The sequence below is a fragment of the Dreissena polymorpha genome, chromosome 1 (genome assembly GCF_020536995.1).
Source record: "Dreissena polymorpha isolate Duluth1 chromosome 1, UMN_Dpol_1.0, whole genome shotgun sequence".
In the NCBI taxonomy this organism is placed as follows: domain Eukaryota; kingdom Metazoa; phylum Mollusca; class Bivalvia; order Myida; family Dreissenidae; genus Dreissena; species Dreissena polymorpha.
In genome coordinates, this window is record NC_068355.1 from 90,396,278 (window position 1) to 90,684,635 (window position 288,358).

Below are 288,358 nucleotides of genomic sequence, written 5' to 3' on the forward strand. Positions count from 1 at the left end.
TCAATTCATTTCCAAAATTAGGGATGTCTAGTATAATTATTTCTATATTTAGAATATTTCTCACAGAAATTCCTTTAAGCAAACAGCACAGACCCTGATGAGACGCCGCATCATGCGGCGTCTCATCTGGGTCTACGCTGTTTGCCAAGGCCATTTTTTATACGTTAGGCATAAATGGGTTAAACAACCCAGCTTAGACTATGACTAACTTGTACTATGTCAAACGGACTGAGCGGACTAGTCCTGTACTATGTCAAACGGACTGAGCGGACTAGTCCTGTACTATGTCAAACGGACTGAGCGGACTAGTCCTGTACTATGTCAAACGGACTGAGCGGACTAACTTGTACTATGTCAAACGGACTGAGCGGACTAACTTGTACTATGTCAAACGGACTAGTCCTGTACTATGTCAAACGGACTGAGCGGACTAACTTGTACTATGTCAAACGGACTGAGCGGACTAGTCCTGTACTATGTCAAACGGACTGAGCGGACTAACTTGTATTATGTCAAACGGACTGAACGGACTAGTCCTGTACTATGTCAAACGGACTGAGCGGACTAACTTGTACTATGTCATACGGACTGAGCGGACTAGTCCTGTACTATGTCAAACGGACTGAGCGGACTAACTTGTACTATGTCATACGGACTGAGCGGACTAGTCCTGTACTATGTTAAACGGACTGAGCGGACTAGTCCTGTACTATGTCAAACGGACTGAGCGGACTAGTCCTGTACTATGTCAAACGGACTGAGCGGACTAGTCCTGTACTATGTCAAACGGACTTAGCGGACTAGTCCTGTACTATGTCAAACGGACTGAGCGGACTAGTCCTGATAAAATGTTTACATGGACCGGTCTAATTGTATTTTATATTTAAGTAGGTATTTTATGGATACATTCTGGATAAAATTAATTTAATAATTGTTCAATGGTATAATTCGTTACAATGTACTCTCTCCACTTTAAGGCTCTAAATTACATATGGTTAAATCCCCACTCGGTTAAGATAGAAACATTCATCCCAAAGGAAAGAAATCGACATCTCGGCATCTCTATTAGAACTTGACTCAACGTGTCTTGATTTTAATATAGAAATACAACTTATTTCTTAAAAATCTGCATATATAGGCCAGTTGGATACTCCAACATACCTTTAGGATCTGGCATGAGTTGTCATATCATACCATATTTTATTAAACGAGTTCAGGAATTTTGTTAGTTTGCGAGCCTTTGGCGACAACGAGTGTCAGATCTTTTTTATCACATGCTTTTAAATGAGCAAATTAAATAAATATTTACGTAAACATAATGATTAATCCCGAATGTTGTTTACATTTCGTGACGTCATTTTACGTTACAACGTCATTTCAGCAAAATAACAAAATGCGATTGGTCAATAAACGTAAACTAAGCCAATGAAAACGCTTAAAAATGTTGTATTACACATGTGTAATATTTATAGGTTATTTAAGAAATTATCGACGGGTAACCGTTGGTTATTGCGGTAATAACCAACGGTATGGAGTTCCTATGCGTAGGAATTAAACCACGAGGGCGTAGCCCGAGTGGTTTGATAACAAGCATCGGAACGACATACCGTTGGTTATTATCGCAATAACCAACGGTTACCCGTCGATTATTTCGATTCTAACACGATTTCATTAATATGTTATCCGCGATTTAAATGTTATAAATGAGAATTATATTAACCGAACGTCCTCCACTCTCCGCGAAAACGTGACGTCGTCACAACAATTAAAATCAAATGACGTCGTCTTCATTCATAAACAGTGCGCGGACTATCAAAGTGACGTCACTTTAAACAACCGTTGGTATATCGGGGTAATAACCGACAGTAGTTTTCCTTCTTTGTATATAGAAAACAAGTCACGTGCCGTGGTAGAATAGACGTTTCACTGTACAATACGGAGATATATTTGGACGAGCACACAGTTTGACGTAGGCGAGTCAAAAATTACTTCAAACTGTGTGCGACTCCAAATATATCACGTATTGCACAGTTTAAACGTCTAATAAGCTTTTTATTCTATATCCTTTTCTTCAGCTCTTTGTTTCATTAAAATTTTGATTTTAAAATGCTTTAATTGCATCTAGGTTACAGTACACTAAATGATCGCTTCATGTAGGGCTGTACTCTCTAAAAAAATATCATAGTTGACAGGAAGGCATGTTTTACACTTTTTACCATTATTCGGGTGTTATCTTGCGGAGATAATGGTAGGGCATGAATAGGTGTTCACAACTGAATCCCTGAAATATGATACACTTGAAGACTAAAGTAAACCATTGCAGTAGAAAAGGTTACATTTCACTAAGAAACGGCCGAAAAAAAAAGCTGCAAAAACAGTCGATTTTGATTTGTGTCAAGTTCTTTCTTGCTTTGTACATGACATATCTTTTTTATTGCATAAATCGATTCCGCTTAGAATGGCCTTTAAGAAAAGGTATGGTTATGGGGGTCTCTATGTGCAAAATGTTGCATTTATTTTCGCTCAAAGTTGTCGCTTTTACATTGAATTATATAGGGAAACTATTTGGTGTATTATGACCTAAACGCAAAACCAGGCCTAGTCACAAAGGAGCTGTATTTACAGAAAATCATCATTTTTTTAGTGGGATATGACGCGTTTTGGCAAATTTCACGGAATAAATGCGTTTGTTTCGCGAATTTAAGGAGCATCGTGAGTTTTTAAGAAAAAAATACGTTTTCAGAGGAAAATAAGAAAAAAACGTACAAAAACTCGTCTTGAGCATCTCAAATCGCAACAATTTGTGCTGAAAGAGCTCATGAACACGTTTTAATAGTTGTTTACTTCTTTTTCTACATAGCTTGTAACAATATTCCAGTATTTTGACCGATTGTAATTATTTAGGGTAATCGTTTTGCGCCTGAACGCCCGTTATAAATCAAAGCTCCGAACGCGAAAGCCACATGGCTTATCAGGCGTTATAATAAAATGCATTTTCAAGCATTTCTACGTGAAAGATCGGTCTGAAAATTGGCATGCACATTGAAAATAGGTTTATAAGTATCGAGAAGTGCTTATTTTTCGCGATGTTAACAGTAAACGTTGTCTTATAGGTTACAGTACACTAATTGATCGCTTCGCTTCATGTAGGGCTGTACTCTCTAAAAAAATATCATAGTTGACAGGAAGGCATGTTTTACACTTTTTACCATTATTCGGGTGTTATCTTGCGGAGATAATGGTAGGGCATGAATAGGTGTTCACAACTGAATCCCTGAAATATGATACACTTGAAGACTAAAGTAAACCATTGCAGTAGAAAAGGTTACATTTCACTAAGAAACGGCCGAAAAAAAAAGCTGCAAAAACAGTCGATTTTGATTTGTGTCAAGTTCTTTCTTGCTTTGTACATGACATATCTTTTTTATTGCATAAATCGATTCCGCTTAGAATGGCCTTTAAGCAAAGGTATGGTTATGGGGGTCTCTATGTGCAAAATGTTGCATTTATTTTCGCTCAAAGTTGTCGCTTTTACATTGAATCATATAGGGAAACTATTTGGTGTATTATGACCTTAACGCAAAACCAGGCCTAGTCACAAAGGAGCTGTATTTACAGAAAATCATCATTTTTTTAGTGGGATATGACGCGTTTTGGCAAATTTCACGGAATAAATGCGTTTGTTTCGCGAATTTAAGGAGCATCGTGAGTTTTTAAGAAAAAAATACGTTTTCAGAGGAAAATGAGAAAAAAACGTACAAAAACTCGTCTTGAGCATCTCAAATCGCAACAATTTGTGCTGAAAGAGCTCATGAACACGTTTTAATAGTTGTTTACTTCTTTTTCTACATAGCTTGTAACAATATTCCAGTATTTTGACCGATTGTAATTATTTAGGGTAATCGTTTTGCGCCTGAACGCCCGTTATAAATCAAAGCTCCGAACGCGAAAGCCACATGGCTTATCAGGCGTTATAATAAAATGCATTTTCAAGCATTTCTACGTGAAAGATCGGTCTGAAAATTGGCATGCACATTGAAAATAGGTTTATAAGTATCGAGAAGTGCTTATTTTTCGCGATGTTAACAGTAAACGTTGTCTTATAGGTTACAGTACACTAATTGATCGCTTCGCTTCATGTAGGGCTGTACTCTCTAAAAAAATATCATAGTTGACAGGAAGGCATGTTTTACACTTTTTACCATTATTCGGGTGTTATCTTGCGGAGATAATGGTAGGGCATGAATAGGTGTTCACAACTGAATCCCTGAAATATGATACACTTGAAGACTAAAGTAAACCATTGCAGTAGAAAAGGTTACATTTCACTAAGAAACGGCCGAAAAAAAAAGCTGCAAAAACAGTCGATTTTGATTTGTGTCAAGTTCTTTCTTGCTTTGTACATGACATATCTTTTTTATTGCATAAATCGATTCCGCTTAGAATGGCCTTTAAGAAAAGGTATGGTTATGGGGGTCTCTATGTGCAAAATGTTGCATTTATTTTCGCTCAAAGTTGTCGCTTTTACATTGAATTATATAGGGAAACTATTTGGTGTATTATGACCTAAACGCAAAACCAGGCCTAGTCACAAAGGAGCTGTATTTACAGAAAATCATCATTTTTTTAGTGGGATATGACGCGTTTTGGCAAATTTCACGGAATAAATGCGTTTGTTTCGCGAATTTAAGGAGCATCGTGAGTTTTTAAGAAAAAAATACGTTTTCAGAGGAAAATAAGAAAAAAACGTACAAAAACTCGTCTTGAGCATCTCAAATCGCAACAATTTGTGCTGAAAGAGCTCATGAACACGTTTTAATAGTTGTTTACTTCTTTTTCTACATAGCTTGTAACAATATTCCAGTATTTTGACCGATTGTAATTATTTAGGGTAATCGTTTTGCGCCTGAACGCCCGTTATAAATCAAAGCTCCGAACGCGAAAGCCACATGGCTTATCAGGCGTTATAATAAAATGCATTTTCAAGCATTTCTACGTGAAAGATCGGTCTGAAAATTGGCATGCACATTGAAAATAGGTTTATAAGTATCGAGAAGTGCTTATTTTTCGCGATGTTAACAGTAAACGTTGTCTTATAGGTTACAGTACACTAATTGATCGCTTCGCTTCATGTAGGGCTGTACTCTCTAAAAAAATATCATAGTTGACAGGAAGGCATGTTTTACACTTTTTACCATTATTCGGGTGTTATCTTGCGGAGATAATGGTAGGGCATGAATAGGTGTTCACAACTGAATCCCTGAAATATGATACACTTGAAGACTAAAGTAAACCATTGCAGTAGAAAAGGTTACATTTCACTAAGAAACGGCCGAAAAAAAAAGCTGCAAAAACAGTCGATTTTGATTTGTGTCAAGTTCTTTCTTGCTTTGTACATGACATATCTTTTTTATTGCATAAATCGATTCCGCTTAGAATGGCCTTTAAGCAAAGGTATGGTTATGGGGGTCTCTATGTGCAAAATGTTGCATTTATTTTCGCTCAAAGTTGTCGCTTTTACATTGAATCATATAGGGAAACTATTTGGTGTATTATGACCTTAACGCAAAACCAGGCCTAGTCACAAAGGAGCTGTATTTACAGAAAATCATCATTTTTTTAGTGGGATATGACGCGTTTTGGCAAATTTCACGGAATAAATGCGTTTGTTTCGCGAATTTAAGGAGCATCGTGAGTTTTTAAGAAAAAAATACGTTTTCAGAGGAAAATGAGAAAAAAACGTACAAAAACTCGTCTTGAGCATCTCAAATCGCAACAATTTGTGCTGAAAGAGCTCATGAACACGTTTTAATAGTTGTTTACTTCTTTTTCTACATAGCTTGTAACAATATTCCAGTATTTTGACCGATTGTAATTATTTAGGGTAATCGTTTTGCGCCTGAACGCCCGTTATAAATCAAAGCTCCGAACGCGAAAGCCACATGGCTTATCAGGCGTTATAATAAAATGCATTTTCAAGCATTTCTACGTGAAAGATCGGTCTGAAAATTGGCATGCACATTGAAAATAGGTTTATAAGTATCGAGAAGTGCTTATTTTTCGCGATGTTAACAGTAAACGTTGTCTTATAGGTTACAGTACACTAATTGATCGCTTCGCTTCATGTAGGGCTGTACTCTCTAAAAAAATATCATAGTTGACAGGAAGGCATGTTTTACACTTTTTACCATTATTCGGGTGTTATCTTGCGGAGATAATGGTAGGGCATGAATAGGTGTTCACAACTGAATCCCTGAAATATGATACACTTGAAGACTAAAGTAAACCATTGCAGTAGAAAAGGTTACATTTCACTAAGAAACGGCCGAAAAAAAAAGCTGCAAAAACAGTCGATTTTGATTTGTGTCAAGTTCTTTCTTGCTTTGTACATGACATATCTTTTTTATTGCATAAATCGATTCCGCTTAGAATGGCCTTTAAGAAAAGGTATGGTTATGGGGGTCTCTATGTGCAAAATGTTGCATTTATTTTCGCTCAAAGTTGTCGCTTTTACATTGAATTATATAGGGAAACTATTTGGTGTATTATGACCTAAACGCAAAACCAGGCCTAGTCACAAAGGAGCTGTATTTACAGAAAATCATCATTTTTTTAGTGGGATATGACGCGTTTTGGCAAATTTCACGGAATAAATGCGTTTGTTTCGCGAATTTAAGGAGCATCGTGAGTTTTTAAGAAAAAAAATACGTTTTCAGAGGAAAATAAGAAAAAAACGTACAAAAACTCGTCTTGAGCATCTCAAATCGCAACAATTTGTGCTGAAAGAGCTCATGAACACGTTTTAATAGTTGTTTACTTCTTTTTCTACATAGCTTGTAACAATATTCCAGTATTTTGACTGATTGTAATTATTTAGGGTAATCGTTTTGCGCCTGAACGCCCGTTATAAATCAAAGCTCCGAACGCGAAAGCCACATGGCTTATCAGGCGTTATAATAAAATGCATTTTCAAGCATTTCTACGTGAAAGATCGGTCTGAAAATTGGCATGCACATTGAAAATAGGTTTATAAGTATCGAGAAGTGCTTATTTTTCGCGATGTTAACAGTAAACGTTGTCTTATAGGTTACAGTACACTAATTGATCGCTTCGCTTCATGTAGGGCTGTACTCTCTAAAAAATATCATAGTTGACAGGAAGGCATGTTTTACACTTTTTACCATTATTCGGGTGTTATCTTGCGGAGATAATGGTAGGGCATGAATAGGTGTTCACAACTGAATCCCTGAAATATGATACACTTGAAGACTAAAGTAAACCATTGCAGTAGAAAAGGTTACATTTCACTAAGAAACGGCCGAAAAAAAAAGCTGCAAAAACAGTCGATTTTGATTTGTGTCAAGTTCTTTCTTGCTTTGTACATGACATATCTTTTTTATTGCATAAATCGATTCCGCTTAGAATGGCCTTTAAGCAAAGGTATGGTTATGGGGGTCTCTATGTGCAAAATGTTGCATTTATTTTCGCTCAAAGTTGTCGCTTTTACATTGAATCATATAGGGAAACTATTTGGTGTATTATGACCTTAACGCAAAACCAGGCCTAGTCACAAAGGAGCTGTATTTACAGAAAATCATCATTTTTTTAGTGGGATATGACGCGTTTTGGCAAATTTCACGGAATAAATGCGTTTGTTTCGCGAATTTAAGGAGCATCGTGAGTTTTTAAGAAAAAAATACGTTTTCAGAGGAAAATGAGAAAAAAACGTACAAAAACTCGTCTTGAGCATCTCAAATCGCAACAATTTGTGCTGAAAGAGCTCATGAACACGTTTTAATAGTTGTTTACTTCTTTTTCTACATAGCTTGTAACAATATTCCAGTATTTTGACCGATTGTAATTATTTAGGGTAATCGTTTTGCGCCTGAACGCCCGTTATAAATCAAAGCTCCGAACGCGAAAGCCACATGGCTTATCAGGCGTTATAATAAAATGCATTTTCAAGCATTTCTACGTGAAAGATCGGTCTGAAAATTGGCATGCACATTGAAAATAGGTTTATAAGTATCGAGAAGTGCTTATTTTTCGCGATGTTAACAGTAAACGTTGTCTTATAGGTTACAGTACACTAATTGATCGCTTCGCTTCATGTAGGGCTGTACTCTCTAAAAAAATATCATAGTTGACAGGAAGGCATGTTTTACACTTTTTACCATTATTCGGGTGTTATCTTGCGGAGATAATGGTAGGGCATGAATAGGTGTTCACAACTGAATCCCTGAAATATGATACACTTGAAGACTAAAGTAAACCATTGCAGTAGAAAAGGTTACATTTCACTAAGAAACGGCCGAAAAAAAAAGCTGCAAAAACAGTCGATTTTGATTTGTGTCAAGTTCTTTCTTGCTTTGTACATGACATATCTTTTTTATTGCATAAATCGATTCCGCTTAGAATGGCCTTTAAGCAAAGGTATGGTTATGGGGGTCTCTATGTGCAAAATGTTGCATTTATTTTCGCTCAAAGTTGTCGCTTTTACATTGAATCATATAGGGAAACTATTTGGTGTATTATGACCTTAACGCAAAACCAGGCCTAGTCACAAAGGAGCTGTATTTACAGAAAATCATCATTTTTTTAGTGGGATATGACGCGTTTTGGCAAATTTCACGGAATAAATGCGTTTGTTTCGCGAATTTAAGGAGCATCGTGAGTTTTTAAGAAAAAAAGTAAACGTTGTCTTATAGGTTACAGTACACTAATTGATCGCTTCGCTTCATGTAGGGCTGTACTCTCTAAAAAAATATCATAGTTGACAGGAAGGCATGTTTTACACTTTTTACCATTATTCGGGTGTTATCTTGCGGAGATAATGGTAGGGCATGAATAGGTGTTCACAACTGAATCCCTGAAATATGATACACTTGAAGACTAAAGTAAACCATTGCAGTAGAAAAGGTTACATTTCACTAAGAAACGGCCGAAAAAAAAAGCTGCAAAAACAGTCGATTTTGATTTGTGTCAAGTTCTTTCTTGCTTTGTACATGACATATCTTTTTTATTGCATAAATCGATTCCGCTTAGAATGGCCTTTAAGCAAAGGTATGGTTATGGGGGTCTCTATGTGCAAAATGTTGCATTTATTTTCGCTCAAAGTTGTCGCTTTTACATTGAATCATATAGGGAAACTATTTGGTGTATTATGACCTTAACGCAAAACCAGGCCTAGTCACAAAGGAGCTGTATTTACAGAAAATCATCATTTTTTTAGTGGGATATGACGCGTTTTGGCAAATTTCACGGAATAAATGCGTTTGTTTCGCGAATTTAAGGAGCATCGTGAGTTTTTAAGAAAAAAATACGTTTTCAGAGGAAAATGAGAAAAAAACGTACAAAAACTCGTCTTGAGCATCTCAAATCGCAACAATTTGTGCTGAAAGAGCTCATGAACACGTTTTAATAGTTGTTTACTTCTTTTTCTACATAGCTTGTAACAATATTCCAGTATTTTGACCGATTGTAATTATTTAGGGTAATCGTTTTGCGCCTGAACGCCCGTTATAAATCAAAGCTCCGAACGCGAAAGCCACATGGCTTATCAGGCGTTATAATAAAATGCATTTTCAAGCATTTCTACGTGAAAGATCGGTCTGAAAATTGGCATGCACATTGAAAATAGGTTTATAAGTATCGAGAAGTGCTTATTTTTCGCGATGTTAACAGTAAACGTTGTCTTATAGGTTACAGTACACTAATTGATCGCTTCGCTTCATGTAGGGCTGTACTCTCTAAAAAAATATCATAGTTGACAGGAAGGCATGTTTTACACTTTTTACCATTATTCGGGTGTTATCTTGCGGAGATAATGGTAGGGCATGAATAGGTGTTCACAACTGAATCCCTGAAATATGATACACTTGAAGACTAAAGTAAACCATTGCAGTAGAAAAGGTTACATTTCACTAAGAAACGGCCGAAAAAAAAAGCTGCAAAAACAGTCGATTTTGATTTGTGTCAAGTTCTTTCTTGCTTTGTACATGACATATCTTTTTTATTGCATAAATCGATTCCGCTTAGAATGGCCTTTAAGCAAAGGTATGGTTATGGGGGTCTCTATGTGCAAAATGTTGCATTTATTTTCGCTCAAAGTTGTCGCTTTTACATTGAATCATATAGGGAAACTATTTGGTGTATTATGACCTTAACGCAAAACCAGGCCTAGTCACAAAGGAGCTGTATTTACAGAAAATCATCATTTTTTTAGTGGGATATGACGCGTTTTGGCAAATTTCACGGAATAAATGCGTTTGTTTCGCGAATTTAAGGAGCATCGTGAGTTTTTAAGAAAAAAATACGTTTTCAGAGGAAAATGAGAAAAAAACGTACAAAAACTCGTCTTGAGCATCTCAAATCGCAACAATTTGTGCTGAAAGAGCTCATGAACACGTTTTAATAGTTGTTTACTTCTTTTTCTACATAGCTTGTAACAATATTCCAGTATTTTGACCGATTGTAATTATTTAGGGTAATCGTTTTGCGCCTGAACGCCCGTTATAAATCAAAGCTCCGAACGCGAAAGCCACATGGCTTATCAGGCGTTATAATAAAATGCATTTTCAAGCATTTCTACGTGAAAGATCGGTCTGAAAATTGGCATGCACATAGAAAATAGGTTTATAAGTATCGAGAAGTGCTTATTTTTCGCGATGTTAACAGTAAACGTTGTCTTATAGGTTACAGTACACTAATTGATCGCTTCGCTTCATGTAGGGCTGTACTCTCTAAAAAAATATCATAGTTGACAGGAAGGCATGTTTTACACTTTTTACCATTATTCGGGTGTTATCTTGCGGAGATAATGGTAGGGCATGAATAGGTGTTCACAACTGAATCCCTGAAATATGATACACTTGAAGACTAAAGTAAACCATTGCAGTAGAAAAGGTTACATTTCACTAAGAAACGGCCGAAAAAAAAAGCTGCAAAAACAGTCAATTTTGATTTGTGTCAAGTTCTTTCTTGCTTTGTACATGACATATCTTTTTTATTGCATAAATCGATTCCGCTTAGAATGGCCTTTAAGAAAAGGTATGGTTATGGGGGTCTCTATGTGCAAAATGTTGCATTTATTTTCGCTCAAAGTTGTCGCTTTTACATTGAATTATTTAGGGAAACTATTTGGTGTATTATGACCTCTATGCTATTTTCGAGACAAGCGCCCGTGTGAGTCGATTAAAGTACATTCGGATACTTTTTCGCGGTCACGGCTTTTATCGTTATAAAACAATTGCTTAGTGCACTTGTACTCAACTGTCCAATATGAAAAAATACAGACTTTTTGGATCCAATACCGGTATCAATCTCTTGCACGACGGTTACATTACATTCACCTCTGTGTTGGGCTCAGAACGGACTATTGTTATGAAAGCGTCTCATTTATGTCATGATCATTCCAAGCGTTCATCATTGAGGTTACAGAATACTAAACAATCAAACGACGGTTACATTGCATTCAATGCATTAAAGAAAACCATCTCATACCATGATATCTTATATCAGTCTTAATTCATTATTATAAAATTGATATGTTTGTTTTATGTTAAGAAACCAACATACATACACACGTCGAAGCAATTCCTAACGTCACTCAAAAAATATGTTCAATTGTTTACATTTGTGAAGTGCGTGGAATGATTCCATCTGCGTAAATGGGCAATAAATTAGTTCCAAAGAGTTGCATTAAAACTCGCAAGTTTTTGCACTATTTATCGTACATTTAAAAGTCATATTTCTTAATTTAATGCATGCGATCTTAAATATCCAATCAAATATACATTGAATGCGTTTGTTCGGTTTTACCTATTTTATAGACAAAATGGCAAGCTGAGCATTTCGCAGAGTTGTATGTGAGAGCAAGGAACGACAACTCTGCGTGGAGATTTTATCAGAATATATTGGACGGTCACGTGGTTCATATGAAGAATGTCGATTGGATGAATTTATTGGGTATAGAATTTAAAAAATGTAATGGTTGTATTACATGGGAAACAGGGTATAGCATGTGATAAATAAATATATTTGCAAAATTACACGTATCGCCCCACAAATTTAAGATTGAATTCAGTCGCCAATACAATGTTCCCAGCAAGGATTGGAAATGTACCCTCTGTGATATAAATGAGAGCGAATACGCATTCCATTTTGTTCTCATGGGTCTCAAATATATCCATATTCGAAAACAATATATTCAAAAATATTGATATTCGTTTATTGCAAATAACTACAAAGCTGGAAACATACTTTCATAAGACCTTCAAATTGATATATATTTACAAATTTATGGACACAGCTTACAAATTATACACTCGGTAGTTAATATAGTAGCCCCATTGTTAACATATCGCAGTCTTCTTGTTCTGCCCCTATGTATGTGAATGTTTTTTGCAAAATATTGAATAAATTGTTAAATTGTTGCTTTAGTAGTAATTATGAAACTTACAGGTAAAAATGATCATGTACCTTTATAAACAGTAGAAATGTATAATTGTTAAAATCTACCATTCCTCATGCAATGTTTATGTGTATATTATACGTGTTTAACGATAAGCGTGTAATGTATAAGTCGAAAAATTATAACGTTATGTTATCAGGACTGCAAAAAATGTTGAGCGTTTGAAAGGATAAACACAGTCAACCTTTGAAAGAAATCTGTTATGAATTGATAACTAACCCATATATATATTTATATATATGTAATAATTATAGTATATATGAAAAACATACTTTATTTCTAAAATCTCTTATGTGAAACGTTGCAGTTTTATCATCATATTAAGGTTAGAGTGTGGAAAGAGTCATGAGATTTCATAAAGTTACATAGACTTCTGTCCATTTACTTATTGCATTTGTTTCCTCCCGGCTACATATGTGAATTCTGTTCACTCTGAAATGGAGTGATTGTTTTCAGATTAATGTTTTAAATTAACATAAATTAATTAGCAGAGCACACTGGGTAATAACGTAAATTCTATGCCAAAATTAAATGCACAGTGCGCATCCTTACATACTTTGTATTAGATAAATATAACGAAGTAGGAAGACATGTCAAAGAAATTTAAGATGAGAATATAACCAATTGAAAGGGAGATTGTGTCGAGGTACTTGTTGACCGCAACTCGGATGATATCGTCTTCGTCTTGACTGTCACCAAGCATCCTCAACGGAAGTGTTCAAAACTTGTCGCCTGCGCCGTCAGCGCACCTGCGATGGTTGTATAATTCTGTGTTCCGAATACATCGCTTCATGGCGGATAATTTTCCATGAAGCCCGTTCACAATTGCTTCCGGTTCAAATCGTTCACGTTCATTGCACGAGGCTTAATAAATTAATGCAACGTTTGACGTTCAATTTGTCACAAAGTATCGTCTGTCGGGAGCGTCAATCGGCCAACACGTGACTCTTTATCAGTGACGTCATACCCTGGAATGCTCTCTTGACACGTGAAATGACGGCCATTTTGCACGTGGAGTTATCCAGGCGTTTTACTACGAGGGAGTGCTTGTTTTCGTCGCCCGTCCAGGATTGAACTCGTTTAAAGATCGACGACATTGCCTAAATCATTCTCTCGACGCCTTTGAAATACTCGAATATGTTGTAACTCCAGTAATCATCTGATTAAGTCAACGTCTTGATGACGTTACGGATTGTGGTTTTCTTGTCGAACAAACATGCATTACTTCGTATCAAAGCTAAAGCCGACGGCACATGTCCCTGTTATAAGCTTATTTACTTTATAATAAGGTTATAGACTTATTTCCACATTGGTTATGGCGAAACTTCGAGAGCAGATGTCACTTCGATAACAGAGAAAAACAAAAGCCACGTGCGAAAGTTTTTTTACACGTATTTCTTAAGATATTTGCCATAAAAGATATCCGAGTGTTGTCTCCTTCTTGAAACACAATTATTAATATTGTTACTATTCTTGCACAAGTGTTTGATATTCCAGCATTAACACGCTGGGTATGCGGATACTTTGATAACAGATGGCACTTCGATACCAGATAAAAACAAAAGCCACGCGCGAGAGGTAAGTTCATCAGTGTTTTTTTTAAAGTTATATCATAAAGATAAGTTTTTTAGACAAGGCGCATGGTCGAGTTTATAAATGGTGTATCCTTTTCTATTGCAAAGAAAAACAACACGGAAGAATGGTAGATTTTTCCCCCAAAAATTGAAAATTCGGTCGGAAAACAGCATAAACTGGATGAACAGTAAACATTTCAACAAAATAAAACTACTTAGAAATATTGCAAGAAATGTTCGATATTCCAGCATGTAGAGTTATCACTGTGCTTCAAAAACTGAACTTTTGATAGTATTCAATGAAATATAAACGAAGATAGAGCATGTTTTAATAGGTGGTATTCATGAAGTTGCGGATACTTTGATTTCCGATATAGGGCACTTCGGATAACAGAGACTTTCAACAAATTGGGCACTCTGATAACCGAGTTTTATCTTCTACCTGAAATATTATGGCTATTCTTACCAAACATTTTGAAGTACGAATCAATTTGCATTGTCAAGCCCGACACATTGGGAATCTATGCATAACGTAATTACATACACATGTAAAATATAACCAATGGCGGTGTTCGTTTTGAAAAATCTTATTACTATTAATTTATATAATTAATATTATAAGTGCAATTTTTTTTATAAGATTCAAATGCTTTTAAGTGGTAAATTGAGGTTAAGAGAATTGAAAATACAACGGATCATGTGGATCAACACGACTGTGTTTAATTGAACTTATAGCAGGACTATAGATAAGGGGAGCAAGGGGTCTTAAAGCGGCCAATACACCTCATAAAATCCTTTGTTATTGGTGCTCATTAGAATCGCATTATGAAGACGATACTAATGCTTAGCCACCAAATTTAAAAGAGATTGGAAAACTCCCTTTATATTGAGCTCTACTTATAGGAAGCACTTCCCTTTACACTTCCCTTTCCCTTTTATTATCATATTGCAAAGGGATAAGAACATGTTTCGGTAATTCGTTTTTAATTTAAGTAAGTACATACATTTTTATTTATTGCCTGCTTACTATAGCAGTATTCCACAGCGAATTCTGCATTTCTGATTCACTAAATAGAGTGTGTTTCATCTGGTAAAGTGTCGAGTTATCTGGAATCGAAGTGCCATTTTCTTTGAGATGGTCGGTAAAAGTAGTGTCCATGAAAATTTGGCATCCGACTCTTAAACCATTCGAATTTCCTTTAATACCTTATTCAACTAAAATTTAACATGTTTAACATTAATGGACATATTGATCTTTTATTTCGATTAGTTGGCACGTTCTTGATTTATTTCTAAGTATTTTTATTTTGTTGAAATACGTACTGATCATCGAATTCATGACGATTATCGATGAAATTTTATCTATTTTTTTTATAATCCACTTTTTGTCTTCACGACTTGCTTGCTCCGCCATACGAAGTACTATACCATTAATCGACCAAAGAATGTTACGTTTCTGAAAACCAAATGAACAGAACATAATTGCAAAAAAGCTGAAGAAATCAACTCTCGCGCGTGGCTCTTGTTGTTATCTGGTATCGAAGTGCCATCTGTTATCCAAGTATCCGCATACCCGGCGTGATTAAGAGTAATTACGGTGCTTACAATCCTGAAATTTTCATAGTATTCAATGGCGTATGAACGAAGATGCATGTTTTAATATGTGGTATGCTTAATGTTATAGACACTTTGATTCCGATCACGGACACGTCGGATGACGAAGACCTAAAACCAAAAACAAATGGCACTCCGATATGTTGTAGACCGGTGAGTATTGGTGTGGTACCAATATAGCAGATATCGAGAGGGAAGCTTTTTCGTTACAATAGGTGTAAGAAAATATATTTGAGTTTCACGCTAAAATGGTCAGATTTTAAAAGAATATCCCATGAAAAACAAAATTATTATATTAATTACGAAGCGATAAGAAAAATGAAGCAAAATTGTAATTAACGTAAGTAAAGAAATTGTTAATTATTGTCCCCCTATTATAACAGTATTCAACAGCAAATTATGCATGTCTGGTTCACTAACAAAATAAGTTATAACTGTCAAAAGGTGTTGGTAAGTCGTGAACAAGTGCCATTGTCATTGAGATGATCGGCTGATAAAGTGTCCATAAAAATGTGGCATTCGACTCTTTAAACATTTGCATTTTTCTATATACGTCAATAAACTACAATTTCGACATGTTATAACATTAAAAGACATATTGATCTTTAAATTCGAATAGTAAGCACGTTCTTGATTTATTTATAAGTATTTTTATTTTGTTGAAATATGTACTGATCATCCAGTGTTGTTTTCATATAATCCACCGTTTTTCCGCGAAGTGCTTTCTTCGCAATACTAAGTGCTATATCATTCATCGGCAAGCCAATGTTCCGTGTCTGAAACCCCAATTTACAAAACATAAATACAAAATGCAAGATGTCAAAATGGCGACCGTTATCAAAGTATCCGCATGACCGGCGTGATTTCTTATACACAGGTTGGTCTGACTGACGCAAGTTCAAACTGATTTTCAATTAACTATTTATATGCCACGCTACTTCATATGTTTAGTCTATTTGCAACGCAAACAGGCTTTTGTAATACCGCATTTCAAAATCACAGGGGAAATGATTGTCTTTTCCAAGCCTTCACTGATTTTGGGCAGACAAAATAGATTTTTAATATAGTATTTCGTAATTCTTACAATTTTTAATTTAGAAACTTTTTTCTAACATTTTCTTCCAAGAATTTTGCTTACGCCATTTTAACTTTATTTTTCTTAGACCGTTTTACGTGAAAAAACGTTCTTAGAAACTAAAACAAATTTCGTTCGTAAAACAATTTTGTTATTGGCAAAAGCGAGATATTTTTAGAAAGTTACCATCTACAACGCAAATTTAAAAGAATTACGTCCCTTGGAAACAAAGGGAGACAACTATATGACTGCTTCGTGCGAGGTAGGGGACTTTTATTGCTTGGCAATAGTCTTGTTCTTCATAAAAAAAATCTTTTTATAGCCTTTTACATTTTCAGTCAGTCAACTAATCCTTAAACATTTACTTCAGCAGAAAATTCCCTGTATCTTGCAAAAAGACTTTCAACGCCATCGGCGCTCTCGTTATTTACATGTCCAACGGAGATAATTGACACGTGCCGCCCATGTCTTCCCCGGAAATCATTTAAACACGTGTCAATTGTTTCATAATTGCGCTGTTGGGTAAGCGGGCTAATAGAGTCTTAATATAGAGAAACAATCACGCGATTAATCAATAAGTTATCAATGAAATACTCGGAAATATTGCTTATTGTCGTTTAATTAAAACGCTTTGTATATAGATGCAATATGATGAAAGGTCACTAAATGATATGACGAGTGTCGTTTGATTAACATCAATAATAACTAGGCGTTATAGATAAGACATTGGTATTTATTAGAGACAAAGTCCATCTATTCCATATGTTATTTGCGAAGTTAAAAAAAATAATCTAACTGTCGCCGATTTTACGTGTTAATGTTGTACATAAAAACCTTAAGTCGAAAAGTATCATAACATGAACACATTATTTTGAGAAATTCTAAAAAACTTCTTATGCTGTATTTGAAGTTTTAAATATTTGATACACTTACAACTTTATTGTATTTAAAAATCACAAACAAAGTTTGTCCATAAAAATGTTAATACATGTACGCATTGAAATATGAAAACACAGGTTGTTTTGCTTAATCCATTTATGCCTAGTGGGCTCTCCCATCCTTCTAAATTGGATCAATTTATTTCCAAAATTAGGGATTTCGAGTATATTTATTTATATATTTAGAATATTTCTTACAGAAATACCTTTAAGCAAACAGCGCAGATCCTGATGAGACGCCGCATCATGCGTCTTTTCTGCGTCTACGCTGTTTGCCAAGGCCTTTTTTCTGGACGCTAGGCGTAGATAGGTTAAAATTGCCTACGGTGTCACGTTATGTTGTTTTTATAATACTTCAAATTTTTTAGTATCGATTTCTCGGATAATATATACCCGATAATTGTATAAATGTGGAAATTCTTTTAATAAACCTGGTAGAGCGCTGAAGTAAACATCCGAGCCCGCACACATGAACTAAGTGAGGATTGGTCATGAATTTGCATAAACGTCCCCCCTCCACCCCCCCCCCCCCCCCCTCCATGTAACTCAAGTGGGTCCGGGAAATAAATGTCCAGAGCTAAAGATATTTATTCGGCCAAAGTGTATTTCACTCATGAAAACTTGACTCTATGCGAAAAATACATAAACCAAGCTGCCTGTTCTAAAGTATAGCAGTCTTCTCTATTTTATTGGTCACTTCTCGCGCATATTTGTATAGGCACAGAACGATTCCATACCTGAAAATAGAATAGTTTCAATGCTTCAGTAATCTATGTTACTTAAAATCTCGAATCCGATATAACAAAAACACGTCGAAATAAGCATTAAAAAAGTATTAAAATGTTGACCCCGTCTTTATGTAACTGGCCTTCAATTGAAACAACTCTTTGTTGAAACTAACATAATGTATATTTTAAAGTATAATTCCGTTATTGTACATCAACATCGGATGGATGGTGGAGGTGGTGCTAGCTGTTGATGCTGTTATAATAATAGTAAGAGCTACAGTTGCAGCAATAGCAGCAGTAGCAGTGGAGTTATCTGCAAAATTAAGGGTGTCGATATCGAAATTTCATATGAATTTTTAAAACAACAACAAACTTTTAAGAATTCGTCATTTATTTATGCACAAAAAAGTATTGAGTAGATCAATATATATATAACAACAAAATAACAAAACAATAACAGTTGATTCAGCATTGTTTACAATAAATTATTTGTCATCACTTCCCGTCGAGCTGAACCCTTCGTCACTCTGTACACCAGCTTCTACAATGGTAACCATGTAACTTTCCATGACATCATCAACTTCGCTGAAGTAAGACACATTCTTTTCAAGGTCACAAACACTGCTGCAGTCGCTGTCGTCGCCGAAAGCGCTCTCTGAATCCGACATCATGGCGGCATAAATTTCATCCTGATTCAATTCACTTACGTCACGCTCTGCACACGTTTCGTCCAAAAACGCAATGTCCATGTTGCAGTATTTGAAGAACGTCCTGTTGAGCGGAACAACTCTGTCATCTTCGTCCTGACCGTCACCACGCGTCCTCGCCGGAAGTGTTAAAAACGTGTCGTCTGCGCCGTCAGCCCGCTTGCGATGATTGTAGAATTCTGAGTCTCGAATAAATCGCTTCATGACGGACAACTTTCCATGAAGCTCGTCCGGCACGAAGCTTTGTAAGTCCTTTGCAAAATGCTTAGTGACGTCACTGTTGGCGTTCAAGTTCTTACAAAGTGTCGTCTGCATGGAGAGTTTATCGGTCACCACATGACTCTTTATCAGTGCCGCCAAACGCTTAACCTTCCTTTTGACACACGAAATGGTCGCCATTTCGCAAGTAGACTTATCAACGCGTCTGACCACGAGGGAGTGCTTGTTTCGGTCGGCACCCCAGGATCGCACTCGTTTCAAGACCGATGAGTTTGCCGGCAACATTCTCCCGACGCCTTCGCAGCATTCGAAGACAATGTAACTCAAGTAATCGTCTGATGACGTTACCGTCTTTATGACATCACAAATTGTGGTTGTCTTGTCGACCGAACACGTGACTATCTTCCTATCATAGCTAACGCTTACTGCTGATTTCCCTGTTAAAAGCATGGTAAATTTATAATAATGTTTTATTCTTTTGTTGCGTGTACACCCTGTTCTGAATGTCTCAAGTTCGAACTGAGTTTAAAGGATTGAGTATGTTATCAATATATACCACGCTTCTTCCTTACTTTAATTACGCTCAAATGTGATAATTGACACGTGCCGCCACTGTCTACACAGACTTCATTGTCACGTGTCCATTGTTTCATAATTTTGCTGTAAGGGAAGCAGGCTAATAATGTTTTAATTAGAGGAACACTCACTTTAATCGATTCATTAACAATTAAATACTCGGTAATATCGCTAATAGACGTTTCAATTAAGACGCTTTGTATATAGATGAAATGTGATGAAAGGTTACTAAGTGATATGATGGCATTGATTTAGAACGTCGATTTTTAATATCAATAACGAATACAGATCAGAAATATTGATATAATTCGATACAAATGTCCATCTATTTCAGATTTATCTTGACTACTTGAAAAACTGCCCATATTTGACACGCGCCATGTTTTTCATGAAATCCTGAACGTCGAAAAGTTTCATGAATAAACATAATATTATTGTTAGAAATTCCACAGAACGACTTGTACTGTACTTACAAATATTAAATATCTGATACACTAATAACTTATGTATTTGCAATACTCACGGAGTATTGACCAATAACAAGTAAATATGCAGTGAATTATCAACAAGAAATATCTTTAAAAAAGATATACGGCGTTGATTGTGGTTGAAGTTTATGGAAGGTAAAGATTTAAATAAATGAGATCAAGTTTAGCTAATATCTTTTTCTGTGCAGTTTTTAGCTGCATCAAACGCAGTACGGGATGTTACGCGGAGTTTTCGCGGCTTATTTTACATTATTACATATTGCTGGTCATAAACCTATAGATACAAAAAAGAAAACCAAAGTCAACCGGCCACACGCGAAGTCTCCGTACATATTTTAAATATGTATACGCGCGTTCTTCGAACAAACCTGTTTGAGTGGTTTATCGGGAATTGCTACGTGTATTTGATTCGATTATTAACAGTATCGAGAATCATCGCGCTCATACTTAATACATTAGTCAATATGCTGCAATAATACATTAGTAAATATGATGGAATAATTCTTGTTAATTAATTAAAAATAATATTTATCATGGTATTGTTGAAAACACATTAAGAATCTATTATTGACATGCCATAAAATAATATCGCTGGATATCTTCATTTCACATCTTTCTGGTGGTAAAGAAAATTCCGGTTTACCTAGTTCACGCTATAGCGTCTTTATTATATAACTATTATATAACTGACCGCGAACTCCGAACAGCACAGAAGGTCTGACCTGTATATAAACTCTGACATTCAAACACACTAACCGCGAACTGACCCCTTATACCTCGCGGGTTGAAATGCAACACATTAAAGTGAGGCATCGCTTCCACTGCTCTTTATACTTTTACATATAACATGTTGACAGGAATATGGAAGTCAGTACTAAATATGAGAACATGGCCTTTAAGTACACAACGTTCTCGCGCTGAAAATCCTCTGAAAATAAAAGATGTACGCACAAACTGTATTGATGTCGAGATTGAGTGTAAAACTGTTCTATCTATAAAGCCTTTCTATTAGAGATAAAACTGTTTCATGCTGAACACGCAGTAAAACAGTGTTACAAAGACGCGGACATGTTTCCAATGTTCTAGTGGTATTATCAAATCAGCCAATGCAGTCAATGAAGTGTATTCATCTGTACTTGGCCGCGGGAAGTTTTATTTGAATTCTATTGGACGCTAACAAAGGTCAGGCTAAGGTGAAAAGCTGGCGTATACAGCTGACGCCGAAAAACACGTGTTCTTCTGCTTAAAAATGCCGACGCGACACAAATCTCCGACATATGAAAACAAGGACAGTAGGTCAGGTGAAAAAATATGTGTCCCCCAACCTCGCTCTGAAAGTGGGGCATAAAATGCCAAAAATATTACATAGCAAAATATGTATCAATTGAAATCTTATGAACAGCCCCATGCATTAAGCACGTGATATATTTTGTACTCTCTAAATAGAAACAAATAATGCAACTAATTAAAAAAATCCACGTTAATATACATAGAACATTTTACTTGAATATTAAACTAAATTATGATATGTGTTTTAATTGCCGTAATATGCAATTAAATTACCATTCATTTTCCGGGTACTTCCGCTCATGCAGACGCCGTCGTGTGTTGTGTTGAAATGTCATGCGTCGCCTTACGTTGATTTACATTGTCGAGCGTCATGTTCAGAGTGCAGAATCAGAATTCAGGGGTTTACACACGGGCTGGAAAGAATGTAAACTTACTGTTAAGAACTTTATTTTTGCTTTTTTAAGCAAGAACACATGCTTATTAGATACAGTAATTCTGTTGCATTTCACACTGCCACAAGCAGCATACAAATCTGTCTTTTATGCACTACCGGTCTAAAACCCATTCATGCCTAGCGGACTCTCCCATTCTTCTAAGTTGGATCCATTTATTTACAAAATTAGGGATGTCTAGTATATGGATTTCTATATTTAGAATATTTCTTACAGCAATCCATTTAAGCAAACAGCGCAGATCCTGATGAGACGCCGCATCATGCGGCGTCTCATCTGGGTCTACGCTGTTTGCCAAGGCCTTTTTTCTAGACGCTAGGCATAATACCTTTAAGCAAACATCGCAGATCCTGATGAGACGTCGCATCATGCGACGTCTTTTCTGGGTCTACGCTGTTTGCCAAGGCCTTTTTTTCTGGACGCTAGGCATAGATGGGTTAAAATTGCCTACGGTGTCACGTTATGTTTTTTTATAATACTTCAAAATTTTTAATTTCGATTTCTCTGATAATATATACCCGATAATTGTATTAATGTGGAAATTCTTTTAATTAACCTGGTAGAGCGCTGAAGTAAACATCCGAGCCCGCACACATGAACTAAGTGAGGATTGGTCATGAATTTGCATAAACGTCCCCCCTCCACCCTCCACCTCCCCCCTCCATTTAACTCAAAGTGGGGCGGGGAAATAAGTGTCCAGAGCTAGAGCTAAAGATATTTATTAGGCCAAAGTGTATTTCACTCATGACAACTTGACTCTATGCGAAAAATACATAAACCAAGCTGCCTGTTCTAAAGTATAGCAGTCTTCTCTATTTTATTGGTCACTTCTAGCGCATATTTGTATAGGAACAGAACGATCCCATACCTGAAAATAGAATAGTTTCAATGCTTCAGTAATCTATGTTACTAAAATCTCGAATCCGATATAACAAAAACACGTCGAAATAAGCATTAAAAAAGTATTAAAATGTTGACCCCGTCTTTATGTAGCTGGCCTTCAATTGAAACCACTCTTTGTTGAAACTAACATAATGTATATTTTAAAGTATAATTCCGTTAGTGTACATCAACATCGGATGGATGGTGGAGGTGGTGCTAGCTGTTGATGCTGTTATAATAATAGTAAGAGCTACAGTTGCAGCAATAGCAGCAGTAGCAGTGGAGTTATCTGCAAAATTAAGGGTGTCGATATTGAAATTTCATATGAATTTTTAAAACAACAACACACTTTTAAGAATTCGTCATTTATTTATGCACAAAAAAGTATTGAGTAGATCAATATATGTAAAACAACAAAATAACAAAACAATAACAGTTGATTCAGCATTGTTTACAATAAATTATTTGTCATCACTTCCCGTCGAGCTGAACCCTTCGTCACTCTGTACACCAGCTTCTACAATGGTAACCATGTAACTTTCCATGACATCATCAACTTCGCTGAAGTCAGACACATTCTTTTCAAGGTCACAAACACTGCTGCAGTCGCTGTCGTCGCCGAAAGCGCTCTCTGAATCCGACATCATGGCGTCATAAAATATATACTGATTCAATTCACTTACGTCACGTTCTGCACACGTTTCGTCCAAAAACGCAATGTCCATGTTGCAGTATTTGACGAACGTCCTGTTGAGAGGAACAACTCTGTCATCTTCGTCCTGACCGTCACCACGCGTCCTCGCCGGAAGTGTTAAAAACGTGTCGTCTGCGCCGTCAGCCCGCTTGCGATGATTGTAGAATTCTGAGTCTCGAATAAATCGCTTCATGATGGACAACTTTCCATGAAGCTCGTCCGGCACGAAGCTTTGTATGTCCTTTGCAAAATGCTTTGTGACGTCACTGTTGGCGTTCAAGTTCTTACAAAGTGTCGTCTGCATGGAGAGTTTATCGGTCACCACATGACTCTTTATCAGTGCCGCCAAACGCTTAACCTTCCTTTTGACACACGAAATGGTCGCCATTTTGCAAGTAGACTTATCAACGCGTCTGACCACGAGGGAGTGCTTGTTGCGGTCGGCACCCCAGGATCGCACTCGTTTCAAGACCGATGAGTTTGCCGGCACCATTCTCTCGACGCCTTCGCAGCATTCGAAGACAATGTAACTCCAGTAATCGTCTGATGACGTTACCGTCTTGATGACATCACAAATTTTGGTTGTCTTGTCGACCGAACACGTGACTAACTTCCTATCATAGCTAACGCTTACTGCTGATTTCCCTGTTAAAAGCATGGTTAATTTATAATAATGTTTTATTCTTTTGTTGCGTGTACACCCTATGTTCTGAATGTCTCGAGTTCGAACTGAGTTTAAAGGATTGAGTATGTAATCAATATATACCACGCTTCTTCCTTGCTTTAATTACGCGCTCAAATGTGATAATTGACACGTGTCGCCACTGTCTACACAGACTTCATTGTCACGTGTCCATTGTTTCATAATTTTGCTGTAAGGGAAGCGGGCTATTAATGTTTTAATTAGAGGAACACTCACTTTTATCGATTCATTAACAATTAAATACTCGGTAATATCGCTAAAAGACGTTTCAATTAAGACGCTTTGTATATAGATGAAATGTGATGAAAGGTTACTAAGTGATATGATGGCATTGATTTAGAACGTCGATTTTTAATATCAATAACGAATACAGACCGGGGATATTGATATAATTCGATACAACTATCCATCTATTTCAGATTTATCTTGACTACTTGAAAAACTGCCCATATTTGACACGCGCCATGTTTTTCATGAAAACCTGAACGTCGAAAAGTCTCATGAATTAACATAATATTATTGTTAGAAATTCCACAGAACGACTTACAAATATTAAATATCTGATACACTAATAACTTATGTTTTCGCAATACTCACTGAGGGCTTTTGACCAATAACAAGTAAATACGCAGTGAATTATCAAAACACGTGTTCTTCTGCTTAAAATTGCCGACGCGACACAAATCTTCGACATATGAAAACAAGAACAGTAGGTCAGGTGCAAAAATCTATGTGTCCCCGTACCTCGCTCTGAAAGGGGGACATAAAATGCCAAAAATATTACATAGCAAAATATGTATCAAATGAAATCTTATGAACAGCCCCATGCATTAAGCGCGTGATATATTTTGTACTCTCTAAATAGACACAAATAATGCAACTAATTAAAAAAATCCACATCAACATACATAGAACATTTTACTTGAATATTAAACTAAATTATGATATGCGTTTTAATTGCCGTAATATGCAATTCAATTACCATTAATTTTCCGGGTACTTCCGCTCATGCAGACGCCGTCGTGTGTTGTGTTGAAATGTCATGCGTCGCCTTACGTTGATTTACATTGTCGAGCGTCGTGTTCAGAGTGCAGAATCAGCGGGATTTTCAGGGGTTTACACACGGGCTGGAAAGAATGTAAACTTACTGTTAAGAACTTTATTTTTGCTTTTTTAAACAAGAACACATGCTTATTAGATAAAGTAATTCTGATGTATTCCACACTGCCATAAGCAGCATACAACTCTGTCTTATATGCACTACCGGTAGTTGGAATTCTTAAGAAACATTGTTTCCACAAAGTCACGTGATCCTGCTGCCTGATGTTGCATTGTAATGTCAATTTTCGATAGTCAGACTCGAAGAGAGACAGGCGACATTTCACGTGACGGTAAAAAGTTTTTTTCTCAATTCCTTCAGGACAAGTATGATCGGTAGATAGCTAGTGTTTAGGATTCACAGCGAAGAATACAACACCAACCAAAAATAACATGTTTTAAAAATATTTAATTCGTCCAAAACTGTCCATGTTGCTTAACCAGGGTGAAGGATCACGTGACTTTGTGGGTACCGGTAAGTGGTGCTTTTTTCGAATAACTTTGTAAAACTTTTTTTCTTTAGAATTTCAGCTAGTGCATAAAAGACAGATTTTTATACTGCCTATGTCAATGTGAAATATATCAGAATTACTTCATTTAATATGCATGTGTTCTTGTTTTAACAAATGTATGTGCACTGCATTCATTTATACAATCAAATACCTAGAATTCTAGGTCTTTGATACTATTATGCTTCACGCAACGTGAATGATCTTTTTTCGATCTCAACGCGAAACCTTTCTGGGCCGAGGTCGGGTAAAATTTTATGTGAGACTAAACATTAATCCGGACGCCGCCCTAAGCTACAAAATGACCCGGTGACCGTGAGATCATCGGCCGGGCGCTAGCCCAATGATCGGAAAAATACGTCGTCCACAGATCGGACGGTGATCGGTATGTATTTGTGACTGACGTCAACTGTGTCACTCATCGGACGGCGGACGACTCCGACGTGCCCAGTCGTCCCGATGCATTGAGATCGGACACATCACCCGGCGATTGGATTATTTCTGACCGAGGCATAAACCAACTTTTAGTGAACTGTACTAAAGTCCAACTTGTTGACGCTCTCCAATATTAAGATACTTTTTATATTGGGAATATTTGGAGCAAAGAATGTAGCCCATTTAAAAAGTATTTCTTAATTCTTTGCGCGTCTTATAAATAAGACTAACTGTACAAATGAACTCGTGCAACGGTACAAGAAATCTTACTTATATATCTCATTTTTCATTCTTTCTTGACAATTATTATGAACTATTTGATACTTATTATGTTTAACAACAATTGTTATGTTTGATTATTCAACATGCATATCTTCAAATAAATACAATATTGAACAAAGTTCTTTCTTACACAATGGGGCCGTTTTGACCAACTTTAAAACTTCTTTGGGGCCGTTTTGACCAAAGTGGGGCCGTTTTGACTATTTTTACGGGGGCTCGTTTTGACTGGGGCCGTTTTGGCTAGCTCCCAAGAAAGACAACTTTTGTTAACCCGTTCGTGGATTTTCGATTTTGATACGGACGAAAGCGGAAATTAGTAAACAAAAATGGCGCTAACATCAAACTAAGGTCCTAGGCATTTTTAAGTTTCCTTTTTCATCGTGTACCTTTTTACGCTTAAAATTACATGTAAGATTGATTTAAAAGAAGTTTAATTTATTATTATTCTTTGTATCCTTCATAATTAAATATATTTATATATAATTATAGCGTGCAGTTCATTTCAAGCAACATAATTTCGCGACGTATTCTACATTTTTTTATGTGATCACTTTAGGATAGGTCGTAGACCACAGTAGACACACACTCTCTCGGAACCGCGGACGCCTTCTTGATCTCCACCACGCTAAATTCAGAAAACAACGAACCTGCAATCATAAAAACACATTCACTGCACACGAGTAGTCTGAAACTTACATTTAAGATAAAAAAAGAGCATATGGAACCTGTACAGGTGATACTAATGACAAAAATGAAAGAATGACAAGGCCCCAAAAAAGGGGCTTCAAAATCAACTTTTTACCATGTACAAAAGTGGCTGGGGACGAATGAAACGTAATGATAGCCTGCTTTTTGAATGATATTTTTACACGCAAAACATAGCACAACCCATCAAACCATGAATAAATACCAGGTATCCAGGTGGTTTTCGCGCAATAATTCATAGCGTGACCCTACTAGCAATTCCAGCTTAAAAAGAACCCAAAATACAATATGCCTACCGCAGTTGCCCTTCCTGAGTAACAAAGAACACAACAACAACAAGAGGTCATGACCCCACAGTTTCGCATTTGAAAATGGTCATATTCTTGGGATTTAATGCAATTTGGGGGTACAATAAGACCTATTACCCTCAAATTTGACATTGAAACCAACCCTTTCCCAATATTTCACTTTTTGACTGGGGCCAATTCGCATATTTCTGCTTCCTTCCGTGTACTGCTACCATAAGTCTCTACCGCCACTCCAGTCTCCACTTTTCTAAATTTACTGAAGATAATACATCTTAGATTCTTAAATTGAGAAACGGTTGTTAAAATGTCGTGGATTTTTTAAATGACGCACTGAATGTTCTTGTTATTTTGATAACATTAGTTTGAAATACTTATAGCAAAATATTTTTTTATACAGTCGATTGGTGTATTACTATACTACTATAGCTAAGGACTTCGAGTCTCATTTCAACGTAAACACCATGCATTCAGTAATTAAACCGTTAAACCTAGATAGACACATGTCTTTCCTATTGAAACATGCCAGCGGTTTTAAATTTCCGAAAAATATTATTTGTTTACAGCGCGAATTTCATGTACACTGATTCAGCCATTACCGGATCGCTTAGGTCTTTATCGGATAACATGTGTATCGTGTTATTTATTGAAATTTGACTCAGCATTTGTAAAAAATAATTGCAATATATGTACATTTCCAGAAAGGAAATTCATTTCTTCGTTTAATAAGACCAAATTCATGGAAATCGCTGCAAAATTGATGAATTAATTGCTGTTCAAAGCGATGCACCCTATATTCAGGTCATTTTGAGTTGAATCTATATATAGATTTGATCGCGGAAAATATGTTTTCAGAGAAATCGATTTTTCGTTATAATTTGATTGTTTTTCATTAAAAATGATGTTTTTACTTATTAATTTCATAGCCACACGCTTACCACATGGATAACTTCAATTGAGTTTATATTTATTTTGAGACAATCCCCACATTCCTGAATATGGGTCAACACATGTCCGTAATTCACTAAATCCCGAGTTTCATGCTTATTTTATATGGTACGCATCAATTTGGTTTCTGAGCATTCTTACTTTTGTAAAGGACACATAATACTAAAATATTACATCAATGAACATTATGTTTACCAAACAAAATCTGCAAAATTCAAGAAACCATTTGTCTGCACTTTTCCTGTCGTCACAAAAACGGTGCGTACATAACGTGACCTTGTTTTGCTTTCGAAAAAAGAAACAGTTGTAAACATTGACACACATCAACAAAAACATGAATCGACTTAACAACGATAGGCTTTTTGTATTCAATTAAAAGAAAACTATAAATCTTAACATAAATGAAAGTATTTTGCAAAAAACGTTATAGCTATCCGTTACTCACTAAAATCCGCTATACACCAATCGACTGTATTGAAGTTACAATGTATGTAACTGTGACAATCCTATTGTGTTTTGGCTACATCATAGCACATACCCTTGACCAAACACGTTTGTGTAGCATCCAGTTTGTTTCTTTCTTGCAGCATTCTGTTGAGTGTTGAAATCATTGAGATTGTCCATCTATCTACAACTTCATGATGGCCACTTCATCTCCGGATGAGAGGACTATCTTCATCAGTGGTGTGAAGGTTGTGTTCCCATGCAAGCCTTACCCGTCACAGTTCAGCATGATGGATAAGGTAATGTGTGTTCCAGTGCAAGCCTTACCCGTCACAGTTCAGCATGATGGATAAGGTAATGCAAGTCTCCAGTTGCAATGTCACTGGATTGTAACTTAGCGATTATTTTAACATTATCTATTTAACATTTGAAAAATCATTTATTTACAAAAAGAACATTTTTATGGTGTGGCCTTATGTTAACAAAAGCAACTATTTAATGGTGTGGCCTTATTACCAGTTATTAATTTACCCAGCCAACTTCCCCACGTATTGTCAAGCCGATAGGCCAAAATGTCATTTATTAATTACATTACACCTGCTAAAGTTACGCATCTTACCATGTATTACATTCAACCGTCTAGTGTTATATGGGTATATAAACAGTAACTTTTTGTATTAGACAGGACAGTCCACGATAGACCACTGAACAGAGTGGTTATAATTTCTTGTTGTTGCATCCAGGCCTGCTAGTTTTGCAGATATAATAAAATTGGTGCTTGACATTCAATCAAAATTTAGTGTGTGTCATAAATTAAACCAACATCTACATCACAGAAAATACCTGATTGTAAAAACTAGGCCCCGTGTTCACAAAACAATTTTGCAATCGAAATTCGATTTTAACTGACATCGATTTTCATTTTTGCCTATCAACTACAATGGAAATCCATTTTCAATTACAAGCCAAATCGATTTTCGATTGCAAAAAAATGTTTTGTGAACACGGGTCAGATTTTCGCAAAGAGACTCCCTTTAAACAAAAAATACAATAAAATTGGAAATTGCTTTCCCTGATTAACCTGTTAAAACTGCATAGGCTAATTGGGCATAAAACTGTATACACATACTTATAAGCCCCAGTTTCCTAAAGCAAGTTTCATTTGTTTCAGTTTTGTCTGCATGAAGATCATACCTTGAACGTCTTGTACCAATAAAAAGATAGTATAAAACAGTCAAGTCAGATAGGAGGGTTCAGATGGCAAATTTAATTAAACCCCTACAAACGAAGTTAAGGGGGGTATATAGGAGTGAACTTGTCTGTCGGTCGGTCGGTCTGTCTATCGGTCGGTCGGTCCGTGTCCGCTCTCTAATTCAAGTAGTTTTCATCCAATCTTCACCAAACTTGGTCAGAAGTTGTATAGAGTTGATGTCTAGGCCAAGTTTGAACATGGGCCCTGCCGGGTAAAAAACTAGGTCACGGGGTCACTTAGTGCGTTTTAAACATTCAGCATGTTGTCCGCTCTCTAATTCAAGTAGTTTTTATCCGATCTTCACCAAACTTGGTCAGAAGTTTTATCTAGATAATCTTAAGGCCAAGTTGGAACACATGGGCCATGCCGGGTCAAAAACTAGGTCTCAGGGTCACTTAGTGCATTTTAAACATTGAGCATGGTATCCACTGTTTTTTGTGAAGACAACATGCTAAATATTCTCTGTCAATGTGGCATGTGAGGGTTTTCGTCACGTCTGTGACAAAGCTCTAGTTCATTTTTATTGTATGCAGAAAATCAATTTTTTTGAATCTGCTTTAGTCTTTTAATTTTTTTTACTGACTTCCTTGACTTGTGCAGGTCATCAAGGGTCTTGAGCGGCGGCAGAACAGTTTGCTGGAGTCTCCAACTGGCAGTGGTAAAAGCCTTGCACTGCTTTGCTCTGCCTTGGCCTGGCAGAATGCTCAACATGAGAGGATCACACAGGATGCCATGAGACAGCAGTCAGGTAGGGTGGCTGAGATGCTTATTATCCCCCGTCATAGGCGGAGGGATATTGTTTTGGCGTTGTCCGTCTGTCCTTCCGTCTTTCCGTCCGTCTTTCCGTCCATTCCAGAGCCATACCTTGGAAGTGCTTTGGCGGATTTCATTAAAAATTGGTATCAGTATGCATATGTATAAGAGGATGATGCACGCCAAATGGCATTGTACACCATCAGTTTATAACAGAGTTATGGCCCTTTGTATCTTGAACAAATGTTTTTTGTGTGTGTCCGGAGCCATATCTTAGAAGTGCTTTGGCAGATTTCATTGAAACTTGGCATGAGTATATAAATGGATAAGAGGGTGATGCACGCCAAATGGCATTGTACATCATCCTTTAATAACAGAGTTATGGCCCTTTGTAACTTGAACAAATGCTTTTTTAAGTGTCAAATATAATACTTTTGTGTCCAGAAGCATATTGGAGGGGGATATCAATTTAACGAATTTGCTTGTTGATCCCGGCTTTGAAGCCACTGTAATTAATCTAGCTCGAAAAAACTTGGTCGAATGTTTATCATGACAATTTCTAGGCCATTTTTCGAATCTTGTTCAGGTCAGGTCAAAGGCTTTGTCACCAGGTCAAGTCTTGGACATTTGGCGGACCTTGAACTCAGTTGAGCAATTGAGAGCCTATTGGGCACTTTTTAAATTGATTATGAATTTAATTTCAAAGGAAGACGTTAATTATCTTATTCAATCCTTAATGAATATAAATAAAGCTTTAGCATAGTCACGAATGCATCATACTATTTAATTTTCCGCTGCTTTTATCAAGTATGTTTTAAAAGTGGAATGTGAGGATTTTAGTAGTTTAAATTTTCTCTACATTTGAAGATTGATCCAATTGAAGTTTAGAGCTTTATCTATGGTATTACTTTTGAATACTACTGCAAAATCAGGACATTCCATTGAGTTGACTGGGACATAGGATCTTGTTTCTTTGATGCAGTTCTTGTTGCTTTAATGCTGTAAATTAATTGAAATTTAACCTTTTACTTATCATGTGTTTATTTCTTTATGTTTTACTTGATGTCTTAATGTCAGAAAGACCATTTTTTCTCTCAGAGGGGCCATAAAGTTTCATTATTATGTCTTTCCCGATTGCATGTGTGTTAAGTTAATCAGGGACTCATTTTCTAATCAGGGACGACACTTTCCTCTGTTTTAGGTCTGAAGAGACTTACTTTAAACATACAATTCCATATAAACAGAAAGTGTTGTCCCAGAACAGCTGATGCTTAGTGCACAGACTTATCTGGAATGACATTTCAAGCATGTGTACTAAGCCAAGTTTTTCACACAATAAGTGTCTTACCCTGCAGTACATGTTTGACTGGTTTGCTTTCAGATGCCTGTTACCCTGCAGTACATGTTTGACTGGTTTGCTTTCAGATGCCTGTTACCCTGCAGTACATGTTTGACTGGTTTGCTTTCAGATGCCTGTTACCCTGCAGTACATGTTTTACTGGTTTGCTTTCAGATGCCTGTTGCAAGTCCTGTCAGTGCAAGACCAACAAGTCTGACAGGAAGGTAGATACCACTTTGCAAACAGGCAAGTTTCTTTGTCAGGGTATTCACATTGTGTTATTAAAGAACTTAACCCCAAAATAAGTTTCAAGTGAATAGTATGTTAAGAACAAAAAATATTTTTGGCAAAAATGTTCACGGAAAATAGTATATTAACTTACAAACAAAGGAAATCTTTCAGTTAATATCCAGGTTATATCATTGAATTACTCCAAGCTTTGGTACATCTACATGTTATATGTTAAAGATCCCAAGGAATACTAATCTAAGCTATGCATATGGGCTTGTTTACACTTTTTATTAATTCGTATGATTCTTGTTAGACGGCTTCTAGGATTGACTGAAGACTTTTATGTCAGCACTGTATGCACACCGTAAGGCATACTGACGATGCATTATAATGCACCATCACTTGCTAATGTGAAAGTCACTTTACAAGTTCCTTATACCAGTAATTGCACGGTACATATCATATTGACACAGCTCTGCATGTTTAAGTATTAATTTATAGATTGACAATTTTGTGTGTGCAGGTGAGGGTTAATAATCACCTATTCATAACTGTTTTTACCATGTGACAGAAGCTGCCAATGGTGTGGATAACCCCATAGAACTAAGTGATGAAGAGGATTTCAAACCAGCCAAGAAACCCTCTCCAAAACTGGTAGGCTTATCATGTAGAGGGCTTTATTTCCCTCCATTTTTAGAAAACAGCTATTTGGAAATTTAGTTGGGAATAAATTAATTTGTACTCTCCAGTAATTGATCTTTTCTGCCAAGGGGGGAAGGGATATAATATTGGCGCTGTCCGTCAGTCTGTTGGCCCGTCTGTCTGTCTGTCACAAAACGTTTTAGGGCTATATCTAAGAAACTTTATAAGATATCAACATGAAACTTCATAGGAATTAAAAAGAATTACCCTACACTTAATAATTGTTTATGACTACCATATATCAAGGGATTTGCACCCAACCATAAACAAAATTTATTTGGCAGGAGATATCAATTACAATTTTTTTTTTATTAAATGGTTTAAAGGGAAGAGAATAATATTCTTGTTTTTTTACTGGAGCTTTTTCAATCCAATTTTTACATTTATCAATATAAAGCATTTAATGATAAATCAAAACATGCCAATATCTGTGAAAAGGTTCCTCTAAGAGTCACAATTTATGTGTATGTATCATGTGTAAAGAACTGTAAAAAATAAATAAACGTGAAACACTGTTGGCACTAATTTCTACTTAATTGATATGATTTGAACATTTAGAAATATGCTTCAAGAATCATGCTTTGCATTGAAATGAGAGGACGTAAACTTAACTCTAAATCCATCATCCTTCAATGAAAAATACAGTATTGTTTGTTTATTAAATAAACTTGTTTGTTATACACACTCACTAACTATTAAACTGTTCATTATCCTGTAGCAATTCTGCACAGGCCAATCTTGGAGAATAATTTTGGCCACGACTGGTTTTGTTATTAGAAGATACTTCCTTTTAACAAATTATTCCATACAAGAGGAAAGTGTCTTCCCAGACCGAGGCTGCATTGTATTAATGTACACCATTAAAATATGACTTTATAGTTGTAAGCAGCAGCGTTTGTGGAGTAAATTAATATACCGGTATGTATGGCATGTTCATTTTGCAGCCTGAAGTTAAAAAGCGTGGCTATGTTACTATTGCCTATGAGGAATCTGGTGACTGCACGTGTGGGACTGGGGAGGCTGCCCAGAAACGGAGGGAGAAGTAAGGAACTCAACTTGAGAAATTATATACACCTTTTAAATTCAGTTTCAAACACTTCAAGTAAATTGTGCCACCTTGGAAGTACCGGTATTGTTTTGTTAATATATCTGCATGTCTAAGAAGAATTGATGCCAGAGGTTGCAGACATTAAAGACTGTTTGTGTTTGTTTTGGAAAAGACTGAAGTACACATTTTTTGATTGTTTTCTAATAAAGAAATAATCAACGGGTAACCGTTGGTTATTGCGGTAATAACCAACGGTATAGAGTTCCGATGCGTAGGAATTAAACCACGAGGGCGTAGCCCGAGTGGTTTGATAACAAGCATCGGAACGACATACCATTGGTTATTACCGCAATAACCAACGCTTACACGTAGATTATTTCGATTCTAACACGATTTCATGAATAAGTTATCTGCGATTTAACGGTTATAAATGAGAATTATATTAACTAAATGTCCTCCAATTTTCCGCGAAAACGTGACGTCACCACAACAATCAAAATAAAATGACGTCGTCTTCATTCATAAACAGTGTGCGAACAATCAAAGTGATGTCATACTTATATCTGTTGGTATATCGGGGTAATAACCCACGGTAGTTTTCCTTCTTTGTATATAGAAAACAAGTCACATGCCGTGGTAGAATTGTCTATCATTGCCTGTGGCTATTTACAAATATATATGGGTTTTGCTCTGTGAAAAAGGGGTTAAATGCATAAGTGTTGTCCAAGATAAGCCTGGCTAATCAGAGACGACACTTTCCGCTTTTATGATATTTATTGTTTCTAGAAAGTCTCTTTTTAGCAACAATCAAGTTAAAGCGTAAAGGTTTGTCCCTGATAAGCCTGTGAGGACTGCGCTGGCTAATCTGGGACGACACTGCACGCACATGCATTAAAGCCCATATTTACAGAGGATGGCACATTTGGTATGGTTGACATGGACCAATGGTAATGGACAAACACAAACGGAAAAGAAGAAAAAGATGTAGCACATAAAGTTTACACAACATCAAACATACAATTTTTAACCAGGTTTTCCGAAGGAAAAATCTGGTTATTAGATTGGTGAATGTCGGCGGGCGGGCGTTCTGGTGGGCTGGCGGGCGGGCGGAACAAGCTTGTTCGGGCCATAACTTTGTCATTCATAGTGAGATATTAAAATCATTTGGCACATTTGTTCACCATCATTAGACGGTGTGTCGCGCGAAAGAATTACGTCGATATCTCCAAGGTCAAGGTCTCATTTTGAGTACAAAGGTCAAAAATGGCCTTAAATGAGCTTGTCCAGCCAAAACTATGTGATTCATTGTGAGATTTTAAAATCATTTGGCACATTTGTTCACCATCTTTGGACGGTGTGTCGTGCAAAAGAATTAGGTCAATATCTCCATGGTCAAGGTCACCACGACTAAAACTAGATTGATTTTGAAACAAAGGGGGTAACTTTGATCAGTAACAATGCACATTTTGAGTTGGTCTCCCTTTTTCACACTTTTTTTCCAAATTGAAATCAAGGTCGCCACGAGTAAAAATAGATTGAATCTTATGCAAGGGGGTAACAATGCACATTTTGAATTGTCTCCCTTTATCAGACTTTTTTTTCAAATTGAAAACCTGGTTTTGTGACAACTTTGTCCCTTGTTAATCAGTCACATTGGAAATTTCAATTTCTCAATAATCTCAATCATACATCTTTCCACTTCTATGTCGAGGGTGGTGGTGAATAAAATGTGTTCTTGACAAGAAGCCATCTTATAAGTGTGCATAATATGTGTGATTCCATTGCCAAAACAAAAAAAACGACTTCTCATTCTCAGGTGCTTAGCATGATTTGACAAACGATTCACAGATGTATGCCTTGGGCGGTGCTCTATGAAAACTGTTCCAATATCCAACTGTAATATCCCTTGTGTCAAAACTGCCCCAACTGTGGGGTGTACGAGTTGTAAATAGTCTTTATATAGGGAATACCTCTGAAATCTCTAAAATTAGGGAAAATCTTCGTGTATGAAACCGCAAAGCCCAGGGCTTTCACATCTGTAATGCAGTGTCATTTAGCGCTGCAGTATGTACCTAATTCCAATCATTTTGTCTTAAAATCAAACACGCCCTTGTGGTCGCATTTATTACAAATAAAGATCTTTGAAACAGCAAGGGCTTTGGTGATGCCTCTGGGGTCAAAGATAGCCCGCCCTAGAAGAAAATGATATGTATTATACAGCATAGAATCTAAACCATGAAAGGCATAGAGGTGTAAATATTGGAAGGTAACATTGCATAACTAAAAAAATACCCAAGATTGGTTGACAAAACTTGGTATGTAGATAGTGGGCCATATTGATAAAAATGCATGCTGTTCAAGTTTGTTGTTGTGGTTGCTATGGTTACAGATGCTATGGATACAAGAATAACTGAATACTAAAATCTAGCTGCTGCAACAACTTGAACAGTATGAAAGCTTGGTGCTTGAAACTTGTTATTTACATTGAGGGATATTTAGGAAACCACCACACCTCTATCTCCATTGGTGGAAGACTCATCTTCAACTTGAGATTCGCTGATGATATTCATGGATTGCACCAGCAGTGAACTTCAAGATCTCACTAACAGACTCTATGAAAGAGCAAGAGCATAAAGAATGGAAGTTTAAGTTCATGCAGGGTTCGCACAGACCTTGAAAAGTGCTTGAAAATCAAGGTTTATCTTGAAAAGTGCTTAAAAACGATCTAGAGTGCTTAAAAGTGCTTATTTTCAACCATAGCCTTGAGTAGTGCTTAGAAAGTGCTTGAATTTGGCTGGAAAAGTGCTTGAAACTGAAATAATAACAATTAAAAATGTTAAAAACAGATTCATTATTTCCAAGCTTTTAGATAATTTCACGTCATATTGATCCGATGATATTGATCGCTCCTCCTATCTGACCCACGCCAATTTTCGTGCGCTTTTTATCAGAACAAAGAAATTCATTTATTTCATGTAGAAGTTGTAACCTAAAATAGCTGTACACGATGCTGCAAACCGTGTCAGATGATTTACACATGTTGCAATACAACTGTCCTGATTGGGCCCTTATTTCATCAAATCTTTAAATAGAATCATATGAGGAAATTCATTTGATACTTTTGAAAATTGCAAACGTTTGTGTTTATGACTCTAATCGTCTACCCACCCATAATTTTATTTTAAAAATGGGAATTGGGCATACATGTATACGGTATTATTGAGTAATGGATAAAGATGGGAGAAGTTGCATGTATGCGATTGAGACTGTTGAAACGTATGTATCGGGGAATTTGGAGACTCGGGATAATACGATTACTACAATCAGTTATGAGTTCTCCTTGGCTTCAAACTGTAAATTGAATAATCAAACACTCAATTAAAACTCGTCCAGGTGCGGTATCCTACAGCTAGGTGCGAACACTGTTTTCTTTTATAAGCGACATTTGATCTGAACACTCATCGCGGGGTTCATATTGGTAAGCGAACACAGTGAGATGAACACCGCAGCTAGTGGCGTTTGTTTAAGTACACGGTGCCTGTACTAAGGTTAAAAATACATATTTTCATGTCTTTTCCATGAGTCCGAAGTCGTAGTTTTTTTTCAAGATTTATGACAGTTCCGATCTGTTTATACTAGCAGGTACTGGATCGGTACGGGTTTTATAATGTAAGGGAGGTAACTACTACTCATATGTTGCCAATTTGTCTACTTTTTTTGTATGCATTATGCCATTACGGTGCAGAAATATGCCAGTGAATAAGTGCATTTTTCAGAAAGGGTTGCTTTTGAAGTACCCTTGGGTTATTGACAACGCCAATTCTAAGTATGCAGAACAGATATAGAGATGTCTATTATGGGGTAATCCGCGTTGTAAAGCCACCAGAAGAGTGAACATTTAGAATACATATTCAATACAAATAACGGGTTTTGTTTTAGAATGTGTAATGCCTTTGGTCAATTACGGTACTATATCATAATGAAATATCTTACTTTTGATTAAAACAGTTGTTACGGTATCAGTGTAGTGCAGACTGTTGTAAGTCACAAAGAATGTTAAGCAAGAAGGGACCAATTTAGCGAAAAATGTTGTCAGTATTGGACACAAAAATAATATATGTATACATTTTTCAGTATGTCGGACTGAAAAAGTGCTTGAATTTGGATTTTTTTCCCTTGAAAAGTGCTTAACAAGTGCTTGAATTTCTTTGAATAAAATCTGTATGAACCCTGTCATGGTGAACAGTAGGACCAACACCAGCGCAGACATCACCATGGGAAGCCAGAAGAAGTGACCAGCTTCAAGTTCTTGGGTGCAACCCTGTCAAAGGATGGTACCAGTACCGCTGAGGTCTGAATAAGAATTGCCATGGCGACCACAGCGATGGCCAGACTGAGCAGGATGTGGACAAGCAGTTCCATCAGATTCCCCACCAAATATTGGCGCTATAAGTCCCACGTACCGTAGTCTACATCATACTACTGTGAAATCATTTATTTTTGTCAGCATGAAATTTTGTCATTTAAAAAAGAAGACTATTTCGTCAGCCCTTAAATTCACCAATTTCTGATTTAAAAAAAAAAGCTAAGGTCAATATCCCATTTGTGCTTCATGCCGGCTCATTGCTGGATACAGGTATTTGAACATAAATGTCTCCGAAGACTGCTCGGCATCTCCTACATGGAGCGCAAGACCAAAGAGTACCGGTATGTCTGGAACATGAATACAACACTTATTAATGCACAAGAGCTCTACTGGTGACCCTCAAATGGGAAAGCTGGCTTGGTTTGGACACGTCGCCAGCGTTCCCATGGATGAATTACTCTCAGTAGCACACAACAGATCTTACTTGAGGAGGATTTCTGTACGGTCGTCCCTCATTTCCCCCCAATGGCCATTCTGGTCAAGAGATTGATATTTATGATGATGATTTCAGTTTTGTTGATCTGTTCGCCCATATGTCGTCAACAAAATCTGGAGCCTGCATTAACTCAAGTGCTTAAGCTGGGTTGATTAAACTCAATAGGATTTTATAAGGCCATATGTCGAATTCCCATTAAGTTTCAGATTTTTCTATCAGATTGTGGTTGCTATGGTTACAGAAATTAGTGATATTAAAAAAACTGGATACTACAACGACTCGAAAAGAAATAAAGTTAGTTTGCTATAACTACGTTTACAGATACTATCCATCTTGTGAAAATGCAAGTAAGAAGATAATTATGCATGTTTGTTTCTTCAGACCAAAATGTTTTTTTATCCTATTACTAGATGAAAATCCATAGTATAACAACGATCGTATAAACATGAGCTTTATACTATCGCTATTTTTAGATCAGATTTAGTTTTTTTCCGAAAATTGGAGAATCTGTTTTTGTCAACAACAGAAAAACATAATCATCAAAAAATGCGATATTTGACAATTATTCATTGAAAATAGAGAGGAAATAATCGGATAAATAGAATATTGTGTGAGTTTGGGAAAAAAATCAAGTTTATCATACTCAGCACGAATCATGTTAGCGCTCGGCAAGCCTCGCGCTACATCAATTCTAAGCCTCGCATGATAAACTTGATCTTTATCCCAAACTCATATAATATTCTCTATTTATATGGTAACAGAAATAATTTTGAACTTAAATCTGCATCATGCTCAGTGATTTTTTTACCTGCAATTCCTGCGTCCTTGGCTCACAAAAACCTCTAGGGATGCAAAGTTTCGAATTATTTGAGTCCCAAAAATGCACTGAAATTTCTCAAGAAATAATATTGTTTAATTTTTGGACTCATTCTTTCAATTCGGGGACTCCTAGATTTCCAAGTTATTGAGTCCCAGGACTCGGATGAGAAAATTTGTAAAAATATCACTGATCATGCTATAACTAAAAAGTACTTTCTCTTCTAAACAAGAGTGTTGCCTTCATAAGCCTGTGTGGACTCAAATGCGTTAAGCCCCATTATCGCAGAGCAATACTATTATGCTGACTTGTATACATTTAGTTGGAAAACAAGTGTTCTATGTCACTTTCATGTGATTAATTAGTATTTTTCAATTTTTTAACATGTTCCTTTTATTTTAATACAAAATACTCTTACTTTTTTCACATTTTTACTTTTGAACCATATGGCAAACATTAATTACATCATGGCCTTCTTGTGTTTATTGCTCAAATTCTGGTTAAACCTCTTAAAGTAAGGACATTGCTTGCACTATTGCGCTTTTAACTTCCATTTAATGGAGGTAATACATTTTAGCTGTCTGGTTCATATTCTGAGAAGTATTATGAATTTTAACTCATAAAATGTCTGATTTTTTATTAATTGGAAATTAGTGTAACCTGTCTGTTATTAAATTAATGAGGCGACAAGATGACAGGGGCTTTTGAAGGATAGGACCACACACTAGCGCAGACAGTAGATTGGTCATGAATCTATCTTAATTAATGTGAAGTATTAAGTTAATATGCTTTAATGCGATGACATTGTCACATTAATGGGATAGTTGGAGCTTCACTCAGGGGAAACGGGGTTTAATCCTTGTGCATAAAAATTTAAGCCTAATCAGGGATGACACTTTCCTCTAATATTGCATTTTTATCCCCTGCCATAGGTGGAGGGGATATTGTTTTGGCGTTGTCCATCCATCTTTCCGTCCGTCCGGAGCAATATCTTGGAAGTGCTTTGGCGGATTTCATTGAAACTTGGTATGAGTATATACATGGATAAGAGGATGATGCACGCCAAATGGCATTGTACACCATCTGTTAATCACGGAGTTATGGCCCTTTGTATCTCGAAAAAATGCTTTTTTGAGTGTCAAATATAACACTTTTGTGTCCAGAAGCTTATTGGCGGGGGATATCAATTCAACGAATTTGCTTGTTCATTTCAAGATAGTCTCTTCTTAGCAAAATTCAAGTTTAGGTGAAAATTGTCATCCCTGATAAGCCTGTATGGACTGCGCAGGTTTGCAGCATGCATTAAAGCCTGTTTGTCCAGAGCAATGCTTATTTCTTCTTGTAGCAGGGATGGTTACAATCATAGGAAGTAATTCAGTTAATATCCTCATTGAATTACTCCAAGCTTTGGTACATCTACATGTTATATTACCATAATACATTTACAGTTTTCATTTTCAAGAAATAAGTTTTCATTTCATTATGAAACTATTTCATAAAACAGTGTAAAATATGCTAAGTTGGATATCTGATTTGTGGTGCTTTATTCCCACGTGTGAAAAACCCTTGATGTTAAGAGATTGTAAAGAAGTCTTGTGCAGAACTAAAGTATGGTCAGGATGCTCAGTGAATATTTACCAAAAATGTCTTAAACATTACTTTTGTTTGTTCGAGTTTGGTTTACTTGTTGTGATATGTTGGCTTTCAAAGTTATTTTTTACACTGACAGCTTAAACAATAAATCAAGCTTACAGCTGCTTCTGTTGGGAGTGATCAATCTGAATAGAATTAACATAGGAATTTTCATAGTAAGACAACTTTTAAGCTTTATTAATTTTAATGCTTATATTATATAATTATTTGCTTGAAAAATATTTCTTCTAGTTTTTAATTTATTACAATCTTGAGATAACAGGCTGTGAGTTAAATTGATGATTACATTTTTGAGCCACTTTGTTCCAATTATTAACTGAATCTGTTACTCTCACAGAGCACCGTATGACACTCAGCTTTGTTAGACCTCACAGGATTCAAATAAAGATAGAAATTTCATTAAAAACATTAAAATTGACACTGTCATGTTATAATTAGAAACGTGAGTCCATATGGAGTCCCATTGATGGAAGTGTAGTGCAAAATTGTCTTCATTTACAAGGCCACTGGCTAATCAGTGAGAAATCTAGACCCATAGGTACCAAACAACCTAATTGTGGTGTTTCATTGCAATAAAAGATGTGACAAAAGCATTTAATGTTAATTTTGATTATTTATTTTTTTGCATATTTTCATATTAATAATCTGTCACATGTCAGACAGTCATTTGTAGCTTGGGTGGTAAGGCGTTAAATGGCGTTATTTATTTGCGAGATATGTTTTTGGCGGCTCCAAATTAGCAATATCTGTCATTCAAGTTAGTAAAGCCCTGTCTTGAGCGGCACTAAAATTGAAAATCTTCACACCTATAGAAATAAGTGCAATGAATTTCACAGCCTGACAAAATTGCGTGTCAAACACTTGAAATTTGTCAGCAGTGAAAATTAACGATCATTTTTCATGAGTTTTTGTTAACTTGTCCTTGTCATTTTCCGACTCTCTATTGTAATAATTGTCAAATGATTAAATAAATGAAAACATTTTAAGGGGCGTCAAATTTAACTGCTGATAGTGCACAGAAGTGGGTTCATGTTACGTTAATAGGATAAAAACTTGACTGAACAGTTAATTATGGTGAATACAGTCTGCAGTGGTAGATTGTTATCACTTTGTGCTTTTAATTGAAACCACCATTGCAGGGTCTAATTGATGTGGTCTGATATTAAATGTAATTAAAGGAAGAATACTTTGAAGGACAGTTTGATGATAATTTATTATTCCTGTGGGTTTAAGTGTTATCAAAGTCTGCTAAGTCATGTCTTAAATAATTTGTATTCCTTTACATGTTCTGAATAGACAGTGTTCTAAAGTTGGAAATGACTATTGTGAAATACTTAATTTTTAATAGTGCTTACTATTGAAATATTTTAAGCGTTCTTAATCTCTTAGATTGTTTCTAAAGCAGAACTACATTTGTATGATGGCTGCACTGAGATTTTTTATTTCATTCCTGTGCCATTCTCCATAAAAGTTAGCATTTTAAAAACAATTTTGTGTACAAACTTAGATGTCCCATGGCATTAAGATTTAATAATAGTTTTTCTGTTTATTGCATGTTCATGTGTAAATAAGAATATACAATATCATTTGTCTTGAATTATGGAGTTGAGTCACTCTTTGGGAAAATGGGGCTTAATGAATGTGCATGAAATATTGTCCCAGATAAGCCCATGCAGTCTGTATATTAACTGATTTTAGAGTTCCAAAGATCTATTTTGGCACGCGGACACACAAACAGATTGCCCAGATCACCCGAGAGCTACGGAAGACAGCATACCATGATGCCAGGTGAGTATGTGCTCTGATACAGGGGTGACCACACCAGTTATCTGTACTGTCTATAAGAGATGTGTTCTGGAAAATCAGGGCTTAATGCATGTGGGTTTAGTGTTGTCCAAGATAAGTATGTGCAGTTGGCACAGGCTTATTAGGGATGACACTGACTGCAAGACTAGATTTAAGTTTAGCAGAGACTTTCTTAAAACTAAAAGTTCCAATCAAGGGTCAGAAGACATGTGTTGTTGCTTAAATAATAATTATAATTGCAGGTAAATGCATTATTCTAACATGGCACGCGACTTGTTTTTTATAGACAAAGAAGGACATCAAGTGTGGGTTATTCTGCAATAACTTATGGGCGGAGCTTAATGTTTCGAAAATAGTTCCGAATAATTAAGAAAATATTTCAGTAAAATGCACGTGCTCAACCCCGCTCTAAAAGAAATGTAATAAATGTAGCATGTATATAAATGTAATGAAACAACACATTGTATATTTGGTGATAAGTGGCATTACCACGCCTACAAAGAATGTTATTTGTTAGGAAAAGTAATTCAGAAAACATTTATAGCATGTCAGCTTTTCAGATGCATCAATAAACTTTACGTCATTAAGTACGATTGTTGTTTTCAATGAAAGTGACGTCATTTGCAAAATATTTATGAATGAAAATGACGTCATATGTTTGTTCAATTCAATGACGTCAATAAATAGTGAACTGTGTACTAAGAAGGGCGGAGTATTGGAAAATATAGTTCACGTCCTAAAGCTTGAACTAAATCAATCAGAATCGTGTTAGAATCGAAATAATATTTTTTTATGATGGTTTGTTGTCGAATAACCCACAGTTAGTTGTATAGATGCGTGTTATCAAATCACTCGTGCTTTGCACTCGTGATTTAATTCCTACGCATCTATACTCCTTACTGTGGGTTATTCGACAACAAACCATGATAGAAAAGTATTTTTTCTTAAATAACTGGTTTGGTAAAGTGCCGTGCTTTCTACATTGATGGATTGATAATTTCTTACAATAATTACACTATACAGTAACATGTTGCAAACATTGTACTTTAAAACGCAATACATGTATTGATTTTTCTTTAAAAAAAATCCATTAACTTAAGTGCACTCACAATTATGATTTATGAAAGATAAGCTTGTGCCCACTAATGGTGATGGTTTCAATGTCATTGCTTAGGTACAAGCTCAGATAGGATTTTAAGTAATGGACGTGTATGTCAATAAGAGATAATTCCAGCGGCCCTTAGCTTTGTATCTGCAGTCTGGGAAAACCAGACTTAAAGCATGTGAGTAAAGTGTCGTTCCAGATTAGCCTGTGAGATCTGCTTCCTTTCATTTGTTTGTTTAAGGGAATTCTCTTCTTAAAGAATTCTCATTTTTAATCAAGTTTAGGCAGAAAGTGTCGTCCCTGCGTAGCCTGCGCACTTTGCGCACATGCATTAAGTTTTTCCAGAACAAGGCCCTTTAATATTAGTAATAGAGGTGATGAGAATATTTATGACGAGTTTGTCTCACATTTTATTTTATGTTTAAAGTGTGAGGAAATAATTACCCATTTCTGTTTGTTCCAACATTACCCCTTTTTTCTATAGGATGGTGATACTGGCCAGCAGGGAATACACCTGTATCAACCCAAATGTGACGAAACTAAAAAACAAGAGCGAGGGGTGTAGAGAGAAGCTGGATGTACACATATTTTTACAATTTTGTGCTTTCCTTTATATTCGTGTTAAGGTGTTATCTTTTAGATTGGTCTTTTCATAAGGAATTGTTAATTTGTAGTCAGTTTTTAAATACATCTTTTTAAGTTTCTCTTAAAATAAAATGTAATATATAGCTTATTTAGTTGTACAAAATATATTTTACAACTTTAATTTAAAAGTTCATCGTCTGTGATTAATTAAAACCTCTAATTAGATAACTCTTTGTTTGTACAGAAAATTAAGAAAATTGTAGACTTGAGTTATTGTATTCCTTATGGGTAGATGTAGTAGATACAAACCTTAAATCTCCTCTGTTACTAGATCTTTTAACCTTATATTCCCCATACATTCAGGGTCCTGGTTGCAAGTTTAATGACCGCTCCAAGCGTGTGTTCCTGACCCAGGGTCAACTGCAGAGTGAACTGCCTACTGCCTGGGATCTGGAGGACCTGGTGTCCACCTGTACAGTCAAGAAGGTATGTGTATGACATGGTGTCCACCTGTACAGTCAAGAAGGTATTTGTAGGACCTGGTGTCCACCTGTACAGTCAAGAAGGTATTTGTAGGACCTGGTGTCCACCTGTACAGTCAAGAGGGTATGTGTACGGCCTGGTGTCTACCTGTACAGTCAAGAAGGTATGTGTATGGCCTGGTATCCACCTGTACAGTCAAGAAGGTATGTGTATGACCTGGTGTCCACCTGTACATTCAAGAAGGTATGTGTGGGGCCTGGTGTCCACCTATACAGTCAAGAAGGTATGTGTAGGACCTGGTGTCCACCTGTAAAGTCTAGAAGTTATGTGTAGGACCTGGTTTCCACATGTACAGTCAAGAAGGTTTGTATAGGATCTGGTGTCCACCTATACAATCTATAAGGTATGTGTAGGACCTGGTGTCCACCTGCACAGTCAAGAAGGTTTTTATAGGACCTGGTGTCCACACGTACAGTCAAAAAGGTTTGTATAGGACCTGTTTTTTTTTCCACCTGTAAAGTCAAGAAGGTATGTGTAGGACCTGGTGTCCACATGTACAGTCAAGAATGAATGTATTGGACCTGGTGACCACCTGTTAAGTCAAGAAGGTATGTGTAGGACCTGGTGTCCACATGTACAGTCAAGAAGGTATGTGTAGGGTCTTGTGTCCACCAGAACAGTCAAGAGGGTATGTGTAATACCTGGTGTCCACCTGTACAGTCAAGAAGGTTTGTATAGGACCTGGTGTCCAGCTGTACAGTCAATAAGCCAGTGTAGGACCTGGTGTCCACCTGTACAGTCAAGAAGGTATGTGTAGGACCTGGTGTCCACCTGTACAGTCAAGATGGTATGTGTATTACCTGGTGTCCACCTGTACAGTCAAGAAGGTATGTGTATTACCTGGTGTCCACCTGTACAGTCAATAAGGTATGTGTATGATCTGGTGTCCACCTGTGTAAGACCTGGTGTCTACCTGTACAGTCAAGAAGGTATGTGTAGGACCTGGTGTTCACTTGTACAGTCAAGAAGGTTTGTATAGGACCTGGTGTCCACGTGTACAGTCAAGAAGGTATATGTAGGGCCTGGTGTCAACCTGTTCAGTTAAGAAGGTATGTGTAGGACCTGGTATCCACCTGTACAGTCAAGAAGGTATGTGTATGACCTAGTGTCTACCTGTACAGTCAAGCGGGTATGTGTAGGGCCTGGTTTTCCCTCTGTTAAGCCAAGAAGGTATGTGTGGGACATGGTGTCCACTGTCCACCTGTACAGTCAAGAAGGTATATGTAGGGCCTGGTTTTCCCTCTGTTCAGCCAAGAAGGTATGTGTGGGACATGGTGTCCACCTGTACATTCAAGAAGGTATATGTAGGGCCTGGTGTCCACCTGTACAGTTTACCCTTTACCCCTTAGATACGTATTTTCATGCATTTGTAGTCCTTAAAAAAGTGTTTTTTATTTAGGACCCTTCTTGCTAGATTCAAGTGTTTAGGGCTTCATTTCCAATCCTTAGATACTGCTGAGTAGCAAACAGCATTTAACCTGAACAGACTGCAAGTTACTCGCAGATGGTTATGGTTTTATGCTGTTTGCACATAGCCATTTTCACTTTGCTTCTTAAGGGGGAAAGGGTTAAGAAGATATATGTAGGGCCTGGTGTGCACCTGTACAGTCAAGAAGGTATGTGTAGGGTCTGGTGTCTACCTGTACAGTCAAGAATGTATATGTAAGACCTGTTTTCCACCTGTACAGTCAAGAAGGTATATGTAAGGCCTGGTGTCCACCTGTACAGTCAAGAAGGTATATGTAAGGCCTGGTGTCCACCTGTACAGTCAAGAAGGTATGTGTAGGGTCTGGTGTCCACCTGTACAGTCAAGAAGGTATATGTAAGACCTGTTTTCCACCTGTACAGTCAAGAAGGTATATGTAAGGCCTGGTGTCCACCTGTACAGTCAAGAAGGTATGTGTAGGGTCTGGTGTCCACCTGTACAGTCAAGAAGGTATATGTAAGACCTGTTTTCCACCTGTACAGTCAAGAAGGTATATGTAAGGCCTGGTGTCCACCTGTACAGTCAAGAAGGTATGTGTAGGGTCTGGTGTCCACCTGTACAGTCAAGAAGGTATATGTAAGACCTGTTTTCCACCTGTACAGTCAAGAAGGCCTGGTGTCCACCTGTACAGTCAAGAAGGTATGTGTAGGGTCTGGTGTCCACCTGTACAGTCAAGAAGGTATATGTAAGACCTGTTTTCCACCTGTACAGTCAAGAAGGTATATGTAAGGCCTGGTGTCCACCTGTACAGTCAAGAAGGTATGTGTAGGACCTGGTGTCCACCTGTACAGTCAAAAAGGTATGTGTAGGACCTGTTGTCCACCTGTACAGTCAAGAAGGTATATGTAGGGCCTGGTGTCCACCTGTACAGTTAAGAAGGTATGTACAGGACCATGGTGTCCACCTGTACAGTCAAGAAGGTATATGTAGGGCCTGGTGTCCACCTGTACAGTTAAGAAGGTATGTACAGGACCATGGTGTCCACCTGTACAGTCAAGAAGGTATATGTAGGGCCTGGTGTCCACCTGTACAGTTAAGAAGGTATGTACAGGACCATGGTGTCCACCTGTACAGTCAAGAAGGTATGTGTAGGGTCTGGTGTCCACCTGTACAGTCAAGAAGGTATATGTAAGACCTGTTTTCCACCTGTACAGTCAAGAAGGTATATGTAAGGCCTGGTGTCCACCTGTACAGTCAAGAAGGTATGTGTAGGACCTGGTGTCCACCTGTACAGTCAAAAAGGTATGTGTAGGACCTGTTGTCCACCTGTACAGTCAAGAAGGTATATGTAGGGCCTGGTGTCCACCTGTACAGTTAAGAAGGTATGTACAGGACCATGGTGTCCACCTGTACAGTCAAGAAGGTATATGTAGGGCCTGGTGTCCACCTGTACAGTTAAGAAGGTATGTACAGGACCATGGTGTCCACCTGTACAGTCAAGAAGATCATTATTCATCTCAGATCAGTCATGGCTTACACAGTATTTGATCTTATTTTCCCTATGCATAATTATAGCCGACATCATAAGCCAAACGTGCTATGAATAATTCAAATTCTTACATTTCCATGAATGTGTGTCTAGAGTTCATGTTGCTGTATTTCAATCCATTTCTGTGTTTACCTGCAGGCCTGTCCTTACTTCGTCACCCACAATGTCATAGATCAGGCAGACATTGTCTTCTGTCCATACAACTACCTCATTGATCCACTTGTGCGGAAAAGTGTAAGTGCTAGAGAAAAATTGATACCACACACCATTGTCTCTGTAGTTTTAACCTAACTAAGAGTATTTGTGTCTGATTTAATTCTTAGTCTCAGTTGATCAAGATACACGTTTAAAATGATTACAAAAAACAGGAAACTGCAAAAATGCAAAAAATATTTTTATTATTTCAAATTACATGTAAGGGTTTTTAGGGCAGTTATTAGATTGATAATGTTTCCATCACAGTATTTTGAAGTGTAATAAGTCAAAGGGAGACAACTTCTGTGAAAAGGAAACACATTCTGTTCCAGTAGGCTAGAGCAGTCAGTAATATACAATATTTATTTGTTTTTACAAATTTGTTTTTGTCTACAGATATATTGTATGACTGTTGGCTAGCATTATTGTTTGTAATAATTGTCTAGTTATTTTGATAAATACTCTAACTAGGATGCATTGATGTATAGTGTACCACTTACCATATATTCCCATATAACTCGCCCAGGGGCCTTACATTCTCCATAGTTATCCATAGAGTTTTTAAATATTCTGAGTTTAGGTCCTTCTTAATATCCGTCTTTCCATCTGTCTCTCCGTCTGTCACTCTTTGTTTCTGCAAGATATCTTAGACAGTTATTATCAGAATTTGATCAAATACATGATGTGCAGCACCCCTAGGGTGGACATGTGTATCTTTGTCAGATATTAACGTTGAAGATTTTTTTCGATTATGTATATAGTATGTCAGTCACACTTATGATTCAAATGTATTTGTATTATGTTCACAATTGTAATTATCCAAATTATATACATTTTATATGCAGCAGGGTTGAGGGTCTACTTGTATGTCTAATCTGAATTTTATGAAACTGTATGCATGATCCCTGCAGGTTGGCCATGTGACAAACCATATCATAACAGTTTTAACTGATCTTTTTGTTTAACTTGTGTTGGGCATTTCATACTTTTATATGAAAAAAGTTGATTGTTAATTTATGTTTCATGCAACTAAAAAAGTATTGCTGATAGAGGGCTGAAACAAACATATAAATGAGCATGTAAACTTTCAAACTTGCACAACTCCATAATTAAGTTGGCATGCTATCGATACAAATGGATTTTTTGTTGTGTCTTGCTTAACTCAAAAGTATTGAGGGCTGAAACTTTGCAAACCTAAAAACCAGTGTTTAAACTTCTGCATTTTCATATTTTTGCATTTTTTCCTAACAAGTGGAATTCTTCAGACAAAAGTGGAACAGAAGGCATCTTTGACACAGGAACATGTTTCTAGTTCATTTTGGTTTCATGCAAATAATCTTGCTCAATTTATGCACTTGATTTTCATTAATCATCATCATCAAAAAAACTTGACTTTATAACACTTAAAATGATAAAATTCATTTGAAATTGTTGTCAAAAACAAATAACTTTAAACAAAACAATTATTATTTATTGTCCACTACCGGTTCACCGGAGGGGACTTATGGTTTGCGCACTGTGTGTCCGTCAGTCCCTCAGTCCGTCAGTCTGTGAGTCTGTCGCACTTTTCTGGATCCTGCAAAACTTTAAAAGTTCTTAATAATTTTTCATGAAACTTGAAACATGGATAGATGGCAATAAGGACATTATGCACGTCATTTCATTTTGTTCTTACATTGTACGTAAACAATTCTGGTTGCTATGGTAACACATATAAAAAATAAATTCTTTCTGACAATGGTGGAGCTGGTAGGGGAAATACATTGCTTGGCAATAGTCTTGTTCAGAAATCAAACAACTGTAGCCTCAATATTTTGCCATACAATTGTTCATTCTGACTCTGCATATTTTCCTAATAGCATAGGGATAGTTTTTACACGCTGTTTTCAAAATCAAAGAAACCCCTGATGCCATATTGTTCACCTATTGTTCACAGATGTTAATCAGTGATGCCATATTAATTACATATTGTTCAGAGGTGTAAATCAATGATGCCATATTTATGACATATTGTTCACATATGCTCAGAGATGTAAATCAATGATGCCATATTTATGCCTTATTGTTCATCTAGTGTTTACAGATGTAAATCAGTGATGCAATATTTATGACATATTGTTCATCTATTGTTCACAGATGTAAATCAATGATGCCATATTTATGCCATATTGTTCACATATTGTTCATAGCTGTAGATCAATGAAGCCATATTTAAACATATTGTTCACCTATTGTTCACAGATGTAGATCAATGATGACATATTTATTTCACATTGTTCACCTTTTGTTCCCAGATGGATATCAATTATGACATATTTTCTACATATTGTTCACATATTGGTCCCAGATGTAGATCAATGATGCCATATTTATACCATATTGTTCACCTATTGTTCAGAGATGGAGAACAATGATGCCATATTTTTTAAATATTGTTCAATTATGGTATCAAGATAAAGATCAATGATGCCATAAATATGACATAATGTTCATCTATTGTTCACAGATGTAGATCAATGGTGCCATATTTATGACATATTATTCATCTATTGTTCACAGATGTAGATCAATGGTGCCATATTTATGACATATTGTTCACATATTGTTCACAGATGGAGATCAATGATGCCATATTAATGACATATTGTTCACAGATGTAGATCAATTATGCCATATTATGACATTGTTCACCTATTGTTCACAGATTGAGATCAATGATGCCATATTGTTCACCTAATGTTCACATATGCAGATCAATGATACCATATTATGACATAATGTATACCTATTGTTCACAGATGGAGATCAATAATGCCATATTATGACATTGTTCACATAGTGTTCACAGATGGAGATCAATGATGCCTTTTTGTTTACCTATTGTTCACAGATGTAGATCAATGATGCCATATTGTTCACAGATGTAGATCAATGATGCCATATTATGACATAATGTACACCTATTGTTCACAGATGAAGATCAATGATGCCATGTTATGACATAATGTACACCTATTGTTCACATATGTAGATCAATGATGCCATATTATGACATAATGTACACATATTGTTCACAGATGTAGATCAATGATGCCATATTATGACATTGTTTATCTATTTCTCACTGATGGAGATCAATGATGCCACAGTGTTCACATATTGTTCAGAGATGTAGATCAATGATGCCATATTTATACCATATTGTTCACCTATTGTTCACAGATGTAGATCAAATGTGACATATTTATTACACATTTTTCACCTATTGTTCCCAGATGGATATCAATGAGAACATATGTATGACATATTGTTCACATATTGTTCCCAGATGTAGATCAATGATGCCATATTTATACCATATTGTTCACCAATTGTTCAGAGATGGAGATCAATGATGCCATATTATTTACATATTGTTCACCTATTGTTCCAAGAGGGAGATCAATAATGCCATTTTTTTTACAATTGTTCACATATTGTATCAAGATTAAGATCAATGATGCCATATTTATGATAAATTGTTCATATATTGTTCACAGATGTAGATCAATGATGCCAAATGTTTGACTTATTGTTCACCTATTGTTCACAGATGTAGATCAATGATGCCATATTAATGACATACTGTACACCTATTATTCAAAGATGGAGATCAATGATGCCATATTAATTACATATCGTTCACCTATTGTTCACATATGTAGATCAATGATGTCATATTATGACATTGTTCACCTTTTGTTTACAGATGTAGATCGATGATGCCATATTGTTCACTTATGTAGATCAATGATGCCATATTATGACATATTGTACACTTATTGTTCACAGATGGAGATCAATGATGCCATATTATGACATTGTTTACCTATTGTTCACAGATGTAGAACAATGATGTCATATTTTTCACATATTGTTCACATATGTAGATCAATAATACCATATTATGACATTGTTCACCTATTGTTCACAGATGGCGATCAATGATGCCATATGGTTTACCTTTTGTTCACAGATATAGATCAATGATGCCATATTTATGACATATAGTAAACCTATTGGTCACAGATGCAGATCAGTGATGCCATATTTATGACACATTGTTCAACTTTTGTTCAGAGATGTAGATCAATGATGTCATATTTATGACATTTTGTTCACCTATTGTTCACAGATGGAGATCAATTATGCCATATTATGATATGGTTCACCTATTGTTGACAGATGGAGATCAATGATGCCATACTGTTTACCTATTGTTCACAGATGTAGATAAATGATGCCATATTGTTTACCTATTGTTCACAGATGTAGATAAATGATGACATATTGTTCATATATTGTTCACAAATATAGATAAATGATGCCACATTGTTCACCTATTGTTCACATATATTGATAAATGATGCCATATTGTTCACATATTGTTCACAGATGGAGATAAATGATGCCATATTGTTCACCTATTGTTCACAGGTGTAGATAAATGATGCCATATTGTTCACCCATTGTTCACAGATGGAGATCAATGAATGTCATATTAATGACATATTGTTCACATATTGTTAACAGATGTAGATCAATGATGCCATATTTATGCCAAATTGTTCACCTATTGTTCACAGATGGAGATCAACTTGAAGGATCAGATTGTGATTCTAGATGAGGCTCACAACCTAGAGGACTCGTCCCGTGATGCAGCCAGTGGCAGTATAACCACTGAGCAGATCTCCAGTGCCATACACAACCTGCAGGAACTATGTGAGTCTACTGCCTTCATAAACCATACACATCACAAACAGTAATAGCACAAGGGTGCAAACCATGTGTATTGGTGTTAATTATGTACTTAGTGATAATTTGACTTAATTTATGTGTTTTTCCACCATTAAATACAAGCCACTAGTTAATTCTATATTAAACAGTGTGAAATAAGTTTCTTTATTCTATATCCAATAAATTCATCCAATCGGCATTCTTCATATGTACCACGTGACCGTCCAATATATTCCAGTATTGGATCCAAAAAGTCTGTATTTTTTCCATATTGGACAGTTGAGTACAAGTGCACTAAGCAAATGTTTTATAACGATAAAAGCCGTTATGGAGAAAAAGTATCCAAATGTACTATAACCGACTCACACTGGCGCTTGTCTTGAAATTAGCATAGATGCAATTAAAGCATTTTTAAATCAAAATTAAAATGAAACAGGAGCTGAAGAAAGGGATATAGAATAAAAAGTTTATGAGACGTTTAAACTGTACAATACGTGATATATTTGGACTCGCACACAGTTTGAAGTCATATTGGACTCGCCTAACGGCTCGTCCAATATGACGTCAAACTGTGTGCTCGTCCAAATATATCTCCGTATTGTACAGTGAAACGTCTAATAACCTATAAGTATTCACTATTCAATGTCTATTCAAGTGAACAACCATTATGTGAAATGCATCATCAATATGAGTAACATTCCAAGCAAATTTGGGAACAATCTCTTCAATGTTTAAAGACACTCAATTACGTTGAATTGTGTAAGTATCGATGTGCGTTTTAAAAAAAAAGTATGATTTGTATTTGTTAAAGCGTAAATGTACAGATTTCAAATAACATTTTGTTTTCAATTTTGATTTTATTTGTTTATTGTTAAGCCGTATACATGTATAATCAGTTGAATACTTCATGACTATGTTTTTCCGATGTAAAGTATCTCACTAGATTATGTGACATGCATTTAACTCGCCTTGCGTGCTCATGGAATAAAACATCACACAATCATCTCATGCAATTAACCCACCTGAACATGAGAGTTATGTAATATATCCAACATAGACAAAAAAGTACACATTTGATAATATTTCATTCACTTTTGTATTGATGTATATTGTCATGTAGTAATTGAATGTTAATTGTTTGGATTTCAGTAGAGAACAATGTGAAGTTTCCTGAGCATCTCAAGATAAGGAACATGGTAAAAGAATTTCACAGTTTAACAAAATCATCTGTTTGAGAAATGAATTTTGATGTGTTTCATCAATAAATATACATTACGGCAACAGGATTTGTATGAAATCAAGAAATGATGGATTTCTTACCAAACTGGCAAAACAAATTGTTCACTTAAACAAACATCACGGGGTTTCGCATGAATCACAAACATGCGTAGTCTGGACATATAATATGATGTATTTGAACTACTATTAAGCATGTTTCAATAGAGACTTGTTTTGAGAAAACTGGGCTTAATGAATGTGTATAACATATGTTCCCAGTTTAGCCTGCCCAGGGATTAAACTTTCTACTTTGTTGGTATTTTTCGTTAAAAGGAAGTCTTTTCTGAGCAAATCCAGTTTAGGCAGAAATGTGCATCCCTGATAAGCCTGTTTGTATCGTGCATAGGCTAATCTGGGACTAAATGTCATGCAAATGAGTCACGTTCTGAGAAAACTGGGCATAATGCATGTGCGTAAAGTGTCATCCCAGATTAGCCTGTGCAGTCCGCACAGGCTAATCAGGGACGACACTTTCCGCCTAAACTATATTTTCGGTAAGGAGGGACTTCCTTGAAACTAAAAATACCATAAAAGCAGACTGCACAGGCTAATCTGGGACGACACTTTACGCACATGCATTAAGCCCAATTTTCTCAGAACACGACACAAATGTATAAGCCCAGTTTTCCCAGAACAAGGCTCATTGGAAGTTTGATTTTGTTCATCAGTGAATGTATTAAATAATTACCTTAACAGTCTATAGAATTGAAAAGGACCTACATTGTAAGTTTAAATTCCAGTTGGACTTCTTTGTCTATGAGTCCTCATTTGTTAATGTATTTGGGGCACATCATGTAATAGAAGAACTGTTTCTGCTCAATCACTTTGGATTAGAGATTAATTTTGAGCTGTGCTGCGCTATTCCGCAGGTTTGAAGCACTGAATATCCCTTTTTGAAACCATAAATAGCCACTGGCCCTTATAGATAACAGTATTTATACAATTGTTAGTTTAGATATCTGCAAAGACAGCACTGTTATTTTTTATTACTATGCTTCTGATGTCCCCGACCACTATAGTGGGGGACATATTGTTTTTGTCCTGTCTGTTGGTTTGTTGCTTTGTTTGTTTGTGCGAACTTTAACGTTTAACATAACTTTTGCAATATTGAAGATAGCAACTTGATATTTGGCATGCATGTGTATCTCATGGAGCTGCACATTTTGAGTGTTGAAAGGTCAAGGTCATCCTTCAAGGTCAAAGGTCAAATATATGGGGACATAGTGTTTCACAAACACATTGTTTGTTTTTAATTATTTTGTCCATTATAGTGCTCAATCAACAGTGGGTTTGTTGGTTTTTAACTTTTTTGAAACCTCACCGATATTGGCCCTTTTCCCTGAAGGTTTAACCCTCTCTGTTGTTGATTTTTTTTCAAACTATCCATTTTAAAGCAAAATTGTCTTAATATTGAATAATTAATTACAAATACATTTGTAAATATTTTACTAGTTAAACAACTTTATAAATATATTTACCAGAATAAATAGATTCACATGTTTAAGTGATGCGAATTCCTCACAAGTGATAATAGACCATATCAATTTGTTGCTCAACAACACCAGGCTTCACAACTGGTTTGCGAATGAAGTGAAACATGCGATTTTGAATTGTTATGGTTACATGTTGGCTATGGCATTATTCCAAGAAGGGGCTAAATGGAGAAAAAAACTTTCTAAATGAAAAAAGTAAATAGAGACAGGCATCATATAATTTTTCTTGTAGGAATGAGTGAAATGCGTGTTCCCATCAAGGAAAGAGAAAACAAATTTCGATACAACAGCAAATATTTATCGGAAATGTACACAGTAGATGTATGTCATGTAAAAAAGTCATTGTAACTTGGAGTTAAGTGTACTTGCAAAGAATAAAAAAAGTTAACCATATTATTGTTCAAAGAAAGAAAAAGAGAAACAATGTTTTATTTATATGTAAGCTGATCTGCTTGTAACCCAATGAGTGTGCATATTCTGCTTTATGATGTTTTTATTCCCCCGGATTGAATGATCTGGGGTATATTGTTTTTGGTCTGCCTGCCTGCCTGCCTGCCTGTCTGTCTGTCAGTCTGTGGAAATCTTTAACCTTGGTTAAAGTTTTGCAGTAATTAATAACTTTTGCAATATTGAAGATAGCAACTTGATATTTGGCATGCATATGAATCTCATGGAGCTGCACATTGTGAGTGGTGAAAGGTCAAGGTCAACCTTCAAGGTCAAAGGTCAAATATATGGCTTCAAAGGGGCGTCAAAACTTTAACCTTGGTCATAACTTTTGCAGTATTGAAGATAGCAACTTGATATTTTGCACATTTTGAGTGGTGAAAGGTCAAGATCAAGGTCATCCTTCAAGGTCAAATTTATGGCTTCAAAGCGGCGCAATAGGGGGCATTGTGTTTCTGACAAACACATCTCTTGTTTCAATCTGGACATGTTTATTCATAGCATGTAAGTGCAATGAAACATATTGAAAGGTAAACATACTAAATATATTAATTAAACTCAGTGTAATACATCAATACTACAACAAACTTTAGTGTGCTTGTTAATGGTTTTTCAAAATTTCCCCAAAACTGCCTCTAAGGTGCTTACATTTTGCCCCAAGTTCTGCTTCTTGACACTTGTTTTGCCCTTCTTTAATTAGCAGCACATTAAAATGCCCCTTTAAATGTTCTTGGCTATGCTATGCCATCTAGGATAAAGCAATAGAGACTGCACATGTTAATCTGGGACATATCTTTAGGCACACACATTTGGCCCCATTTTCTTAGAGGGAGACTCTATAAAAAGTGTTTTTATTGTAGCTCGAGAGTTTGCTGGGATTCCTTCAGGAGAGCTCAGAGCATCTCCAGCAGGCTGACTATGACAGTGCATACAAGGTCTGGTCGGGCTTTGATATTGTGGCCCGTCTTAAAAATGTCGGGCTCGGACCTGACAACTACAAGGAAGTAGAGGTAAATATTGGACCTGACATCTACAAGGAAGTAGAGGTAAATATTGGACCTGACACCTATGAGTAAGTAGAGGTAAATATTTGGCCTGACACCTACAAGGTTGTAGAGGTAAATATTGGACCTGACGCCTACAAGGAAGTAGAGGTAAATATTGGACCTGACACCTACAAGGAAGTAGAGATAAATATTTGACCTGACACCTATGAGTAAGTAGAGGTAAATATTTGACCTGACACCTACAAGGTTGTAGAGGTAAATATTGGACTTGACACCTACAAGGAAGTAGAGGTAAATATTGGACATGACGTCTACAAGCAAGGAGAGGTTAATATTGGACCTGATTCATACAAGGAAGTAGAGGTAAATATTGGACCTGACACCTATGAGGAAGTAGAGGTAAATATTGGACATGACGTCTACAAGGAAGTAGAGGTAAATATTGGACCTGACACCTATGAGGATGTAGAGGTAAATATTGGACCTGATTTATACAAGGAAGTTACAGAAAATATTGGACCTGACACCTACAAGGAAGTAGAGGTAAATATTGGACCTGATTTATACAAGGAAGTAGTGGTAAATATTGTACTTGATTCATACAAGGAAGTAGAGTTTAATATTGGACCTGACACCTATAAGGAAGTAGAGGTAAATATTGGACCTGACACCTTCAAGGAAGTTGAGGTAAATATTGTACTTGATGAATACAAGGAAGTAGAGGTAAAAATATGACCTGATTTGTACAAGGAAACAGAGGTTAATATGGGTTTTTGATTGGATTCACTGGGTTCAACAGTAGTTCAGTAATTTGATTTTGGAAACATTCTTAAGAGTCAAATGATGTGACAGAGTTGTGAACTTCTAATCCCACAACCTTTCAGCGTAGTTTCGAGGCTGCCATAAGTTCGGATGAAGATGTTGCAGTTCGTGACCGTCGTAATCAGCTTCTGAGGATGAGCAGTAGCACCGGCAAGCTGTTGGAGCAACTCTTCCAGATCCTGCACTACATGTACAGGGAGGACCTGAAATATGTTGAGGACTACAGGTAGGCATGATACATAGCTTGAGTCATATCAGGGGCGGCATTTTTCCAGCTATCTGAGAATTTCTGCTGATCACTTTTTCTTTTCTTTTTCTTCTAAAAATAGAGTAAATGCATAAAAAAATAAAGGTGAAGGATTCTATGGCAGTATTTCAAAAGCGATCTTAAAATGGGATTTTAAAACCTCTGCATAATATACTGGCAGCTTTATTCCAATATTGCACCAGTACAATTTTTGTAACGAGTGATGCAGTTGGCTGTTGTTTCCCAATTTTCCTATCAAAATTGGTCTTTGAATAATTTGTTGATTATTTGTTTAATGATTTGGTAAGAAAATGGCATCCCATCTTGTGTTATTTTAATAAAAACAGTGCTTCCATTTCTGACAGTTTAACACAATTCAAGTTAATGCACTATAATTAACAAGTAACAGACAGCACATTAATATGTGCTTACATTAAAGCTGTATGCACCTTTTAAATATTAACAAAAGAGCAAAATACTCTTGATATAGGATCCGAGACTCATATTGCATTGTTATAACTTCAGTGATTGTTGTTGTTGTTAAATTACATTTTCCCATTCCTATACCAAGATATATCTCACGCATTTAGCATGGCATCTCTATATGTGGACCTTAAAATATGAACGCAGGTTTTATGAGACGCCGTATTAGCTTCTAGTTAGAAGCTGCTTTTTAAAATGTGTTAAACGTGAATCAAGGGAGGTAACCCTATTCCATAATTATATCACTGGTTATCCCATCCCTCAAAAAAACAATGTTCAATAAAAGAATTGAGAGTTCATTTGCCCACCATCTGTCTGTTTGAAATATTATTTTGATGAAACATGTTTTGCAGAGTGTGAACCACATTTTGTTAGTAAATCAAAACTCTTTGTCAGAAATTGTGTCTCTCCATCCATCCAGAATTTTGTTTCTTTACGAGATCTCGGGAACTAATTAATGATAAGATTTAGATGATCTTTTTATGCAATATCCTTATAGATTTTTTATTTGCATATTATCTTGTCGTTGCACTCAAATGATTTTTTCATGAAGCTATTGCCCTTTGATAACAAGAAGTGCATTTAAGGAATGTTAATTTTCCATCTGAAATCTCAGGAACAAATGATCCACATTTGATGGAACTTTTTATGCAGTCTCCTTATAAAGAAGAAATGCTCCAGTAGACTAGGCATTCTGGGTCTTAGATTTTCTCAGAGTAATTGTCTCATTTTCTTTTTCCTATGCTATCAATTAGCCAATGCATCAACAAAGTGCACTAGTCTTGTGGGGTAGATATTTCAGCTTCACTGATATTCTTGATTTCTATGTGTTATTTGTGGGAAATGCCTCTTTCATGAGGTTGGTTCAAGCTAAGAAAGAATTTGTTACATTGAAATTTGAAACTAGCTTTAGAACACTTGCAAATCTGGGTCTACTCATTCCCTTAAATGGTAGTTTTTGTTTATACCGTAGGTATTCTCTTCTTAGCGAAGAGGCGGTGTCGTCTCTTCATAGCAAAGAGGCCGTGTCGTCTCTTCATAGCAAAGAGGCCGTGTCGTCTCTTCATAGCAAAGAGGCCGTGTCGTCTCTTCATAGCAAAGAGGCCGTGTCGTCTCTTCATAGCAAAGAGGCCGTGTATTCTCTTCATAGCAAAGAGGCCGTGTCGTCTCTGATTAGCAAAGAGGCCGTGTCGTCTCTTCATAGCAAAGAGGCCGTGTCGTCTCTGATTAGCAAAGAGGCCGTGTCGTCTCTTCATAGCAAAGAGGCCGTGTCGTCTCTGATTAGCCTATGTTGGGTGCACAGGCTAATCTGGGCAGACACTTTATGCACATGGCATATGCCCTGTTTACCAGCGTGACTATTTTTCTGTCCACCAATATGTCAGCTATGCCTAGAATGTCCTCTGGGTTTGCCTTTCAGAGTCTGTGTCCTGAAGTCCACACAGTTTGTACCGAATCGAGACACTGTGAGTATTCATTCGAACCTGATTTCTGTCTTGTGCAAGCTTGTAACCAGTGTTGTTGTTTTTGGATAGACTTAGTGCCACAAGCCTGTGAATATTGTAGATGTTTGTTATCCCTTAGCAATGCATGGCGCACCATGGACGAGCATACAGTGTTACCCATGACTGTCTGTTTAAGTGTTTATGTCTGCTTTCTTTCCATCATGTGCGCATGCATGTGTGATATTTTGGGTCATGCTCATCATCATGACTTTGTTACACTGAACACTTGAAGTTTTAGTTTATTCCTTATATGTATATATTGAAAGTACATAAGGCCTATAATTTTATTATTCAAAATGGGATTTTGATATTAACTCTTTCAGTGCTGGAATCAAGTTTTAAAGGCCTTTGCAAACAGTTTGGATCCTGATGAGACGCCACAAAATGTGGCGTCTGATCAGGATCCAAACTATTTGCTATTCTGATAGTATTCTTTGGAAAAAAAAGAAGAAAATGCTAATTTTAGAAATTCAGCAGACGACATTTTAGCAGACAACAAATTTCCCAGCATGCAAAGGGTTTACTTGCATAAATAATCATACTTTCAAGACAATTTGTTGTATGCAAAACAATTTCCCTCACTTCAAGGCAAAGAGTACTGAGTACTCTTGAAGTTTTCACATAATCCTTGTATGGATATAGGGAACTACATGTTTATGTGCAGCCACAATTTTTAAATGTTGTATGTTATTTGGAAATAAATAGGTAGCAATCATCATCAAAGTAAGATGATGTTTTGCGTTGAACAACCATGTTTTAAACAGTAGGATCTTGGACTTTGTGCATTTATTTAAATGGATTATTGGATTTTAAAATGAATAGGGACAATATATGACTTTAGTTTCAATTTGCCAATTGTGAATAAGCTTAATGCGATACAACAGTTACAAAGTTACAAACAATCTCTAGTACTCCCATTATTTCTGCCTCGTAACACTGGTTTCTGTGTTTAATTACATATACTGAGGGATACAGTTTTCTTATAGTCAAATCTTCGTATGTAAAAAAAAGTGTTTATTTACTAGAGCTTTGATAGTGCAAGATCTGATGTGAAATTAGATGTTGGGAAATCTTTACACTGACCACAATAGTTCTCTGAAAATAACGTGCACTTGAATAACAAATTTAAGATACTTTAGACAATAGATTTCCGTGTGTCAAAGGTATGTTTATTGTAGAATAATATGCATACATGTAATCAAGTTGCAAATGTTTTAAATCAAAGCTTTAGTTTCTTTAGTAAATTTTATTCTCATTTTAGGGTGACCGATGGCTGGGCAAGAACAGAAGAGGTAGGAATTGTGTTTGTAATTCACAACTATTATTTATTAATCATTTACAATTAACATGAAACATTTAATTAATGATCTATGCAGCCTTCTTTACCCAAGTCACCCAAGTCACATGCTTTGTCTGCAGTGCTGGGCCTTTATGTGTCATTCTTGAAGCTGAAGTGTGCTCACAAAGCAATACAACATCTAAAATATGCGAGTTTCACTTTCCAAATTGTAGCAATTAACACGACACAATAATGTATTGCTTAATCCAAAATGAGATTAGAGGTTAGCGGTTATTACTTATAACATTGGATATCTAAAAATAATTAACAAAATGACTTATTGATGTACAAAATAACTTTCAGGAATACACTTGAACAGTAAAATACGCAATAACTGATGCAAAGTCCTGGTATTCCATATGTATCACAGATACTATGTGACATGAACTTTAACATGAGATCATTGTCATGTAGCAATTTCAATCTCAGATACAAACACATGTACAATATATTTGTGTACCTCATGCAGTTCTTTATAAATGAAATGCTTATTGCCAAATTCGTTCAAGACCAATGGGTACCTGAGTGCACTTCTAATTGGTAACCTTCAAGAAAATAAGCCAACATCGATTTTTTTGACAATCACACAACAGTGTTATTATTCCCCCGAAGTGTGGCATAAAGTTTTTTAACTGTCCGTCAGTCCGTCCGTCTGTCTGTCTTTCCGTCAGTCAGTCTGTCAGTCCGTCCGAAAACTTTAAAATTGCCCATAACTTTTGTAATATTGTAGATAGCAACTTGATATTTGGCATCCATGTGTATCTCATGTAGCTGCACATTTTGAGTGGTGAAAGGTCAAGGTCAACCTTCAAGGTCAAAGGACAAATATATGGCTTCAAAGTGGCGCAGTAGGGGGTGACAAACACATCTCTTGTTATATGCCTGTTAAAAAAAATCGGGACGTATTATAGTTTCCCCTTGGCGGCGGGCGGGCGGCGTCCACAGCAGTTTCCGCTCTCTAATTCAAATAGTTTTCATCTGATCTTCACCAAACTTGGTCAGAAGTTTTATCTAGACAATATCTAGGTCGAGTTCGAAAATGGGTCATGCCGGGTCAAAAACTAGGTCACAGGGTCACTTAGTGCCTTTCAAGCATTTAGCATGGTGTCCGCTCTCTAATTGAAGTAGTTTTCATCGGATCTTCACCAAACTTGGTCAGAAGTTGTATCTGGGCAATATCTAGGTCAAGTTCGAATACGGGTCATGCCTGGTCAAAAACTAGGTCACTGGGTCACTAAGTGCATTTCAAGCATTTAGCGTGGTGTCATCTCTCTAATAGAAATAGTTTTCATCCGATAATCACCAAACTTGGTGGGTCAAAAAAGTTGATTACAGGAATATTTAGTGCATTACAAGCATTTAGCATGGTGTCCGCTCTCTAATTGAAGTAGTTTTCATCCGATCTTCACCATATCTGGTAGAATTTGTGTCTAGATAATATCTAGGTCAAGCTCAAATATTGGTCATGCCGGGTCAAAAACTAGGTCATGAGGGCACTTTGTGCATTACAAGCATTTATCATGGTGTCCGCTCTCTAATTGAAGTAGTTTTCATCTGATCTTCACCAAATTTGGTCAGAAGTTGTGTGTAGATGATATGTAGGTCAAGTTCAAACATGGGTCATGGTAAAGTTTTCAAGTTGTCCAAAACCTTCAAACGGGCGTATCTTGTGATAGTTTGGCACTATTGCTCTATCTTTAATTTGATAAAGGGAAAAAAATAATTCTGTTTGTTTGCATACCAAGGTACTTTTGTACCCATTTTATGGACATTGTAATTTAAAATAACAACATTCCAAGCAAATTGTATCACAGTACAATATGAGGTATTCTATATTTCATAAGCTTTCCCAGGATAAATGTGAGAAGATTAATTGACTGTCATAATATACTGGTAACTAAAGTACTGCTTAATAGATCTACTGGAAGCACTGCCAAAAAATCACCTCTAGATCATTCTTTCATTGTTTCAAATTAGTTAATTATAATTTGAGTGCTTTAAAGCAGACTATACACAAGCACAAAGTACCAATTTAAGATTTTTTTATTATTCCAGGAATATATGTAGCGAGAAATAATGCGGTTGGACCTGTCAATTAGTGAACACAGGAAATTGACAAAAATCTCCAGTTTTCACTGACTTTTTAAAAAGTTAATTGCACCACAGGGACATTTCAGTGATTAGACATGTTGACAAAGTACATTTTATGAAAATCATTAGAAATGGCTGCCTTTAAATGCGTTCAGGCAGGATGAGAATCAAGACCAGGCCCTGATTTCTCGAAAAGTCTTAAACTGAACAGTTTTAGCTCTGTAACTTGAATTTGGATGAATGTATTGCTATGAAATGTTGTATACGGTTATCTTACATGAATTCCAAAATTAGGATTATATTAGGGGGCTGTTTGGTCATGATCAAAGTCATTGTTTCTAAAAATAGAAAACCAGCAAAAAAACACCAGAAAACTGGTGGTTTTTGGTGGAGTAACATTCTTTTTTACGCCCATTTAAAAAAATGTAAATTAACCTTAAAAATATAAATTAACCTTCAAAAAGTGTGCACAGCATACCATAGGGCCCAAAAACTGTTGAAATCTATTCTGTTATCTTGACTTGTTTAAGACAAATTACTCTCTTAGAATGTGATAAGTTATGGTTTATCAAAGAAATGAACTTCATCTCCCATGCTTATCAGAAGACAAAAAGAACAGTTCAAGCAGCCAGACTGCTCTCTCTCTCTCTCTTAGAGCAAGTCACATTTCTGGCGAGCATTAATATGTGCTAAGGTGTACAGACTGGGTATTCATACAATAAGTCTCATTCTGGGAAACTGGGGCTTAATGCATGGCTTTGGTGTCGTCCCAGATTTGTCTGTGCAATTATTCGTTAAATGGAAGTCTCTTCTTTGTAATAATCCAGTTTGAACACAAGGCGCCCCATTGGTGCAAAAAGGTACCATGTACCATTTAATTTTAATGTCGCATGTTACCTTTTTGCACCAATAGGGCAAAGTGGCGTCCCTGAATAGCTTGTGCTATGTGTGATGACACTTTCAACCTAAAATTGATTTCAGTGCAGACTGTACAAGTTAAATATGTATCTAAGTGGTAAAGGGTTAAATACGTATCTAAGTGGTAAAGGGTTAAATACGTATCTAAGTGTTAAAGGGTTAATCTTGGAGGACACTTTATATATTGACGGGCATGGATTAACCCCAGTTTTCCCAGAATGAGGACTCGGATGAACTTTGGTACAAACTGTCATTAAGTGGAACTACAAATATTTAAATCTTCAGTATAGCTTTGTAAATCATTGCTGTTTTAATAAAAAAAGGTTTTACAAATTATTTCTCCAATACAATGTATATAAATATGGGATAAATTATGGAAGCAATTATGATGTTAACTATTCTAACATGGATTGAAAATGTCTTTTAAGTTTTAATGATCAAGTATTGATTGATTTTGATTGATAAATTTATTCACAGTTAAGTATATACATCCCATCTTATTTTGGATTAGAATTTAGATTATTTTAGATTAAAACTATTTTCATATTGAAAATTATTATCAGGCTTTTGTGATGTGTTTTGACAGCAAGTTGATTAATTTGCCATTAATCAATAATCAAAACAAGATGTTGCTTCGTTGATTCTGATTTTAATTTATAATTTGTCAATGCTATGTTTAATTTAGCCTCGATGCAGAGCCATCTCCCATAAAAAGGTTACCGTATTCAGGAGTGAAATTAAATTACAGATTGTCATTCATTGTTTACGGTTGGAAATGAGTGTGATAACAATCTGAATGACATTGCGCAATATTTTGTTTTGTCATTTTAATATGTAATGATGGAACAGTAATGATGGAACATTGTGAATCTTCAACTGGCCTATTACATAGAGGATATTTGTTGGATCCGGTGGATTATCGATTTTAATTCACGAGTGATCATAGAAAATAATATTTTCACGAGTGGCGCATAATCCACGATAATCCACCGAATCCAACAAATTTTCTTTTTATTTAATGCATTTTTCACAGTTTATATACATTGTTCAAGAGTTTAACTAACGAATTTTGCTGGGATAATGACGTCATTTCGTCAAAAAAATGACGTCATTTCACAGTAAACAATGAAAATTATCGATAATTCTCACTGATAATTTTCACTGTTTGAAACAGTGAAATTATCAGTTTTAATTCACTGATATTTCTCTATAAACCACCGGAAAGCATTAAATAAAACATAATTTTCTACTGACAATGTTCTGATTGTTACAGTTTTGATTAGAAGATGAAAAAGATTGGTTTAATATCCTATAGATGATACATGTATTGTTTCATGAAAAAAAGCAAAATGACAGTATATAATAATCCATGTTTCGTGTTGTGTGTGCAAAGTGGTTTAATTTGATTATGAAAAAGTACCAATTAAATTTATATTATACAGTGTCATAAATGGATACAAATATACAAAATTATTAAAGTTTAGATTCTTCACAAAACTATCAATTTTTGTCGGTGTCATGATCGCTGCAGTTGTTATGATTTTATGGTTGTGTAAAAGCTGATTTTGTTATTTAGCAGAAACACTATATAATTTGCTCAGATTTAATGCCAAACTTACAGATAATTATATAAGAAAACTTACAGAAGCTTTGACATAATTAATCTAAACATATACAGTTTTGTTTGGATCTAAATTATTTTTATTAAAAGCTCATATTAAATGTGTTTTAATGATTTATGTAGGTGTAAGTAACAATCCAAATGTTTTTGCTGAATTTATTCCGTCTTCTCTCTGAATATTGAATGTTTTTCTATGCATCTCTTTTCTTAGAGGTACTATAAAAGCAACAAAAACTAGAAATGGCGCGGCAGAGGCCGACGCGTATCCCCACGCCGCATGTTTGACCCAGGGGCGCCCCATGGTTGATAATGGGTCCATGCATAGTTGAGATTGACCGTATTGTCATAAGAAAAGTTCAGTATCAATTAGAAGTGAATCGGTGTAGAAATGAAGAAATTATAGTAGAAGACAATTTTGGGTGGGTGTGGCCTATTGTGGGCGGGGCGTCCCAGGGTTGGTAAAGGGGCCATACATAGTTGAGATTGACCGCATTGTCTTAAAAGATGTTCATTATCAATTTGAAGTAAATTGGTGTAGAAATGAAGATATTATAGTAAAAGGCAATTTTGGGTGGGCGTGGCCTATGTGGGCGGGGTGCCCCAGGGTTGGTAATGGCGCCATGCATAGTTGAGATTGACTGTTTTGTCATAAAAAAGGTTCAGTATCAATTTGAAGTGAATCGGTGTAGAAATGAAGATATTATAGTAAAAGGCAATTTGGGTGGGCGTGGCCTATGTGGGCGGGGCACCCCAGGGTTGGTTATGGGGCCATGCATATTTGAGATTAATTGTATTGTCACAACAGAAGTTCAGTATCAATTTGAATTGAATCGGTGTACAAATGAAGAAATAATAGTAAAAGACAATTTTGGGTGGGTGTGGCCTATGTGGGTGTGGCCTATTATGGGCGGGTCTCCAGGGTTGGTAATGGGGCCATACATAGTTGAGATTGACCGTATTGTCATAAGAGAAATTCAGTATCAATTAGAAGTGAATCGGTGTAGAAATGAAGAAATTATAGTAAAAGGCAATTTTGGGTGGGTATGGCCTATTATGGGCGGGGCGCCCCAGGGTTGGTAATGGGGCCTTACATAGTTGAGATTGCCCGTTTTGTCATAAGAGATGTTCAGTATCAATTTGAAGTAAATCGGTGTAGAAATGAAGAAATTATAGTAAAAGGCAATTTTGGGTGGGCGTGGCCTATGTGGGCGGGGCGCCCCAGGGTTGGTAATGGCGCCATGCATAGTTGAGATTGACCGTATTGTCATAAAAGAGGTTCAGTATCAATTTGAAGTGAATCGGTGTAGAAATGAAGAAATTATAGTAAAAGGCAATTTTGGGTGGGCGTGGCCTATGTGGGCGGGGCGCCCCAGGGTTGGTAATGGGGCCATGCATAGTTGAGATAAACTGTATTGTCATAAGAGAGATTCAGTATGAATTTGAAGTGAATCCTTGTAGAAATGAAGAAATTATAGTAAAAGGCAATTTTGGGTGGGTGTGGCCTATGTGGGCGTGGCCTATATTGGCGGGGTGCCCCAGGGTTGGTAATGGGGCCATGCATACCTGAGATTGACTGTATTGTCATAAGAGAGGTTCAGTATCAATTTGAAGTGAACCTGTGTAGAAATGAAGAAATTATAGTAAAAGGCAATTTTGGGTGGGCGTGGCCTATGTGGCATGGGCGCCCCAGAGTTGGTAATGGGGCCATGCATAGTTGAGATTGACCTTGTTGTCATAAGAGAGGCTAAGTATAAATTTGAAGTAAATCGGTGCAGAAATGAAGAAGTTTATGTAAAATATCATAAAATGAGTGAAAATCTCTAACCAGGCCCCGCTCCAACCCCCATAACTTTTGACCCAGGGGTCAGATAAAAATTCTGTCACTGTCACCGTCGCACATATGCTCATAGCTACCATGTATGTAAGTTTCAAGGTTCTTGTGCTAATAGTGTAAGAGGAGCAGGTGGCCAGGACAGACGGACAGACAGACGCACATCAATACAATATCCCCACTTTTTCTCTGAAAAATTTGGGGATAAAAATTAGGCATCATTTTAGAAATATGTCAGTGAAAATCAGCATGCTTTCTGTAACAAGACAAAAACGCTCTTCCATAAAGTTTTTTTCTACTAGTAAATGTCTATCACATTGGATTGTCATGAATAATATGGAGATACAAAGTGTAAAAACTGCTGAAGATATCACTCTTTAGCCTGCTTGTTTGTAGACTTTGCGTCTAGTAAGGTGTCAGAAAAGGCGATTTTGACTTTACTCTTGTAATGGTCTGATGGGTGCGTGTGTAAAGTGAAAACAATTTCATGAAGGGTAAAGCTTTTAGGATGAACGCTGGTGTCATGTTTATTGTTATATTTTGTTCATTTTGTTGTTTTCCCCCAACACTTTGCAGGTACATGAATGGAAACTTGGGTATGAGAACAACAGATGGCAACTGTGAATATTTGCAGGGCTTTCATATCATGAATTTGCTTTTCATGGTACAAATACATTTAAAAAAAATAGAAACAAAGCACAATACAATTGTTACAGACTTAGTTTAGCTGGTTTGCATTAAAAGCGTAAAGGTATATTGTTTTTGGCCTGTCTGTCATTGTATGTGTGTGTCTGTCCCAAAACTTTAACCTTGCTCATAAAATGAAAACTCTTGGTCTATGTTCCTCATGTGTGCATGCATCTCATTGAGATCTAAAATCAAACATGGTTTGAGGTCACTAGGTCAAAGGTCATGGTCTATTTGACCTTTATTTGGTGTGAAAATAGTTGTGGGACTTTAAAGCGCAGTAGGGGGCATTGTGTTTCACAAACACAGCTCTTGTTTAATCTAATTTGGGGCAAATTTCAGTCCCTTGTATACAAAGATTAATTTTATCCAAATGACTGCCAAAAGTTCTCAATTGAATTTTTCAAAATCTTTTTTTAAATTGTATCATAACATTGCGTTCATCTTCCTTATCAGATCTGTAAAATGAAATTAGTAACAATGTATTTAAATACCTGTATTTTCAATATTATAGTATGTGGGAGCAAAAAAGAATATTATGTGAAGCAATAGAATTATACAGTTTTGTTTTCTTATATTTCATGTACTAATATAATTTGCATCTAATTAATCAGTTAGTGATAATACAACACTAAGTAATCTTGAATAAACCAAATACTTCCAATAAGAAACACTAATTTTACACGAAAACAAATTAAACTGGACTGTGCAGATACACTCAAGGGTTTTTCTGACTATTTTGGGAAAAGGAGTCTGACCAAATTGGGATTTTTTTATCGACAAAATTGGCCATTTTGGGAATATTTGCTTCAATGAAACGGCTCATTTGGGAAAAAAAATTGTGAATTTATCATGCTTAAATAGTTCAGTGGTTTAACAAATAAATTTGTTTTTATTTGTTATTTTGTCTTCATTTATATAAACAGATGCAATAAAGGGCATGTTCAACGTTTATTCAAGTACTGCAGTTTTGTTTTTCAGTTACAGTTACTCTCTGAGATAAAAACTGTACAGTCAAACCTTATAGCAGATATTTTTTACCAAAACAAACACTTGTTAGTCACACATGTTATAAGACACTTCATTCTTAAAAAAAAATATTTTGAAATTGGGATTTTAAAAAATAATTTCGGTTTGGGATCGGGTTTGTTTGCTTTGAAAGTGCCTCCGTTTTCCGGAGGCGCAGACAGTGCTGAAAAACCCCTGACACTTGAAGACACTCTATGATGAATGCCAACATCAGCAGACATAAACATAATCTGAGAGTTGAACAGAGACACTGCCTTACCCCTTGTCCCATTTATCGTCATTTATTAAGTTAACACAAATTATTTGTTATTATAGTTTTATTTGATACAATGTCTTTGTTTCCAGGGGGGTCAAGAGTGGAAGTGTTGACCCTTAACTTCTGGTGTATGAATCCTGCAGTGGTAAGATTGTCCGCTCTGTCCTTGTCCTGGGAAATATCTTGTGCTTGGTTGTGGCTCTGATTCTATTTATGCCCCCCTTCGAAGATATTGTTTTGCTCGGTCCATCTGTCGGTCCGTCCTTCGGTCCGTCCACCAGATGGTTTCCGGATGATAACTCAAGAATGCTTGCGCCTAGGATCATGAAACTTCATAGGTACATTGATCATGACTCGCAGATGACCCCTATTGATTATCAGGTCACTAGGTTAAGGTCAAGGTCACAGTGACTCGAACCAGTAAAATGGTTTCCTGATGATAACTCAAGAACGCTTACACCTATGATCATGAAAATTCATAGGTTCATTGATCATGACTGGCAGATGACCCCTATTAATTTTCAGGTCACTAGGTCAAAGGTCAAGGTCACAGTGACTCGAAACAGAAAAATGGTTTCTTGATGATAACTCAAGAGTAATTAGGCCTACGATAATGAAACTTCATAGGTTCATTGATCATGACAGGCAGATGACCCCTATTGATTTTCAGGTCACTAAGTCAAAGGTCAAGGTCAAAGTGACAGAAAACAAATTCACACAATGGCTGCCACTACAACTGACAGCCCATATGGAGGGCATGCATGTTTTACAAACAACCCTTGTTTAGTTGAATTTAGTAATTAAGTAATAAAGGTTATGTTAAGTTAAGAACTACTTATTTAACATTTAGAAAATAACATTGCACAGCTGGGCTGGATGCTTATAATCTGTCTGCAACCAGTATGATTTAACATTTGTTTAATAACTCCTTTTAATGCTCAAAACGTGTCATCAATTAAAACTACAGTTTCAGTTGTATTAAGATTTTTATTATTTCAATTGCATGGTATGTTTACAAATAAAAAATTCTTTGATTTATGGAATAATTGTATTTATCGTTGTTGGCTAAGACTGATTGTGATTATATTGGCATAGCAAATACAAATAATGGCCGGCTCATAGTGTCAATAGGCACTTTTTAAAGTAACTATGTTTGTTGTATAATTTTATGCTCTGTTGAGTAAAAAGTTGTAGAAACTTTTACAATATGCCCAATTATTATCCAATTTTCTAGTCTTCATGGGCAATTTTTTTCTCCCCCCCCAGGCTTTCTCAGACTTCAGTGTGTGTCGTAACGTCGTGTTGAGCAGCGGAACTCTCTCCCCTATGTCCACCTTTGCCTCTGAGCTTGGTACAGAGTTCCCTATACAGCTGGAGGCTAACCACATCATAGAGGACAAGCAGGTAACGGCCATCGCAGGACCGCAGAAGGCCATTAACAAGGTCTCAAAGGGTCATGGTTGTATATGCCCCCAGCCTTCGAGTAATATTTAATTGAAAACAAAATATATCATGTTTACTAGGAAAATCTGTATTTGAAATTGATTCTGTATATTTATTTGAAACAAATTATTTTTTTAATGAAACATCCACAAATTAGAAGAATTTTTATATAGGTTGAGAATAGTGTATATTGCAAGGTTGGGATTTCACTCTTGATTTGAGACTTGCTTTGACACGAAAGCAAGTTTTAATGCATGTGCATTAAGTGTTGTTGCAGATTAGCTTGTGCAGTTTGCACATGCTAATCAGGGACAACACTTTCTACCTAAACTGGATTTTTGCAAGTAACAACTTCCTCTAAATGAAAAATATAATAAAAGAGTAAAGTGTTGCCCTGATTAGCCTGTGGTAATCTGCCTATGTAGGTGTCTGTGAACGCTATTGGTGTGGGACCTAGTGGCCATACACAGCTGCAAGCTGTATACAAGAACATGGAGACCCTGGCTTTCCAGGATGAGCTGGGACGTCTCATACACCGTGTCTGTCAGGTCAGTCTGGGAGGATTGGACATCCTTATGTCAATTTATATTTTATTTTGTTCCCCTACCGGTTTCACCGGAGGGGACTTATGGTTTTCGCTCTGTGTGTCAGTCTGTCTGTCGCACTTTTCTGAATCCTTCCATACCTTTAAAAGTTCTTCATATTTTTTCATGAAAATTAAAAACATGGATAGATGGCAATATGCACATTATGCACGTCATTTCATTTTGTTATTACGTCAAAAATTCTGGTTGCTATGGCAACAAATATATATATATATAAAAAATCTGACAATGGCGGCGCTGGTAGGGGACATATATTGCTTAGCAATAGTCTTGTTAGAAATGTCTTTACTGTAAAACCATTATTATTCGTAAGGCATTCATTTTTAGCTTGGCTGTTTTCAGAGAAAACCCAAGGTATTGTCATAGCCAGCTCGTCGTCCGCCGGCGTCGTGCTAAAACCTTGACATTTTGTTAAGGTTTTGAACATTCGCTGTAAAATCAAAGTGCTTCCACCTACAACTTTGAAACTTCATATGTAGATGCACCTTGATAAGTTCTACATGCCACACCTATTTTTGGGTCACTAGGTCAAAGGTCAAGGTCAAGGTCATTGTGACCTCTAAAAAATTCTGACAAGCTTTCATTTATTCAAAACTGCACCCGCAGCCAAGTGTTGGCACCCTTTATGCGGTGCTCTTGTTGTCTATTTCATCAGTGGAATGATATTCAAATTTAAGATCCTTACGAATAATTATGTCCTACGTTAAAACAAAATTAAGACTGGATTACCGTTATAAAATCTAACGTAATCCACGCATACATACTTCGTCTGTTTCGTAGTCAAGATAAATCTGGTTTTGACACAAAGGGGTGTTCATTAAACTGCCTACTTAATTGACCTATGACATTGCAGTAAAATGCGAATGCTGTTAAGCTTTATTGAATGCGTTGACATGGTTGAGGTAGAATAGTAATGATTAGCTCTAATTGTTAACAACTTTATTACCCATTGTGTATTTTGATGGTGTTGCAGATTATGCAGCCATCACACAGTGGATACGAATCAAAGACAATAAACGCAATTAAAAGAACACGATGTGTGAGCAACACCTAACTTAAATTGATTCTGCACATTTATTACAAATTTATAAAGAACATATTGATTTGTGGTTGGTTGTTTTCATTTAACTATGATAGTAATTGAATGAAACTAATTGACAATTGGCTTCATTGTTGCAAACACTTGTTAACAGTTATTCAGTCCCACTAATTTATCATAACAATTAACTTGTCAATTGCATACTATAATAAGGGCCGATTACCATCACCTGATAACAAAAGGCCCCACCTCCTGCAAGGTGACTCCCATGTGTCCTCCCCCCTTTCCGGACCACGATTTGTCGGAAATGTATTACAAAGACATTGAATATTGACTGACACATCTTTTTTAATATATTATTATTCAAAATAAAAAAGTTGGCGAATTTAAATGCTGATGAAATCGTCATTTGAAAAAAAGGACAAACATTTTGTGCCGACGAAAGTAAATTGTTTCACATTATAAAATAAAACTGCATTTATTGTAAAACATTTTGTTTTGTGTTTTGATATTTGTTGTAATAACATAAGTTATAAACTGATGTAGGCTCAACATGACTCATTATAGCCGCTTTGTGATAAGACCATCGACCGCCTCTGGACTATGTTTAAAACTAACCTCCTCAAACTTATGGAAAAACACATTCCCTCTAGACTCCTTAGAGGCAACAAGACCAAGAAGCCTTGGATCAACAAGAAAGTAAGGTCAGTGCTGCGCAGGAAGACGCGTCTATATACAAGAATGAGAAGAACCAAAAGTGAAAGTGACCTAAGAAAGTATAAGGAATCAAAACAACAAGCCCAGAAAGTGGAAAGACAATCATACTGGGAATATATTAATAACATAATAGAAATTGAAGATCCAGATACGAGCCAGCCAAGTAAACAAAAAAGATTCCGGACATATATCAAATCACTTAGAAAAGATAGAACAGGAATAACGCCCCTGAAAGACAATGGTCGGCTCTTCAACGAAGCCAAGGATATAGCCGACATTCTAAACCGCCAATACTCTTCTGTCTTCACTAGAGAAGACCAGACCCATGTACCAGAACCAACAGGACAATCATCTCCATCTATGAGTGACATTGTGGTGACAATAGAAGGAGTTAAGAAACTCCTTGACAAAAGTAACTCTAACAAAGCGACAGGGCCAGACCAGATACCAGCTCGGATACTTAAAGAATGCTCTGCAGAGCTTGCACCTATCCTGACGCTGGTTTTCAACGAGTCACTACAGCAAGGCGAGGTCCCAGAAGATTGGCGCCAAGCCAACGTCACAGCCATCTTCAAGAAGGGTTCAAGATATGAGGCCAGCAACTACCGCCCCGTGTCTCTGACCAGTCTCTGCTGTAAACTCCTGGAACACGTCATTGCCAGCAACACTTTAAAACACCTGGACGAGCTTAACATTCTCTTGAACTGCCAGCATGGCTTCAGAGCACAGCGAAGCTGCGAGACCCAGCTACTTACGCTAAGTCACGAGCTCGCGTGCTCACTTGACAAAGGCACCCAGACCGACATGGTCGTGCTCGACTTCAGCAAGGCATTCGACCGGGTCCCACACCAACGCCTACTCAAAAAATTGGGCCGCTACGGCATCCGAGGAAACACCCACAGATGGATTGCATCATTCCTGTCCAACCGTGCCCAGCAGGTCATTGTGGAAGGCACCACCTCTGATCAGGTTCCGGTAGTCAGCGGCGTGCCCCAGGGTACTGTCCTAGGGCGGCTGCTATTCCTAATATTCATCAACGACCTACCAGACGGACTGAAGTCATCTACAAGGCTGTTCGCTGATGACTGCATTGTCTATCGCCAAATCAGAGCCAAAGAGGACTGTGACATCCTGCAGAGCGACCTTCAAACATTATCTGAATGGGAACAAACATGGGGTATGGAGTTCCACCCACAGAAATGCAGTGTACTTAGAGTCACCCGGAAGCGCCATCCAATAGAGCATCCATACCTATTGAAAGGAACAACCCTTACTGTGGACAAAACAACAAAATACCTTGGTGTGGACATCCACTCTACACTGTCTTGGAACACTTATATCGATCGAACCACCAAAAAAGCAAACAACATGCTGGGCTTCCTACGTAGAAATCTTCGGCACAGTTTTCAAGCCACAAAAGTCAATGCCTATAAGACACTAGTCCTACCCCATTTAGAATATTGCGCATCAATCTGGAACCCTCACACAAAAGAACAAGTAAAGAAAATCGAAATGGTCCAAAGAAGAGCTGCACGTTTTACCACCAACCGTTACCGCAATACCAGCAGCGTTACCGATATGTTGAACCTACTTCAATGGGAGTCTCTTGAGGACAGACGCACAAAACTCCAACTAGTGATTCTGTACAAGATAATACATGACCTGGTTGACATACCAAGTGTTGCCTAACAATCAGAAGCACCAGTGTGAACACGTCGGAATATGCATAATTTGACCTACAACCACTACTCAACATCATCAGATGTCTTTAAGTTCAGCTTCTTCCCCAGAACCATCCCAGTGTGGAACAGACTACCAGCTACAGTAGCTGAGGCCCCCTCTTTGGTATCCTTCAAGAGGGAGCTAGCGACGCTGCACTTATAACAAGGGGTTTCACTCCCAGCTGGCCTTATGACCAGCTGGGATTATCTCTCTTTATCCTTCCTTCTACTATGTATCTATCCTTATTATTCCTAATTTAAATATCATGTGCTTTATCTGTATTATCTCTCCTAACCTTATATCCCCTGTATATTTTCTATTATATTGTACTTAATTAGTATCACATCTTTTATTTTTATATCATCTATCTTTCTATCGATCTCTTTACCCTTGTATTAAGCGCCACTACCCGTTGAGTAATTGTCAAGTTTGACTGGTCAACGTACCAATGTAGATAGATGTAGATGTTAGCACTGTGAGTTCAGTATGTTTGTTAGTTTATGGGTATTACCAATTTAAGCCCCTTTGTAAGTGTGTTTGTCTGTATGATGTATAACGCCTATTGGGACCCCTTTCTTAGCACCATGTGTTAAGTGTGTTGTGTGTAATATGTGTTTTGCCAATTGGAGCCCCTCTCTTAGAGCCATGTGGTCAGTGTGTCTGTTTGTTGCCAGATTGTACCTCATGGCGTGCTGTGTTTTCTGCCATCTTATCGGGCTCTGGAGACATTCTCAAGGCGGTGGAAGGTAAGATATTACCACGGTTCAATATTCTAATGTTTCACTGTCATAATCACAAGGTATGAATGAGTTGTCTGCATAATGTTTCTTATGGTCAATATTAATAGAATTACTTTGATAAAATGTATACATATAAACATGTTTATGTAACATTACCAATCTTCATGAGACTTGGACAGAACATTTGCTCTAAAGATATCTCAGAGTTTGAAAATAAAAATGTGCCTGGAAATCAAATATTTATGTTCATAAAGTACTATGATTATTTAAAACTCTTTCCTGTCAGAATGGTTTAGTTCCTAGGTGAGCCCCTAAGGACTCTGGCCATCTTGTTTAGCGTTGTGATAAATCCACGCAATAACATCGCCCTCTTGATTATCATCAATGATGATTTGACGAATAGGTTTGAGCTGTACTGCATAAATGCAGTGTTCTCTATCAAAATTTTAGTAACCAGTAAGATTGTCAAATTAATAAGCGACTGAACACTCACTAAAATAGGCACTTTTTGCGCTGTTTTGAATAAGTATTTTTTTTTAAAGGGGGCCGGCGCCTCTATTCTTAGTAAGTGGTGAAATTGCCAGCCACCTGTGCTTCCAGAAAACATTGCATTTATGTCACACTGTTGAGGACATTGCAACTTAGCTGAATTGATCACTAGCTGGAAAAATTGGTCTTATATGCATCTGTTATGTTCTCTTTCCTATTCTGTATGTTGGTAGTTGTGAACATTTGATAACGAAGCCTCAGTCAAGGAGAAGTTTGTTACTGTGACTTACTTAACCCTTTCCCACTTATTAGCAAAGTGAAAATGGCTATGTGCAAATAGCATAAAACCAGAACAGCCTGCGATTAACTCACAATCTGTTTAGATTTAATGCTGTTTGCTGCTCATGAGTATCTAAAGGTTGGAAATGAAGCCTTTAAAACTTGAATAAAGTATAAAACGTCTTTAATTAAATTAAAATTTATAATTGACTGCAAATGCGTGAAAATATGTATCTAAGTGGTAAAGGGTCAATAGCTGATATAAAGTGTAGTCAAAGTATTTGAGGCTTTTCTGGGAAAATTTGGCTTCATTTGTGTGTGTTAAGTCTTATGCCAGATTAGCCTGTGCAGTTTAGAAGACATCACCTTTAAGCAAAAAATTTGATAAAAGCAGTGTCATCCCTGATTGACCTACTCGGACTGCACAGGCTGATATGTGATGACACTTTACACACATGCATAAAGCCCATATTTCCCAGAGCAAGTATTGTTGTATATTTCCATGTCAGCTCACGGGTCTGTGGAAGGAGTTGTGTAGTCGCAAGCGAGTGATGATGGAGCCTCGGTCGGCGGACAGGGAGGAGTTTGACGGGATGATGCAGGCATTCTACGACGTGGTTAGTGGTGACACTTCCAGCAGCTACGTAAACGAAGGTATGGAAACCTTGGTAACAGGTACAGGAATATTGGAACGCAACAAACATTTATTATCATGAAAGCAATTCTTGTTACCTTTTTCTACTCTTCTTGTTAAGGTAAGTGAAAAAAAGCCTATTCAATACAGGACAATACATAGGTATGTCAAACAAAGTTATGGACTTAAAACTGATACATATATTTCCCATAAGTCAGAAAGATATTCTATATTTTGCAATGCTACTTTATTTATTCAATTGAAAAGGCCTATTTCCTGTAGGGTTATTGTGATATATACCAGGCAGAAAATTAATATTATGATATTAAACAGACTTCCAAAAAAACTAGTAGTTCTGCCAGACACGATGGACACATTTCAGTTGGTCTAATATTAATTCATTTATGCCTAGTGGTCTCTCCCACCCTTCTAAATTGGATCAATTTATTTCCAAAATTAGGGATGTCTAGTATATTTATTTCTATATTTAGAATATTTTTAACAGAAATTCCTTTAAGCAAACAGCGCAAACCCTTATGAGACGCTGCATCATGAGGCGTCTCATCTGGGTCTACGCTGTTTGCCAAGGCCTTTTTTCTAGACGCAAGGCATAAATGGGTTAATTCACACAGAATAAGGCCATCAAACAACATTTTTCAAATGCTCATTCTTAAAAAAAGATGCTCAGCATAGGAACCCTTGCCACTGGTGGGCATTTTGACAGTGTCCAGAAGAACAATGTTTGCTAAATAACTTAAAAAGTTTAAATTGGATCATTGTTAATTGTGTGGAAAAATGCTAAAAATGTCCTTGTCATCTCTTAAATTCTATTAGTTTTCATCTGAGTATCATAAAACTTTGTGGTAATATTTGTGGGCACATAATCCCCACCAAGTGGGATAGCCAGCCAATTTATATGATAGACTTTATTATTAATTTTGTATGCCATATTATTGTTGTCTGCTATTTCAAATTGGTTTTCTTTCAATAACTTCAGATTGTGTTAACATGTCCTGGTGACACTATGATTGTAGGAAGCTTATATTGAGACTTTTAATGTAAAGTGGTGTCAAGGTCAGCATCAATTTTACTAAAAGTGGAAAACAAAGTTTTGACTGTGTGAAGGTAGCTGACATGTGTAGGTACCTCAGACATGGTGACCCACCTTTTGATTTCATATTGGGCCAGTTTGGTCAAGGTCACTGTTACATAGAAAAATAACGACCATTTCTGCATGATTTTGCATGCTGCTCTGAAGCTATGCTTGGCCCGATGTAATAAAAACCCCTTTTTAAAGTTGACAGCTCATACTTTTTTCTACATTGAAGAAGCTCTTTTTGATCCTGCCTTCAGTTGGTCTAGAGGAGGACACGTCTGGTATTGATGGAGCTCTGTTCTTTGCTGTATGTCGGGGCAAGGTCAGTGAAGGGATGGACTTTGCTGACAACAACGCCAGAGCCGTCATTACGGTATTTTTAATGAGCCACGCCCTAGAAAGTAGGAGCTTTATGCATACTGGTACAGTGTCGCCCCAGATTAATGTGTGCCTTGCTCCCATTCTAATCCATGAGAAACCTTTCTGCCTTAACTGGATTTTTGACAGGCTAATCTGGAATGACACGACAAAGATGCATTACACTATGTTTAGCACGATTTCTGCTTGCCTAACATACATTCCCACTGTTGACAATTTTTTGTCAGCGTAGACAATCATCAGAAGGTGTTATTGGGAAATCTATCTCATTGTTGATAATTGTTATCGCGGGGGACCACCGGGGCCATGGGGGTTCGCTGTGAAATACAGGGAAATGTTTAGTTTCTTCATGAAGTTTTACTTGTTGTTTATTTAAAGAATGTTTTTTGTTAACATTTCAAAAATGCTTTCTTGTTTGTGTATGTATAGCCTGCCAATATTTACATATACACACGTTACATGAACATGTAATTTTATATCAGACCATTTTAGTGATTTCTGTTTTTATTGTTACATGTATCGATGCAATATTACATTCGAGACTTTGGCAGTAGGTATTCAATGCATACTTTAATCTAAAAAGGTCAATTGTTGCAGAGTGACAATGTCTATACCTGTTTTGTTCAGTAACAAGTACATTTCTTCATATATTTTAAACTAAAACGTAATCGAAGGAATATTGTCATAAATATTTGTTCATTCAATATCACAATATAAAGATGACTTCTTTCTAGTTTAAAAAAAATATATCAATATCCGTTTTTATACGGGATATGTACAATAAAAAGATATGCATGTATTGCAATTTCATATTTGTAAAATTATCATGTATTTTAACAAATGTTTATCATATTAATAAAACAAATCTCTTCAGCGTTGTTATTACCTCCGTATTTTCTAAAAAAACATATTCTTGGTCGTACCTGAAATAAAAAGTAAAACAGTTTTTAAAAAGCCCACTGTAATATTTTGACTGGTTCTACTCAAGGCAATTTGGTATCAACATATGGAGTAATATTGTGATAAATACTGTTTTAAATATTATATGTAAATCAATATTAATCATCATGTTAAGATTCCTTCTTATATGTTGTTTACATATGTATTGAAATGAACTTGTTATAAACAAAGCACAGGTATAGTACAAATGAAATACTCGCCAACATGACAAATGAACTTTTAGCATGACTATGATATTAAAAAATCATTGAATTTAATATTTACTGCTGATTTATCGAATTTACGCATGTATGCGAATCAAAACATGTTCTGTTTTTATTAACTTGATAGGGAGCTATATATGTATAGGAATGAGCAAGCATTTTTGAAATGCTAACAAACACAAATCTGTAGTCAAAAAGAGCATGTAAAATTTCATGCAGAATTAATTGAAACAAAACACGAAGCATTAAACATAATCTATACTCAGGCTCGACGTAAGACATGTTAAATGATTCTGTAAAGAGGGTTAATATAATATAAAAGAGTGGAAGAAATGACGATTTAAATAAAAAGTATAACATAGAAATGAAAAAAATATGCACATGTTTATTCACATGTACCTGTGTTTCACCGCAAATTACTGGACCGCAGTGGTCCACCGAGCCCGGGGTGGTCAACTGTGATTGCAGTGGTTCACCATGAGATTTATTGCCCGATAACGCCAGCGCACAAGTTCTTATCAACAAATTTGATCAAGCCCAGTGATTTTTTTTTTGCTAAAAATTACCACAGATTTTTGGCTGCTTCCCAATCGCAAGAAAAACCCATGAACATGCACTTAAAAACAATTTTAATTCTGTTACTTATAATCATATTTATAATGCTTTATTTTTCCCAATTTCATGGTTTATTGCACTATTTTTCCCAATTTCATGGTTTATCGCGCTAATTTTCCCAATTCAAATGGCACAGGCTGTAACAAATAAAAGCAAAAAAATCACTGAAGCCTGTCACCGCGATTCGCCAGTGACATCACTGTGTTCCATGGTGTTCCAGAAAATTTCTGTCATCTGTAAATTCTGTCAACTGTGACTTGTATTGAAATTATTGCAGTATGCTCTAGTGATATGTTAAGATAGTTTGTGAATAGAACAATATTTACACTAAAACATTGTGTATTATATAATTTATGATTTAAATAATAATCTGTATTTGAAGTAATTGTTTGCTTTATTATTTTACATACTACACCAAAGTGATTATCATAAGTGGCACCATATGTGTATACCTTAATTGATACAAAATCATCTACTTGTAATATTGAACACGATTGTCAAGTCAGAAGATTCCGAAGATAGTCAGATAGATGAAGCTATCCGAAGTGCATTCCTCATTGATAATTGCTACAATGCAGTTGTTTATGTTTTATGTTTTAGGTTGGAATCCCCTTCCCAAATTTCAAAGACCTCCAGGTTGGTGAATCTCTTTGTTGTGTTTTTAAGCTAACTAATGCACAAAGTGCTCATGGTGATCTATTGTGATCACCTATGTAAAGTGTAAGTGCGTTGTTTGTCATGTCTCAACTTTTAGCTCATTGTTTGGCTAGAGGCCACATTTTCTTTAACCAATCTCAATAAAATTTGCTCAGAATTTTAATTAAAAAAAATATCTACCAGGTAGGCTCAGTTTTAATCTAGGTCATGTTGGATAAAAACTAGGTCACTGGGTAAAATCTTGGAAATCCTTGTTATCACTCTAGAAGCCACATTTATGAGTCAATCTTGATGAATTTTGGTCAGAATGTTTATCCTGACAAAGTCTACACTAAGTTTGATTATGGGTCACATGTGTCCAAAATCAAATGAAATCAAATGAAACTTTGATACGACGCTAGATGGCACATTCTTCTTGATGAAACTTGGTCATTATTTTTATCTTGATGATATCAAGGCTGAGTTCAAATCTGAGTCACATGGGTCCAAAATATAGGTCTCCAGGTCACATCCTCGAAAATCATGTTTTCCCTGAAGAGCACCGATTTATGACTTGATTTTTAGCTCGGCTGTTTTCGGAGAAAACCCGAGGTATTGTCATAGCCAGCTCATCATGTCCTGTCGTCCGCATCGTGCTAAAACCATAACATTTTGTCAAAGTTTTGAACATTGGCTCTAAAATCAAAGTGCTTCCACCTACAACTTTTTAACTTCAAGCTGCACCTTGACGAGTTCTACACGCCACACCCATATTTGGGTCCCTAGGTCAAAGGTCAAAATCACTGTGACCTCTAAAAAAAATAAAATTCTTACAAGCTTTCATTTATTCAAAACTGCACCCTCAGCCGAGCGTTGGCACCCGTTATGGGGTGCTCTTGTTATCGAACATGATCAGAATCTTTATCAAGAAAATATCTAGATTGAGTTTTAATCTGAGTCATGTGTGTCCTGGCAATCTAATTGAAACTTTGTCAAAATGTTACTCCTTACAAAATATCGGCAGAGTTTGATTATGGGCCACATGCATCTAAAAACTAGATCAACATAGCAAATCTTAGAAAAACCTTCAAACCACACTTGATGGCACATTTATGACTGCATTTTGATGATACTAGATAGGAATGTTTGTCTTTATAATATCAAAGCCAAGTTAGAATTTGGTAATCAAGTCTTTGAAACATATTGTTATCACTATAGATGCCACATTAATGTTTCAATCTTTATAAAACTTGAATAACATGCTTTATCTTGCTAATACCTAAGTGAAGTTTGAATGAGGGTTACATGTGTCCAAAACGTTGTCACCAGCTCAGTTTTTACAATCGGTTAATTCAACCTTAGGTGAGCGTTTCAGGCCTATCATGGCCGGCTTGTTTTAAGTATAATACATGCTGATTTCTACACATTGAACAATTTGGTTGAATATGTTTTGAAAACAACTATGGTTCTCTATCTTATGTGCAGATCATGGCTTCCTTCATTAAAAGCATGATGAAACTGGTTCGGCCAATTGTTATATTTAGTTGCATCATGATGACTAATGTATGCTGTAACTAAAGATTAATTGAACTATTATCTAATCTAACTCATCATGACATCATTCATTGAGATTTCTTTTTTTTTCAAGCTTTCTACCTTAACTTGATTACTGGTTAGACAACCCTTGCTTAAAACAGTCTCATATCGGACAACACTTTATGCACATGTATGAAGTTTTCCCAGAGACTGCCTCATACTGCAACAGTTTACTGTTAAATAGAAGTTCTCATGCTTTCAACTGCTCAGTTTTCATAGACAACTATTCTTGTACTCAAGGTATGATAATGATCTGCCTGCCAGGTGAAGCTGAAGCGGGAGTACAATGACCAGCACCGTGCAGAGCGAGGTCTCCTCAGTGGGGCAGACTGGTACGAGATCCAGGCCTTCAGGGCCCTTAACCAGGCACTGGGACGCTGTATACGACATAGGTATTATCTGTACAATATGGCCTATAGGTGTATTCTTAGTATAATGTGACAAGCTTTAGTTTGAATTGACCGAGTCTTGTTGACACTTAGGATATATCAAGCATGTATATTCACCTGGCTTGGGATTTTAATTAGGAATAGTTTGGTTGTGATATTTATTAGTCCCCTACCGGTGAAACCAGAGGGGACTTATGGTTTGTGTGACTGTGTGTCTGTCAGTCTGTCACACTTTTCTGGATCCTGCGATAATTTTATAAGTTCTTCATATTTTTTAATGAAACTTGAAACATGGACAGATGGCAATATGCAGATTATGCACGGCATTTCATTTTGTTCCTACGTCAAGAATTCTGGTTGCTATGGCAAGAAATAGACTAGAAATATTGTTGAAAATGGTGGAGTTTCACCGGTAGGGGACTTTTATTGCTTGGCAATAGTCTTGTTTTAATACATTATTATTCATTTAGTAGAAAGCACTTTGGTGTGAATATTCCATGATGTTGGTTCCTAAATACAAAAAATATAAGTGTCTCTTAAGCAAACAGTTCATGTTTATAAACACTGAAAAGCATAATAATAATAAAAAGAGATATGTCATATATCAGCTCCAGAAATATGGGATATTAAACACAAGTGCTCAAGAAAGTATTATGTGCATTTCCAGATCTGACAGAAAGAATATTTGCAGTGTAGCTCCTTACCAGACTGCAAATTTGCGCGGTCTGGTCTGAAACTACGCTGGCTGCAAAAGGCATAACAGCGACTTTAACAGTGTTCTGTTGTTGCTTCAGGAAGGACTGGGGAGCCCTGATCATGGTGGACGACAGATTTGTGAAGAACAAAGACAAGTACAGCAGAAGTAAGGGCATTGCTTGCTGTTTGTAATCCTTCCTTTCTATTGTCGGAGTCGGTCAACTTGAGTAAATTTGTTAGCTTACATTTACAAGTTGGAAAAAATTGTTCCTTTGCATTTTATTAATGTATAGTGTGAGACTAAGTTTATTTAGGCATAAAAACATATTGATGGAATGAATTTATGCAATTATGCGCCCATCATTATATTGAAAATCCTTTTTAATATACAATTTCCTTGGTGATAGTGTCCCATTACCAGTTATGTACAGCAGCTTTATCATATGCAAACCATTACTGGCCTAGCCAGTATATGTCTCTGAGGATTGGTCATGAACTAGTTTTCATAGTGAAAACTTGTCCACTGTTTATTCAATTAGGGCAGTTTTCAGTTAACGGGTTAAGGTTGTGCACTCAGTACATGTTGAACTTCTATACTGGTGAACCTTTCCTATGAAAAAGAGGAGTTAACTGATCAATATTTTATGACTGAAATTGTGTTAGAAATATCAATGAAAATATGACAAATTAACAAATTGATAATTAGGTCCTTTTTCACATGTGACTTACTTGACTAAAGTGCATGTAACCACACAGGTCTTTCGCGCTGGGTGAGGTGCAAGGTTCGAGCCCACAACAACTTCAGGGAGTTTGAGGAGGCACTGGTAGATTTCACAGAGCGCATGCAGCGTGAGATGCTGCCAGTCAGGTAGGCAAAAATTGTTTTATATCAACCTCACTCTTGAAATGGGGTTTAATGCTTTTGCTTCAAGTGTCGTCTGCACAGGCTTACCATGGTTGACACTTCCTGGTTTTTTCCTTTGTTTAAAGGATTTCTGTTCTTAGCCGGTTTTGGCAGAAAGTATTGTCCCTGATTAGCTTTGACTGGCCAGGCTAATGTGGGACAATACTTTAGGCACATGCATTAAAGCCTGTTTGTTCCAGACCCGGGCTCATATGGTTATGTATCTGAAAAGTTATTGAAAGTAAAAAAGTGACAATACCCTGAGCAGCTTTGTTTCTAAAATTCAGAATGTTGAGTGACCTTTTATCAACCTGTCATCTAGCTTTAAGAATTGGATTTGAATATTTTGAGTACCATGCATTATTGTATTTGTGTGATCTGTTGGTCTTTGCATTTCAAGATATAATTTTCCTTAAGGGTGACCCATCAGAGCCAGCTTTGAACATAGTTTGTGAAATATAATTGTTTATATTTAGATAGTGGCTTAGAGATTTTTATGCCACTATCAAGGATCATGCAGTTGCACTGTTCTTATATCATTGTTCAGGCTGAAAATTCTTGCCCCAGCCATAATTGTCCCAATATAAATGGTTTTCTAATAATTTTGCACAAATTTAAAAATCACTAAGCCAATGTGTAATTTGTAACAACCGTGTCCTTACTTTATAGGTCAAGGTGACATGTCAAAGGTCATACGTGCCCATACAACAGCTTAACATATAATTTTATGCCCCCGGTAGGTTAGCAGTTGAACTGTCCGTCAGTCCGTCTGTAAGTCTGTCAGTTTGTCAGTCTGTGCGTCCGTCCGAAAACTTAAACATTGGCCATAACTTTTGCAATATTGAAGATAGCAACTTGATATTTGGCATGCATGTGTATCTGATAAAGCTGCACATTTTGAGTGGTGAAAGGTCAAGGTCATCCTTCAAGGTCATAAGTAAAAAAATACAATCCAAGGGAAGTAATAAGCTTTAAAATGGAGATAATTTCTAAACCTGCCAAATGATATATTGAAATTTTATTTCCAAGGGGCGCAATAGGGGGCATTGTGTTTCTGACAAACACATCTCTTGTATTGATATTCATTGGTGGCTGATGTTTAACTGTCAGGGGGGACACATCATTACAAAGTCATGCATACTTGAGGGCAGGGCTTATCTTGAAATCTGCCTGGACAGGATTCCCAACAAACCTGGTTCTTGACAATGAGTGTAAAAAAGGCTACTTATGAACCATTGATCATAAACATCTTATGTAATTAGTATCTATGTAAGATGTAATAGATTCATGTTTTGACAATTGTTGCTAGCAATAAATCTTTGAGTTGACATCCAATTGTTTATTTCAGGGGTAAATTTACCGTTAATAACAGCGCATGGTTGAGTAATTAAATGGACTTACTCACACTCATGAGCAAACATAAAGCAGAGCAATGTATGCTTGTGAACTGCTTCATTATTTTCCTTCTGTTTTTTTATGCTCCCCCGAAATTAATTTGGGGGGAGCATATAGTCGCCACTTCCTCTGTCCGTCCGTGTTTCGGTGTGTCCGTCCGTGCACAATTTTTGTCCGGGCTATTTCTCAGAAATAATGACCGGAATTCAATGAAACTTTATAGGAAGCTTCACTGCCAAGAGGAGATGTGCATGTTATCAGCGGGTTCTGGTCGGATGATTTTTAACAGAGTAATGGCCCTTTGAAATTTTCAATTAACTGTACATATAGTGCAATTCTTGTCCGGGCTATTTCTCAGCAACTAATGACTGGAATTCAATGAAACTTTATGGGAAGCTTCACTACCAAGAGGAGATGTGCATATTATCAGCAGGTTCTGGAGGGATGATTTTTCTTAGAGTTATGGCCCTTTGAAATTTTCCATTAACTGTACATATAGTGCAATTCTTGTCCGGGCTATTTCTTAGCAACTAATGACTGGAATTCAATGAAACTTTATGGGAAGCTTCACTACCAAGAGGAGATGTGCATATTATCAGCCGGTTCTCGTCGGATGATTTTTCACAGAGTTATGGCCCTTTTGAAATTTTCCATTGTTCATATAGTGCAATTCTTGTCCGGGCTATTTTTTAGCATCTAAGGACTGGAATTCAATGAAACTTTATGGGAAGCTTCACTACCAAGAGGAGATGTGCATATTATCAGCCGGTTCTAGTCGGATGATTTTTCACAGAGTTACGGCCCTTTTGAGATTTTCCATTGTACATATAGTGCAATTCTTGTCCGAGCTATTTTTCAGCAACTAATGACTGGAATTCAATGAAACTTTATGGGAAGCTTCACTACCAAGAGGAGATGTGCATATTATCAGCCGGTTCTAGTCTGATGATTTTTCACAGAGTTATGGCCCTTTGAAATTTTCCATTGTACATATAGTGCATTTCTTGTCCGAGCTATTTCTCAGCAACTTATTACGGGAATTCAATAAAACTTTATGGAAAGCTTCACTACCAAGAGAAGATGTGCATATTATCAGCCGGTTATGATCAAATGATTTTTCACAGAATTATGGCCCTTTGAAATTTTCTATAAACTGTACATATAGTGCAATTCTTGTCCCCCCAACTACTTTTCCTTTTATCTGAATATATAGTGCAATATTGTGACAAAAAAAACTTTGGGGAGCATCACCCGTCTCTGACGGATTCTTGTTTGCTCTAGTGCTGACACATCGTTCATCCCCAGTACGCCCATCAGTGGTAGATGTGACTCGGTGTACAAGCGCAAGTCCCTAGATAACACGGTTGGATGTAGCCCCAGTCAGGCATCACCTTACTTCAGGTACATACATGCTTCTATAGTGAAATTTGAAGTCAAATCCTTTTAAAAATATCAAATGTATTATTATGACAGTAGGTAATTTTTGTTTATTTTGACTGGTGTATTTTGTTTACTCTCCCATGGTTCTCACAGTCCCTTGAAAGTCCTTGAATTTGGTGCTTAGTCCTGGAAAAGTCCTTGAATTTTGCTGCCCAGAGTTAACTAATAAAAAGTACTTGAATTCTGTAAAAAAAAGTCCTTGATTTTATAATAAATGGAGGAAATAACTTTTTGGGCATATAATGTAGAATAAAAAAATGAAAATTGCATCAAAAAAGCGAGAAAATGAAATAAAATAAAAATCGCAAAAAAAACCCACCCCAACACCACGAGGAACACGACGATTTACACGGTTGGTACGGGTTTTATCCATTACAGGACAGCGATTGTCACAACCTGTTTTTTTTCCTGCGAAAGGTCGTTCACCTTTTGAGATTAGTAATACAAACAAATGCACGTTTGCCAATAAATGGCTTACAGACGCTTATAATTCATCGTGGTAAAGAACATTTAAAGGAGACAAGCATAAGTGTATTTGCTCCCTGTGTGACAAGATCATCGATGTTGATAATACGGGTGAGAGTGCTCTGAAGTCGCACGCAAAAAGTGAAAAACACAAGAAAAATATATACGTCACCAAGGCAAATGAATCTATATTTTCTTTCTTTAAAGGCATTAGTGCAACGGGTGTAAAATCAAAAACTGAAAATGAATTAATTCATACAGATTTAAATAATAATGGAACCTTTTCAATTCCTTCCCCATCCACTCAACCATACAGTAAACCATGTCAGACTTTAGATAGTTATGTTTTGAAAGATAATTTGTTAAGAGCGGAAATAATGTGGACACATAAACTTGTTACAAGACTCACCAATCATACAAGTCATCAGAAAATTCAGATTAGCTTTTTAAAGTTCACAGTAATATATGGAAACTAGAAAGGAACCTTCTTGTTAAAGGTCAAAAGTATTATGAATGGTTAATATGGCCATTTATTTTGTATTTGAGTGATTTGAAAAAGTCCTTGAAAAAACAAAAAAAGTCCTTGAAAAGTCCTGGAATTTTATTGACCATGACCAGTATGAACCATGTCTCCTGAAAATTGTTGTAGAGCTTGATTTCTACTTGTTCAAGTGCTTCAGTTCTGGAAAAGATTCTCAAAATTGTTCTCTTACTGTTTTCACTGCATTAACATTCCATGATGATACGGAACTGCCTTTGCCAGACTGATGTTCACATGGAATTTCTCTCAATATACCAATTTTGACATGGAATAGCAATATACCAAAACTGCCTTCAACAGACCAATGTTGATATGGCATAGCCTTCAAAAGACCAATATTGATATGGCATAGCCTTCAACAGACCAATGTTGATATGGAATAGCCTTCAACAGACCAATGTTGATATGGAATAGCTTTGAAAAGACTTGTGTTGATATTGCATTGCCTTCAACACGTTTCAGACCAATGTTAATATGGCATAGCCTTCAACAGACCAATGTTGATATGGAATTGCATTCAACAGACCAATTTTGATATGGACTAGCCTTCAAAAGACTAATGTTGATATTGCATTACCTTCAACATGTTTCAGACCAATGTTGATATGGAATAGCCTTCAACAGACCAATATTGATATGGAAAAGCTTTCAAAAGACCAATGTTTATATGGAATTGCATTCAACAGACCAATGTTGGTATGGAATAGCCTTCAAAAGACCAATGTTGATATGGCATAGCCTTCAAAAGACCAATGTTGATATGGCATAGCCTTCAACAGACCAATGTTGATATAAAATAGCCTTCAACAGACCAATGTTGATATGGAATAGCTTTGAAAAGACTTGTGTTGATATTGCATTGCCTTCAACACGTTTCAGACCAATGTTAATATGGCATAGCCTTCAACAGACCAATGTTGATATGGAATTGCATTCAACAGACCAATTTTGATATGGACTAGCCTTCAAAAGACTAATGTCGATATTGCATTACCTTCAACATGTTCCAGACCAATGTTGATATGGAATAGCCTTCAACAGACCAATATTGATATGGAAAAGCTTTCAAAAGACCAATGTTTATATGGAATTGCATTCAACAGACCAATGTTGGTATGGAATAGCCTTCAAAAGACCAATGTTGATATGGCATAGCCTTCAAAAGACCAATGTTGATATGGCATAGCCTTCAACAGACCAATGTTGATATAAAATAGTCTTCAACAGACCAATGTTGATATGGAATAGCTTTGAAAAGACTTGTGTTGATATTGCTTTGCCTTCAACACATTTCAGACCAATGTTAATATGGCATAGCCTTCAACAGACCAATGTTGATATTGAATTGCATTCAACAGACCAATTTTGATATGGAATAGCCTTCAAAAGACTAATGTTGATATTGCATTACCTTCAACACGTTCCAGACCAATGTTGATATGGAATAGCCTTCAACAGACCAATATTGATATGGAAAAGCTTTCAAAAGACCAATGTTGATATGGAATTGCCTTCAACAGACAAACGTTGATGTGGAATAGCTTTCAACAGACCAATGTTGATATGGAATGGCCTTCAACAGACAAACGTTGATGTGGAATAGCTTTCAACAGACCAATGTTGATATGGAATAGCCTTCAAAAGACCAATGTTGATATGGAATAGCTTTCAAAAGACCAATGTTGATATGGAATAGCTGTCAAAAGACCAATGTTGATATGGAATAGCCTTCAACAGACCAATATTGATATGGAAAAGCTTTCAAAAGACCAATGTTTATATGGAATTGCATTCAACAGACCAATGTTGGTATGGAATAGCCTTCAAAAGACCAATGTTGATATGGAATAGCTGTCAAAAGACCAATGTTGATATGGAATTGCCTTCAACAGACAATCGTTGATGTGGAATAGCTTTCAACAGACCAATGTTGATATGGAATAGCCTTCAAAAGACATATTGATATGGAATAGCTTTCAAAAGACCAATGTTGATATGACATTGCCTTCAACAGACCAATGTTGATATGGAATTGCCTTCAACAGACAAATGTTGATGTGGAATAGCTTTCAACAGACCAATGTTGATATGGAATAGCCTTCAAAAGACCAATGTTGATATGGAATAGCTTTCAAAAGACCAATATTGATATGACATTGCCTTCAACGGCCCAATGTTGATATGGCATTGCCTTCAACAAATTGTTGGTGATATGGCATTGCCTTCAATAGATTATTGTTGATGTGGAAATGCCTTCAACGGTCTTTTGTTGATATTGAATTGCCTTCAACAGAATGTTTTGATATGGAATTGCCTTCAATAGATTGTTCTTGATATGGAATTGCTTTCAACAGACTTGTTAGTGTGGAATTTCCATCATCAAACTTGTTGATATGGAATCGCTTTTGTTACACAGGTTCTGGGTGGCTGTTCAAGAGCCCATAAACGTAAATAACAATAGTGTTTAAATGGTGACAAAAAACATAACAAACACAACAAAAATTAATGTTGATGATCATACTTAATTGTTTCTTAAAAATTGAATTAGAAGTGTCTACTGAGAGTTAATGAATTTACACACAAATCTTGGTAATTTCCTTGCATTGAAAGAAGCATGTGAGTCTGATTACATGTATAAAATAATATATAACTAATGTTTTGTATAATCATTTTTTCAGCAGTCCCTCAGCAGTTGAGAATGCAACAGGAAGCAGGCACCAGTCCCCAGCTGCAGCTTCCAGCCTCCAGCTCCAAAGCATTCAACATATTACAGGGAACCAGTTGGCCAAGGAAAGCAACTCTGATGTGGGTTGTCTGCCCACTAAGCAAGGACATCGGGCAAAACAATTGGAAGGTAGTGTTTGTAAATTTCTCTGTGGAGTTTACATTTAGAAGGTTTTTGGTGATAGCAATATTTATACTTACAGGTGGGAAAAGCTTCCAGGGTATGTTTGGTATAGCTTTCATAATGTACTGTGAAGCGAGTATCTGATGCACTGTAGCGTATTCAGGACTTTTTAAAATTTGTGTTTCTAAAAGGCTTATTGTCCCCTACCGGTTTCATTTGAGGGGACTTATGGTTTGCGCTTTGTGCGTCTGTGAGTCTGTCTGTGAGTCTGTCACACTTTTCTGGATCCTGCGATAACTTTAAAAGTTCTTAATATTTTTAGCTCACCTGATTGCTCAGGTGAGCTTTTCTGACCGGTCTTTGTCTGTCGTCCGTCCGTCCGTTAACATTTGCTCGTAAACACTCTAGAGGCCACATTTGTTGTCCCATCTTCATGAAACTTGGTCAGAAGCTTTGCCCCAATAAAATCTCGGCCGAGTTCGAAACTGGATTGTGCCGGTCAAAAACTAGGTCACTAGGTCAAAAAAGAGAAAAACCTTGTAAACACTGTAGAAGTCACATGGTCAAAACATTGGTTTTATTGATATCTCGGACGAGTTCAAAAATGGTCCAGATCGGTGAAAAAACATGGCCGCCAGTGTGCGGGGCATTTTTCTCTATATGTATATAGTGAAAACATGTGAACACTCTAGAAGTCACATTTTTGGCCCAATTTTCATGAAATTTGGTCGGAACATTTGTTTCCTTGATATGAGAGTTGAGTTCGAAAATGGTTCCGATCAGTTCAATAACATGGCTGCCGGGGGGGGGGCAGTTTTCCTTATTTGGCTATAGAGAAACCTTGTAAAAACTCTAGAAGTCACAATTTTTTGCCCAATCATCATGAAAGTTGGTCAAAACATTGGTTTTATTGATATCTCTGCAGGTTCGAAAATGGTCCAGATTGGTGAAAAAACATGGCCGCCAGTGGGTGGGGCATTTTCTCTATATGTATATAGTGAAAACACCTGAACACTAGAAGTCACATTTTTTGCCCAATTTTCATGAAATTTGGTCAGAACATTTGTTTCCTTGATATGAGAGTTGAGTTCGAAAATGGTTCAGTTTAGTTCAATAACATGGCTGCCGGGGGGGGGGGGGCAGGGGGCAGTTTTCCTTATTTGGCTTTAGAGAAACCTTGTAAACACTCTAGAAGTCACAATTTTTGCCCAATCATCATAAAAGTTGGTCAAAACATTGGTTTTATTGATATCTCAGACGAGTTCGAAAATGGTCTAGATCCGTGAAAAAACATGGCTTCCAGTTTCTCAATATGTATATAGTGAAAACATGTGAACACTCTAGAAGTCACAATTTTGGCCCAATTTTCATGAAATTTGGTCAGAACATTAACTTTGTTTCCTTGATATGAGAGTTGAGTTTGAAAATGGTTCCGGTCAGTTGAATAACATGGCTGCCGGAGGGGGGCAGTTTTCCTTATTTGACTATAGAGAAACCTTGTAAACACTCTAGAAGTGACAATTTTTGCCCAATCATCATGAACGTTGGTCAAAACATTGGTTTTATTGATAACTCGGACGAGTTCGAAAATGGTCCAGATCCGTGAAAAAACATGGCTTCCAGTGGGCGGGGCATTTTTCTCAATATGTATATAGTGAAAACACCTGAACACTAGAAGTCACATTTTGGCCAAATTTTCATGAAATTTGGTCAGAAAATTTGTTTCTTTGATATGAGAGTTGAGTTTGAAAATGGTTTCGGTCAGTTGAATAACATGGCTGGCGGGGGGAGGGGGGCAGTTTTCTTATATTTATATAAAAGCTTGTAAACACTCTAGAAGTCACATTTTTTGCCCAATCATCATGAAACTTGGTGAAAAGATTGGGTTTATATATATCACATAATTAATGCCATAATTATTGCCCTTAGATTGTCCACATTTTCATTATATTATACAAAATCCTTGTAAACACTCTAGAGGTCACAATTTTGTTTCAGATTTTATGAATCTTGGTCATAATATTTATTTTTGTAAGCAAAGTTTGATGTTTGGTAAGGGGGGTCAACTCAAAATATAGGCCACCCGGTCAAATCTCACAAAAACAAAATCACTCCATGTGCCAGAGTTTTGTGTTGAAAATAAACTAAGATATAGCGAAATCAATGCTGTACTTATAACAAACTGTATTGTAATGTCCCTGCTTTTCAAGGTATTGTTATGGGGATTAAAGGGACTTTTTCACAGATTGGAGTATTTTAGAAAACTGTCTTACCGATTTTTTGTATTTAATAAATAACAAGAAGTTAATTCAAACCTTGGTCAATTGGTGTCAAAATCTTACATGGTGCCATGGAACCATTTTTCTTTTCACTGTAGTTTAAACACTGTCAGTAATACAATTTTTGCCAAAAGAGGATATTAAATATTGTGTAAAGATCGGTATTTTAAATATTTTTAGTCAAAAATGTAATTTTATTTGCTTGAATAAGCATGTAATATATACTTTTTTCTGGGCCTCACCTTGCACTCGGTGCTCCAAGTAAGCTGATATGACCACCATGTATCCGGCGTCGCGCGGTGTTTAGCTTTTTACCAATGCATAGGCCACAATTTCATCCAATCTTGAAACTGGATCAGAATGTTAATCTTGAAAATAACTGGGCTCAGTTCGCTTCAAGGTCATGTGCATTTAAAAACTTTCACCAGGTCAAATTAAAAAAACACACCTTATATAACTACCCTAGAGGTCATGTCTAAGTTGTTTAGACATTATTTATTTTGATTGTTTCTAGGCTGAGCTTGAATCTGAGTTATGTGTTCTCTGGAGACTCGATTTTGAAGAAACTTGCTCAGAATGTTTATCTTGATAGTACGAAGCCAAGTTTGAAACTTGTTCAGATGCGTCCAAAACTAGGTCACGATGTCAAGTCCTTAAAACAAAAAGTGTTTTCATTTTAGGGGTCACATGTATGAATCAGTCTTGATCAAACTTGGTAAGAAGGTTTATTGGCCAATATGAAGGCAAAGTTTTGTCGAGTTGGGTGAAAAACTAGATCACAAGATCTAGTGATCTGCAACAATTAGTCTTCCTGCACTCAGGTGGGCGCTAAAGGGTCATCATGATCCTCTTGTTTAACCCATTTATGCCTGGCGGACTGTCCCATAATCCTAAATTGGATCAATTTATTTTCAAAATTATGGATGTCTAGTATATTTGTTTCTATATTTAGAATATTTCTTACAGAAATTCCTTTAAGCAAACAACGCAGACCCAGATGAGACACCGCATTATGCGGCGTCTAATCTGGGTCTACTATGTTTGCCAAGGCCTTATTCTAGACGCTAGGCATAAAGGGTTTAATACTGAAAAATATAAAATGGTGAAATTTCTGACAATGGTGGAGCCGGTAGGGGACCATATTGCTTGAGAATAGCCTTGTTGAATTTGATAATCCTGTACAAATAAAGGAACAAATTATTAAGTTTGTATCATTTGTGTTGTTATTTCTGACTTTGATTCAGAACATAACTCAGGAAACCTAATGTTAAGTTTCATTGTGGAGTTTGCATGTTAATGAACTGTATCCCTAAATAAATGCTTACATACACAATATAATGGGTGAAAGTTTCCCGTAATATTACGGATTTCTGTAATATCGATCTTCAGTTAGGTCGTTTTCCTAAATCGTATAAATCCTACGGATACAAACTAAAAGACCCTCCGCGCGTGCAGAAGGCAGCCTAAGGTCACCTCATCAGAAAATTTTGGCGAAATCTGCAGATAATTTACGATTTCTTTGTCTATGAAATGGTTTACCGCAGGGAATAACTCGAAGTAAAGCGGGAATCTGACTAGGTTTCCAAAAAATGCTTTTTGATTGGTTTAGGTAAATCGGTCAACCAATGGAAATCGATGTACGAAACGGTCTTATCTCTCAAAATAACTTTACCTCCGAAATAAAAAAACACATTTCAAATCATGTATTTTCCTCCGGGGTACAAAGAGCTTGAAATAGGTGTGAAAAACAAGTGGCGCTGGGAATGGCGTCATGAAGGAGACTCGTGGAGAGAAATGGGGAGATTGGTTTAAAAAAACACACTCCGGGTTGCGCATATTGTGATATCTAATTCAAAACGATCAAGTACCAATCAAATGGGAAAAAGGCGTTCAAATCTCACGCCAAGGACGTTACTTATGTGAAAAATTACCGGATGTGGAAATCAAATCATTAGAAAATAACAAGATAAGATATACAAACAAATTACTTAAAAATACAAGACAGAAAATGTTTTGCTATAACATGTTCATTGATCTATACATATTATGCTGTAAATATTTGTATTTAGTATAGAAAGTTTAGTGTTATCTTTAAGATTTTGCCTATCACATTTTATCTACATGAAATTTTAAAGAAATAGATTGTGATATTTTCTAGCCAAACTAACTGTTTTTATGCCCCCGGATCGATAGATCGGGGGTATATTGTTTTTGGCCTGTATGTCTGTCATTCTGTCCGAAAACTTTAAGGTTACAGTAAAGTTTTGCAATAACTTTTGAAATATTGAACATATCAACTTGATATTTGGCATGCATGTGTATCTTATGGAGCTGCACATTTTGAGTGGTGAAAGGTCAAGGTCATCCTTCAAGGTCAAAGGTCAAAAATATAAAAATTTAATATAAAGTTTTGCAATAACTTTTGAAATATTGAACATAGCAACTTGATATTTGGCATGTATGTGTATCTCATGGAGCTGCACATTTTGAGTGGTGAAAGGTCAAGGTCATCCTTCAAGGTCAAAGGTCAAAAATGTAAAACTTTAATACTGTAAAATTTTGCAATAACTCTTTAAATATTGAACATAGCAACTTGATATTTGGCATGCATGTGTATCTCATGGAGCTGCACATTTTGAGTGGTGAAAGGTCAAGGTCATCCTTCAAGGTCAAAGGTCAAAAATGTAATACTTTAATACAGTAAAGTTTTGCAATAACTTTTGAAATATTGAACATAGCAACTTGATATTTGGCATGTATGTGTATCTCATGGAGCTGCACATTTTGTCAAGGTCATCCTTCAAGGTCAACGGTCAAAAATTTAAACTTTAATATCATTAAGTTTGCAATAACTTTTGAAATATTGAACATAGCAACTTGATATTTGGCATGTATGTGTTTATTGTGGAGCTGCACATTTTGAGCGGTGAAAGGTCAAGGTCACGGTCATCCTTCAAGTTCAAAGGTCAAAAATTTAAAACTTTAATACGGTAAAGTTTTGCAATAACTTTTGAAATATTGAACATAGCAACTTGATATTTGGCATGCATGTGTATCTCATGGAGCTGCACATTTAGAGTGGTGAAAGGTCAAGGTCATCATTAACGGTCAAAGGTACAAAAAAAAGTGGCGCATTAGGGGGCATTGTGTTTTTGACAAACACATCTCGTGTTCTGTCTTGAATCACTTACAAATACAGGTGTCTTTAAAGCTCAGGAGAAATGATTTCTTTGTTTCAAATAACCTAAAAAGCAGGAGCTTGCGCGGGCCTCTGGCACCCTGGACCCCTGGCCAGGGCACTTGTCCCCAGGCCCACAGATTTTATTTTCAGTATTTTGGGAATTTTCAACTTTCACCCATGAATATACTAAAGCAAAACTGAATCTTATTCATCAGATAAGCTACCATCTGATGTCAAAAAGAAACAAAAAATACATAATAAAGTTTACAGATTAGAAAAAAATAATTATGAACATTTGAATTGATGTAATATTCATTTTGGTTTGTATATTACCTTTACTTGGAAATTAATAAATGAGAGTATGGCTAACTTAATAAAGTTTTTAAAAAGTGTATAACTGTGTTTTTGCATGTGTTTATATATTTAACATAAAGCACTATTAGTTTTATTAATCATGAGCCACAAAACTCTTGCACAGATAAAATCCAAGCAAACCAATGTCCAGGAAAGCTCACTCCAATTGTTCCTGGTCCAACCCTGGTGTACAAGCTCACGCCAAGCACCCTTCCACCTGAGGAGCAGCTCCGTGCATTCCTGAGCTCAAAGGGTGTGCCCAAGGCCCAGTCCTACTATGTTGTGTGTAACGAGGGAAAACCTAATGAGTCAGCATTCTTTATTGAACCCAATATGAAGAACAAAAGTGAACAAGGTAAGTTTGATTCATCTTATGCTTGGGTTCACACCAACTTTAAAAAGTCCTTTAAATATGTAAAGCTTTGAATAATTCCAAAAGATTTTAGGATTTAGCAGGCAAGCTAAAAGTTAAAAAAATCTATTAAATTTCGTCCATTAAGTACTAGCCAGTATGTTTGCTTCTTCCTAGTGGTCCATAAGGACTCCCCAAAGCAGATGGAACCCGACTCATCCACTGTGGATCTCCCATTAACCCCTCAGAGTCCTTTCTCTACTGGCTCCCCGGCTGAAAGATCATCTTTGCTCACTGCTGGAACAGCCTTAACCACTGCTGGAACAGCCTTGCCCACTGCTGGCACAGCCTTGCCCACTTCTGGAACAGCATTTCTCACTGCTGGCACAGCCTTAACCATTGCTGGAATGGCCTTAACTACTGCTAGAGCAGCCTTGCCGACTTCTGGCGCAGTCTTGCCTACTGCTGGAAAAGCCTTGCCCACTGGTGAAACAGCAGTTCTTATTGGTGAAATAAACTTTCCCACTGGTGGAACAGCCTTGTCCATAGCTGGAACAGGCCTAGCACCTAACAGACAAGTTTCTGTCCTTAGTGGACAAGACATGAACACCAATGAAACAGCAGCAACCGATGATGACAATGTTGTGACGTCTAGTAGAACTGTCTTTGACCAGCACAACAATTTCCTTAAGTTCTGTCAACTACCTGTGTCGAGAATAAAAACAGAATTTTCCCCTGCTGCATTAACTCAACTAGATGTGAAACAGGTAGGATCTATGATAAGATGTTAGGCCTTTTTTCAAAGTAGGGGCCATGTAGCAGTCACACTGTCTATCTTTATTCCATCCTGCTGGCCAGATGTCGGTATGAAAATTCCTGTCTCAGTCATAACTTATCCACATATTGCTGGATTGTTAAGTAACTCAACAGAAATGGAAGCAATTCTGATATTACAGTTTTTGTGTAACTCCTGTTCTCCTACCTCAAAGGTCAAGGTTTGCTAAAAGTCAGTTGGCAAAATGGCCATTAAACATCATAAAAATACGGCTCTTGACCATCAACACGTATTAATGGACTTTGAAATGGCAAACATTTAAACCAACGAAAGACAACATGTCACAAGCACCGATCTCCCCTCTTTGAAGGTCAAGATCAAAGTACTAATTTATCCTTAAAATAGCTTGAAAATTCTTATGTCTGTCATTATTTTGCCATAATTATATAAATGGATTTTATAATAATCCGGCAAATTGTTACTCATAAGACAACATGGTTTGTGTAATACCTGCCTTAAGGTCAAGGTCACACTTGATGGTCATTGGTCAAAGTTGGTCTTAAAAGAGCTTGACAATTTCTGTGTCAGCCATAAAAGTTGCCATATATTGAAAACAAACTGTGCACAAATGTTAATCATCATAAAACATGTTACATATGCAACGCCCATCTGCCAACTTCAGTAGTCAATGTTACACTTAGATGTTAAAGGTCAAATTTGAAAACATAATTGGAATGTGGGGGCATATGTGTTCTGTGGACATATATGTCTTGTTTATCTTACATGTCATCAAATTAGCTGTCACATAAAAATAAAATTGAAAGATTGTAATAACATGCTTCACAATTACTCTGTTGAAATAAAATGTCTTCAGCAAATTATTAACTGTATGAAAGACTTTCTAAATAACAGAATTCACATGTGACATTTTGTATTCTGTAAACTTACATTTGATTCAAGTACTGTCATGCCAAAAAATCCAAATGTCAAAACAACAATATTTAACTAATACCATCTTGTAAAAAGTTTCAAAATGGTTCTATGAAATTTAAATTGTGTAGCTGTCAATTATATTTCATAGAGTCTTGGTCCAAGTTTTCCAAAATCAAAAAGCTGCATTGCCTTCAGGGCTTTTAATTTTTTATTAATATCTTCTTCTATAAACTGTTTGATGTTCTAGGAACTTACAGAAGCCAATATTTCAACAGCAGCTATATTAGACACCGTGGTGGACACAAAGCCAGACATTACAAAATTCGGCAGTGTTAAGGACAAGAAACCTATCTTCAAAAAACGACTTTCAGTTGTCAACGACCTTGGCACATCAGGAGATAAACAGTTTATGAGAAAAACAAATGATACTGGAGCAGATATTAAAGACGAGATAGTTGAACCTAATACAGATGGAAATAAAAATGCGACAATAGTTGGTAAAATCAAGGAATCGGAGGAATCAATGGTTAAAGGAAAGAGTGGAGAAAGTTCTGGGATAAGAGGGCACAACAGCAAATCTGTGGTTGAAAAGTTGAGAATGTTACGCAGACAATCCAAAGACAATGCAAACAACACCAATACTTTGTTTAATTGTAATGAAGGAGAAGAAGTTGTTCAAAGTGTCCCACAGGAATTAGCTGTGGTCAACCTAGATGACAGTATTCTAGATGGTGCAGGGTCCAGTGAAAACTCAGATGAAGAGTTCTTGAATACACGTCGGCGAGGTGCGAGGAAACGCAAGTCCACCTCAAAATATGAGGACTGGGCCAAGAGAAGCAAGAAAGGAGTGAAATATAAGGAGGAGGGGGACAGCTTTGAGAAGGAAAACTATGTGAGTTGGCAATAGTTCTAGCCTTTGCTATCAATTGTTTTGTAATAAATTTCGTCGGCGTAATTGAGAATAATTAAATATTTTTTACAACAGTATGCACTGACAAGTCCCAGCAACTGCTGCACTTAAAAGTCCATTTTCCGCACTCAACAACAGTTTCTGTCCCTTTTACAACAGTGTTTACTTAACAGTAGTCTTTTCCATGCTTGGGTGGACATAATTAAAAGGGGTTTGATCACAATATCGCAAAATTACCATTGAAAAACAATTTCAAAGATTAAAAAAGAGTTTAGGTCATATATTTAAACAAGCAAAAAATAACAAATTTTAATATGTGTACGTTTATTGATTTTTATCAATCAAAATAGGAAAAAATGAAAGGGCTTGTAACAATTTTAAAGGATAATAAAGTGTTTTATGAACATAGGGTTGACACTTGTTTAAAGAAAGTCTCTCATCAAAAATCCAGTTTAGGCAGAAAGTGTTATCCCTGATTAGTCTGTGCAGTCCACATGCATTAAGCGCCGTTTTGCCAGAGCAAGGCTTACATAGAAATATTCTGCTGTTTCCTCAGATACCATGCAAGCATTTGATGTGTGCCAGCTGTGGCAAGAAACTGCTCAATTTAACAGGTATGTGTCTCTTTTCGAACTTTGGTTAATGGGGCATGTGCATATTCAGGAAATTTTATTATGTTTTGTAAGTGCTGATTTTGGGAATATTCAATTTATCTTAACTGTAATTATTTTGTTTCTTTGCATTGCATTTTATTATTTTACACAACAAAAATTATTGTTTCTTTCAGACTATGAGAGAAGAAAACGTCACCCTGGGTTTGTTGAAGGTGTGTTCAAGAAGAACACAGAACTGCTATACTTTTGTGATCCAAAACTAGACATGGCCCAGCTTGCCCCAGTCACAGCTCAGTCGCATGTTAAAGGTGAGTAGTGGAGCAAGTATGTTGTTGGTTAGGGAGAATATGGAGCCTGCTTCTGAGTCATATTACAAGACTGTTCAAGGAATGAGGATATATCTGGATGATAACTATGAGTCCCCATTGGGGGATCAAGTCAATAAAACAAAGGCACTATAGGCCATTATATTGTTGTTTCCAACATTATTTCATGCAACTTGCATTATTAATCCTTTTCTTTAATTTTAGAATCAAAGTCTAGAAATGAGTTCATATATATGAGATAAATTCAAATATTGAATAATTGTTAAGTTTATTTGGATGACTATGTCAAATAAGGTTTGTAATAAAGCGTTTCTTACACCAAAATGAACCGATTTTCAGAACGTCACTATTAACCCTAGTTGTTCGTGCGAACAAATAACATGAATTATAGTCAGTTACATAATAATTTCATCGTGGTCTTTGTTTGTCACAGGTGTGAGGTTGAACAGCATGTACGACAGTGTGTCTGGTTGTTGTACAGAGTTCTTGCGCTGTGTTCACTGTGAGGACAATCCGTTACTGGGTGTCAGAGTTCTACTTACAGACTCCAGTTCCACATACAAGACAGGGCAGGTAGGTTGTGGTACAAAGTTCCTGCACTCTGTTCACTGTGAGGGCACTCGGTTACTGGGTGTTAATAGTAATGTTAGCAATCTCCAGTTCCACATACAAACTGGGAAGGTAGGTTGCTGTACAGAGTTCCTGCGCTGTGTTTACTGTGAGCACTATAACATTTTATTACGCCCCCTTCGAAGAAGAGGGGTATATTGTTTTGCACATGTAGGTCGGTCGGTCATTTCATCCATCGGTCCGTCCACCAGATGGTTTCCGGATGATAACTCAAAAACGCTTTGGCCTAAGATCATGAAACTTCATAGGTACATTGATCATGACTGGCAGATGACCCCTATTGATTTTCAGGTCACTAGGCCAGAGGTCAAGGTCACAGTGACTCGAAACAGTAAAATGATTTCCGGATGATAACTCAAGAATGCTTATGCCTAGGATCATAAAACTTCATAGGAACATTGATCATGACTGGCAGATGACCCCTATTGATTTTCAGGTCACTAGGTCAAAGGTCAAGGTCACAGTGACATAAAACGTATTCACACAATGGCTGCCACTACAACTGACAGCCCATATGGGGGGAATGCATGTTTTACAAACAGCCCTTGTTAAGAAACAAATTGAATCCAAATTTACACCATATCTGCTGGCTAAAGCTATAGTTGTATTTACAAAAAATTAAAGCCACATTTACACCTGTTGTTCTCATAAAACTATAGTTTTATTGAGGAACAAATTGAAGCCAAAGTTTCATTCTTTTTTATTGAAAATGTATAGGTAGATGTTTATTTGGTGAATGAGAATGCATGGCTACATTAATTTCATTTTCTGAATTAATTAATACTACAGCATAACTTGTTATTCAATACAAAATAGTTGTTTGTATTGCAGACTTGGCTTGTATCTTCTGCGGTGAAGATGCAGTGAGAGCGAATCCAGTTCAAGGTGGAAAGGAAGTTTCAGAGTCATTGATACACAACTTAACAATGTTCTCTTAATGTTCAGTTTCATAAACAAATATGACTGATTGCTTATCTATAATATTTATATCTATGTATTTATAGCCATGTGGTTTGGCCAATTAAAGTGTTCTTTGAATCTAGAGATCAGTATAAGGGCTCAGCTGTGAAGGAAACAGTGGTGATAAGTTCTCCCTCTAATTACATGAAGAAGTAACTTATAGTCCTTTTGAGATTTACTTTCAGCAAGAAATGGAACTGATAATATTAAATGAACTCTGTTCAATACAGTAATAACACAACAAACACACCTGTGTTTGTTTATAGTTATTAATGTTTTTCCTCAAACTGCCAATTTCGAGTTGTTTCTGATTAATGATGAAGTGTGTGGTGTAATTAGGTATAAAACAAGTGAAGAGTGTATTTAAGGCTGAACAGACACCACTTCTCTTTTTAGTTGCCTCGCTTCTCCCTTATTTCAGCTGAGTGAGAAGTCACTTTTCTCTCAAATTTGAACGTATGCTGAGCCCCGAGTCTGTTCCATGATGTCTTGCAATTTAGATTTACTCTGGATTCCTTGGTGAAGACTTCATACTGAACGTTGATAAATGAATATGCAGTACTGGTGTTATGATCTCGCTTTATTTAATATTAGATAAGGATTTTAAACTTTAAATTTCATTTTAGTTCTTTGGAGATGAATGTAAAATCTTCAGAATAACTCTGTAGAAAAGTGTGATAATGTTTGTTGTTACATTTCGTGTCATACAACTAGTTCCCAGTTATTGTTTAACTGGTCAGATTATAGCATGTATTTAATGTTTAAGCGCGCTTTCATTTTTAATGATTGAAGATTTTTATCAATTCTGTAGAATTTAAAGAACATTGTGTATATATTGATATTGACCCTGATTCACTTTGTCTGATTCCTGTTTTTGCAATACTGCAATTGTTCATACCTTTAATGTATCTTTTATAATTGCCATATAAAATTTGATGGAGAAAAACTAAATTGTTCAAGCAATTGAATTTGAATTGTTAATATGTAATAACTAATGCAGTGTACAAGTGCAAGATACACTTTTCACATCAGTTATACTTATCCTTGAGTTAAGTGCCCCTGAACTACATGTATGCCCTTAGCATGGCTATGACAGCCATGCCTGATGCAAAGTGGTGGTGGAGAAAATTGTTGATAATTCACTGCAAGCAACACAATATATTCAATGCATAATGACAATAATTAAATAATTTTTAATCATATTGTGATAAGTGAATCTTTTCATAGGATTAAAAGAAGTTATGCCTACTTGTTGCCGAATAAGTTTTGTTGATTTGTTCATTATTTGTTTGCAAAATTCATATTTTTGAATATTCTATATTCACTAGCATTTGTCTCTTTATATACATATATTAAATATATAGAACTGCTTTTTGTCAATGTTTTTTTTATTAAAAAATGGGTGGCATAGGCCCACCCTTTGACAAAGGTGGCAGATGAAATGTTAAACTAACTGCACACATGTAAAATAATATCAGATAGATGCAATGGGTGTAATGCTTAGTCTGTCTACCTAAAAAATCAAGGAACACTTCGCAATCAGAGGTCAAATTTGATCATGAAAAAGCTTTAATATTCTTGTCTAATTGCCCCATATCAATGAATTTAAAAACAAGAGATGTGTTTATCAGAAACACAATGCCTCCTATTGTGCTGCTTTGAAATAAAATTTCAATATATCATTTGGCTGGTTTAGAAATTATCTCCCTTTTAAAGCTTAATACTTCCCTTGGATCGTATTTCTTGACTTTTGACCTCGAAGGATGACCTTGACCTTTCACCACTCAAAATGTGCAGCTTCATACACATGCATGTCAAATATCAAGTTTCTATCTTCAATATTGCAAAAGTTATAGCAAAACTTTAACCAAGGTTAAAGTTTTGGGACAGAATGAAAGACAGACAGACAGGCCAAAAACAATATGCCCCTCAGGGGTGGCGAAATCAAATGTCCGAGTTGCCCGAGTCGTACATTTACTTGTCTGGGCAACTGATTTTTTTCAACTAGGTTGTCCGTGGACAACCAGTCGGGTCGAGGAATACAAAATAATACATTACTAGTATATTAAAGCCGTAATTAAGTTTTACAAAACCGGATGTTTATATTACATTGTCTGTTCTATTTGCGTAGCAATCAAGCTAAAATACGGGCACTCTTCTGCGCAGTGATCTCCCTTATTCTAGAAGAAACCAGGGCATGTCGCATTTCCAGCATTCGGCCCGACTGTTAGACAGTGTACAGACTGGTTTCTTTATTTTTACAATCAGACTGAAATAAAAGTATCGAACTAAGATAATCAAAACACGGTCAACCTTGTTATTTCAGACGACTTCAACGGTTAAGATGGAGCGTTTTTAAAAAAAATCTTCAACAACGGAGCAGAAACCCGAAGCTTTGGACTAGTTTAATTTGTTAAGATTACGATGAACTTATGTGTAACACATGTTTTAATAACACTAGCTTTGCAAGATTGAAAGTTTGAGAAAGTCTTTATATTGTTAATAATATAGTGCTATAATGAATGTACCATGGAAATACAACTATAAATAAAACAAGCAAATTATACTAAAATTGATTTATTTCACATTATTTTACATCAATCAATAAATGTGTTTATAATTTATATAAATATTAACGGACAAGAGTAGTTCAGCAACGGACAAGTTAAATTTCCTAAATGGTTGTCCGTCGAGAAGTATAGTTTTTTGAGATTTCGCCACCCCTGCCCCTGATCATTCGATTTGGGGGCATAAAAACTGGGCACATATGCAAACCATAGTACGAATATGTAATGCATGTAACAACTGTTTCCCTACCTTTAACAGACAAGGTCATTTTTAGAGGTCAGATCTCAAATTTGACCCTAAAATCGCTTTAATGTTACTGTATAAACTAAAACTTATATAGATTGATGTATTTTATAATAACATGGCAAAAATGCAAACAATCTTAAGTCAACATGTCTTGTAAAACATCTACCTTTCAAGTAAAGGTAACACCTAGAGTTTCAAGGCTGAATATTGTCATAAACAGCTTGTTTTTATACAACAAAGAAACCAAAAATCCCAAGCCTATAAATGAAACAAATGATTCATGGAAAATAATGTTTAATACATATTTATAAATCAATAACATTGCAGAAAATATTGCACATACTCAGAAAAAGTGACATGTACAAGATATTTTGTGTTCAATAGTCCAGGACAATAGAACAAATTCATGAAATTATACTGAAGCATCCACATTGCATATAGGTACTCATGTGTACGACTAAAGATGTCCCCACAGACTTAAACATTAAAATATGATTAAAACTGGTACGCAAATGCAACAAAAGGGTTTCCAGTGAATATGAACATATAATAGAAATTTGATAGCATAGTTAAGCCGCAATTAAGTGGCACTTTGTTTAAAACTGGATATGTTTGATATTCAAGAGGGTCATGATGGCTCATGATCGCTCAACTGCCTGTGATAACCCACTGTTGAAACGTAACCAGGTGGCTTAGCTTGTGGACACACTGACAAGATTAAAATTTGGCCTAGGTTTTGTGGAAATGATCATTATGACCAAAATAAACATTTAGAAGAAGTTATGCTTGATCTAGACCGGATCATAAAGGTGGCAGTGATTACAAGGTTTTTCTTGACTAAACCTGGTAATCTAGTGTTAGTGCGCACATGGCCCAGATTAGAACATGGCCTAGATATTTTTAAGATTAACAGTAGGAGCAAGTTTCAACAAGTTTGAATTAAAAATGTGGCCCAAAGTAATGAGCTACAAGTTGACCTCACACGAGGCACAAGACAAACAGGAACATAGAATTTAACAATATCTTGCCATGATTACTTTATACTCGTGTAAGCTAAACACTATCAGTGTAAGCTAAACACTATCACATGTAAGAATGCTCATCACTTGACCAGGATTTCAACCGCAGATATTTTACGGTTTGCCTTTGGATTTTAACTTATTCATACATATCACATGTCCAATTAATGTGTCAAAGCTATAGCCACAGCATGAACTCGTGCCTAGAAGGAATGTATTTTAGTTGATCCAGTACTGGCCAGGTTACAAGAATGGGTTGAGTGTGGTTGGCTCCTGTGTGCAGGTGAGTTTGTGGAGCAGGGAGCCGCCATTGATGATCTTTGTGGTGGCAATCACATAGTCTGTACCACCTGGAATAGAGCACAGTAGGGGAAATAAAACAAATTACAGTAAGGTTGATTAATTTAAGTATTTAATCGATATTCTATGGTCACTGTACCACCATATATAACATAGACATGTGAAAGGATGTGTCTATATATTCTTATACGACAATGGCATGATATTTCACTACATTGGTATTCAATCGTGTATTTCTTGTATCTGCATTTTGAACATAGCAAGTGATTTTGTTTATAAGATTATTTTCTGAACTACCTGAAAACAGAATATGAAGAAAAGGGATTGACATTTCTTTGTCTTAAAATGATAGATCAACCTTAAATTGTGTTACAGCTTTGTAAAAATGCACATAACTGTTACACATTATCTTTACAGTGTAAATTATTCAAATAAATGCTGGGATACTGCATACATGTTATTGTCATATTATCCTTTAATAAATAACTTTGCATAGAACACCAGGACAATCATCTTGTTATTATGGAAACCATTCGAGATTTTGAAAAATAGATTAACTGTACTAATGGGAATTCACAAAAGAATCTTGTAATTTTTCACAGATATTATAAAAAGTACATTATTGAAAGTTTATTGTCAAATAAAAGCAGCATCAACCAATCAAATCCTCAACAGATTCTCTTTTTCAAAGCCGATACAGCAATACTGATAAGTGATTCTTTAAATAAAATCAAACACGATAAGTCAGATCTAGTGTAGAATAAGGACTTAAGGGGCCTTTTCACAGATTATGGCATGTTTTAAAGTTTGTCATTAAATTCTTTAAATTGATAAATGTAAATAATGGATATAAAAAGCTCAAGTAAAAAATCAAGAATAAAAAAATAAAAAAAAGTAACCCTCACCAGGACTCGAACCACTGACCCCTGAAGTCCTGGAGTAAAAAGTCTACTACTAAGACCAGTCGACCATCTTTCCGGACACAATCTTACGTTTATTTTATACTTTATATAAGCAATCCTCGTAGTTTCCAAAAATATAACAACAATAACAGAACTCTCCAAATTATTAATTCGTTTTGCGTTGCAACGCTTTATAATTTTCGGGTTTTTAACTCGTCAAAAGATGCATATAATGGCTATTTTAGAGCATGGTAAAATAATGTTCAGTATTACTGTTTCCTCACAAACATCATAACTAAAACGAAAAAGTGCGAATCTGAAACAACTTTTTTCAATTTTGTCAATTTACCAAAGCGTGAAAAGCCCCCTTTAAATCGCAAAAGCACTTACTGAACTAAAAGAAATCTCAGAATTTTGCTACAGACATAAATTCAATAAACAACATAAAAAGGGCAATTACTCTGAACATAGGTGAGACAGAGTATGTTTCTTTTGCACTGTATTTTACATCGTTGAGAGCTATCTACCTATGTCATTTAAAGTGGATGGCTGTCAGTGTTAAAAATAACAAAAATTATGAACAATTTATACAGGGCAGTAAGAATGATAACAGATTTTGTGAGCTGCACATTACCGATATCTACCCACCTATGAACATTTGTGTAGAAAGCTTTAATTGTCTAAGGTTATGCTCCAGAATAGTGAACACATGCGGCCTGTGGCCATCAAAGAACTACCTTTATGTTCTCACTGACTATATTCAGGTGACACAAAAAGTAGATGTCTTTTGAGGTTCTCACAAAACAGATCTATATGAAACTGTGTCATAAAGTATGAATTTTCTAGTATTTTCTTATTATTCTGGAATTTATCATAAATTAAGGTTAAGGAAACGTAAACTTCTGGAGTATATTTGAAACAAAGGAAAAGTATAAAAGACGGGCTATCTAGCTTACTTATTAAAACAAGATGCATTAAATAAATGTATTTGCATCCAGTATAAGCCTTGTCAGAAATATAGTCAGTTTATAGCTGACTAGTTGTTACCCATTCCAGGCAAATAATTTGCATGTACATGGGGTTTGTCTGCATGATGGGGGTCTGAAATGTGCCACATGGGAGATATGTATATGAAAACAGTGATCAGGGGTGAAGATAGTTCTGTAGTCCCTTTGGGGAAATTTAAAAGGAAGGCTTAGCTTTATAGCTTTGTAAACTGGTTTAATTGTAGTCTGTTTCACTTTAAAAACAAATATGAAATGCATTTTGAAAATTCTGGATTGTGCGTTATGTGTTGTCCCAAGTTTACCTATGCAGTCCTTACAAGCTAATCAGAAACAAAATAGGTCCCCTAAACTTAACCCATTTATGCCCAGTGGACTCTTCTCATCCTTCTAAATTGGATCAATTTATTTCCAAAATTAGGGATGTCTGGTATATTTATTTCTATATTTAGAATATTACTTACTGAAATTCCTTTAAGCAAACAGCGCAGACCCAGATGAGACGCCGCATCATGCGGCGTCTCATCTGGGTCTACGCTGTTTGCAATGTCCTTTTTTCAGGACGCTAGGCATGAATGGGGTAATATTTTCTAAAAACAAATTCCTTTAAGCCAAAAATACAATAAAGGCAGCTGTCATCCCAGGTAAGAATGTACAGACAGCACAGGCTTATCTAGGACAACACTATCACAGTGCAGGATCACGTTACTTTATGGGGTTCCCAATTACATATGTAAATGTTAATGGATGTTTCAAATAACTTTTAAAAACATATATTATCAAGACAGATTTTTATGCTGCTTATGGCAATGTGACATACATCAGAATTACTTTAATATGTAATACCCGGTAAGCCTGTGTTCTTGTTATAATTCCTTGATTTTTTTTTTCGTGTGTACTGCATGGTTATGCAGTGAAATTGTGTCACCAATTTCAAACATATTCAAGGATTTATTCTTCTATTATGTCTTTTATGCAATAAAGATTTTTGCAAAAGTATTTCAATAACTTGAGATATTTGAAAAAAAAGAGTTCTTATCAGTGTGTTTACATTATGCCCAGCCCTTGTGTAAACCCCTGAAAACCCTGTTGATTCTGCACCCTGACTATGCACATTCATCAAGCCGGGTTTTCCCAGGGCGGAGGTCATTTACAATGTAGATGCACACATACAAGAGATGAATAGCAAGGATAAGGATGCTGGGAGTTATGAAAGGTCCTCACTGAAGGCTGGTCAACTGAGCAATGACCGGGCCATCGCTTAACTTTCCCGTCTTACAATCAGCAAACAAGTCGTGGATCAGACCACTTCCGGTTATTATCTTCGTGGCCACCACGATATATTCAGTACTCCCTGTAGAGAACACCATGATGTCAATCACTGTTTCATAGCCATATTTAAGGAACTAAGAGCTGCTTGTAAGCCAGTCATGTTCCCCTCTAGGATACAAGCCATATGGATATGTTTGTACACCAATCATTTCCCCCTCAAGAAAACAAGTCATTTTCGACATGTTTATAAACCGGTCATGTCCCCCTCCACTTAAGTGTAAAAGATAAGGTCAACACAAATTATTTAAGCATGAGAAAATCTGACCAATTACAGTGCTTGTCATTGGCCAGATGCCTTTCCTCCAAGAATATTAGGTAATAGTTCCCATACCAATTTGATGCCTCAAGTCAGTGGGTAATTTTGATGCGTCTGTTAATCGCATTGATGTCATTGATGTATGATTGCTTTCCAGAGCAAGTAAATAGTAAGTAATAACAACTTAAAGGGACACTTTGAGAACTTTTCTTTTTTCCTCAATCTGGTTGACTGTCCGTTTAAGTGTTGATGACAATATGTTTTGAAAGATAAACAACTGTTATAAGGAAACTAAATAAAGCTTGCAAATTTTGCACTTCAGCATTCATGCACAGATGAAACGATCATAATCAAATAACTAGGCTTTACAGACAACATGCAATTGATAACACTTTAAAGGAAACAAAGTGCATAACACAAACAATAAAATGAGCTTTGACATGGTAAAACTTTGCTTAATGCATGTGCATAAATTGCTGTCCCAGATGAGCCTGTGCAGTTTGCACAGGCTTATTAGTGATGACACTTTCAGCTTTTATGGAATTTGCATCAACAGAAAGTATTTTCTTAACAAAAATGCAGATTTTGCTGAAAGTGTCATACCTGATTAGCCTGTGCAGACTGCGCATTCTTATCTGTGACATCACTTCACTCGCATGCATTCTGCCCAGTTGTCTAAGAACCATGCTCAAATAATAGTAATGTTTACACCTGAAAGTACTTTTCAAGTGACAAAAAGTATATTATGAGTACACCATGAAATGTGAAAATGTAAAACATATAGAATAAGATCTACAAAGTAAAGAATAACCGAGACAAAACTTAAAAGGTCAAAGAAAAATCAATTGCACACAATATAAATGAAATTGTAGAGACTTTATGCAGAAGTACAGTGGCTATATCTACTCTAACCCATACTATAACCCTGTAATACCTCGGAAAATCTAATACAATTACACATCTTCTTATTAGATTCAATGATTTAAGGCTTCATTTCCAACTGTTAGATGACGAGCAGCAAATAGCATCAAACATGAACATCTTATGTCTGAGACTTTGGACTTCAAATAAAGAATTTTCATGAAGAGTTCTGTTTAAAGAACATTTTGTACTTGAAACTAGCTATGCACCTTTGTTTTCACCCTCTCTCTTAACAGCAATCTTTAATCAGAAAATGTTAAGATACATAACTTACAAAGGCCTAATGTTATCAACATTGATATTATCAATAAAACATAATGTACAGAAATAACTTTCCCGGTTGCTAACTTTGAAATAAATGTTTCCAATTTTTGCAAATGCACAAAACAAATCAATTTATTAACGATGCAGGGCTTGACATTAATGGAGCCGGACTTTCCAGGAAAACCAAAAATTAATCCATAACAAAGAAAAAAGAATCTGCTAGTCAAAAAGGATAAGAGAAAAAGTTAAGGTACATGTATTCTTTTTCTCTATTGTACTAGCAAAAAGTTGGTAAAAAAAAAACAGTAATTTTTCAGGAATTTCCTCCCAAACCTTAATAATGACCATAAAGCCATAAAGTGTGAGGTATTGTGATACCTACTGTGATATTCATAATCGTGAGTTTAATTTAAACATTCATCATTAAAATGATTTTAACAAAGAAGCTAAACTGTCGCCATGCAAAAAAACATAAACCTCGTTCTGGGACAAAGGGTCTTAATGCATGTGTTGAAGTGTCGTTGAAGATGAGCATCTGCAGTCTGCTCAGTCTAATCACGGATGACAATTTATGTACATGCATTAAGCCTGTATTTCCCACAAGATAAAATCATGTTCTGGACTCTTATTCCCAGTCTATTCACAAGTCTTAGAACAGTTTAGTGGGCAGGGCCCGTGTATAATGTGCGTGTACAGACCATCGTCTTGCTGGGCCAGGAATCGAAGTGCAGCAATCTCCGCATATGTGACTCCGCCAAGGAAGAACACTAGCGTCACTTTCTGGTCCGCCATACTTGACTGGGAGGAGGTAATGGAGGTGCCTGTAGTACAGATAACATGGATACTGAGTAACATAGGCTTCCCAACATCGGCATGTGAACTCATATATTATAAATTATGCTGGTCAAGAGTTCCTAATTTGTATTGGGTTTTATTTGCACATATGTACAAAGAGTTTAATGATGCAATAACAGAAGTTTTATTTGACAAGAAGCAACTGGTTTACAGCACTTTGGAAGTAATGAAACTTTATTTCAAAGGTTTTAGGTTTATAGTCAACTCACTTTGCCATCTGATTTGCTATGTAGGATTATTATAACCCAATACAAAAAATATCTGAACAGATTTATTTCAGATTTTAATAAGTAATATTTTATTACTTTTTTTTAAAGATTGAAAAGGTTCAGAAAGGTTAAACTCTAAATACAAAAGCAACCCTTTGAGAAGACTGCACAGGCTTATCTGGGACGACACATTACACACATGTATTAAGACGAGTTTTCCATAAATTAGGCTGATCTGTAACTTACGTCGTTTCCTCAGAGCAACTGGTATCTGCTGCACTTCATCAAAGTTGGGTCCAGGCAGGATGTTGAGGACCTCTGTGATGCTTCGCCAGCCGGGCCGCGCCAGGTACTGGATCAGGCGAACACTTAGTGGTGCGTAGCCGCTGTACACGTATGAAATGTCGTTGGGACTCTACAACAATGAAAACAATCAAAACCAGTTCTTGCGTTATTAAACACATCATGAATTTTTCCGAAAAACATGGTCTTAGGAGAACATACAAAATTGAAAAGAGCGTCTGCTGTCATATTTTTCAAGTTAAAAATTGTGAAACACTTATGGTTACTTATGGCTTACTGAAACTGTACAGAGTTACATAAGCAAAATACACTGCTGCCTCATTTAATTTTCTTATTGTACATAAAATCCTTTTTCAAGTACTGTAATGTTGGTCATTTGTGGTGTATGTGTTAATGAAGATGTTTTTCTCATCTATTTCCCAATTAAAACAAAAAGAGTAAGTTAAAACAAATTATAAATATGACAGGACTTTTTCTAGCAACTGGGCATAAAGTTAGTGCCTTATTCTCACCATTTCATTGACGGTATCTACGGTGAGTTTGAGAGACTTCCTGACCACCTGGTAGTTGCGTGTTGTATGAGCCCTCAACATTCCCACCTTCTCCAGGTTGCCAAGAGTCACCAGGTGCTTGAACCCATACGTCTGAAACATGCCGACCAAGGGTATTACCTAGCATGTTTAATGCACTTCAATAAGCAAATCAGCCAAATAAGCAGCTTGAATACTTGAACTGTGTATTACCATCTATAACCAATGGATGTGTACAAGCTAAAAGCCCAGTTCAATACAAACTCATTTTATTTTTACCAGCATTTTATCATCAAAGCCTGTATAAAAGCACTTACAATTTTAAAACCTATAGCGTCTACCCACATAATCCAGTCATAAACCTATAGAGACTACCCACTTAAACCAGTAACCTATAGAGACTACCCATGTAATCCAGTTATAAACCTTTAGAGACTACCCACTTAAACCAGTCATTAACCTATAGAGACTTCCCATGTAATCCAGTCATAAACCTATAGAGACTACCCACTTAAACCAGTTATTAACCTATAGAGACTTCCCATGTAATCCAGTCATAAACCTATAGAGACTACCCACTTAAACCAGTCATTAACCTATAGAGACTACCCACTTAATCCAGTCATAAACCTATAGAGACTACCCAATTAAACCAGTCATAAACCTATAGAGACTACCCACTTAATCCAGTCATAAACCTATAGAGACTACCCACGTAATCCAGTCATAAACCTATGGCGTCTACCCACGTAATCAAATCATAAACCTATAGAGACTACCCACGTAATCCAGTCATAAACCTATAGCGTCTACCCACGTAATCCAGTCTTAAACCTATAGAGACTGTTGACTCAATCATGCACATTGAACCAGTCAGGTCAGGAGCTACCCTTTATGCTATTAAGTTAAGCAAAATTGTATGGTCTCACCAGCTGACAGGTTAACTCCTGACAATACTGCAAGAATGTGTAGGCTTGTCGGGAGTAATGCTGGCCAATTATGTCATAAAACACATATGTGCACAACAAGGCTCTTTTGTGCACATGTGATCAGATACCTGTACTATCTCCCTCTTGTAGAACTCAAGAACTTTGGGTTTCAGGCCGTTGTTACAGAAAGATTGAATACACAGCAGTCGAAGAATCTGAAACAAGGGACAAAATTGTCACAAATCCAGGTTTTCATTGTGAAAAAAAAATCTGATAAAGGGAGAAAACTCAAACTGAACTTTTGAAATGACCAAAAAAAATTAACCCCCTTTGTAAGTTTTTTTTTTTTTAAATCTATTTTTAGTCGTGGCGACCTTGACATTGGAGATATTGACGTGATTCTTTCGTGGGACCACACCGTCCCATGATGGTGAACAAATGTGCCAAATGATTTTAAAATCTCACAATGAATGACATAGTTATGGCCAGGACAAGCTCATTTATGGCCATTTTTGACCTTTGAACTCAAAGTGTGACCTTGACCTTGGAGATATCGACGTAATTATTTCGCGCGACACACCGTCCAATGATGGTGAACAAATGTGCCAAATGATTTTAAAATCTGACGATGAACGACATAGTTATGGCTCGGACAAGCTCATTTATGGCCATTTTTGACCTTTGAACTCAAAGTGTGACTTTGACCTTGGAGATATCGACGTAATTATTTCGCGCGACACACCGTCCAATGATGGTGAACAAATGTGCCAAATGATTTTAAAATCTGACAATGAACGACATAGTTATGGCCCGGACAAGCTTATTCCGCCAGCCCGCCAGCCAGCCAGCCAGCCCGCCAGCCCGCCCGCATTCGCCAATCTAATAACCAGTTTTTTCCTTCGGAAAACCTGGTTAAAAAACTATTCCAGTTGCAATACTTATTTCTTATACATGATCAATTTCAGAATTATGAAGTTTTCACATATAATGCCACAAATTTTCATAATCAAATGTTGGTTATCAAATATTGACAGAACTACAATAGGCTTTGTCATGGGTGATCTGGTCAATATCAAAATGGTATAATATAAACATTTATATACATGTAATATTAATCCACTGAATTCCAAGAAATTATAATTTGATTAAGCATATTACGAGTTTTTACCTTTTAAGCCATTTTAATAAAAACTTTAACAACCCCTTCTATGTATTACAACAGACCCCTGTGCTATGTACACTGGCCTTAAGGCCCCCTCAACCAAATCTTGATGCTACATATTACCTGAGCATAACATTAACCACTGAATCCTTGAAAAAGTACTAACATTAACAATTTGATCCTTGATTCAATAATCACATTGACAAACATTTCCATATTACGGTACTGACCTTGACCAGTGTTTCCTTGTTTCTGCATTGACCTTGACCACTGGTTATTTGTTTCAGTGCTGACCTTAACCTTTGGTTCTTTGTTTCAGTACAGACCTTGAACACTGGTTCTTTGTTTAAGTACTGACCTTGAACAGTGAACACTGGTTCTTTGTTTAAATACAGACCTTGAACACTGGTTCTTTGTTTCAGCAATGACCTTGACCTTTGGTACTTTGTTCTAGTGCTGACCTTGACCTTTGGTTCTTTGTTTAAGTGCTGATCTTGACCACTGGTTTTTTGTTTTAGAACTGACCTTGACCACTGGTTCTTTGTTTTAGAACTGACCTTGACCACTGGTTCTAAGTTTTAGTACTGACCTTGACCATTGGTTCTGTCTTTCAGTTCTGACCTTGACCACTGGTTCTTTGTTTCAGTTCTGACCTTGACCAGTGACTCTTTGTTTCTGTTCTCACCTTGACCACTGGTTCTTTGTTTTAGAACTGATCTTGACCACTGGTTCTTTGTTTCAGTACTGACCTTGCCTACTGGTTCTTTGTTTTAGAACTGACCTTGACCACTAATTCTTTGTTTCAGTACAGACCTTGACCAGTGGTTTTTTGTTTTAGAACTGACCTTGACCACTGGTTCTTTGTTTCAATACTGACCTTGACCAGTGGTTCATTGTTTCAGTACTGACATTGACCAGTGTTCATTGTTTCAGAACTGATCTTGACCACTGGTTCTTTGTTTTAGTACTGACCTTGACCACTGGTTGTTTGTTTCAGTATTTACCTTGACCACTGGTTCTGTGTTTCAGTACTGACCTTGACCACTGGTTCTTTGTTTTAGAACTGACCTTGACCACTGGTTCTTTGTTTCAGTACTGACCTTGACCACTGGTTCTTTGTTTCAGAACTGACCTCGACCAGTGGTTCTTGTTTCAGTACTGACCTTGACCAGTGGTTCTTTGTTTCAGTACTGACCTTGACCACTGGTTCTTTGTTTCAGTACTGACCTTGACCACTGGTTCTGTGTTTCAGTTCTGACCTTGACCAGTGGTTCTTTGTTTCAGTACTGACCTTGACCACTGGTTCTGTGTTTCAGTTCTGACCTTGACCAGTGGTTCTTTGTTTCTGTACTAACCTTGACCACTGGTTCTTTGTTTTAGAACTGACCTTGACCACTGATTCTTTGTTTCAGTACTGACCTTGACCACTGGTTCTTTGTTTCAGTTCTGACCTTAACCACTGGTTCTTTGTTTCAGTATTGACCTTGACCACTGGTTCTGTGTTTCAGTACTGACCTTGACCACTGATTCTTTGTTTCAGTACTGACCTTGACTACTGGTTCTTTGTTTTATAACTGACCTTGACCACTAGTTCTGTGTTTCAGTACAGACCTTGACCAGTGGTTCATTGTTTCAGAACTGACCTTCACCACTGGTTCTTTGTTTCAGTACTGACCTTGACCAGTGGTTCATTGTTTCAGTACTGACATTGACCAGTGGTTCATGGTTTCAGAACTGACCTTGACCACTGGTTCTTTGTTTAGTACTGACCTTGACCACTGGTTCTTGTTCAGTACTGACCTTGACCACTGGTTCTGTGTTTTAAAACTGACCTTGACCAGTCGTTCTTTGTTTCAGTACTGACCTTGACCACTGGTTCTTTGTTTCAGTTCTGACCTTGACCAGTGGTTCTTTGTTTCAGTACTGACCTTGACCACTTGTTCTGTGTTTCAGTACTGACCTTGACCAGTGGTTCTTTGTTTCTGTACTGACCTTGACCACTGGTTCTTTATTTTAGAACTGACCTTGACCACTGATTCTTTGTTTCAGTACTGACCTTGACTACTGGTTCTTTATTTTAGAACTGACCTTGACCACTGATTCTTTGTTTCAGTACTGACCTTGACCACTGGTTCTTTTGTTTTAGAACTGACCTTGACCACTGGTGCTTTGTTTCAGCACTGCCCATGACTACTGGTTTTTAGTTTCAGTAATGACCTTGACCAGTGGTTCCTTGTTTCTGCACTCACCTTGACCAGTGGTTTGTTGTTTCAGTTCTGACCTTTACCATTTGTTTGTTGTTTCAGCACTCACATTAACCAGTGCTTCTTAGTTTCAGTACTGACCTTGACGAAAGGTTCTTTGTTTCAGTACTGACCTTGACGAGTGGTTCCTTGCGCCCTATGCAGTCCTCTATGTAAGGGTTCACACTGTCCGTGTCCTCTCCCTTGTACAAGTCCTGCTGACAGTGAAGGCTCTCCATGAACTCCTCAGAGTCAGTGGCCTCCTTCACCAGCTCAGCAATAGATGTGTCTGAACAGAATAGTCATTGATTTGAGTTTTTAAGTTTTTTATCATCAATTTGGAGGCAAGTATTATTTTTATGAGCACTGTCAAGTATTATTTTTATGAGCACTAACTTTGTTAAAACATGAATAAAAGGCCCACATCACTTTGACAGCTATGTTCAAGGGCAAATAACTCAGGAATGTATGGATCAATGAAGGTGAAGTTTTTTGCACATGAACATGGCATTATCTTGGCCTTTTGTGAATTTCAATTTTATTGCTTCAACAAGAGTTGGGTTACATTGATCTGCAAACAATGTTTTAATTTGTGTAGCACTTATGTCACAGAAAATACTAATTAGAACAAGAAACATGGCAAGTCCATTAAACCAGGTATTGAACATTTAACATATTAATCTAATTTAATTACAATTTAGGTACAATCTAAATATGGGTCTGCTAGAAAGCTACCTTCCCACATTTCACCATAGTAACTCCATCCAAACTGCAGTAATTCAGCAGAATACTGTGGATTTTTGTACTGAAGCATACGCATGATCTTGACCTTAACCCTAATGGCTCCAAATGCAATATTAAGCTTGGTTGTAATGACAGCAACCTACACTGAAAATATCTGTGAAATACTTCCATCCAAACTTAAGTTATTGAGTGGAAACATTTTTTTTTACTACAAATGACCATGGCCTTACTCCCAAGTGCAATCATACATTTGTTCTGCAAGTAAGCTAGCGACACACACAATGTCTGTGTCACATACTAGTATCTCTCCAAACTTATTGAGCTGTAATTCTAGCTTGAGTAACAGTGACCTTGACTTGATTAGCCCAAATGCAATCTAAAGCATTATTCAACTTGACCTACAGGCTTGTGTAATACACCTTCAAACAATCAGCTTATGAGATACACCATCCTAAACACCACAGTGATGTGAGATTCCCTATTTGGCATATAAGAGCTCAGGAGCTGGGTGATGGTCTGCTCCGTCAGTGCTTGGTCCATTTACAAGCAGAATCATTTGAATCTTTAAACACAGATGAAGTTAAGAGACTAAGGTTTCTGCGATTGGTTAGCATACTTGTTAAAACTTGTTTCCTTAAGCACAATGAAATCAAATGGTTAGCAAACTTGTTAAAACTTGTTTTCTTAAGCACAAATTCTCAGAGCTCCAGATACGGATTTATTCTAAAGGGTATTTCACCCCCTGATATTATTGTCAATGCGTATTTTACTCCTTTGTTTCAGCCATAAAGGGTTAGGAATATTTAGGGGTATTTTCCATTTCCATAGAAAACAGAAAAAAGTAAAAGGCGTGTTTAATCTAGAGATAGTATTATTATTTGTTATTTATATTATTATATTTAAACAGAACATATTTAAAATGACGATATGAACAGACTTTCTTTAAAAATATTCCCGCATGTTGCTTAAAACGTCCCTTTTTGATTCACAAACATGATGGGCCGCCATTTGTATTACAAGCTTATTTTGATTGACTTACTCTTGAGGTCACATAAGCTCAAACCGGAACTCCTGTTTTTAGGGTTACATGCATTCAGTTTGATACTTAGCACTCATTGTTGAGTGCATGCTGCCTAGGATTTGTAAAATACATTGCAAATGGTTAGTTTTGGTATCAACTTGAAGGTATATTTGTAAGCAATAAGAAAATAAGCCATTTTTGTGCTCTACTTTTGTGTTGATGGTTCCCGGCTTTGAAAGTAGGTCATACTATTTGAGCCCAAAATGGTTGTCTGCACAGCTGTCAAAACCGGTTTGCCTATTCTAAGGTAAATATTTTGAGTTAGCACACAATAGAATTTAATGACATGCATTTTTTTTCAAAAGATTATGCATTTATCTTTCCAATGATGTATGATGATATAGTGGGTATGCGCTTGATCATGGTAAAAATTGATATCGAACTTCAACTATTTTATATGTAATATAGAAGGAAATTAATTGCGCATGCGTAACCTTTAAGCACATCCTATCAAGTTAGTCGTCTGCCAGAATTTTGACAATAGACCATCAAAAACTCTCTGTATTGCAAAACATAACTGCCAGATGTCATTTGACCCAAATTAGGACTGTTTGCAATTGGGCTGTTGCACTTGAGGTCATGCTGGAAAATTACACCGAAACCTGTTCCGGAGACATATTCTAAGACTACTTCAACACTCTGTATTGTTTTTCAGTGACATTTTGACATTAATTTGCATCAATCTAAATAATGAACTTAATGAATGTCTCTACTTCATCTGTATTTATTATTATTGTTTACTTTTTGAGCCTTTTACTGTTAAAAATGTCTGCCAAGTTTGAACTGACACTGCTATCTGCCTTCGCCTTCAACCCTGTCAGGCAGATCTACTCAGAATAACACTACTTTGCCTTATTTTTCCTGTTTGGATATCTTGCAGAGTTTAAGTAAAATCAAGTATTTAGCTGAAAACACAAAAATGATAATAATATTATGCTTTCTTTCCTGGAAGAATGTTGTTGTGATAGACCCTGTGTGAAAAACACCAGGGAATCTGTATTTAAGTGACCTCAATATTATGCGTAAACCTAAGTGTGCATTTGTAGGCGATGTCGAAATAGGTCTTTAGCTATACCTTAACTGTCGTCCAATTGGTTTACAAGTCCGGCTGAAGTGACAGGCCATCATAAACTGTACAGCATGACTGATTCGGAGACGGCCCTCAACACTCGCCCAGTCATGTTGAGAGGATCGGTGTCTTTGCAGGTTAGTACTCCGTTATTTTCAATTAAATCTATTGTAAAATGATTTTTTTTAATGTCCTGGCACACTTTTGTCACCAAAATTAGGAAAATTGGGTGTTTTACATTTACTGCAGCTCTTAAACCACATTTTGTGGCAATAACTTTGCCAGTGTGCCAGACAATGTGATGTCGGCGTGGTGAATTATTCATTTGCAGCAAATAAAGCAACAAATACTATTGAAAGCTTACTCTAATTGTATCTAACTTACATTAGTTGGCACCGTAATGGGTAAATGTGCACAAAAAACCTTTTTGTTTTCTCAGATTACACGGAATTGAGCACCCGGGCCAGACTGACACTTTCCGGAGCCTGTCCGAGATGGAACTCGAGCCGAGGAATCATAGGTCCAGGTGTGACAAAAGACTTAAAGCTCATGTCTGATGATGACTTTTTTTAGTCAGGAAGTCAAGATGTTGTTTTTTCAAGCAAGCCTTTTTGTTGGGTCAATGACATTAGAAATGCTGCTTCTACATGGATTTACCTAAAATGTGCCAATTTTTTTTTTACAAGTTTGTTCGAATCCGGTTCAAAACCTGCTTTGATGCACAAATATTGCCATTGATGATTTTTTTCACTTATTAAACCATATGTTACATCAGCTTTGCCTATTAGAATCGAAAGTGATGCCTTGTATGGAGTCTAAGTGCTGCATGTATGATTTAACCAAGTTTGGCTTTTCTACCTTAATTCTTGACGCGAAACGCTGTTACGCATGGTGCTTTCAACGGCAACTTTTATGAATAAATCTGTGCGTCATTGTACCGGAACTTTGTGATCTTTCTCAAAACAGATTACACCTGTGGGAAAAGTGCCTTTAATTCAAATTTGAAGGGGTGGGGTTCTCTTAAAGGTCACATAAGCCCAAACCGGAACTCCTGTTGTTAGGGTTACATGCAGTCAGTTTGATACTTAGCACACATTGTTGAGTGCATGCTGCCTAGGATTTGTAAAATACATTGCAAATAGTTAGTTTTGGTATCAACTTGAAGGTATATTTGTAAGCAATAAGAAAATAAGCCATTTTTGTGCTCTACTTTTTGTGTTGATGGTTCCCGGCTTTGAAAGTAGGTCATACTATTTGAGCCCAAAATGGTTGTCTGCACAGCTGTCGAAACCGGTTTGCCTATTCTAAGGTAAATATTTTGAGTAAGCACACATAGAATTTAATGACATGCATTTTTTCAAAAGATTATGCATTTATCTTTCCAATGATGAATGATGATATAGTGGGTATGCGCTTGATCATGGTAAAAATTGATATCGAACTTAAACTATTTTATATGTAATATAGAAGGAAATTAATTGAGCATGCGTAACCTTGATTCAAAGGTTAACTGACACTAAAAACTTAACTGGATTATTGGTTATACCGGTTACGCACTTTAATCAATTTAAAATACGTACCAAGATTTGTAAAGCGTTTTGTTACGTATTGGGACGATTTTTAATGTGTTTTTTTTTATTTTTTCAATGCGTAAATACGCAGATACGCCTTTTATCTTGAGCTCTGAGCACAATAAAATCAAATGGCTAGCAAACTTGTATAAACTTGTTTCCTTAAGCACAATAACATCAAATGGTTAGCAAACTTATTTTCTTAAGCACAATAAAATCAAATGGTTAGCAAACTTGTTTCCTTAAGCACAATAAAATCATAGCAAACTTGTTAAAACTTGTTTCCTTAAGCACAATAAAATCAAATGGTTAGCAAACTTGTTTCCTTAAGCACAATAAAATCAAATGGTTAGCAAACTTGTTTCCTTAAGCACAATAAAATCAAATGGTTAGCAAACTTGTTTCCTTAAGCACAATAAAATCATAGCAAACTTGTTAAAACTTGTTTCCTTAAGCACAATAAAATCAAATGGTTAGCAAACTTGTTTCCTTAAGCACAATAAAATAAATGGGTAAGCAAACTTGTTTCCTTAAGCACAATAAAATCAAATCTCTTAACTATAGATGAGTCTCATTCTAGACAAACTGGGCTTAATGCATGTGCTTAATGCCATTTCAGATTAGCTCTGCACATGCTTATCAGAGATACAATTTCTGCCTAAACTATATTTCCATTCAGAAGAGACTTCCTTTTAACCATAAATTCCATAAAAGTAAAAAGTGTTGTCCCTAATAAGCTTGTGCTGACTGCACAGGCTTATCTGGGATGACACTTTACGCACCTGCATTAAACCAGGTTTTGCCAGATTGAGGCTCAATTGATACATACGCTGTGCCAGTTCTGTCCTTGCCTTCTGTAAGTGGGGAAGTTTTGATACAAAGTTCTTCATCTCACCAACAGTTTTAGCTGCATGTCTCTCCTACATAACAAATAAACAAGAGATGTGTTTGTCAGAAACACAATGCCCCCTACTGCGCCGCATTGAAATTAAATTTCTATTTATCATTTGGCAGGTATAAAAATCATCTCCCTTTAAAGGTTATTACTTCCCTTGAATTTTGTCCAATCCAACCGGGGGGGGGGGGGGTCTCACAGTCAATTATGACCATGTCAGACATCACTGACAACCAAGGCCAGAGTTGATCATGTATCTATGAACATAAGTCCACAGGTATGTAATGACCACCAAAGAAATTATAATTATATAATTTAAAAAAAAAACTTTGACTTATCAATCATTTGGGTTATAATTAATCAAAATAATAAATCTGTACAGTAACTGTGAAAAGAACTTCAATTCTTGGTAAGGAAATATATAATATGAGATTTATAATTATATAAATTACTTCCCTTGAAAATAATTGTCTGTAACAAATCTCTATTTTTAGTAGCAAATAATTAAAAGCCACAACCATGACTGTAGATTCACCACTCAAAATGTGCAGATTCATGAGATACACATGCATGCCAAATATATAAAGTGGCTATGTTCAATATTGAATAATTTTCTCCCTTTTAAAAGCTTATTACTTCCCTTAAATCTGTATTTTTTACCGTAGACCGTAAAGGATTACCTTGACCTTTTACCACAAGAAACACAATGCCGCCTACTGCGCCACTTTGATTTATTTAACAAAAATATATATGTGGGCAGGTCAGATAACTATGTCCATTTAAAGCTTATTACTTCCCTTGACTTTGTTTTTTCGACCCTAGACCTTGAAGGATGATGTTCACCTTGAAATTTTACCTTTACCACTCAAAATGTGCAGCTCCATGAGATACACATGCATGCCAAATATGAAGGTGCTATCTTCAATATTTAAAAAGTTATGGCCAATGTTTAAGTTTTTCGTACGGACGGACAGACTGACATACTGACTGACGGACAGTTCAACTGCTATATATTGCATATACCGGGGGCATAAAAATGTCAAAACAACAAGGCTTTGAGAGTACTGAATACAATACAGGAGTCATTTTCAGGACAATTAAAACACCTATCAATCAAAAAATGTGCATAACCTTAATATTTCCTTTTATCTGAACACGTGTTATGTTTTGTGATGAAATCTAATGTCCTTTAACTACCAATTTGTTTTTTAAGGCCACGACTTTTATATTTCTTGGTTTACAAAACCGCCGACCCTAATTTTTGGAAAATGGGAAAAAAAATAAAATCGGAAAATCGTCTTTTTTTTTAAATATTTTATTCCCGACCGCACTTCAAAATGAGCGAAATGAGAAAAAAAAACGATCCGGTTTGAGTACGGTTGCGAATAAAATCAAGTAAGTACAATCAACGATTGGTTCACATATATTGCAGAGATCGGGATATTTTTCAATGTGACACATTATGTACCAGTCCTTTTATGGGCACTTCTCAAAATTTATTTCGGGTAAAAATTACAGACAATAAGAAAATCAGCGTCAGTCAAATGTCGACCCCATCAAAATTTATTTCCGTGTCTGTGACGCAACTATATTGTTTAACATGTTAATTAAACAAACCCGATAGTATTTGATAATAAGTATAAATAATCCAATAAAACACTGCCATTATTTACGATATATGTGTTTAGGAATTTTGTAAACACGTCCGCCATAGTTTATAGGAACTGTACAGAAAGTTTGGAAATCGGAACAAATCGGTATATCTCGGAAAATCATTGATAAATGTATTTGTCGTTTCAATGCTTAGGGCCGAGTAATTTCGGCAAATCGGAACTCAACTTGTGTAAAACACTAGCTCAATTAACCTTTAAACTCCGCCTCCGTTCTCTGCAAAAGATTCGAAGGCGGAGCTATGCACGTGCTTTTATTAAATTGGAGGATTGCAATTGACCAGTCGCCAAATTATCGATCGCTCCGCCCACATAGTCACGTGGTTTAGTGATAAGAAAACTCCGACAAGCAGATCGCAATTATAGCGGATTACGTGAGGGAAATTCTATATTTGTAATGATGTATTATGCTCTTTTCTATAATATAAATTATTAAAGCCGCACACTAAACTAAACTGCTTTGTAAAACGTTAATACAATCATAAAAACTTTAGAGAGAAATGGCGTAATCAAAATAAATGAGTTAACGGCAGACTGACTATCAGAAACGTTTCTTATACATATTATATAGGGAGTTGATGATAAATCCGTTGTAAAAATGAGCATTTATTTCATATTGATTTTGAACTTGTATTCAACCGTCTGACAGTGAACACGGTGGCTATTCATATATAATTTTGAAAATATTTTATTAAATGCAAATGACATATCCATATCATGATGGGTTTTTTGTTTATTAAAAATATTTAGATCTTTGTTTTATTGTGTTATTTTTAAAAAGACACCGATTTTTTTTATTTAGATATAAATAAAATTTTGATTGTAACCATAATTTAATACAAGCCTAATTTCGTGGTTTCATTAACAGATAGTCTAATATGCATTTTATTTCATTTTTGTTTAATGCGAACCTGTTACATTTCACTATCAAAAAATGAAGTGTTGGTATTACGGTGCTGTTCACGAACATCGAATTGAATACATTTAGCATATTATGCATTTGCTTATTTATAACAAGATATGGCCCTTATATGTTAATTGCAATTTTCACAGTTCTCCCCGTATCAATATATGTTGTATTAGAAATGTTGTTGTTGTATTATAAGCCGTACATTTTACACTTGAAGTCGCTTTAAGGCTAAGCCGCGTTGAAATCACCTTTTTGTTGTTTTTACTTTAGTTAAAACAATATTTAAGTAAACAATTTATAATGATTGCCCTTGTTTATGCTCCACAGAAAATAAATATATAATTGGAAATCATTTAAGTAATTAAAGTGTACAGTACCTAACAATGCCTTAATGTTCCTTCATTCTGAGATCCACGCAACATACTGTTATTTATTAATCATCGACAATTACGCTGACATTAATAAGCACGTGTGGCAATTATTATGTTGCCCAAACTGCTTAATAATATTGTGCATCAAACGGTATAACACGTTTTATAGAACACACACCTGGTGTGGTTAAACTATTTATTGTGTTTGTTTTCTCATTACTCGTTCATATGTTCAAGAAATAAAGATAAAATAATAACCTTTTATAAAGTATGTATAGCACCTACAATTTTGAATAATGATCGAACAGTAATGATCATGCATTTGATATAAAATCTGTGTAAACTCTTAAAAATTACGTCCATTCCACATGTACAACACGCTTTGTTTGTCGGACAAAATGGCGGCTAGATAAGCGTTGCTGAGGGGTGTGTGAAAAATCGATATCTGATTGGCTGATCGACAAAATGTGGGCGGAGTTGGCGACTGGTCAATTGAGAAACAAACACACGATTGGTTCGGCATGTTGATTGCTAGACAAAGGAAGCCAATTTTTTCGGCGCGAAATTTGTCGCTTTATTGCTTCCGACAGAAAGCGGCTTTCCTTTGATGACGTCAAACTGTCAATTCACACAGACTGCACATTTTCGGAAGACTTTAACTGACTCCTTGTTTACAATTCCAGTAAAAAAAACACTTGCTAACATTAAACTTTGGATTAAATTATCAAAATAAAGCAAAAGCGAAGTTGACAAATATGATTAAATTAATTCGCGTCAGTTCAAATAAGACGTTTTGCGTTGTAAATCAACGAGTTTTCATGACAACAACAACTTTGACAAACATTACCGCGACGACGCATGGATCGATCTACCTCGATTTTTTTTTCATGTACGATCTCATAAGTCGAGTAAGAGCAAACACATACCGGGTAATTTGTGTATGAGTAGTTTATCTTATATAAGATTTATGCAACGGGCATCGCATTGCGTAATGGTGCGCATCCAATTATGGAAATGAAGCGCAGTTTTTCGTTTTAATGGGAGAAGAACGCATGTCATGTAATGGAGTGTTTAAAATTGCCTGATGTTACATAAGGTGCTGTTAGGACTCATTTCATTTGAAGATATAGATGTGTTTCATTGCATAATTTGATTTTTTGTCTCTGTGTTAAGGTTATAAAAGATATGTTGTCTTTGTTCTGATGTTATTAGCATTAACTTTTTTTTCCGTTTTTTTTTTTTTTTTTTTTTTCGACCGCCCGATGGACCATTTTCAAAATAATTTTTGTAAACCAATAAAAAAAAAAAGTCGTGGCCTAATTTTCAGCAGAAATTTTATATATGGTGAAAAATCTTATTTTATGTAATTCTATTTTTTATAAACACCTCACATTTGAAATTAGCAGGAAAAAAGGCCATTCATATTCCACTCATCACTTTTTATATGTGTGACAAATGTTATTATTATTTTATATTAACATGTTATTAAAAATGTGCGGGCATACAGAAAGACACACTGATGGGCGAACTTGGGAAATGATTGACTGACAGACTAAATGTGAATAGATACCCTAAACTGTGTACCAAGGAAATGATTGACTGACAGACTAAATGTGAATAGATACCCTAAACTGTGTACCAAGGAAATGATTGACTGACAGACTAAATGTGAATAGATACCCTAAACTGTGTACCAAGGAAATGATTGACTGACAGACTAAATGTGAATAGATACCCTAAACCATGTACCAAGGAAATGATTGACTGACAGACTAAATGTGAATAGATACCCTAAACTGTGTACCAAGGAAATGATTGACTGACAGACTAAATGTGAATAGATACCCTAAACTGTGTACCAAGGAAATGGTTGACTGACAGACTAAATGTGAATAGATACCCTAAACTGTGTACCAAGGAAATGATTGACTGACAAACTAAATGTGAATAGATACCCTAAACTGTGTACCGAGGAAATGATTGACTGACTGACTAAATGTGAATAGATACCCTAAACTGTGTACCAAGGAAATGATTGACTGACAGACTAAATGTGAATAGATACCCTAAACTGTGTACCAAGGAAATGATTGACTGACAGACTACATGTGAATAGATACCCTAAACTGTGTACCAAGGAAATGATTGACTGACAGACTAAATGTGAATAGATACCCTAAACTGTGTACCAAGGAAATGATTGAATGACAGACTAAATGTGAATAGATACCCTAAACTGTGTACCAAGCAAATGATTGACTGACAGACTAAATGTGAATAGATACCCTAAACTGTGTACCAAGGAAATGATTGACTGACAGACTAAATGTGAATAGAAACCCTAATCTGTGTACCATGGAAATGATTGACTGACAGACTAAATGTGAATAGATATTCTAAACTGTGTACCAAGGCTCATGATAATATCTTAGCTGTTGAGTATTACAATATTACAGCTGTATTTTTAATAAGTTTTGTTACATTGTATGTTAGTTTTGTACTATTTTTAGTTACAGACACCTGACCTTTAACTGCTGGTAAAAAAAAGATCTCTTATATTTACCTCTGCGTCTTTATAAGTATACACAGTGTATTTTTTCAAAGAATCTTTGATACTTAAGGAAAAATTAATTTCAGAATCCAGTCATATGTTATGTTCTACTCATTTCAGTTTTGAGGACGAACAGTAAGACAGAAAGTCTATCAAAGGATGAACAAACAAAAAACCTCAAGCTGCATGTGTATATAGTTTTAAGAACTCTATAATGTTCTTTTAAATTGTTACAATTGAAAGTTTTATCTTTTGTAAGTAACAGCAACCTGACCTTTGATTGCTGGTGAAAATGGGTAGAAAATAATCCTGACATTGCTCTTCATAATAGGCGTATACCAAGTTCCATACAAGAATCTTCAGTATTTTGATGACAAATTGCGGGACCTTTTTATGAGGACACACAGCAGATGAACATCCTCACAAGTGGATACTTAAGTGACTTGTTCAATATTCAAACTTGTACTATCCCTAATGCAACTGTAGCAGACTAACAGACTATTTTAGTGGTGAGGGCAGTGGCGCATCAGAAAGATTTACTATATATAAAGGACTTTATACCAATTCAGAATGCCAGTGATATACACCAGTAATATTCAGCATTCCTTCAATGTTATTGTAACAATCTAGATTGCCAGTCATTCAGGATTCCTTTCACAAAAGTTTCATTGGAACGATCCTTACCATACCAAAAAATGAAGGAAAGGTGGATGATGAGTCAATAAAAGTACATATTGTATTTCAGCTGCAATCTGGGAAAACCAGGCTTAATTCATGTTCATAAAGTACCGTCTCAGATTAGTCTGTGTAGTCCTCACAGGCTAATCTGGAAAATACTTTCTGCTTTCGCAGGCTGCACAGGCTAATCTTGGATGAAATTGAAACAAATGCTTTAAGCCTGGTTTTCCTAGAGCGGGTCCCATTTGTTTTCAATCTACTTAAGAACCTACATCAAACTGTGATGTGATCAGTTTTGCCTTCTTGCTGACCACTGATGGGACGGCACTAAAGTTTCGGTCCCGCAATTCTGCAAACAGCTCGTCTCCAGAGTTAAGCACCACGTTCTTGAACTCCATGTCAGACGTGCTCGGGTCGTTCTTGTTGATAAACTTCTCTGGGGGCAGACGCACTGATGCTGAAATAATACACAGGATAGTCTTGGAGATAGAGATCTGGTTAACAATATTTCAAGGGCTCAGCATGAAATGATTATTTAATAATTGAAACAAGAGATGTGTTTGTCAGAAACACAATGCCCCCTACTGCGCCGCATTGAAATAAAATTTATATCTATCATTTGGCAGGTATAGAAATCATCGCCCTTTAAAGTTTATTACTTCCCTTGAATTTTGTCCAATCCAACCAGGGGGTGGGGGTGGGGAGGGTCTCACAGTCAATTATGACCATGTCATACATCACTGACAACCAAGGCCTGTGGTTTAAAAGAGATCATGGCCAGAGTCGATCATGTATATATGGACATAAGTCCACAGGTATGTAATGAACATCAAAGAAATTATAATTATATCATTTAAAAAAAAACTTTGAGAAATCAATCATTTGGATTATAAATAATCAAAATAATAAATCTGTACAGTAACTGTGAAAAGAGCTTCAATTCTTGGTAAGGAAATATATAATATGAGATTTATAATTATATAAATTACTTCCCTTGAAAATAATTGTCTGTAACAAATCTCTATTTTTAGTAGCAAATAATTAAAAGCCACTACCGTGACTGTAGATTCACCACTCAAAATGTGCAGCTCCATGAGATACACATGCATGCCAAATATATAAAGTGGCTATGCTCAATATTGAATAATTTTCTCCCTTTTTAAATCTTATTACTTCCCTTAAATCTGTATTTTTTACCATAGACAGTAAAGGATGACCTAGACCTTTTACCACAATGTGTTTGTCAGAAACACAATGCCGCCTACTGGGCCGCTTTGATCTATTTAACAAAATATATACCTGGGCAGGTCAGATAACTATGTCCATTTAAAGCTTATTACTTCCCTTGACTTTGTTTTTCGACACTAGACCTTGAAGGATGATGTTCACCTTGAAATTTTACCACTCAAAATGTGCAGCTCCATGAGATACACATGCATGCCAAATATCAAGCTGCTATCTTCAATATTTAAAAAATTATGGCCAATGTTAAAGTTTTTTTCGTACGGACAGACAGACATACTGACTGACGGACAGTTCAACTGCTATATGCCACCCTACCGGGGGCATAAAAAAAGATCAGATTCAAAATAAACATTTTGAATTGACTAAATTAACCCATTGCAATGAACTCTCAAAAATATGTCCAGATGTTTTTCAACAGATTTAAGTACACTAAATTATCGTAGCACACATTCAAAACTAAATGAGGTCCTTTTCTTATGAAATCAATAAATAAATCAAACAAACAAATGTAGAAATAAGCAATTGTGCCTTTCAAATGTTTAACGTATATTAATAAATATCATGCCTATTGTTGCTTATGTGATATATCTCATCAATGTCTAGGAATATTTATCAATTTACATAGTACCCCAGAGTCCACAAATGTTTATAAATAAACATTGTGCCATAGATTCCAAAATCAATAAACATCTTGCCCCAAAGTGTTTATCAATGAATATTGTGTCCCCGAGTCCACAAATGTTCATCACAAAACACTGTGCCTCAGAGTCTACAAATGTTAATCAATGAGCATTATTACCTGATGTCTAATATAAATGATAATTAATTATTTTTTGCTATTTGCTCTTAGAAAAAGAAATTTGCAATGTTTTAAACTGTTACTGGTGAATATCTAACTGTTGACCGGTCAACAGTTTGAACTGTTGCCTGCTGGAATAATGACGTCATTTCGTCGAAAAAAATGACGTCATTTTACAGTTAAACAGTCAAAATTATTTATTTTATCGATTTCTGTTGTGTGTAAATTAAAGTTTAGTTTGCTGTTATTTCTATGTTGGAAATTTTATCAGGTAATAAAACACTTATTTCGTGGATGCTTGGTGAACAGTCAAAACTGTTGTCCCTCGGTATCAGGGCTGACATTTGGAACTGTTGCCCTCGGCCTGTCAGCCTCGATCAACAGTACCAAAGTCATCCCTGATACCTTGGGAAACAGTTTTGACTGTTCACCGCGCATCCATGAAATAAGTGTATATTGTGCATCAGTTTCCACAATTTTCACAAATGTTTATCAAGGAACATTGTGCAGAGAGCCGACAAATGTTTATCACTAAACATCGTGCCCCAGAGTCCACAAATGTTCATCACTAAACATCATGCCCAAGAGTTCACAAATTTTTATCAATGAACATAATGCCCTAGAGTCCACAAATGATTACCAATTAACATCATTCCCCAGAATCTACAAATGTTTATAAATAAACATTGTGCCATAGAATACACAAATGTTTACCAATGAACATCGTTCCCCAGAGTCCACAAATGTTTATCAATTAACATCGTGCCCCAGAGTCCACAAATGTTTATCACTAAACATCAGGCCCAGAGTCAACAAATGTTTATCCACGCACATCCTGGCCCAGAGTCCACAAATGTTTATCAATGGACATTGTGCCTCAGAGTCTACAAATGTTAAACAACATTGAGCACCAGAGCTCACAAATTTTAATGAATGAACAGCAGACCCATACCAACAGTCCACAAATGTTTCTCAATGCACATCATGCCACAGAGTCTACATGTTAATCAATGAACATCATGCCACAGAGTCTACATGTTTATCAATGAACATTATGCCACAGAGTCCACACATGTTTATCAATCAACATCATGCCACAGAGTCCACACATGTTTATCAATGAACATCATGCCACAGAGTCCACACATGTTTATCAATGAACATCATGCCACAGAGTCCACACATGTTTATCAATCAACATCATGCCACAGAGTCCACACATGTTTATTAATCAATATCATGCCACAGAGTCCACACATGTTTATCAATCAACATCATTCCACAGAGTCCACACATGTTTATCAATCCACATCATGCCAAGGAGTCTACACATGTTTGTAAACGAATATCATGCCACCGACTCCACACATGTTTATCAATGAACATCATGTTCCAAATTCAGCACGTGTTTACCAATGAATATCATGTCCAAGATTCAGCACATGTTTATCAATGAACATCCGTGTCCCAGAGTCCAAAAATATTTATCAATACAATGTTAATAAATGCCCCATGACGTACTGTTGCTGATGCCATATATCTCATCAATGAGTCCCTCGTATGTAAGCTGGGTGAGGAGGGGGGTGAGAAGGTCGACGGTGCGGTCAATGATGAACAGGTTGTCTATCTGTGGGGTGATCTGAGGCTCAAGACCATCCAGCTCTCGACGTATACGCAACATCATCTCCTTCACATGCTGGCAATGGGACAGATATAGAAAACATGGCAATCTGCCTCACTATGTAACTCAGCTGAGACTTATATGTGCCTCACTCTGGGGAAAAAGGGGCTTATTGCATGCGCAGAAATTGTCAGCCCAGATAAGTCTTTCCACCTAAACCGGATTTTCGCTAAAAATAAACTTTTTAAATGAAAAATAATATTTAAGCCGTAAGTCTTACACCTGATTAGCCTGTGCAAAATTCACAGTATATTCTGGGATGACATTTTAAACAACAGCATTTAGCTCAGTTTTCCCCCAAAACAATGCTCCCATGTTTTAAGGAAATAAATCCATACCTCACAATGGGATAAGGTAGGAACTTACAGCAAAGGGCACATCTTTGACCGTTAGTACAATCATACTGATTTTGATCACATGTATTATAGCTAAATCTCTTGACTTTTTAATAAATGTCAAACACGAACTGTCCCAAGAAAGCAGCTTGACTTTTTTTATGCTATGTACATTTTGTGTCAGTAACTGGATATAATGACTGTCGAGATATATTTGAAGGTAAATCTCAGAAAAGTTACTGAGTTGTGTCCCAAATGAAAACTAACAATTTAGATTACAGCTAAAAAATGAACATGCCACACAATTGTCCTTGTTTACCAATTTATTTCCTTTCATTTTAATCAATTTTATTTAACTATGCAATCCAAACCAAATATAAGCTACCTATACACAACTTTCAACCCAATTAGTGACTGTGACCTAAATCTTGACCTGACTGGCTCTTCTGAGCAATCCTAAGAGAATTCTGTAGATATGCTCACACAAACAAAATTCATAAAAATACCTCACAACAAAGTAAAGTCATTTATTGGAAGCACTCCTAAATTTGGTAACAGTGACCTGACTGGCCATAAATACAAACCCACACTGGATCGGAAATTAAGCTACATAAAAAATAATCAATACATCTCCATCCTACCTGTAGTTTCTGAAGGAACACTCACTATATATTTTAAGCATCGATGACCTTGACCAAACTGATCGCAAACGCTGATTCTTCTAGAAGACTTGCAATTGATTAGCAAACACAAACCTAAACCTAAATTAAACAAAGTACAAATTGCAGATCAGAGTAATTGCCCTCGGTCAGTGACTATAATTATATAATTACCAATAAGACATAAATTTCTATTCAATTGAATATCTGTTGTAGATATAGTGATATAGTCTTGCCTGCAAAACCTTAACCTGGTTGTTAAACTATGTAAGGGGGCATTATCCTGCTGAAAGGATCATAATAGTTTTAGGTCTTAAATAATTTCTGATTATTAACACCCTTAACATGAATATGTAAAGATTTATTTCAATATCTTTATCAGATATAGAGATGTGAAGATATTGCACACAAACTGTTACTTTAATTTTGTAAGTAAAGAGGGCATAAATCAGCTACATTGGTGGTCAAAGTTATGGAAATAGGTCAATGACCTCACAAAAAGACCATGAACACGTGTGTGAAGTTTAAATTGAGCACCTGTAGAAGTGATACAGAGATTTTAAACATTTACTTAAATAGAGCATTATACAGACATTGACTATTAATGCAATGTTGACAAATGGCCGAGTCAAATAACTATGTTTTCAATGCTAAACAACACACTAGTTAGTGTTTTAAGATATGCATGTAAAAAATCTATTAAACATAGGATATTTGTTGGATTCGGTGGATTATCGATTTTAATTCACGAGTGGTCCTAGTAAATAATATTTTCACGAGTGGCGCAGCCGAAAGTATATATAATATATATTTTCTATGATCACGACTTTGCAAGCGCAAGGCTTAAATAAATTCAGTCGTGCTCTAAGAAAACTGGGCTTAATGCATGTATGTAAAGTGTCATCCCAGATCAGCCTGTGCAGTCCAAACAGGCTAATAAGGGACGACACTTTCAACTTTTATGACATTTTTCATTTAAATGAAGTCTCATTTTAGCAAAAATCATATTTAGGCGGAAAGTGTCGTCCCTGATTAGCCTGTGTGGTCTGCACAGTCTTATCTGGGACGACACTTTACGCACATGCATTATGCCCAGTTTTCTCAGAACGCACATAAATTCAACACTCCTCACCTTAGCACACTCCCCCTTGCCATAGATGTTAGGTATGATGCCATACAGGGTCTGCAGGGTTACCAGAGACTGGGCCGCATGGAACATGGACGTCATGTCATTCTCCAGGTAACACTCCTGATACACAAAACATACACCTACAGTATAAATAGTCTTACAATGATATAAAATATGGTTATTTACACTATAAAATACATGCTTCTGGATAGAAACTTCCTTTTTTACAGAGTAAATCTATTTGAGCATCACCAGGATTAATGCATGCATATAGTGGAAATTCAGATTAGCCTGTGCAGTCAAAACAGGCTAATCAGGGATGACACTGCTTTTATGGAATGTTTCATTTGAAGGATGTCTCTCCTAAAAAAATCCAGTTTATGCAAAAAGTGTTGTCCCTGATTAGCCTGTGTGGACTGCACAGGCTTATCTGAAACAACACATTTTCTCCAGAGCCTTAAGTCATGTTTTCCCAAAACAAGGGTTAAGATTTGATACTTTGTGCATTTGAAATATTTTCTGAATCCTTTAAGCCATGTATGTAGGCAACCTACACACAAGTTTTACGCAATGTCCCAATCAAAACTCAAGTTATTATACAAACACCTTACTTCTATTTTTACTATACTAACCTTGGTCTTGCTTGGCTCAAAACATAATCTTGAGCTAGGCCTACATGCAAGCTGGCAAAATCCATAATTTCATCAAGATTGATAAAGGCAAGCTTAAGTTATTGACTGACCGACTGTCCGTTTGTTGAAAATCTGGTTCAAAGCCCTGCTTTTAAGCTGTGTACAGAATTTTTTTAATAAATTAATCCCTGAATGTTTAGTTGTACTTTCACCATAATCACATATGGAATACATGAAACTTTATGTGTCCATTTGGACCTTGATCTTTAAGCAAGTCATATGCTTGTAACACATGACACATCATCATGAAAACAATGTGGAGTACGGATTCTTACTTTGAATGAGTCCTCCATCTCCATGGAGAGCAGGTCATTGTCAAACGGTATCAGGTTGAGACTGAACTCCTCAATGTTGGTCAGGGAGCCATGCACACCTGCCTCCTTGAGCCGCCGTTCACACAGCAAGCTCTTTCGGGGAACAAAGATAATGTGGTACTCCTTTCTGAAGCCACCTCTCTGGTCTTCCCTGAAAGTCGGGAGGTGTCTCATAATTTAAAATCAGTTATTGTCTAGTTCTTAAATGAACAAAATAATCAATCTGAGCATGATTGCTTTAATTATTTTTATTTTGCAGAACAAATCTCATCTGAAATGCTAATCAAATTGCACCTATTATTAGATTCTGAGGACTGAACACACAAACAAGAAATCTACTTCAAGAGAAATATAATACATTCAAACACCATTAATTCAAAGTCATGGTCATATCTAAGCGTATTTTAAGGTCCCCAGTTTTTCTTTATTTATTTATTTAGAAATTTGATGTTTGTTTCATATTCTGAACTCTCACTTTTTCAAACCAATGAAACAATCACGATATCGAGTTTGTATTCTAATTTATCAATTATTAATCAAAAGTATCAATCTTTAAGTATTATTATTTTTTTTTTTCCTATCAAGTGTTTGTGAATTTTTTTAAGGTTTTGGAAAAAAACATGATCACAACAGTTCAGTGCGTAACAGTCTGGTAACTACTGAAAGCTTTGTTCAGTGATACATGTCAGGGACCTACTAAAGCTATGTTCAGTAGATACAAGTCAGGTATCTAATGAAAGCTATGTTCACCGAAACAAGTCAGGCACCTACTGATACTAGCTATGTTCAGCGATACAAGTCAAGGACCTACTGAAAGCTATGTTCAGTGGATACAAGTTAGGGACCTAATAAAGCTATGTTCAGTGAATAAAGTAAGGGACCTACTAAAGCTATGTTCAGTGAAACAGGTAAGGGACCTACTGAAAGCTATGTTCAGTGATACAAGTTAGGGACCTACTAAAGCTATGTTCAGTGGATACAAGTTAGGGACCTACTAAAGCTATGTTCAGTGGATACAAGGCAGGGACCTACTGAAAGCTATGGTCAGTGGATACAAGTCAGGTACCTACTGATAGCTTAGTTCAGTGAAACAGGTAAGGGACCTACTGAAAGCTATGTTCAGTGATACAAGTTTGGGACCTACTGAAAGCTATGGTCAGTGATACAAGTCAGGTACCTACTGACAGCTAAGTTCAGCGAAACAAGTCAGGGACCTACTGAAAGCTATTATCAGTGGATACAAGTAAAGGACCTACTGAAAGCTATTATCAGTCGATACAAGTAAAGGACCTACTGAAAGCTATGTTCAGTGATACAAATGAGGAACCTACTTGAGGAGACTGCTGGCTATGAGATCCATGAGCTCCAGTCTAGGTCGTGTGATGTAGATGATGTTCTGGACTGAGCTTGGGTTGAGAATCTCATTCTCTTTTGGTAGTGACATCACCTTCTCAACATCTCGCTCCTGAAAACACACGTCTCGGTATTGAAGCTAATAATATATATATCTGGCTTGCTGGGGCTTGTGAAATGATAATCATCAGTTTATTACTGTTTTCACATAAAGGTTCTGTCAAGTGAAATAAATAATGTGAACTGCAACACATTGTCCGATAGTAAATAGGTGATGCACCTTAAATGCAGAGTATATATGATGTTCATATGAAAATAAAAAATGTTATAAAATTAATGCACAGAAAGAGGAAAAAATGAAAAGTGCTGACCATTAGATAAGTATGGTGACCAGCAGCTGCATCAAAGAAGAGTTATTTTGTATCGTTAAACAAAACATTTATGCAATAACACCTCTGCACAGAAACTGAATACTACTTATGCTATTTTCATATGATTAGTAGCATACTTAGACAACATGTAACAACATTATTCAATTCACATGTCTTTTTAATGAAAATAAAGAATATACCTTTAGAAGTGAATATTCCACAATCAGGCCAAAAGGTCTGGTAAGTGCCTCATCCCAAACTAATGCCTAAAATACACACAGCATGAAGGATTAGAGTGCAAAGATGTAACTTGTAACAAGAAATCAAAATAAAACTTGTAAATACTCAATCTATTCACTGTAGACTTTTCAAGTCATGTTCAAACTTTCAAAGAGCCAGAAAACTGAGAAGTAAATCTAAAATTAAAACCAAAAACAAACTATATGTATATGAATCTTCAAATACAATGAAAACTTTATATATATTTTTTACCACTATGTTATGGCACTTATTTTGTTAAGCGCTTTGAGTTGAAACAAACGAACTGTCCGAATACACAAAGTACCAGTTGTCCGGGCACATCTCCAGGACAAAATACTTATCTTGTTAAAAAATAGTAAAATGTGTCATGTAAAATTACTTTCTGCACGTGAAAAATCAAATTGTAACATGCAATTGACTTTAACATGTAATTATCATGCTGTTTACCAAAAAAATATTCTTTGAACAAAATGCTCAAGAATAACCCCTCCCACTGGCCACTATATTAACCATGACTTCCTTATTCGAAAATGTGATGTGTCCCTTTAAATAAATATCATACACGTATTTCATTATTACTTTTGTTCCATTGCATTTGTCTAGGATTTCTAACAACTCTCTGCGATAAAAATCACGTAGAGAACCCAAATTTATCTTTCCACTTCGCAAATGTTCTCCACCGGAAGCGGCCATTTTTATTAAACTTAGGGAACGTCTCCAAATCTTTACGATCTGTCAAAAAAAGGCGCGTACCAATACATTAAACCTGTCGTCTGCACGTTGTATTATGAGCAATTATTCAAATGGTACAATAAACACAACTAACGACCAAAAAATTTATAACAAATGATAAATGATGATGAATTCGTTGCATAATCTTTTTTCAGGATAGAGTCAAACATTCTTTCAGGATAAAGTCAAACATTTAATTATAGTTTTACATTATTAAATTATTTTATATTAAAGAAATCAAACATTTGTATACTGTAGGGCAATTAGATATACGTGTGGTTTGTCAACACGCAATTTTTAATGACTAAAATTCAAGAATTTGCGAAGCACTAAACTTTTCCCCAATATAGCTAATATATGTTCGCTCTCGATGCCCGAGCATACCACACTTTGAGAACATGTAAATGTGACAAGCAATATCGAATTTGAGAAACTCCCTGAACGCCTCTTGAAAGCGAATCGTATGCTTTCTAACGTAGATTTCCTTCAGAAATAAGTGCAATATTAAGTAGAATATAAAAATTTAATCTCCAACAATTATTATGATTAAAGCATTGGTACTTAGATAAACTTGATTAGTGTTTTCTGAGTACTTCTTTTTTGCTCATTATTTAAGCAGCCGTTCTCCGGTCCTTTATTGGTTCGCTATCGCAGTCGATGATTGAAAATAATGGAGCGCAGAGGACGGGATGCGGTTTAGCATCTGGATATTTTAAATAAGGAGTAAAATGTCTGCGACACTTCTTTCCAGGCGATCTGTGTCCCTTTCGGACCAAATGGAGGCGAGGCAGTCGCTTTTGAGGGCTGTGAAGAAAGAGGTATAGTGTATTAGTGATATCTTAATTTTTAATTGTAGTTTTATTGGAAATTATAAAGCCACAAGTGCCAGATGTATCCAACACGCTAGCTGTAAATTTATATCGATCTGTCATCAACATAAAGAATTCATGGCACTATTTATGGCTGTGGTAACTTGAGATGTGCATGTGGTTGACCAAAAACATCTGGCCATATATAGTTTCTTCAAAACCTAGTTAAACTTAAAGGGGCCTTTTCACAGAATTTGGCATGTATTGAAGTTTTGTCATTAAATGCTTTATATTGGTAAACGTAAACATTTGATCTAAAAAGTTCCAGTAAAAAACAAGAATAACATTAAAAAAAGATAATAAAGTAACCCTCAACAGGGCTCGAACCACTGACCACTGGTGTCCTGGAGTAAAAGTCCACCACTAAGACCACTCGGCGATCTTCTTCTTCTTCTGATACAGCACTCCTTCTAAATTTATAGAAAATTTTGTGCCAGCGCCTATTCAAGTTTAGGCCTAACTATTGCTTTGTAAGCATGATCTTTAACTTTTGATGAGCTAACCTTTAGGTTGGGACGAAGAAATCCTAGTGCCTGGTTTGCATTTTTAGTGATTGAGTATATGGTTATCCCATGAAATGTTACTTTTGAGTGTGAGACCTTATATTTGGCATAATTTACTTTTTCAAGGATGTGATCATGTAAATTATATGAGAGGAATATGGGGTTTCTTTTTTGATTTATGCTGAGAATGTTGCATTTTTCGGAGTGGAATTTCATCAACCAGTCCTGTTCCGATCGTCCAGAAGCGTCAATATCAAGTGCTTATACATTGAGAGATGTATTTTATACTTAATATAAGCAATCCTTGTAGTTTCACAAATTATAATGACAACAACACTGCTACAGAACTCTCCAAATTATTCAATTGTTTCGTTTTGCAAAGCTGTATTATTTTCAGGTTTTTAAATCGTCAAAAGATGCGTAATTTAATAATGGCTATTTTAGAGCATGGTTAATGTTCAGTATTACTGTTTCTTCTCAAATATCATCACTAAAACGAAAATTTGCAAATAATGCTCGAAAGAGCAGTTGGCAGTAAACAGAGATAGAATCTGAAACAACTTTTTTTAATTTTGTCAATTTACCAAAACGTGAAAAGGCCCCTTTAAGCACTGGGGAAGAATGTAGTTGCAATATTATCCAAATCCCAGCTATTGGCACTGCGGGTCGCTGGAGTGGGAGCTGTACGTATGTACACATAAAAGCTCAGAGCATTACAAAAGAACTAGGGAAAAAGGCTTTATTATTGGGGAAACGGTTCTTTATTCCCAGTTAAAGGGAAATAAGTAGATTTCATTAATTGTCTTGCCCTAAGTGATGCTGACAAACAAAAAGCATGAGCACAGATTAATTCACAGTGAGATGTCAAGGGTAACGTGAAATATATTTACGGTATATATTTTTTTAATTTTCTCTTTTTTCAATAATTAAAATAAACACTTACTGACTTAGAAGCCCAATTAAATTTTAAACAGAAAGGAAAGTAACAGGCCTTTTCCGCTCCATTGTGGGAAAACAACACACAGGAATTTTGGGAATTTTGTGTCGTGAAAAAAAACATTTTGGAAAAAAAAATTATTCGCAAAACTGGCTCAATTGGGAAAATTTCTTGCATGTTAATAGTGTTTCTTATATTTCAAAGAAGCCATTAACTGGTAAATAACGATTATTTTGATTACAAAGTATTAAAATTTTACAAAATATTATGAACATATGTGATAAGTGCAGGTTTTTTTATCTGATTTTGGGGAAAGGGCCTGGCCTTTTTTGAGGGGAAAAAAAGGAAAGTCTTAAATAATCAATTTAACATATTTTACAGTTTTTAAAACAAATTCAAGGCAACAGATTCTACACTGGATCAGGTTAACTTATATATTTAAAGGTGTTTTTTTTTTGGAATCAGGATTTTTTTTTCAATTGGGAAAAAACAACCAGATTTGCATTAGGAATAGGCCCCGTGGCATAGGGCAGAAAAGGCCTGAGTAATAAACTTGATAACATGTGTACACATTATTTAAAAGGTCTTTATGAAAGTTTAAGGTTTATACATACCAATACATATGGTTCTATATTTTTATGAGACACTATATGTGTTGACATAGGTATTTGTAAATGTTTTGCATTGATGTGTAAAACATCCAAATATTACAGCAAATCATTGATAATGGCGTATCCCAACTTTTTTAGTTCACATCATCAGTTTGATCCCAGATTGAGCTGCTCGAGACCGCGAAAGAGAAAATGCTTGAATAGTTATTATTTTAGGTTTTAGTAGTGTAATACAACATTTGGATTTTCTGTTGTCTCTTTGCCAATTTCCTACAGCCATGGTATTCTGCCATTAAAGTTTACAAACAATTTACAAAACAATTACAAATTGAACTAATAACTCTCCAGTGCTCCAGCTAGGCCTAAATCGAAGGGCGCCGCGCCCTGCCCTCCCGAACCTCCGCCCTGCCCCCCCCCGAACCTCCGCCCTGCCCCCCCCCCCCTCCCCCCCCCCCCAAAAAAAAAAAAAAAAAAATAATTTTTTTTTTACATATGATTATTCATAAATCTCTTATTACAATGTAATTACTTTAATCCTCATTGTAGACATTATACTAAATGGTTTAATAATAATGGGAATAATACAATTATTTATAACATATAAATTCACATGCAATAGGAAGCATTCCAGAAACACCCGCGCGCTCGTACGTGCCCTTTTCACAAAATACTGCGCGTCGAAAGTGCCCTTTTGACAAAATACTGCGCGTCGAAAGTGCCCTTTTGACAAAAAAGCCCCCCTGCCCTTTTCAAATCCTAGCTGGAGCACTGACTCTCATTCATCCTCTTTTTTCAACTTTATTAAAATCAAAATTTAATTAACAAATGTCACTCATAAGAACAATATTATTGATAAAACAAAACTTATTTTGCATATAAATACAAAAAAGCATTACATATGCATTTATGGTAGGAAATGAGGTGTAACACATGGAATAAAGAAAATATAAGCACACACATGATGTTATCTCTCCTGAGAAAATCAGACAAAATACCAATCTCTAGTCATACATTAGTAACAGAAAAGTAACAAAAAAGGCAGAAAAAAAGACATTGATCATAACAATTTGGTATGTATATATATTTAAGTCCTTGGATCAAAAAATAGAAAAATATTATAGTTTCAATGCATATTGTAAGTTCCAGCTTCCCTTGCAAGGATACCCAGGTTTGCAAGGATACCCAGGTTTGCAAGGATACCCAGGTTTGCAAGGATACCCAGGTTTGCAAAAATAAATATGCCGTAACCATGAGGCCTTTAAGACTTGTAGATATTGCATAAACATGAAACATGTTGGATTTATAGACAACTATTATAAACAGCTTACAAGTATTGTAACCCAGCCTGAAAAATCCCCAACCACAATGGGGATTGAACCCCGGGGACCTACCTCCTGGTTCCAAATCAGGCAGACACTCTTCTGCATTGCTGAAAAAGCTAGCTCATATAGCAAGGCAGTATAAGTTCTCCTTATCACGAACCCTGCTTCACTCACCCCCTCCAATTGAGAAATTCTTTCACGAATTTCCCCATGCCACGACATCTGAGGGATGTCTTATGCACATGGTGGTCTCTAACGCTGGGGGCCAATGTAACCCAGCCAGAAATATCCCCAACCACAATAGGTATTGAACCCGTGACCTTCTGGTTCCAAATCAGGCAAACATGCTACTGCGTCGCTATAAAAGCTAGCTCGTAGTCATATAGCAAGGCAGTATAAGTTCTCCTGATACGGAACCCAGCTACACACAATAACACGTACAAAATTATTTGTGAGAAAAAGCAATGTGGACCAAAATAGGTAATTTTCCTCAGTTCATTTTGCTCACTGAAGCATTGATGGTCATATATACATACATTCCATGTACATGTAGAATAGTTCAGTTCTCAAAATCTATCTTCAAATATGTGAAAATGCTGGATAATTCATTATCAACTGGTATGGTAAAAAACAATATGTTCACATGGTACCTACACAGATGAGGAAGTGATAACTCACCTTAAAACACTGTATTATGTGAATTGGGAATAAGACATCAAACTGGGAATGGACATCATTTTGGTGATTTTCTCTAACAAAACTATTCATTTCATGATCTACAATTATTTTTCTAATATATTATCTATAATTTAAGCTTAATAAGCAATTTTCCATGACTTTTTCATTAACATTGATTGTATTTTTATCATTTAAAGTGTATTTTAAAACCGTGTCCATTCGCGGCATGGACACAGTTTCATTTCATGAGGATTTTTGGTTAAATTAATAAAAAATCCAGTTTTTAAGTAAAATCAATTTAAATGATATTATTATATATGCAAGTATCTGTTTTAATTATAAATTGACAAAGAAGATAAATACAACATATAAAACTGCATATTATGCACTTTTGGAAAAAACACAATTTATTCCCAAATTGATGTCTTATTCCCAATTCACATAATACAGTGTTTAAAACTTTGACTTAAAATTGTGTTTTCTATAATGTAGAAGACAGGAAAATTTTGACTTGTGAAATAAATGGTATTGTTCACAGATGTTGAATTAAAAAAATGCTATTTAATGTATTTATTACCAACGCTAAAATATATAACATGGTCTAAAATAATTATTATTACACGTATATATAGCAAAAATAACTATGTTTTAAAAACTTTGCTTGTTGCGGTAATCTTACCTGGGACCGTTCAATGCAAAAAAGGTATATATAACCTCTACAGCATAGACGCATTCAATAACCGTAGATGTATATTAGAGCGGCTATCTTGTTGATTTAAATCGAATATATTTAATTCAGGTGTTGATCACAGGTATCCTTAATTTTTTAGCTACTTCCATGATTTTGTTGTGTAATGTTTTTGATCTGCAAAATTAAGTCAAGGCAGATGGTGTTTCAGTGTGGCTACGACATTTCATATGTATCTGGCAAAGGCATGAGAATAATATACCCGAGTGGTAGTATTGTGAAAATGGTATTATACTAAATTGTATTATGGATACTGGTTCAGCCTTGTTCTGGAATTGTGTGAGTCATGTGATTTCGCCCTCTTATCAATCTTGCCTTATTGTGGAAAGGGTCTATTGACATGTGTTTCACTGCCTCAAAAAGTTGTCCCCAATGGTTTGCATCATAAAGTCAGCTACATGTCGGTTAATTCGACCATATTTAAAAAGTCCATGTCATTAACCCATTTATGCCTGGTGGACTCTCCCATCCTACTAAATTGGATCAATTTATTTCCAAAATTAGGGATGTCTAGAATATTTATTTTTATATTCAGAATATTTCTTACAGAAATTCCTTTAAGCAAACAGGGCAGACCCTGATGAGACGCCACATCATGTGGCGTCTCATCTGGGTCTACGCTGTTTGCCAAGGCCTTTTTTCTAGACGCTAGGCATAAATGGGGTAATGTCATTCGGTGTCTTACATGATTATTATTAATAATTTATTACTTTTAATTTATGACATAAATTACAAGGAGTATCTTAATAAGTCTTAATATGTTTTTTTATATGTAATGAACAGAACATTGGCAAGCTCTGCCTTGACTGCTGCTTCATTCTTGGTGATGGATATCATACTGGCAGCCCCCATATTTTTTAGAAACTGCTATACCTCTGCAGGTCATATTGTTAAAAATCATGGCCATTAATCTGATTATTAACCCTATAAAACTTGACAGTAAAACCACCATCTGTAACACTTTTACGGTGGCATAGAGGTGACATTCACTTCTCTCTTTTTTAAATTGCTCTCCTCTTTTAAGCTCACCTGAGCACAACGTGCTCATGGTGAGCTTTTGTGATTGCCTTTTGTCGGTCTTGCGTTGTCCGTTGTGCGACGTGAACATTTGCCTTGTTCACTCTCTAGAGGCTACATTTATTGTCCAATCTTCATGAAATTTGGTCAGAAGATTGGTTTCAATGATATCTTGGATGAGTTCGAAAATGGTTACATTTGCTTGAAAAACGTGGCTGCCAAGGGGAGGGGCATTTTTCCTTATATGGCTATAGTAAAACCTTGTTAACACTCTAGAAGCCACATTTATTGGCCAATCTTCATGAAATTTGGTCAGAAGATTGGTCTCAATGATATCTTGGATGATTTCAAAAAATAATTATGTTTGCTTGAAAAAAATGGCTTCCAAGGGGCGGGGCATTTTTCTTTATATGGCTATTGTAAAATCTTGTTAACACTCGAGTTTCTTTCTTGTGGCCACGAGTTAGCTATGTCGTGGCCACGAGATAGAAAAAAGAGGAGTGCAAAACTAAATAAAAGCGGCGTACAATTAAAAAAAGAGCGGTGCTTCTCTTTTTTTAAAATTGCTCTCCTCTTTTTAGCGGGGCTGTTTTCGGAGAAAACCCGAGATATTGTCATAGCCAGCTCGTCCGCCGTCCAACATCCGCCGTAGGCGTCGTGCTAAAACCTTAACATTGGCTCTAAAATCAAAGTGCTTCCACCTACAACTTTGAAACTTCATATGTAGATGCTCCTTGATGAGTTCTACACGCCACAGCCATTTTTGGGTCACTAGGTCAAAGGTCAAGGTCACTTTGACCTCAATATCAAACTTTAACATAGGCTCTAAAATCAAAGTGCTTCCACCTACATCTTTGAAACTTCATATGTAGTTGCACCTTGATGAGTTCTACATGCCACACCCATTTTTGGGTCACTAGGTCAAAGGTCAAGGTCACTGTGACCTCTTATATAAAACTTTAACAAAAACCTTAACATTGCCTCTAAAATCAAATTGCTTCCACCTACAACTTCGAAACTTCATATGTAGATGCACCTTGATGAGTTCTACACGCCACACCCATTTTGGGTCACTAGGTCAAAGGTCAAGGTCACTGTGACCTCTAAAAAAAAAAAAATCTGACAAGCTTTCGCAGTCGAGCGTGGCACCCGTTATGCGGTGCTCTTGTTTCTATCTCGTGGCCACGAGTTAGCTATGTCGTGGCCACGACTCAGATAGAATAAAGAGGAGTGCAAAACTAAATAAAAGCGGCGTACAATTAAAAAAAGAGCAGTGCAGTAAATAAAGGAAGAGTGCATTCAACAAAAGAGGAGAGAATTTTTGCTATCTCGAGATCCCAAGTTAGTCAGCCAATCAAGTTTTGCGTAACATGTGTAAATACTGTGATTTCAGTTTTGTCCTGTGTGTTGCTTTTGTTCTCATATATTAATATTTAAAACTGACAAAAGCTAACCGCTTACGTTTGGCCCCTTGCCTTGAACTTGCAATATATTTTGTATAGCATATGGTAGATTTTGATTTAAAAAAATGTGTTCCAATGTTCAACATTTGCGATGGATGTAAATGATTATCAAATTCTATTATTGTATTCTTTAAAAAGAAAACATTCTTACCGGTACATTCCTTAGCCAACTAATAATATGAGGCAGGTCTTAAAAACTTGGCTAATAATGCATGTGCTTAATGTGTTGATCCAGATTATTCTCTGCACAGGCTAAATCAGGGGACAACACTTTCAGTTTTAATGGATTGTTGTGTTTAAAAAAAAGTATTTCCTCAACAAAAATTCAATCTATGCAGAATGTGCAGTCCCTAATAAGCCATTTTTCTCAGAATGCCCTCATATTGTATGGTATAGCTGTTATTAGACTTCACATTGACAGTAACCAGGTGGATGCTGGACATTAATTTAAGTAACCCATTTATGCCTAGTGGACTCTCTCATCCTTCTAAAGTGGATCAATTTATTTTCAAAATTAGGGATGTCTAGTATATTTATTTCTATAGATCGAATATTTCTTACAGAAATTCCTTTAAGCAAACAGTGCAGACCCTGGTGAGACGCCGCATAATGCGGCGTCTCATCTGGGTCTACACTGTTTGCCAAGGCCTTTTTCTAGACGCTAGGCATAAATGGGTTAAGTATCACTTCATGAACACTGGCTTAGAGTTGACATTTGCAGACAATAGGCTTTAAAAAAGATATTATAAAGACGTTGATTAAATGATGCTGACAACAGTTCAAGTTGTGGTCATAAAGTACGCCACAACGTACTGTTATGTGGCCACTTAACATGATGTTATGTGGCAACAATATGATGTTAAGTGGCCACAAAATATTGTTATGTGGCCACAAGTTGCTGTTATTCGGTCACATGTTACTGTTAAAACAGTTATGTGGCCACAAGATTCTGTTACATGGCCACAATTAACCCATTTATGCCTAGTGGAATCTCCCATCCTTCTAAATTGGATCAATGTATTTCCAAAATTAGGGATGTCTAGTATATTTATTTCTATATTAAGAATATTTCTTACAGAAATTCCTTCAAGCAAACAGCACAGACCCTGATGAGACGCCACATCATGCGGTGTCTCATCTGGGTCTACGCTGTTTGCCAAGGTCTTTTTTCTAGACGCTAGGCATAAATGGGTTAAGGTATTGATATGTGACAGACCAAAAGGTACTGTTATATAGCCACTAGATACTGTTATGTGGCTACACGTTCAATAAAAACAGCCACAAGAACTCATCAATGCTGAAATGTTTCACTATGGATACACCATGCTTTGATTTATTGGGACCAAGGTGACAGTCATACCACCTCTATGCCTCCTTGCATATTTATGTAAGCCAACCATTACTGTATCTTTTGCTGTTATTGCTACTTAGTTAGGCTGTCATGTTATATGAACCAATCACAATCCACCCAATCCTCTTACAAATTGAGTTCCTGCTGGGCGTGAGATATTGAATTACAGAGCTGGTATTGACTTAAGATCCAACCCACGCATTGACACCATTGACGTCATACACTAATCTGAGAATATTGGAAGTCTGCACAAGTATATTGGAGTAACTGTGGCTGCCTGATACGCAACACAAACAAGTTTTGATTTGATTCAACTGGTGGCCTTGTGGCTCATACGTTGTGTGTTGATTAAACTGGTGGCCTTGGGGCTCATCTGTTGTGTGTTGATTAAACTGGTGGCCTTGGGGCTCATATGTTGTGTGTTGATTCAACTGGTGGCCTTGGGGCTCATATGTTATGAGTTGATTCAACTGGTGGCCTTGGGTCTCGTATGTTGTGTGTTGACTTACGTAGTGGCCTTGGAGCTCATATGTTGTGAGTTGATTCAACTGGTGGCCTTGGGGCTCATATGTTATGAGTTGATTCAACTGGTGGCCTTGGGGCTCATATGTTGTGTGTTGATTCAACTGGTGGCATTGGGTCTCATATGTTATGAGTTGATTCACGTAGTGGGCTTGGGGCTCATATGTTGTGTGTTGATTCAACTGGTGGCCTTGGGGCTCTTATGTTGTGAGTTGATTCAACTGGTGGCCTTGGGGCTCATATGTTGTGTGTTGATTCAACTGGTGGCCTTGGGGCTCTTATGTTGTGTGTTTATTCAACTGGTGACCTTGGGGCTCATATGTTGTGTGTCGAATCAATTTGTGGCCTTGGGGCTCTTATGTTGTGTGTTTATTCAACTGGTGGCCTTGGGGCTCATATGTTGTGTGTTTATTCAACTGGTGGCCTTGGGGCTCTTATGTTGTAAGTTTATTCAACTGGTGGCCTTTGGGCTCATATGTTGTGAGTTGATTCAACTGGTGGCATTGGGTCTCATATGATGTGAGTTGATTCACGTAGTGGCCTTGGGGCTCATCTGTTGTGTGTTGATTCAACTGGTGGCCTAGGGGCTCATATGTTATGAGTTTATTCACATTGTTGCCTTGGTGCTCATATGTTGTGTGTTGATTCAACTGGTGGCCATGGGGCTGATATGTTGTGTGTTGATTCAACTGGTAGCGTTGGATCTCATATGTTATGAGTTGATTCACGTAGTGGCCTTGGGGCTCATATGTTATGAGTTTATTCACATTGTGGCCTTGGTGCTCATATGTTGTGTGTTGATTCAACTGGTGGCCTTGGGGCTGATATGTTGTGTGTTGATTCAACTGGTAGCGTTGGATCTCATATGTTATGAGTTGATTCACGAAGTGGCCTAGCGGCTCATATGTTGTGAGTTGATTCAACTGGTGGGCTTGGGGCTCATATGTTTGGTGAGTTGATTCAACCGGTGGTCTTGGGGCTCATATAATGTTGTGTGTTGATTCAATTGGACGCCTTGGGTCTCATATGTTGTGTGTTGATTCAACTGGTGGCCTTGGGTCTCATATTGTGTGTTTATTCAACTGGTGGCCTTGGGGCTCATATGTTGTGTGTTGATTCAACTGGTGGCCTTGGGTCTCATATGTTGTGTGTTGATTCAACTGGTGGTCTCGCGCTCATATGTTGTGTGTTTATTCAACTGGTGGCCTTGGGTCTCATATGTTGTGTGTTTATTCAACTGGTGGCCTTGGGGCTCATATGTTGTGTGTTTATTCAACTGGTGACCTTGGGGCTCATATGTTGTGTGTTGATTCAACTGGTGGCCTTGGGGCTCATATGTTGTGAGTTGATTCAACTGGTGGCCTTGGGGCTCATATGTTGTGAGTTTATTCAACTGGTGGCCTTGGGGCTCATATGTTGTGTGTTGATTCAACTGGTGGCCTTGGTTCTCATATGTTGTTTGTTGATTCAACTGGTGGTCTCGCGCTAATATGTTGTGTGTTTATTCAACTGGTGGCCTTGGGGCTCATATGTTGTGAGTTGATTCAACTGGTGGCCTTGGGTCTCATGTGTTGTGAGTTGATTCAACTGGTGGCCTTGGGGCTCATGTGTTGTGAGTTGATTCAACTGGTGGCCTTGGGGCTCATATGTTGTGTATCAATTCAACTGGTGGCCTTGGGGCTCGTATGTTGTGTGTCGAATCAATTTGTGGCCTTGGGGCTCTTATGTTGTGTGTTTATTCAACTGGTGGCCTTGGGGCTCATATGTCGTGTGTTTATTCAACTGGTGGCCTTGGGGCTCTTATGTTGTGAGTTTATTCAACTGGTGGCCTTGGGGCTCTTATGTTGTGTGTTTATTCAACTGGTGGCCTTGGGGCTCTTATGTTGTGTGTTTATTCAACTGGTGGCCTTGGGGCTCATATGTTGTGTGTTTATTCAACTGGTGGCCTTGGGGCTCTTATGTTGTGTATCAATTCAACTGGTGGCCTTGGGACTCGTATGTTGTGTGTCGAATCAATTTGTGGCCTTGGGGCTTATATGCTGTGTGTTGATTCAACTGATGGAGCTGGGGATTGAAAGTCGTGTGTTGATTCAACTGGTGACCTTGGGGCTGGTATGTTGTGTGTCGATTCCACTGGTTGCCTTGTGGCTCATATGTTACATGTGGGTTGATTCCACTGAGGGCCTTAGGAACAGAACAGATAATTTATTAAGACTTGCACATAGTACATCGTCTTCATAATATGTGTACATAATATACAAGAGGTCTTGTGTCAACATGGTAATGACAATGTTAGCAATACATGTTTAATCTTATATATTCAAATAAATAAATTTCAGTAACAATATACATTTATAAAGTAGTAAGCAAAGGGGATGTAATCTAATATATAACAATAACTTAATTTTCTATAACAGTATACATTTATAAAGAAATAAGCAATTAGGATGAACACATATATTTCTATAACAGTATACATTTATAAAGAAATAAGCAATGAGGATGAACAAAAAGACTATTGTGATCCTTCGACAATATTAAAAAGGGACTTATATGTTATGTGTTGACTCCACTGGTGGCCTTGGGCCTCATATGTTGTGTGTTGGTTCCACTGGCGGCCTTTGGGCTCACATGTTGTTTGTTGCTTCCACTGGTGGCCTGGGCCTCAAATGCTGTGTGTTGATTCCTCTGGTGGCCTTAGGGTATATATTGTGATGGTATCTACAGTTTTCTTATGGTCTTACAGGCTTTAGATACTATAGAATAGGTCTTTACTAGTTTAAGTATATCAATTACTTCACTATAATAATCCCCCATACGAATTGATTAAAGGAGATATAAAATATAAATTGTTGCACTACTGCAGCTGTAAAACAATTTCATTTTAATTTATTCTGAAATTGACTTGTGCTGTAATTTACAAATGTAACGGAATGAGGACATTTCTTAACCGGAATGAGGACATTTCTTAGAAGCAGAGTGCTAACAATCTGTTTACTTCAACATCACTTATCACTCTACCCACCCTGCTAACAATCTGTTTACTTCAACATCACTTATCACTCTACCCACCCTGCTAACAATCTGTTTACTTCAACATCACTTATCACTCTACCCACCCCCACCTAGAAGTACCCATTGGAGGTATTTCAATAACATTTGTTTCTGCAAATCTATAAGGCTTTTTCAAGTTTTCCTTTTCTTCCTGAAAGTAATTACTCTACTTGGGAAATTGTTATTGACCCATGGAAGACAAGATGTGTATTGATTTCTGTAGAAAATATTGGCTTTGACATGCAACTGTGGTCATTATTGGATTTGTAATGAAAGAATGGGAATGCCATTGTGCCCTGTTAGCTCACTTGAGCACAGCATTCTCATTTTAAGATTTGGTGATTGGTTTTTGCCTGTCATTTGTTGTCTGACTTTCAACTTAAACATTTGCCTTGTGAACACTGTAAAGGGGCAATAATTGATAAATGTTCATGACATTTGGTCAAAATATTTGTTCCAATGATTTATTGGCATAGATTGAAATAGAATCACATTGGGTCATAATTATAACTTGCTCCTTCAATAAATTAAAGACAAAGCTAATGAACACTCAATTATTGCAGAATCTTTATGAAACTAGCTGAGAACATGTGTCCCAACCCTATATAATGCATTAACCTGGGTTGCATGTGTTTTAATAATTAATCACTTATAATGTCAAATTAAAGAAAAATATTGTGAACATTCTAGAGACCTGATTTATTGCTCAATGTTCATGAAACTTGATGAGAGTATTTGTTGCAGAGTTGGTAATTTGGTCAGGTTGGCTAAACAAAGTTACAGGTCAGATGATTGAAAAAGCTTTTGAAGGCTCCCAAGGCCACGTTTATTTCTGTATTTTCCTAAGCCGCAAAGCATTGGTCCCAATGTTCTGCTGGCCAAGGTTGAAAGTAGGTCATATGGGATAAAAATGTGTCACTTGGTCAAAGTAAAGAAAACAATAGTTAACACTCTAGAACTCACATGTGTTGTGTAATCTCCATGAACTTTGCAATAAATAGAGTTTAATGATTTTTCAGCGGTCAGCAAGATACATGGTTCTGGTTCATTGAAAAACAATGTAAGGAGGGACTGTTTTCCTTATGTTGCTGTAATGAAACGATTTGATTACACTTGTCACATTTTTAACCACTAATCAAGAAAATTGCTCATAACATCAACAAATTGTTTTGTTATGATATCTAGGCTGAGTTGGAAAATTATTGGGGGTTGTTAATTATAAACTTTGCTAGAAGTTGTAGTGGCATTCTCTTGTGATACCTTGTGAACACTAACTGCTTAGAACTGTTGAGTTGCTTGTGTTCTCAGGTAGGTGCTTTTGGCCATTTTGTTCGTAAGGACTTTGCCAGTCATGAGTTTTTATGCTCCCCTTCAAAGAAGAGGGGGTATATGGCTTTGCACATGTCGGTTGGTTTGTCGGTCTGCTGGTCCGTCCACTAGGTGGTTTCCGGATGATAACTCAAGAACGCTTGGGCCTTAAGGATCATGAAACTTCATAGGTACATTGATCATGACTCGCAGATGACCCCTATTGATATTGAGGTCACTAGATCAAAGGTCAAGGTCATGGTGACCCGAAATAGTAAAATGGTTTCCGGATGATAACTCAAGAACGCTTAAGCCTAGGATCATGAAACTTGATAGGTAGATTGATCATGACTCGCAGATGACCCCTATTGATTTTCAGGTTACTAGGTCAAAGGTCAAGGTCACAGTGACCCAAAATAGTAAAATGGTTTCCGGATGATAACTCAAGAACGCTTAGGCCTAGGATCATGAGACTTGATAGGTAGATTGATCATGACTCGCAGATGACCCCTATTGATTTTGAGGTCACTAGATCAAAGGTCAAGGTCATGGTGACCCGAAATAGTAAAATGGTTTCCGGATGATAACTCAAGAACGCTTAAGCCTAGGATCATGAAACTTGATAGGTAGATTGATCATGACTCGCAGTTGACCCTTATTGATTTTCAGGTTACTAGGTCAAAGGTCAAGGTCACAGTGACCTGAAATAGTAAAATAGTTTCCGGATGATAACTCAAGAACACTTAGGCCTAGGATCATGAAACTTCATAGGTACATTGATCATGACTCGCAGATGACCCCTATTGATTTTCAGATCACTAGGTCAAAGGTCAAGGTCACAGTGACCCGAAATAGTAAAATGGATTCCGGATGATAACTCAAGAACGCTTATGCCTAGTATCATGAAACTTCGTAGGTAGATTGATAATGGCTGGCAGATGACCCTTATTGATTTTCAGGTCACTAGGTCAAAGGTCAAGGTCACGGTGACCCGAAATAGTAAAATGATTTCCGGATGATAACTCAAGAACTCTTATGCCTAGGATGATGAAACTTCATAGGTACATTGATCATGACTTGCTGATGACCCCTATTGATTTTCAGGGCACTAGGTAAAAGGTCATGGTCACGGTGACCCGAAATAGTAAAATGGTTTCCGGATGATAACTCAAGAACGCTTATGCCTAGGATCATGAAACTTGATAGGTAGATTGATCATGACTCGCAGTTGACCCTTATAGATTTTCAGGTCACTATATCAAAGGTCAAGGTCACCGTGACCTGAAATAGTAAAATGGTTTCCGGATGATAACTCAAGAACGCTAATGGCTATGATCATGAAACTTCATAGGTACATTGATCATGACTCGCAGATGACCCCTATTGATTTTGAGGTCACTAGGTCAAAGGTCAAGGTCATGGTGACCCGAAATAGTAAAATGGTTTCCGGATGATAACTCAAGAACGCTTATGCCTAGGATCATGAAACTTCATAGGTACATTGATCATGACTTGCAGATGACCCCTATCGATTTTGAGATCACTAGGTCAAAGGTCAAGTTCACAGGGACCCGAAATAGTAAAATGGTTTCTGGATGATAACTGAAGAACGCTTATTCCAAGGATCATGAAACATGATGGGTAGATTGATCACGACTCGCAGATGACCCCTATTGATTTTCAGGTCACTAGGTCAAAGGTCAAGGTCACCATGACCTGAAATAGTAAAATGGTTTCCGGATGATAACTCAAGAACGCTTATGGCTAGGATCATGAAACTTCATAGGTACATTGATCATGACTGGCAGATGACCCCTTTTGATTTTCTGGTCACTAGGTCAGAGGTCAAGGTCACAGTGACAAAAAACATATTCACACAATGGCTGTCACTACAACGGAGAGCCCATATGGGGGGGCATGCATGTTTTACAAACAGCCCTTGTTTTATCTAGCAATTCAATCGTCAAGGATGACAAACATTAAAGCATGAAGGAATGTTGATTTGTTTTCTTTTATTTCAAAGGCCATTAAATGAAACAAAGTGTAGTAAATATAATGCATATCAAAAAGTCAGCTTTACTCTCATGTGAACTTTTATATGAGCCACTTTATGTGCAGTCCACACTGGCTAATCATCAAAGACACTTTCTGTTTATAGTGGATGTTTTTCTTAGAAGGGAGTTCCTTTAAATGAAAATTTCCATAACGTAACATACATACATGTGCGTGAAGTGTCATCCCTGATAAGCCTTGCAAACTACACAGGGATGACAGTTAAGGCAAATATCTGTATGTTTGTCTGTTTGTGTAGGTGAAGCAGATTATGGAAGAAGCTGTGACTCGAAAGTTTGTCCATGAAGAAAGCAGCAGTATAACCTCCCTATGTGGTAAGTTCTTGAAATAATACTAGATTCAAAGCATGTTGTATTGTGTATTTCAAAATATTTATGAACAATAGTGAAATATAAACGTGATTAAAAATGTCCACATGCATGAATTGTATTTTCACAACCCCTGAATAAGGTACAAGTGGTGTCAGGTATAATATTTTTTTGACCGGATAATGTTTTTTTGACCCCTCAATAAGGTATTGGCGGTGAAAGGTAAAGGTGGTGTCAGGTATAATATTTTCTTGACTCTTTTAAGGTAAAGGTGGTGTCAGGTAGAATATGTTTTAGAACCCTGAATAAAGTAAAGATGGTGTCAGGTATAATATTTTCTTGACACCTGTCAATAAGGTAAAGGTGGTGTCAGGTATAATATTTTCTAGACCCCTGTAAGGTAAAGGTGGTGTCAGGTATAATATTTTCTTGACCCCTGTAAGGTAAAGGTGGTGTCAGGTATAATATTTTCTAGACCCCTGAATAAAGTAAAGGTGGTGTCAGGTATAATATTTTCTTGACCCCTGTCAATAAGGTAAAGGTGGTGTCAGGTATAATATTTTCTTGACCCCTGTAAGGTAAAGGTGGTGTCAGGTATAATATTTTCTAGACCCCTGAATAAAGTAAAGGTGGTGTCAGGTAAAATATTTTCTTGACCCCTGTCAATAAGGTAAAGGTGGTGTCAGGTATAATATTTTCAAGACCCCTGTAAGGTAAAGATGGTGTCAGGTATAATATTTTCTAGACCCCTGTAAGGTAAAGGTTGTATCAGGTATAATATTTTCTAGACCCCTGTAAGGTAAAGGTGGTGTCAGGTATAATATTTTTTAGACCCCTGTTAGGTAAAGGTGGTGTCAGGTATAATATTTTCTAGACCTTTGTAAGGTAAAGGTGGTGTCAGGTATAATATTTTCTAGACCCCTGTAAGGTAAAGGTGGTGTCAGGTATAATATTTTCTAGACCCCTGTAAGGTAAAGGTGGTGTCAGGTATAATATTTTCTAGACCCCTGTAAGGTAAAGGTGGTGTCAGGTATAATATTTTCTAGTCCCCTGTAAGGTAAAGGTGGTGTCAGGTATAATATTTTCTAGACCCCTGTAAGGTAAAGGTGGTGTCAAGTATAATATTTTCTAGACCCCTGTAAGGTAAAGGTGGTGTCAGGTATAATATTTTCTAGACCCCTGTAAGGTAAAGGTGGTTTCAGGTATAATATTTTCTAGACCCCTGTAAGGTAAAGGTGGTGTCAGGTATAATATTTTCTAGACCCCTGTAAGGTAAAGGTGGTGTCAGGTATTATATTTTCTAGACCCCTGACTAAAGAAAAGGTGATGTCAGGTATAATATTTTCTAGACCCATGTAAGGTAAAGGTGGTGTCTGGTATAGTATTTTCTAGACCTCTGTAAGGTAAAGCTGGTGTCAGGTATAAAAAAATAATTGACCCCTGAATAAGGTCAAGATGGTGTCAGTTTGTTTAAGTGATCATTATCTGTATCAAAACATGTCCAAATATTAACTCTAATGTTATGATATAATATGCACAATAACTCATCTAAGTTGTTAAGACTTGGCTTAAAAAGTCAAGCTGGAGGGCATAGCCTGCATGTAGTTTTACATATAGTTTTGTATTTGTAAGGGGTGTTAGAGGCAACTTTAACATATAATCTTGTAATTGTCAGGGGCATTAGAGGAGTATTTTACCTATTATCCAGTGTTTGTCAGGGGCTGTAGAAGCATGTTTTATTTAAACTCTTGTAATATTTGTTAAGTGCAGTACATTCTTGAGGCCTGCTTACCTATTATCTTGTATTTTTGGCAGGCTGTAGAGGCATGTTTTACATAAAATCTTGTATTTGTCAGGGGCTGTATGTGCATGTTTTACGATGTCATGTTATATTGTATTTGCCAGGGGCGGTAGAGGCATGTTTACTTCATGGACTACGAAAGAGAGCTCTGGGGCTCTTCAAGTTCAGTAACACAACAGCGTTGTTACAGAAGGTATCCAAGTCCTATGAGCCTGCCATGGAAGTGGTTCGCATTGTGAGCGACATTGAGCTGAATAACGATCCAAACAAGTAAGGTAGCCTTTTATCGGATAAATTCGCATTTTTATGCAATTAAAGCCCTTAGACTTGTAATAAAATTAAATATTTAAGACCTTTCTTATTAGATTCTAGTTTTAAAGGATTCATTTCCAAGATGCTGAGGAGCAGCAAACAGCATAAAACCTGATCAGTCTGCCAGTTACTGGAAGGCTGTTCTGGTTGTATGCTGGTTGAAAAAGCCTTTTTGTCACTCTGCTTCTGGGCAGGAAAGGATTTAAATGTGCGGCGTTGTTTTTTTTCATAATGTGTTGTAATAGAAAAAATAGACAGGGATGTTTATGTCCCTACATGTGGAAGAATTGTTAAGTAAAGTTAAGTGCTGCAAGTGTCTCTTCATGTTTGTGTTACGTGTAAAAAATATTTCTTACATTTCATTTTTCCTATAAATAGGGGGTGTATTTATGGTTTTATTTTTATTTTTTAATACTGCAAATCAAAGGTTTGCTACAAAAATATAACAAAATAACTATGGATTTTTGGCTACATGTTCTAGGTTATAAGATTTTATCAAATAAACTTATTATTTAGTAATTCAAAATATAAGTCTTGATTTCATGCTAGGAGCAGTTCAGTACTTTGAGGGCTTCATTAGGTGATATATAACTGTGATTAATCTCTTTTACTTGTTGTTCACAGGAAGCCTGTAGACTCCAGCAAGAATCCCACCAAACGCCAAACATCTTTCTCGTTCAGCCCCAAGTATTTGTGGATCCGCATCGCAATATTTGAGAAAAAACTTGCCAAGATCCTCGACTATTTAGTACAGAACAACAAGTTTGTATTCATATTGTGTACAACTTTATTGCAGAGAACTAGAATCATTAAAAATGGTCTAATGGTGAAATGAATATTGTGTCCCCCTAGCAACCGTAAGGTCACGGGTTCGATCCCCATCGTGGGAGCGTTATTTAGATCTCCCCAAAAGACACTAAGTACTAATTCTAGGCCCAGGAATTGACTCAAGAGGGTTTATATATGCTTGAGGCTTTTGATGCAATAGAGCCAGTGCTCACGCTGCTGCCAGACATTATCACCAATGGCGCTTATATAATCCAACTGGCTATTATTTCTTAAAATTGTCTAGAAAAAATGGCGATTATTTTATCCGCCTACATCAAAAACAAATTTGCCTCTACAAGTTTTCCGGCGAATGCGAAACGCCTGTTAATCAGGCCATCAAGCAGGAAAAATCGATAACTAGATTACCTGTGTACACACTCGACCCTGTGTATTGTCATACACGCGTCAATAACTTCTGCGACATCGTGGCCTAGAGTGTTTTTCTCAATCAGTGTCCAACAGAAGTGATATATTTCGGAAAAAACGTCTTAAATCTCCCAGTGCTTTACCAATTACCGGTAACTGTTAGATTTTTAGCTCACCTGATTGCTCAGGTGAGCTTTTGTGACGGGACTTTGTCCGTCGTATGTCCGTCCGTCCGTCTGTTAACATTTGCTGGTAAACACTCTAGAGGCTACATTTCTTGTCCCATCTTCATGAAACTTGGTCAGAAGCTTTGTCCCAATGAAATCTCGGCCGAGTTCGAAACTGGGTTATGCTGGGTCAAAAACTAGGTCACTAGGTAAAAAAAACAAAAAAAACTTGTAAACACTGTAGAAGTCACATTTCATGCCCAATCTTCATGTACCTTTGTCCAAATGTTTGTCTTAATGATATCTTGGTTGAGTTCAAAAGTGGTTCCAATCCATTGAAAAACATGGCCGCCAGTGGGCGGGGCAGTTTTCCTTATTTGGCTATAGAGAAACCTTGTAAACACTTTAGAAGTCACACTTTTTGCCCAATCATCATGAAAGTTGGTCAAAACATTGGTTCAATTGATGTCTCGGACGAGTTTGAAAATGATCGAGATCGGTGAAAAAACATGGCCGCCAGTGGGCGGGGCATTTTTCTCTAGATGTATATAGTGGCAGTTTTCCCTATTTGGCTATTGAGAAACCTTGTAAACACTCTAGAAGTCACAATTTTTGGCCAATCATAATGAAAGATGGTCAAAACATTGGTTTTATTGATATCTCGGACAAGTTTGAAATGGGTCGGGCTCGGTAAAAAAACATGGCCACCAGTGGGCATGGCATTTTTCTCTATATGTATATAGTGAAAACATGTGAACACAGTAGAAGTTACATTTTTGGCCCAATTTTCATGAAATTTGCTCAGAACATTTGTTTCCTTGATACGAGAGTTGAGTTCAAAAATGGTTCTGGTCAGTTGAATAACATGGCTGCTGGGAGTGAGGCAGTTTTCTCATTATGCCCCCCACCCTTTCGAAGAAGAGGGGGTACATTGTTTCGTCATGTCGGTCCGTCCGTCCACCAGATGGTTTCCAGATGATAACTCAAGAGCGCTTATGCCAAGTGTTGTGAGGGGCAAGTTATGAAAATGTTACACTGTTACATAGTGGTTCAAATTTAACGCGCAGGGCTCTTGAAAAAATATGGGTAGTGCGCGTCAATAAGGACTAGATACGGTATATTACAGTTTCATTATTGTGTTTGAAATGAAGAAAACATGCATATCTTTGAGTATATGAAAAGTTTATAATAAAGTTAATAATATCTACATGTACATCTTATTTGATACTGATCTGCATTTTATAAACACTGTATTTAAGCATGGTTACAATTTAGGGCTCTGATCATTTTTTGGTGATATGCCATATTGGCATGCACGGATTTATATTAATAAGCAGTCAAGTTTGTCTGTCAATTACTATATACTACTCTAGTAAATCTTACATTGTTTGAAAGTAAAGGAAAATTGCAGTTGATCATCAACAGATAGTAGATATTGAATACGATTATAATTGTAGTCACTTTTTTCTGGTGTTAAATTCTACATTGGCATAGTTTAGACTTATCCCACAACCCTTGCACTGTTAAACTTTTCATGTTCTTGCATAAAGCTGGGTTCCCACTGCCGATCAGATCAACTCGATCAAGCCCGACAAAGCGGTCGGGTACTGGTCTGGTTTGGTCGGCATGAGTGATCGGGGCGGTCGGGTAGGTCGGCATTGGTCAGGTTTCCTACTCAAAAAATATCGAGTAGCGGTCGAGTAGGAAATGGATCAAGAAGCCCTCTGCAAGTGGCCGTGTATTAGTCGAGTAGAAGATCAAGTTGATGGTGGAGCAATCGTGTGGCGATCGGATTGACATCATTTACACAATCTCTACCTGATCCTCTCGACCTCTGCCCGAGTTATTTTAGATCGGAACACGATCCACTCGACCTCTATTCTATTTGATGAACAGATTTACTAGACTGCTACCCGACGTCTACTCAAACGTACACGATCACTTTCCGATTGCTATTCGACCATACACGAGCTCATGTCACTAAAACAAAACTCACGTGCAAAACGTCGTGCTTGTCTCTCATAACCTTTTTAGAATCGGGCGAGTAAACATCCAAAGATGCCAAGAAATGGCAAAAAGGCGACTGATACTGCTAAAACTAGTAAAAAAATCCATGATGATTTAAGTGATTAGTGAACAACAATGTTTAAAGTTTTTGTTCTCAAAGTTTCAATACACGACCGTTTGCGACTTTGTACGACTGTCGTACGACCGTCACGATTTGGTCGTGTGAAGATCTGGTGGTGATCGAGCTGAGGTCCACTTGGTCGAGCTGAGATCATAAAGGGCTCTCGTATAGGTCCAGATGATCGAGCGGAAATCGGAAAGATGGTTGAGTGGACGTCGTGAATGAGTCGTGTGGGGGTCGTGTGTTATCGACAAGAGGTCGAGAAGAAGTCGTGTATACCCTTTTTAGTCGAGCTTAGTCGGGTTTGGTCGGGAAATTTTGGTCATCGGGATGATCGAGTTGATCGGATCGGCAGTGGGAACCCACCTTAACAGAATCAGAATTGAGACATGCATGTCAGAAATGCTGATTTTAATGACTGCTTTGTAGTTTAAGATGAATGCTGGGTAACAGTTTGCCATATTGAGACCTGTTTTGAGAGAAATGGGGCTTAATGCAATATGCCTTATGGGTTGTCCCAGATTAGCCCTTGCAGTCTACAGATGCTTATCAAGGATGACATGTTTTAGTGGAATTGTTTGTTTGAAGGTGGTCACTTTTAACCCTTTGCATGCTGGGAAAATTTGTCGTCTGCTAAAATGTCGTCTGCTGAATTTCTAAAATTAGCATTTTCTTCGATTTTTTTCAAAGAATATTATCAGAATAGCAAACAGTTTGGATCCTGATGAGACGCCACGTTCTGTGGCGTCTCATCTGGATCCAAACTGTTTGCAAAGGCCTTCAACATTTGGTTCCCGCACTGAAAGGGTTAAAAAAAATTCCAGTCTTTGCAGACTGCACAGGTATATCTGGAACCACACTTTACGCACATACATTAAGCCCAGTTTTTCCATGAAGCATCTCAATTATGTATTTGCAGTAAATACTATGAGTCCTTTGCCCTGATATCTGACCCTGTGGATGGACCCATCTTAGCCTCACTGCTTGGTAAGTTCTATTTTTGTATTTATCTGTCATCTTTTTACTTGATTTGATAATTTTGATTTACCATCAAATTAGGATAAAATCCACATGGAAATTTGTTTTTGAGCTATCCAACGAAATGACCTAGTTTACTTTGTGCTCAGAAGAGCTATTGTGATAACGCCACATGTGGCATCTGTTGTCATGCAGTGTCCGCCCTAAACGTTACCTCTCTAGAGACATCATTCTTCATAAAATCTTGATGAAACATTGTCAGAATGTATATTTTTGACAATACCTAGGCTTAGTCTGAATCTCAGATGTTTCAGAATGTATTATGTAGCAATCTATCTTGTACATTAAATGAATTCATATTTGATGACTTCAAGAAACATGATGTAATTGAAAAATATAAAAAAGATATCAGTTATTGACAAGATGATCCACCACCCTTCCAGTGGGCCCATGTGCATTGGACTACACAAAGATGAAGACGTCCGACCACTTTTGGACAGACCCTCCGGCAGATGAATTAGTGCAGCGCCACCGCATCCACTCTGGGGGTCATCACATGACCTCAGGCGCCGCATCTCCGGGCTCACCAAAGCAGCGTCCGGGACTTCAGATGCGCCCACAGATACCAGTAAGAAACCACTGGCCCTCTGTCATTATTTTCTTGAAGACATGCAAGGGTCATGATGGGACTATCTTAGTTTATATTAATATCAGGATAGGAACACAATTGTTACAATTTCTCATTTAACATAGTCACCCACTCCCAAATCAAGGTAGGAGGTGAGGTAGTAGAGACTGTTAACACCATAATGTACCTTGCAACCACATGTGTTGTGGAGAGAAGGATATTAATCGTTTATCTCTTTATTTGCTAGTTATGTTTTTTAGCATTAGAACTTTCTTAACAGTTTTTGGACAAGAATAGTATTACACACAAAACAGGCATTTAACAGACGTGGCACCATTGATTAATGGCAGTTTCAACTTACAAAATTAACCCAAGTTTTGCCAATAAAGCTTTGTGATAATGTGCCCAGGCTTAGTTTACATTCACAGTACATTCACAGTGGCAAGTGATTTTCGAAAGTGACAAACTGAAGCCCACTGGCAAGACTTTTTGTAAACGAAAAATACTGTACATAAAGCATAATTTTCCCAAAGTTATGCTTATCTATTTGCCAACATTTCTTTCAGGTTCGTAGAAACCAGAGTAGTAGTAGTGAGGAAAGTTCTAAAAGTTTCCACATGTCAGCGCGGGAGTATGTTGAGTCGCTGCACCAAAACTCCAGGTCAACTCTTCTTTATGGAAAAAACAATGTCTTAGTACAAGCTGTAAGTAGGTTTTCTTTTCTTTTTTATTTGATACAAGCTTTAAAAAAGAATGGGCTGAAAAAATTAGATAATTGTCCTTCCAAAAAATGTATTCAGAAATTATATTTGCAGTGTTTGAAGTTGTTGTTATTGAACATTGAAAATGGCTTGTGAAAAAAAAAATTCATTATTTTGCTTTATATCCATGATTAATTTATTGATAGCGATCAAGGAACACTGATTCAGAACAGCGTTCCTTTACAACATTTATTTGGTATAAATACGTAGCTGGAAGTATATATTGGATTATGTTCATGTTAGAATTATTGTAAACTGGAAGTTTCTGGTGTATGTATGGCACGCCTGAACCACAAAAAAGAGAAAAACTAAGTTTAAGTAACTTAAACTTAGTTTTTCACTACTTAAACTCAATTTAAGTAACTTAATTCGAATTAACGCTACTAAATGCATTAAGTAGTTAAGAAGAGTTATTTTCTATTTATGTGAGAAAAATGAATTAAGCAGAGAAAAACTTAGTTTAACTCGTTAAGTGCGCCCGAACAACAAAAATTGATTTTTATTACCGTTAAGTTGCTTAAATTGCATTTAACGCTGCTTAAAATTAATTTAAGTGCTTTCGCATCGTTAATTGTATTTAATTATTACTTAAGTAATAAAATTTTTACTTAAGTTGAATTATTAATTATCGTTAAGTCAAAACTCGCGTCCGAAAATAAGCATATGAAACAAGCGTTTTGATTGGTTGTCAGGTTTGTTAATAAATTCATGCCCGAGGTCGGAAGAAAAAGATTGCCATGTGGTACGAGCAAAAAATACAAAAATCCAAAAAAATTTGGATTAGAATCTTAAGTCAGCTAAAATTTGTTTTAGTCTGGAATAACATTCAAAACACCCTTTCATCATCAAATTTTGCTGACAGTCAGTAACTATGCAATAAACATCAAAAACGATCCGCCCGTCTATATATTTCCGGGTCATATCGCATTTACCTGTAGTAATAACTTGTCTTGTATACGAGTAGTCATACCAGCTTGTATGTAGAAACTGGGACTATATTATATGTCCCAGGTAGAAATTAAAGATTATATCGTGTCACCGAATCCAACTTAATTATATTCTATACATGTAAATTTTGGCTTTGATTTTAGTATTTAAATGGAAAAAAAAACAGTCTCCAGTATCTCAGTATTGGCAGTGAACTTATAAGTAAACAATCCCAAAAAGTACACATATCAGAAATTACCCAGGTGATATTTTAAGTCGGAGTGCACTATTGTCTTTTAAAATAATTTTAAGCTGTAGGTAAATGCGTGCGTTGTAACCGATCCATTGCAAAATTGTAAATGGCGGTAGAAGAAAATCCTTTCCTGTTTACGTTTGTTACGACGTTTCTGATTGGCTTAGGTCTTCCGGATCATTAACTGACCAATCAAAACAATTCGACTTTACAACTTAAGTAAAATTCCTTACTAAAGTTGAATTCGTGTAACTAAAAACATATTTTAAGTAGAAAAACCTATTTTAACGCAACTTAATTGAAAATAGTACAATTGATAGAGAAAATCCTTGTTAAGTTGAATTAATTCAACTTAAGTAAGAAAATTACCATTAAGCACCGTTAATGCATTTTCGGTGTTTTAATTAGCGTTAACGCCGCGGGAACCACAAAAACTACTTAAATTCATTTTAAGCAGCGTTAATTCGAATTAAGTAACTTAAATTGAATTTAAGTAGAGAAAAACCTAGTTTAAGTAACTTAAACTTAGTTTTTCTCATTTTTGTGGTTCAGGCGTGCCATATGTATGCTAACTTTGAAAAATCAGTCTCAGTGAGGACATATCAACTTGTAGCACTTATATGGAAATACATGTACATGAGTCCCACTCTGGTCAAAGACTCCTTAACCCTTTGCATGCTGGGAAATTTGTCGTCTGCTAAAATGTCTTCTGCTGAATTTCTAAAATTAGCATTTTCTTCGATTTTTTTCAAAGAATACTATAAGAATAGCTGTTTGCAAAGGCCTTCAAAATTCGGTTCCAGCACTGAAAGAGTTAATTCATGTGGGTATAAAACATTGTGCCAGATTATTAAGGACAGTTGGCACAGGCTTTTCAGTGAAGACACGTTCCACTTTTTTAGAAATGTTTGTGTATAAAAAGTATCTTATCAATGAAATCCAGTTTTAGGCGGAAAGTGTACTCCCTGAATAGCTTGTGGGAACTTTAATATGCACATTTATTAGGCCCTGTTCTGTAGGTTCTATTAAAATTTAAGTGGAATTTGTACAGAACAATCTAACTTATGTACTTGTGCCTCTTTTAACAGTGTATGTCTTTTGTATTGTCTCTTTTTTAGCACTCAGTCATGCTTTTAGCAAAATCCTCAAACTACTTGGTCAGAACATTTTTCTTATAATGATATCTAGGCTCATTTCGAAAATGGTTCCGTTGAAAAAATGGCCCCCAGGGGGTGGGGTATTTTTTCTTTAAATGGCTATAATAAAACGTTACCTCTCTAGAAGTTACATTTATGGTCCAATCTTTATGAAACTTGGTCAGAACATTTATTCTAATCATAGCCTGGCCGAGCTCGAAAATGGTTGTTTTGTTTAAAAATATGGCCGCCAGAAGGTCGGGCATTTCTCCTTATATAGCTATTGTTAAACCTAATTGTTAACACTCTACAATAAGTGACATTTTTTGTCCAATCTTCATGCAACTTGGTCAAAACATTTGTTCTTCTGATATCTTGGCTGAGAACGAAAATATTTCCCATCTGTTGAAAGACAAGGGGGCTGGGCATTTTTTCTCATGTGGCTATAGTAATACCTTGTTAACTGTAGTCGATATTGTGGCCAAGTTTGTAATGGTTTCAAAAACATCTCAAAAGTCACTAGGATCAGTTCAGTTCCATTAAAATCACAGGTAAGCAACAGTGGGCCTCTGGCCCTCTTGTTTGGTAAAATAGAATAAGATTCAAGAAAAAATCCAATTTGATAACAAAATGTTATATATATATTATAGACATGATAAGCTACAAAGCAGCAAAATTAAAGTTCACAAGAGTAATAAGCCAAGTCCGCATGATGTTAGATTAGCAAATCAATCATTATACAACATATTTATCCCTGCTAAAACTGCTGCATCATATCAATTATATGATATTTTTATGCCCCCCCCCCCCTTCGAAGAAGAGGGGGTATATTGTTTTGCACATGTCGGTGGGTCCGTCGGTTCGTCCACCAGATGGTTTCCGGATGATAACTCAAAAACCCAGATGACCCCTAATGATTTTCAGGTCACTAGGTCAAAGGTCAAGGTCACAGTGACTCGAAATAGTAAAATGGTTTCCGGATGATCACTCAAGAATGCTTAGGCCTAGGATCATGAAACTTCATAGGTACATTGACCATGACTGGCAAATGACCCCTATTGATTTTCAGGTCACTAGGTCAAAGGTCAAGGTCACAGTGACTCTAAATAGTAAAATGGTTTCCGGATGATAACTCAAGAATGCTTAAGCCTAGGATCATGAAACTTCATAGGTACATTGATCATGACTGGCAGATGACCCCAATTGGTTTTCAGATCACTAGGTCAAAGGTCAAGGTCACAGTGACTCGAAACAATAAAATGGTTTCCAGATGATAACTCAAGAATGCTTAGGCCAAAGATCATGAAACTTCATAGGAACAATGATCATGACTGGCAGATGAATCCTATTGATTTTCAGATCACTAGGTCAATAGTCAAGGTCACAGTGACTCGAAACAGTTAAATGGTTTCAGGATGATAACTCAAGAATGCTTACGCCTAGGACCATGAAACTTCATCGGTACATTGATAATGACTGGCAAATGACCCCTATAAATTTTCAGGTCACTAGGTCAAAGGTCAAGGTCACAGTGACTCAAAATAGTAAAATGGTTTCCAGATGATAACTCAAGAATGCTTATGCCTAGGATCATGAACCTTCATAGGTACATTGATCATGACTGGCAGATGACCCCTATTAATTTTCAGGTCACTAGGTTAAAGGTCAAGGTCACAGTGACTCGAACAGTAAAATGGTTTCCTGATGATAACTCAAGAATAATTAGGCCTATGATCATGAAACTTCATAGGTACATTGATCATAACCCTATTAATTTTTAGGTCACTAGGTCAAAGGTCAAGGTCACAGTGACAAAAAACGTATTTACACAATGGCTGCCACTACAACTGACAGCCCATATGGGGGCATGCATGTTTTACAAACAGCCCTTGTTTCTTACAAAATAGAGATGTAGAGGTATGATAAACAGAAAAACAGGTTATTCCTCTACAGTCATGTAATTTATTATGCTATGAACCAACTAAGCCTTGCCTGATTTATAACAACTGTGACCATCATAGGACAGTAACCTGTTATTATCTTTATATATCTGGTAGATTATTTGGCAAACCTCGGGCAGTGGCAAAAAATGTTCATGAGACAGGTTGGTGTGTGTTATTGATTATCTGCCAGCTAGGATTTAAAAGCTCTCAGCCTGACAGTCTTCCTGCATTCACAAGAATTGCTATTTCCTTGTGACTTAATGCTGCCAAATGCAGTATTGATTTTTAGCAAGTGGCTTTTTACATATGTCACAGACTGTGTCATGTCAGCTTGTCAAATAAAAGTGAGAGTGATACAGTCATAAGTTGATTCCTCTTAGCAGTGCTTAAATATGTATATATTTATAAAGTTACAGTTGAACAGACAAGATGCGCACACAAGAGCAGCAAAGTTTACTTTCGTGCGAATGCTCCAAAGTTAAATCAATTGCCCGTGGATTATCAATATGAAACTTTTTATGCCCCCCTTCGAAGAAGAGGGGATATATTGCTTTGCACATGTCGGTCGGTCGGTCTGTCTGTCGGTCGGTCGGTCGGTCCGTCCACCAGGTGGTTTCCAGATGATAACTCAAGAATGCTTAGGCCTAGGATCATGAAACTTCATAGGTACATTGATCATGACTCGCAGATGACCCCTATTGATTATGAGGTCACTAGGTCAAAGGTCAAGGTCACTGTGACCCGAAATAATAAAATGGTTTCCGGATGATAATTCAAGAACGCTTATGCCTAGGATCATGAAACTTGATAGGTAGATTGATCATGACTCGCAGATGACTCCTATTGATTTTCAGGTCACTAGGTCAAAGGTCAAGGTCACTGTGACCCGAAATAGTAAAATGGTTTCCGGATGATAACTCAAGAACACTTATGCCTAGGATTATGAAACTTGATAGGTACATTGATCATGACTTGCAGATGACCCCTATTGATTTTGAGGTCACTGGGTCAAAGGTCAAGGTCACTGTGACCTGAAATAGTAAAATGGTTTCCGGATGATAACTCAAGAACGCTTATGCCTAGGATCATGAAACTTCATAGGTACATTGATCATGACTCGCAGATGACCTCTATTGATTTTCAGGTCACTAGGTCAAAGGTCAAGGTCACGGTGACCCGAAATAGTAAAATGGTTTCCGGATGATAACTCAAGAACGCTTATGCCTAGGATCATGAAACTTGATAGGTAGATTGACCATGACTCGCAGATGACCCCTATTGATTTTAAAGTCACTAAGTCAAAGGTCAAGGTCACAGTGACCCAAAATAGTAAAATGGTTACCGGATGATAACTCAAGAACGCTTATGCCTAGGATCATGAAACTTGAAAGGTAGATTGATCATGACTCGCAGATGACCCCTATTGATTTTCAGGTCACAAGGTCAAACGTCAAGGTCACGGTGACCCGAAATAGAAAAATGGTTTCCTGATTATAACTCAAGAACGCTTATGCCTATGATCATGAAACTTGATAGGTTGTTTGATCATGACTGGCAGATGACCCCTATTGATTTTCAGGTCACTAGGTCAAAGGTCAAGGTCACAGTGACCTGAAATAGTAAAATGGTTTCCGGATGATAACTCAAGAACGCTTATGGCTAGGATCATGAAACTTCATAGGTACATTGATCATGACTGGCAGATGACCCCTATTGATTTTCAGGTCAAAGGTCAAGGTCACGGTGACCCAAAATAGTAAAATGGTTTCTGGATGATAACTCAAGAATGCTTATGCCTAGGATCATGAAACTTGATAGGCTGATTGATCATGACTCGCAGATGACCCCTATTGATTTTGAGGTCACTCGGTCAAAGGTCAAGGTCACGGTGACCCGAAATAGTTAAATGGTTTCCGGATGATAACTCAAGAATGCTTATGCCTAGGATCATGAAACTTGATAGGTACATTGATCATGACTGGCAGATGACCCCTATTGATTTTGAGGTCACTAGGTCAAAGGTCAAGGTCACAGTGACCCGAAATAGTAAAATGGTTTCCGGATGATAACTCAAGAACGCTTATGGCTAGGATCATGAAACTTCATAGGTGCATTGATCATGACTCGCAGATGACCCCTATTGATTTTCAGGTCACTAGGTCAAAGGTCATGGTCACAGTGACAAAAACATATTTACGAAATGGCTGTCACTACAACTGAGAGCCCATATGGGGGGCATGCATGTTTTACAAACAGCCCTTGTTGTTTTCGTTTCTAATCACAGGGACGAATGAGCCAAAGTTGATGAGATATTGCCCTTGTATAATAAATGTGTCATTTTGTATTAGATTTTTTGTTTTTTTGCAAGATCTTGGGAACTTATACTCAGGATTTGATGAATCTGTGTATATACTTTTTCTTTTTTTGTGGACATATTCATAGAGTAAACATTTTCTTTTTTAAAGACTTTTCACAGAGTTATTATCCTTCGAATAACAATGCTGTTTTGCCTGTTATCTCAGACTTTTTCGGCGTAGCTGTACACGCCAGCTTTTCACCTTACCTGACCTTTGTAACTGTCCAATAAAATTCAAATAAAATTTTCCGCGGCTAGGTCAGAATGAATACACTTCATTTATCCCATAGGCTGATTTGAGCATATGACCAGAACATTGGAAACATGTCTGCGTCTTTGTAACACTGTTTTACTGCGTTTTTCAGCATGAAACAATTTTATCTCTAATGAAAAGGCTTAATAGATAGAACAGTTTTACACTCAATCTCGACATCAATACAGTTTGTGCGTGCACCTTTTTTTCCAGAGGATTGCCAGCGCGAAAATGTTTGTACTTAAAGGCTATGTTCTCATATTTAGAACGTACTTCCATATTCCTGTCAACATGTTAACGTATAAAGAGCAGTGGAAGCGAGGCCTCACTTTAATGCATTGCATTTCAGCTTGCGAGGTATCAGGGTCAGTTCGCGGTTAGTGTGTGTGAATGTCAGAGTTTATATACAGGTCAACGCTGCGTCTTCACAACTACCTTATGTGCTGACCAGTAAAATAATCATTATATAATAAAGATGCTATAGCGTGAACTAGGTGAACTGGAATTTTCTTTAGACCAGAAAGATGTTAAATGAAGATACCGTAAAAAGTTGTGTATAAGGCGCACTTTTTTACCCCAAAATTTCATTTTAAAAACTTGATGCGCGTTATGCGCAACTACAGCCATGCCAAGACATTTTTTCCCTGTCAGTTTCCCAGTTGCGGTAATTCGTATCTTTTTGTTTCCCGGTATTTACGATCTGAATAAGATGGACAAACATTATAAAGTTAACATAAATATTTTCTATCTTTTTCAGGTACGTACAGAGCATTGAAATCAAATAAATTTGAAGAAGAGAATGAACAACGAAGGAAGCCATTTTTATTTAAATGTTATTGTTTTCCCACAATATTATACCCTACTGTACTAGGGTTACACAATTTATTTGGAGGCACTTGTCGATTTTTAATTGTATATCGGCAAGGTCTTTCCCGATATATTTATGATTATTTTTCTTGCTTTTCAAATGTGTTAATAAAATTGATGTTGTGTTTGTTTACACGTTTTCATACGTCTTGTCAAGATTGAGGATGTGGTTATCGAGCAATTTGCGTCACCTGTCAAGTTTTGTGTAGCTGGGCTATTATCAAAACGTGCAACCGGCAAACGGCTTCACACCTCCATTGTTTGTTTATCGCCGGAAATGTTGTAATGGTGTTGAGAAGTTTGAGTCATTAAAGTCTCCTGTCAATTATAGACACTTGAAAAGAACGCATGATATCAGCAATGTAAATAAACGCGCGGTTGTGAATAAGTCATGCATGAATAACCACGTGACAATACCAATCGATAATGTCAGTTTCTTAGTTATAACTAATCCATCCGTTAAGTGTACTCCTCCACGTTAAAATTGTAGACAGTTACTTCGGAGACACATGATGAAAACCTTGATGGTTTCCTCGTGGAAAGTGTGCATTTCATGCATAATTCATTTAAATCCAAACATTTATTTTTACGCATATGATAAAAAAAACCACACAAACTAGTTGTATCGTTATAGTCTTTAAAATAGTTAATAATTTAAGCAATAAAAGAACACGGAAGATCGGCAATGTAAATATAACGATTTTCATTTAGCCTGTGGTACGGAATTTTCCCCCGATTTTTTTGCTTCACAAACTTTTTTTCCCGATTTTTTAGCTTAAAAAAGTAGATGCGCGTTATACATAAATGCGCGTTATACACAGCGTTTTACGGTATCCAGCGATATAATTATGGTATGTCAATAATCGATTCTTAATATGTTTTCAACAATACCATGAAAAATATTATTTTTAATTAATTTAACAAGAATTATTCCATCATATTGACTAATGTATTAAGCATGAGCGCGATGATTCTCGATACTGTAAATAATCAAATCAAATAGCAATGCCTGACAAACCACTAAAACAGGTTTGTTCGAAGAATGCGCATATAAATATAAAAAATATGAACGGATACTTCGCGGTTGACTCATATGTTTTAATTTCACTTCCATTCTTCTTTTGGTTTTCTGTTTTGTATCTATAGGTTTATGACCAGCAAATTGTAATAATGTAAGATAAGCCGTGAAAACTCCGCGTAACATCCCGTACTGCGTGTGATGCAGCTAAGAACTGCACAGAAAAAGACATTCGCTCTCCTTGATCTCATTCATTGAACTTTTTACCTTTCATAAACTCCAACCACAATCAACGCCGTATATCTTTTTTAAAGGTATTTCTTGTATTATATGATATAGTACATTTCCTATGCAGCATCTGTATTGGATGGACATGCATATCTTGTCAGATTACTTTGCTTACATTATCTTCTGGTGATGCTTACATTATCTTCTGTAGATGCTTACATTATCTTCTGGTGATGCTTACATTATCTTGTGGTGGTGCTTACATTATCTTCTGGTGATGCTTACATTATCTTCTGGTGATGCTTACATTATCTTCTGGTGATGCTTACATTATCTTCTAGTGATGCTTACATTATCTTCTGGTGATGCTTACATTATCTTCTGGTGAGAAATTCCCCTTTGATTTATAATGAAATTTTCAAATGACTTCTGTTTCTGTGTCAGATCAAAGGAACTTATGATCTGAATTTTTTGAAAATGGGTATGCAGTTTTCCTTGAATTATTTGTTCCCACACAAGATCTTGATCACTGATGATGACATATTGATGAAATTTAGCATGCATCATTTGTACAGGATGGAAGTGGGCACATTGTCAAGTCATTTATCAGCAATGGTTTTTCAGGGTGTTATGGCCTTTTTATTAATAATGAAAAAAATGTAATGATGTTTTACATTTCAGAACAAGATCTTAAAAATTTATCATATTAAATTGTTGACAATTTAATTGTTGTAATCTTATAGCTTTGAGGTGAGAATATGTCCAGATTTTTACAGCATCAGTGATTTTTTTAACGTTATTGACATATGAATAATTATTAGTTTCTACATGAGAACACAAGGATAAATGATCCCAATCGGAAACCTTATATTTATGCAGCCAGACTTGCATTTTTGTTATTGTAATATTCACATATTGTCTTGACATTCACATATTATCTTGACTTTCACATATTGTCTTGACATTCAGATATTGTCTTGAAATTCATGTTTTGTATTGACATTCATATATTGTCTTGACATCCACATAATTATTGTCTTGACATCTACAAATTGTCTTGACATTCACATATTGTCTTTGCATTCACATATATTCTAGACATTAACATATATTCTTGACATTCACATCATATGTTCTTGACATTCACATATTGTGACATAATGCTGGTCCAATTTCAGGTCAATGTTATTTTCTGGTTTGTTGATCTTTAAAAAAAGTGTTGGTTCAATTCTTATTATCGTGCTTTTAATTATCTAATAGATTGATGAAGTGCATGGTTTTGGTCAGCATTCATCAGTTTCATTGATAATATTGTTTCCAATATTCTGGAATCAGGCATGCATTTGAAACTCAAAATATAAGCTAAGATTGCAATTCTGTTCAACAAAAATGAAAGGCAACAAGGTCCATTTGGTAAGCTATTCATATTTGGATTGAATACTAAAATATACATATTACTACTATTACTACCACTATTTCTGCTGTTGCTGCTGTGCTACTAATACCAATTCTACTTATTCTTCTTCTACTTTGACTACCTTGAGTACCACCTCTACTACTGCTCTCAGACATGTGTGTGTGTGTTCCAGAAGGAGGGAGCTGAGGCACTGCAGGGTTACCTGTCCCTACACCAGACTGTGGAGGGCCTCACCATTATGTGGACCCCTAACCAACTGATGAACGGCTGTTGTGAGCAACCTGAGGACACTGACCGCAGGTGGGCTTTGTGGGAAGTGGGATAAGGGTGTGTTATGTGGGTAGTGGAATAAGGGTGTGTTATTTGGGGAGTTGGATAGGAGCTGATAATGTGGTTAGTTGGATAGGAGTGGGTTATGTGGGTAGTGCGTTAGGGGTGTGTTATGTGGGTAGTTGAATAGGGGTGGATTATGTGGGTAGTGGGGTTGGGGTGTGTTATGTGGGTATTGGAATAAGGGTGTGTTATGTGGGTAGTTGAATAGGGGTGGATTATGTGGGTAGTGGGGTTGGGGGGTGTTATGTGGGTAGTGGGGTTGGGGTGTGTTATGTGGGTAACGGGGTTGGGATGTGTTATGTGGGTAGTGGGGTTTGAGGTGTATTATGTGGGTAGTGGGGTTGGGGTGTGTTATGTGGGTAGTGGGGTTGGGGTGTGTTATGTGGGTAGTGGGGTTGGGGTGTGTTATGTGGGTAGTGGGGTTGGGGTGTGTTATGTGGGTAGTGGGGTTGGGGTGTGTTATGTGGGTAGTGGGGTTTGAGGTGTGTTATGTGGGTAGTGGGGTTGGGGTGTGTTATGTGGGTAGTGGGGTTGGGGTGTGTTATGTGGGTAGTGGGGTTGGCAGGGCTTCCCCTGGCTCAAAAATTTCTTTAGCCAACATTTTAGCCAATTGGATTTTTTTGTAGCCAAATTTTAGAAACTGTAGCCAAAGTTTTAGCCAAGCCTTTGGGACCGCCTAGTGAAAGTCTAGGGGTGTAAGAACACAAATAAATACAATATGAAGCTTAAATATATTTATTACTATAATCATCCTTTTAAAATATTGTACATAACAGAATATCAGTTTATAACAAAAAACACTTATAGATACTCATACATCTAGATACATCAATGTAATAATCATACTTTTATTCTACATAACAGAATATCAGTTTATACATACATCATAAGCACATGTTCAGTTCACATTGTTTACAAAATAAGCACATTTTCATTATATTAAAGATATTCATTCTTGAGCACATATTTCAATCTTTGCAAAACATAACAGTTGATCAAGACTAAAGATGCTTTATTTTCAAAGCCTCTCACTTCATATTGTTAAACAGTTATATTTGGTCATTTGGATATGATATACATCAGCTTTGACAGCTTCTGTTGTTAAAACATTTTCTGTAAGTGGTGGATGATTTCTAGGCTCAAATAAATATATGTTTTTCACGCATATTTCTTGACAGAAAGGCCCAGATAATAGCCACCATCCATTCTAGTTGCCTGAAATATGATAAAACATAGTTTTACAAACTATCAACAACAAACCAACACATAAATGTCCGTATCTTTAAATGTCCGAATTTTTAACATATCCGAAATATATTACAACGAGTGAATGGTATACTTTTTATTTCCGAAATTGTTGGTTTCTTAATCAAACTTTACCTTTCCCAAAATATTATAATAATGAAACTATTAAACAGAAATGCTCTCAAATTCCTGTTGAAACAAGATTTTATGTGTTTTTGTGAAGAAATAGTTTTTTGTTAAATGCTTTTGCCAGGCCCGTGGTATTGACATAATGTTCGATAACACCTTTTGTTTTCACACCAGCAAGCGCTCTAAACATAGATGGTGACGTCACTGCCAGTACACAATGCACCAGCAAGTTTCCTTTGTTTCGATGACCGGTTCTGACCGGTGTTGCTGCAGACTGCGTATCAAATTTTCTGGTTAATAACACGAAGATGTATTGACGCACAGTCGACGGTTTAAAGAGTTTACTATCTGGGATGGTACTTGACAGGCAAAAAACGTTTCGCCGAGCATTTTCGCCAACCAAGAATTTTATTCGGCGAATTTTAAAAACGTTTCACCGAGCATTTACACCAACTGAGAATTTTATTCGCCGAATTTGCGAAATTTTTGCCAACGGCGAATTTGGCAAACGACAGCGGAAGCCCTGGGTTGGGGTGTCTTATGTGGGTAGTGGGGTTGGGGTGTGTTGTGTGGGAAGTGGGATAGGGGGTGTGTTATGTGGATAGTAGGATAGGGGTAGTTATGTGGGTAGTTGAATAGGGGTGGATTATGTGGGTAGTGAGATAGGGGGTATGATATGTTGGAAGGGGGATAGGGGTGGGTTATGTTGGTTGTGGGATAGGGGTATGTTATGTGGTATAGGGATAGGGGAGGGTTATGTGGGTAGTGGGACAGGGCTGTGTTATGTTGGTAGTGGGATAGGGGTGTGTTATGTTGGTAGTGGGATAGGAGTGTGTTATGTGGGTAGTTGGAAATGGGTGATTTATGTGGGATAGAGGGGATATTATGTGGGTAGTGGGACAGGGGTGGATTATGTGGGTAGTGGGATAAATGTGTGTTATGTGGGTAGTGGGTGTTTAATGTTTGTAATTGGATAGGGATGGGTAATGTGGGTAGTTTGATCGTAGTGGGATAGGGGGATATTATGTGGGTAGTGGGGTATGGGTGGGTTATGTGGGTAGTGGGGTAGGGGTGGGTTATGTGGGTATTGGGATAGGGGTGGATTATGTGGGTAGTGGGATAGAGGTGGGTTATGTGGGTAGTGGGATAGGGGTGGGTTATGTGGGTAATGGATAAGGGGTGGATTATGTGGGTAGTGGGATAGGGGTGGGTTATGTGGGTAGTGGGATAAGGGTGGGTTATGTGGGTAGTGGGATAGGGGTGGGTTATGTGGGTCGTGGGATAGGGGTGGATTATGTGGGTCGTGGGATAGGGGTGGGTAGTGGGTTAGGGGTGGGTTATGTGGGTCGTGGGATAGGGGTCGGTTCTGTGGGTAGTGGGATAGGGGTGGATTATGTGGGTAGTGGGATAGAGGTGGGTTATGTGGGTCGTGGGATCGGGGTGGGTTCTGTGGGTCCTGGATAAGGGGTGGCTTCTGTGGGTCGTGGGCTAGGGGTGGGTTATGTGGGAAGTGGGCTCGGGGTGGGTTCTGTGGGTCGTGGGGTAGGGGTCGGTTCTGTGGGTCGTGGGCTCGGGGTGGCTTCTGTGGGTCGTGGCCTCGGGGTGGCTTCTGTGGGTCGTGGGCTAGGGGTGGGTTCTCTGGGTCGTGGGCTCGGGGTGGGTTAGTGGGTGGTGGGGCTTGTGGGTTAGTGGGTCGCGTGGGTATAGGTGGGTGGTGGGTGTGGGGTGGGTGGTTTGTGGGTAGTGGTTAGGGGTGTGTTATCTGGGTTGTGTCGAGTAGGGGTGTGTTATGTGGGTGTGGGCTAGGATTTTTAATGTGGGTAGTGGATTGGGGGTGTTTTGTGGGTAGTGAGTTAGGGGTGTGTGTTTGTGGTTAGTTCCGGGTGTTCCTGTGGGTAGTGGCTTAGGGTGTGTTCTGTGAGTAGTGGGTAGATGTTTGTTGTGGGTAGTGGGATATGGGGGTTTATTGGTAGTGGGTAAGGGTATGTAATGTGAGTAGTTTGGATAGGGGCAGACAAGTTGGTAGTGGGATAGAGATAGACAAGCATTTTATTCCAGACAAGTACAGGAGTACATAATCTAGAAAGTAATGTGATTAATTATAATAAATCAGTGGTCAGTTTGTTTAGGTAATGTTTTTAACAGAAAAAATACAAATTTTGATTCAAATAACAAATATTGATTCAAATACAGTGTATAGACTACGTAACATAAACTTGGAGAGTGATGTACATGTATTACAGGGTAACAGATTGTTTTATTTCAAGTGCATATTTTATATCGTTTGCAACATTTTGAAGAACATATGTGTTTACAGATCCCATTAAAGAATTGAATGTATAGACAGAATGTCGAATGTAAAATCTTCTATCGAGAAATCTCCTACTTAAAGTAGTGTAACATGGCTAAATGCATATAAAATGATACATGTCTTCAAGATCACAACTACCACAGTACAAACAGTATCTTGGTATATTACTAGAGCCATAACAGCAAGATAGAAAAGGGTTGTTTAAGTGATGGGGGTTTAGGGGCGGGTTATGTCAGTAGTGGAATAGAGGTGGGTTGTTTGGATGATGGTTGGATAGGGGTGTTAAGTAAGATTGAGGTGGGTAAATGGGGGTATTTGGATAGAGGTGGATAATGTGGTTAGTGGGATGTTTGGTGCTGGTGGGAAATGGGGGGTTTGGGATGGGGTATGATGTTTATTAGTTTATGGTGAGATATAGGTTGGCTATGTGGGAAGTGGGATATGGGTGATTTGTTTTAGAAGTGGTTGTGATAGGGGTGGGCTGTGTGGTCATGGAATGTATTGGTGATTGTCCCTAGAGAAAGTGATAAGATCTAGAACCCTTTTTTTGCTTTGTGTCGACAGGCACATTGACAGTCAGAACTGTTCACTACTTATTCCCACCTGATTATTGTTCCATGTACAATTGTATTATTTAAATGTTTGAAATGTTTTGTGACCTGCGCAGCCACTGCTACTGTTAGATGTGTCCAACATGTCATGAGGCATATCTCCATGTCTCAATATCAGGTATTTTTGTCAGGTGTAAGGGGAAAATAACACTTAGAATCCCTGCATAATCTCGTATTAAAGCTGGTCTCTGGGTTAACCTAGCGTAATGCATGTGTTAGTAGTATGGTCCCAGATGAGCATGAGCAGTTGGTACAGGCTAATCAGGAACAACACTTTTGGCCGAGTCTTGAATCTTGTTTAAACAGAAATTCCAAAAAAAGAAAGTGTTGTCCCTGCCACAGGTGGTTAGCGTGTGGCTATGATAATAATTAGTGAAAACATCATTTTGAATGATAAGTAATCATATTATAACGAAAAATCACCTTTTCTGGAAAAAAAATTCACTATCAAATAGATATATAACAAGGTATCCAACAAAAAATCACCAGAAAAAGGGGTGCATCGCTTTTAATAGCCAAAACTTCATCAATTGTGCAGCGATTTTCATGGTCTTGGTCTTATTCAACGCAGAAAAGAATTTCCTTTCTAGAAATGTATATATCTTGTTATATTTCTACAAATGCTGGGTCAAATTTTAAGAAATAACACGATACACAACTCGCGTAACCTACTTGACACCGATCAAACAGTATTAATGAATGAAATCTTAAGTTGTAAAGACACAACTTCGCATTGGACCAATGAAATCACTTGTGTGTTTAGAATGTTGGTTAGTTGAAATGTATATAAACAAAGGTTTCAAATGGCACTTGACCGTTAGTTTTGATGCATAATGCAACGGCAAGCACGGTAAGAATGTTTTTTTCATACGTTTTATTCAATTATGGTATCGAGGTCCATGAACTTTGCACGGAAAATGCCCTTTACTCAGTGAAGATTTCAGTCATTAATACTGTCTGATCGGTGTCAAGTAGGTTACGCGAGTTGTGCATCATACATGCTAACCACCTGCATGTGGTCCCTGCAACTTCAAAAGCTAATTGGGAAATATATTTTGCTTAATTTTATTAATCCCAGTTTTCCCAGAGAGCAGCTCAACTATATTCTTCTGTGTACAGAGGAAAGGGACATAACTCCATTTCTGAATAACCACTGTGTTTTTTGTTTTGAGTTGCATGGGGCAGTACTCAGGGTATACTTGATTTACCTTCCTTTATGTTGGTGTGAGGTGCAAAATTATCATAACTAACTTGATTTAGAAATGTGTTGTGTCAGATACAAAGGTCCGTGTTGTCAGGGTTTTTATCATTGTTGTCAGTGCAAGATATTGAAGAAATCCTCAAATTATCTCCTTTGTTTGATTGGTGTTAGGTTTAGGGTAAGATAATCCATATGATATCCATAACCTTTATTCATTTCCTTGCTGATAAGTTGTGAACTTTGTACCTAATTGGCAATAATATTGAGCATTGGTTTATTATGCTCCCAGATTATTTTTTTCGGTGGAGCATAATAAGTTGCCAGTTTTTCCTTCCTCACTTACTCTCTTCCTTCTGTCACTATTTTGTTACAGTTTCTCATAGCGCCTTCAATATTTTACGGATCTCTTACATATTTGGCATGTTACAAGGTACCTTGCATGGACCTCTACCTTTTGATGAGGTTTGAGGTCACTGGGGTCAAGGTCACCAAGGATAATTATAGATTTTTTTAGGTGGTTATTAACACATAGATGGACAAAGTGCATCATCGGGGAGCATCCATCAGTTTCACTGATATTCTTGTTAAAAAAGAAATCTCACTGGTGATTGTTTATGAAACCATAGTGATTGACTGCATAGTTATGGTACGTTCTGTTTTTGGCACTTCATTTATATTTTATTTATAATTTAACATATTTTGTTTATGATCTATTTATTTTTAAGTTTTTATAAAAACAAGTATTTTGTCATAGTTGGTCAATGTCGTTAATGAAGTAAAATTATTGTATGCCTCAAACATAAATATAAAATTTTCAAACTTTGCACATTTCATAAGGCCACGACTTTTATATTTCTTGGTTTACAAAACCGCCGACCCTAATTTTTGGAAAATGGGGGAAAAAAAAAAAGAAAATCGTCTTTTTTTATATACTTTATTCCCGACCACTCTGAAAAACAAGCGAAAGGAGAAAAAAACGGTTAGGTTTGAGTACGGTTGTGAATAAAATCAAGTAATTACAATCACAATGGTTCACATATACATTGCAGAAATCGGGATATCTTTCAATGTGACACATTACGGTATGAACCATTCGTTTTATGGGCACTTCTCAAAATTTATTTCGGGTAAAAATTACAGACAATAGGAAAATCAGCGTCGGTAAAATGTCGACCCCATCAAAATTTATGTCCAAGTCTGTGACGCAACTTTATTGTTTAACATGTTAATTATTTTAAACAAACCCGATATTATAGGAGATAAAAAAGTATTACCTTGCAATTTGATAATTAGAAATGATAATCCAATAAAACACTGCTATTATGTACGATATATGTGTTAAGGAATTTTGTAAACACGTCCGCAATAGTTAGGAACTGTACAGAGAGTTTGGAAATCGGAACAAATGGGTATATCTCGGAAAATCATTGATAAATGTATTTGTCATTTTAATGCTTAGGGCCAAGTAATTTCGTCAAATCGGAACTCAACTTGCGTAAAACACTAGCTCAATTAACTGTTAAACCTCACCTCCGTTCTCTGCAAAAGATTCGAAGGCAGAGCTATGCACATGCTATTATCAAATTGGAGGATTGTCATTGAGAAACAAACACATGATTGGTTCGGCATGTTGATTGCTGGACAAAGGAAGCCAATTTTGTCGGCGCGAAATTTGTCGCTTTATTGCTTCAGACAGGAAGCGGCTTTCCTTTGATGACGTCAAACTGTCAATTCACACAGACTGCAAATTTTCAGAAGACTTTAACTGACTCTTTGTTTACAATTCCAGTAAAAAAAACACTTGCTAACATTAAACTTTGGATAAAATTATCAAAATAAAGCAAAAGCAAAGTTGAAAAATATGATTAAATTAATTCACGTCAGTTAAAATAAGACGTTTTGCGTTGTAAATCAACCAGTTTTCATGACGACAACAACTTTAACAAACATTACCGCGACAACGCGGGGATCGATCTACCTCGATTTTTTATTCATGGACGATCTTGTAAGTCGAGTAAAAGCAAAAACATAATGTGTGTATGAGTAGTTTATCTTATATAAGATTTATGCAACGGGCATCGAATCAGTAATGGTGCGCATCAAATTACGGAAATGAAGCGCAGTTTTTCGTTTTAATGGAAGAAGAACGCATGTCATGTAATGGAGTGAATAAAATTGCCTGATGTTACAAAAGGTGCTTTAAGGACACATTTCATTTGAAGATATAGATGTGTTTCATTGCATCATTTGATTTGTTGTCCCTGTGTTAAGGTTATAAAAGATATGTTGTCTTTGTTCTGATGTTATTAGTATTAACTTTTTTTTCCAATGATGTTTTTTTTGTGTTTTTTTTTCGACCGCCCGATGGACCATTTTCAAAATAATTTTTGTAAACCAATTAAATAAAAGTCGTGGCCTAAGGTATATAAAGAAAAATCACATCCTGTGTTTCATCTTTCTTGTTGAACATCATAATTTATGCGTAAATCATATGGGTTGATTATAATGTTATTTTGCACAGGATTTAACATTATTAAAGTTGCTGCTGGTATTACTATTGTCCGTCACCTAGTTAAATTCATTTAATTATTCAAAGGTACTCTTCAACTAAGTCCCCATAATAGCATTTTTACATGTTACCATTGTGGACATGGCCAATGTTGGACCAATATAGCCATGTTTGCTGGGACAATATTTCTGCTTGACTTTGCTTCTTTAAAGCAAACATTATTTCATGAAATGGCTCTTCATTTCGTTTTAGTCTTATTAAATTAGAATTTTTTTTTTTATGGTGTCAGTACTTTAAGTGAAAAATTGACATTTACTATAGTTTGATATTGAATTGAAATGTTTGAACATTTACAAATGTTATATTACTTTTTGTTTCGAATCCATATTTAATAGTCCAGTTAAAATGCTGTTTAGGAGGGCAATCAGTCACAGGTTATTCCTACTTTCTGAATTCTTACATGTGCCATACAAACCAACCTGCATGCTTTTTCATATCAATGTATTTTGAATGATATAATCATGGTTACGTTTGTCATGAGAGTGTGATACAAACTGTCAGATTTATGTGTCCAACTTTTCTATAATGAGCTCATACACAAATTGTTTACTTCAAACTAAGTGTATTAGAAAATGATGCTTAATCTGACATGCATGTTCCAAGCCTTAGGCCATGCCTGACACACTTGAACAGTGTGGCTCTAGATAGGATTCTGCATCGGTATTCTCTGACTAGGAGTCGTAATGTTCGCTAATGAGGTCACAAAATCTTGAGTGACTTTTTATTGGACAGGGAAGCTCCTCACTGGACATTGCAAATGCGCAGGCTGGTCTGGAGCAACACTGGTTGCTCGTTGCATAATTATTATTTTTTCTGATTTATTGTTGCTTGTTTTTGCAGTCATTTCTGGGACTATGCTTTGACCATTTTCCTGGATGAAATCGTCTACATCCACTGTCACCAACAGCGTGAGTAGTGTATTAAAGCAATTATGTTCATGCATTAAGTATATAAGGTACACTATGAAATGACAGTTTTTATTTTACCTTATTATCCAAAGAGTGTTTTTTTCCCTTATAAGATGTGCCACACTAAACTGCTTTCTCCTGTTACAAATGTGTTCAGTTTAAATTCCCTAAAACGAACAGACTCAGGTTTGTTTCTCAATTTTCCACAAAGACTAATCGGTGATGACTCTTTCTTGCTAGACTGGCTTTTTGATAAGATTTTTTAAATGCAAAATTCCATCAAAGCGGAAAGTGTTGTCCCTGAGTTATCTGTGCGGACTGCAAATATTAATCTGTGTCAATAAGTAACAGACAAGAATTAAGGCCAATTTTCTTGTACGCAGACAATGGCTGAAGTAACCTGATGTATTTTTTTCGGTCTGTGTCAAGTGTTTGAAATTGGTATCAATTTAAGAATGTGCTTTAAAAAATGATTTGATTTGGGTCCAAAGTTAACTGACAGTTACCTTAAGTGGCTATTTACATTTTGGGCAACTGGCCCAGGTTTCCCTCGTTATTAAGTGAATACAACTACTGTCAAAATATACTGAAATATATCTTGGCATGCTAACCCGTGATGTAGGTCCTAAATTCATTATTTGCATATCTTTACATCAGGACAAAGTTTATGCATCATTTTGTGTTTAAATAAATTAAAAGAATTATTACAAAAACAAACAGACAGAATATCTTGTTAAATGACCTTATTATTAAAAACGCTTTTTAACTACTGGGGTATTTGACATGGATTATGAAAAAAATGGGTCTAATGCATATGCTGCCAATGTAACTCCAGTCTAGCCTGCACAGTCTTGCAGTCTGGTCAGGAACTAACCTTTCCGCTTATGAGAACACAAAACCTTACATGACTTTATAGAAGACAGGGTAGCTCCTGACTAGACTGCATTGATGCCAAGGCCGGTATGGAGCTACCTTGGCTGCATTCTGCATTTGCCCAATTTTCACATGAGGTTGGTTTCTTTATTGGCAGATATTATATATCTTTGGTTAATTAATCTTGAAATGTTGTGAAAACTTTTATGTAGCTCATGTTTTTCTAATGAATATGACTGTTCATTTGTTCTTCAATATTGTTATTAACATATTATTGTTCCATGGATAATATATTGCAATATAATAAGATAATAAAATAGTGAACACATAGTGAAGTTAAGAATACTTCATCAACTATACTTTATATCCTATTAAATAAATTAAACATTCAAATCATTGAACAGGTTTGTACTTAATTTGTAGTGTTTGATACATACAATTTCATGTATACTGACATACACTGTCACTGACCAATATGTAACGTTATAGCATGACACATCATATTCACAATGGTAAAGTGTGAACAACTGTTGTCATATTTGACACTGTTAAAGGTAATCAATATAAAAAATGGGTCTTATGCCATATTCTGCCAGCCTATGTCCGCAAATTATTACTATTATATAAATTATGAAACCACAAAACCTTTGTGCCATTAAACCATGACACGGCTCATTTGAAAGGGAAAGATGTGAACCACCTTTCTCATATTTGACATTTACCAGTAGTATGGGAATCAATTCTTGGAATTTTATCATAAAAGTTTTTTCCCATTAACTGTTGGTATGGTAATCTGGGAAATATACATTATTTTGAACATGCCTAAGGTTATCAACACTACTCTGTGAATGGTTTTATTGATTTGCTGCATCTGTCTGACTGGAGGTAATAGCCTGCTCATCTCCAATACTAACACATATGTCTAATTATCGCAAAAATGGTCCAAACAATGATGGTAATACATTGAAGAGTGCCAAAAACATGCAGACTTCCTGAAATAATTATATAATGGTGTAAAATGATATGCTTTTATAATGTTTTGTAATGATTTATGTTAGCAATCGAAAATAATGGCTGATAATTTGATGAAAACAGGCGTTTTTAACAAGTTTATTTTGAGTTGTGAATAGCAAGCAAGTATTTTACAGACCTTTGTATTAAATATTATTAGCAAGTACCTAATGTCAGCACATGGTCATTAACCTTTTCAAAGCTGTCTTGTAAAATTAAAGTGCTTAGTGAATCATGCTCCGTCTGTGCTTGAGATGCACTGGCTATTAAAGAATGGTAATAAAAGCAAATATTAATAAGTCAGTAACGTTTTGTGTAATACCATGTCTCTTTTAGTTCCTGTATTTGTGTCTAACTATGTCTCTTTATGCACATGCAATTTCTCCTCAGAACAAGGCTTTAATGTCTCTTTTGGTCCCTGTGTTTAGGTCTAATCATGTCTCTTTTAGTTCCTGTGTTTGCATCTAACCATGTCTCTTTATGCACATGCAATTTCTCCCCAGAACAAGGCTTTAATGTCTCTTTTGGTCCCTGTGTTTACGTCTAATCATGTCTCTTTTAGTTCCTGTGTTTGTGTCTAAACATGTCTCTGTTAGTTCCTGTGTTTTTGTCTAACCATATCTCTTTTTAATTTAGTTCTTGTGTTTGCCTCTAACCACGTCTCTTTTGGTTATGTGTTTGCATCTAACCATGTCTATTTTTAGCTCACCTGTCACGAAGCTTATGTGATTGTGTGATGTCCGGCGTCAGTTGTGCGTGCGTGTGTGCGTCCGTGTTTGTGTAGACATTAGAGGTCACAGTTTTCATCCAATCTTTATGAAATTTCGTCAGAATGTTTATCCTGATGAAATCTGGGTTGGGACTGTATTTGGGTCATCTGATCATAAACTAGGTCACTAGGTCAAATAATAGAAAAACCTTGTGTAGACAATAGAGGCCACAGTTTTCATCAGATCTTTATAAAATTTGGTCAGAATGTTTATCTTGATGAAATCTGGGTTGGGATTGTATTTGGGTCATCTGGGGTAAAAAAAACTAGGTCAAATCATAGAAAAACCTTGTGTAGACAATAGAGGTCACAGTTTCCATCAGATCTTTATGAAATTTTGTCAGAATGTTTATCTTGATGAAATCTGGATTGGGATTGTTTTTGGGTCATCTGGGGTCAGAAACAAGGTCACTAGGTTAAATCATAGAAAAACCTTATGAAGACAATAGAGATCATAGTTTTCATCTGATCTTAATGAGTCAGGTGAGCGATTCAAGGCCATCATGGCCCTCTTGTTGTTCCTGTGTTTGCCTCTAACCATGTCTCTTTTGGTTACTGTGTTTGTGTTAACCATGTCTGTTTTTGTTCCTGTGTTTGCGTCTAACCATGTCTCTTTTTGTTACTGTATTTGCATCTAACCATGTCTCTTTTTATGCCCCTGAAGGAGGGCATATAGTGATCGCACTGTCTGTCCATCCGTCTGTCTTTCAGTCACACTTTTGCGGTTAGGTTCCGAAAAAATGCTCATAACTGCTATGTCGCTTCAGATGTAACCTTCATATTTGGTATGCATATCTGTGTACATGGACAAGGCCTTTCCATACGCACAAAAATATTGACCCCCTTGACCTTGAACTATGGGTCCGCGTTAAGGTTTCAAAATCTGTTTTTAGGTTTCCAAAAAAGCGTTTTTTGGGGGCATATGACTTCCGATGGAGACAGCTCTTTTTGTTCCTGTGTTTGCATCTAACCATGTCTCTTTATGCACATGCTATTTTCCCCAGAACAAGGCTTTAATGTATCTTTTAGCTACTGTATTTGCGTCTTACCATGTCTTTCTTAGTTCCTGTGTTTGCATCTTTCCATGTCTCTTTATGCACATGCTATTTTCCCCAGAACAAGGCTTGAATGTATCTTTTGGTTCCTGTGTTAACGTCTAACCATGTCTCTTTTAGTTCCTGTGGTTACTTCTAACCATGTCTCTTTTTGTTCCTGTGTTTACGTCCAAAGATGTCTCTTTTTGTTTCTGTGTTTGCCTCTAAACATGTCTCTTTTGGTTACTGAGTTTGCGTCTAACCATGTCTCTTTTTGTTCCTGTGTTTGTGTCTAACCATGTCTCTTTATGTTCCTGTGTTTACATCTAACCATGTCTCTTTTTATGCCCCCGGTAGGGTGGCATATAGCAGTTGAACTGTCCGTCAGTCAGTTTGTCAGTATGTGTGTATGTCAGTCTGTCCGTCCGTCCAAAAAAAACACTTTAACGTTGGCCATAACTTTTGCATTATTGAAGATAGAAACTTGATATTTGGCATGCATGTGTATCTTATGAAGCTGCACATTTTGAGTGGTAGAAGTTCAAGGTCAAGGTCATCCTTCAAGGTCAAAGGTAAAAAAAATAAATGTTTTTTTTAAAGCGGCGTTCTCATGAAGCTGCACATTTTGAGTGGTGGAAGTTCAAGGTCAAGGTTATCCTTCAAGGTAAAAGGTAAACAACAATTTTTTTATTATTTCAAAGCGGCGCAAAAGGGGGGCATTGTGTTTCTGACGAACACATCTCTTGTTGTTCCTGTGTTTGCATCTAACCATGTCTCTTTCTCTTCCTGTGTTTGCATCTAACCATGTCTCTTAATGTACATGCAATTTTCCCCAGAACAAGGCTTTAATGTCTCTGTTAGTTCCTGTGTTTGGGTCTAACCATGTCTCTTTTTATCCCTGTGTTTACATCTATTTATGTCTCTTTATGCACATGCAATTTTGCCCAGAACAAGGCTTTCATGTCTCTTTTGGTTCCTGTGTTTACGTCTAACCATGTCTCTTTTTGTTCCTGTGTTTATGTCTAACCATGTCTCTTTTTTTTCCTGTATTTTCATCTAACTATGTCTCTTTTTGTTACTGTGTTTGCCTCTAACCATATCTCTTTAAGTTACTGTGTTTGCATCAAACCATGTCTCTTTTAGTTTCTGTGTTTACGTCTAACCATGTCTCTTTTTGTTCCTGTGTTTGCATCTAACTATGTCTCTTTATGCAGATGCAATTTTCCCCAGAACAAGGCTTTAATGTCTCTTTAAGTTTCTGTGTTTGCGTCTAACCATGTCTCTTTTTGTTCCTGTATTTGTGTCTTACCATTTCTCTTTATGCACATGCAATTTTCCTTAGAACAAGGCTCTAATGTATGCCTGTGTCTGTTGACAGCTGACTGTCGAGGCACCATAGTTCTGGTAGGACAAGATGGTGTCCAGCGACCACCAATACATTTCCCCAAGGGCGGTCACCTGCTTGCATTCCTCTCGTGTCTGGAGACTGGCCTGCTGCCTCACGGTCAGCTGGACCCCCCTCTGTGGTCACAACGCGGTAAAGGTAGATTCTGACTTTATAACTGGGGGCAAGTATTCTGTTTTGCAGAGTTATTACTGTAGACTGAATTGTTTTGACCTACTTAACTTTAACATGGCTATCAATGCTAAGTTGATGGACAAATCGATTATTTTAATACTGCAGTGTGAAATAATGTAGATCTATTCAATTTAAAAAAAAAAAGATTTTTTACTGTAAAATATGTTTGACTCTGGGTTTGAACATAGTATTCAATCAAGTTCCCCATCATGGTTAATAGATTAAGGAAAGAGTCTTTTGCTTAAGACTTTGAGCTGTAGCTTCAAAGTGGTGGTTTACCGAAAATAACCTCAGTTTGCATTTACCAATTTTGATGGAGCTAGCTATTTTGTATGTAGAATTAGTTTGGCATTGTAGTGTGGTCATAATAAATGTTTATCATATTAAATAGAAAAACACGCTTACCACTCAGTAACTGTAGTTATGATGATTTTGTTCTCTGCATTTTTGTCTATATGTAGATTGCATTCTTACCTGACTTGCATTTGGCCAATCCCATGATGGTAAAGGTCACATTCACTGAAAGTTTCATGTTCAATTACTTAAGTTTGGATGGAGATATGACAATAACATTTGATGCGTGGATAGCTTTCATGCAAACCTAGCTTGGAATTCCCATTGAAACAAAGAGTCAAGGTCGAGGTCTCTGTTACTTAAAACAAGATACATAATTTTCACTTCATTTCCTTACTTTTGTGGAGGGAGTTATTGTTCTGAATTCATAGATTACATGCTTACCTAGCTTGGGTCAGAATTGAGCTGGCTGGGTCAGTGTCAAGGCTGGCTGGGTCAGTGTCAAGGATTTAAAGGGACTGTCAACAACGACGATGAAGAAAAAAAAAGTTGTAAAATACCGTATTTTTTTACAATTATTAGTTTATATTGATTAATATATCACGACTGGTATATTAAATTACTTTAAAAAAGTTGTTAATTTTTCATATTTTCAGAATATTTGGTTATACATTTTACTGGGTATGTCTACCAGGTAACTACCAGTTAATTATAAATAACGCCAGTAGATTGATCATCATCGTCACATGGTAAACCCAGGAATGCAAATTGTGCATGCGTAGTGAATTGTATATATCTAATATATAAAATGATCAATCTACTTGCGTTACTTATAGTGTGTATATCGTTATGTCACCTATTTTATTACCGAATATACTGAAAATATGAACTTTTTTCAAGTAATGTAAGATACCAGACGTGATATTTTAATCAATATAAACTAATGCTTTTAAACAAATATGGTATTTTAGAACTTTTATTTTTTCGTCATTCGTGGTTGACAGTCCCTTTAAATATAATTTAGAAGAAAATGTTTTCACACAATAATTTGAGTGTTGATTGAGGTATTTTTCTGAAATTTTGTGTCAAGAAAGCTAAAAAACAAATTCAGATTTTACATTTATTTGAATTAAAAATAAATTAATTAGTCATATTATCTTTTTGAATGTGTTTTTTAAGTTGCATTAAAGTTTTCAGCAGTAATTTACTTCTGTGCTAGTGAAAGTGCATCAACATTATGTGACTTGTGTTTTCCTGTATTTATTGCATCCTGTTCATTGCAGGCATGGTTTCCCTGTATAAATTTCCCACTGTTCATTGCAGACAAAGACAAGCGTTCCTTGTATTTATTGGTCGCTGAACATTGTAGGGAATGTGTTCCCTTTATTAATTGCCCACTGTGCATTATAGGCAAAGTGTCCCCTGTATTTGTTGCCCTCTGGACATTGTAGGCAAAATGTTCCCTGTATTTATTGCCAACTTAACATCAAATGCAATGTTCCCCCTGTACATTGCAGGCAAGGTGTTCCCCAAGTTAAAGCGCAAGGGCAGTCGTCTGTCCAACCTGTCTACCAGCAGCAAGGAGGGCAGCACGAGTTCCACAAGCAGCACAGACCTGGAGGAGGAGGCAACAGACTATGTGTTCCGCATTGTCAAAGTCTTCAAACCTGACAATATACGTATGTAAACTAGGCTCTGAGATGTGTCAAGTTTTTACTCTCAAATAAAATAAAACTAGTCTTAATATTGGCCACTGTTCGTGACTGAGCTTTAATATTTATTTTTATGCCCCGGTAGGGTGGCATATAGTTTTTGAACTGTCAGCTTGAAACTTTAACATTGCCCATAACTTTTGCAATATTGAAGATTGGAACTTGATATTTGGCATGCATGTGTATCTCATGGAGCTGCACATTTTGAGTGGTTAAAGGTCAAGGTCAAGGTTATCCTTCAAGGTCAAAGGTCAAATATATGGCTTCAATGCAGCGCAATAGGGGGCATTGTGTTTCTGACAAACACATCTCTTGTTTATGATTTAATTAAATATTTTAGATTAAGATTTAAATATAAATTCACTCTTACATTTGTGTGTTTGTTCCTTATCTTTTATTCTTTCTTGTTCTTAACAATAATATTTTTAAATTAAAGATTTGACTGATTTTTTCAGCAGTTTATATAACTGTTTATAGAAAAGAGTTCTTTATTTTATGCTAAACAGGATAATCTTTGAAAAACTAAACAAAGATCATAATATTACTCTTTCTATGTGTAATAATCAATAAAAACTATTTCTCTTCAGCACCGGAAGTCATGGACCCTAAAGCCAAATTCCGCCCTGCGGACCTCTTGCCCTGGGCGCTGACACGGATTCCTCGTGGTCCAAGCCCGCTGGCCCAGAACACTGTTCAGACTTATGCTCTCGTGCAGGAAGAGCAAAACAACTCCATGTTGACCAAAGTGGGCAGTACTACCACCAGGCAGGGGTTAATATTGTATTTCATTGCTATTTTTATGCCCCCGGAACGAATGATTGGGGGTGTAGTGTTTTTGGCCTGTCTGTCATTGTATGTGTGTGTCTGTCCCAAAACTTAAACCTTGCTCATAAAATGAAAACTCTTGGGTCTATGTTCTTTAAACGTCACATGTGCATGCATCTCATTGAGAACTACAATCAAACATGGTTTGAGGTCACTAGGTCAAAGGCCAAGGTCACTGTGACCTTTATATTCCAAATATAACATTGTTTCTAAAATAGCTGCCATGCGGCTTTAAAGCGCAGTAGGGGGCATTGTGTTTCACAAACACAGGTCTTGTTCATTTTACTATTGTTACTTTTATTATTTTTATTTGTGTTGTCATGAATGGAATTTTACAATGGCCATAGCATGTTGTTGCTTTTTCATTACCAGATGTTCATTAGCTTAAAATTCTTTATTTGAATGTGCTGTCTAAATTCTATTTGGGCTGGGCTCTGGGAAAATTAGGCTAAACTCACATGAATTTATTATCTTTTTCCAGATAAGCTTGTGCAGTCCGCACAGGCTTATCATGCACGACTTTTTCCTCCTTAACTATTTTTTTAGACTTCCTTTAATCTAACAATTCCATAAAAGCTGAAAGTGTAGTAACTGATTTGCAAGTCCAGACTGCACAGGCTAATCAGGGACAACACTTGACTCACATGCATTAAGTCGAGTACTCCCTGAGGGCTGCTCAGTATTCCCTGAGGGCTGCTCAGTACTCCCTGAGGGCTGCTCAGTACTCCCCGAGGGCTGCTCAGTACTCCCTGAGGCCTGCTCAGTACTCCCTGAGGGCTGCTCAGTACGCCCTGTGGGCTGCTCAGTACTCCCTGAGGGCTGCTCAGTACTCCATGAGGGCTGCTCAGTACTCCCTGAGGGCTGCTCAGTACTCCCTGAGGGCTGCTCAGTACTCCCTGAGGGCTGCTCAGTACTCCCTGAGGGCTGCTCAGTATTCCCTGAGGGCTTCTTTGTACTCCCTTAGGGCTGCTCAGTACTCCCTGAGGGCTGTTCAGAACTCCCATTAGGGCTGCTCAGTACTCCCTGAGGGCTGCTCAGTACTCCCATGAGGGCTGCTCAGTACTCCCTGAGGGCTGCTCAGTACTCCCTGAGGGCTGCTCCGTACTCCCAGAGTGCTGCTCAGTACTCCCTGAGGGCTGCTCAGTACTCCCTGAGGGCTGCTCAGTACTCCCTGAGGGCTGCTCAGTACTCCCTGAGGGCTGCTCAGTATTCCCTGAATGCTGCTCAGTACTCCCAGAGTGCTGCTCAGTACTCCATGAGGGCTGCTCAGTACTCCCTGAGGGCTTCTCAGTACTCCCTGAGGGCTGCTCAATACTCCTGAGGGCTGCTCAGTACTCCCTGATGGCTGCTCAGTACTCTCTGAGGGCTTCTCAGTACTCCCTGAGGGCTGCTCAGTACTCCCTGAGGGCTGCTCAGTACTCCCTGAGGGCTGCTCAGTACTCCCTGAGTGCTGCTCAGTACTTCAAGAATGCTGCTTAGTACTCCCTTAGGGCTGCTCAGTACTCCCTGAGTGCTGCTCAGTACTCCCTGAATGCTGCTCAGTACTCCCTGAGGGCTGCTCAGTACTCCCTGAGGGCTGCTCAGTACTCCCTGAGGGCTGCTCAGTACTCCCTGAGGGCTGCTCAGTACTCCAAGAATGCTGCTTAGTTCTCCCTGAGGGCTGCTCAGTACTCCCTGAGGGCTGCTCAGTACTCCGAGGGCTGCTCAGCACTCCCTGAGGGCTGCTCAGTACTCCATGAGGGCTGCTCAGTACTCCCTGAGGGCTGCTCAGTACTCTCTGATGGCTGCTCAGTACTCCCTGAGGGCTGCTAAGTACTCCCTGAGGGCTGCTCAGTACTCCCTGAGGGCTGCTCAGTACTCCCTGAGGGCTTCTCAGTACTCCCTGAGGGCTGCTCAGTACTCCCTGAGGGCTGCTCAGTACTCCCTGAGGGCTGCTCAGTACTCCCTGAGGGCTGCTCAGTACTGCCTGAGGGCTGCTCAGTACTGCCTGAGGGCTGCTCAGTACTCCCTGAGGGCTGTTCAGTACTCCCTGAGGGCTGCTCAGTACTCCCTGAGGGCTTCTCAGTACTCCCTGAGGGCTTCTCAGTACTCCCTGAGGGCTGCTCAGTACTCCCTGAGGGCTGCTCAGTACTCCCTGAGGGCTGCTCAGTACTCCCTGAGGGCTGCTCAGTACTCCCTGAGGGCTGCTCAGTACTCCCTGAGGGCTGCTCAGTACTCCCTGAGGGCTGCTCAGTACTCCCTGAGGGCTGCTCAGTACTCCCTGAGGGCTGCTCAGTACTCCCCAAGGGCTGCTCAGTACTCCCTGATGGCTGCTCAGTACTCCCTGAGGGCTGCTCATTTACTCTTTGGGGCCCTGTCTTATCAATGATCAAACTTTACCCTCTGCATGCTGGGAAATTTGTTGTCTGCTAAAATGTCATCTGCTGAATTTCTAAAATTAGCATATTTTCGATTTTTTTTCAAAGAATACTATCAGAATAGCAAACAGTTCGGATCCTGGATCCAAACTGTTCGCAAAGGCCTTCCAAATTCGGTTCCAGCACTGAAAGAGTTAAATAGTTACAACAGAAAATGTTACTTGCAACAAATAGATATAAAATGATAATTATTTACTATCATATAGGGTATTCTAAAGATTGAAATAAAAAATGACTATAATTAAGGACATTAACCACTCATAGGAGCGGATGTTTGATATTGGTTAGAAATCAAAAATTAAATTGTTACTTAATTTTGTTGTTATGGTTAAAATTGTACTGCATGGTTTTTCATGTCCATTTGGACTAGCAGATTTATTTTTCATTCGTCTGGACCTATATTTTCATTGACCAGGCAGTTGGACCATGGTTAAAGCTGAGGTGTGTGACTTAATCCAATAATTGTTAAAACTTATTCCAACAACTGTTGGAATAATACCTTTCACTGAATTTTAACTTTAAATAATTAACGCATACTGAATTTTTATTTTCATACCTCTAGAAATGTGTAATGTTTAATAATAATTAAATGATGAAAGTTCAAATGTGATCGTTAAGTTGCTCTGTTGTTCAATGGCAGGTAGTAGTTGCCCAGTTTGATCATGTTATTGCATGTCAGTGGATGCTTGCAGGAACACAATCAAGCAGCTGTGTGACACAATGAGGAAGCAGATCATCTCAAGGGCATTCTATGGATGTAAGTTGCAGTCACGGCAGTGCTGATTACTATCTTAATTCATAAACAACCAGAACTTTGTATGTATGACTTTAGTGTATGCATACAATTTGCCAATCAAAGTTTAATAAGCATATGTTTTATTTAAAAACAACAATTTAAACTTAAGACCAAACAAAGTATAAAGGAGGGAAAGAGAGCTTTATTTCTACATACTAACTACAGGTCAAAGTACAAAAATGCACGTGCAAGCATATAATATCAAAGCATAAAGCGCGCGCTGACCGTACATAATATACAACAGTTAAGAATGCGCGCTCAAAAGAACATAAATCAAATACTAGTATGCGTCAACAAATACCCTGCGAAAGTTACATCTATAACATCCAATTGGTAGCGCTGAGTGATACATGTGAATTCAAGTAATGATATATGACAAAGCGAAGGTATGCAAATTAAATGATACTAAAACTACAATTATATCAAGCTCGTAATGTTCCACATAACATAAATCAACAATGAGATAAAAGAACTGTATTAACAAGCACTGTTTGACTATTGACCTTCCCCATACACATACATGACCCGAGGCTCGGTTTTAACTCCTTCTCACCTACGAAATCTTTCCTCCTTCATTGTCGTTGGTGTTTCGTCACTTCTGACAGGAACTGTGTTATATGGACAGCTTTCTTTGAAGTTGACTTGACTTGAAAGGTCAAGGTCATCCTTCAATGTCAAAGGTCAAATTTTAGGCTTCAATGCGGCGCAAAAGCATTGTGTTTCTGACAAACACATCTCTTGTTGGTAAAAGAACAAATATATGTTTATAATTTAGCTTTATTTTAGAAAAGAAGTTGTATAATTTATGCATCAAGCATAGCTCTAGATTTGTGCATTAGCACAGTCTGGTCAGGGGCTCTATTGTCAGCTATTAAGTCAAGCACATGTTTTTGGTCTCATTAGCAGTACCAGGCTGCACAAATTCTTGCATTACACAGTGGTATCAAACCAATTCTTGCATGCTTCAATTCAGTACTTGTGGATACTTTCTCTGCAGGGTTGGCACACTGTCGACACCTGAAGACTGTCCGTACCCATCTGTCAGGTCTTGTACTACACCGGATATTCCCTATTGACCAGCCATATCACGCATCCAAGGGTCTCACAGCACTTGTTTGGGAACAAATGTGCAAAACTGGAACTGTAAGTTAGTTCAATCCTATTTATTTTAGTAAAAATGCCTCGAAAGTCAAATGCCTAACTCGAGTCTGTTCTTAAGACTGCTCCCACGGTGGAAAACAAAACCTCTTAATCACAAGGTACATAAAACCTCTTAATCACAAGGTACACAAAACCTCTTAATCACAAGGTACACAAAACCTCTTAATCACAAGGTACACAAAACCTCTTAATCACAAGGTACACAAAACCTCTTAATCACAAGGTACACAAAACCTCTTAATCACAAGGTACACAAAACCTCTTTATCACAAGGTACACAAAACCTTTGTGAATTTAACTTTGCTTATAACCATTTTAGATTGAATTGATGTCATGCAAAGTTAGGTCTGTAGGTTAAAAGTTTGTGTCATACTAAGGAAGCATTTTACTCATTTTTTTTCAAATGACACTAAGAACTCTTAAAAGTGTATCAAACATTCCCATTTCAGCAACATCAGGCTATAAAATAGGTTTAAACGAACGTGTACATTGATGGAGCCTAAGAAAACAAGGCTTAACAGTTGTAATTTCTATGAGACAATTTCTTCCCCCAGGTGACTGGGTATCCAGAGGTGTTTAGACTGGTTTACTATGGAGGTATAGAACACAGCATCAGAAAGCAGGTACAGCTACAGAAATTATTGCAAACTAACCATGAATATAAGTGAATCTCAAACTTGCTGCAAAATTATGATGGTGTGCAAATGACAGTTCCTTTTCATCAATACTCATAATTATGTAATATGTAATGTTTGCAAATTTTCTGTCTGTATTTACATGTCATGTTGGTATTTACCCTGAAGCAAGTTAGGTCTATCAGATAAAAAGATTATTTCTCAATTCTTACAAAGTGCAATTCAATAAATAATTTTCTATGTTAAAATTTAGTCAAAGCCTAAAAACTCTTTTATTCTACCGAGAGCAGATAGTATCCAAAATTGAGTCTTAATTTATCTGCTTTTTCCAAGGTATGGCCATTCATGTTAGGTCACTACAAGTTTGATAGCAGCATTGAAGACCGGGAATTCCTAGACAAGAAAACCCAGACACTGTACGAGAAAACAATGTCTGAGTGGTTGGCAATAGAAGCCATCATTCGACAAAGAGAGAAAGAGGTCATGGCCGCTAACCTTGCAAAATTGTCCTCGGAAAGCACAGACGGTAACATCCCTCTAGTGCGAAAAGACTCTAGTCTGGACAATGACGTTTTCTTGTCACAGAGCTTTGACTCTGATGAGTTCTCACACCCTGAGACTGTCCCAGAAGAGAGCAGTGCCACTGGGACAACATGCTGCACACCTGACAGGAAACAGAGCATGGATTTACATTTTGAAGTTAGTGATAAGTTGACACAGACAGACGCTTGTTCCTTCATTACGAAGCGTGAATACCTGACATCGTACACGACAGACAGTCCAGATGACGGACTTGGTGACTCAATAGCCCGGCACAGTTCCCAGGAACGGTTGAAGTCGGACTCCCTGGGGGACTCAGAGAGCACTGACTTGTCGAAACCAGACCGGGAGGGAAGCACAGAGCGTGCAAGACTCATCAAAATGTCAGCTGACAGTTCTGGCTTGGAGGAGGACGAAAATGAGGCTGATGATGAAGGTAGGCTATAATTCTTTTTTTAAATGTGCTTCTTAAATTATTTTTGTCACTTTATCGTATTTTCTGTAAGTTAAATTTCAGTTCCTGACATTGTGCTACATTTTTCACTGCAGTGGACATTGGATTTGCTGCAAAATTGCATTTTTATGCCCCCTTCAAAGAAGAGGGGGTATATTGCTTTGCACATGTCGGTCGGTCGGTCTGTCGGTTGGTCGGTCCATCCACCAGGTGGTTTCCGGATGATAACTCAAGAACGCTTGGGCCTAGGATCATGAAACTTCATAGGAACATTGGTCATGTCTCGCAGATGACCCCTATTGATTTTGAGGTCACTAGGTCAAAGGTCAAGGTCACAGTGACCCGAAATAGTAAAATGGTTTCCGGATGATAACTCAAGAACGCTTATGCCTAATATCATGAAACTTGATAGGTAGATTGATCAGGACTCGCAGATGACCCCTATTGATTTTCAGGTCACTAGGTCAAAGGTCAAGGTCACGGTGACCTGAAAAAGTAAAATGGTTTCCGGATGATAACTCAAGAACGCTTATGCCTAGAATCATCAAACTTCATAGGTAGATTGATAATGACTGGCAGATGACTTCTATTGATTTTTAGGTCACTAGGTCAAAGGTCAAGATCACGGTGACCCGAAATAGTAAAATGGTTTCCGGATGATAACTCAAGAACGCTTATGCCTAGGATCATGAAACTTGACAGGTAGATTGATAATGACTGGCAGATGACTCGGAATGATTTTCAGGTCACTAGGTCAAAGGTCAAGGTCACGGTGATACGAAATAGTAAAATGGTTTCAGGATGATAACTCAAGAACGCTTATGCCTAGGATCATGAAACTTGATAGGTAGATTGATCATGACTCGCTGTTGACCCCTATTGATTTTCAAGTCACTAGGTCAAAGGTCAAGGTCATGGTGACCCGAAAAAGTAAAGTGGTTTCCGGATGATAACTCAAGAACGCTTATGCCTTGGATCATGAAACTTCATAGGTACATTGATCATGACTCGCAGATGACCCCTTTTGATTTTCAGGTCACTAGGTCAAAGGTCAAGGTCAGGGTGACCCGAAATAGTAACATGGTTTTCGGATGATAACTGAAGAACGCTTATGCCTAGGATCATGAAATTTGATAGGTAGATTGATCATGACTCGCAGATGACCCCTATTGCTTTTCAGGACACTAGGTCAAAGGTCAAGGTCACAGTGACAAAAAACATATTCACACAATGGCTGTCACTACAAGGGAGAGCCCATATGGGGGGCATGCATGTTTTACAAACAGCCCTTGTTTTCTTATTGAAACAATACTGCTCTGCTCCTGTTTGGTTTTTAATTGTTCCATATATTTGTAATCCCCTGTTTGTCTATGTTGGTTTCTCATGGATTCCACTTACGAACAATGGACACTTTTTCACAACTTCTAGAAACCTTTTTAAATATTGGAAAATATTGGAAAAGCAATTATTATAAGACAAGAAATAACAAAATGGCTCTATGGTTACAGGTGAAAATACATGTACATATTGGAAAGAATGTTAATTCCCCATGTTTCATATATGTTGGTGGTCGACAGTTATGATGCCCCCCTTTAAAGAAGAGGAGGTATATTGTTTTGCTGGATGTCGGTTGATCTGTTGGTAGACCAGTTTGTTTCCAGTCAATAACATGTGAACGGATTGACCAATTGGCTTGATACTTCCCAAGTGCATTTGCCTTTGCTTGTAGATGATCCCTATTGAAATTGGGTTCACTAGGTCAAAGGTCAAGTGCACTGTCACATTAAGAGTGAAAATTGTTTCCAATCAGTAACTTGTGAACAAATGGACCTCTCGGCTTGATACTTCCTATGTCAATTAGCATTGGACAGAAGATGGCCAATATTGAAATTTCAGTCAAAGTCACTGTCACACTAAGTGTGAAATCATTTTGATCAATTATTCCTCAACTGATTTGCTGATTGGCTTGATTCTTCCCATGTGCATTGGCCTTGGACAGTAAATGACCCCTATTGAAATTGGTGTCACTAGGTCAAAAGTCAAGGTCACTGTAACAATAAGTAAGAACATTATTTTCAATCAATAACTCGTCAACGAATGACCAATGGCTTGATACTTACTTGTGCATTGACCTCGGACAGTAGATTACCCCTAATAAAATAGGGGCACTAGTGAAAAGTTAACAGTTCCCATATGTTAGTTCATTACAGTTCCTCTTTGTTAGTTCCCCATCGTTTCTCTATGTTGGTTCACCACAGTTCTTTTATGTTAGTTCATTACAGTTCCTCTTTGTTAGTTCCCCATCGTTCCTCTATGTTGGTTAACCACAGTTCTTCTTTGGGTATACATGTACCATCATTCTGCAGCATTAATACCATCATTCAGCAGCATTATTCATAATTGTTGGCATTCATAATAATCATATTCTGGTAACAGATGCAAATCACTATTTTCTAAAACTCTATTTTGAAGAAGTCATCTGAGTTTAGTGCAAGATATTTGCTGTTAAATGTGCACTTTTCTGTTATACATCATCAATCTCAGTTGTGTCCCTTAATGTGACTCCACAGCAGGTGATGATGATGATGATGATGAAGATCAAGCTGAGGCTGGAGAGAATGAACATGAGGCTATGGAAGAGGACACGACTCTTGAGGGCACTGACACCACATGTGGAACTGAGGGTCAGACTGATGCAGCTGTGGCAGTGATGCTGGAAGGAGGGGAGACCACTGTTGTAGATGGTACCACAGTACTTGTCTGTCATAACCATTTTTGTTTCTTGTCATTTTGAAAATTATTGAAGAAATGACATTGGTTGAGATGACCTGATCTGTTATTTGTTGTTTATCCTGTTATGGCGATAATATTGAAGAATGCCTAAGAATAGCTAAGCTGAACTTTAACACTGGGTAAATATGCAAAAGAGTGCCATTTAATCACATTACTCTTTTTAGCTCTCCTGTCACGAATGACATGGTGAGCTTATGTGACCTTGTGATGTCTGTCGTTCGTTGTGTGTGCATGCATGTGTGCGTGCGTGTGTGCGTGTGTCCGTCAACAATTTGTTTGTGTAGACAGTAGAGGTCACAGTTTTCATCCAATCTTTATGAAATTTGGTCAGAATGTTTATCTTGATGAAATCTGGGTTGGGATCGTATTTGGGTCATCTGAGGTCAAAAACTAGGTCAAAAACTAGGTCTCATAATAGGTCAAAGAATAGAAAAACTTTGTGTAGACAATAGAGGTCGCAGTTTTCATCCAATCTTTATGAAATTTGGTCAGAATGTTTGTCTTGATGAAATCTGGGTTGGGATTGTATTTGGGTCATCTGGGGTTAAAAACTAGGTCATACTAGGTCAAATAATTGAAAAATCATCAACAATTTGTTTGTGTAGACAGAAGAGGTCACAGTTTTCATCCAATGTTTATGAAATTTTGTCAGAATGTTTATCTTGATGAAATCTGGGGTGGGATCATATTTGGGTCATCTGGGGTCAAAACCTAGGTCACTAGGTCAAATAATAGAAAAATCTTGTGTAGACAATAGAGGTCGCAGTTTTCATCCAATCTTTATAAAATTTGGTCAGAATGTTTATCTTGATAAAATCTGGCTTGGGAATGTATTTGGGTCATCTGGGGTCAAAAACTAGGTCACCATGTCAAAAACTAGGTCAAATAATAGAAAAACCTTGTGTAGACAATAGAGGTCGCAGTTTTCATCCAATCTTTATGAAATTTGGTCTGAATGTTTATCTTGATGAAATCTGGGTTCAGATTGTATTTGGGTCATCTGAGGTCAAAAACTAGGTCACTATGTCAAATAATAGAAAAACCGTCAACAATTTGTTTGTGTAGACAGTAGAGGTCACAGTTTTCATCCAATCTTTATGAAATTTAGTCAGAATGTTTATCTTGATGAAATCTGGGATGGGATTGTATTTGGGTGACTGGGGTCAAAAACTAGGTCACTAGGTCAAAAACTAGGTCACTAGGTGAAATAATAGAAAAACCTTGTAAAGACAATAGAGGTCGCAGTTTTCATCCAATCTTTATGAAATTTTGTCAGAATGTGTATCTTAATGAAATCTGGGTTGGGACTGTATTTGGTTAGTCAGGTTAGCGATTCAGGGCCATCATGGCCCTCTTGTTATATGTGTGACCTGGTAATTAGTCATGCTATAAATATGTTTTATTTTGATTATTTTCTGATATAAGGGTATAATGCTTACACATTTTTAGCTTGACATTAATATGGGGTTGACTTCAAATCACTTAATCTAATGTTTACTTTTAGTTGTAAATATCTTGTGTTGTCTTGAATGAGCTTCAATCAATTGAATAACTGTTATTTCCATGGTTTGCTTAACAGCTAACCTCAATCACTCACATGAATTGAAATAGGAGTCAAACTAGTGTATCTATTTTATGGTTCTACATCAGTTAGCACTGGTTCACACTAAACCAATTTCGCCAAATATTTTAGAGCGTGTTCGACAGTTGTCGACCTCCAAGGAGAGCCTCATGTCCCCTGCCTCTCCAGCCTCACATGGAGGAGTTTATGCAGTAAGTCAAGACTGGCCTTGCCCCAGGCTAGCGTGATTAATATACACTTATATAGTAAATTACTTGAAACTCTTCTCAGAAACCACTAATGTCAGGGTATTTGATGTGTAACATCATATTGTGGTCCTCTACCAAGGTTGTTTAAATCATGATGCTTGGGTCACAATAGGTCTTAGCTTATTTCTATATAGTAAAAACTTTCAAAATTATTATCTTTAAGCGCAATGTGTAGAAGTTTGGTATTGGGAATGTATCTTTGTATGGTAGTCCTCTTACAAGTTTGTTCAAATCATGGCTCTAGGGTCACAATTGACTCCTCCGTTGTAGTTACTCGTTTTCCTTAAAGATGTATAAAATCTGTGAAATGGCAAGGCACAGAGGTATTTGGCAAGTAACATGGTGTGGTGATCCTATACAAAGTTTGGCCTCTTGGTGCAAAACTGGCAATTAGGCCATTACACAGAAAGTAATCTAGGGTTCATCTCAGCCCTCTTTAAATATGCCCTTACTATGGTAGGGAGGGTACATAGTGGTTAAACTGTCTGTGTTTGCAGACCATTGTTTTGTCCCCATTTCTCTATTCAATGTATACATGTTTACCTTATAATTGCTTGAAAATTCCCTTCTCAATTTAAACTTCATTTTAAAAAAATATGCCGTTCTTAAGTTCATCCTAGCATGTCAGTAACAGATATAATTATAACCTGCCTTCACTGATTATGAAATATGTGTTTATTCTATGTCTAGAAACACGTTCCAATGTATCATAGGAATTTTAATCTTTGACAAGTTATGTTCATTTACATAAGGTCACCGGGGCCCGTATTCACCAACCCATTCTTAGACTTAAGAATAAAGAATAGACTTGGAACCAAGAAAATGTGTTCAGTGTTTGAATATATACAGGCCTCCACTGGTGCTTATGTCATTAACAAAATGTTCTATATGAAGAATAATATTAATAGAGATGTTTACTGTAGAGTTTGACTCAAAATTAAAGAAATTATTGAATATTCTAATTTAAAGAATTTTCTTTATTCTTAGACTTAAGTCTAAGAATTGTTTGGTGAATACGGGCCCAGGGCACAAACAAAGATAACAAAATGACTAGCCATGTATGCAAGAAGAAAAAATCTTGACAATACATAACAAATTTAATGTTTACATAAATTATTGCCTAAGCCTTGCATGATGTCATAAGTATAAGCCTTGCATGATGTCATGAGTATGAGCCTTGCATGATGTCATGAGTATAAGCCTTGCAGGATGTCGTGTACTTGCAGCCTGAGCTGCTGGATAATGTGGCCCTCAACCTGCATCGTATCGACAAGGATGTGCAGAGGTGTGACCGAAACTACCACTACTTCACGCTTGAGAATCTCGAAAAACTGAGAAACATCATGTGCACGTGAGTTATCATCAGATATATATCTTTTAAGACATAGATCCCAATTTATGATATTGATGTATTCAAAGTGCTCATTTCAAGGGATAAGATAGCTTTATTCTGCATATCTATTTTACAGCATCTATTTATCAGCGGAAAATACTTCCACAAAAAACAACACAATTTTCTTCACACAAAAAAAACAATAAATTGTTTTCATAATTAATGATATAAGTTCACACAATGATTAAAAAAGTATACATATCCCAACAAATGCAAACAATAATCTGATAAAAAATAGGTATAAGCATTATTCAATGTATGTAAAAGCAGAAAAGTAATACAAATTGCTATTATAAGTCTTGTGTTACAAGAATGAGCAAAAATATTACATGTAAGATTGAAAGTTCAAGAATGTGTTGGCAGGAAAACACTGTCATGTATCAAAAAGAAAATTTTACGCGATTTTGTTTTAATCACAAGTATTTATCAGAGAAGCTGTCCCAAAAAGTAGAACAAATTGATATTTTAAGTATCAAAGAATTAACAAAATCTGTGTTGCAGACTTACCAGTGCATGTATTTTGAAGTACTTTTTTTACCTGCACTCAACTACTTTGGTTTTAATGAAAAGAATTTGGGGTTTGACTATTTATGGCATGCATTGGCTTTATAACTAGTTGTAGGCAACCTATAAATTCATTTCTTCTTGAAACAACTTGAGAGTTATCTCCACTGGGATTCGTATTGCAGTCTGTTGTAACTGCTTAGCCATCCATACTGTTATATTGCAAGCATTTTATACATATATAAGTAGATATGTATTGGCACAAAATTTAATGAAAACAACGCCTGAAATTTAAACTTTGTTTTTGCGAAAGTAAAGCGTAATTAATTTTTGTCAATTTCAAACGATGCTTACTCTTGAACCAACATATAATTTTAGTATGATTCTACAAGCTTAAAATGTACAGTATTACAGTCTAAAATCGGTAGTCAAATTTAAGCATTCTTTTTACAAATGAGCTGCACTTTGGTAAAACTGGGCTTTCCACTTAAACAACATTTTTTGTTGAATCAAGTCTGTTATTCACAAAATATAAGCAGAAAGTGTTGTCCCTGATTAGCCTTAGCTGACTGCACTGGGTAATCTGGGAGGATACTTTGCATACATGCATAAAGCCCTTAGCTGACTGCACTGGCTAATCTGGGAGGATACTTTGCATACATGCATAAAGCCCTTAGCTGACTGCACAGGCTAATCAGGGAGGATACTTTGCATACATGCATAAAGCCCTTAGCTGACTGCACAGGCTAATCTGGGAGGATACTTTGCATACATGCATAAAGCCCTTAGCTGACTGCACTGGCTAATCTGGGAGGATACTTTGCATACATGCATAAAGCCCTTAGCTGACTGCACAGGCTAATCTGGGAGGATACTTTGCATACATGCATAAAGCCCTTAGCTGACTGCACAGGCTAATCAGGGAGGATACTTTGCATACATGCATAAAGCCCTTAGCTGACTGCACTGGCTAATCTGGGAGGATACTTTGCATACATGCATAAAGCCCTTAGCTGACTGCACAGGCTAATCTGGGAGGATACTTTGCATACATGCATAAAGCCCTTAGCTGACTGCACAGGCTAATCTGGGAGGATACTTTGCATACATGCATAAAGCCCTTAGCTGACTGCACTAGCTAATCTGGGAGGATACTTTGCATACATGCATAAAGCCCTTAGCTGACTGCACAGGCTAATCAGGCAGGATACTTTGCATACATGCATAAAGCCCTTAGCTGACTGCACAGGCTAATCAGGCAGGATACTTTGCATACATGCATAAAGCCCTTAGCTGACTGCACAGGCTAATCAGGCAGGATACTTTGCATACATGCATAAAGCCCTTAGCTGACTGCACTGGCTAATCTGGGAGTATACTTTGCATACATGCATAAAGCCCTTAGCTGACTGCACAGGCTAATCTGGGAGGATACTTTGCATACATGCATAAAGCCCTTAGCTGACTGCACAGGCTAATCTGGGAGGATACTTTGCATACATGCATAAAGCCCTTAGCTGACTGCACTGGCTGATCTGGGAGGATACTTTGCATACATGCATTAAGCCCTGACTGCACTGGGTAATCTGGGCGGATACTTTGCATACATGCATAAAGCCCTTAGCTGACTGCACTGGCTAATCTGGGAGGATACTTTGCATACATGCATAAAGCCCTTAGCTGACTGCACAGGCTAATCAGGGAGGATACTTTGCATACATGCATAAAGCCCTTAGCTGACTGCACAGGCTAATCAGGGAGGATACTTTGCATACATGCATAAAGCCCTTAGCTGACTGCACTGGCTAATCTGGGAGGATACTTTGCATACATGCATAAAGCCCTTAGCTGACTGCACAGGCTAATCAGGGAGGATACTTTGCATACATGCATAAAGCCCTTAGCTGACTACACAGGCTAATCAGGGAGGATACTTTGCATACATGCATAAAGCCCTTAGCTGACTGCACAGGCTAATCTGGGAGGATACTTTGCATACATGCATAAAGCCCTTAGCTGACTGCACAGGCTAATCAGGGAGGATACTTTGCATACATGCATAAAACCCTTTGTCTGAGTAAGGCTCCATTGATTAGCCCTTAAATGGTATTTTCACTGATGTCTCTTATGAATATTAATCCCTATGGGGAAAGTGCTGTTTTGGATCAACCTTTAGGTCTGTCAGAGCAATACTTTACACTGTTAATTAAGCCCAGTTTTCTTAGCTTAATTGTTTTTTGCATATTTACTATTGTTAAATAACTTAAACAATGTGTTCATAAATCATTAAAATATGTTTTTCCTGTCTGCATAAAATTTCTGTTTGTGTCACAGATATGTGTGGAAGTGCGTTGGTGTAAGTTGTATCTATTTTCTGTATGCATTACATGTATTAATGAAACCTATATGTTGGCTATATGTTCTTTTGTCAGAAAGTGTCAAAGATATTTGGGGGAATGAGTAGTTGGGCTATGTGTTCTAGAGTCTGTAGGTGTTACAGGTATGTGCGGGAACACCTATATGTGTGCTATGTGTTCTAGAGTCTGTATGTTTAACAGGTATGTGTGGGAACACCTAAATGTGGGCTTTGTGTTTTAGTGTCTGTATGTGTTACAGGTATGTGTGGGTTATGTGTTCTAGTGTCTGTATGTGTTATAGTTATGTGTGGGAACACCTAGATGTGGGCTATGTATTATAGTGTCTGTTTGTGTTATAGTTATGTGTGGGAACTCCTTGATGTGGGCTATGTGTTCAAGTGTCTGTATGTGTTATAGGTATGTGTGGGAAACGTATATGTGGGCTATGTGTTCTAGTGTCTGTATGTGTTACAGGTATGTGTGGGAACACCTAGATGTGGGCTATGTGTTCTATTGTCTGCATGTGTTACAGGTATGTGTGGGTTATGTGTTCTAGTGTCTGTATGTGTTAGAGGTATGTGTGAGAACACATATGTGTGGGCGATGTGTTCTAGTATATGGATGTGTTACAGGTATGTGTGGGCACAAATATGTATTGGCTTTGTGTTCAAGTGTCTGTATGTTATAAAGTTATGTGCAGGAACATCTAGAAGTTCGTTATGTGTTCTAGTATCTGTACATGTGAAAGTTATGTGTGGGAACACCTTGATGTTTGCTTTAAGTTCTTATGTCTGTACGTGTCAAAGTTATGTGTGGGAACACCTAGATGATGACAAGGTGTTCTAGTGTTTGTATGTGTCAACGTTATGTTTGGGAACACCTAGATGTTGGTTTTGTGTTCTAGTTTGTGTATGTGTTACAGGTATGAAGGAAAACCTAGAATGTTGGCTTTGCATTCTAGTGATAGTATGTGTTACATGATTGTATGGTAATGTATGACTTTGGTATTTGTGGTGGCACCTAGATGTGGGCTATGTATTATAGTGTCTGTTCGTGTTATAGTTATGTGTGGGAACACCTAGATGTGGGCTATGTGTTCTAGTGTCTGTATGTGTTAGAGGTATGTGTGGGAACACCTAGATGTGGGCTATGTGTTGTAGTGTCTGTATGTGTTACAGATATGTGTGGGAACACCTAGATGTGGGCTATGTACAGGGGATGTGTGATCTGTTGGCTCCACTTCTTGTCATCCTTGATGATGGTAAGTACTTATTTTGTTTACATGATATCCACAGAAAAATCATAGTACTGAAAACACTGTTTATAAATGTGTACAAATGGACACTTGCAGCGAAATGTGCCCTTGCCCCTGTACTGTTTCAGGGGAATTCTTACTTCTTTACAAATCAAAATGCATCATTCACACATAAAATACCAAAGCAAAATGGCATACCTTTTGAAATGTAGATTTTCAGCTATCTCAAAATGCTAGAGAAATGCTTGACAGTAGCATTGAAAATGAACATGGCAAAACATCCATGCAGACACACTGCAATATTTCAATAGATATTCATATTGAGGAAAGCAAGCATCTTTGAATTATGTTAACTGAGTTGATTGTATGTATTGCTATTCAATAATTAAGGTAAATGCTTGTGTGAAAAAACTTCCATCTTTAGTTAACATGCAGACGTAGCATGGGATTGCATTTGGGGCCTATTTGGTAGCTCTAGTTGACATGAAGACCTAGCATTTGATTGCATTGGGGCCTGTTTAGTATCTCTAGTTGACATGAAGACCTAGCATGGGATTGCATTTGGGGCCTATTTGGTAGCTCTAGTTGACAGGAAGACCTAGCATTTGATTGCATTGGGGCCTGTTTAGTATCTCAAGTTGACATAAAGACCTAGCATGGGATTGCATTTGGGGCCATTGGGTATCTCTAGTTGACATGAAGACCTAGCATGGGATTGTATTTGGGGCCTGTTGGGTATCTCTAGTTGACATGAAGACCTAGCATGGGATTGCATTTGGGGCCTGTTGGGTATCTCTAGTTGACATGAAGACCTAGCATGGGATTGTATTTGGGGCCTGTTGGGTATCTCTAGTTGACATGAAGACCTAGCATGGGATTGCATTTGGGGCCTGTTGGGTATCTCTAGTTGCCATGAAGACCTAGCATGGGATTGTATTTGGGCCTGTTGGGTATCTCTAGTTGCCATGAAGACCTAGCATGGGATTGTTTTTGTGCCTGTTGAGTAGCTCTAGTTGACATGAAGACCTAGTATGGGATTGTATTTGGGGCCTGTTGGGGATCTATAGTTACCATGAAGACCTAGCATGGGATTGCATTTGGGGCCTGTTGGGTATCTCTAGTTGACATGAAGACCTAGCATTGGATTGTATTTGGGGCCTGTTGGGGATCTATAGTTGCCATGAAGACCTAGCATGGGATTGCATTTGGGGTCTGTTGGGTATCTCTAGTTGACATGAAGACCTAGCATGGGATTGCATTTGGGGCCTGTTGGGTATCTCTAGTTGACATGAAGTAGCATGGGATTGTATTTGGGGCCTGTTGGGGATCTATAGTTGCCATGAAGACCTAGCATGGGATTGCATTTGGGGCCTGTTGGATATCTCTAGTTGACACGAAGACCTAGCATGGGATTACATTTGGGGCCTGTTGGGTATCTCTAGTTGACATGAAGACCTAGCATGGGATTGTATTTGGGGCCTGTTGGGTATCTCTAGTTGACATGAAGACCTAGCATGGAATTGCATTTGGGGCCTGTTGGGGATCTATAGTTGACATGAAGACCTAGCATGGGAATGCATTTAGGGCATGGCAAGGTTATCTCTAGTTGACATGAAGACCTAGTATCGGATTGCAATTGGGGCCTGTTGGGTATCTCTAGTTGACATGAAGACCTAGCATGGGATTGCATTTGGGCCTGTTAGGTAGCTCTAGTTGACATGAAGACCTAGCATGGGATTGCATTTGGGGCCTGTTGGGTATCTCTAGTTGACATGAAGACCTAGCATGGGATTGCATTTGGGGCCTGTTGGGTATCTCTATGTGACATGAAGACCTAGCATGGTATTGCATTTGGGGCCTGTTGGGGATCTATAGTTGCCAGGAAGACCTAGCATGGGAATGCATTTAGGGCATGGCAAGGTTATCTCTAGTTGACATGAAGACCTAGCATGGGATTGCATTTGGGGCCTGTTGGGTATCTCTAGTTGACATGAAGACCTAGCATGGGATTGCATTTGGGGCCTGTTGGATATCTCTAGTTGACATGAAGACCTAGCATGGGATTACATTTGGGGCCTGTTGGGGATCTATAGTTGCCATGAAGACCTAGCATGGGAATGCATTTAGGGCATGGCAAGGTTATCTCTAGTTGACATGAAGACCTAGCATGGGATTGTATTTGGGGCCTGTTGGGGATCTATAGTTGCCATGAAGACCTAGCATGGGATTGCATTTGGGGCCTGTTGGATATCTCTAGTTGACATGAAGACCTAGCATGGGATTACATTTAGGGCCTGTTGGGTATCTCTAGTTGACGTTGGGTATCTCTAGTTGACATGAAGACCTAGCATGGGATTGTATTTGGGGCCTGTTGGGTATCTCTAGTTGACATGAAGACCTAGCATGGGATTGCATTTGGGGCCTGTTGGGTATCTCTAGTTGACATGAAGACCTAGCATGGGATTGCATTTGGGGCCTGTTGGGTACCTCTAGTTGACATGAAGACCTAGCATGGGATTGCATTTGGGGCCTGTTGGGTATCTCTAGTTGACATGAAGAACTAGCATGGGATTGCATTTGGGGTCTGTTGGGTATCTCTAGTTGACATGAAGACCTAGCATGGGATTGCATTCGGGGCCTGTTGGGTATCTCTAGTTGACATGAAGACCTAGCATGGGATTGTATTTGGGGCCTGTTGGGGATCTATAGTTGCCATGAAGACCTAGCATGGGATTGTATTTGGGGCCTGTTGGGGATCTATAGTTGCCATGAAGACCTAGCATGGGATTGCATTTGGGGCCTGTTGGGTATCTCTAGTTGACATGAAGACCTAGCATGGGATTGCATTTGGGGCCTGTTGGGTATCTCTAGTTGACATGAAGACCTAGCATGGTATTGCATTTGGGGCCTGTTGGGGATCTATAGTTGCCATGAAGACCTAGCATGAGAATGCATTTAGGGCATGGCAAGGTTATCTCTAGTTGACATGAAGACCTAGCATGGGATTGCATTTGGGGTCTGTTGGGTATCTCTAGTTGACATGAAGACCTAGCATGGGATTGCATTTGGGGCCTGTTGGGTATCTCTAGTTGACATGAAGACCTAGCATGGTATTGCATTTGGGGCCTGTTGGGGATCTATAGTTGCCATGAAGACCTAGCATGAGAATGCATTTAGGGCATGGCAAGGTTATCTCTAGTTGACATGAAGACCTAGCATGGGATTGTATTTGGGGCCTATTGGGTATCTCTAGTTGACAGGAAGACCTAGTTTGGGGTTGCATTTTTATGAATTTTGGGGGGAGCATATAGTCGCCGCTTCGTGTGTCCGTGCGTGTGTGCGTCAGTCCCTCCGTGCACAATTTTTGTCTGGGCTATTTCTCAGCAACTCATGACCGGAATTCAATGAAACTTTATGGGAAGCTACACTTCTAAGAGGAAATGTGCATGTTATCAGCAGATTCTGGTCGGATGATTTTTAGCTCATCTATTTTTTGAAAAAAAATTATGAGCTATTGTCATCACCTTGGCGTCGGCGTCGGCGTTGGCGTCCGGTTAAGTTTTGCGTTTAGGTCCACTTTTCTCAGAAAGTATCAATGCTATTGCATTCAAACTTGGTACACTTACTTACTATCATGAGGGGACTGGGCAGGCAAAGTTAGATAACTCTGGCGTGCATTTTGACTGAATTATGTGCCCTTTTTATACTTAGAAAATTGAAAATTTTGGTTAAGTTTTGCGTTTAGGTCCACTTTTTTCAGAAAGTATCAATGCTATTGCATTCAAACTTGGTACACTTACTTACTATCATGAGGGGACTGGGCAGGCAAAGTTAGATAACTCTGGCGTGCATTTTGACAGAATTATGTGCCCTTTTTATACTTAGAAAATTGAAAATTTTGGTTAAGTTTTGTGTTTAGGTCCATTTTATTCCTTAAGTATCAAAGCTATTGCTTTCATACTTGAAACACTTACTAACTATCATAAGGGGACTGTGCAGGCAAAGTAATGTAACTCTGACTGGCATTTTGACAGAATTATGTGCCCTTTTTATACTTAGAAAATTGAAAATTTGGTTATGTTTTGTGTTTAGGTCCACTTTATTCCTACAGTATCAAAGCTATTGCTTTCATACTTGCAACACTTATTAACTATCGTAAGGGGACTGTGCAGGCAAAGTTATGTAACTCTGACTGGCATTTGGACGGAATTATGGGCCCTTTATACTTAGAAAATTGAAAGTTTGGTTAAGTTTTGTGTTTTGGTCCACTTTACCCCTAAAGTATCATAGATATTGCTTTCATACTTGGAACACTCGCAAACTGTCATAAGGGTACAGTAAAAGGACAAGTTGCATAACTCTGGATGTCATTTTTACGGAATTATGGCCCTTTTTTGACTTAGTAACTTTGAATATATGGTTAAATTTTGTGTTTCGATCCACTTTACTTCTTAAGTATCAAGGCTATTGCTTTCAAACTTCAAATACTTTCATGCTATCATGAGGTTACTGTACCTGGCAAGTTGAATTTTACCTTGACCTTTGAATGACCTTGACTCTCAAGGTCAAATTAATAAATTTTGCTAAAATTGCCATAACTTCTTTATTTATGATTAGATTTGATTGATACTTTGACAAAACTACTCTTACCTGACATACCACAATAGACTCCACCCAAACCATCGCCCGTTCCCCTCCCCCCTTCCCCCCCCCCCCCCCCCCCCCCGAATCCCCCCCCTATTTTTTTTTTTTTTTTTTTTTTTAAGATCATCTCACAAATGACCACCACACTCTCACACTATACCCCCCCCCCCCACCCCCTCCCCAAATTTATTTTTTTTAAACGGTTAAAAAAAAAAACTATTTATTTTTATTATTTTATGTTTGAAATACCGTCCAACCATCGCACCCAAGAATCTCCCCCCACCCCCCCTCCCCCCACCCCCGACCCGAATCTCCCCCCCTAATTTTTTTTTTTTTTTTTTTTTAAGATCTCACACTATACCCCCCACCTCACCCCCCCCCCCCCCAATTTTTTTTTGAAACTGTTAAAAACACAAATATTTATTTTTATTATTTTATGTTTGAAATACCCTCCAACCATCGCACCCAAGAATCCCCACCCCCACCCCCCCCACCACCCCCCCCCACCCCCGAATTTTTTTTTTTCCTTTTTTTTTCATTTTTGGAACATAATGTAATAAATGTCCACACCCCCACACAATGCACCCCTCTTCACTCCACCCCTCCCTCCTTTGTGATTGAAAATGAGAGTCCCTTCACCTTTAAAAAGAAAATAGATGAGCGGTCTGCACCCGCAAGGCGGTGCTCTTGTTTCACAGAGTTATGGCTCTTTGAAATTTTCTATAAAAAAAATCTTGTCCCCCCATTTACTGTGCCCTCAAGACGTTTCCTTTTATCTTAATATATAGTGCAATATTGTGACAAAAGAAACCTTTGGGGAGCATCACCCCTCTCCAACAGTTTCTTGTTGGGCCTGTTTGGTATCTCTAGTTGACATGAAAACCTAGCATGGGATTGCATTTGAGGCTTGTAAGGTCAAGGTAAAGGTTTCTGTTTTTGAAAATAGATAAACAGTTTATGCTGTATAATTTAAGTAAGGATGGATATATTTTGCTGAAATTATGTTTGTTTGTGTAGGTTACAGGCTGATCTAGTAAGTGATTGCATTTTGAGTCAGTGGGGCATGGTCATAATTTCTAAAAATAAGAAATCAGTTTCTTCTCAATTAGTTTCGTATTAATGGAGTTAATAAGCTGTGATTGTGTATATTTGAAGCAGAAGTAGGGTGAGATTGCAGTTGGCTTAAGTTCAATGATTTTACAAGAAGGCAATTGGTTTCTGCTCAATAAATTGAGCTCAGATGGAGGTATTTGTTAAGTGATTTTGCCTTAAAATAGAATCAATTCAGATATTATTTGCACATTTTATATCATTTTACAAAATAAATTGGTAAAAAGTCAAACTTATTTCTTGGCGTGATCACCGTTTCTTTTTAATTGAAACATTTTCCAGTGTAAGTTTGCATATGCAATATAAATAATTACAGATGTTCATCTCAAACATGCCTGTGTTGTCATTATATCAGGTGAATTACTAAAAATATACAATATTCTGTCAAAGTGGAAGACTAGTTGAGTTCTCTGTCTTTACAGCTGTGGTTTAATATCCTTTCCAAATGTCTCATAGAAAGCATGACACAATGCTAAGTTGAGGCTATATGCCCTACAGTGACTGTAAAGTGGCTGTGGGTGTATTTTGAAACTTCATATTTTACTGTACCACACATACTGATGCGCTTCCCGTACGAAATAATGGGGCGGATTCCGGGCGTAATCGGGGCGGAATTGGCACGTAATGTTGGAATTACGCCCGTACAACTGGCGGAATGAGTTTTACGCCCGGAACTAAAATTATTTCTGGGCGTAATTCAACTGTTTTTTCCGGGCGTAAAACAAATCCGGGCGTATTTTTATACTTAGAATTTGTATGATGGAGATTTGTGGACAGAATTTTGCACTTTGTTTCTTTCGTGGGGCAGAATTTCATACTTATAAAATATTTGTGAAGCCACATGACGGAATTTTGAACTTAGTAGTTTTTATAGAGAGTAATATTGGACTTAGCAAATTTCTATGAAGCTGAACAATAACTTAATAAATTTAATTTAAACCAAAGTACTGAACAAAATATTACCAGTAACTGATAACTTAATAAACGTTTTTAAATAAAAATATTTAATTTTATTTATACATTTGTACAATCAATGAACATTCATTATAGACACAACTATTTCAGTCACAGTATAATTAATTCAGCATAAAGCTTTGATCTAATTTATGATTTTCATGTTCAGATTCCAAAACATATTTTGTAGTATTTTTATACTTAATTTGTGAGAAGCTGAAAAGGAGACAGACTTGTGAACTTGTGATCATGAATTATACTCTTAGATTTTGCATTATTATTGGCAATATTGCTGGTAAAAAAAAATTAGGAGATAACAATAACACATTTTAATTAAATAAATTTTATCTATTGCTGACTTTTACAGTTTCCACTTATAATTTTAAGTCTGAGGGATGACCATGCATTAAAAATCTGTATGCACTTATTTTTTTAATTCACTTCTTTAATTCTTCTTCTTTTTTTAAAATTTTGCTCATTTTTAATAATTATTTCATAATTACAATAATGACTGTAAAGTTTAATAAAGAACAAGACTTGGTAATGTTTTCATCATTTTAAGGTTTCCTTTAACATTAAACACACAACAGTCTAGTTTAATATTATTTGTTTATATCATCAATATGAATGCAGTTTCTCTGCATGTTACTCTATAATTTTTTTTTTATAGTAGTTAAGATTTCACCAGTCTGAAAAGACCATAATTATGTACATAATTATACCAAACCAATGTTAATTTAGTCTCAGATAAACACTGACAACCAGCTGAGTTGATCTCATGTATTGTGCTTCCCATTCAATACTCACCAAAGGCTGAGTCACATCTGTATATGGTGTACGAACTGGTCCAAAACTATTCTAAACTGTCCGGGACAGTTTAGAAACCGTCCGGGACGGTTTGTAAACTGTCCCGGACAGTTTACAATAGTCCGGGACGGTTTAGGAAAGTTTTGGACCGTTCGTGCGCATAAACCGTCCGGGACGGTTTAAACTGTCCGGGACAGTTTAGTAAACTGTCCGGGACGGTTTAAACTGTCCGATACGGTATTATTTATATCAACTTATCAGAACACTCCTTTCAATAATGCTTTACTTTAGAAGTCGTAATGTAATATCGTTGTCATCTCGAGCGACGCTATTTTTCTCGGACAAAACATGATTTAAAAAATATTAAATCAATCATTGCTGCCAAAAATGCCAGAGTTAAAAATGAATATTTTAAGTACTCGAAATAAATGTATTTGCCCACAAAGTATTTCTGACATTGGTAGCGAATTTCTTCTTTTACAGTCGCTGCCCTGAAACTGTCGAGTAACGGTGTAAACTCGGGATATGATGTGGTCATTCTGTTCACATTTCTAGCCTGAGCATCCAATCTTGTCAGTGAAGAGTTAATCACCTCAAGGGACCTCTTTGTCTCTTAAGTTCTTGTAATGGAATTAAACACATCCCGACAAGTCTCTCAAAACCGATCTCTGTCCATTTTCGCGTACAAATGATAAACTATCGAACAATCACTCGAGTAAACGTTACTAAAAAGGAAATTCTCACTTTCGAAATGGCACACAAATGCGAAGTGTTACGAGTGTTCTGATTGGTTGATTGACTCCTCTTAAGAACCTATGCCGTACTAAAATTTATGCCTGTAAACCGTCCGGGACAGTTTAGGAAACCGTCCCGGACAGTTTCCAGGAAACCGTCCCGGACAGTTTCCAGGAAACCGTCCCGGACAGTTTCCAGGAAACCGTCCCGGACAGTTTCCTAAACTGTCCCGGATGGTTTGTAATCCACAAATTAAATCGCCCGGTACAGTTTACAGACGCACGAGCGGTTCAAAAGTAAGAAACTGTCCGGGACAGTTTAGTAAACTGTCCGGGACAGTTTACAAACCGTCCCGGATGGTTTATAAACCGTCCCGGACAGTTTAGAATAGTTTTGGACCAGTTCGTACACCATATCTGTACATGTTTATATACCATCTGGGCTTATCAGGCTTCAGTGGATTGGTCAGTGGTACAGGAAGTGAGTGGTAGAAGTTGCAGTTTGAAAACATTAGAGCGGTTAAGCAAATTACTGACTCTGAACTAAATTGTCAGTATAATACTTAAGCAAAATGAGGACTAAACTGTAATGAAAAAATGTCTTGTATTTAATACTCATGATGTGGAAATGAACAATAAGTTTGTTGCAAAAGAGGTTCAAATTGGCTCAGGTTTAACTGTGATTTGGTCTCACCAAATTCCTGTGTTTTTGGAATACTGCAGAACAGCATAAAAGGTTTGTATTTTTACTCCTTCATTCCTCTATTATTTCGATTATTAACTGATATAATTGTAATTGTATTTGTGTACTGTCCCAGTGGGAAATGTAAAAGGATGATGAAAAGTAGACGGGCATCTGAAGGAAAAACAACACAGTTTAAAACTAAAATTAAATACACAAATTTCTTTAAAATATATAGTAAGTACTTAAATCAACATTTCATTTTCAGATTATGTCATAGGATTAGGGAGAAAGGTTGCTGGTGGCATAACAAATTTTCCCTTCTCGGACCTCAAAAGCCACATCACAGATTGAAGAATTTGTTTGCAAGAAAGCACAGTGTTGAAAAAAAAATGTTGTGAAAAAATGAACTTTTTTATATTTGCTCTGTGTGCGCGCCCAGATGATGAGCACAAAGCGGTCCTTGACAAAGGAAAGCTGGATTCGTTGATAGGTAAATCACAATTTTACTATACAAGTTATTGTATTATTAGTTTGAAATAGTTAAGTTCAAAATAAAGATTAATTCGAATTATACGATTAGTGATCCTCAGGGCTAGGCCTGTCAATAACAGGGTGTCTCAGTACCTTGCCGCACTAAGATCCAAACCTGCCCCCTTTGACCCTGTGTCATGTTTTTAATTGGTTCTGATCACATTATTTTACAGAATATTCAATGAATTTTCAATAAACTAATTTTATTTTAACAGTGAAACTAGTTTTATCAATTTAAAAAAATATTTTTATGCCCCTCTTCGAAGAAGAGGGGGTATATTGCTTTGCTCATGTCGGTCGGTCGGTCGGTAGGTCGGTCGGTCGGTCCGTCTGTCCACCAGGTGGTTGTCAGACGATAACTCAAGAAGGCTTGGGCCTAGGATCATGAAACTTCATAGGTACATTGATCATGACTTGCAGATGACCCCTATTGATTTTGAGGTCACTAGGTCAAAGGTCACGGTGACCCGAAATAGTAAAATGGTTTCCAGATGATAACTCAAGAACGCATACGCCTAGGATCATGAAACTTCATGGGTATATTGATCATGACTCGCAGATGACTTCTATTGATTTTAAGGTCACTAGGTCAAAGGTCAAGGTCACAGTGACCCGAAATAGTAAAATGGTTTCCAGATGATAACTCAAGAACCCATACGCCTCGGATCATGAAACTTCATGGGTAGATTGATCATGACTCGCAGATGACCCCTATTGATTTTGAGGTCACTAGGTCAAAGGTCAAGGTCACGGTGACCCGAAATAGTAAAATGATTTTCGGATGATAATTCAAGAATGCATATGCCTAGGATCATGAAACTTTATAGGTAGATTGATCATGACTCGCAGATGACCCCTATTGATTTTCAGGTCACTAGGTCAAAGGTCAAGGTCACGGTGACCCAAAATAGTAAAATGATTTTCGGATGATAACTCAAGAACGCATATGCCTAGGATCATGAAACTTCATAGGTAGATTGATCATGACTCGCAGATGACCCCTATTGATTTTGAGTTCACAAGGTCAAAGGTCAAGGTCACGGTGACCCAAAATAGTAAAATGATTTTCGGATGGTAACTCAAGAATGCTTTTGCCTAGGATCATGACACTTCATAGGTACATTGATCGTGACTTGCAGATGACCCCTATTGATTTTCAGGTCACTAGGTCAAAGGTCAAGGTCACAGTGACAAAAGTCGTATTCACACAATGGCTGCCAGTACAACGGACAGCCCATATGGGGGGCATGCATGTTTTACAAACAGCCCTTGTTAAAATGAAAATGCATGTAATATTAAATAATATGTGCATATATTGCACATGTTATTTGAAAATATTCCACAGGGATAAATATCCAAGCACGTTCAAAAGTGTACTTAGTTGCCAAATTTGGACCCTGTCTTTTTCAAATCCTAGATGGGGCCCTGGATTAGATAAAAAGTTTGAAAAAGCAATTAATTCTACATAAGTTGTTAACAGTGTTTGCAATAGGTGAACTGTAGTTGTACTTAATATCAAATTGCATTTCAGATTATGACATAGGATGGGGGAGAATCGTGGACCTGAACAATACTGTGATAGAGAGGAATTCCTACTCAAGAAAGCAGTTTAAAAAACACAGTCAATGTGAAAGAGTGAACTTTTTTATTTTGGCCGTGTATAAGAACAGTTTGTTTTTTAAAAAGTGCATGTCTATCAAATTATTTTTTATGTATATATATTGAATATTTTTGTTGTTTGTCTTTAAAAGCTACATGGTATCTTAAAAGTATCATCAAAATGCGGAACGAAAATGCATACATTTTCCGCATAAGTTCCACATTTTTTGTGACTGCGGAAAAAATGCAAAGATTTTCAGCATTTGTTCCGCATTTGCAGAAGTATAAAATGGTGATCCATGTTTTTAAAATGTATTATCTTAAAATAAATATAAAGATACTATGTTAAATGTATCTTGTCATAATTTTGACTAGTTTTTAGCTAAACTGAGCACAAAGTGCTCATGGTGAGCTTTTGCGATCGCTTTTTATTTTTTCAAATGGCCTGTCCTTATATGGGTATATGGGTATATTTACAATATGCATGTAATCCGATTTCCGCCCGGTATCTAAATTACGCCCGTAATCTAAGTTACGCCCGTAATTTTAACATTCCGCCTGTAATCTGAATTCCGCCCATAAACTGCTTTCCGCCCGTAATTTAAAATTCCGTCCCACCTCATTTACATATTTCGCCCCTGTTTTCCGCCCGGATTACGCCCGGAATCTGCCCTGAATCCGCCCCTCTTCTTAAAATCATATATAGAAAAATACGCCTGGAAATATTTTTTACGGCCCGGAATTTAGTTTGCGATTCCGTGCCGATTCCGGGCGGAACATTTCGTACAGGTTTCAAATACTTTGGGGCAAAGTCATTAATATAATTTAAGCAGGAGTTATAAACACAGAGGAATAACTACATACATGTAATAAAGAGGCAAGTCAAATGGTTTAATATTGATCTTTTTTTGGCATCTTAAATATTTAGAGAATGACATCTTATGTGCAAATACTTCTTGAAATACATACCATACTTGCAAAAGAATGCCTTTATTTATAAATTACTTTTAAAACAAATATAACATCTTAAAAAACATGTTAATATTAAAAAACATTCAGGTTTGACTTATTGATATGTTTTTGGTAGTTTTATATTCCCCTTGTTTTTAAAATAGGTTTACAGAAACCTATGTACTACCAACTCATACTGAATGAATGTTTTACACTGAATGAATGTTTTACAACATTCAGATGTTGATTGGTTGGTCAAACTGTAAATTAATACAAAAAACAATCTGCTTCATTTGTTTGCTTAAATTTGATGCCTACATAATTTAGGCTTTTGAGTTTGACTGTGTATACTAAACAATTCTTGCGGTGTTTCAGAGGCCAAGACATACAGCTGTTTCTGTGAATTGATGAAGCGTATGTGCAGTAATTTCCCCCATGGTGGCGCTATGGACACTCACTTTGCAAATATGAGGTCCCTTATACAGGTATGCATGTTTAGCAATTTCCTCCATGGTTGTTCAATAGACGCCCATTTTGCCAATTTGAGGTCCCTTATACAGCTATGCATGTGCAGCAATTTACCCCATGGTTGCACTATGAACATCCACTTTTTCTATTTATGGTTCCTTATACAGGTATGCATGTGCAGCAATTTCCCCCATGGTAACACTATGGACACCCACTTTTACATTTTGAGGTTCCTTATACAGGTATGCATGTGCAGCAATTTACCCCATGGTTGCACTATGGACACCCACTTTTTCAATTTGAGGTTCCTTATACAGGTATGCATGTGCAGAAATTTGCCCCATGGTTGCACTATGGACACCCACTTTTCAATTTGAGGTTCCTTATACAGGTATGCATGTGCAGCAATTTACCATATGGTTGCACTATGGACACCCACTTTTACAATTTGAGGTTCCTTATACAGGTATGCATGTGCAGCAATTTACCATATGGTTGCACTATGGACACCCACTTTTTCAATTTGAGGTTCCTTATACAGGTATGCATGTGCAGAAATTTACCCCATGGTTGCACTATGGACACCCACTTTTCAATTTGAGGTTCCTTATACAGGTATGCATGTGCAGAAATTTACCCCATGGTTGCACTATGGACACCCACTTTTCCAATTTAAGGTCCCTCATACAGGTATGCATGTGCAGCAATTTACCATATGGTTGCATTATAGGCACCCACTTTGCCAATACGAGGTCCCTTATACAGGTATGCAGGTGCAGCAATTTCCCCCATGGTTGCTGAGTAGATATCCACTTTGCCAATTAGAGGTCCCTTATACAGGTATGCATGTGCAGCAATTGCCCCCAGTGTGGCACTATGGACACCCACCTTTTCAATTTGAGGTTCCATATACAGGTATGCATATGCAGCAATTTCCCCCATGGTTACACTATGGACACCTACTTTTCCAATTTGAGGTTCCTTATACAGGTATGCACGTGCAGCAATATCCCCCATGGTTACACTATGGACACCCACTTTTCCAATTTGAGGTTCCTTATACAGGTATGCATGTGCAGCAATTTTCCCCATAGTTGCACTATAGGACACCCACTTTTCCAATTTGAGGTTCCTTATATAGGTATGCATGTGCAGCAATTTCCCTCAGTGTGGCGCTATAGACACCCACTTTTCCAATTTAAAGTCCTTTATACAGGTATGCACATGCAGCAATATCCCCCATGGTTGCACTATGGACACCCACTTTTCCAATTTGTGTTTTTTTACAGGTATGCAAATGCAGCAATTTGCGCCAGTGTGGCATTATAGCATCAAAATTTTTCAATTTGAGGTTCCTTATACAGGTATGCATGTGCAGCAATTTCCCCCATGGTTACACTATGGACACCTACTTTTCCAATTTAAGGTTCCTTATACAGGTATGCATGTGCAGCATTTTCCCCCATGGTTGCACTATGGACACCCACTTTTCCAATTTGAGGTTCCTTATACAGGTATGCATGTGCAGCAATTTCCCCCATGGTTACACTATGGACACCCACTTTTCCAATTTGAGGTTTCTTATACAGGTATGTATATGCAGCATTTTCCCCCATGGTTGCACTATGGACACCCACTTTTTCAATTTGAGGTTCCTTATACAGGTATGCATGTGCAGCAATTTCCCCCATGGTAACTCTATGGACACCCACTTTTCCAATTTGAGGTTTCTTATTCAGGTATGCATATGCAGCAATTTACCCCATGGTTGCACTATGGACACCCACTTTTCCCATTTAACGTCCCTTATATAGGTATGCATGTGCAGCAATTTCCCTCAGTGTGGCACTATAGACACCCACTTTTCCAATTTGAGGTCCCTTATACAGGTATGCATGTGCAGCAATATCCCCCATGGTTGCTCTATGGACACCCACTTTTCCAATTTGAGGTCCCTTATACAGGTATGCATGTGCAGCTTTTTTCCCCATGGTTGCACTATGGACACCCACTTTTCCAATTTGAGGTTCCTTATACAGGTATGCATGTGCAGCAATTTCTCCCATGGTTGCACTACGGACACCCACTTTTCCAATTTGAGGTTCCTTATTCAGGTATGCATGTGCAGCTTTTTCCCCAAGTGTGGCACTGTAAACACCCACTTGCCAATTTCAGGTCCCTTATACAGGTATACACTTGCAGCAATTTCCCCCATGGTTGCTGAATAGACACATACTTTGCCAATTAGAGGTCCCTTATAAATTTATGCGTGTGCAGCTATTTCCCCCAGTGTGGCACTAGAGACAACAACTTTGCCAATTTGAGGTCCCTTATACAGGTATGCATATGCAGCAGTTCTCCCCATGGGAGCACTTTAGACACTTTGCAAATTTGAGGTCCCTTATACAGGTATGCATATGCAGCAATTCTCCCCATGGGAGCACTTTAGACACTTTGCCAATTTGAGGTCCCTTATACAGGTATGCATATGCAGCAATTTCCCCCATGGTTACACTATGGACACCTACTTTTCCAATTTGAGGTTCCTTATACAGGTATGCATGTGCAGCAATATCCCCCATGGTTGCTCTATGGACACCCACTTTTCCAATTTGAGGTCCCTTATACAGGTATGCATGTGCAGCTTTTTTCCCCATGGTTGCACTATGGACACCCACTTTTACAATTTGAGGTTCCTTATACAGGTATGCATGTGCAGCAATTTCTCCCATGGTTGCACTACGGACACCCACTTTTCCAATTTGAGGTTCCTTATTCAGGTATGCATGTGCAGCTTTTTCCCCAAGTGTGGCACTGTAAACACCCACTTGCCAATTTCAGGTCCCTTATACAGGTATACACTTGCAGCAATTTCCCCCATGGTTGCTGAATAGACACATACTTTGCCAATTAGAGGTCCCTTATAAATTTATGCGTGTGCAGCTATTTCCCCCAGTGTGGCACTAGAGACAACAACTTTGCCAATTTGAGGTCCCTTATACAGGTATGCATATGCAGCAGTTCTCCCCATGGGAGCACTTTAGACACTTTGCAAATTTGAGGTCCCTTATACAGGTATGCATATGCAGCAATTCTCCCCATGGGAGCACTTTAGACACTTTGCCAATTTGAGGTCCCTTATACAGGTATGCATATGCAGCAATTTCCCCCATGGTTTCTGATTAGACACCCACTATGCCAATTTGGGGTCGTTTATACAGGTATGCAAGGAAGCAATTTCCTCTATGGTTGCATTATGGACACACACGTTGCCAAATTGAGGTCCCATCTTCAGGTGCATACAATATTAGGCAATTTACAACATGGTGCTTTGAATACCCTCTTTTCCAATATGAGGTCCATTATACAGGTACATAATCAGTTCATTTGATTTTAGTGCTGGCCACTTTTTGTATCAACCAGCAGTGCAATTTTTGTTTAAGAACAATTCTTGCACTGATTTTCCACATTTTTTTCATTGAGAAAAATTATTTTGAGTACAATCTTTTTTATGAAACCAATAGACATCACTTGTACTAAATTATTTATTTAAAAAAATCTTTATATTCATAAATTTCATGTTTGAAATCAATGCAATTATACAACATTTTTTTAGGTAAATCGCTCTTTTCTTAAGTTGTAAGACTGTTAGGAAAAGGAGAATTACATGATAGTTTCCTATTGTTTTGTAAATTATAATGAGAGGCTACATACATTCTTGAGCTCTTGTTTGGACAAATTACAGAGCTTTTTAGTTTAGATGGTTTAGTTTGAATAGTTTACTTGCTTAATAGCATAGCACAAGTGAACATGCACACTTTAAGAGAGTTGTTTTCTATGAAATACCTGCAGATCTTGGACTCAGAGCTGTTTGAGCACATGCATCACCATGGTGACTACACACACTTCTACTTCTGCTACCGCTGGTTCCTGCTAGACTTCAAGCGAGGTTGGTGGAGCTTCTTCTGCATTATGTGTACAGGGAAACTGTTTCAGTGCTTTTGCAATTGAAACCTGTCATGCGAAAATTGGTCGTATGCCATAAGCAACCAGCGTAGCCCCTTACCACCTTTTCATCTTTCAGTCTGATAAGGAGCTACCTTGTCCCCTATAAAGTCATGCTCACAATATAAGTGGACAGTGTGGCTACCTACCAGACTGCGCTTATACTATGCTGGCTGTACATTGCATAAAACCTATTGTTGGTTTACACAGGTTAATTGTAACAAAATGTGTCTTGTTCGGTGAAAATTTGACAAAATGCATGTGTGTAAAGTGTCGTCCCATATTAGCATGTGCAGTCTGCACAGGCTAATCAGGGACGACACTTTCCACTTTTATGGTAATTTTTGTTTAAAGGAAGCCCCTATTTACCAAAAATCTAGTTTAAGCGGAAAGTGTTGTCTCTGATTGGCCTGTGCGGACTGCACAGGCTAATCTGGGATGACGCTTTACCCGCATGCATTATGCCCAGTTTTCTCAGAACAAGACACAAATTTTTAATGAATATGAATTCAGACCAGACTGCTACATGTATGTGATGATGATCTAATACTAGATCCTTTTCTTCCAGAGTTTGTGTATGATGACATATTCCTTGTGTGGGAGACTATATGGGCAGCTAGGTACATCAGCTCGGCCAACTTTGTGCTGTTTATAGCCTTAGCTCTGGTGGAGTACTACCGCGAAATCATCCTTGACAACAACATGGATTTCACAGATATCATAAAATTCTTTAACGGTAAGACACAATAGTAGGGGTAACATTAGATGATTGATTTTAGAAGAGATGTTGCCGATCGAAATATTTAGAGTTAACTTTTTGTTTTTGTTTTTGTCCCCTACCGGTGAAACCGGAGGGGACTTATGGTTTGCGCTCTGTGTGTCAGTCAGTCAGTCATTCACACTTTTCTGGATCCTGCGATAACTTAAAAAGTTCTTCATATTATGATATGAAACTTGAAACATGGACAGATGGCAATATGGAGATTATGCATGTCATTTCATTTTGTTCCTACGTCGAGAATTCTGGTTGCTATGGCAACAAATTGACTAGAAATATTGCTGAAAATGGTGGATCCTGCGATTTCTTTCAAAGTTCTTCATATTTTTTCATGAAACTTCAAACATGGATAGATGGCAATATGGAGATTAATGCACGTCATTTTTATGGTCCCAATTTAAAATGCGGAATCCTACATTTTATGGCATTTCGCGATTTTGATACTGTGCAAAGTGGGAAATAATGCGCATATACCCCCAAAATAACGAACTTGTTAACCAATCGCAACAGCTCAAAAAAGTCATGTGATGTAATGACGTACCGGGATTGATTGAAGTCAAAATGAAGAAGCTGAAAAAAATATTTTTGGCATTTTGCGCGCTAATTAATATATTAAAGTATCAATATAGCCATGTATTTTTAAGGTAAATTGACGAAACGTAAACTTTTGCTTATAGAATAATTCAATGATGTACATTTTATAGCATTGATGAGCGCAAAAAGAGATCAAAATAATATAAAATGTTAAGGCCTTAACTTAGTAAAGTGTGGCCTAGTAAGCTAATAGCCTGTTCCTACAACTTATTAAGTTGAGGTCTCAACATAGTAAGTTGTTCCTTCAATGTAATAACTTCTGGCCGCAAGTTACTAAGTTGAGACCACAACTTAATAAGTTGTGGGAACAATCTGCTAAGTTTGGACCACAACATAGTTTAACCAATCAGATAGGCTGTTTCATCTTTACCGTTTTATCACAGTTAGTACCCTTATACTCGTACTATTGTGTGTTCGGGTTTGAGGGCCGGTTTGAGCACTATCCCTGTAAGCTATGGATCCAGGGGATTGAGCCCCTGTCTGAGCACTCGCCTTGTTAGAGACTGGGTTCAGGGTTCCATCCCCGGTCTGAGCACTAGCAATATAAGCGTTGGATCCTGGTTTCAAGTCCCGAAGAACTTTCTTCATAAGAGAGTGGTCAATGGTTTTAGGATTTGAACCCGGGACCCTTCTTGTAAAGGGCGATTGCTCTGACCGGGGCTCGATCCCAAGAACCATCGCTTACGAGGCGAGTGCTAGATGCGTAAGTTTTCGATGGTCCCTGGGTTCGAATCACAGTATGAGCACTAATCCTTAAAGCTAATTAGGAGTTTTCAAAGGTCCCGGGGTTCGAATCACGGTACGAGCACTAGTTCTGAAAGCTTTGGGTCTCTAGATTGAGCCTCGGTTTGAGGACTTACCCTATAAGCGACGGCTTGAATTCCGATGTGAGAATTTGCACCAACAGTGACAGGTCCCGCGTCCAAGCCCCAGTCTGTGTACTAGCCCTGAAAGCTATGGATCCCGGGTTCAAGCCTGTGTCTTACCACTTGCCAAGTAAGGGAAGGATCCCAGTTGCTAACCTCAGTCTGAGCGTTTGCACCGAAAGCTACGGGTTCACACAGGGACTCTAACCAAACAGCCGTCACTAACATACCATACTGAGCACACGCCTTCTAAGCAACCGCTTGTTGAAATTGAGAACTAGCTCTATAAGCAACATTTGCCGGTTTCAAGTCCCAGAATGAGAGCTCGACTGGCAAGCGATGGGTGTTCAGGTTCGAGCGCCTGTCTGAGCACTAGCCCTGTAAGCTTGAAATCCTGCATTTTTCTGGTCCGGCGCTAAGACTAGGGCTTGGATCAGGGTCTGTTCTCTTAAATGGTAAGTACTTAAACTGGGATTTGAGCCCGGGGTCCATAGCATACAGATTGAGTGCTCAGGTAGGGCTTCCAAACAGGGACCCGTTACATAGGGTGCAAATGTTCAGACCGGGATCCCAGTGGCTTACAGGGAAAGTCCTTAGACTGGGGCCAAAGCCCAAAGACCCATCATTTAAAAAGGGAGCTATCAGGCCTGGATTCAAAACTGGAATCCGTCGCTTATGTGGCTAGTATTCACACCAGGGTTTGAACTCTGAACCCAGTCGCTGACTTTGTGATTGCTCAGATAGGGGCTCAAATCTGGAATCTATGGCTTACATGGCAAGTGCTCAGACAGGGCTCGAACCAGGGATCTACAGCTAACAGGGATAGTTCTCAGACCGGCGCTCGAACCCGAGCACCTAGTAGTATAAGGGGTACAAATTGTGATAAAACGGTAAAGATAAAATGGCCGATCTGATTGGTTAAACTTTAAGTAGTGGCATCAACTTAGTAAGTTGGTCCCACAAGTTATTTAGTTGAGGCAACAAGTTATGAAGTTGTCGACAAAAGTTTCTAAGCTGAGGCCTCAACTTTATAAGTTGTTCCCACAAGTTAAATGAACAAATTACTAAGTTGAGGCCACAACTTAATAAGTTTTGGGAACAAGTTATGAAGTTGTGGCCACAAGTTACTATGCTGAGGTCTCAACTTAATAAGTTGAGGGGCAACGTACTTAGTTGTTTCCACAAGTTATGTGAAAAAAGTTGTTTCCACAAGTCGTTAAGTTGAAGCCACAACTTAAGAAGTTGTTCCTTCAACTTTATAAGCTTTTCCCACAAGTTACTAAGTTGAGGCCACAATATAAATAAAAAATTGCGGTTATCACCTCTGTGTCACTGTGTAAAAAAACAGAAAAACACGGATTGTTCTGCTATATCTAATGGAAAACAGTGGAATAATTTTTTCTATTGAAACAAAATCTATGACAATTAGCTGTCCAATTTGCCGAAACATCACATGAATGCAAGTCTAAATGATGAAGATACATTTTACAACAGATTTATTAACTTAACGTCAAATTAATTCCATAAGAACATGCTCCATCATGAGACACTTTTAAAAATAATATTTATTTGATTTTGTGCAAGAAATGTTTATCAAAAATACTTCTCCTGAAAACTTGTGTTTTTGTAAGTTCGGCATTTTAAATTGGGACCATTGATTTTATTTTGTTCCTATGTCAAGAATTCTGGTTGCTATTGCAACAAAAAGACTAGAAATATTGCTGAAAATGGTGGATTTTCACCGGTAGGGGGCTTGAAAATATTCTTGTTAATAATAATGTTGAGCCATATTCCTTATAAGATAGGGACTGGTATATGTAGAACTAATACGCCGAAAAAAGGTTGTCGTTTTTAAAAGAATGTGAAGACTTTAATTTTTCTGAATGTTTTCTATTTTCTGCTCTTAATTGTGTAGCATCCCCTAAAAATTAAATGAAATACCATGCAATCAACAACGTCAGTCAGAAAGCTTTATGGAGAAATGATTTTGAACTCATTGAAAATGTTCATGATAATGTAATATACAATGAGCTAGCCCTGATTTTGTCTTGATATTTTCATAATAATTTTAAATCCTTTCCCACCTAAATAACGTTTCATTTCGTTTTCCTTTCTATTTTTAGAAATGGCTGAGAGGCATGAAGCAAGGCAGGTGCTAAAAATAGCACGGGAACTTATTCTTCGTCAGCAGACACTCATAGACAATAAATAGACACTGGTTACGTCTCTGTAATGAGGACATGAATGGCTCGTGTGTGATTCAAGATTTGTCTATATTTATGAATATAACATATGTAATTTATATATATACATATGTAATTTATGTTTATATATATTGATGGATTTAGCCGGTCAAAAAATGGCAAGGGACTTGAAAGGGGACAGGGGGACCTCTGTTGCACAAAATTGTGGGATGGTAAACTTTGCACATTATAAAAGACTTAATGTTCCGTTTCCTCTTTAGTAATTATATTCAATCATCCATTCAGTATATCGATCATATGAGGTTTGGTCTTCATCAAAACTACTTTGATGCTTTTATAGAGTATAATTGCATGGTAATCTATAAAATGGTCACTATCCAAAATGGAAAAGGGATGTAAAGTAATATTGCATATTAATATATAAAATTGTCAATAGTCAAAATGCAAAAGGGACAAAATATTGTGAGACATACATGTATTTTAAAATAAATTGGGCATAAAAGAGGAAGGGAGGGGAACCCATTACTAAAGGGAGGGGCATACGTCCTCCTGACATTTTATATATATAGAGAGAGTTACATAGAAAGTATTCTGTAATATGTATACTTTGAAATCTAGTTGGTGTATATTTTGGTGTACAATTTAGTATAATTTTTTGTGTGTTTTGCAAAAATATGCATGTTTTACTTCAAATGAAATAAATCACATTTCTGCAGTTTAAATAAAGCAGTATTACATCAAAAGGAAAAACAGTTCATGTTAATAAATGGTCATTTTGAAATCATTTTAAGACCCTGTTGTCACAAAAAACAGTTGTATGTGTATTAGACTTATAACCACAGAAAAAGCTAAACATATTCCAAATAAATTCATATAAGGCATGTAAATAGCTATGTTCAATTCACATCAGTTGCATATGTACACATGTAGCAGTTTACAATTCCATAATTCTGACTATTTTAGAGCATTATATTCCATGCCAAAATATAATTGTATTATACCTCTTTTCACTTGTCATTACATCATTTTCCCCTATGAGCATATGCTTTTGATTTTAATAGCCCATGAATGGCTATTAATCTTTAACCCTTTACCACTTAGATACATATTTTGACGCATTTGTAGTCCCTTAGAAAGTTACATTTAATTAAATACCTTTCTTACTAAATACAAGTTTAAAAGTCTTCATTTCCAACCTTTGGATACTGATGACCAGCAAGCAGCATAAAACCTGAACAGACTGCGAGTTACTCGCAGGCTGTTCTGGTTTTATGCAGGTTGCAATAGCCATTTTCACTTTGCTTCCTATGGGGGAAAGGGTTAAACAGTATCTGCGTTATGATTATTAAAAATATATATTCACAAAATTGAAAAATCTATTAATACATACATGTTTTCCAGTATATTATGTATTGATTACCGTAGTGCTCTGTCCAACATTTATAATATCTTCGCCAAAATGATTACTCACTGTCTGATTGTGCAAAAATCGTATGTTGTATACATTTTTATGAACCTTTTTTAAATATATCAACAGACCCATTACATGTATTCACTTATGGCTTAATATATGTTCAGGTTTACTAGGCCAGTGTTTCTGTCATATTTTTATGCCCCCTTTCGAATAAAAGGGGGCATATAGTGATCGGACTGTCTGTCTGTCTGTCTGTCTGTCCGTCTTTCCGTCACACTTTGCGTTTAGGTTTCGAAAAATGCTCATAACTTCTATGTTCCTTGAGATATAACCTTCATATTTAGTGTGCATGTGTATATGGACAAGGCCTTTCCATACGCACACAAAATTTAACCCCTGTGACCTTGACCTTGAACTTAGGGTCCGGGTTTAGGTTTCGAAATCTGCGTTAAGGTTTAAAAAAATGCTCATACCTTCTACATTTATGTCCCTTGAGATATAACCTTCATATTTGGTATGCATGTGTATATGGACAAGGCCTTTCCATATGCACACAATTTTTTACCCCTGTGACCTTGACTTCGAACTTAGGGTCAGCGTTTTGGTTTTGAAATCTGCGTTTAGGTTTTGAAAAATGCTCATAACTTCTATGTCCCTTGAGATATAAGCTTCATATTTGGTATGCATGTGTATATGGACAAGGCCTTTCAATATGCACAAAAATGTTGACCCCTGTAACTTTGACCTTGAAGTTAGGGTCCGCGTTTAAGTTTCGAAATCTGCGTTTAGGTTTTGAAAAATGCTCATAACTTATATGTCCCTTGAGATATAACCTTTATATTTGGTATGCATGTGTATATGGACAAGGCCATTCCATACGCACAACATTTTTTACCCCTGTGACCTTGACCTTGAACTTGGGGTCCGCATTTAGGTTGCAAAATCTGCGTTTAGGTTTCGAAAAATGCTCATAACTTCTATGTCCCTTGAGATATAACCTTCATATTTGGTATGCATGTGTATATGGACAAGGCTTTTCCATACGCACACAAATTTTGACCCCTGTGACCTTGACCTTGAACTTAGGGTCAGCGTTTAGGTTTTGAAATCTGCGTTTAGGTTTTGAAAAATACTCATAACTTCTATGTCCCTTGAGATATAACCTTCATATTTGGTATGAATGTGTATATGGACAAGGCCTTTCCATACGCACACAAATTTTGACCCCTGTGACCTTGACCTTGAACTTAGGGTCCGCGTTTAGGTTTCGAAATCTGCGTTTTGGTTTTGAAAAAAGCTCATAACTTCTATCAAGCGTTTATAGGGGGCATAAGTCATCCTATGGTGACAGCTCTTGTTTTGTTTTCTTGAATGTTTTTTCTTCAGAGTATGTACAATATTGTACACATTATCAGAGTTCAATACTAGAAAATAGTAGAAATGTCTCCACTGCGTAAAGTGCTCTCAAACATTTAGTATTAAGACATAGATTGGAATTGTGTGTTGTGATCCAATATATTCATTATTTGTTTTTACAATAGGTCTATTATTGTCTAGTCAGAGAATGTCATATTAATATTTGCGTTTCAATTGATAATAATATAGCTTTAGTCAAAGACCTATAGACAACATGTTATCTATAGGTCTTTGCTTTAGTATACTGGCTAAAATTACTGCATTAATATCTTTTAAATTGTATTCTGTTAAAACACCCTTAATTATAAAAAAGTATTTCTTAATTATTTTCAGATGTTTTTACATGTTACATTTTTGGTAAGATTTTTTATACATTCATGAAGATTTGTTGTCTTTTTATATTTTTAGTTTTCTTCTTAATGCGTTAATACTTTTATTTTTGAAACATTAAATGTACATCAGTCTTGTTAACCAGATATTCATATATTTAAAAAGATCTATAGGAGCTGTAGTATATTATAAAAAAAATTAATCTCAAATGTTAAGTTATTTGTGTTATAATTTGTTCAAATGAATGTATTTGCATTTATCATTTTTTATGATATTAAATGGGAACAAAGACTGAAAATCAAATTAGTTTGGTACAGTTTAATGAACGATATTGCCAGAATTTTCTAATAAAATGATTTTTGGACCCGCCGACTCCAAATTTTGAAGAAACCAAAAAAAAAAAAAAAAACTTTTTTTTTTCGGATGCCAAAAGGTGGCTTTTAAACACGAAACCTTTGCCGGGTTTTAGAAAAAGTTCAAGTATGCATATTTTATCACCCATCTTTTTTTCTTTTTTTTTCCGTCCTCCTACCGGACACTTTTAGAAAAAAAATCGGAATATCATTTTAATAATTTTTTTTTGCCTAATCTATTTGTATTGTTTATTCATTGATCAACATTTTAGATGACCAGAATATATTTTTTTATTCCAGGCTTTACTTCAAATGATTTTTAAATTACTTAAGAATGTTTGTTCCGAAACATTCATACGTGTCTTTTTCCGCAAAACTTATAAGAAAATTGCAGTTTGATTTTTTAGAATTTCCAGCTGTTATTACAAAGCAAATCTTCCGAAGAAACATTAAAACACATTTCTTCATATGTACCAATCTCTACGCAGAGTTGTCGTTCCTTGCTCTCACATACAATCTCTGCAATCACAAGAACATTCCTACCAGATTTGGTAGAATTTCATTTTTACAGTTTAAGTATTTTATTATGAAAAGTAGTATCATTTCTTTTATATTTTGAAAAAAGTGTATACATTTAAGTTCATCATAAAAATATTAATTATCTAAATTAAAAAAAGTAAAAATAACAAAGGTAAAATTATTGTTCCACGTGGCTATGCTATCATCACGTGGTTGGTTTTGAAGGCAGGGATTTGATCAAGCTATGCTGGTTCCAGTCAAATCTCTGTGCGGAGCTTGCATATGTACCTGTCAGCAAGAGCTTTAAAAGAATTGACGTTCAAATCTGAAGAGTGTGTAATGTAGAGCACGTACATCTTTGAAAATGTTTAGATGTAATACAAATTAATGATTGAATAACACTAAAATCATGATGTATGGTCATCACCCTTTTGGGCATCAGACCCTCCCATGATGTCATGTGTATTCATGATGAACTGTTTTGAACTCCTGATAATATAATTTATAACTCACATTCTATGATATAGAAATTTAACATTATTATACACTTCTGTCAAGGTTAGAAACCTAAATGAAAGTGATTATTATCCTAATATTGTTTATCGTGACATCTGATATTGTTTATTCGAACCATTTGGTTGTTTATTCCAATTTCATATACTGATACAAAGAGGCATATAGCAATTTGACTGTCTGTGTTTCCATCTTTTTAACTGACAGCTTGTATAAGCTTAACCTGGAATACCAAGGTTTTTCTATCAACCATAACAATTATTACCTTTTTTGGACTTGATTCAGAAGGTTGAAATTTTTGGTTTACCCCAAATGATTTGCTTTGGTAAACACAAATACAGCTTGCTAAAAAGCTAAAAACTATCAACATACCCACATCACTTGACCTCAGTTTGACCTTGTCATTAACCTACTTTTGAACTTTGACCTATCTTTTTTTACAAAATTGACTGTTCACTTTATATAAATACTACTACTCAAAAGCTATGACCCTTCCTTCACTAAGCAGGCTCACAGAACCTGACCTTTTAATCTTTAAATAAACCATTTTGCACTTAGACTTAAAAGTTCAAGGCCGGCTTCGTCTGTAGGCATTTGTCAACATGAATATGTGATATGTTTTGTTATTATAAATACACATTTTTAAGCTATATTTATTTTTAACAATAATATCATATACCTGTCAAAATAACTGAGTGAAACAATATTTATTTATTTATGTAATTTATGTTTTTCTAGTATAAGGACCAAGGTATAAGCAAAAGTGTTATCTGTTCTAGCTTTTGTTTCACCAATCATTAATTAATAAATGATTATCTTGTGTCCAGTTCATTTATTGTTACATGTATATATATTTATTGTTTTAAGTTGTTGTTTGTTAAGAATAAACTCGTATCTCATGTTTAATCTTGTGTTTTGTTTGCTAACAGTCATAGCTTAAATAATTGGGCATCTTACAGCATACCTGAATATACTGTTACTCTATCGTTCATAAGACAAGTCGAAAATAACCTTCCACAAATGTATTCCATTCGGTTACACGCTATATATGTGCAAAGCATATGCTCGCATTTCAAACGACACATTCATTCCTAAAGGTCAATAGATCTACCACGAGAAAGAGAATATGATAAAGCCTTTGCTGACTTTTCCTGGGTCGGAGTTCCAAATGAAATGTTACTCTTCTAATTTGGTAATAGCAAAATTAAGACATCCTTGATGACTTCTAAATGACAAGGTTCAACTGAGCAATTCTCTCTCTTTGCGTCAACATTTTCAGATATGATAGATCTATGTAACAATATATTTTTGTAATTGCTTATTCAGTCTGTAGGTTTGCCTCCTTTGTGTGAAGCATATTTCAGTTTTACAAGAGGTCAACATACGTGTATAAAGCATAATATAATAGTTAAAAAATAAAGTTAAAAGACATGGAGACTAAACAGACAACTAATATTTCTTGAATACGTACATAGTTGTAACCCCGAATTGAGTTAATTGTGCAGGGGCGACTCCCTTAACATTGATAACAAAGGCAATCATATGAAATTTCCTTTTCTAAGAGTTTATTTGACCAGAATTACTTTTTTATCTGCCAATGCATATCGTCTGCGGACGTAATTACCTATGTACAGTTAAAACTCAGAGTTGTTGAATATACTTTGAAAATGCCAATACTGCTTTAAACCGGCATTTGCCATGTTTAGTAATGAAAAAAGTTGATATATATTTTTATGTTATACAGTATGTAAGTGTGTAAGCTTCAGCGATCAATATATTGACTGAACTTCTCAATCATTGTTTTGGCAGATGACATATGCGCTTAATTGTACACAGTTCAAAATGTGATGCTAAAGGAAAAAACAACTGAAAATACAAATATTTGAAATGTTCACAACCAAGATGTTTGCTTGTGTAAGTGCAGGTCAGGTGACACAATAACTGACCACATCCACCGTATAGTTACAAAATCAGTTTAGTCTTATTACATTACTTTACATGATGATAGACTTATAATCATGTTTACGTCAACGTTCAAAACGTCAATGGAAATACCGATTAAATGAGTCGCGTTCTGAGAAAACTGGGCATAATGCATGTGCGTAAAGTGTCGTCCCGGCTCATCAGGGACGACACTCCGCCTGAACTTGATTTTCTGTAAGGAGGGACTTCCTTGAAACTAAAAATAACATAAACGCGGAAAGTGTTGTCCCTGATTAGCCTGTGCGGACTGCACAGGCTAATCTGGGGCGACACTTTACGCACATGCATTAAGCCCAGTTTTCTCAGAACAAGACTCAATTGCTAGGTTATTTACGTCTACACTGCACACTAGATTTGATAAACGGAATGTGATAAGGCATTTAAAAATAGTTTATTGTACTCAGTGTTGGTAGAATCTATTGAACTAGTGAATCCATGATTATTTAAGTCAAATATTTTATTCCCTTAATTTCTTAAGAATATCATTATAATGGAGGGGTTTCAAATTATTTGAACAATTTATTTTAAATAAACGCAATTCAGCAATGGTTATGAACAAAATGGATCGACTTATGGCTCGGAAAACAGCAAACATAAATAAAATGCCTGTACGCATCTTTTAATCTGAGGCATTGGATTCAATAAAAACATTTTAACTTATCTCTTTGCTCTATCGGAAGTTAATGACATTTTATCGACTGAAATATAGTTTCGAATTGTAAAGCCCTATCAAACCATTTTCTGACCAATATCGCATTTTCGACAACCAAATAGCAACACAATTATTGGAAAAAAAACGAACCTGTTGAATAAAACCAATTTTATAAAGACAAAACTCAGCTTGACTGAAATGAAAACAGCTTGATTGAAATGAAAAGCACATCAATACAAATAACTGTTATTTTATCCAAAGACCTATAGATGTTATCTATAGGTCTTTGTTTTATCCAAAAATCCAAAGACCTATAGATAACAGTTATCTATAGGTCTTTGAAAAATCTTACTATCCGATTAGGTGTATGCATTACTTATTAATTAATTTGATTATTGCATAACAATTTTAAGATTGTTAGAATATCATAATAGTGTACAATGTTTTCATTTTCCATACAGCGGAGGTATCACCAAGCAATCCTCACACTTCTTTTGTAAGGTAGTGGACACTCAGGAATCTGTTGACTTCAGATTGCATCTATTCTGGTTCAACCTCCGCGCAAAGATTTGACTGAAAACAGCATAGCTTGATCAAATCCCTGCCTTCATAACCTACCATGCATGCACGTGATGATAGCCTTGCCACGTGGCACAATAATTTTACCGTTGTTATTTCTATTTTATTGTTAAATTTAGGTAATTTATTTTTTATCATTAACTTATCTATACACTATTTTCAGAATATAAATAATATACTACTTTTCATAATACAATATATAAACAAAAACAATAAAATCTTACCAAATCTGGTAGGATTTTCTTGTTATGGCAGAGTTTTGTAAGAGCAATGAACGACAACTCTACATGATTCTGGTGTAGTGTTCTTAAAGGGGCCTTTTCACAGATTTTGGCATATTTTGAAGTTTGTCATTAAATGCTTTATATTGATAAATGTAAACATTGGATCTTAAAAGCTCCAGTAAAAAAACAAGAATAAAATTTAAAAAAGGAAAAAAAGTAGCCGGTACCAGGGCTCGAACCAGTGACCCCCGGAGTCCTGGAGTTAGTCTGAAGTAAAAACGCATAAGCCCTCTCGGCTATTCCGCCGAATTTACACAGGTGAAGTATTTTATACGTTATATCAGCATTCTTCGTAGTTTCGTAAATTTAAACGACAACAACAGAACTCTCCAAATTATTCAATCGTTTCGCGTTGCAACGCTTTATAATTTTTAGGTTTTCAAAAACGTCAAAAGATACATATAATGACTACTGTATATTAGACTATGGTAAATGTTCAGTACCGGTATTTCGTGCTTACAAAATATACTAATCCTTTTCAGGTTTCAATGTCAATATTATTAATAGTATGCATTATGTAATTTAAAACTAATATCAGGATAGGGAACAACACTACTTAAAGAACATAATCCAATGTTGTAGTAATTGGTCAAAATGAAAACATAACCTTTCATATAAACGCTCTGGTGTAGCCACTTAGCCTTTTATAGTCTGGATTACCTGCCCCTTTGTATACAAAGAGTCAGGCACAGACGAAGTAATGGCGGACGCGATGGAAATAGTAAGTTAACTAGCAAATATTAAAAGGTGGTTCGTTTTGAAAGTATTTATTTCCCGATCAGTATTATAATTAATTATTTCAATAGTATGAATCATTTTCACGGAACGATTGATTTTGTATGAGATATTTCATTCTTCATAAGTTGAATAGTTTTCGGATGTAAAACAGCTCCAATATAGTTCTTAGGTATATATCCCTTTGTCATATCTATGTGTAACTTACAAAATATTATGCTACTAAATTTTTGTTTTATATGCTCTAAATATGTCCTTGTAGTATAAATGCTTATATAATATGCTTAATCTTTCTTTCTTTCAGCTCAATATACACTTGTTATATATGGTGGACGAACCAGTTATCGAACACCTAAGAAATTACGTTAAATTACCTTAAAATTGAAACACTTAAAATGACAAAAACATTTTGTTTTAACAAATGACTAACAGTTCAATCATTGATTGATTTATCTGCAAAGTTTTCCAGCAAACTACCTTCAAGAATTCATAACAATGATTCCCTGATTATTGTCACCTCTAGCAGACAAAACAAAATGGCGGCCGATGTAAACATGACCTATTACCCGACACTTCATAAATACTACTCCAGTATATACAAAGTCACATGACTATCACGTGACCCGGACTCGGCGAAAAAATCTGCGTTTGCTGAAATAAAAATTGCAAACGGAAATATGATTTTTGGTGTGTAAATGCACGTTTTGATAAATGCATTCAAAAAGTAATAGCAAAAAACACACAAAACGGTGTAAATAACAATAAATGCATTCCTTTAACCTGTTTTTGGCGCATTTGTTTCAAGCTAAGTAGGCAAGTAGGTCATGGACTTCATGTGTGACCATTTGTTTATCAATGTGACGTCATGCGCACTTTTGCGCATGTGCATACAGAACCAAAACAAAACGTCCGATATTAGGTGCTGTTCGATAACAGGTACTTACACGATATATACAATTGTTTTGTCGGGAAATAGCTCATGAGCTAATGTTTATTGTTATTCACATCCAACGTTAAATAAAGATTCTTGTATCTTGCATCTTGGATAAATTAATGGAAAATGTAATTTCGGATAATACACAAGAGGAAGAAAATGACATGTGCGGGACTAAAACCTGTGATCATCATTATTCTATTATGACTACCGACTGAGCTTAAATCGAGATGCTTGTAATTTTCCATGGTGGGATAATAATCCTGTGTAACAAAGGTCTAATAATTTAGACTAGCCCTGACACTACACTTCTTTCTTCTTTTTTTCAGGTTATAAACAGCCAGTCAATTACAGATGCATTGCAGAAATATTGTTCAGAATTCCAAACTAATATATCAGAGCTCAAACCACTACAGTTTAAAGCAGTACAAACATTATTATCAAAAAAAGACTGCATCTGTGCTCTACCCACTGGTTATGGCAAATCATTAATTTACGAAATTTTACCTTTTATTGTTCCAAAATGTATTGTGATTGTTATTGTGCCTTTAAATGCCATAATAGAACAGCAAATACTGAAACTCTATGGACAATCTTTTTCTATGTCTATGAGTATAGACACTGTTGACTTATCAATTACCAAATATTTTTTCTTTCATCCAGAGACTGTTTTAAACTCTCTTGAAGTGAACAAACTATTTCGCTCTGTTAAATTTCAAGATTATAACAAGTTTCTTGTAATCGATGAGGCTCATTGTGTTATTGAATGGGGCGGAGAATTTAGGAAGGACTTTAAAAGAATATACCAACTGAAGTCTCTTGTAAGTTGCCCAATTCTTGCTTTGTCAGCAACAATAACAAAAGCAGGTCAAACTGAAATTGCAAAATGTCTGCATTTGACTAACTATGAAGTTGTAAGTGCTAGCCCTGCAAAAGACAACATTAAGATGGTCGTTATGAATCGTCCTAGTCCAAACTCCAAAGGGAATACCTCATTTACACCATATGACTATATATTTGTACCGGTTTTGCAACAACTGAAGAGTGAGATTGATAATTTTGAAATAACTATTGTATATTGTAAGCAGTGCTCCAGCTAGAATTTGAAAAGGGCAGGGTGGCTTTTTTGTCAAAAGGGCACTTTCGACGCGCAGTATTTTGTGAAAAGGGCACTTTCGACGCGCAGTATTTTGTGAAAAGGACACGTTCGAGCGCGCGGGTGTTTCTGGAATGCTTTCTATTGCATGTTAATTTATATGTTATAAATAATTGTATTATTCCCATTATTACTAAACCATTCAAATATAATGTCTACAATGAGGATTAAACTAATTACAATGTAATAAGAGATTTATGAATTATCATATGTAAAAATAAAAAAAAAATAAAAATAAAAATTTTTGTTTTTTTTTTTTGGGGGGGGGGGCAGGGCGGAGGTTCGGGAGGGCAGGGCGGAGGTTCGGGAGGGCAGGGCGCGGCGCCCTTCGATTTAGGCCTAGCTGGAGCACTGTTGTAAGACAATTAATTGGATTGGTTATGGATATGAACTTGCAAAGCAAATACTTGGTGATGAATTCTACTCAGAAAAACCATCGGAGAAAACTGCAAGAGTCATGATGTACCATTCATCTATGGAAGGCTCTGATGGGAAGGTACGATGTTGTATTATTTAGATTTACAAAAATACAGTCAGTAATATGAAAATCAATCATAGTATAAAATTGCATTATTTTGTTTTTCTAAATTGCCCAATTTACATATTTTAAATATGTAGTTTCAGTAAATATGACACTAGTTTAATTGTTACTTGTCAGAAACTATTTAGTAAGGTTGATGTTTTATTATGAATGGATCTAGTTTAATCTTTGAGCCATCAACATGCAAAGTATTTATATGTTGTTTCTTTTCAATAATTTTCAGTTGAAGAAACATATTGTTGAGACGTTACAGACTGAAAGGTCTACGATCCGACTGATAATTGCATCTGTGGCTCTAGGCATGGGTGCAGATTTAAGGCATGTTAAGAGGGTGATTCATGCTGGACCTCCTACTTCCTTAGAAAGTAAGTTAAGGTATTAAAAGATAGTAAACAATTTCAAAAAAGTTTATTTCATAGATATTTATCAACATTGAAATGCTTTGAGTATTATACCAAAAGTAGTGTAACGAACACAGCATTCAACAACATTGGTCGTAATGTTAGCATAATTAAGCTCCAATATTAGATGTAAAAGTCAAAAAAACAATTTGAAGTTTGAGCAATGAGCACAGAATTGAGCATTGAGCACAAACAAGTTAATAAAGTTTTGATCTGCTGATGCAAACTAAACTGACCTCAGTACTGACCCGAGCTTATATAATTTTATTTTGTGCTTTAAGTTCTTTTCTGTGCTCTCAGCTCAAACATAACACATAATGTCACATATAATCCTAATTTTTTCTGGAGCTGTTTATTACCTTTTAACAAAGTTTTGAACTTTTCCTAAAACTAGAAACAATTTTCCTAATATTTTTACCAAAATGTACAATTGTAAACCAATGAATATCTTGAAAATCTTCATATATGTATATAGTGTTTTTCCCAGGAGGGCGAAGGGCCATGTTGCAGTAAATTCGAAAAGGGCATTTTAACGCGCCGTTTATGCAAAAAAGGGCAGACATACGCGTGGTTCCTTTTAAGCTATGAAAGTACTGTTTAATATAGATAATTACTTATCAATGATAACGGCTATGGGTATACTTGTATAGGTTATTTTTACTTATCAATTATAATGTGATTACAACATTTATCATTAAGTTGAAGACAAATAAGGTCATAAGGCAATAAAGATGTTATCGATAAGGGCGCGTGGCGAGTTTTGCCTTGAATAGGGTGGCGATCCGGGAGGGAGGCATGGCACATCGCCACGCTAAGAGGGCCTGGGAAAAACACTAATATATACACACATTATATTTGCAGCTTATATACAAGAGATCGGCAGAGCAGGAAGAAGCCATGATGATGCCCTGGCCATTCTCTTCTTTAACAAATCAGACATTGCATCTGAACATATGACCAGAGAAATGAAGGACTATTGTGTAAACTCAACTATCTGCCGAAGAAGTTTAGTTAACCAGTATTTTGGTTTTGAAACTCAGGAAGTCAAACAGTTTTCAATTTGTTGTGATTTGTGCAATAATGAACTGGGGATAGAATATGATTTTAGTAAACTGTCAGCTAACTAAAAGCATACATAGCTTAGTTTTCTTAAACTTCACCATGACTCGTAAGCACAAAGCTTTTTTAATTTTTATTACAATTACTGTTGCTGGTCACACCATCCCCTTAAAATAGGGTTGGTTAGTTGGCAACTGTTTTTATTTTTATTTTTGGATGATAAAATTGTATTTCATGATTGTACTGCTTAACGAACGAATATTTTGTAGAATCATTTGATATCTTATCCTCTCACCTGATTTATTTAATGCCATTTTGAAATCTGGTGTTTTTCCTAACTGTTGGATGGAAGGTAAGGTTTTTCCTCTCCACAAAAAAAAATGTTAATAATGTAAATAATTACTGAGGGATAGTTTTGAATAGCTCACTAAACTTCTTCGGCAGATAGTTGAGTTTTCCAAAATATGTACGGGCATATTTTTAGGCAACAAGTAGTAGATGTTTTTAATCAATCTTGGTCCAATAGTGTGTCTGCAAGTCATTCTTAACATTCATATTGCCATTTTTAACAACATATAAGGTTATAATCTTATTTAGACTTTGTTACAAAAAAGTATAGTATTTGTATCAAATTTAAACCATGTTTTTTATTTGTTTCATATTGCAAAGTATTATTTGTTTAACATGTAGCGTGACATTTTATTTTTTTAAACTATAAATCATAAGATTGTTATTTTTTTTATTGATTTCATTGCTAACACATAGTTAAATCTTGTAATTTATGCATAATGTGTCTTTGCATTTTTGTTTAAATAGCAGCGAGTATAGTATATTTGTTTTAACTTTGTCATTGTTAAAGCATAAGCTTAAATCTTGTAAATGAATTTTTTAAAGTAATTTACCGGTTCTATATGAATAGGACCTTCTTGAAACATTTAAGTACATTTATTATTTTATATACACTTTGTGTGTATTTATTGTTAAGTATTGATTCGTGATAAACACTATCAGCATCATTTACTTTTTTTTCTTCACTGTAAAGATTGAAGTCTTAAATTTGGCTTAATCTGTTCTGCAAAAAATACTAGTTTTATTAAAAATAAGATTTGTTGATTAATTGAATTTTCACATCTTTTTAGGAAAGTCTATCCTCGAATATTTTAAATATCTTAAATATATTTGATTAGGTTGATTTATTTATCATTTATGTTTGATGAAAATTTATATATTCTATGTTGACTTAATGCAAATGTTAGTAAGGAAGAGTGCGTATGGGTGAAAATGTGTGAGAATGGTACGGGAGTTTCGTGATTTATGGTTATAAATTAACATTTGATTGTAACGATATACCATGTAGTATAAGTTACCTAATAAAGGTCTGTTCTGTTCTTAATTGTGCTTCTATGCTTATTTTACTTAAAAAAAAATCAAATATACCTTAAAAAGAACTTATTTATAAATAATTGACTTTTGACATATTCAAAGACCTATAGATAACATGTTATCTATAGGTCTTTGACATATTTAAAGAAAGTGTCAATCAAAAAGATTGGGTGGGAATAGAAAAAAGAGGGTCAATCTGGTGACCAGAAACAAGATTGTTTTTTTCGGCCTTATGGGAAACAGTTTCTGTAATAAAAATTCCTTGTCTATAAAAATGTTTGTAAAATTTAAACATTCTATGTAATTTGAATAAAGAGTTCAGAACTATTAAGCATAACAATGTTACCATATTGCTTAACGTCCAATTTCATAATAAAACTTAATTTGGTTCTGAGAAATCCATTTGTGCAGTTCTTCCGTGTTAATCTTCTTTACCGGATTTTTGGGACAGTGCTTCATTGAAGCAATTTGTCTTCCACACACATGCTGAAATGGCCTCACTTTTCTCAGGTCTTTAATAATTGCCTTTTCATCTTCAACAGATGACAACACTTTGTGCTTTTGAGCACGATGAAGAACTTTTGTTTGTTCATCAAAGTTGTCACAGATTTCTTCATACCATAAAATGCACAACTTCGTTTCCGCACTGAAGACTCGGACTTGTTAGAACACATCGCTTTCAGATGACCTTTTGTCAATCTAACCAGGTGTTCCATTTCTAAATCAGCTGGACTGTTTGTATCAAGTTTCCCCCCAGTATTAACAAACATTCCATACAAACTAGAATATGCCTGACTCTCACTTAACAATTATTTGTTAACAATAGAAGCTGGGTACCAGACCAAGCCTTTTATTGCAAATAAGTTTTCCGCAAATTTCACGTCGTTGCAAAACGCAATAATACATACCTATCATGTTCAAATAGGCTCATGAGAACTAAGAATTTCGTTAACGCTATACTACACCAAATAGATATTGATTTAAATTTAGTGTTAATGTCAATAAGTCAAAACTGTGTTCATAGCAAGTTTTCTACTTTGCACAGTGACGGTATTTTTCACAAATACGAAATTCTCATTTTTTCATTTACTGGCCCTAAATACTCTTAATATTTTATTGGAAAAGTTCAATGATAGAGAAATGTTAAAACTTGATAAGACGGCTAGGCCGGAAAAAGTATGTTACAAAGTGAATGATTTTACCTTAAGCTGCATTTGTTATCGCAGTGGTCAATGATTCTTAAAACCTGCAGCTACTACCTCACAAAGTACGTTTTTCTCTTCTTCATATTTTTTTTACTAACTGATTCAACTTAACTTTATTTATCATTTAAGAGCTTTGTAAATATTATCCCTGATAAACTAAAATAGTTTAATTTTCAAATTTATCCATTGGTATTTGGAATGCGACAAGGGAAATAGCTCGTGCTTCTACAAGAATCTATGTGTAGTGTTATTAACAGTGGCCTCCCCTATTAGAAACTGACACATTGAACTGGTAGTTGTAACCGATAGTCGAAAGGTCGACCAAGTTCAATATTTGGGAATGTCGAAGGAGAATTTTACTGTTAAGCCTCGGGAAACACTGGAACAGGTAATTGACCATGCGTTCGATATATTTGTTATTTGATTTAATTTTAAACCTACTCGGGAATATAGGTCGTGACATCGTGTAATTTCGACGTAGGGGTATTTTTGACGATTGTACATAAACCGATGTAAAACATACGTATTGTATCTACTCGGTGGAAGTCACGTTTAATTTATTTTGGTTATATATTGAGTAGTCCAACTTGTTGACGCTCTCAAATATTAAGTACTTTTTATATTGGTAATATTTGGAGCGTCCAACGGCTGAACCATTCGATTAAGGTAGTGCACCTCTAATGGGCACATATCCAAATATAATCTAATTAATTATTTTCTTAAGCAGCATCATTTCACTGAACTACATGCAAATTTGTAGGTAGGCTTTCCATGCTTTTAAAAAAATATACCGATTTTTTCAAAACCACCCCCACGCTCGGCTTTTGTCCAGTTTATTTTCACCCCTGGGGTATATAAAAGTTCCATAATTCATTCAAATTTCCAAATATGGGCATGCAGTTGGTGTGTACAGATGCTGTAAAGGTGTTTAAAGTTTAAACAAGATGAAATAAGTATTCTTTTACAGACATTTATTTTTTACAAATTTTTATCTATGGAAGAGCACCATGAAATGTAAGTGATTTCAGCCAAGTACAAATTGGGTCGGTTAAAAACAAAGTGTCATAAAATTCAAAATAGTATCATTTAAGTCATATTTTAAACTTAGTTTTTATAGAAACACTATATACAGCATAAATACCAAGAACTAGACAAATTTACCGTTTACTTTTTTAAATAAAAATAAAAATGCAACATGCATGGTTCGTATTTTCAACAGTAAATCACCCAATTTCGCCATAACGTTGTTTTAATTTTAATAATTGAAAAATGTGCATAAAAATTGCAACATATTTAACAATTAATATAGCTTATATGCCATATTAAATCAAATTACGTTAGAAAATAAATAAAACGCGTCGCAAAAAAGTATACGTCGTCGGCCGGATTCGAACCTGCGCGGGAATATCCCAAAATATTTCTAGTCTATCGCCTTAACCACTAGGCTACGGCACCTAATAGTAGGCTCTTCAACCTTCGAAGAAATCGCGGGAAATCATTAGAGGTGCACTACCTTAATAGTGGGAAATTTTCCTTCTTTGGCAAGAAATTTGTGCGCAACATTCAAGCCCCGATAGGCCTTTAAGACACTTAATATCAACGAATTGCAATAATATTTACACACCTGTGTAGTTAATTCATTTCTCGATAATGTTTCGTAAAAATTATGTAATGACACTTTGAATTTTGCACGCCTGATCATTTAAATCCAACCACTATTAAATTTTTCAATATCTCTCGATTCGCTCGCTGTGTAGATAAAATCGATAACACGACCTTGGTGTAAAGCATCTGGTTTAAATGCGGAAGAATAAACAGCGTAAAATACAGTTTGCGTTCGTCTGTTGTGGTGCAGAGCGTTACATAGTAAACCGATGTTATTATACTTTTCTGGATTAATTTAGCATGTTTTTTTTCTAAAGTGACAATTCAAAAGTTCTGAAATAAATTACATCTTTTATTTTTATACTGTACATAAATATTATTGCTACAGATCGTACAGTATACCGTCCTATGTAACGTAGAATGTAAGTACATTAAACAACACAGAGGTGCGAAAAAGACATGCATAAAAACTTGCTGAAACGAAGAAGAGTGAATAGAAACTGCACCATATCTGTTTTGAACATATGCTTATTAAATCGACAAAGATAAGCATACTAGAAAAAGTCGGTCTTAAATGCTCATGTTAAATAAAATTACGCGTACACGTTACACCGTAATTCCTTCTTCTGATTGCTTCATATTTAAATCAGCTTCATGACATGGCTACAGGTCAGTGATTGTTTTGCGATTTAAGCAGAAGTTTAACTGAAGAATTTATGCCTTTCTAACTTCAATTCGACGATATTTGAGGTAAAAATGGACTTCTGAACTTAAACTGAATGAGTTGGTAATGCTTTTTTGTAATATTACGCAAATTGATTAAAATTTAAACTTTCTGGTTTCCAACACATGTTTGACTTTTCTCCGATGAGACGTTCCAAAGAACTTAGCCCATATAAAAGTATCTCTAAATTCTTTGCGCGTCTTATAAATGAGACTATATATTGAGCAATGAACTAAGTTGCAATTGCTGTACGGACGGTAAATGAACATATAATTATTCCTAATTTAGTATGTTTATGCCTTTCAAATAATCCCAAAGTATCGACATTCATGAATAAAATTTAATTTTACTTTACACCAACTCCGATGTTTGCCAATTCGTCTGCGTAACCCAAATTACAAGCCATGGCAGTCACGTGATATTCCTTTACTTGTTTACTTTTCAAGATAAAAAATATGATACCATTTAGAATTTTTTTTTTCATGGTTAAACTTATTTATGAAGAAATTTCATCATTAAAGAATTTTGTTTAGCATTAACAAATGTTTTTAGCATACCGATCTTTCTATAGGTCCTTACAGAAAGTATGACCCTGGTAATCTAAAAGAGTCGTATCAAGCTGTGGTAGAAGATGGCACTTATGTTGTGAGCGAAGAAAAGATGTTCTCAGTGCCCATTTAATACCACTTTAAAAGACCGTGATAAAGGCAGGGTTGAGATAAACATCTTCCCAGCAAACATGCATATATGGGTCCCATATGGGCTAAATCCGGGCAAGCCCATATGGGTTTGCCCATACAGTACCCATATGGGACCCATGTACTTTATATTTCCAATTGAACTACCCAAATGTATATGGGCTTGTAAGGGACGTAATTAAGCGTGTGTTTAATGAAAGATGGATTGTCTTAAAAAAAATATAAATAGCTTTTTCTGGCGCCTCGATTGCATTAAAAGAGGTATGTAATGATAATATTATATAATGAAATCGACATTAAAAAAAACCACAAGTTTATTAAAAAAACATGTTTGCGCGCGAGATTTCTGTCTGGACGCTCTTTCTAACGGTTCTTGGAAGTTGGATGTCTGTTGGAGAAAATTGGCAGTGGAATTGCAAAAAAAGTAAGCTTTATGAACGAATTTACATATATGTTTTCTAACGAATTTCTGGCACCATGTCTCTTTTTAGAAAAATAAATATCTAAAGGGCTGTTCCATTATAATTGCAGTTGTTAGAGCGTTGAAATGTATATGTCACATATTTTCGCGATATAATTTTGTATTCAAGTCAGAAATTTCAATTCTTCGCAATGGCGGACAAACGAAAAGCTGCTTATTGGTATTCGTACAGAAAAGATCGTTCTTATGTCGAAGGTCATATATCTGCAATCTACCAAGGTAGTGATTCGATGCATCACACTTCTGTAAAAAAAAAATGGGAGAGTTTTGTTCTAATTTGTCCGAATTAACAGACTGTACAGACCAACGTGAAGAAACACAGCTTTCAGTTGACAATGGAAGTTCTTCACATTTTCTTCAAGATGATCACTATCATCAATACCTTTCAGTGCAAGACTCTCAGTCTTCTGTTGATGTAGATTCTTTTTCGAAAAACCCTCTTTACTTGTCAGATAGTGACAGTGAAATTGATGATGACGTAGATATTGATTTTGTTCAAGAGAGAGTTTGTTTAAGATTAAATTTGCTCTGTCGCTAGAGAGATGACATTTTCTTAAATGTTTTTGTTATATGATTCTGCCGAAAAGTTCTTTGTTTCCAGTAAATGTGCACCGGTTCCTGGCGGGCTCCTAAAATCCCATGACCGACTTCCAAGCGCATATCTGTGCCGGGGCCAGGCAACTTCCTCACAACCGATCGAGATGGGTCCAACATTAGGTCCTATCCAACTGGGGCGCATTCCGACGGACAGCGTGGCGCGGCACTTGGAATGTATTGAGTGGCTTCAGCTGACCAACGAACTGTAGCGTGCTCATATAGTGCACAGAACTTTTACCGCTACCTTAGCGACAATGACTCAGCACATTTGCTCAAATATCCTCGGTTGACTACATGCTTAGATTATCATCCTAGTCTTTTCGGGTAATTCCAAGTAATTGAAGGCTCAGCGTGCCGTTGCCGGCACCATCCTCACAAGCGATCGATATGGGTTCAACATTAGTTTGTGTACAACTGGGGCGCATTCGGATGGACGGCGTGGTGCGGCGCTTGAAATGTTTTGATCGCTACAACTTACCACCGAACTGTTGCGTGTTCATATAGTGCACAGGAATTTTTGCAGCTAACCTATGCGACACTGACTCAACACATTAGCTGCAGTGGAGTCCGCAGTCTTCACGGTAGTTCATTTTATCCACTAGCCATTCGGGTTACTTGAATGGTGAAGACAAGTAGCCCAGCAGCAAAATTACTAGCACAAAGTATTTTTTAAAATATACACCCTGCTAATGGGTTTCATCATTCAATAGCAGATAATCTTTTAAAAAGTAAAAGTGTATCAGCGTTAACTGTAAAGCCTATTGCAAAAACAATTGCACAATATAACAAGTCGAGGTAAGTATGTCCTTTAATGGTTTATTAATCATAACTCTTTAACATGTGATTAACGACTTCTTCATTCATCTCATCTTCACTACTGCAATCCTGGATATCCTCTTCGTCAGAATCCATATCCTGTAAAAGAAGCCTGATCGTTATTTTCCATAAGATTACTTGACACGTGAAGGCATAGATGGCATACTTTTTTATCATACATGTTGACTTTTTTTAACCAGGTTTTCCGAAGGAAAAAACTGGTTATTAGATTGGCGAATGCGGGCTGGCTGGCGGGCTGGCGGGCGGGCGGAACAAGCTTGTCCGGGCCATAACTATGTCGTTCATTGTCAGATTTTAAAATCATTTGACACATTTGTTCACCATCATTGGACGGTGTGTCGCGCGAAATAATTACGTCGATATCTCCAAGGTCAAGGTCACACTTTGAGTTCAAAGGTCAAAAATGGACATAAATGAGCTTGTCCTGGCCATAACTATGTCATTCATTGTGAGATTTTAAAATCATTTGGCACATTTGTTCACCATCATGGGACGGTGTGTCGCACGAAAGAATCACGTCAATATCTCCAATGTCAAGGTCGCCACGACTAAAGATAGATTTTTTTTAAAAACAAACTTACAAAGGGGGTTAATTTTGTTTGTTCATTTCAAAAGTTCAGTTTGAGTTTTCTCCCTTTATCAGATTTTTTTTTTCACAATGAAAACCTGGTTTTGTGACAATTTTGTCCCTTGTCTTATGCTGTGTTTTAAAGCATAGCTTATTAAACTCTGTCTTACAGAAGTAGCTTCTCCTTCATCACTGGTTGATGTGGTTGATGGACCTGGTGCTGTCATGTCTGTGACCTCTGACTCATCCTCTGGTACCTTCCTCTTTTGAGAATACCCCAAACGTCTACCAGTGCTGCTTGTTTGCAAAAAATTGAAAGTCAACATATATGCTGCAATTATTAATTAATATACCATGTGCTTGTGAAGTGAAGTAAAATCAATACCCTAAATGAGTAAATAAAACAACTGTAATATGATATACTGCACGAAATCATATGCACCAACATATATGTTTATAGTTAAAATAAACAGGTAATAGAAGTAAAGGGAACAAACCATCCACTCCATTATGGCATCATCTGGGTTGAATTGGGCAATGCTGGGGGCATCAAGGTGGATGGCGACCAAATCATTTAATGTATCAGTGCTCATCTTTCCCCTTCTCTTATGCTTGATAAGCTTCATTGCACTGAATGATGTCTCATTTTTAACAGAAGTCGGTGGCGGCGCCAGCACCAGTTCCACAAGCTTTAGTGCCAAATCAACATCCCGTCCATGCATCAGACGGAATATGTCTGGCCATTTCACGCCTTCTAGGGAGTCTGGATACCTGAAAAAGTATATTCAAATAAAGCTGAACATGAGCAAACCTAGTATTCATTTTTTATAAGAATCAAAATCCTACAAAACTTCACTTTTCATACCCATGGTCTCGCAGAAGTTTCCACTCCTCCAGAACAATTTTCTCACTGTCAAACTTGAGGACATCTCTGAAGTGGCCACACAAAATTTTGACCTCACCATTTCCATACTCTGGAAGTAAACACATAATAATTTGATTTACCAGTATAGTCGACAATAAGTATGAATCTGCTGTACAATACTAGTTCACAATTGCATTTCAGAGAAGTACTCATAATGAAGAGTAATAAATGGGGATATTTGAAAAAATATATTTTTATTTCTAAAGTTTGCTAAAGCCATATACCAGTAAAATTGAATACCATACACTGAAAACTGAGAAATAACTAATAAATAATAACAGAAAAATACAACACTAACAGGAACACCATAACACTAACAGGCCTTTGCCAAGAAATTTGCTAAGGCACTGGGGCAAATAGTCTTATGCGCTTGTACTGGGTAACCACTTGAATTTGTTTAATTTTAAGGTACATTGTACTTAACTAAACCCAATCTTATTGAACTTAAACTTTAACTTGAATAGCTTTTGAATCTTTATTAACATCTCCTTTTTGATGATTTTTTGAATACATGTTGAAAGATTATAGCAATACAAATTGGTGTAAACATTGAATAAATTGAATAGTACTAAGGCACAGGGGTGCCCCGGTGCTTAAAGCGCACATGGAAATGCCTGCATAACTGTGTTATACGTTTCATTGATTGGTCATAAGGCCAATTGTTCAGTCCAGTTATTTTGGTAGCCTCAATGACTGGGTCCTTCTGCTGAAAGCGTTCCTCAATTTTGCCTAGGACAGAGTCAACAATTTTTTCCAGCACAGGTTGTGGTCTCTGACCCCTAAATGTAAACTCAATGCCATCATAAGCTTTGTCAGAGAGGACTTGCTCAACTTCAGCTAAACACTCTGACTCCCTGAAGCATAAATGGTTATTTTTTTAAAAAACTCTTTAACTACATGTATTATTAAAACGTGTTGGCACTATATATTTTAATATACTTACGACTTCAAGGTCACAAGGCCTTTCATGGTTACAGCTACCCTAGAGTAAGCCTCAGCCAAGGAAACCTCCTGCTTCTGTAGATACTTTGACAGTCTCATCAACATTGAAACCACGGCCTTAATAAAATGAAAATAATTTAATAATGACAGCATTTAAATAGGAAAGAATTCCGTTGTACATGTAATATCCAAAAGCCGGTATTGAAAAGCAAGTCAAATATTATATTTTTGTCAAATTTTCGTTCATGCAATTAATAAATTAATATCAATAATAAAATTAGATAGCAATTATTGTTATAAATACATATAAATTAATATCAAACTAGAAAAAAACAACTTATCATTTTGAATTACCTTGAGCTGTAGCAAGTAAAGGATCAAAAAGCCATCTGTAGCCAGCTTGGCAAACCCCTCTGCCTTGGCATTGTCATGGGATGACGTCTGTAGCTTGTACACTAGCGCTCTGTAGCCTTTAAAGAAGGCTGACAGTGAACGGTCCAAGTGTGGCAACCATCTGGTCCCACCGATGCGTGTAGGCATTATAGATGCCTTGAAGTCCATCATGACGAACGCTCTCTGAAGCGCTTTCTTCTGTTTAGGGGACTTGTGGTACAAATAATACAGTCCAATTAGTAGAGTCATACTCTTTTCACAAACATGTTTATGTTTGTCAGTTTTACGGCATCTTTGAATGCCAGTTCGAGTCTGTGAGCTAGACAGTGTGTAGCTACTAGGTGTGGCCATTCTGCTTTCAACAGTGTCTTGTGACCTAAAATTTGAAATATAAATGAATTATTTAAAAGAAACTAGTCTAATACTCTAGGGTAACAAACACGTAGATAACAATTTTAATTTAATGTGGGAATACATATTCAATGAATAAACCAAATAAATAAAAGACAAGAACATACAATTGATAAACACAAATAATGAACATGTTTGAAAAATGTCGACTGAGGTATGGAACTCATGACTTAATGGTCAATGGTTATTTGCACGAGACAGCGTAAATACCTTTCCTTTCATATATAGTATTTTAATGTGTAAATATATAACTTATTTTTTTTTCAGATTTTGTTATTGACTGCCCCTTTGGGACGCTTCAACAAGCCATAGCCCCTTTTAGCTGTTTTTGCTCAGATTTAAAGAAGGATTTACCAATTATTTTTGTTGTAACATTTTTTTAGCTTCTGCAATGTATTTATTTCAGAGTTGTGTATTTATTTATTCAAGATTTTTTCAAATATGTGCATTATAAAATGTATTTGTTTAGGACTCAGAGGCAAAGTGCAATATATTTAATAAGATTTATGATAAGCTTTATTTATATTTTTAATTTTAATTTTAATTTTATTTATACACTGCATATTTGCTGCTCCATATGCAGTGTAATGTGAAGTTTTGCAAACACTTCCTTGACATGCTCATGTATGTGTTTGCTGGAGCCAGATTCAGCACAACCTATATGCAAGAATGTGTCCTCAACACGTCCGGAGTGAATAGTTCGAATGTAGATGTTTTCAAGATCATCTCCCGTGAAATCAGTTGACCCATCAATTGTGAAACTACAGAACTGTGTATTCTTCAATTTTTCTACAGTTGTTCTTTGCACAACAGTTGCAATAGCTTTTGTAAAAGAAGCAACAGCTTTGTCATTACGATAGTTCACACCAACATCCAATCCCTAAGCCTCATCTAACACACATATGGTACTGAATGTTCTAAAACTCATGTGGGTTTTGGCCAGTGCATGGGCAGTGCGAAATTTGATAGCCAGACTGTTGTGCTGACTTTCATGCAATGTTCGTAAAGCTTCAGCAGCCTTACTCTTACAGGATGGTTGTGATTTCGCCTCTCCTATATCAATGTACCTTTTATGCACGATGCTATCATCATGTTGTTTAACTGACTCGAGCTTAAAATTGTATGTGCCTTTTACAAAGGCTAGGGACTCGTGCTGTTTTGTTTTCATCGACTGTACGCGACAAACTGAACAATACATTACATTATTTTCATATTTCAACCAAGGATAGATGTTTAACCATTTTCCTTGAAAATCACGTTTACGTGTTTTTTCATAGTCATTGGTTGACTTACGTTCCGTTGTTGGCAGTTTCTTGCAAGGCTTCGCTCCAGCGACGTATTTGAGCATAATGCACCCTTATGCGCGTATGGATTACAAGTTTGGAAATAACACACGGAACGTAAACACACACAAGGTTACAAAATAAACCGATTTTCCGGAAATGCAAGCCGCGGACGTCGATTGGTTTACTTTTCAAGTAAACACATCAGCATGACGTGTGCCAATAGTAAATAACCAGTCTTAATTATTCATGACGTGGCCCAGATTAAGACTCGTAAATAACCGACGAATGTATGGACCAATCGGAACGCGTTTAAGTCTCGTATTTTATGCGAAATTGAACGAAGTTCTTTCGGAAATCTTCGCGAAGTACTCACAAAATAATGACGTTTATCACACTTAAAAATGTAAACAATATTAATGCACGGAATTTCTACTGGCCCGACGGGCGTACGATATGGCAATTTTAATAGACCCGAGCTATAATTTACACGCCCAGGCCGCCGGGCGTGCGCTTATTTCGCAGACTGCACTCTGTGGACTACATGCGTAGTTCACATATCTTTAAGGCAGCAAAAGTAATCAGAATATTAGTCTAACAATATCTAAGGCGAATTTGAATCTAGGTAAAAAAAACCTTGATCACCATAGAAAATCTTACATAAACTTTGTCTAATGTCAAGTTATTTATATAGTAGTTAATCATAAAATTAAAAAAATGTTTGATTTTTTATAGATAAAATAGCTGTTATGGGCTCAATTGTTAGCAACCTTTTATGAATATTTCGTATAGACTGATAAAGAAAATACTAGTAACATTTTTGTGTGCAAAATTAGATTTAAAAGTCTTGGTTCTATCATATAAGATGGCAACCTTTGTCTATACACTGATCCTCAACGTTGGTCATCGTATTTATCTAATTTAACTGTTAGTAGTAAGTCATCTCATGAAAGACTCAATTAAATACATGTACATTTAAGGCTTCGATCAAGTTCATTTGTGTGGGCGTTTTAAAACATACATGTATATACGTCAAAATCCCTGTGTATCTTTAAGTGTGTAATGTCTGCATGTATGTTTACCATTGTGGTTGTTGCATTGTAATTTATGACATACACAAATGTATGTTTGATAAAGAGTCTTCATTCTTACTGTAAATGGTGTAAATGCATCTGTAAGTGTATATACAAAGACCGTGTGCACAAAATGCTGCAGTGACTTATAGTTGTGATGTTTGAATCACACCTTTTACAGATTTGCTTGAAACCATTTGTTATGTTCATTTTTTTCACTTATTAAATGTCATGACAAATTATTATTTTTGTTGTATCTAAATAGAATCCCTAGCATTTCAACATCATTATCATTCTTAGGTTGGGATAACAATGGAGACCCATATGTCCGTTGTAGACACCCATATTGAACCTGGTTATTGACCGGATGTCATATATGGCCCATTTACCAACCAGATGTCGTGCGAGGGACCCATATAGGGCCCATATAATACCCAGATGTCAGACAAGTTGACCCATATGGGGCCAATATTATAGCAAGATGTCAGTTACGGGACCCATATCGGGCCCATATAATACTCCGATGACAGACAAGGGACCCATATAGGGCCCATATTATACTCAGATATCAGTTAAGGGACCCATATAGGTCCCATATAATACCCAGATGTCAGACAAGGGACCCATATAGGGCCCATATTATACCCATATAGGGCCCATATTTTACCCATATAGCAAGCCCACATGGGTCCCTCATTTTTCCCGGTTGCAAATCCCGCGTGGGCCCCATATGGGGTGCCCGGTTGGGACCCATATAGACGCCCAGATGGGGCCCTTATGGGTCCAATATACAATGTTTGCTGGGTTAAGGTCCGGGCCGCCAACATTGTTGAGTGAGTCAGGAACAAGAAGCAATTTAAGCAAACCACGTGCACACCATGACTGGAGTAGGTTATGGCTATTCAAGACAAGAAACCATTAAGTTGACTCCGGACTACGCTGTCCATTTAGGAATTAGACAGAAATCGCAAACAATAGGCATCGACTGGTTTTATGGCTTTACGTCCAGATGGCCAAATTTGAGGTTAGCGAAGCCTAAAAATATAAAACTATTGCATTCCATGTCAGCAAATCAAAATTATATTAGCAATTACTTTAAAAAACTAACAAACATCATGCAAAATATGATTTGACAAGTAAGCCTGAATGTATTTTTAATATTGCTGACAGCGGTTATGGTCTGTTGTTATATGATGGCCACCAAAGTCATGTATCTCTGCCGTTGATTGAATGGACGAAAAAAGAACACATTATTTTCTTTGATTCGCCACCTTACTCTAATCATCTGTTACGGCCTTTAAATGTCTGGTGTATTGGGCCCATTGAAAAAGCCTGGAACTCTGCTTGCCATAGACACATACAAGAAAGGGTTGGCAATGCCATCTCAATGTATGCAGTTTGTGCAATTGTTGGCAGAGCGTACACCAATACCCCTACTGCATTAACTATCCAGACAGCATTTAGAAAATCAGGTGTATTTCCAATAAATTCAAATGTGATATGTTCGTCAGAACTTGCTCCACCAGCGACTTTCCAAAATCAAAGTCAAACTGTTCCTGAAATATCAAATGAAACATCAGCTGACTCATTAAAAAAAAACAAGAAAAAAAACAAAGGAAGAGACTCAGTAAAGAAGACAAAGCTACAACAGAATCTTCTGTTGTTCTCCAGAGCAATACATTTTCACTTTTGATCAAAGCGCAAAAGGTCTAAAGACGAAGAAAAGTTCATCACATCTCCGCCTATGACTAGTAAATTCGGCATTTAGACCAAACGAATGCAGCCACCATTTGGAGAGGTGGTCAGATCCGACTCCGATGACAGTCACATACCAGAGTCTGATAAGTGCATTTTGTGAGAACTCTACTATATCCTTTGGACTTACACAAACTTGTATTGTATTACCATTGTCATGTAGAGATGTTCTGATTTGTGTCAATGATGTGTATATTTGGCATTTTGTACTTCAAGTAAGGTACTATGCCTATGACTGTTTCATTTGCCCTACTTGTACTTCTGAGGACTAATGAAATACAGAAGTGACGTGTAAATAAAACTGTAAATACTAATTAAATTAACTAATTTATGTGAAAAAAATATTTAAAAGCAGTTTAAGCATGTCCATTATTAACTAGGACCATGCTACTCAACGTGTTTGATAAGTATTGAACTATAAGTTCAACGCGATCGTCGAAAATACCCCAGTTACTGATGCGCGGAACACAACCGGCGGAATGACGGTCATTTTTGCCTATGGTAAACACGTAGACAAGTTGTCCGATTTTTTAAACCCTATTTAAAACAAACTTGTTTATAACAATATACATTGTTTTCCTTTTTTTTGCATCGTTGATTTTGTCATTTGTTGAAAAAATATGTACATCGCCGAAAATATCCAAAACGCGAGATTACGATACCTATTATAGGACTGTGGTAAATAACTTTTAACTGAATGTTCAGAATGGTATTTATTGTCAAATGAGAGTTGTTGAATTTTTTATTCAATATAATACATAAAATGTAGACATGTATATGATCATAAAACAAAGTTATACCATGTAGCAGCAATAATGTTCAAACATTTTATACAAGATATGCTAATGTATACTTTTTTGATCTTGTGGTCAAATGAGAGTTAATCGACCAAAACTTAATTAGAATAACCACGGTGTTGATTGTCATAATAAATTGGCAACCGTGAATTAAAAATCATAATAACGGTTAAATCAACAAACGTGTTCGTCTTTTTCGTTGTTATAGAAAAAGGAACTGAACACTCGGGGTCTTTTTAATGCGTCTTTAGCCAAACTAAGCTTCAACCCCTCTGAAAAAAATATTTAACTATTTATAGTTTTCCACAAAAAACAAACTTATCCCTTGAAATCTCATTCTCCGTATCCATATAAAGTAAGTCCCATGAAAGACATGCCTGTACTTGGTTTTCATGATTTTTTAAAACCCTTTAGAGGGGCCTATTCACGTTTTGGTAAATTGAAAAATTTAATACAAATTCGCAAATTTTCATTGTAGTTATGATATTTGTGAGGAAACAGAAAAACTGACATAACCATGCTCTAAAATATCTATTATATGCATCTTTTTACGAGTTAAAGACATGGGAATTATAAAGCGAAGCGATTAAATAATTTTGATAGTTCTGTTGTTGTCGTTATATTCTGTGATACTACGAGGACTCATTGTATGAGGACGGACGGCCGAGTGGTCTTAGCAAGAGTCTTACTCCAGGGGTCAGTGGTTCGAGCCCAGTTTAGGGTTACTTTTTTCTTTCTTTAATTATATTCGTTTTTTAGCTCACCTGAGCACAACGTGCTTATGGTGAGCTATTATGATCGCCTTTTGTCCGTCGTGCGTCGTGCGTTGTGCGTCGTCAACATTTACCTTTGTTAACACTCTAAAGGTCGCATTTATTGTCCAATCTTCATGAAACTTGGTTAGAACACGTATCTCAATAATAGTCTTGGACGAGTTCGAAAATGGTTCCGGTTGGTTGAAAAACATGGCTGCCAGGGGGCGTGGCAGTTTTCCCTATATGGCTGTAGTAAAACCTTGTTAACACTCTAGTAGTCACATTTTTAGTCCAATCTGCATGAAACTTGGTGGGAACATGTGTCCCAATAAAATCTTGGACAAGTTCAAATATTGTTCCGGTTGGATGAAAAACATGGCCACCAGGGGGCGGGGCAGTTTTCCTAATATGGCTATAGTAAAACCTTGTTAACACTCTAGAAGTCACATTTATTGTCCAATCTTTATGAAACTTTGTCAGAACATTTGTTATAATGATATCTTGAACGAGTTCGAAAATGGTTCTGGTTGGTTGAAAAACATGGCTGCCAGAGGGCGTGGCAGTTTCCTAATATGGCTATAGTAAGACCTTGTTAACACTCTAGAAGTTACATTTTTAATCCAATCTTCATGAAACTTGGTCAGAACATGTGTCCCAATAATAACTTGGAAGAGTTCGAAAATGGTTCCAGTTGAATGAAAAACATGGCCGCCAGGGGGCGTGGCAGTTTACCTTATATGGCTTTAGTGTATAGTAAAACCTTGTTAACACTCTAGAAGTCACATTTATTGCACAATCTTCATTAAACTTAGTCAGAATTTTTTTTCTAACGATATCTTGGATGAGTTTGAAAATGGTTCTTGTCCGTTGAAAAACATGGCTGCCAGGGGGCGGGGCAGTTTCCTTATATGGCTATAGTAAAACCTTGTTAACACTCTAGAAGTAAAATTTTTGGTCCAATGCTTATGAAACTTGGTCAGAATATTTGTACTAATGATATCTGGGCTGAGTTCGAAAATGGTTGAGATCCGTTAAAAAAACATGGCTGCAAGGGGGCGTGGCATTTTTCCTTATATGGCTATGTAGTAAAACCTTGTTAACACTCTAGAAGTCACATTTATTATCCAAGGATACCAAAATGTAATATAATTGTCAGCTTTGAAAACAAACAATTTTCCATTAAGCCAACACTATTTACTGTTTTCACTTTCTCCATTTTAATATGAGTAGAAGATGTTTAAAATGTATCTATCAAATTCAAATAAACTATGCGTGTTTGCATGTGTTAGTGTGTATGTGTTTGTGTATTTTGAAGTTTATGAAATTATTTTGTTACATTATGTTTTTAGTGTTGAAAGTAGTTGTTGAATTCAAAAAAATGTTTTTTCATCATTTAACATTTTTGGTTGCATATGTACATATGTAAAATAAAAATGTTCCATTTGTTATTTCTTATAGTGTTTTTTTTCTCCACTTGTGCTGTTGCTAAAATTTCTACACATTCTTATTTTAATACCCATCATTCTGCATATTTATCAATTCATGGACAAAACATACAATCCTGTAGTTGTTTTCGAATTTTTAGGACCTTGTATTATATTTAAATTTTCCCTTATCATATAATAGGACATGCCGTCCCTAATCATATAATAGGACATGCCGTTTATAGAATGCAAATGGTTATACGCAATTCTAATTGTAACAAAATGAAAGTTTATAATCATGATACTATTTGATAAGAATATGTAAGGTTATTTAGCAACAGTACTTTGATTTTTTTTCTGAATATTTCTTCAGAACTAGTGTCATATTCCTTTAAGATCAAAACTTTCACTTTGGATGTTGACAGGTTCAGGGAAGGAGCCAATATTGCATGATTGAATCATGAAGTGGTTTTATTATATAAAAATCAAATGCAGGTCGTTAGAACATGTATGCGGCCATTTGCAATGTACGAAAAGTGTTATCTAATGCGTGATTGGCTGTTGCTATACACATGTGTGCTGGTTTCTCTATTAAAATTGTTTTCTTATGCGTGATTGGCTGTTGCTATATATACTCGTCGACTGGTTTACTACCTTAAATAATTATTATCGGAAAATAACCTACCTCTAGTTGAAAAAGTGTGCCAGTCCGCAGATTAATCATAAGCTATTTATATAAACTTTCGTTTTTGATTTTCGGAAAATAGAGTAGTTTCGTTCTCGAAAAAAAAATTACCACGGAAATTTTACTTGTCCCCGGACAAGTCAGCTTTCAAAAACTGCTTGTCCGGAAGGGGAAATTGACGACTCGGACAACTCGGACAGCATATTTCAGAACCCCTGGAATGATTCCCTACAATCACTGTACATTTGTATGATAGGCTTGAAAAAGCTTTTGTATTTTGATCCTATGGACCAATACAAAATCCTAATTCTATCTTACACCACAATTAGATCCCAAATGCGCTTTACTGATTATACAAATCATTCTATTTTAATGTAATGTGCCATATTGGAGCAAAAATAATGAAACCAGTTGTTATCTGACAAGTATATGGTTTGATTTTCATGTTGCAAAACATACATTTCTAAACATCGATTTATACTGGACACAAGTACATTCTACCTTCAGTTTAGGAAACTATAACAGACCTCAACAATATTTATTGGAAATGCACAAGGTCTAACGTCTTTGGGGTTGATATTCATGGATATATACGTTCAACAAAAAAACATTTTGCTACTACACATGTAGTATGCTTAAAAGTTCAAACAAGTTTCTGTTTGAACATAACTTGCTGTATGTGCAATATATCCAGAAATTCTTCAAAATGCCTTAAATATTCAACATATAAAATCACGGTACTATAATGCAGTGTCATTTCTTTTATTCATAAAATGTATACATCTTCATTGTGTACCGCGTTCAATTCACTTTCTGAAAAAGTCTTAATTACTTATTCTTGCTCCTCCATTACTAATCATATCAAATTTCACCGTTTACAAATCAATAAAAAATGGTAATAAAAAACCATTGAATTTGACAAAAAGATGTTTTATAACCCTTACTTATCATTAATACTTCTCAGGTGAGCGACCAGGGCCACCATGACCCTCTTGTTTACTGGAGCTTTTTAGATTTAATTTTTACATTTATCAATATAAAGCATTTAATGACAAACTTCAATACATGCAAAAATCTGTGAAAATGCCCCTTGAAGGCTCTGACCCCTTTCCAAGAGTAGGTCAACTGTTTTAATGGTTGTATTTACGAACATGTTGATGATCTATTTACCTATGACAAATATACTGTGCTGATAACATTACTGGGCTATCTTGAGCACGAAATGTCTTTCGTGCAACAGTGATGTACTGTATAAATGCGAAATAAGAACAAGACGAAATGAAATGACACATGTAAACAGCTTTAACGGGATCTTTTCACGTTTTGCTTAATTGACAAAATTTAAAAAAAATGTTTAGGATTCGCAAATTTTTGTTACAAATTTATGATATGTTTGAGGAAACTGTAATTTTGAACATGTATCGTGCTCTAAAATACCTATTATATGCATATTTTAACGATTTAATAACCTGAACATTAGAAAGCGTTACAAAGCGAAACGATTTAATAATTTGGAGAGTTTTGCTGTTGTCCTGTAAAGTATAAAATACAAATGTCATAGTATGAGCACGGATGGTCGAGTGGTGTAAGCGATAGACTTTTACTTCAGGGGTCAGTGGTTCGAGCCCACTTGAGGGTTACTTTTCTATTTCTTTAATTTAATTATTTTCTTTACTAGTCTAAGAGCTTTTTAGATCCAATGTATATATTATCAATATAAAGCATTTAATGACAAACTTCAATACATGCCAAAATCTGTGAAAAAGCCTCTTAAGTACATAGCCAGTAAATAGTCAGTACATATTTGAGTATATTATATATGGAAATGGTACATTTAATTTTTAATTTTAATTTAGATATTTATGAATAGCAAGACGCAATTTAAATTATTAATTGCCACTCCTGTATATGAAATAGTACACATATTATATATATTTAATTATGTTTGAAGTATATAGTTGATATGGACATGCTATATGACGATAAAACATGTATGTCAGAAACTTACATGTAGTGAAATCGCGTCATATGTATCATGAGATCGTAGAGAATCTATTGATCTGTAAATGTCTATTTACTTTTTGTAAGGACAACACTAGTATGTTCCATTTAGCTTTAAGTATCAGTTTTCATACGATGGACCAGTACATAATTTGCGTCGAGCCCACTTGCAGAAAACCAGAGAAAGCGGTCACAATAAGAAGATAATGTGTTACGTACCTATGTGTACCTCTAAAGTAAATGACACACTTACAAATCAAACTTGGCCAAAATTCAGCTTGCTCGGACTTGAATTTCATCATTCATCATGCAATTGTTATATATTGTCTTACCATAAGCCCCCGTAATTCACACTACTATTGGATAGTCCTACTCTTCTTGTTTTAGATTATGCAAGACATCAATGCCGCATTACCGCTAGACGGCTTGCACTTCGAGTTACTCTCGGAAGGTCGTATGCAGGCGTTGGTCGACTTTCTTTCGGACTACTTTTTTCCCGACATGCCGCTGAGTAAATCTTTGGGAGTTGTCGCAGACGACAGCTTAAAAGAAATCTTGAAAGTTAGATTTTCCGAACATTTATCGCTGATCTTGATCGATGAATCAAGCGATGAAATCATTGGAATAAGAACCGCGTTTACCTTGACGAGACGTTGGCAATTGAACACCGATGAAATCAAAGATGAAAAAATAAAAACCATATTGAAATTCATCTACCAGAAACACAACGAAATGAACGTCTTTAAGCGTTTTGACGTCAACGTCGCTATACAATTTGCAAATCTTGGCGTTCGGCCGGATTTCCGGGAGCGTGGACTTGGCTGCAAGCTGATAGAAGCTGCGCTTATGTTCTTCTCGCAGTTTGCACTCGAAATGCCGTGTATCACAGGCGAAGGAACGTCGGGACACGCTCAGCGTATTTTTGAAAAATATGGGTTTGAAACAATTCATACTTTTCTATATGCTGATTACAAAGAAAATGGCGAAGTTGTGTTCAAGAACATGGGTGAGAACGTATCCACGAAAGTTTACGTCAAACAGTTGTGAGCCAATAATGCGAGACTCATTGGAAGGGAAGTTATAACTACAATCGAAAATACAAAATTGTATGTAAACTGTCATTATTATTCTTTTGAATATGCATAGTCAGGTGGTAATGGTTGTTTTAAGCTGTCACATAGTTTAAACCATATTGCATCTTATTTGAAATTTACTCATAATCTGTATTCCTTTGAAACGCCATATATGTATACGGTTTAAGAGAGGGGAGACCGATATTGGACCTCGAACTGGTTTCTGATGACTGGATAGCCTGGGGGTAACGCGTAACTGTATTTTAAGCTTTTTTCTTTAAATAAAAAAATCGTAATAAATCAACAAAACACAACGAATCGTTGTTATTTTATACATAGTTTAAAAATGGAGTTCCATTATGATATGATGGGACATTTAATCTCGATATCGGCTAGGTTCTTCTTACGGTCGGACGCAATTTTGTATGTTATGTCATTGGTGTACTATATAAGACTAATTGTTAATACATTAATTTTTACCTTTTATTTCAGACATATGCATATTTTTAAGTATAACAACATAGCCATAACTTTATAAAAAAAATCCTCTAGGGTCAATATAGTTTTATCAATTTCACGTCTATTTAAACTGGCTATTGAAAGTCATAAAATACTCTCTTAATCCTTAACAAAACGTATGCTAAGTGTGCAAGATGATGTGAATAACGTCGCATTTTGTTATAAAAGAGGACATATTACCCATAGCTACTACATCGGCCATTTACCGGTATATAGAATGTAGCTAAGTATCGCAAATGCTGGATAAGATAGTATGCGATGTGCCATTCGCTGTACTAAATATACTTTCAAACCTTATGGTAGTTTGTCACTTTCGTCCTGAAAGTTATGTTGTTAGCGCATGAGTTTGTCATTGATCGTCTTCCCGTCAGATACGTCGCTAAAGGCAACTTTTTCAGTGTGATTTTTAGAAAGATTTGATTCCATTTTGCTTTATGATAAAAAGGCCTGAAATACTCTAGCTTAAGCTTTGCACCTGAGCCTCGCTCTGGTAAAATGGGACTTAGTGCTTGTGCGTAAAGTCTCATAACAGATGTTGCATTGTTCATTTGAATGAAGTATCTTTTTCAACGAAAATCCAGCTAAGGCGGTAAGTGTCGTCCCTGATTAGTCTGTGTGGACTGCACAGGCTAATCAGGGATGACTCTTTGTGCACACGCATTTAGTCCCGTTTTTCCCAGCAATAGGCGCATTTGTTCTTGATAGCGTTTTTATGAACTGTTGTCTTCGAAATATTCTCTCAGAAACTTCCATTAAGTAACCGTTTGAATACATCACATAAAAGTGTGCGGTTTTGATTCTTTATAATCTTTATTATTGATTTCAGACGTACGACGTACGATTTTGATAGTTTCCTCAACGCATTACGATTTTGATAGTTTCCTCAACGCATTACGCTTTTGATAGTTTCCTCAACGCATTACGCTTTTGAAAGTTTCCTCAATGCATTTTCCGTTTTTCTGAAAATGTTCTTTATACTTTTTAGGGAAATTCTCCTTCTCGTTCCCGTTGTTATTGAACATGCTTTACGGTCTTTATTTAAAAACAACAACAAAAGAAATCATGAAATGAATGTTAACTTTTAAGAATAATTACTAGCATACTTATTCAATGTATTAACATCTTCTCCATGACATTTACCTTCAACATGCCGATGATAAAAATATCGAGTTAAGTGTGTACGTTGTTTCAAAATACAGATGAGAATCAATACGATTCACTTTGTATATCTAGTTGATATATACTTTAAAATAAATTATCGAATATTCACATATCAATTCATTGGGTATATTGTTTTTCAAACGCAGTTAACACAACTTATTGAGATATATCATTTACCGGTATACTGTTAACAGCAATAATCGTATTTAAGTGTACATGCCTATACGACAATTGGATACTACATGAAGTTACTACCCTGTGTCGCACTATTTGCTGAAGTCGTGTGATTTCTGAGCAAACTTAACACTTCGATCCTGACAAAGGTTTAAATGGTCGACAGTGAAAAAGATAATGGGTCTTTATTCTTCAAACAGATACAATTACTTTGCAATATATAACTTCGCCCGAACACAAGACTAATTCACTGCACAAATGAATTACCAATTAGTGTTTGTATTTTTGAAAGGAATTTTGATACAAAATATATTCCAACGCATAAATCCAGTGAAACATTATATCAGCGGTACTTGTTAGCAAAATAGGGTTAATTATTCGAGGGGACACATGAACAAATCTTTCTGCATGTCGCGGACAATAGCCATCGGACTTTTAAGAATAACATCGAAGATTTTCGGAGGATGAATTATAAGTTGTAGTCGCACTAGTCTTTCTTTTGGAATAAAGGTGCACGAAATGGCTCGTATATCTATGTAACATGTGTCGTGTGTCTCGAAGAAAAAAATGTTTTCAAAATTGCATTTTTATTGTTATATAATTATTTGTAACTTCAATGGACATTTGACTATAATGTACTTTAAAATATACCGGTAATACTGTTTCCTCACAAATATCATAACTAAAACGAAAATTTGCGAATCTGAAACAACTTTTTTTCAACTTTGTCAATTTACCAAACCGTGAAAAGATCCCTTTAAAGGTAAATGTTAACACAATTTTGTATTTTTTCATAAATGATACACATTATATTAATTAATTAAAATATAATTTGCGGATAAGTTCAAACTAATTAAAATAGCTGAATATATCAACAAACAGTCCATGCCTAACCTGGGACCTTTAGGGCTCAAACAACCTTTCAACCACTGCAGCTCTTTTGAAATATACGGTATAATTTAAATGATGTTTTTCAAAGTAATACAAGATAAGTATTGGTGCAAAGCATCAAAGGGCGTCGGTAATTTCAGTGTAAAATGCACTCAGTGAAGTTACATGGAACGATTTTTTTCTACTGTAAATATTAATATATTGGCCGATTATATTAAACAAAATAGAAAAAGATACTGGTTAAACCATTATCTATAATTTTGTGTAATAACACCAAAATAACCATTATTTATGATGTTGTGTTATAACCCCCAAATAACCATTATCTATGATTTTGTGTTGTAACCCCCAAATATTTCATAGTTCATTTTAATTACATTGGTTTTCATTTTTTTACTGGCATCCGTGTGCAGTTTTCATTAATGGAACAGAACTATGTAGGTTTAAAAAAAAAAATCTGCTTCATCTTGTAAGCGTAATTTCATATTTTTCTCAACTTCAAGGGGAGATGATTCTGAACTTATGCTTACGTTGCTCATTTACGATAGGGGTTGAGTACTCATTGATATGAAAACACTGTGAAAGTTTGAAAAAAACAACGAAGGAAAACTGTAAATTGCATGAAGAAGCTGCATTTCACAATACTTTGAAATTCAGTAAAAGATCATAATAGATTTATTGCTCCGATAGTCATCATTTTCAATAGGGTTCGAGTAATACTGATATAAAACACTTAATAAGTTTAGAAAGATTCAGACGAAAGTTGTGAAATCTTTTAAACAAGTGGAAATTGTTTATTTTTTCAAATTTAATAGAAAAAAATCTGGACTGTTCCGATGTTTCTCATGTTAAATGAGGTAAAAATGCTCATTGATATGAAGACGTTGTAAGTTTGGAAAAAAAACTGATGAAAAATGTTGACATAATCACCTAACCAAGCAGGTTTTCACTTCTAGTTTTTATTCAAAGAGACATAATTCTGTACTTATGGTCCAATATTGCTCATATAGAGTTTGGGTTGGGTCCTCATTGATAAAAAACCTGTGCAAGTTTGGGAACAATCGGATAAAATTTTGGACTTCGAACAACGATTTCAAAATTTCTCAAATTCTAAGGAAGATAACTACGGACGTAATGGTCGGATAATGCTAAAGGGCCCATACCACCTGGATAGTAATACGTGTCGCGCTACGCGCTCTATATGTGGTTCTTAAAAAAAAACACCGAGGAGTGCCTTACTCTAGGGAAACGGGTTGCTGGGACAAAGCTCCTCCTTGATAAGCGGCTGCTTCCTTTATCGCAATTCATTGCTCGGTCAGCAGCTGGAGCGTGCGCGTCGCGCCGAGGCGAGAGTCGCCCGCAGAAGATTTTCTCACCTGTACATATTTCCTTATAGAGGGGAACTTCTGCGGGTGGCTCTGCTAATCCAGCTGAGTCCGTCACCCTCGAGCCGGACGTCTTCCACACTGCTGGGATTGCTGTCTTCTTCAAGATGCAGCGGGACTTGTCACCCGCTGTTTATCGTCGAAAGATCACAGGCCCGGCCCTGCCAGAGGTCCCGTCTGTAGGGCCACGAAACAGTGGGACAACGAGACCACCAGTGTGGGAGACATACGGGGCGGACCATGAGCTGCTCTTCCCGGGGGCGGGGGGTCTCGGAGCAGCCCCAAGTACATCGAGGGGGTGGCCCTATAGAGAGACCCCGGGACGGCGGTACTCAGTACGCTCAACGTGCTGGGGAAACCGTCTCGGGGATGAAGACGACGGCCGGTTACTTCGAGCGTGGCCATAAAGCAGAGCGGCGAGCTGCAGACCCTTGGGAGCTGCGTCCAGACAGAATTTTGTCTTTGAGATTGTCTATTGTCTACCAGTGCACATTAAGGTCTCATCGGCCACCGTGCACTGGTCTATTTGGATCTAAATTATTTCTTTGGCGAATACCCGTGAAGCCGGGGTAAATTTGACCTACTTTGGCTCTTAATTAATCTTTTTGCCCTGAAAGGTCACAGGGGCAGGTCCATCCTTAATAACTCCGTGAAGGGGCTCGAATGGACCTGTAAATAAACTCTGAACAACAACAACATCGCAACTCATTGTAACAAACTGGTGGTGCGGTGGTCGAGTGGTAACACTCTGGTCTACCATTCCATAGGTCCCCGGTTCAAATCCCGGCCGGGGCACTGGAAATTTCAGAAATGCTTCAAGTGTTTCCCACCCAACTAGAGATGTACTGGTATGAAACCCAGGTAATTTTCGCGTGTATCGGTGCTATACACTGAGCACGTAAAAGAACCAAGGTATCTATTCGCAAAGAGCTAGGGTATCGCACCCGGATTCCTTGTATCCCAATACTGTCTCTTCTGCTTGATGTCTCTTCAGCAAAAAACCAAAAAGAACCCCATTGGTAATAAGTGCTTGCACTTTCATGGGTTATCCTTGACCACAAGGTCAAAATAAATACAACAATACAACTACAACAATCAATAATACGTGTCGCGCTTCGCGCTCTATATGTAGTAGGTATAGTACGTAGGGCCTATGATAGACAACCATAAAAATACATGGATAATAGATGTGGTGTTTGCATTTATTTGTTGATATAAAAACATGTGTATTTTTTTATAATATATTTAAGTATGTAAGACATTTTAATTAACGTTGTCACCACGCGGCATCCATTAATTTTAATAAAAATTTCCAATTGTAGTATAATGGATTTAAAAATGTCTGCATAAAATAAAGCTTTATTATATTAATTAACCTGACTGAAAAAAAATGTCAGCCGCCGAACTGTTCCGTTCGTGCCGGAACCCGGGATTGAACCGGGCGCCTTTAGGTGATTGTTGCGTAAACAACTTCAGTCTTACGCTCTCTCAACTGAGCTATTCCGGCTGACATCATTTATGTACTGCTATTTGGTGAAGTTTTGTATAGCGATCGTTATTATATGTCTATAAATAAACTAATACATTGTACGTTTTCGTACCACTACGCATTCCAATAAACTTGCTTGCGCGATAGGTCGTCAAATATCGTACTGCATTGATTCTCCACTAAATAAGCAAATTAGAAAAAACACAAAATAAATATATTTTGATTATGTTTTGTTTTTATACAAAACCGGAAAGTTTCGCGTATTTGCCCAGTCCTGTGATCTTTCCCCTGTGATCAGTTGTGGATCAGTTATTAATTAAAACAATTGGCTTTGCATTATTGGCAATAAATGTTGTAATAAATGTAATTGACACAAATGCAGTACTTATTTACACTAATTTACACAAAAAATCACCACTATGCAAGATATTCTTAATCAAACGTATATACATCGATCCGTAAAATAACTTCTCCTCCCATAAGCGAAAAAAATGCATTACATACTAGTCGCCGCTCTCCATAGCGACGCCAATAAGAAAAGCGTTACAATATAATGCTTCAGCATCTTCGATACAGGACCTTTTTTTTCATTGTCCGGAGTCTTCATTTGTTTAATTATAATGCACCGATTTTTTTGTAATACATTTTACTACAAATGAAACCGTTTTCAAACGTTTTATAGCAGTTTGTAAACACATGTATAAAACCAATCTTCATGTAAGTGTATGCAATATCGGCACTGTTTATACCGTTCATTAAATGCCATTATTACCAGGCGAAAGTGTAGCGTGTGTGTTTGTCTTGTAACTCTTTTAGAAATACCCTTAAACAGCCACTGTAATCATTCAGCGTGTCATATAAACACACATAAAAAGCAACATGTTAAAGATTAATGACTGTTCGAGCGGAATTGTATTCTAGCATATCAACGGCAATATGGTTTACAACTTGTGACCGGTTGTTCAAAATAAATTAAAGCCAGCAGGGAATTCGTGGATGGTAAAATCGAGTCAAACGACAAAACGTTATAAAGATATATATCCTTGAATGCCCAACTTCGACGCATACAAGCAGTTTGTTGAAGTTTTGTTGCCCAATATAGGGATTTATGTAATTAATTGTGTTATTTCATTACACATTTACCTTTTATTTACACATTTTACACATTTTAAATTCAATCGATTTGGTTATCAACAAAAAATCGTTGAAAAACGAAATGGCCAAAGTCTATGTAACGGCAGCCATATTTGTTGAGAGTGCTCTTAAACGACGCATCTGGTTGGTTACCTGATTTCAATGTAAATAGTAAATGAAAATAAGTAATAAAAATAATATGCAATTACCAACATAAACACTTGCTACATGTAGTTAAAATTGTAATACAGCATAACCAAAAACATATCCGGCTTCAAATCAAAGTATAGTGAACTTTTGCAGACGAAACCGATGCATTATCCCACGGTCTTATTTACAAAACAACTGGGTGTAAAGTGTTCAAAAGTAAAATACATAAAAATCCATCAATTGCAAACCAATGAACCATATCTTACCTTTTAACCCGCTATTTTCCACTTAACAAACAACAACTATAGTAAATTGTGCATAGAGTACCATGTGCTATTGTATGAAGTCAACGGATGTCGCTTATGTATCAATCAGAGGCAAAACAAAAATTGCGTCGAATTAGGGCAGCGTCGATTCGGGTCACAATGAGGATAGGAATAAAAGCTCGGTCCATAGATGAGACTTCAAGGAAATTCAAGACAAACGTGCCACCGGGAGTCTTCTGTAAATTATTGTTTTGTTTAATGGTCGATTTTTCCACGACAGGTACTTTCGAACATAAATGCTAATAAATATGTCATATATCGATAAGTGTCACTAAAATTTAAGGAAATGTAATAACGTCCGTAACGTTTTACTATTTTCGAGTGTATACTTTGGGTATTGATAAAATGCAGAAAATGCTAATTAACAAACACCCCCAACAAACACCCCCAGCATGCAAGGTTTCAGGAGGATCGACGGCCATCCAGACACCTTGAACACTGTGAAGATGAAAAAGAATCATATTACTTCTCATTTAATGTTGGCGATTGTCCGTGGTATAAATGCTACTGTCTATATTAACATCATTTATACTATTAGATAATATTAGACGAGAATGTGTTCAATTTGTTCGCTCCATACAAGTTGAGCCTCGTCAATAAAGCGCGAAACTCGCCTTACACGAGAAAAAGGCGGCCAATAAGGAAAACACGGCCAATACGGGAAAAGATCGGCAAATACGAGATTAAAAAACCAGGAAAAACTCGGCCTTATATGAGAATCTAAAATTTCGACAATTTTGGACGCCAGTTTGAAGTTGTGTGCTTAGCGTTGGTGCAAAAGTTTAAATCTTTAAAAATATAATATTGCAGTTTATCGAAAGGCTCGCGACAACAATTAGTTGTTTCATACCTTTATTGGCTACAGCAATTTTCACAGCTATCAATTATTCACACATTGTGTACACACCGGTCTTACTGACAATAACGTAGTGACGTCACCATCTATGTATAGAATGATCATTCACATAACTCCACATAATAACGCGCACTTTTGTTTAGAATCCTAGTTACCTTTCAAGTCTATTTGTTATTGAAATTTCCTATTTAAATTCGTCTCCTTAAGTTATTGTTTTTCTGTTTCAATTTCAAGTCCATTTTCTTGAGAATCTTTTTTCTTGAATTTCATAAATCAATTCAATATAAAATTCCTCGGAGGCAATTGCATTGAAAGCTCATGCTGTTAACATCAACATTGCATTTAAGAAGGATTACATTATCGATGTCATGGGAAGGTACTGAATAATGCTCAAGTTTAAAATCAAATGATTTCTTATCTTTAAGACCTTCTCAAAGCAATCAAATCAAAGTGCAATATCAATAACCAAATCATCATATAATAAAAAAGAAGAAAGTTGGATTTTGAAATTAACTATTCATATATACTCTGTCTACCCCTATGTTAACTGTGTACACAAATCCGATGGATGGCACACACCAACATCCGTTTTTCTGAGCATATGCTTTCTACGGTTAACATACACATCCACTTTTTTGGAGCTTCTTTATATCATGTTGTAATATTTTGAATTACATATTACATTTAAATAAAAAGTGAACTAATAATCTAACGTCTGAATCATCATTTACATTTGATTCTTTATGTATTATGCTTTAATTATTTTACTAGTATGTGGGGCGCAAACGTTGTGCTATATTTGTCTTAAAATTAAACAAGTAAAACATTATGTTCACGTCAAATTGACATTTATTCACTCATTTGCTTACAACTTGAGGACATAATGTTTCACACATAGTAGAAAACGACATGGTAGCAGTATAAGATAAATTTATTCAAGGATATTAGCGGCTTTTTAGGAATGAATGGGTACAATATACTTGTTGATATAGGTACATGTATACAATATCAACTTTAAATAATTACGCTTTATATTGCAGAGTCAATGATGAAACGTTATGTATTGATGTTTCTTGAAAGAGTATGGTAGGTTTCAAGACAGCATTCGAATAACCGTATAATTCGATTTATGCAAACAGTCGAACAATTAATCAACAAGATATGAAGTGTTTTATGCTTCCGTATATGCCCATGCCACAGCTTCTGAAATTAATTTTACGGTATGATGTTTCGAACTTCACTTCAAGAATAATTGAATAATAGAATCCACCCATTATGGGAAAATCACCGTTTTCGATATGAACGGATACATGTGAAAAGACATAATTTTCTCTCAAGTTTGAAAATTGCCAACGAAGAATCATTTAGTTTTTGGGACATTAATATAATATTAATAATGCCCGGTAATACGCTTAACATTCAATAATGTTTTTTTTCTTTAAAATATTTTATTAAATATCGTTATGTGTATGCTAATCATAATTGAATATCGACCTCCTCTCCAACAATTTACATATTTTTAATGGTTTTAATATCCCACGTGCTGGCATAAGCAAGCGAGACATATGTCATTTGTAAGGACAATGGACGGAACATACTTTAAATGTAAAAACAATGTGAGGACAATGGATGGAACATACTTTAAATGTAAATACAATGTAAGGACAATGGATGGAACATACTTTAAATGTAAATACAATGCAAGGACAATGGATGGAACATACTTTAAATGTAAAAACAATGTGAGGACAATGGATGGAACGTACTTTAAATGTAAATACAATGTAAGGACAATGGATGGAAATACTTTAAATGTAAATACAATATAAGGACAATGGATGGAACATACTTTAAATGTAAATACAATGTAAGGACAATGGATGGAACATACTTTAAATGTAAATACAATGTAAGGACAATGGATGGAACATACTTTAAATGTAAATACAATGTAAGGACAATGGATGGAACATACTTTAAATGTAAATACAATGTGAGAGACTAACAGACTTGGCCAGACCCGCTCCATGTATTACCATACTGTATCCAATACTAGGAAATACCGTGTCCAACATTTAGATGGTATATAATCACAAATTAAAATCTTCTTAATGGATATTACGAGCATGTATCAAACCACTGTGAGCTTGACATTTGACCTGAATAAATAAATAAATAGGCTTCCTTCTTTCCTCCTATACAACATGCATACCAAATGTAATCGTAAATGAAATCATGCGGAATCTAAATGTCCGATCACCCGACCATCCGATTGAACTATCGACCGACCTATAGACAGGTGCAATCCAATTTATACTACCAATTTAAACTCTTTCAACATACCTTAAAATGTTTCAACTTTCAAATCGAGTGCTTTTTCGTTCACCCTATACCCAAAATCAAAATCCTGATTATATGACTTTAGTTAACGTTTGACAATGCGTAAAATATTACTAGTTTTTGTCACACCATGTTTCCACCATTTGTTCAGAGGTCCGTCTACTAGCGTTTGCTAAGGCGTAGCAAAAAGCACTAAAGCACGAATACTAGCGTTGGCAATTGACGCTCTGTCTGCGGCAAGGCGTTTTTTTCGCGCGGAACCAAACACAGTACCTGCTCCTTTGATATCGTCGAGGACTCAGAGATACATTTGCTTTATCCGAGTTTCCAATTGCGGATCTTTGTGGTGGGAGTCTTTTTGCGTTTCGTTGTCGATTTGTAGAGTGAATTTGTAGAGTGCGTAGTTGCATTAACGGATTTACAATTTCGAAGTTGTATGTATGTTTGTATTTATTAATGTTATGCATGAATGGTTAAATGAATGAATGAATAAATTTATGGATTGATTTATTGATGGATGGGTAGATCGGTGGCTAGATCGATACATTGATAGATGGATTGACTGCTGCGTGGATGGATGGACGGTTTGATTGAAAAAACGGAAGGATTGATAAATGAATGGATGGGAAGACTTAGCCTTCGCGACGTAGATGTCATCATTATCTCCCGCAAGGGGAATGCTAATAGGCTCATTCTACTCGAGCTCCATCTACGCATGTCCGTTTTCATTATAGCCATCGCTGCAAGACGAAAAGTAAGCTTCATTTCATGAAATTTAGCATCGTCCTGAGTGTGAGGATAATGACGTTCACTTTTACCGTATTGTATTCAATTACCTTTTTTCTATATTATGTAATTTATATGTTTATTAATAATGAATTTTGCGTATATATTAGGCCAAAAGGGTGTTAGAAGTGTGTTTATTAACCACGCATAAGATCTACAAAATGTTGTATTTGACACTAAATAACGACACTGCAAACAAATATTTTCAATTCAAAATGATTTTATGAATATTTTTGCAGTTAACTCCCGCTGCGGTTGGATCTTCATCATGCGGTGTGAAATATGAAATATGCATCGCTTACTTTGTCCACAGTAAAAAGGAATTCAGTGTCATTTCAAAATGTCTGATGCTCTGAACACAATAGTTTGTTAAAAATGTGTTTCATATATAAATAACGTAATTTCTTAGACAAAATATGTAGACAAGCCAAATAGTTTGATTAAACAATTGCATGTTGACACATTTTCAAAAATTCAAAACTGTTTCTGCAGCCTGTTTGTTTGTGCAATTAGGAAACACATAATTATGCATTTATTTCACAGGGTGTCGTTCAGTGTTATGACAAATAACACGTTTTAGGAACATTAATAGATGGAGCACAGTCAAATCACGTGTTGTGTTAAGGCATCATCACATAATACTGCATGGCTAAAAAGTCAATATAAGTATTATGATTTACATGTGTTTTAAAACGCATGTGTTTAAAGGTTTTTTGAACCTCAAATTACCAACTTAAAATAGCAAACACCATGAACAAGCAATATACAATAACTGGAACGGAAGACAAAAGAAAATACCTTGCTTGAAATTCCGGGTGAACCCAGCGAATATCAATGGATTAAGCGCAGCATTTGAGTAGTCTAAACAACCGACAATGAACTGTATCGTGAACCACCATTCTTCCAGCTGCAAGAGAGCCATTACGTTATATAAGCACGAGGTAAACACCATTCTCCGAGGTTTAATATATCAAAGCAGTTATATAGGCATATGGTGAACCACAAATCTCCGAGGTTCACGAAATTAATGCAGTTATATCAGCACATTGTGAACTACCATTATCCGAGGTCACAGAAAGCAATGCAGGTATGTAAGCACATGATTACCAATCATTATTCGGCGTAGCTGTACTAAGCCTGCTTTTCACCTGACCTTTGTAAGTGTCCAATTAAATTCAAATAAAATTTCCCGCGGATAGGTACGAATGGATACACTTCATTTATTCCATTGGCTGATTTGAGTATACCACCAGAACATTGGAAACATATCCGCGTCTTTGTAACACTGTTTTACTGCATGAAACAATTTTATCTCTAATGAAAAGGCTTATTAGATAGAACAGTTATACACTCAATTCTCGATATCAATACAGTTTGTGCGTGCACCTTTTTTTCATAGAATTACCAGCGCAAAAGCGTTTATACTTAAAGGCTATGTTCTCATATTTAGTACTTTATTCCATATTCCTGTCAACATGTAAACATGTAAAAGTATAAAGAGCAGTAAAGCGATGCTTCACTTTAATGGACTGCATTTCAACTCGCGAGGTATCGAGTTTATAAACAGGTCATCACCGGAGTTCGCGGCCAGTAAAATAATCGTTATATAATAAAGGCGCTATCCGTGAACTAGGTGACCTGGCATTTCCTTTAGACCGGAAATATGTTAAATGAAGATTATTCAGCAATATAATTATGGTATGTCAATAATAGATTCTTACTGTGTTTTCAACAATACAACGATAAATATTATTTTTGATTAATTTAACAATAATTATTCCACCATATTGACTAATGTATTAAGCATGGGCGCGATGATTCTCGATACTGTTAATAATCGAATCGAATGGCAATGCCCGACAAACCACTAAAACAGGTTTGTTCGAAGAACGCGCCTATAAATACGGATAATTCGCGTGTGGCCGGTTGTTTTAATTTCACTTCCATTCTTCTTTTGGTTTTCTGTTTTGTTTCTATAGGTTTATGACCAGCAATATGTAATAATGTAAAATAAACCGCGAAAACTCCGCGTAACATCCCAAACTGCGTGTGATGCAGCTGAGAACTGCACAGAAAAAGACATTCGCTACCCGTGATCTCATTCATTGAACTATCAACGCCGTATATCTTTTTAAAAGATATTTCTTGTTTTAGGTTCAATAAATAAATGCACAAAACAACCATTTTCCGAGGTAAAAAAGATCAATGCAGTAATAAAAGCTCAAGGTGAGCCACAATTTTAGGAGATAAAATAAATAGATTCAGTTATATCAGCCCGTAATCAACCACCATTCTCAGAAATACAAAAAATCAATGCAGTCATTAGAACACATGCAGTTATATAAACACATGTGTGACAATTATTTTCTGATGTAAATTCAATCGATTCAGTAATAGAAACACATGGTGAACCATCCTTTTCCTAAGTCACAGAAAACAATTAGGTCATATAAGCCAATTGTGAACTACCATTCTTTGAGGATCAAGATGTCTATTCAGATATAGAAGCACTTTGCAAACCAGCATTCACAGAGGTTAAAGATATCATTACAGCTATATAGGCACATGGGGAAGCACCATTCTCACATGTTAAATGTAGGAATGCAGTTACATAAGCACATGGTGAACCATCATTCCCCGAGGTATATGATGCTTGTTTAGTAATAGCGGTCGCTATTTACCCTAACTCGTTTAATAATGGCGGCCATTCATTTTTACCCTTGCTCGTTTAATAATCGTGTATTAATCCCTGCGCAATGGTGAATGTTACCATTATTCCGTCAATAATCACAGTCATGTATTTTTCCCTTTTTATAAATTTCGGTCTTGTATTTACTCTTGCTAATTTGATTATGGCGATTGTGTGTGTTACCCTCGTTGAATAATGTATATAGTGGTTCTATCATCGTCACGTCAACAACTACGTTTTCTGAAATGGCAATTATCTTGAATTGTACATGTTGCCAATACATATTTATTTTATAAATTATACAAACAAATTAAAAAAAAATAACATTGTCCAGTAATGAAGACAAACCCTTAATCTGATTGTTTATTAAACATTATTAATATGATTTAATATATAACAGTAATGAAAAACTAACCTAATTGCAATACATTTTAAAGCAAGGAATATTTTTGTTAACATAATTACTGTGCTTGTCCCTGTTTTTTTATTGTTTTATTAAATGATTCTGATGTGTATATTTTAACTGTACTTATACAAAGAGCGATTCAAACAATACATTAATATGTGTGGATGTCATTGTAATATCTCACCATTATAATATATTCTGTGAGCAAAACTTCTCTCATCAAATTGGTTTCTTCATTTGTTGTTAAACATGTATGGAAGCCTTCATGGTATCTTTATGCACACCTTGTCATTGCCTGTAAGGAAAATATTTTATTTAAAACGATCAACAGCTTCTATATAACCGAACCTTAAAAAAATAACGACTATTATAGTGACATATTATTGTATCCGGTAACTAGTGCCTATCCGACTACTGCTCAAGTTTCTAATAAAAATCGATGTGGGACTTGATTAATAGTTATTATTTTGTATGTATAATTTTTGCTCTAAACTAAAAATACATTCTACTTTTAAAGACACGTTTGTTTTGAGACATTCATGTGCCTTTTCTTTGTTTTCATGTTTAATGCATCACCAAACATAAATGGCTTTGGACAGCACTTACATCAATACAATAATTTGAGTTTTAATCTAAATTATACAACAAAGGTAAATGATTACAATATAAATCACTTGTATAATTAAATGATACATACCAAAATAGTTGCTCTGCATCCAAACATCGATACACAGAAAGGAAAAAACCTTTAAAAACACACGACCTTTAAAATCTGCAGACGGACTCTTATGACATATTTTTATCAAAGGGGAGTATTTGTGAAAAACAGCTATGGATTAGATAACTGATTAAGCTATTAAAATAATAAAATAATGTTATTTTTATAATTTAAGATGAATGCGCAAGTTTAATGCTGTGGTTGTGTATGAAAGTGTTGATGCTGATAAAAGAGAATATAGACAAAAGTTTTATCAAACATAAGAAACTTACCATAGGTCCATTGATAAATTTCCCATAAACCAAACTCGTTAAACCATCAAATGGATAATAACCTTACCAATCATGTATAGAAAAGTTTTATTTTTGTGTAATCCCAAATGTCTTAAGTATCATTTGATGACATACTTTAATTCCGGTGACTGTTATTTCAGATATTAATATAAATACTGACCCTAACCCTTCATTTTAGTAAGAAATTAGTGAAAAAATGTCTCAAAAATATAACTTATTACTTTTTTGCAAACCAAAAAAAAGATTAAATAGGAGGTCGGAAGTTTACGCAAAATTTATCTCACAAACAAGAAAGGAGAATAAGAAAAAGAAAGATTTTTTTTCATATAAATAGATATAATAGTGGCTGTCCTTTCTTTGGCGGCCATCTTGGACGCCATCTTCTTTTATAATAATGGCTATGTTCATTACTGATACATTATGGCCATGTGTGTGCGGGGGGGGGGGGGGTTAAAAAGAAATAGATTGATAGGTTTCCCGAGTTACTCAATCCACTCAGGAAGATCCTATCAACAGTGATAAAAAAAGGTGCAAAACCTAACACCTTAAGCCCTTAAGACTTAAATATATACATATACAACTGTGCATGTGGTGAGAATATTAGTCGAGTTAAAAACAGGATAAGAGCAGAAACATGTGATCTAAGGAAGGAACACTGATGTAGACAGCACTGATTTAAATCCAGGGATCGTATCAGCGCTGACTACATAAGATGCAAGTGTGTTCCATTGTACAACTGTTCTTGGAAAGAAAGAAAATTTGTGGTAATCAGCTGTACTTGGGTGTATTTGGTATGCCATGTGATGGTGATGGCGTGAGTGTCTAATGTATGGAATGTATAAACATGATTATATGCTATTTTATAGAACAAAATGAGTCTAGCTTGTTGTCTTCTTGATTGCAAGGTATTCCAATTCAAATCCTTAATTATATTTGTGACCGTGCCCGGTGTCTTGCTGTAATTATTCGTAACAAATCTGGCCGCTTGACGCTGAACATTTTCAATTTTATCAATATCTTTCTGATGGTTAGGGTCCGACACACTAGAGCAATATTCCAAGGATGGTCTAACAATGCTGTTATATGCCGCTGCCTTAGTTTCCATTTTAGAAGAATGAATGTTTCGTTTTAAGAAACCTAAGCTCTGGCTTGCTTTACTACTAATTTTATTTACGTGAGGTGACCAGTTTAAAGTTGAGCTTACTTCAACGCCAAGGTAAGTGGCTTGGTTTACAACAGACAGAGGTTGACTGTGAAGAGTGTAGGCTGTTGTTAATGGTTTACGGTTTCTCGTAACATGCATAATATGACATTTTTCTATGTTAAAAGACATCTTCCATTTCAGCTCCCTCAATGATAGACTATATAGATCTCTCTGAAACTGAATAGTGTCAGCCAAAGTTTTATGGATCTGTACATGATCGACACAGTCATTCGCAAATAGACGGACGTTTGACTTCACAGACGAAGGTAGATCATTAATGTAGAGCAGAAACAGAAGAGGCCCAAGAACTGATCCCTGGGGTACGCCAGAAATTACAGGGGCCATGGTGGAAGTTTCCCCATCTACAACAACCTGTTGACTACGGTTACCAAGAAAAGCTTTAATCCAAGAGTGTGTAGTGCCCGTGATGCCATAATGGGCTAGTTTCAGCAACAATCTACCGTGATGTACAAAATCGAAGGCTTTGCTTAAATCCATGATGGCAACATCCATCTGGTCTCTCTGCATGGTAGAAGCTAAGTCATGGATAAAACCCACAAGTTGGGTTTCGCAAGACCGCCGGGCTCGAAAGCCATGTTGGTTGTCTACCAGGATATTAAAGTTGTCAAGATGGTCTAAGATGTTACTAACAACGATATGCTCCAGCAATTTACAAGCAATACATGTAAATGAGACTGGTCTATAATTACTAGCTTGGTACTTTTCACCTTTTTTAAAAATAGGAGATACAAAAGCCATGGACCAGTCAGAAGGGACAGAACCAGAAATAAGTGATTTGTTAAAAAGAATTGTAAAAATAGGTGCAATTTCATTTGCACATTCCCTTAAGATTCTGTGTTTGATTTGGTCTGGCCCTGCTGCCTTGTAAGGATTCAGTTTGAGTAGGAGTTTCTTAATACCATTTACCGTGATATTAATTGATGGCATGTTTTTAAACGGGCTATTACCAAGATCTGGATATGAGCTGTTTGTGTCATTAGTAAACACAGAAGAAAATTGTTTATTTAAGACTTCAGCTTTTTCCTTGGGGTAAGATTTTAAGACCCCATCATCCCTCAAGGGTGCTACACCACCTGAGTCATTTTTTAAGCTTTTTATGAACCCCCAAAAACGTTTAGTTGTCCCATGTTTATGTTCTGTTTCATCACATATTATGTTGTTCATGTAGTCCCAATAAGAGTTACGAATTTTCTTTTGTATCAATGATCTGATCTTCTTAATTTTTGGAAGTAAAGTGTAATGTTTAGTCTTTTTTCATTTTGCTTTAAGTCCTGTCACGTTTTTTCATTAGCTTTTTAATGTCAGAATTCAGCCATGGTAGATGCTGCTTGCCAGAAACAGTTTTAGTTGGTATTTATTTTTCAACAAGTGTGTTAAGACAGACTTTGAATTTGTCCCAAAGCTTCTGGACATTCATATCATTAATATTGTTTACATCTATAAAATTTATTATACTAGTTTTGATTTCCGACCAGTTAGCCTTGTCAAACAGAAGTATTTTCCGTTTCTCTTTCCGATTTATTCTAGCAGAGGATAAACTATCAACAAAAGGGATGCAGTGATCACTAAAACCTGGAATGACCTTAACTGTTTCGACTAAAGAAGGATTAGACAAGAAAAACAGGTCAAGACATTTCTTAGTGGTATCAGATAGTCTTGTTGGTTCAACAACTATTTGGTTTAATGAATGCGTATCTGCAAAGTTAAAAATTTTGTTACATTCTTCTGGGTGTGAAGCATTAGAGTCTACAGTTTTATTTTTCCAATTGATTTCCCCAAGGTTGACATCGCCCACAATTAGGGTTGTACTATTTAATTTATCAGTCAGACTGATGGTACGATCCAGCTCGTCTATACATGTAAAATCCCTGTCAGGTCGGTATGCACTGCAGAACAGCAGGTCTTTTTTACCATTTTGCTTTATATTTACCCAAATAATTTCATATGAAGATTTTAATTCCACAGGAGCATGACTTCTAAACTTATTTGAAACCAGTACAAAAACCCCGCCTCCTGTCCTGCCTTTTCGATCATTTCTCTAAACATCGTAATCAGATGGAAAAACTTCTTAATTTTTTATTTTAGGCTTGAGCCATGATTCATTACCCAGAACAACATCAGGTTTTACAGTAGCTAGCATACATTGGAAAGCTAAATTTTTCTTCTTAACAGATTGACAGTTTACAGTCACAATTTTTAAGTGTTGTACATACTGTGATTTGTGAGTTGGTAATTTGTTGTGTCTCATAGATTGAGAGTTTATAGTTATGCATGTTTGTTTACTGACTGGTGTGCTCCAGTGTAAGGGTGCTTGCTGCCCAGAGCCTAGGGATTGCATACATGTCAGGACGGATGAGTTGTCTGTACTGACATGTGACAATGAATGATCTGATTGCATAGACTTTGTGTGATCAAAGAAAGTAGAGTTAAAATGAAATACACCACAGTTTGTACATTGCCACGGTTCATTTGAGTGATCACAATGATACTGATATGTAAGTGAACTCATGCCCTGACATTCTGCATGAAACCATGTATTACAGTCTTCACAAAAGACTCCTCTATCTGGATGCCATTTAACTGCTAAATTGCAAGTGCCACATAAGTCTGAACTAACTGAACCTGGATTTGATTCTGTATTATTTCCTAATAGGATGAGTAATACACATAAGTAGAATAAAGTGAGACGGTTCCTGCCAAAAAGTTGCCTCTTTTTTCTAGTGAGCAGACCTGAACACAGCCCGAAATACAACTTAAGATTTGAATTTGGGTTATGATGGTTAATTAACTGGAAAAATTGGTTCAATAAAGCAACTGCCTGCTTTGTCGGTATCTGTTTGGCAAAGTTTAACCAAAGACTGTGACATGGGTCTGTCACTTCATGAATATTTTTCATGTAACTAGATGCAGGGTCTTCACTTGTAATATGAAGAGGGATGAGCAATAGCCCCAACACACACAGAGTATATACAGACATAATTGTCTTCATGTATCGTACAAGTACGAAAATTTAGAGGTCGAAGAAAAATTTTGAAGGTCGCGAAAATACGTGACAAAGGAACAAAGTATGGGCCAAGATCTGTTATGGCAGTAAGAATGGAAAATACTGGCACACTCTGTGTAAGTTGCCTCAATACCTGATCTTACAAAGAGGTTTAGGGTTTCTCTGCAAAAAAGAATACTTAGTAAGTGATTTTTTTTTGTTTCTTAAAGGAAAGGTGAACCCCACGCAGGTTACACTACACCCACGCAGGCCATCTTGGATTTCTCAGCCCCCCCCCCCCCCCCCGCAGCGCTTTTGAACCTTATGATCAATACTTTCACAATCTACAGAACCTAACGAACATTTTGATATGCAAAACTCCTTGCTTATGATCGGATACCAGTTTTTGTGGTATAAATCTCTCCGTATTTGCACTACTATTGAATGACAAACTTCAAAACATGCCAAAATCTGTGAAAAGGCCCCTTTAACTAAGATTTCATTTTATTTTCGTTACATATACAAACATCACGAGCCCTGCCATTTTTCTCGCAATGTTTTTACTTAACACGTCTTACCATTAATGTTGTTAATATTATATACCATGCCACTACTTATGATTACTGCATGTACGTTTGTATTTTGAGCCGGAGGCCTTACATTACAAATAAACCAATTGTCATTGTTACATTCCTTGCTCTTGTAAGTTTCCAGCATTGCTCGAATCCATTTAAATAGATTCAAATGGAAAACTTTGCGCAAAGGTCTGAATAAAAACTAGTGAAATGTAACCGAATATGATAAAATGCGAAGTTTTCTCCCTTTGTACGTTCCTTAATATAGAGAAAGCGCACACACAATTGTCAAAAGTCCAATACGATAATACGCAATTACATAAAACCATTCAAGTACAGATGGATATCTTGAAATCTCCTGCAGTTTCTGGGCTACGGCGGATGTTCATTCTTGTTTCTCCAAATGAATCGTCTTTTGAAAACGTGGAGGATGTACCAGACTATGTTGATCAGGTAAATCGCTGTCATTCTCATTGAAAAGCTGAATAAGCCGACATTAATTTTTTTCCTTCTTACAAAATTCACTTCCGGGGTCAACTCGCAAAGAAGAGTATCAATTGAAATTCAAAAAAATAGTTAACTAAATGAGACGTCAAAAGCTGGTTGAAACTGAATGACTGGAATATATTATAGTTATTAGGCGTGGTCAATTTCTATATGTATAGCTTGTCTATCTGTAGTATCGGGCCTCTTAATGAATACATACGAATTTTGGAAGTGAACAAAAGAAAAGCATGCATGTGTTATATGTCAATATATAGCTAAATGTATTTTCTTGGACATTACAACGAAAACTGCATTTACAGCAGCATTGTTTTGACAAAATACTGGCTAGACTTAGTTCCCTATAATCACTTCTTGAGATCTTTCCGTTAAAGTCACAATACTATGAGGAGGGCCAATACTTGAAAATAAGGGATAGGACATTTGCGGTATGACTGAATAGCGGAAAGTGCCCCTTTCCGCGGAAAGGGCTTTTGGTGTTTGGAAAGTACCTAAATTTATTTATTTTCAATGTTTTTAAAACTTTTATTGGTATTTTCATGAACAGCACCTTACATTGTGTTTATATTTTAAATTTCATTCAAATCCATCAAGAAATTATTAAAATATACAATATTTTTGAATGCCGTTCGATACAAGAAACGGAAAGGGGCGAGCACTACGGAAAGTGCTATAAGCGGAAAGGGGCCTCGGTCTTCGGAAAGGGGCTAAATAAATAATTTTTTTAAACATTTAAAATAAATTAATTTAGGCCTTTTCTGAACACCGACAGCCCTTTCCGCCGAAAGCGGCCCTTTCCGCTATTCAGTCATACCCAGACATTTGAAAGTTTAAATGATCAATCATTGCACCAAATAAACTTTTTTGTAGGTATGGCGCATATCCGGTCATTCCACTACATTTTATTTCTTCTAAGTTCTTAGCATTCAATGTTTTGCCTTGCATGTATTTCAAATAAAACAATTTTCTTAATACTTATTAAAAAAAACTTATTTTTCTCACACAAATTATTATTTTTCTTTCAGAATTACAAATGAATTTAATGTCCACAACAAAACAGATTTCTTAAGGGATAAAATAAAGAAATGTTGTTTTTTTCCGATTCAAAACATTTCAACTTGTTTATGTGAAAGTCTCTTTGCCAACATTTAAGCAAATTAAAAATAAAATAAACAACAAACAATTATGCTTAAATAATGGACGATCTGTCCATCAGGCGTTTGTACTTGTGGTATGAAGTTCTGCATGTGTCATTTTTATTATCCTACTTTGAAAATTTCACAAACTTATAATGCCCCTTTCTGAATTAGACTTTCTTTAATAACATTATAATAAATACACTGTTATAGAATTAATATTATATTGAATCCTGATAGTTTAGACAGGTAATGAATTAAGAATGCAATATTGTATAGTAGTCCTCTACACTGGGGTTGAAAGTCTATATACACTTATAAAGCACAACAATTTAATTAATTTTTTTTGAAACTACATGTACAAGCTCTAGAGGTTTTAACCAGACTTGCACTGTCAATAATGGACACGCCAAAGTGGTCACAGTTGTTTCAATCAACTGCCTTCATATATTTATATGTGGCATCATGGTTGACAGTTGTGGGCTATACTTCTTATTTAAACTGTTGTGACAAACTTTACTTTTCTTTTTAGGCTGTGCCATACTTTGCAAGTCTGATCATTTTGGAGTGGCTGGTGTTGTATGGGACAGGTAAAACAACTCCCCGACTAAACGACAGTCTGGGTTCACTGTCTAATGGGCTGCTCTCACTACTTCATGGGTAATCAATTTTCAAATGTAAAAATATTATAAGCATTTTCCAGAAAGAAGTTATATATAATCTAACTTTTTTTTTTCTAAACAGATGAAAAATTGCTAAATTAGAAACAAGAATGAGATCGATTTTTTATATATAATTTAATGGTACAATTAATCAAATGTTGTTAACTTCAATGAAATTCTTGACAACATAGTTAAGGCTGATACTTACAACTGTATTCAAATGTTTTGCAGAACCAAAAAAAGTATCTATGTGTCAAATAAATAATTCTGCATTTATTTCCCAACCAAATGGTCATTTTAATTGTAATTTAAATGTAGTATTTCAGCATGTGATACTTCAATAACCCTTTAACTTTTGAAATCAGTTTTATCTTATGTCTATTAAAAATATAAAAAGAACATGTACATTTTTTCAGGCTGTTGTTTCGCTCCACGGAGTTGGCTGCCTATGTGTGGTTCTACCAGCGTTTCAACTTTGTGACCCTTCCCTGGGACAGTCCCTGGACATGGCTGCTATGTCTGCTGGGGGTAGACCTAGCCTACTACTGGGTTCACAGGTTTGGACATGGTGCGTATAATTGGCACTGATTTTGTTAGGTTGGTATAAGGGGTAAAGAAAAATATGTCTTATACGTGTTTCTTAATGTGTTTTTATGCTTCTAATGATGAATTAGGAATCTTCATTTGTCACATTTACCAGTACCTCTAAAATGTGCGATGAAAGTATAATAAGAGATTGGTTAATCACAAGTTTGGTTGTCAATCAACAATTTTAATCCATTAAGTATTTAATACAATTACAATTCCTTGTTCACAAATTGTTGATTAAAAAACTGATTATTTCTTAACTGTAAAAAATAAAGCCTATGCATAAAATAAAGCCTTTGAGTTAAAAATATCAAGATTATACTTTAATACAATCAAAGAATACATTTAGTTCATTAATGTTAAGTTTGCATAAGTATTTTGCATAAAATATTCAGCTATAAGCAATATTTAAAGTTATACATTTGGGTATGAAACTGTAATATTGTTTACGAACATGTTGTTTGTAAGTTGTGAACAGTTTATCAGAGAAATTGATAACTAGTGTCCTAATACAATGACACTTTGATATGGTACTGCATCTCAAGCTCCAAATTACATGTTCAGATCAATTTTACAACACCATAGATAAACTCACAACCGCTGACCAGTTTTATTTGCACTGGATTGCAAATTACTGTAAATTATGACTGTATGAAATATCCAATGTGTTGCTTAAGAAACTTTAGTCCTAATATGGGACACAAACACGCTATGAACATTGACCACAGATTAAAGCTTTTACAATTCTATGTATGTACTAGTGCTTAAGTCCAATAATGGTTTAGAGAAGAGGTTTTTAAATAGAATCTTTTTTACCACTTATTTACTGAAAAAACTTTGGTTATTCAGAATGGTTTACTTGAAAGTATAAGTACGAAAAAATCACTACTTTAAATACTAAGATAACAATTATGAATATATCTTAAAATAATGATATAAATCTATGTTAATAATATTTTTGTTGGCGATTCGAAATTGAAACAACATTTTTAAATATAACAGTCAAATTCATTGTAATTTTTTTATTTAAATGCAAATATCATTGAGCTTGAATTTCAGTTTGCATGAAAAAAAAAACATCAAAAAGATTGGATTTAAGACGACTCTCTATTCTTCTGTTCCAATGTATACAGTGTGGTTGGTGTTGCAGAG

The 288,358-nt window shown here is 36.5% G+C and overlaps 8 protein-coding genes and 1 long non-coding RNA gene across 17 annotated transcripts in view; 5 read left to right on the forward strand and 4 right to left on the reverse strand.

Annotated features, from left to right (window-relative positions):
* Positions 1 to 18,780: 18,780 nt before the first annotated feature.
* LOC127840163 (uncharacterized) lies at positions 18,781 to 24,240 on the reverse strand. Its single transcript, XM_052368657.1, has 2 exons — positions 24,068 to 24,240; positions 18,781 to 19,477 (listed from the first exon to the last, which is right to left on the reverse strand). Exons 1-2 carry the CDS (start codon positions 24,200 to 24,202, stop codon positions 18,887 to 18,889), a joined length of 726 nt encoding a protein of 241 aa, XP_052224617.1. The 5' UTR covers positions 24,203 to 24,240; the 3' UTR covers positions 18,781 to 18,886.
* On the forward strand, positions 19,706 to 105,347 carry LOC127840121 (Fanconi anemia group J protein homolog). 6 transcript variants are annotated; one of them, XM_052368614.1, is made up of 36 exons: positions 27,033 to 27,084; positions 29,282 to 29,437; positions 30,991 to 31,138; positions 32,657 to 32,728; positions 33,285 to 33,367; positions 34,360 to 34,457; positions 43,494 to 43,583; positions 45,191 to 45,284; positions 45,655 to 45,777; positions 48,948 to 49,043; positions 53,630 to 53,765; positions 54,930 to 54,976; positions 57,859 to 58,008; positions 58,890 to 59,053; positions 60,978 to 61,023; positions 62,324 to 62,354; positions 70,924 to 70,979; positions 72,101 to 72,238; positions 72,703 to 72,825; positions 77,035 to 77,106; positions 78,378 to 78,522; positions 79,856 to 79,971; positions 82,355 to 82,390; positions 84,251 to 84,378; positions 85,170 to 85,237; positions 85,828 to 85,939; positions 88,652 to 88,771; positions 92,495 to 92,670; positions 98,603 to 98,833; positions 99,008 to 99,597; positions 100,786 to 101,430; positions 102,005 to 102,062; positions 102,236 to 102,370; positions 102,822 to 102,961; positions 103,850 to 103,903; positions 104,400 to 105,347. In XM_052368614.1, the coding sequence occupies exons 2-35, from the start codon at positions 29,333 to 29,335 to the stop codon at positions 103,883 to 103,885; spliced, it is 4,608 nt and encodes a 1,535-aa protein (XP_052224574.1). In that variant the 5' UTR covers positions 27,033 to 27,084; positions 29,282 to 29,332; the 3' UTR covers positions 103,886 to 103,903; positions 104,400 to 105,347. The 6 variants fall into 6 exon arrangements, with proteins under 6 accessions (XP_052224565.1, XP_052224574.1, XP_052224550.1 ...); XM_052368605.1 differs by lacking the exon at positions 27,033 to 27,084 and adding an exon at positions 19,706 to 19,778 and having other exon boundaries at positions 103,850 to 105,347; XM_052368590.1 differs by having other exon boundaries at positions 103,850 to 105,347.
* Positions 105,348 to 106,539: 1,192 nt separating this feature from the next.
* LOC127840151 (vacuolar protein sorting-associated protein 33A-like) lies at positions 106,540 to 140,117 on the reverse strand. Of its 2 annotated transcripts, XM_052368636.1 has the most exons (15): positions 139,980 to 140,117; positions 139,340 to 139,405; positions 138,747 to 138,880; positions 137,377 to 137,566; positions 136,413 to 136,529; positions 134,127 to 134,301; positions 130,834 to 131,018; positions 124,316 to 124,406; positions 119,156 to 119,310; positions 115,745 to 115,831; positions 114,670 to 114,801; positions 114,101 to 114,269; positions 113,489 to 113,611; positions 111,242 to 111,371; positions 106,540 to 108,161 (listed from the first exon to the last, which is right to left on the reverse strand). In XM_052368636.1, exons 1-15 carry the CDS (start codon positions 140,091 to 140,093, stop codon positions 107,990 to 107,992), a joined length of 2,040 nt encoding a protein of 679 aa, XP_052224596.1. In that variant the 5' UTR covers positions 140,094 to 140,117; the 3' UTR covers positions 106,540 to 107,989. The 2 variants fall into 2 exon arrangements, with proteins under 2 accessions (XP_052224596.1, XP_052224605.1); XM_052368645.1 differs by lacking the exon at positions 111,242 to 111,371.
* LOC127840169 (uncharacterized) lies at positions 115,843 to 119,147 on the reverse strand. 2 transcript variants are annotated; one of them, XR_008030447.1, is made up of 3 exons: positions 118,611 to 119,147; positions 118,038 to 118,517; positions 115,843 to 118,005 (listed from the first exon to the last, which is right to left on the reverse strand). It is a non-coding gene; the product is annotated as an uncharacterized LOC127840169 (long non-coding RNA). The 2 variants fall into 2 exon arrangements; XR_008030449.1 differs by having other exon boundaries at positions 115,843 to 117,750; positions 117,974 to 118,517.
* A 654-nt stretch (positions 140,118 to 140,771) lies between the features above and the next one.
* Positions 140,772 to 235,178, forward strand: LOC127840180 (small G protein signaling modulator 1-like). Its single transcript, XM_052368679.1, has 24 exons — positions 140,772 to 140,950; positions 156,827 to 156,902; positions 158,802 to 158,967; positions 159,634 to 159,771; positions 163,418 to 163,485; positions 163,920 to 164,104; positions 164,671 to 164,808; positions 175,436 to 175,563; positions 184,503 to 184,570; positions 189,636 to 189,800; positions 191,648 to 191,809; positions 192,430 to 192,613; positions 195,777 to 195,841; positions 196,878 to 197,023; positions 197,596 to 197,664; positions 198,010 to 198,652; positions 201,241 to 201,414; positions 203,157 to 203,236; positions 204,520 to 204,644; positions 208,726 to 208,808; positions 221,193 to 221,302; positions 225,138 to 225,234; positions 225,859 to 226,026; positions 229,652 to 235,178. The coding sequence occupies exons 1-24, from the start codon at positions 140,861 to 140,863 to the stop codon at positions 229,738 to 229,740; spliced, it is 3,417 nt and encodes a 1,138-aa protein (XP_052224639.1). The 5' UTR covers positions 140,772 to 140,860; the 3' UTR covers positions 229,741 to 235,178.
* Positions 235,179 to 240,891: 5,713 nt separating this feature from the next.
* On the forward strand, positions 240,892 to 243,989 carry LOC127866557 (ATP-dependent DNA helicase Q1-like). Its single transcript, XM_052407180.1, has 3 exons — positions 240,892 to 241,096; positions 241,365 to 241,506; positions 242,404 to 243,989. Exons 1-3 carry the CDS (start codon positions 241,058 to 241,060, stop codon positions 242,667 to 242,669), a joined length of 447 nt encoding a protein of 148 aa, XP_052263140.1. The 5' UTR covers positions 240,892 to 241,057; the 3' UTR covers positions 242,670 to 243,989.
* Positions 243,990 to 245,455: 1,466 nt separating this feature from the next.
* Positions 245,456 to 264,530, forward strand: LOC127840191 (arylalkylamine N-acetyltransferase 1-like). The gene is made up of 2 exons (XM_052368696.1): positions 245,456 to 245,577; positions 263,531 to 264,530. The coding sequence occupies exons 1-2, from the start codon at positions 245,530 to 245,532 to the stop codon at positions 264,188 to 264,190; spliced, it is 708 nt and encodes a 235-aa protein (XP_052224656.1). The 5' UTR covers positions 245,456 to 245,529; the 3' UTR covers positions 264,191 to 264,530.
* Positions 250,126 to 276,354, reverse strand: LOC127840184 (uncharacterized). The gene is made up of 8 exons (XM_052368693.1): positions 276,226 to 276,354; positions 252,921 to 253,335; positions 252,568 to 252,683; positions 252,258 to 252,478; positions 251,556 to 251,673; positions 251,197 to 251,470; positions 250,870 to 250,993; positions 250,126 to 250,209 (listed from the first exon to the last, which is right to left on the reverse strand). Exons 2-7 carry the CDS (start codon positions 253,308 to 253,310, stop codon positions 250,985 to 250,987), a joined length of 1,128 nt encoding a protein of 375 aa, XP_052224653.1. The 5' UTR covers positions 253,311 to 253,335; positions 276,226 to 276,354; the 3' UTR covers positions 250,126 to 250,209; positions 250,870 to 250,984.
* Positions 276,355 to 284,581: 8,227 nt separating this feature from the next.
* Positions 284,582 to 288,358, forward strand: part of LOC127840207 (alkylglycerol monooxygenase-like) — a 15,256-nt gene continuing 11,479 nt past the window's right edge. The window contains exons 1-4 of one of the 2 annotated variants that reach the window (XM_052368699.1): positions 284,582 to 284,769; positions 286,489 to 286,616; positions 287,035 to 287,186; positions 288,357 to 288,358. The exon at positions 288,357 to 288,358 is cut by the window's right edge and continues 102 nt beyond it. In XM_052368699.1, coding sequence (XP_052224659.1) covers positions 284,656 to 284,769; positions 286,489 to 286,616; positions 287,035 to 287,186; positions 288,357 to 288,358 — 396 coding nt within the window. In that variant the 5' untranslated portion in view covers positions 284,582 to 284,655. The remainder of the gene's footprint in view (positions 284,770 to 286,488; positions 286,617 to 287,034; positions 287,187 to 288,356) is intronic. The other variant, XM_052368698.1, reaches the window with a different exon arrangement.

What these genes read in the sequence shown, in the direction of transcription:
- LOC127840163 (XM_052368657.1), bottom strand. Translation starts at nt 24,202, where the DNA reads ATGGTGCCGGCAAACTCATCGGTCTTGAAACGAGTGCGATCCTGGGGT. An exon ending in TTTCGTGTGTCAAAAGGAAG is followed by an intron (nt 19,478 to 24,067) that starts GTTAAGCGTTTG and finishes GTCAAAAGGAAG; the next exon opens with GTTAAGCGTTTGGCGGCACT.
- LOC127840191 (XM_052368696.1), top strand. Translation starts at nt 245,530, where the DNA reads ATGTCGAAGGAGAATTTTACTGTTAAGCCTCGGGAAACACTGGAACAG. An exon ending in CTCGGGAAACACTGGAACAG is followed by an intron (nt 245,578 to 263,530) that starts GTAATTGACCAT and finishes TTCTTGTTTTAG; the next exon opens with ATTATGCAAGACATCAATGC.
- LOC127866557 (XM_052407180.1), top strand. Translation starts at nt 241,058, where the DNA reads ATGATGTACCATTCATCTATGGAAGGCTCTGATGGGAAG. An exon ending in TGGAAGGCTCTGATGGGAAG is followed by an intron (nt 241,097 to 241,364) that starts GTACGATGTTGT and finishes AATAATTTTCAG; the next exon opens with TTGAAGAAACATATTGTTGA. An exon ending in ACCTCCTACTTCCTTAGAAA is followed by an intron (nt 241,507 to 242,403) that starts GTAAGTTAAGGT and finishes TTATATTTGCAG; the next exon opens with CTTATATACAAGAGATCGGC.
- LOC127840184 (XM_052368693.1), bottom strand. Translation starts at nt 253,310, where the DNA reads ATGGCCACACCTAGTAGCTACACACTGTCTAGCTCACAGACTCGAACT. An exon ending in TTTACTTGCTACAGCTCAAG is followed by an intron (nt 252,684 to 252,920) that starts GTAATTCAAAAT and finishes CATTTTATTAAG; the next exon opens with GCCGTGGTTTCAATGTTGAT. An exon ending in TTATGACCAATCAATGAAAC is followed by an intron (nt 251,674 to 252,257) that starts GTATAACACAGT and finishes GTTTACTTCCAG; the next exon opens with AGTATGGAAATGGTGAGGTC.
- LOC127840180 (XM_052368679.1), top strand. Translation starts at nt 140,861, where the DNA reads ATGTCTGCGACACTTCTTTCCAGGCGATCTGTGTCCCTTTCGGACCAA. An exon ending in TATTTAGTACAGAACAACAA is followed by an intron (nt 159,772 to 163,417) that starts GTTTGTATTCAT and finishes ATGTATTTGCAG; the next exon opens with TAAATACTATGAGTCCTTTG. An exon ending in CTTCAAACCTGACAATATAC is followed by an intron (nt 191,810 to 192,429) that starts GTATGTAAACTA and finishes ATTTCTCTTCAG; the next exon opens with CACCGGAAGTCATGGACCCT.
- LOC127840121 (XM_052368605.1), top strand. Translation starts at nt 29,333, where the DNA reads ATGATGGCCACTTCATCTCCGGATGAGAGGACTATCTTCATCAGTGGT. An exon ending in ACAACTACAAGGAAGTAGAG is followed by an intron (nt 58,009 to 58,889) that starts GTAAATATTGGA and finishes ACAACCTTTCAG; the next exon opens with CGTAGTTTCGAGGCTGCCAT. An exon ending in ACGCCAGAGCCGTCATTACG is followed by an intron (nt 79,972 to 82,354) that starts GTATTTTTAATG and finishes TTTATGTTTTAG; the next exon opens with GTTGGAATCCCCTTCCCAAA.
- LOC127840151 (XM_052368636.1), bottom strand. Translation starts at nt 140,093, where the DNA reads ATGGCCGCTTCCGGTGGAGAACATTTGCGAAGTGGAAAGATAAATTTG. An exon ending in ATAGCCAGCAGTCTCCTCAA is followed by an intron (nt 137,567 to 138,746) that starts GTAGGTTCCTCA and finishes CCCGACTTTCAG; the next exon opens with GGAAGACCAGAGAGGTGGCT. An exon ending in GCAAGGAACCACTCGTCAAG is followed by an intron (nt 115,832 to 119,155) that starts GTCAGTACTGAA and finishes CCCTTGTTTCAG; the next exon opens with ATTCTTCGACTGCTGTGTAT.